General features: G+C 52.2%; 7 protein-coding genes and 1 long non-coding RNA gene across 22 annotated transcripts; 3 read left to right on the top strand and 5 right to left on the bottom strand.

Moving 5' to 3' along the window:
* Positions 1 to 3,673: 3,673 nt before the first annotated feature.
* RADIL (Rap associating with DIL domain) lies at positions 3,674 to 22,645 on the bottom strand. Its single transcript, XM_069030313.1, has 15 exons — positions 19,744 to 22,645; positions 14,048 to 14,183; positions 13,870 to 13,963; positions 12,186 to 12,842; positions 11,981 to 12,018; positions 10,830 to 10,990; positions 10,041 to 10,153; positions 8,930 to 9,167; positions 8,302 to 8,474; positions 7,875 to 8,025; positions 7,375 to 7,565; positions 6,160 to 6,550; positions 5,937 to 6,076; positions 5,035 to 5,174; positions 3,674 to 4,427 (listed from the first exon to the last, which is right to left on the bottom strand). The coding sequence occupies exons 1-15, from the start codon at positions 20,552 to 20,554 to the stop codon at positions 4,322 to 4,324; spliced, it is 3,540 nt and encodes a 1,179-aa protein (XP_068886414.1). The 5' UTR covers positions 20,555 to 22,645; the 3' UTR covers positions 3,674 to 4,321.
* Positions 22,646 to 31,268: 8,623 nt separating this feature from the next.
* MMD2 (monocyte to macrophage differentiation associated 2) lies at positions 31,269 to 46,264 on the bottom strand. Its single transcript, XM_069029806.1, has 7 exons — positions 46,217 to 46,264; positions 34,341 to 34,422; positions 33,534 to 33,694; positions 33,370 to 33,444; positions 32,988 to 33,089; positions 32,625 to 32,694; positions 31,269 to 32,158 (listed from the first exon to the last, which is right to left on the bottom strand). The coding sequence occupies exons 1-7, from the start codon at positions 46,261 to 46,263 to the stop codon at positions 31,955 to 31,957; spliced, it is 741 nt and encodes a 246-aa protein (XP_068885907.1). The 5' UTR covers position 46,264; the 3' UTR covers positions 31,269 to 31,954.
* Positions 46,265 to 50,499: 4,235 nt separating this feature from the next.
* On the top strand, positions 50,500 to 73,509 carry WIPI2 (WD repeat domain, phosphoinositide interacting 2). 2 transcript variants are annotated; one of them, XM_069029482.1, is made up of 12 exons: positions 50,500 to 50,731; positions 59,383 to 59,465; positions 64,317 to 64,486; positions 65,708 to 65,804; positions 66,373 to 66,470; positions 66,894 to 66,986; positions 67,785 to 67,855; positions 68,508 to 68,615; positions 69,375 to 69,539; positions 70,588 to 70,695; positions 71,862 to 71,992; positions 72,809 to 73,509. In XM_069029482.1, exons 1-12 carry the CDS (start codon positions 50,658 to 50,660, stop codon positions 72,919 to 72,921), a joined length of 1,311 nt encoding a protein of 436 aa, XP_068885583.1. In that variant the 5' UTR covers positions 50,500 to 50,657; the 3' UTR covers positions 72,922 to 73,509. The 2 variants fall into 2 exon arrangements, with proteins under 2 accessions (XP_068885583.1, XP_068885582.1); XM_069029481.1 differs by having other exon boundaries at positions 50,502 to 50,731; positions 71,862 to 71,959.
* Positions 73,510 to 79,416: 5,907 nt separating this feature from the next.
* On the top strand, positions 79,417 to 95,784 carry SLC29A4 (solute carrier family 29 member 4). 3 transcript variants are annotated; one of them, XM_069029478.1, is made up of 13 exons: positions 79,417 to 79,687; positions 84,959 to 85,124; positions 85,928 to 86,084; positions 89,706 to 89,875; positions 90,525 to 90,656; positions 90,768 to 90,881; positions 90,961 to 91,089; positions 91,525 to 91,599; positions 91,954 to 92,219; positions 92,306 to 92,441; positions 92,996 to 93,183; positions 93,450 to 93,690; positions 93,765 to 95,784. In XM_069029478.1, the coding sequence occupies exons 3-13, from the start codon at positions 85,987 to 85,989 to the stop codon at positions 93,905 to 93,907; spliced, it is 1,692 nt and encodes a 563-aa protein (XP_068885579.1). In that variant the 5' UTR covers positions 79,417 to 79,687; positions 84,959 to 85,124; positions 85,928 to 85,986; the 3' UTR covers positions 93,908 to 95,784. The 3 variants fall into 3 exon arrangements, with proteins under 3 accessions (XP_068885579.1, XP_068885580.1, XP_068885581.1); XM_069029479.1 differs by lacking the exons at positions 79,417 to 79,687; positions 84,959 to 85,124; positions 85,928 to 86,084 and adding an exon at positions 81,071 to 81,190; XM_069029480.1 differs by lacking the exons at positions 79,417 to 79,687; positions 84,959 to 85,124; positions 85,928 to 86,084 and adding an exon at positions 87,618 to 87,671.
* TNRC18 (trinucleotide repeat containing 18) lies at positions 95,501 to 150,592 on the bottom strand. Of its 4 annotated transcripts, none has more exons than XM_069029474.1 (28): positions 150,351 to 150,592; positions 133,597 to 133,722; positions 131,396 to 133,201; positions 128,227 to 128,329; positions 127,637 to 127,842; positions 127,289 to 127,435; positions 126,600 to 126,784; positions 125,412 to 125,835; positions 123,946 to 124,893; positions 123,123 to 123,298; positions 122,286 to 122,422; positions 121,691 to 121,819; positions 119,686 to 119,860; positions 118,285 to 118,648; positions 115,598 to 115,876; positions 108,342 to 108,581; positions 105,965 to 106,407; positions 105,026 to 105,190; positions 104,085 to 104,226; positions 103,530 to 103,647; positions 103,198 to 103,273; positions 102,712 to 102,820; positions 101,673 to 101,789; positions 101,233 to 101,397; positions 99,386 to 100,680; positions 98,856 to 99,092; positions 98,312 to 98,386; positions 95,501 to 97,744 (listed from the first exon to the last, which is right to left on the bottom strand). In XM_069029474.1, exons 1-28 carry the CDS (start codon positions 150,550 to 150,552, stop codon positions 97,538 to 97,540), a joined length of 8,796 nt encoding a protein of 2,931 aa, XP_068885575.1. In that variant the 5' UTR covers positions 150,553 to 150,592; the 3' UTR covers positions 95,501 to 97,537. The 4 variants fall into 4 exon arrangements, with proteins under 4 accessions (XP_068885575.1, XP_068885577.1, XP_068885576.1 ...); XM_069029476.1 differs by having other exon boundaries at positions 105,026 to 105,187; XM_069029475.1 differs by having other exon boundaries at positions 123,123 to 123,295.
* A 3,914-nt stretch (positions 150,593 to 154,506) lies between these two features.
* Positions 154,507 to 158,984, top strand: LOC138118832 (uncharacterized). 2 transcript variants are annotated; one of them, XR_011155299.1, is made up of 3 exons: positions 154,507 to 154,802; positions 156,964 to 157,065; positions 157,176 to 158,984. It is a non-coding gene; the product is annotated as an uncharacterized lncRNA (long non-coding RNA). The 2 variants fall into 2 exon arrangements; XR_011155298.1 differs by having other exon boundaries at positions 156,964 to 158,984.
* A 23,432-nt stretch (positions 158,985 to 182,416) lies between these two features.
* Positions 182,417 to 206,324, bottom strand: FBXL18 (F-box and leucine rich repeat protein 18). Of its 8 annotated transcripts, none has more exons than XM_069029707.1 (6): positions 205,691 to 205,741; positions 205,362 to 205,562; positions 202,950 to 204,490; positions 200,077 to 200,295; positions 188,903 to 188,949; positions 188,137 to 188,255 (listed from the first exon to the last, which is right to left on the bottom strand). In XM_069029707.1, exons 1-6 carry the CDS (start codon positions 205,715 to 205,717, stop codon positions 188,230 to 188,232), a joined length of 2,061 nt encoding a protein of 686 aa, XP_068885808.1. In that variant the 5' UTR covers positions 205,718 to 205,741; the 3' UTR covers positions 188,137 to 188,229. The 8 variants fall into 8 exon arrangements, 6 of the variants coding, with proteins under 6 accessions (XP_068885810.1, XP_068885811.1, XP_068885806.1 ...); XR_011155226.1 differs by lacking the exon at positions 188,903 to 188,949 and adding an exon at positions 189,041 to 189,303 and having other exon boundaries at positions 188,172 to 188,255; XR_011155227.1 differs by lacking the exon at positions 188,137 to 188,255 and adding an exon at positions 189,041 to 189,303.
* Positions 206,325 to 211,697: 5,373 nt separating this feature from the next.
* On the bottom strand, positions 211,698 to 216,529 carry ACTB (actin beta). Its single transcript, XM_069029512.1, has 6 exons — positions 216,422 to 216,529; positions 214,826 to 214,954; positions 214,286 to 214,525; positions 213,322 to 213,760; positions 212,808 to 212,989; positions 211,698 to 212,446 (listed from the first exon to the last, which is right to left on the bottom strand). Exons 2-6 carry the CDS (start codon positions 214,946 to 214,948, stop codon positions 212,303 to 212,305), a joined length of 1,128 nt encoding a protein of 375 aa, XP_068885613.1. The 5' UTR covers positions 214,949 to 214,954; positions 216,422 to 216,529; the 3' UTR covers positions 211,698 to 212,302.
* Between the last annotated feature and the right edge of the window lie 6,647 nt (positions 216,530 to 223,176).

Genomic DNA, 223,176 nt, shown 5'->3' with positions numbered 1-223,176 from the left:
ATTCCCCATCAGACTTGCGCACAGGCCAAATGGGGCTGTTGAAGGGTGAGTGGGTCTTGCTGACCACCCCTTGGCTCTCCAGCTCACGAATCATCTTGTGGATGGGAATCACAGCATCTCGATTTGTCCGATACTGCCGGCGGTGCACTGTTGAGGTGGCAATTGGCACTCGTTGCTCTTCCACTTTCAGGAGCCCAACTGCAGAAGGATTCTCAGACAGTCCGGACAGGGTGTTCAACTGCCTAATGCCCTCTGCCTCCACAGCAGCAATCCCAAACGCCCACCTGAGTCCCTTTGGGTCTTTGTAATAACCATTCCGGAGGAAGTCTATGCCCAGAATACATGGGGCCTCTGGACCGGTCACAATTGGATGCTTTTGCCACTCCTTCCCAGTCAGGCTCACCTCAGCTTCCAAAAGGGTCAACTGCTGTGATCCCCCAGTCACCCCAGCAATGGATACAGGTTCTGCCCCCACATGTCCCGATGGCATTAAAGTACACTGTGCCCCAGTATCAACCAATGCATCATATTTTTGTGGCTCTGATGTGCCAGGCCATCGGATCCACACCGTCCAGAAAACCCGGTTCTCCCGTGCCTCTTCCTGGCTAGAGGCAGGGCCCCTCTAGCCCTGGTTATCATTCTTTCCCTGGGCATACATACTAGAGGTACCTTCGAGGGGATCTGACATATCATCCTCCTGTCTGTAATACCTGGCAGCTCGGTCACGGGAGGCTGAGGCTACTTTCACCTTAGCGGAACCCCCTCGATTAGTGCCTCCCTCCTTGAGTTCACGCACCCGCGCTGCCAGGACAGAAGTGGGTTTCCCATCCCATCTTCTCATGTCTTCCCCATGCTCACACAGGAAAAACCAGAGCTCAGCTCGTGGGGTGTACCCTCTCTCTCTAGCAGGGGGACGACGGGCTCTGACCTGGGGGCCTGTGACTCGCACTGGTGCCACACTGACCTTCCTCATCTCCTCCCTTATCTCCTTTATCTCCTCTTTGAGGTCCTGGACCACAGCAGAGACATGAGTTTTCAGTGGACCATTGACCATGCTATCATAATTCCTGAGCTTGTTGGCAACAGAGCCCACTGTTTCTCGGTTATTGTCAGCATCAATGGTTGCAATGAAGGTGGTGTATTGCGATGGCCCTAGCCTTGCCAGGTTCCACATCATCTGTCCTGTGCACCTGACCTTATCGGGGTCATTACCGTGCTGTCCATCCCTCCCAAAGAGTACCTCTAATACTGCCACTTCTCTTAGCTGTTGGATCCCTTCCTCAAGTGTCTTCCACTGCATTCTATGATGGTACTCCTGCATTCTCTCTTTGTGAATGAACCTTTCTCTCACACTCATTAAGAGCCGGTCCCAGAGAGAAAGGGGTCCTGGCTCCCTCACAAATATCTGGTTCACACCTGGGTCCTGGGTCAACGATCCCAGATACCTTGCCTCACCACTATCCAGTTGCACACTTGTGCCCATGAGGTCCCAAACCCGAAGCAGCCAGGTGGTATAAGGCTCACGCCCCCTTCGCACAATGTCGTCTCGCATACCACGGAGACTGTCGTACGAGAGGGACTCAATGATGATTTCTGGCTCTGGCTCCCCTGCTGGTTGTGAGGGCCCTGGTTCCCCATCATCATTAACTGGTCGTACTGATTTGGTCTTACACTTCCTCCTTTGCACAGGGGCGACTGCTGCTGGCTGTACTTGTCCTTGGGGTTCAGCTGAAACCTGGGCGGTTGTAACATCCGTGGGTTCCACTGCTGCACCGTCGGACTCACCCTCTTTGGGGCAGGGAGAGGTTTTTTCACTAGCTGAGGAGGTGTATTCCCTTAGCAATTGGCATATCTCCTGGCGCACCTGGCCCATCTCCTGGCACATCTCCTTGCGCACCTGGCCCATCTCCTGGCACATCTCCTGCATCCCTTTCGCCAGTACCCCCACCCATTTCGGGTAGTCCATTTCTGAGGTGGGCTGTTGGGCGGTATCAGGTTGTGGGGCAGGGTCTCTAGTGTCTGGGGCTGTGTCAGGCTCTGGGGCTGAATCAGGCTCTGGGGTAGGATCTCTAGTGTCTGGGGCCGTGTCAGGTTCCGGGGCAGGATCAGGCTCTGGGGTAGGAACTCTACTCTCTGGGGCCATGTCAGGTTCTGGGGCAGGGTCAGGCTCTGGGGCAGGATCTCTAGTCTCTGGGGCTGGTGTCTGGGTAGTTATCCAAGCCAATCTCAACTTATCCTTGAATGCTAAATAGAGTAGGCCTACCAGCAGCAGGTGGTTAGTGTTCAGAAGGAATCTAAACCCTTCAAAAATTGATGGGGTGGGTCCAAATAACTGGTTGAGGGGTTGGGGGAAAACTTCCCCTGGTGTCATTTCCTCACAGAAGGTACCATTGTTAACATAACCCCAAAAACATGCGCTCAGTGTGTGATAGCCATTTATCCACGTGCCCACATTCCGGAGGAAGTTAAAAACCCATGAATTCCTCACCTTCTCGACCCACAGCACAAGCTGGATAACAGCAATGGTAGCCTTAGTGAGAGGACCCATATTCAAGTAGGGAGCTGCAAAGGGGAAGAATATAGCCACGGCCACATGCCACCCGAACCAGGGCAAAGCAGACCACATAGTGCTGCCTACCAAGGTTCCTATATCCAACACACCGAATTAAGTTATCCAGGAACTGTTATTCCTTTTTCACCTCTCTCTCTTAATGCCCTCAGGCCCCACGTTGGGCGCCAAGATCTGTCTAGGTTTGAAAGACAGGTGTCTGCTAAGGAAGGCAGAAGCCTCCCTTGGAGTGGCAGATGTAACCCCTTTCCCTCTGAGTTATTATAATTTTGAAATCAAGGGTCTTTAGGCAAAGATGTGGGAAAATAGGAATAACAGTTCTTTACTATATATATGTATATATATATATAACTAGTCAAACAAAACAACAACAACTATGGCAGTAACAGCAAACACAAACCCAGTCCCAGCCTTCTCGGCTGTCAGGCTATTTCCCCTCGGGTGCAGTTCCGCTTGCAGCCGACAGGGATCGCTGGCGGCTCCCGGTGAGCAGGGCAGGTGCGATGGTTCCCCCGCGGCTGCAGGGGGCGCTCCGGAGCGAGCTCGGGGAACACGCGGCTGCTCTGGCGCCCTGGGATCCCGGGGAAGGATGGAACAAAGGAGCTTCAGAAACCGGTGGGCAGCTGGTCCCGGAGTCTCGGAAACAGCAGGCTGGACTGGTAGGCTGGAGCGGCAGGCACAAACACAAATCCCGGGTGGCAGACGAGATGTATCCAAAAGGGGAACCCCCCGGGGCTCCAGGCAGGCAGGGCAAGCACGGCTACAGCGTAGCGAAGGCTCGAAGCAGCAGCGGGGTGGGCGGCCACAGCCCCAGCCTCCAGCAGGGCAGGGAAAGCAGCCCTGGGATCCCCGGTGTTGTTCCCAGCAGAAAGGAAAGACGCCGAAAACGGGAACCAGCAGCTCTTCTCTCCGCGGCTTCTCTCTCCAGACGCTGAGAGCGAACTGAACTGCCCGCCAGGTGAAAACAAAAGCCTGGACGGGCCCTTTTGTCTTTTCTTAAGTATGGCTATCTCCTCTCAAGTATGGCCATTTATCTCCTAGCAACATGCTATGGGAAAAAATTCCTTTAACAGAAAAAAAACTAGGACTAAACTAAAACCCCAACACGAGGCAGGGCTGGAGCCCAGCGGCAGAAAGGCACCTGAGTGTATGGCACCAGGGGAATTAACTCCTGGTGATGCATCCTGTGTGGAATCCCACTCCTGGGTGCTTGTGCTGCCTTCACCACTCCCAGAGCTGAGCACACTTTTCCAGCCTGACGTGCCAGCACCTCAGGTGGCCACTGCCACAGTGAAGCCCAGGCCTGCCCCACATGTTCATCTTCAAAACCCAAAGGTATTTCAAGCTTTCTGCCTGCCAGCACGAAATACCACACAGGGCTGCCAGCCTAGAGGAACAGAGGAGCCTGCCTACAAGTCCCCATAGTGGGAGCATCCCCTTCCCTCCCCCTGCCAGAGGGGACAAAGGAACAGGAAAGGAGAAGAACGTCCTCCTGAGTAGGACGACACTGGGTATAAGGTGAGGCTGGGCAATGGATCAGGAATGATGCTCCCAGCCAGTGCAGTGGGAGAAGCGTACACTATCCTTGCGTGTCCTTTCATCTGCTGCAGTGCAGGGGCAAAGTGTCCAAAAGCACATGGAGGGCTGTTGTGGAGTCCTGGTCCTCCCTCTTGCACTCCAGGCTCCCTGAGGTCAGCCTTAACCAGAGCTGTAGCCACAGGCTGCTGCAGAAGGATTCTTGCACCACAACGACTAAGAGGAAGAGGAGCTGGAACTGATTTTTTTGGCTATTTCAATGTCCGACTTGGCAACCAGAAACCGTAGCTTCTTCCCTCCGGAGCGGATGAGGTCCACGGCACTGCAGGGAGCAGCAACAGGGAGAGAGGTGAGTTCTGGCTCCCTCGGGCTGGCAGCCCCTCAGGAGCCTGCCAAGTCAAGGACATTCACAAAACACGCCCCCTTTGCCAATCACCTGCCCCTCTGCCCTGTGCCTGCTCAGGGTTACATGCAGGGGCTGTTTCTCTCCTGCCTGTAGCTTTGTGGAGGGCTTGGCCTCCAGGTTAGTGCTGCCAGGACGAGGGCAAACAAGCCCTAAGCTGCTCTGTGCTATGGGCACCTGGGCTCTGCCTCTGAGCTGCCCCATCCCGCCACCTTCAAGAGGAAACCTGGGGTGGGATGGGGCTGGAGCAACTCTGCATTGCTGAGACACACCTCTGGAGCTCCCATTTATTTCCCATATATGCTCCCCAGTTGTTGCTCCATAACCCCTCTTCTGAACCCACAGCCCTTCCCCCTCTCTGGTGTCCTGTGCAGGTCACTCCTCTCCCTGCAGCTTGCTCGTACCGCAGCATCCTCAGGACTGCAGCGCTGGCAACTCTTGCAGCAAAACAGCTGGAAACCTGGACCTGACAGTAACTCTCCCAGTGCTGGCACCACCCCAGGCCCTCTGCTGAGGTGAGACTCACCTCTGATAGTCTGCCCCAATGAGGCTGGTGCCGTTGACAGCCAGGATGCGGTCCCCGATGGAGAGCCTGCCGTCGGCAGCCGCGGGGCTGTCCTCAATCAGGGTGCGGATGTAGATCCCCGGGGAGCAGAGAGGGGTGTGCTGTTGGCAAGGAAAGGAGGTGAGCAAAAAAAGGGACACAAAGATTTGTGGTCCCAAAGGGCTGAGCTCCCCCGGTGGGGTAACTCTTCCCCAGAGTTGCCAAGCCTGATGGCAAGTGGGACCTTGGAGATGCTTGGGAACATGATGGGGATGGTGCTGACAGTAACAGGAAGGAAATTAGATCCTTTAGTTTTATATCAATTTATACACAGAAAGGAGAGGTGGGGGCAATCTGCTCTTTTTCAATTTAATTAAAAGTAAAGCCTCATTAACCTGCAGCCATGTTGGGATGGGAGCTCTGCTCACACTGTCCCAGGGCTCGGTGATGCTCTGTTTCCTACTGTCCAACAGCACAGCTGTGGAAGGCCATTTAAAAAGCTGATCCACTCCACAATGCCAGATTCCTCCTTATGCAAAGGAGGAGCTGTTTTGACACCCTGTGAGCCTCCCTGCTCCTCTCCACTTCCCCTGCCACCGCTGAAGGGTGGAGGAAAGACCTCGGCTGAGTCATTTTCCTTCCACAAGAGAGCTGAGTCTGTTTGCTCTCTCCAGCTGCAGGACAGCTGTGGACTTTGTATGCATGGCACTGCAACCTAGGAGTAGAGGTCCTCTGATAGATCTCTCTCTGCCTCCTTGTCCCCAGGAGAAGCACCCTAGCTCCCGTGGGAAGCCATCAGCTTCTTTGCTGGCTTTTCTTGGGGTATGAACCAGGTCCCACAGGTCCCACTCTAGCAGAGTGAGGGACACGAGCTGAGAACTCACCACACCATCGATCAGCCCCATCCCCAGCCCGATGGGTCCCCTCTCCAGCTCCACCACGAAGACGTAGCAGAAGTCATCGGTGGCAGAGCTGCGGCTGGAAGACTCCGGCGTGGGGTAGTCATAGGGGGTCGGCGAGCAGCCTGGCAGCGGAGAGAGCGGCTTACGGCTCTGGCACCGCCCAAACCCAGCCTCACAGCCCCAGGGCAGCGCCAGCGCTCGGTACCTTCAGGGGTGCTGCCTTTGGTGCCGTTCATCCCGTTCCTGCGGGGGTCCTGCAGCCCTTTGCCGGTGCCCTGCGGTGACTCCGGGCTCCCGGAGTCGAAGTTCAGGGGGGTGGTGGGTGGTGTCAGCAGGCAGGAGGAGTCTGTGGGTGCCGTGCCGGCCTTGGGGACCAGATTCCTGCCCAGCTGCAGCTGCTTGAGCTTCTCCTGGAGCTGGGGCTCACCAGCGGGGGGCTCGCAGGGGCAAGCGTTGGTGGCCAGGCAGAGCTGGGGGTTCCCCTCTGGCTCGGCACAGCCCCCCAGGGAGCAGTAATCCTCCTGGGCAATGGTGCTCCCCAGGGCCGCCGGGCCCTCGCTCACCTCCAGCACCTCCGGCGCCGTGCATGCCTCTTTCTTAAGAAGGAGGAAAATGCTGTGGGACCCCCTGCGTGTGCTTTTCACTCCCTACCTGTACCCCACCACCCTGTCGCTTTCCTGGCTGCCAGATCCATCCAAAGCCTTGTCAATTCAGACACTGCCAGGCTTGTCCTGGCTTCCCAGCACAGCTCCCACACCCCCGTTTGGTGGCCAGGGCCATGCTGGGGATGTTTACAGCCAGCCGGGAGGGGATTCCTGGTCATGTCCCTGCTGGGGGATCCCACTGGAAGGGAACACTGGGGTAGCACAGTTCCTCCTGTGCCACAAGGGCTGGGCAGTGTAGCCCCAGGGTGACAGACAGTGCCTGTGGGTGCTGCAGGGGATGGGGACAAGATGGGAGAGGAGAAGGGGACCTGCTGGAGGGACGTCCTCCACTTGGTAGTTGAGCTTATCACCCACAGCACGTATCACCCTCCCTGTGCTTTACAGGCATTAGCTAATTAGTGCTTTTGTGCAAGCCTGGCTGCTGGGGATGGGCAGGGTGCAGCGCAGGGAGGACAGGGAACACGCAGGGAGAAGGAGAGCACTGCCCACAGACATCTCCCCTTCCTCCCTCCTCCTTGCTAACGAGATTGCTGGGAAGAGCCTGTCCTTCCAGCTCACCTTCCCGGGCCCCCCATGCTGGGGGATTAGCAGCACTAATCCTTCCAGAAGCTCTCCCCGAGGGCAGTGCCACAGCTCCAGGCTGCAGGCGAGGGTAGCAAGCCCTTGGCACTGGGCTTGAAGGGGTCTGCAGAGGGACCCAAAACCCTCCTGCCCACCCAGAAGAGGAACAACCCCCCCCATGGGATACAGGATACCTTTAGGGGTGCTGAGCCTGGCCCCTCGCTGGTGTGGGGGCTCTTGCTCTGCAGGCTCCAGAGGAAGTGGCGAATGTAAAGGAGGTGTTTGTAGATGTTGTCATCCAATGTCTCCACCTCCAGGTCCACTTTGAAGCCCCCGCTGGGCAGGATGATGGGTGGGTGGTTGTCAAAGGACTCCAGCATCTCATCTGAAAGGCAGAGGGATGGAGGTTAGCACTAGCCCAGGATGCACCCCACTCCTGCCTCCTGGCTCTCAGCCATGTGCAGTCTCCCAGCTGGGATCAGGGATTTAGTGAGCTTGAGCCAGCAGCATCCCTCACTTGGGACCGCAGAAAAAGCCTCACACCCATCTGAATGCACTTTGCATGCTTTGCAATATCTGAATTTTGGGGCTGTGGTTATTCCCAATCACTGCAGGTACTACAGGACACCCAGGAAGGGGAAGGGAATTACCTGTTTGGTTTGTACGTGACTGGAGTAGGCTGACCAGGACTCACCAGGCTGGAAGGCGGCCGGGCTCTCCTCCTCACTGGGCTGCCACGCTGAGATGCAGCCCACGTCCATCACTGCCTGGCACTGGCTCAGCACCCGGTGCAGCTGCGCAGGGCTCAGCGCTGGGAACTCGGCTCGCAGGGATGGCCAGGTCATCTGGGGGAGGACACAGAGCATGAGGCCAATGGCAGAGGTGAGAAACCGCTTCCTGTGAGGAGCAGGAGCTTGCAAGGGGCGCAGGAGGGAAAGAGTGGGTAAGATGGAGAGAGCCAGAACATCCTCTCCTGAGTACTGCCCACCCACAGACCCTGGGAAAGGGCAGATGGTGGCGGGTTGCAAAAGGGATGCATCAGTGTAGGGATCCCCCAGACACTGAGCAGGCGCTCTCCTGCCCATGCCTATCCAAATGCCATGAGGCTGGGCATGCCTCACCTGCACCAGCTGGGAGCCAGGCATGGCCAGCAGGTTGGCCACACTGGCGAGTTTGGCGAAGAACTGCTGGGCGAGCTGCTCAAAGCCGGCGTCACGCAGCCATTCCAGGAGCAGCCGCATGCTGGCCCGCAGCTTCACCCCCTGAGACCAGTGGAAGCAGCCCAGAGAGGAGCCTGAGGAGGCAAAGCATCCATCAGCCATGTCAGGGAACAGCCCCTCAGCCCCCCAGCACCTGCCCCCGGTTAATGTCCCCAGCATCCTGTGGCTGTAATTCCTGGTGGTGGCTGGACCTTGCCTGGCACTGACAATGGGCAACTGTGTTAATGAGGGCTAATGAGCACCTCGGGCTGCCATAGTTTATTAATGAGCTGCCCCTATTAACTGCCCTCAGCCTCCTCTGCTCAGGCTCAAAGGGGCAGGGGAATGGGGATGGGATCCTTGTGGGGTTTAGCCTCTCCCGGGAATGGGGACCCTGGTGCCAGCAGCTGGGTCTGTGCTTGGCCTCCCTGTAACAGTGCCCATCCCCAGCACCCTCCTTCCTGTACCCTCCAAGGTGGCACTGGGATGGACTGGAGTGCATCCCAGTAAGTCAGTTCTCCATGTGTCACCCAATTCAAGGAGGACTGACCCTTATCCAGGAGCTGGTTGAAGAGCAGGGTGTTGGAGAAGAAGAAGAGGTAGGCGAACATCTGGGAGGTGATCTCGGGGTGCACTTCGTACTGGTGGAGCAGGTCCAGCACAGCCTGGTAGATGAGCACGACCCTGCGGAGCTCCTCGGGCAGCGGCAGGGTCCCCCGCCAGCTCTCCCGGCACTCACTCTGGAAGGGATTGCACTCCAGCAGGGCAGGGAGCGACACGTACAGACACTGCAGGGAGAGCAGCAAGTTCACAGCAGACTCAGTTTGTTGGGTTTTTCTATTTTTGCATGAGCCAAACCTTTCCTTCACCTCCGCAGCCAAGCAAACCCTGCCAGTGCTGCTCCAGCAAGGGGCTGCTCCTACTCACCCCCTGCCTCCGTGGGCTCCAGTGTTGTGCAGAAGTTTAAAAAATCATAAAAATTAACAGATTGGCCGCTTTTAGCACTTGGGAGTGATGGTGTGTGACAACAGCTAAAATCTGTAAAATCCGATGTGAACCAGGGCAGCAGCCAATCAGTTGGGCACGAGGGTGAAAGAAAAGTCGGGATCGGTGGGGATGGCATTTCCCTATTGCTTAAATGGGAGAGCAGTGCCTCGCACTCCCTTCTGCGGGGCTAAGGGAAGGGGAGGGTGCTGAGGAGGAGGGCGCAGGGGAGGAAGACGCTGCTCTGGAGCGGTGCAGGAGCAGCCCCTGTGTCCCCGCGGGCCGGTGCCAGTGGACAGGAGCCGTCCTGCACAGGGCAGCCTTTCTGTGCCTCACACTGCCCGCTCTGTTCCTGCTGCCGCTGCCGCCCGGCTCTCGCGGTCCAACGGCGGCGGGCCAGGGGCCCCTTTCCATCACGCCCTGAATCACACCATTATGCCGCGCTGGCCGGAGCCAAGCAGCCCTCCCCAGACACCTCCCCCGAGCCGCTGCACTGCAGACAAGGAAACACGCCGCAGTAATTCAATACTTTTCCTGGGCTGCGACCAAAAATCGGGGCACTTCAGCCCGAAGGAAAACACCTCAGCGTGGTGCAACTGCCAAGGAGTAAAAGCTTAAAAAAAAACCCTCCTGCACAGCCCTGGGGATGCTCGTGCTGGCCCCGTGTGGCACCGTACCTTGGAGATGTAGTAGACACACTGCTGGAAGGTGTACATGATCACCTCTTCCAGCACCGTCATCGCCTCCTCACTGGCTGTGATGGTCGAGGAGAACAGAGACTCCTTGGAGCCTGGGGGGAGGAGAGGAGGATAGGGGAGCAAACCTGCAGCAGCAAGGCCCCCAAATTCCTAGGGTGTGGGTTATTAGAATTTCCAGGTTTGTATCATCACCACGGAATCCCTCGTCAGGGCAGAGGCTCCTCTGGCCGCAGGGAGCTCCCATCTGCCATCCCCCACAGCTCCCATCCCTGCCGGCAGCTCAGGGCTGCACCCTCCTTCCAGCACCTGCCTGGCCTGTGAACATTTTAACTTTCTGCATAGACCAGAAACTTTCTGAGGCTGGTTTAACACCTTTTCATCTTTTTTTTTTTCGTTTTGCTGGCATTAACATAGACTCATCACTGAGCAGTTCTGCAGGGCTGCCTGCAAGCCCAGGTGCCCCCACAGCAGCCAAGGGTGAAGAAAGTCCCCCCAAGGCATTAACCATAAGCTGCCATGGTGGCAGAGGATGCTCCTCTGTGAACACAACACAACCTGGCTCTGGAGCTGGGCAGCACCACGGCAAGATGTGAGGCTGCTCCTCCCACAGATTTCCCCAGCCCACACCACAGAGATGTCCCTGCTGATGAGGATTACGGAGGGTTAACAGAGCATCTTGAGGGCACCAACCACCACCTGTGGCTGGGGATTAGCAGAGCAGGGTTGCTCCAGCTGGAAAAACAGGCAGGATGCTGCATCCAGACTTACCTTTGATGTCCAGTTCCTCCTCCATGCTCTGGATGTAGGTGGGTGATTTCTGCTGGACAAAGTAGAGGATCTCGATGGCATTGGCCATCCAGAAGATGATGTGCTGCAGGTCTGGGAGAAGGTCCGTGATGGTGAAGCGGGACAGGGTGGCAGGGTCCTGGCTGGGGAGACACAGCAGGTGTTACACCTACTGTTCCTCAGCATCCCTGCTCAGGCTTTTGGGGAGAAAACAGCCAGCCTGGGGCAATGCCAGAGAGTTTTCACACCCCTCCACCCCCAAGTCCAGCACTCCCCTTAGAAAGATCCTTTACAAGGGAAAATTCAGTGGTTCCTGCTCTGGGGTGGCCAAGGTCACCTGGCCTTTGCGGGGTGCCACTTTTGGGGGAGACTTCTCCTGATACCACTGAACTGCAGTAAGTACTCGCTGAAAAGCAGCCCTTCCCTAGGGGTATGTGCTGCTCCTGCCAGCTCTGGACAGTTAAACCCAGCTCACCTGCCCTGGGCTGTTCAAAAATAAAACAAAAAACATCTGGGAAATTTCTCAAATGCTAAACTGCTTTTTCTTGCTATAGGAAAGGCCTGGGAAGTATCCTTGAAGTTTATCCTACAGGAGAGCTCACAGCAAGCACCAACAGTTCCTCCAGATACTGGTTTAGGGATGGGATTTTGGAAATGGCTGGGAAGACAGCTCCTTGCACCACTGTGATTGCCCCAGAATGGTGCTCCCAGCACTGGGACACCCTGTGTCCCACACCACCCCTGGATGCACACATGCAATGCCAGCTCCATCTCAGCTCCACTGAGGGGTCTCCAGCATGAAGAAGGTCAAGCTCACACGTAAGGGACATTCCTGCTATATCCCTCAGGGATGAAGCCACAAGTGCAAAGCCTTGGCCAGGTCTTGGATCTGCTGCAGGTCTTATTCCCTCCCGAGCTTGCCTGCTTTTCCAGACCCACACATTCCATGCAGGCATCGTGGTTAAAGGCCCAGAGAGCAGAATGTGTGGGATTTAGCAGGAAAACTCATCATGCATCACTGCTGACAGGCTGGGAGGGTGGTTTTACCAGCCACGGACTCCCTTCACTCATGGAGGAAGGACCGGTGTTGAGTTCTCCCTGTTTTGAGGCAAAACAAGGAGGGTCACACTTACTGCTGGGATTGCTTTTCAGCCAGCTCCCGCGTCCGCTCCTGGGCAGGGAGAGAAGGGAGAGCACAGTGAAAACCAGTGGGATGGGATGGCATGAGCATCACCCCCATCAGCACTCACTGCCACCGGGGACCAGGCTGGGCAGATCCCAGGGAGGGGTCCAGCAAACCCCCCACCCCACAAACACCCCCTCACACCGCTGACTGACCCACACCGTCCTCTGGATCATTTTGGCCGCTTTGAGCAGCAGCTGCCCGAAGTCTCCTGGCTCAAAGTTGGTGGCCGAGTGCTGGATGCAGAGGCAGAGCAGGAAGGCGGGTGTCAGCTTGTGGTCATCCCCCCCGGGCTCGATCAGGGTCATGATGCGCCGCAGGAGCACGTCCTCAGCCGCTGGCTCGAACTCCAGCTGCAGCTTCCTGCGGGGCGTCCTGGGGCCGCCGGAGGGCGAGGGGCCCCGCTTTTTGGCAGCAGGGTCCTTCTCCTTCAGCAGGCTGCCACACGCCCCGCACACGTGGGGACCCTCGGGGTGCAGGGCTCGCAGCCTCAGCAGGGTCTGCGCCGGCAGCGGCTGCGCCTTCATGGGGTCCTTGTAGAGGAGCAGGTAGTAGAGGCCGAGGGACAGCAGGTCCCCGTGCCGCAGCACCACCGTCCGGGCCACCTCGGCAAAGTTGACAGAGATGCCAGCGCCGGCGATGGGCTCCAGCACCAGCTTCTCCTCCGAGCGGTGCCGGGAAGGTCGGAGCTTCCTGATGGTGCAGTGCAGGGGCAGGATGTCGGGGGCTGACAGGCTGATGCTGGGCTTGCTCGCCTGTGTCCTCTGGCCCACCGTGTGCTGCTCGCGGTTCAGCAGGTAAACCAGGCTGTCCTGCCAAGCGAGGAGACGCAGCATGAACCGGGGAGCGGGGAGAAGGGACCCTCCTCCCTGCCATGCAGTGAGTGCTGCAGCCTCCCGCTGTCCCCAGCAGTCCCCTCGCTGTCCCCAGCTGTCCCCCATGCACCTTTGCACGGCAAAAACATTTCTTTTTTCACTCTCCTCGCTGCCAAGCAGGACAGCAGCGATCCCTGCCTTGGGCACGCCAATAAATGGGCACAATGACTTTGGGCATGCAGTAAATGGGGCTGCTTTGGGCAGAAGGAGCCCTCCTTCCACCTCTCCCCCTCATCCCTTCCTGCAGCTGTTTTTCCCTTCCACCTTCTCCCCCCAGACTGCAGCGATGCCTGCACCCCCAGCCCGGGGGGACGGTGGGACCCCAGTCAGAGCATCCACCCCTGGCCCTGTCTTTCCCCACAGTCTGCCCGCACACCCCGGTGCAGCTCAGGCGACCACCCCGTGCCTCAGTTTCCCCGGCAGCACTAACGGGATGGCTGCAGTGCTGGTGTCACCCTGCCAAAAAGCTTGGAACAGCCGGATACTCAACGGGCACAAAGTAGCCATTAACTGCAAGAGCTGTCCCTGTCCTTTGCAGTTCTCCAAGTGCCTCCAGCAGACGCACTGTTCTCCTTGCAGCCTCTGATTCCATTTGTCGCTAAGGACGCAGCTGGACGGGGGACGGGGGACGGGGCAGCTCAGCCACCCCCGCAGAACCAGGGCTGCCTCGGGCCGGGGCAGGGATGCTACTCGGGGATCACCTTGCATCCGTCTGGGGCATTGCAGGGGGTCACGGGTCCTGCCTCCGCGTGCCCCGTGCTTGGGGACAGACTGGGGACAGACTTGGGGACAAGGCTGCGAGTCCCAAGCCCGTTTCCTAAAGGATGCTCATCCGCACCACCACCGCCACCCCCCTCGACCCCAGCAGCTCCGGCCATGCAAGCAGCCCCGCTCCCCGGGGCTTTGGAGGGTGGGAGGGAAGCGGGGGGTGCCGGGGGTGCGCAGGAGGCGGCGCGGTGCTTACATGCTGCTGGCTGTAGCCCTGCAGGAGCAGGAGGTGCGGGGACTGGTAGAGGGAGTACCGCATGCTGCTGCCGCCGCTCCGCGCCGCCGCCGGGCTGCCGGGCAGGGTGGAGCAGTGCCGCTGGAGCCGGGCCCCGGCCCCGGCCCCGCTCCCGGCCCCGGCCCCGCTCCCTGCCCGCCGCGCCGGGGTCCCCAGGCTGGTCTCGCTGAGGCTGCGCCGCAGGGCCGGGGGGGGCCCGCGCCGCTCAGCCCCCGCCGCCCGCCGGGCCCCCCGCGCCCGGTGCCGCTGCAGCTTCCGCGCTTGGGCGTTGATGCCTGCGGGGATGGGGGGGAGACAGAGCGGCGTTCAGCCCCTGCAGCCCCCCCGGGACCACCCCCCCGCCCCGCCGCAGCACCCCGCGGCTGGGGGGATGCTGCAGCTCGGAGCGGGGAGGGAGCAGCTGGAGCCCTCCCGGCGCTGCGCACCCACCCTGGCTTGATGTCCCTGGTCCTTTGCCCTCCCCGAAAGGTGACGCCAAGACACCGGCGCGGAGAGTTTAGTGCCCTAATGCCACGGCTAAAAAGGGGGTGTCCCAGCCCTCCCTGGCCCCCAAACCTCACTGAATGGAGAGCAGCCGGTGTATAGTATCCCCCACCTGCCCTGGCCACGCTGCAGGGCTGGGGGAGAGGAGATCCCTGCTAAAAAGAAATTTCACTCAATCTTTGCCAAAAAGAAAAAAAAAAAAAGAGCCCGGATTCTGCTTTCTGCCCTTCAGCACTCAGTGGCCAGCAGCAATTGGGAACCGCAGGGACCCCCTCCCCGATTCCCCGGAGCATCAGCCGGGCACGGGAGCTGCAGTGGAGCCCTGCTGCAGCAGGAACAAGCTGCAATTAACTTCTCCCAAGCATCAATTCGTGCAGAGCTGTCTGTCCGTGAGACAAACAGGAGCCGGACTGAGTGAATAGGCCTGGCCGAGGCGCAAAAGCAGCCCCTCACACGGCATACGCAGAGCCGGGGGGGTCCCCGTGGGTCCCTCCGTGCTGCAAGCGTGGCTTGAGCTCTGCAGGAGAAATAGGAAGTTGTGCGTCCGAAGGGCGATGCTCGTACCTCAGCTGGGCAGCCTCCTGGGAGCCGGTCACTGGCATTCGGGGAGGACGAAGAGAGGGAAAAATCTAAAGGATTTGCTTGCTGGAGCAGCGGTGCAGCGTTGTCGGTGCAGCTCCAGAGCCAGAGCCCCGCTCCTGGCTGGGCCGACCAGGGAGCAGCCTTTGGACAGTGAGATTTGGGGACAGCCAGCGGGATTTGGGGACGGCAAAGCAGAGAGCCTGGTGCCCAGGGCTGCTTAAAGGGACACTCACAAGCTCAGACCCAAAAAAAAAAAATCATCTGCCTTATTTGGTGAGGAATGGGCTGCCGGTTCTGAAATACATTTTTTTGTTTGTTTGTTTTAAATGGAGCGCTCCTTTGCTGGGAAAATCAAAGAGATGGGGATGGGGAGGGGGGTGGGACAGGGAGAAAATAGCCCCTGCTGTTTACATGCCTTGGGATTAGGGCAAGGCACAGTCAAGCCACCCCAAGCAGTCCCGTGCCCCACGTCCTTCTTAAAAAGGCAATCGGCCCCGCTCCCGTCCCCGTCCTGGCCACGGCACGGATGTGAAATCCAGGGAGAACAACAAGCCCACCCAAGCCACGCTGCTGGGGATGCCAAAGGCCACCCCAAAGCTGTCTGCAGGACACCTCTGCTCCCCCCAGGAGCCCTGTCCCCAACCCACAGCATGGAAATGGGCCAAAGGGATGAAGGACAGTTGGGGCAGTGCAGATCCCAGACCAGCCTGTGGGAGTAGGGAGGAGTGGAGCTGGATTCTGGGGAGCAGCTACTGCTGGAGCTCAGTGGGACAGACTGGGGTCCCATTGCCTGCAGAGACAGACCATCATCAGCCCCTTATCGAGTGGAAAGGAAGCTTCTGTATTTATTTTGTGTAGGAAAAAGTTGCTTTTTCACTGCCGATAGAGCCCCCGTCACAGGCTCCCGCTAACCCCGGGGCTGTGCTGGAAAGATAAACACAGCTCTTTTCCTGAGCATAACAAAGTCCCTCCATAAAACTGGTTAGGTTTTTTTAATCCTTTGATACTGTTTTGTCCTCCCAGGCATGTGCAGGTTATCCCACACAAAACTCAGCCTGAACATCTCCAGCGCAGCACGACCAGGGCAGAGCCAGTGGCTGCTAAATGCACATGGAGATTGGGATGGGAACAGGGTGTAAGGAGTTAAGGAGCACCTCCCAATATCACAATCCTCCCTGGATATCCAGGACTTGGATGGTATAAAGGTGCTGGTGCTATTGTTGGGGTGTTAGGCCTTGTTAATGTTTAGGGCTGGACAGGCTCCAATGATCTCAGGCCTAGGGGGAGGTTAATAAGGCTTGGGAAAAAGGATGTACCACTGATAGTGGGCACAAAGAATACAGAATTTACAGGCCACAAGGACATTTGGCAGAACTCCCAAGATAAGGAAGAAACTAATAGAAGCAACTCAGCAACGGTGCTGAATCAGCTCTGACTGGGTAATAGGTAATTCTGGCAGGGGGAGATTTCACAACGCCAGCCCAAGAAACCACTGACTGAAAACAAGAGTGCTCTCATTGTCTCTGTCCCTTCTTTTCTCCTTCTTTCTACCTCACATTGTTAATAAAATCTGGATTATTTACTTTGGCATTTGTCTCATTTGCACCTCAATTCAGGCAGAGGCATCTCTCACTAATCACATCCTAACACAGGGCTGGCTCACATCCTTAGGGAGAGCTGGGCATCCCTTGGGCAGTATCCACCAAACCCCACCAATCTGCTGCCTCTAAACCCATTCTGCATCCCAGGGGAAAAGCTGCTAGCTGTGGTGCCTGGGATTTTGGCTGGGATCTGACTCTTTTTCAGCTGAGGAAAGAGGTTCACTTTTCCTGGTGGAGAAATAAATCAACAAATAACTCTGTGGGCCCCAGGAAAGGAGAAATGCTTTGAATGTACCCAGGAGGGACTAACACCAGGCTAGTCCTTCCTAATGTAATTGCTCCGCAGACTCTGCAGGGAATCTTCCCTGGATGCAGTTGTGCTAAGGTATATCAAAGCCAGATCCTCAAAGGCACTTGCCAGAGCATCTTTTAGAATAATAGGCTTAAATCCCAAGTTTCTGGAGCTGCGTGTGCAGTTCAGCCTGCAGCCTCTTGGGAAAGCTCCAGTTAGGACAGGACCCGGTACAAAGTGGGGGTATTTTGGAAAATGAATGCCACTGAGATGCCAAGTGCTGCACCTCCCGACAGCCCCCTCCAGTTTGTGTTTGGGGTGTTTACTCTACATCTCCATAACTGCTGCCTCGATGGCCCCCAAAAGGAGCAGGGCTGGGGGTAGCAGGGAGAGGGGGCTGCCTTGTTTGCTGCTGAGAGACTCTACCTGTGCTGCTAATTAGTGGCATGAGGAGCCAGCACCATCCTCCCCAGTGGGAAGCAGCTAATAAACTAATTAGGATAATGGGTAACTGAGCAGATAAAACTCTTAAGCTATTTGCTAACAGGTCATGGAGGGGTGTGGAGCCTTTCCCTCAGCCATCAGCCCAGCAGGCAGCAATGCACCTGTGTGACCCCAGTGCTTCCAGTCCTCCCAGTCCTGCTGCTCCAGCGATGCCCTGTGTGGGGAAGGACCTGCAGGTATTGCCCTGGGGATGATTTGAGCATCTCTCTGCTTTTCTCTGAGGGAGCTGCAAGTCTGAAGTCCCTTTATTTTTGCACAGATGTTGTGTTTTCCACGCCAATGCCTCACCACCCTGGGCAGGCAGCTGCTGCTCAGCAAGGGGACCTCTGCCAGCTTGAGCCTGGTGACAAGGGTGACCCTGGTGGAGGGCACTCATGGTCGATACCCCTTACACCAGGAGTTTTGTGTCTTTTTGGGGTGCTGGGTCACAGGCTGCATCACTCACATTCATTCCTGGCAGTTCACAGATGAGGTGGGAAAGAGTGGCCCCAGCCTCATGGCATCCCAGGGCCACCAGCTCAGGGTGAGACTGGTGACAGAGCCCCTGGTGCCACCAAAAGAAAGGGCTGCAGGAGTGAGATTTTACCAGGTAAGACAACTATGGGCTGTGTACTCTGCAGAGCAGACAGCCTGACTGACTGTGGGTGTAACTTCTATCTTGGAAGAGCTTGGTCAGCAATGGAAAATGCCCAGAGATTAAAAAATGGGGGATTTCCATGGCCCCACCCAGGAGTGCTGAAACAAATGAAGTGATAACGAAAGCATAACGGGCTTGTTTCCAGATCCAGAGCACAGAATCCTATCAGGAACTGCTCCTCCATTGGAAATGACTGAAGGGTGCCAGTCCCAGGCCAACTCGATGCTGCTCCTGTGCTGGGCAGCCCAGACCCTGCTGCTTCCCCAGCTTGTGTGGGAGCCTTGCACCCCCATGGCTCCCAGCCCACCCAGGATCCAGGTCATGGGCAGGAAAGTTGCTTTCTGGGTCCGAGGGGGAGGATTTGAGGCCGAGTGGAAGTGACCTTGGGCTCCAGCAGGGAGCTGCCACATGGTCCTGCCCACCGTGTGCTGCAACCACTGCACTTGGCTCTTGCCCTTCCCTCTATTCAACAGAAGCTGTTTTTAGAGTCGCTGCTCTCCCAAAGTGCTTCACATCTCTCTGATCCTGGCTGGAGAAAGAGCTGAAGAGAAGAGCAGAGCATCCACCTTCCTGGCCCAGGCTCTGGCAGGAGCCACCTCTTTGTCTGTGTGTCCCATGTGCAACAAGCCGGGACCACCTGTGGCATCCCCTCCCTGAGCAGACAGAGTGGGCACGGTGAGGATGGAGGTAGCCTTCCACCTGGCTGCCAGGTGAAATCCCAACTGAAAATTGCAGCTGGGGGGGCTCCAGCTGCCTCTCCTCTCCCCCAGAATTCCCATGGCTGGATTCCCTCACCTTTTGCCTGGGCTCCTTCCAGCCTTTGTTAGGATGGGTGGCGGAGGAGCTGTGTCCCCCTGGCGTGGGATGGGTTGGACCGTTTGCTCTGGTGCTGGTGGGGGAGAAACTTGGCTCTTCTTTGCCAAGCACACAGAGTAATCCTGCATCATCATCAGTTTAGTTCTGACAGTAACAATCCTCTCCTACAGGAGTGAGGAACCGCTCAGGGCCCATCCCAGCAAAACCCCCTGGCTGACACCTCCGGAGCCTGGTCCAGACCCCTCTGTCAGCAGGCCTGACACAGCAAGCACACCATGCAAGCAAAAATCTGATTTTAAACCTTTCTGCCCTCATCCTCACAGGGCTTTTATCTGAGGCTGGGAGGAGGAAAGCTTCATTACTGTGCGCTGGGGTCACTTATTAACCTGCTGGTTCCTAATGACGCACTTATCTCCTCCTGCCAGCCCTGGCCTCCATCAGGCACTGCTGCAGGGGCTCTCCTGCCCTACATTGCTCTCTCTTCATTAGCTTTTCATTTTCCTTAATTGCTCCTGCAGATTTGCTGGGGGTGTCAGGCCTGGGGGATGCCCAGAGGGAGATGGGGGGGGAGGGGAGCAGGGCAGTGCTCTGCCAGGCACAAGGCTGGGGATGCCATGGTGCTGGTTCATTGATGGGAAGAGCAGGAAGCACTGATGGTCTTGCTTGCTGCTGCCCAGCCATGAGCAGGGTTTGGTACTAACCCCTAAACTGGCTGGGGTAAATATTTGAGGTTGCAGATACCAAATTAGTGCAGGAGAGTGCTGAGTCCTGCCTCAACACAGGAGCCTTGCAGCTAAAATGTGGCCACCCTCCCACTTGCACCACCCCGTGCACCCAAACCACATCTCAAAGCTGCTTGTGTGGGAGGGTTTCTGGGGATGCATCCCAGCCCCTCTCCCTGCCCCACACCCAGCTCTGACCTGCAGTGGTGGTGTCCACATCCTTGGCCGCCATCTCCTCCACCTCCGCCCTCCTGCGCAGCTCCAGCCGGCGTGAGAAGCCCTCCCTGGGCTTCCAGAGGTCCTGGATGAGCAGCGGCTTCTCGTGGTCACCCAGGACCCTCAGCCCCTCGGTCTGCCACTGCTTCTCGGGGCCCTGGAAGCGGCCGATGACGTCGCACAGCGCGTACTGCCCGGCGCTGAGCTGGCTCAGCCCGTAGCGCTCCAGGGCCTCCTTCACCAGCTCCCGCGCGCCAGAGCTGCCCGTCACCAGCACGCTCTTGTAGTTGGTGCCCGCACAGATGTTGCCCCCGAAGATTTTCAGGATGCCAGGGGCCGAGAGCTGGGTGGAGAGCTCGGCCGGGTCGTCCTCCGCAGCCGCCGGGGAGGCGGAGGCCGAGCTGCGGTCCTTGTAGCTCAGGGTGCGGTACAAGACCTGGGAGAAGAGCCGGCTCTGGCGCTTCAGCCGGTTCTTGGACGGCGGAGCCATGGTGGAGGAGGGCCCATAAAACATCGTGCGTGAGGTCGTCATGAAGCACAGCTGGGCAGGGAAGAGCAAAAAGGGGAAGGTGAGCGGTTTAGAGGCCAGATGTGCAGCAGGGGAGAGCGAGCAGGTGGTCACAGAGGAGCCACTGTCATCTCCAAGGTGACAGATCAAGGGACGGCCATTTCCCTTGTGTAACCCAAAACACCAGTGGAAAAGCTCAGCCAAACCGCTTGGCAGCAGCACAGTTACCTCTGGATGGATTTGTCCCTGAGAACAGTCTGGAGTGGCCCCATATTTCTCTATCATGTGTATTAAGAGGTCCCTCTTACCCAGGCAAAATGCAGCGGGAGGAGAGCAGAGCCCAGCGGGACTTGGCGGGGCCCATCCTGGTCAGGAGCCAAGGCACCAGGAGTTACTCTCACTAACGAGTTTGCGGAGCAATCCCATTTTTTAGAGGTGAAACGGAAAGATCAAGTGCAAATTCACTCACTCTGAGGTCACTGCTAAATGCTTTTGCTCAGCGAGAGGCACAGGGTGAAAATGGGCTTTAATTAGCTTTTCTAAAAATGCCCTGACTCCAGCAAATCTGTTGGCTGTTGCTTGTTTGCGGAGGACATTCAGGCACAGGGTGGCATCGCTGACAAGGCTGCCCTTGTCACGTTAGCCCAGGGCAGGGCTGCTCAGGGCAGCCCCAAGTGGGCAGCAGCGACTGGAGGAGATGTGGCCAAGGCCGTGTGGCAGCTCCCAGTGCTCCTCAATCCTCTGGAATGGACTGGGAACCACCAATCACTTCTGGATTTAGGTGCATAGCACTCCTGCCCAATGTCACTGTCACCATCTGGGGATGGCTTTGAAATCCCATCCCGGCTGCAGCAGCACCTGGTGCTTGCGTGGTGCTGATAATCCACAGCTGCACCGTGACCTGCTGGCAGGGGAGCTCTGGAAGAAAGACAATCCAAGCATTCCTGATTTGCACAGGGCTGGGAACCCCCTCACCTCCAGATTTATAATCTGCAGGGATTCCATGCATACACAGAGGACCCCCAAAACGTCCCATCTGCAGCTCTCAGAGCACAGGGTTGTAGCAGTTGGGGTGATCCAGCTGTGCCTGGCCAGGGACACACGGGGCACCAGCAGCTTCCCACAGCTGCAGCCCCGACTGGCTCGGGCACAGCCGCGCCTCCGGAGCAAACTCAGCGCTATCAGGCAGAATGATGTCGGCCCTGGAAAGCCTCCAAACCACCATCCAATTCAGGAAAAAAGAGTGTCCCTGCTGCTAATGGAAGAGGTCACCTTCTAACCCAGAAACCACCTCCCAGCCATGCACGGGGGGTTGCTGCAGGATGTGCATCCCCCCATCCCGCAGCCAGAGGCCCATGGAATGCTGCAGATCAGGGAAACTGAGGCACCAAGTTCTAAGGATGTGGCCAGGAGCTGTTATGCTGCTGCACCCCAAGTCACCCCTTTCCCTTCTCCCAGCCCCACCAGCACTAGGAAACTGATGGGGTTTGTCCTTCTTTCTAACCTGCTGGCTCCAAAACTGTCTCCTGGTGTGCTGAAGGGTGGGAGTCCTGGCACAGGACAGCAGGGCTGAGGACCTTGTGTTTTATAGTGCCCCGGAACTTCACCCCAACTCACTGGGTGCAGGTAAGGCTGCTCCTGTTCCCACCTTGCAACTGGGGAAACTGAGGCAGGGATGGGTTTGGGGCTCTGGCTCCTCCCACAATGCTGCTCCTCTTCCTCCAGCTGAGCCCAGACCTGCTGCTCCCACTGGGGACATCCCTGGGGCCATCCCTTGATGTGTGCTGTGTGACATCTCCTGGGAGTGCCGAGGCAGCCCCAACCTGGGGAGCAGGTCAGGGCACCAGCAGATAGGTTCAGGAACAGCTGCCCCGGGCCGTGAGCACGGCCCTGCCAGCCCTCATTAACATTGACCAGAAGGAAAACTGCCCCAGTGTCACTACAGGACCTTGTCATCAAGCATGCAAAAGACAAAACTTTGTCATCAAATCACTGGTTTCATGGATTTAATCTTCTCCACCCTGAACTACCCCCAGCACAAAGGGAAACCTTTCACCATCTGCTGGTGGCAAAATCATTCCTCCAAGTCCACATCACAGAGACTTGCTTCTTGCAGGTCCCTGCTTGGTTTTGAATGTGTTATTTATAGCTCAGCTATTTTTCTGCTCTTTCTATCAAATGCAGCTCCTACAGAGTTCGGGGGCAAAGATGTTTCACCAGGAAAAAATAAGCCTGGATCAGGAGGAGCTTCCAGCCTGGTCACCCCAATTTTCAGCATCTAGAGCAGCACCGGTGTGATTTCACCAGGCACCACGCTGGGTGACCCGATAAATCAAAGTCTTCTCCCAAAGACAGAGGAACACACCTGGTCTTAATCCCCCCAAGGACTCTGAGGGCCCGGATAAGATGATAACGAATGGGCTCCTCCCACATCCGTGCGCTCAGGCACGCTGGGCACCGGCATCTCCCACCAGGAGGAAATCTCTGGTACGTGCAGTCCTGCTGAGTCCTGCTGTGGGAGTGGGGATGCTCCAGCTGGACCCAGCTGCCCAGGGACAAGCCAGCAAGAGTGCCAACTGCTGGGCACAGCTCTCTGCAGGTCAGTGGGACACGTGCTCCCCGATGGACATCCCTAGCCCAGGTGAGCTCCCTTCTCACTGCAAGCCAGTTCCCTGGAAGGACACAAGCCTGCAGCTATGGAGCATGATCCAGACTTTCCCAGGAGTCCCTTTCTCCAGCATTCAGTGACGTTGTCTCTCTAACGGCTACGCAGGAATTAGTCAAAAGCCTGGGATTGCCCCCCAGCGAGATCTGTCAGGGATCCTTCACCTCCTCACAGCCACACCAAAACCAGCTATTTTCCACAGCCAGCTCTGTCTGAGCTCTGCAGAGCTGTGACAAATGCCCTCGGTATTCACGTGGCCACCACATGTCCTTCCATCACCACAACTGACTCTGCAACCGCTGGGGACTTTCCTGCGGGCCCAAGGTTCCTGCTCCTGTCATGGGTGAGCAGCCTCCACCTCCCAGTGCCTCCAACCAGCGTTCAGGGAAAGCCTCTCCCTACCTTGCCATCCTTCTCACGTGCCTTTTTTCCTTCCATTCATCCTCCTTCTCAAAACAATCTTTGCCCTTCGTTGTGCATCATCCTGGGCAGGCGTCAGTCGTGTTTCTGCGAGAGGAAGAGGAGGAGAGGTGCTGGGCTGCTCATGGACATTGGCTGCTCGCAGTGTGGTGGGTTTGGAAAGCTCAGAGGTTCTGCAACATGCTCCTGATGTGCTGTGTGGGTTTGCATTGGGGCTACTGAGCCACATGTAAACACCCTATAACCAACAGCACCTACCCCATCACATGGGAGAGCAGGAGAGAACAGCAGGAGGAAAGGAAAGGAGAGGAGAGGAGAAAGGAAGGAGATGGAACCAGCAGCAGGCCTGTGACCTTTATCTCCTTCTCCCTAGCACACATGTGCCCAAGGATGCCAGGCTGGGGACCCTCTGACCCATGGGTGGACAGCAAGCCCTGGACCAGCTCCTTTCCCCAGTAGCCACAGCACACTGGGATGCTCACTGAGTTTTGTTTTCCTGAATCTCAGCCTGTTTTGCTGGACATCAAGAAGAGCCACCCAGCACTGTCCCCTTGCCTTTTCACCACAGATCTGCAAGAACCCAACCACTGGTAACCAAGAGACAAAGCTAAAAGAAGCACCTGCTAAGTGCCTCCAGGGATTTCACGGGTGTTCCTCAGAAAGAGCCATCAGGGCACGAGAACTACTCGCTTCCATGGGTCCACTGTGATTAAAGATAAATGCATCATCCTCTAATTAAATCACCTAATCAGGGCCTCGGTGTGGTTCGATCCAGTGCCTCTTGCTGGCCCAGCCCCGGGGCTGTGGGAGAAGCTCTGCGGGTCGTGATGGGAAAGGCAAAGAGGTGCTTGCCCCACCTCTGCTGCTCCATGTTTCTTCTGATGATTAATCGCTCCTCCTGGTAAAATATTTATGCCTTATTTCCAACGTGTCTGCCCTCAGCTGCCAGATATTGATTCTTGCCATCTTTTCTCTGCTCAATTAACAAGCTTTTGGCTACCATGTATTTTCTCCTCTGCGAGAGAATTTAGACGCTTTTGCCAAGCCCTCCTCTTTCCTCTTTGATTTGATTTATGAGTGGACTAACTGGATGGCCTCTACTCTCCAGCTGTAAGACCCTTTCTGCAGCCCCTTTGTCCTCAGACTCCACATCTCCTCTGCTGAGATGGAGAGGTTGGATTTGGCTACCATAAACCCAAATTTTATTCTGACCAGAAATGCAAATTACTGCTATTTTCCCTTTTTCCTGAGCCAAATTTCACATTATCCTGAAAATTTTCAATTCTCCAGTGCAGAAATGTGGACATACAGGCAGCCACCCCCCAAACTGCTGCCTAGTGAACCCCTGTGCTGCCTCTCCCAGCATCTGCAAGCAGCTCCAGCTGAAAATTTACCATCCAGATTAGGGACAGGAAACCATGAACAGCCACAGTTATTATTTTTGGGTGTAGAAGATTTCCATGTTCCATTCTGCTCCAGTTAGGATGCCTTTCACTCCTCTGGTTTACCTCCGGATTTATACAAACCATTAACACTCAGCTGCTCGGGGTCACATCCAGGTTTTTCCAGAAATCATTTTCATCTCCTTTCTTCCAGATTAGTGATAAAAACACCAAGTGCATGTTACCAGCTAGCAGTGCCCAGCAGTGATAATCTCCCTGATAACTGCCTTGGATATAGATCACGTTTATTTAATACCAGCTTTCTTGACACGGTGTAATGTCAGCTCTAAATACTGGACTGGATTGACTTCTTTAATACGGGCAAGTGCAGATTTTTACAAGAATATCACCTCCCATAACTCAAATGCTTCTCAGAAGTGTATTACAGCCAGAGAATCACCTCTCATGTTGGAGACTGAAATAATTTCTGCTTGCCAGGAGTTATTTTCCATATAGCCACGTTGGATGGCAGGAATTTATTCCTGGTGCTGAAGTCTTTAATCAATTCAAGCCCAAGCCAGGTTTCTCCCTCTTCTCCCCGGGGGGATGCTATCAAGCCAATCAACCTGTAGCTACCAGGTCATCTTATTCCCTTTTGGGAAGAGCAACAACACTATTAAAACACTTTTTAATCATCTGGAATTTCCCCGAGGCTCATCCCGGCGCACAGATGGGTGGTGAGATTTCAGCTATAACCATCCCAGAGCAGGAACCAGAAAAGCTGTTTCCTCAGATCTTTGTTTGGAAAAATTGTCTTTTTTTTTTTTTACTCCTTTTTTTTTAAATTTTTTTTTTTTTTTTTTGATGGAAACCGCTGGAGTGGCAGCCTCGGACTAACGGCACCGACCGCAGCCTGGATGCTGCAAGTGGAGGGAGAGGCCGCCCGGGCGCTGCAATGTGGAACAAATTAGAACTCGGAGAGCAAAGGAAATGAGAACGCCCTGGACGCGGCGGCTTTGACGTGCGCTCCTCGGCTCCAAATCCTGCCCCTCTGCTCCAGACCCTGCCCCTCTGCAGATCCCGTCCCCACAGCCCAGGCTGCCGGGGCAAAGCCCGAACCCCTCCGCTCTGAGCCGCGGACCCCGCTCCCTCCCTTTCGGCATCAAGTCTCCGCTCCCGAGCCCGGCCTTTCCTTGTGTGAGTTTTATCCATCTAATCTAGGGGCAGATCGGAGGCTGATGATGTCCATGGCTGCCTCAGTGCAGTCTTTAGCCGGATCAGGGAGGGTAAACTCCTTACCATGTTATTCTTAGCAGCAGGCACCCTGCCGCAGCCTGGACCCCGCGGCCCCGGGACTGCTCAGACAGGATGGAAAGGCAGTCCCGGTCCCGCAAACACGAACAGCTTGTCCCTAGGGCAGCTGTCGCTCCACAAACATTGTCACAGTTTGGGACCTGATTCCACAAGGACAACAGGAGTCCTTTCAGCAGGTTCTCTTTTACTGCTTTTTCTCCCCCCTATAATTATTTTTCAGGGTCTTTTGAGCCACCAACGTGCACCAGCTCTCCTTGGTAATGCACCAAGGTAAATGCCAGCCCTCTGCCCGGGCAGCTCTATTCACACACACACCCCAGAAACACTGCACAAAGAGCATTTGCTTTCTGCTGCCTCCCGAGCTCCAGAACCTCTGTAGGCTGCCTAATTATAAGATCTTAGCAATATTTTTTTTTTCCAGCGATAATTAACTGGTCCTGGAGAGAGCTGAAAATAAGCACTTTCCAAGCAAGTAGCAAACTCCCCTGGGTTTTTTCTGCTAAAGTTACAACTCAGCATGAAACTGCTCCAGCCTCACAGGGACACAGATCATCTCCGCACCTCCCTGCCACGGCCTGGGATGCCACCACAGTCGCAGGCAGCTGAATACAGGTGAAATGGCGGGTGTGGGATAGCAGTGGGATCCCAAGGGGCATGCAACGGGGAGAAGGATCCCAAGGGGTATGGAATGGGGAGAGAGATCCCAGGGTGTGTGCAAGGGGGAGAAGAAGCCCAAGTGGCATGCGACTGGGAGAAGGCTACCAAGGAGCGTGCAGTGGGGAGAGGGATCCTAAGGGGTATGGAATGGGGACAAGGATTCCAAGGAGCGTTCAACAGGGAGAAGGAGCCCAAGGGGTATGGAAGAGAGAGGATTCCATGGGGCACGCGATGGAGAGCAGGATCCCAAGGGATGCGCAATGAAACACGGGCCCCCAGGGACTGGCAATGCGGGGAAGGCTCCCCGTGTGCCCGGCCACGGGACAGGGACCCCCGGGCGCTGCGGTTCCCGGCAGAGCCCTCCCGCCGGCCGTGCCCGCTGCGGCTCCGCGGGCAGCGCGGGTCTCCCACGGCAACCGGACAAGCCCCGACCGCCGCGCTCCTCCCGCCTCCGCTTCCCAGGGGACGAGAAACAAAACGCTCCCGCCCGACCCAGCGAGGGTGTGCGGGGACGCAACAGCGGGGATCTGCCCCCCAGGAAAGGGGGGTCCCCGGGGTAAGGTCTGCCTTCGCCCCTCCCCCGCGCCCCCCGGCCCCGGTACTCACCGTCGGAGCGGGGCTGGCTCGGCGCGACCCCGGCGGCGGCAGCGCCCGGAGCCGCCGGGGCTGCGCGGGGACCTCGGGCCGGTCCCGTCCCGCCGGGGCGGAGCGACAGCGGCACCGGCGCCTCCCCGCGGCCGCCACCAGCACCGCCCCGCCGGGACCGCCACCGGGCAGAGAAGGGTCGGGATGTGGGAAGGGGGTTTTGCCCCACTCTGCCCCCCTCTCTGAGACCCCACCTGGGTCTTCAGCACAGAAAGGCGTGGAGCTGTTGGAGTGAGGCTGCGAAGATGCTCCAAGAGTTGGAGTACCTCTCCTATGGAGCCAGGCTGGGAGAGCTGGAGGTGATCGGGATGGAGAAGAGAAGGCTACAGGGAGATCTTAGAGCCCCTTCCAGGGCCTAAAGGGACTCCAAGAGAGCTGGAGAGGGACTTTGGGCATGGAGTGACAGGACAAGGGGGAATGGATTCCCACTGACAGAGGACAGGGTTAGATGGGATACTGGGAATAAAGTCTTGCCTGTGAGGGTGGTGAGGCCCTGGAAGAGGTTGCCCAGGGAAGCTGTGGTTGCCCCATCCCTGGAAAGGTTCCAGGCTGGGTTGGAAGCAGCTTTGATCAACTTGGTCTAGTAGAAGGTGTCCTTGCCCATGGCAGGGGGTTGGAAAAAGATGAGCTTTAAGGTTTCTTGGAACCCAAGACTTTCTAGGATTCTATGAAAATGCCAGGAGCAAGCCAGGCAGGGCTGTGCAGGCGCAGGCTGGCTTTGGCCAAACAGGTTTTATCAAAGCTCCAGAGCTGACCCTGGAGACTGCAGAGGCTGCACACAGGCCTGCACACTCCTGAAAGGAGTAAGGGATGGATTGTGACTGGGTAGTTGTTCAAGTTGAGACAGTCAGTGATGCTCTGCTTCCCTTGGTGAAAACATCTCCTTTCAGTGAAGGGCTGTTTCCCTGCCCAGGGGTGCTGGGGCGCTCTGGGTGGGAAAGTGATTCTGCCACCCAGACACCCTCTGGGAATGACAGCACCAGAGCAAAGCAAAGTCAAGAGGCCTCCCAGTCCAGCCCAATTGCCAGCAGCAAAGAAATGATGGGCGAGGTGGAAGTTGTGGGTCAGGTTTTGGGTGAGTTCAGCTGCCCTGGAAGCAGGGAACCCTCCCTGGCTTTCTGGGAAAGCCGCTGAGCATGGTAGCCTGGGGGGAACTCAGCCCTGTGTAATTATGGCAGAGAGGGCAGACAATGGATGTGCAGAGGGCAGGCCAGGCAGCGACAGCACGGGGGCAAATTCTCCCCTCCAAGAAGAGCCAGTGCCCACGGGAGAGGCCGGTGGGAGCTGCTGGGTGCTGGTGGGGTTCCCCTGTGGGGTCAGCAGCAAGCTGTCCTTACCCTCTGCCCAATCTGCCACAGGTTTTCCACTCCTCCGTGGCTCTGGCATCCTTCATCCCCCTGCAGTGCCAGCCCTGGGGCTCCACGCCTCGGCTTCTGACTCAGCCATGGAGGAGGGAAAATGGCAGGGCTGGAGCAGGCGTGGAGGGCTCTGTGCTGAAGCCACCGTGGTGAGATGCTGATGAGCCTTTCAGCCAGCACTTCTGGCCACATGGGCACTGTCAGCAAACTCATTTCTTTCTTTCTTTATTTGTTCAGCAGCTGGCAATGCCATCCCTGCATCAAGGTGAGTCAGTGCTCAGCATCCCAGCACCCTGCAGTTGGTTGAGCAGCTCCTCTCCTCACCAGGGACCAATGCCGTGTGGGTTGAGTCAGATAGAAAAAAAGGTTTATTTCCAGATGCTGCAGGGGAAGTAATTTTGATTTAACAAGCAGGCAAGAGTGAGGTATCTTGAGTTTTTATTTCGATCCTACTCCACAGGAAACAATATCCACTAGCATTATCTTCCTTACGTTTGTTTGTATTTGACCCAATACTGTGTTAAATATAAAATACTGATTGAACAAGGATGGATGGTGAAAAACATGAGATGCTAAAAAATCCCTCGAGCCCTCCTCCACAAACATCCTGAATGTTATGAGTCATTTAAAATTAGTATAAAATAGGAGGACAATCCGATTACTTGCTCTGTGTCCCCCACCCTGCTTTGCAAGGGGAGGATTTAGGAGCAAGAGAAGAGGGGGAGCCTCTCAATTACAGAGAAGCCCATTCAGCAAATCCGGGCTGAAGGCAGGGTGGCGATGTTCCCAACAGAGCCCAGCCATCCATTCCTGCCCGGGCATCTGTACTGCCCTGGATTTTCCGCAGGAGACTGAGATGAAACAGCCTCAGAAAGGTCCTTCTGGCACCTCCCTGTGCCTCAGGAGCCCTTGGGACAGATTTAGGGCCAAAAGACCACAATGGCAAAACAGTTTCCGAGATAAATCCCCTGGGATGAAGCCTACGGACAAAACAGGGTGGTGGTCCCTGGGCATCCTCAGCTCCTGCCAGGTGACATTGGCCTGTGGCTGGGACTGCTGTTTGCATGGTCTGACCCCAGGGTGGTTCCCCATGGGATTTAGTGACAGAGGGGAAGGAGAACCAGGCACACTGAGCCGAGGTTGTCACTGTGCCCCACAGTGGCCCTGGAAACTCAGTCCCCCAGACTCAGTGAAAATTGAAGCAGGTGTTTGTGAAGCACTGGCTGCCCTCCAAGTGCTTCACAGGGTCCTCACATGAGCCCTGTGAGGTAGGTCATTGTTTTCGCCCCCATCTTTCAGAGGGGGAAACTGAGGCACGGAGAAGGGTAATGACTTGCCAGACAGAAAATATGGCATCTCCCATTCCAGGACCTCTGTATCCTGCTATTCCCACCCCAGATAGTTACTCACAGCCCATCCTTCTCCACCCCTCCATCTGCAGCAGGTGACAGGGCCAGAGCTGGGCAGAGGCAGCAGCACGGTCTGGGCTCACACCAGCTTGTTCATCCCCATCCCTAAGACCACCCATCACCACAAGGGCAGTCCCAGCCCAAAGGTTGCTTTGGGGTGCCCTGGGCACAGATCCCCAGCAGCCCCACACCAGGCTGAGGTGCCGGGTACAGCTCCCAGAGCCTTTTACAGGAACCTTCTGCCTATGGAAGTGAAAACCCACTGGATATTTTTGCCAGCCTGGTGACCACAGCCACCACGTCAGGAGGGTGAGTATCCAGATGCTTCCTCTTTGGTAATTTTCTGCAAAATGGCCCTGGAGACCCAGTCCCAGGATGCCACAGGCTGGGGAGCCCCAAGCTCTGCGGGAGGTGGAGCAGAGCTGGGGACTCAGCTCCCTGGAATGCTGCTGGAGGAACGGGAGGTGTGGGATGGTGGCCGTAAACCTCCTTCACTTGCCACATCGTGCCAGAGGCTGCAGCTGTGATTAATCAAAGGCCAAAAAGAGGTGATGGGCAATCGATGCCTTCGGGGGCTGATGGGGAAGGTGCAGGCAGAGCCCAGCACCACCACACCCTCCTGGCTCCAGCAGCTCTGCCAGGGTGTTTGGGGAGCAGGACCAGGTGTGGTTTTCCTGTTCTGCTTCTCCCAACAGCTGGATGGATGTTCCATGTCTCATTATCCTGGGTTAGCACTGTGTGGCCATGGTCAGGCATTTAAAAACTGAACCTCACTGGGATCTCTCCATCACAGCCCACATCCAAGCTTCGTGTGGATGCATTCCTGCCCTGCAGCAATCCGTGGAATGACAGAAATCTTTCCAAAAGAGGAATAAAATCTGATGAGCAATAGGCTCATCAGCAAAATGGGAGCAGAGAAGGCAGGTAGCCCCGTGATCCCAGTCCACGGAGGTTCACTTCCCTCCCTCGAGGAGAAAGGGAATCCCCTGAAGTGGATGGGCTGACCCCAGTCAGGGAGATGCCAGGAGCTGGATCCCAGCTCTGCTCCCTGCTGAAGGCACACGTGCAGCAGAGCCTGGGAGCAGGGCTGTGCTTCAGGCTGCCACTGGCATCGAGGCTGGAGAGGAAAACAAGTGCTCCAGGGAGAAAATGTCCATAGGGGATCCCAGTGCCCATCTAGGGCGGATGTACTGATTTGTGCACTTAATATTGGCTTAGATAAAGGGTTTCCCAGTGCTCGGGCACTGGGATGCCCTGGAAGAGATTCAAGTTTCAATCTCTTGTAAGGCTTGTTGAGTGTGGACCATCCCCTCAAGGACTTGGAATGGAGCAGTTAATGCTGACATGACTTAGGACCATTTAGGAGCTGAGTCCAGATGGTGCAAGGGTGTCACCACATCCCTCTCCACCACTGGGCCTCTCCCCTCATCCTGACTCCTCCAGTCCCCTCAGTGGCACACACTAAGGACACCAGTAGCCAATCCCAGGGTGTCATAGCCAGGGGCATGTGGGGCCAAGGTTCCCAGTCCCGTGAGATGCTCAAAACCAGGTGAGTGAGCAAAGATCCCAGCAAGTGGTCACTCCCCTATCACCCACAGCCCAGTCAGTCACTGTGTTCCGAAACCTTTGCCTAAAAAAAAACCAGTTTCCAAGGTTAAAAAAGAAAAATATTTAAAATCAACCTCCAGGCTCTCCTGTCTGCACAGGAAGGGCACCAACAGCTGCTGTCCATGGGGCCAGGGGGTGGTTTGGGACGAGCCCACGGTGCAGGCTGTGTCCCCGCTGCCCTCTGTGTCCCCATGTGCCAGATGGCACAAACAATGTCTTTAAGGCTTCTACCGGGACGTTTTGGTGTCCAGCGCTCCGGGCCGGTAGAGGTACCTCCAGATGGCATAGTAGTGGATGCCAGCTCCGATGGCCACGAAGAGGTGCCAGATGGCGTGGGCGAAGGGGACACGGCCGTCGCTTTTGAAGAACACCATGCCCAGGCAGTAGAAGAAGCCACCGGCCACCAGCTCCGGGAGGCCATCCCTGTTGGGCTGGGAGCAGGAGGGGCTCAGTGAGGCCAAGGGGCGTCTGCCCTCTCCCCACCACCCCATTAAGACCAGAAGTGTTGTCCAGCTGCAGCTCCAGACTTCTCTGCCTTCTGCTACCCCCTCCTCTCCAGCAAGACAGCAGGGACCCAGCGGCTCTGGGAGAATTGGAACTAGATGATGTTTAAGGTCCCTTCCAAACCAGATCATTCTACGATTCTGTGATGCCACAATTTCAACACAACAGAGCCCAGGCAGGGGGAGCCTGGGGGAGATGCATGTGGTGCCTGCTGGGCACCCAAAGCACCTGCAATAATACCAAGCTGAGCCACATCATACTGGGGATGGCTTTATCCATCAGACAGCCTGGAGACTGCACCAACCCACCGGAGACAAACTGTTCCGGCTTTTCAAATCCCTCCTGGGATTTGTCCCTCATTCTGAGTCCAAGTGCTTCCCAGCAGGGGCTTACCATGGAGAGGATGACCAAGGCAGGGAAGAAGCCCATGATAACGTAGCACACCAGCTCCACCAGCTTGTACCTGCGACAGAGAGAGGCAGCTTGGAGCAGGCGCAGAGGGAGGCTGAGTTTTACGCTTGTAATTTCCACAGCCATGCTATAGGGAAAGGGGTGGCGGTGCCATCCCAGCAGGTCCCTTGTCCTCACGTGTGGACTGGCTTGGGACCAGGCGCTTGGGACTTCGGGGAGACGTCTGGGGCCTTTGGCTTTTTGTTTGGTGCCACCACGTGGAGGCAGCAGCTCACGGCAGCACGGCCCGCGCCGCGTCCCCGGTCCCGCACACGCACCCGCTCGGCGCCGGGCGCGGGCACTCACCGCTCATGGAAGAAGAAAACGTAGACGGTCCCGATGGACGCCATGATCCAGATGATCCAGCGCATGTGGGAGGCCCAGGGACCCAGCTCCCTCAGGTTCAACCTGCAAGATACGGGTCTGTGGTGAGGCGGGTCTAGGGCAGCACCCGGGACTGGGCTCACCCCCTCACCTCCATGGCTGTCCCACCAAAGGGTCTTCCCAGCTTGTAACTTCAACTTCAAGAGGTTGAAGTCTACAGGATGTGAAGGTTTTGTGGAAAGGGGTAAGGTACAGCCTTGAGAAGGGGCAAAGCCAGAGAGGGAAACCCTATTTACTGGAACCAGGCTGATTTATTTCCCCTTCAGTGGGGCCAGGTGAAGGCCTCCAGCCACCAGCGACTCACCACGGAGCGTAGGACGCGGCGATGAAGAAGTAGATCACCATCCTGTCAAACATGTGCAGGCAGTGCTCCACAGTCCTGCAGGACAGACAGATGGGTCAAGCACTGGGGGTATCGGTATCTGGACCCTCTCCCCTTCCCGAGCCCTGAGCAAGCAGGGATGATACCTGAGATGCCTCTTCTTCCAGGAGATGGTGTGGAAGATGGTGGAGACAATGAAGAGGCTGGACAAGCCAAAGCCATAGATCCAGGCTGAGATGGTTTCCCACTGGTCATCAGAGAGGATGTAGAGGATGGAGCTGCCAAGGATGCTGGGCAGGATCCAGAACTGGAAGGGGAAGCAAACCTCCTGTTGACTCTCTGCATTTCCATTGAGCAGCTACAATAGAGTCTCCACTTTTCCTTTTAGATGTCTCTTTAGCTTCTGGTCAAAGCTACCACCCGTAAGGGGCAGGCAGGGTCCCTCCCTGCGTGGTACAACTCCAAAATAGTTTGTCCAGAAGGTAGGGAGGAGGAGGAAGGCACAAGGAGGATGGCTGCCTCTGAGTCATCTCCCAGGACTCGGGGTGGGAACTGTCAGTTCCCAAAAGAAACCCTGATGGGGGGAGAGGTTCCTCCCACTGCTGCACAGGCAGCCCCATGGGCACCTGTCACAGTTCCTGCTGTCAAACAATCCCTTTTCAGGGAGCTTTGAAAATGCTCCTGCCTCACCAAGCCACAGCCAGATTCCCCAGGGACATGTGGCCACAGTGGTTGAGAGCAAGGGGGATGCACATCAGCTTCCCAGGGCAGAAGGAAGGAGAGCATCCCAGTCCCCAGGAGCTCATGGGGAACATCTGCCTCATCACAGCCCTCAGACTCTGAGTGACTGCTCCAGGGCTGAACACAGACATTTTTAGGTGTCCTTTGCTGTTCCTCAGTGGATCCCCAGAGAGATGAGCACCATCCTCCCTCACCCAGGGACAGGGACTCACAGCGTGGGTGGCACAGTTGGCCGCGTGCTCGTACTCCGTGGGCTGGTACCTGCAGTTGGACGGGACACGGTGATTCATGAACCTGCAGCAAGAAGCAGGGAGAGAAACACGCTCAGAGGATGGGGATGGAGCAAAACCCTTCTGGAGGGGTCTGCACAGGGCCACCCCCAGCCTGCAGCCCCACCTGAGCTCAGCTTTGCTCCAGCTGCCCTGCAGAAGTGACCCAAGAGCACAGCATGTCCATCTGGCTGTCCCCAAGTGCCAGGTCCCCAGGTCTTGGCCATGGCTCAGGATGAAGCAGCTCCTGGGAACTGCTGTTGCTTGGAAAGTAGAAGGCAGGAGCCAACTCTGCCTGTTGCTGTGGGCAGACATGGGAAGAGCCCCAGCAGTGAAGAGGGAACACAGGGTAGTGGGCAGACCTGCAGGTCCCCAACCCATCCAGGGGTGACACCCTCATGTCACAGCAGCGTGCCCAGCTCCAACAAGGGTATCCCTGTGATGTCTTTGGTTCCTGGGTACCACCTGCATCTACCCCCTACCCCCAGGGCTGCATGTCCCAGCACAGATTGCTGTGTGGGGGAACCCTGCTGCCCTCCCTTGCAAACCTGCATCTTTATTTCTGTTTCTCTTAGTCTTAGGAAGCATCAGCTTGCTCTTGGCATTCACAGGAATGTATTGATTTCCCCTGCTGGATCAACACACAGTGATAAAAAATAGTGTCACTCCATTGTGGGTATGTAACAGCAAATTAAATGCGCATCCGTGATAACAGGTCGGAGCAAAGCCTCGTTCACCACCCTCTTCTGGCAGGAGACAGCCGTGGAGGCTTAGCAAAGGGAATGAGAAACAGGAAAATGGAGAGGCTTCCTTCCCTGGTCCTGAGAATCAGGGTTTCAAAGATTTTTCCTGCTGTGGCTCAGGTCAGGAATGGCCGAGCCGAGCAGGCGCCGGCGGGACTGCCCTGCAGGACCTGGGCTAATTGCTTTGTGACCCTGTTTGCCCCCAGCTCCAGCACCATCTGTGGCATTTCACAGCTGAGTTGTGCCCAGCAAAGGGGCTCAGGGGCTGGCAAGACATTGCTGCTGGGCAGGGTGATGCCTCAATCCGGGATGCTTGGAAAGGCAAGAAAAGTCCCCTCCCCGTGTCCCCAAGCCACCCACACCTGTGTGGACTCCTCTGCCACCTCTCGCCTGCTTGGCCCCACTCACTGCTACCTGTTAAAACTCAGCCAGGATGGATTAGATAGCTCAAATGACAAGGATTGGTGTGGGGGGAATCGTGTGGCCACAGCACGGAGAGGGGCCACCCAGCAGGTGACAGTGACAACCCACACAGGGACCCTGTCCCCAGCTCCGGCCCTCCTGCCAGACCCTGGCACTGTGGGAAGAGATTCATGGTCCTCATCACCAAAAAATGTCTGGAATTAAAAGGGAAAATGGAGGGGCCAAGCTCCCCCTGCTCTGCAAACCAAGGACTTGTGCGGGGTAAATCGGGGCTCAGCAGGGCCAGGAAGCAGCTGGGCATCCCTGGGGACATGGCTGTGCCCAGAGTGCTATCACCTGCACCCCAGGGACACCAGGGATGCCCTCCCCATCCCACCACTCCAGCCACGAGGCCTGGCAGGGCTGCCTGTGCTGGAGCCATGTCCCCCTGGCAGGAGGACGTTACTGTCCCCAGCGTTGCCAGGAGACTGTCCCCAGCTCCCCTTCACTGTCTGCTTCCCTTATTTTCCCTTTTAATAATAAGAGGAAGGGGGGGGAAGGAGGGGAGGCCAGACGTCCACATGACGTCACAGTTGCTGAGGAAACACGTTCAAGGCCTTTTCCTTGAATTTATTGATTTTAACAAAGCCTGCTCCATCTCCTCTCTGCTCTGATGGAGCAGTAACATGGAGCCAATTCCACAGCCCCCTCCCCAGAGCTGGGAGGCACCAAGACCCTTTGGGAAGGTGTCCCTGGGTTGCAGATATCCTCCCTAGCTCTGGTATAGGGATAGAGAGGCCAGGAAGGACCACCCAAGCCATCCCCATGGAATGAGTTTGAAGAGCATCTGTGTTCCTGGAGCCCAAAGCCGTGCTGGTGTGGGGCACCATAAGCACCTTCTTTCCCCAGAGGGACAATAGCCTTGAGGAGGAGCCTTTTTTTTTTACCTGGGGAGAGAGCACTCTTGTTTTCCTGCCCTGCTTTCTAGTAAGCATCATCCTGTGGATGGTGGGAAATGGAGCATCATGGATGTGGGACCTGGCTGCGCAGTGCTGGGCCAGCCTGGGAACAGCAGGGCTCTCCTGGGACCAGCATTGCATTTTGGGGCTAATTTGGCACATTTCTGTGGTCCTCTATGCTGTGTAGAAATGGGAGCAGCTGGTGTTTGCATATCTCCTAGCAAGGCAGATAAGTTCCTGGCTGCACCTTATTTCCCAGGGGTGCAGAGGCCATTTCCTCCCCTACTCTCCTGGGATTTCATGGACCAGCTCACGTCATCCGTGTGCACGCTGGGACGGATGCAGGGCAGGGCACAGGGAGCCCTGCAGCATTCTCAGCCTGCAGACAGCTGCCATGCCGGTGTGCAGAACCAGCCTCAAACCACAGCTCCAACCTGGACAGACAGACAGATACACTTGGAAAGAGCACTTGTGATTGTTGGGTCTGAGAAGCCACAGGCAGGTGTTCACACCACCACTGGGTGCTCCAGTGCAGTTCAGCAGGTGCTTCAGGATGGCGAAGTCCAAAAGACACAGAGAAGTTCAAAGACTCCTGCCCAGCAGGAGCACAAGCATGTTCATTTCCAGGGATGGTGTGTGGGAAGCAGGGAACTGAAGGGTTCCCGGGCACCTTTTCCTGCCGGTGCTGTTCCTGGCAGACTCCCTACAGTTGGCTGTATGAAGGGGGGGGCTGCTGAGGGTCTGAGCAGGGGTTATGAACAGCAGCCCCAGGGTTTTTGCCTGCCCTGGTTGTGCCTGCTTTCCCCTGGCCTCTTTCCCAGGGAGGGAGCCTGAAAAGGGCCAGTACAGCAGGCTCTGGCCAGGGAAACAAAGAGCCCCTTGTCCCTGGGTGCCGGGGCAAAGTGCAGAGCTGGCTTCCCAGGCCTGTTCCTTTCTCCTGCTCTTTCTCCCACTCTGTTGGGTTGGGGTGTTTTTTTTTATAGCTTTAGGGGTTTTTACAGAGTTTTTAAAAGGCTTTTATCCAATAACAAAATTCCAGCCTCAAAAATCGTGCAGATCTGCCTGTCTTTTGCTTTGCCAGGATGGGAAGAAGAAGGTAAGAAAGGGATTAAGTTAAATTATTCCTCAGGAGGGCTCACAAGGGACCATCTGAGCTCTCCTGAGGACACCATGAGAACCTGAATCAGTCACTCCACGGTCACCACACACTCACTCAAGCAGAGCCATGGGACACTTTGCAGGAAAGCTGTCCCCTGCACACGTGAACAGCCCTGAAGGAGACCCAAGCCAGACTGCAATTTGGGACAGATGGGGTTTAGCCCTGACTTTGACACGACTCCTTGGTTGGCCTCTGCCACATCTCTTCATGTTCCTCTCATGCCCTTTCCCCCCTCTCCAAGTGAGGATAATAATTCTGACATGCTTTAGGTGAGCCAGTGGGTGCATAATGTGAGGAGGGGGTAAAATCACCACTAAAATGTGGATGGGGAGGTGTGAGCTGGGTTCCTGCCCTTGGAAAGAGCTGGTCCAACACCTGCCCTCCCCAGCCCTGCCATAAATCAGGCTGTGCATGTGTCTGTGTGTCTGTGCACTGTGGGCTGGGTGCCACGGGGACAAAGGAGCAGTCAGCAAGTCCAAGGTTATCCCAGGTGATACAAATCTCCCCAGAGCAGCTCACATCTACAGGTTTCACCTGCAAATGGCTTATAAAAGGGCTGAGCTTACTCAGGAGCTGGCCTAAAGCCTGTGGAGATGGATTTGCTGTGCATCTACCCTCCTGCCCAAGGAGCTGGGGCTTTTCCAAGCTGTGTTCTCTGCTGGGCAGCTCTTGGGGTCTGGCTGCAAAAGAAGATTTCTCCTTCCTCTTGTGACTTGATGTCACAGCTGCTTTTAAAGTAAAAGAGGAAGGACTGAGGAAGGATTTGCTGGATGTCAACCAGCAGTGGCAGCAAGCCTTGCTGGTGCTGTCGCTTGGTAGAACAAGTGTTGTGATGCCTGAGGTGTCAGTGATGGAACAGATGTGTCCCTGTAGGGTAGACTGGCCTCTGACTCTTCAATGCATGGCCTGGGTTTGCTCTGATAGCCCCGAGGCTGCACACCCAGCACAGATGTCAGGGCTTGGTCCTGGGGCTCGTGCTCACGTGGGAGCTGCTGTGGTGGCATCCCCGTAAGCTGGGGCTTGGCAAGTGCCCTGCCTCTGATCCGGAATCTGGTAATGCTCCAGCTGCATCCCTGGTAAGAGGCTTCAATCCCTTGAGCTCCTCTGTGGTTTGTAATTAGCTCAGTCCTGGGCAGTTGTGCGTGCTGGCATGGAGCCTGCTTGCTGCTTGTGTATGGGACACAATCACAGGCTTCAGGAGACGCAGCAGGACCACGACGAAACACCCATGGCCCACCTTGAGCCCAGGAGATCCCCCAGACTTTACTGCTTTATCCAGCCCAGGAGCACTTGCGAAATCCTGCTTTTCCTTCCTACCCATTGACGTGGGAGCGTTTGCCTCTGGGAAGCAGAAACGCCAAGGCCGATGCTGCCCAGCACTGCCATCTGCAGAGCCACCCACGTGGGCATGTGCACGGCTGCGTGGCACCCGCTGGGAGCTGAAATCCCCCTTCCATGCCCATCCCTCAGCACCTGCGCGCTCCCACGCAGGCACATGGCGCTCCTGCTTTGCAAAGCTGAGCTGTGCCTGCTGGAAGCCTGTGGAGCAGCTCCTGGGGCCAGGGGAGGTGGGGCAGCTGGGGCAGGCCTGTCTATGGGCCCCTCCTGTGACTCCAGCCCATCCCATGGGAGAGGGGCAGGAGGGCTGATGGAGCAGGACAACTCAATGTTTTCTTTTGTAACGCTTCCTAGCACAAGGAGCCAGCAGCTTGGGTAGGGAGCAGGAAATGGAAGGCTTTTTATCTAAACCAGCATTTCCCTACCTTTCTCTACCATGGGTAAATTCGTGGATCACCAGATTTCTGGAGTAACCCACCCAAATTCCCCTGGTGCAAGCCTTGCTTCCACAAGGTGAGTCAAAACGAGCAGCAGATCCAATTGTCATCCATCACCCCATTACGGCCATCCCGGTTTTGCTCACTCCCAGTACTCTGACGTGTACCAGCACCCTGGGCTGGCTGTGGACCATCCCCTGGCACTACACAACCTGCATGCCCTGAGAAATGCTGAGCAAGTGCTGCTGCTGACTTAGAGATGCTCCCAGGCAGGGACCGTGTGCTCAGCCAGGTCCATGTTGTACCTGGCTCTGAGCCCTGGGCACAGATGTCCCCTGAGAAGGGACAGAGGAGGCAACCCCTGACACATCCTGCTGCCTCAGAGGGTGCAGGAGGGCATGTGCTGCTCTTCCCCTGAACATACCAAGGGCATACACCCTTCGGTTCTTGCTCCTCACCCTAGCAGGGACAAGCACGGGAGGCTCCAAGCCAGGCTGGATGCAGGCATTGACAATTTCTGCACCCACAAGAGCCCATATACACCCAGTAGGACTTGGTTGGTGGTGGAAACTCAGCAGCAATTCCCAGCAGGGTCCTAGCTGTCCATATTCCCATCCTGTGGGTAGGGATATTTATTTTTCTCCCCAGCTCTCTATGTAGATGGTGTCTCTAACTCTTCCAAGGCAATTCATGACCCTGCAACCACAGCAGAGCTGTTTGTTTATTCACAACAGATGGGATTGGTGAGTGTTTCCCAAATTACTTTCTGAGCTGGGACTTCTTGTTTCATTTGGTACTCATGAGACATCCAACAACAGCTGATTAGTCACAAAATGACTCTGATGTCCCAGGTGTTTTGTGAACGTTGGAAGGACTGTTTCCAGAACTGCAAATCCTCTATTATTCATTAATTTCTTGTTTGGAAAGTCATTGTGCATGTTCCTAGCTGCCTTGCCTTGAGCAAGAAGTTAGTGGGATAAATCCTGAGCTGGCTCTGCCTGTTTAATTGCAACAGCCCAAGGTGGGCAGGACTGAGCATGACCACTGGATCCTGTGCCTGCTGGCAGAAGATTTGGATAGTTTGAGGGCTGGAGCTTTCCCAGCCTCTAACCCTGGCTGTGACTGTGAAATACATTGGCAGGTGACCGTGTCCCAGGTTCATAAAATCTCCCAACAGCGTGGCCTGAGAGACGCAGCCAGGCTCTCATGTGGGATTCCTGGATGCCGCTCAAGTACAAATAATTTCTGTAAATTATTCAGCAAATGCCTCTGGACAGCGAAGGCACAGAAGGAAGATCATGTATTTCACCAGCCAAGCATGCAGATAGTAAGATTTCCATTAGTATTACTTACAACAGAGAGCAGGGCTGTGTCTAATGCTGCTGTGCCAGCCAGTGCTGCTCAGCACAGAGAGGAGGCAACTCCTTGCCCTGACCTCATGATCTCTTTCTGCATAAAATCCTTTCCTCAGCAGCAAACCTGGACTTCAAATTCAAACAGGAGCACAGAGTTGACTCCAAATTCTCCTGAAGGTCAGCACTGCTTGGCTCAACTCACTGTATCTGACTCACCCACCAGGAATATGACACCTGTGGTATCGTGTTATCATGAGAGGTTGCAGTGTTGTCACAGAGAGCCCATCAGGCTCTGGATTCTCACTGCATGAAAATGTTGAGTTTCTGTCACACCTGGAGAGACCTGACACCTGTGTTTGGCCATGTCTCAGACCCAGCCCTGAGCATCCATCCCCTGGCAGCAGAATCTCTGGGGACACAACCAGCCTCCTTGTGCAAATGCAGCCAGGCACCCCTCGGGAGCGAAGGACTGGAATGAGTTGTGCTCTTTTCCCTTCCTTTCTTTGGGAGTTGTAGTTGGTTGGCATGACTTTGTCTCGCTGTGGAGCTGGGGGTGTGGGAAGGGAGGAGGAGGGGAGGGGAGCCCAGGACCCGTCCTGGCAGAGCCCCATTTCTCATAGTCACTGACCTGCCGTGCTGGGCAGTGGCTTGAATTTCCCATGGGTTGCTGGCTGCTACCTCGTGAAGCTGGCCACAGCAAACTGTGCCAAAGAATCACATCAGGCTGATATCCAACACCAGCTGAAGGAGGGGGAAGATCATGTGCTTCCCAGGCAGCCAAGAGACCATCCTTCCCCCAAAAGCACAAGGCATGGGGCTTGGTTTGCCCACTTAGGCACATCTCCAGTGTGGTGGTCCCCACCTGAGCCTGTCCTGCTGGGTGCCCCAACCCTTGCAGAGGAGGGAATGGGGTAGTTTGAGTGGACATCCCATCAACAATGATGCTCCAAGGGCTTGTTGCCTTCCAAATACCTGGCTCCAGTTAAGCACCCTGAGCATCTAAACCTACATGAAATGACTCTACTGGTGCCATTTTAAGAGGTTACCTGAGTCAACCTGGCCCCACAGAGCAACCACCATGGAATTGGTTGGTAACATTGGCTGATCCTGGTTTTCAGGCACTTTGGGAGCCTCTCCATCTCTTGGAGCAGTGCCTTTTGCATCAAGGGGGTCTGTCTTTTCAGGTGGGACAGGCAGGTCTTGATGGGGCCGGTGCTTGCAAGGTGAGCAGCCCCTGCCTCTCAAGGAGCTTCAGGCTGTGGTATCAACACTGAAAGCATTTTCCTTCTCACTGCTTCATCCCACATGGGCTGTGGGGGAAGCAGAGCTCTTGGAAAGCATCTTGGAGTGTGTGGGAGCAGGCGAGGGCTGCTCATATTTTCATGGCAAAGCAACGGGGAACCAGTCTTCCCAATGTGGTGGCTCTGTCCTGGCATTGCTTTCCTTTTGCTGGGAGTCTGAGCACCCCAACATTTCCTGCTCCTCCTATTCCTGCTGGTTTTTCTCTCCCTGTCTTGGCCAGAGATGCTGGAGTAGCTGAAGAATGTCTCTTTGCTCAATAATTACAGGTGCAGGGAGAAACAAGGAAGGTCTTCCCAGATGCCTTTCCCCAAATTCAGAGGATTTGGGTTTGAGCAAGTGTGGAGTTCAGACCTCCATCCCTTCATGCTGGTGAGGAGGTGGCAGTGCCTGCATTGCAGGCACAGGGGGGTGAGGACAAGCCTGGACCATGCACCTACAGAGACCCCCACAGAGCCCCCTGCTCCTGGGCTGAGACATTATTGTGGATTTTCCCAGTTGCTCCTCTTTGTGTTGCTCCACGCAGGGCAAGCCAAGCAAACACAGTAAGATTTAGAGCCTTTTACATGGATAAATCAAAGGAGCTGCTATCCGTTTGTGAGGATGATTCAGTGCCCTGCAGCTCCCAGCAAGCCCCTCTCCACTGCTGCTCCAGAGATGCTGAAGCTGGCTGGATACAGCAGCTCCCTGATTAATCAGGTTTCCTTCCAATTACAGCTCTGGATGGCCAAAGTCTGGGAAGCATTCAGTGTTCCCACAGGAAGATACTCAGCCCCGTGACAGCTACATAGGCAGGAAGGACCAGACCATGTTTGAGTTTAAACTGGGCCAAAATGGGGTCAAAACTGGTGGTGAGGTGCAAGGAGGGTTTGGTTACCAGGTCAATGTAACCTGACCAATGAGTCCAGTGGTAAAGATGCAGCTTGGTCTGATCTGTTGGTCTGGGAGGGACCCAGCACCATTTTGGTGATCTGGGAGGAAGAGTGGAGGGGGAGTAGGGGGATAACCCTCTGGTGGTTGGACAAAGCAGGAAGAATCACATCTGCCTGCACTTTGTGCTGTGCTGGTGTCGTGGCTGAGCTTGGCCTGTCGGGCAGGAGATGGATATTGCTTGTCAAGCGTGCAGGTTGTGAGTGACAGGGAAAGCCTTGCAGCAACTGTGCTTTGAAACTCCATTTCCCCACGGTGTCAGTGATGGAAGAGCCTCCTGGACCCCACAGCAGAGCAGAAACAACTGCGTTCCTAATTTATAACCACGGCGAGCTCAAATGGCACTGCCTTGCACCCTGTTCCCACCACGGTGACAGCCCCTGCCTTTGCTTTCTTCCCCTCTGCCCCAGCTCTAACACTACATCTCCAAAGCCCAGCCAGGAGGGATTTGGAGACAGCCTGGTTCCCCTTCAGCCCTGAGTTTTCTCCTGGCAGTTCACAGAACGTTCCCACATTGATCACTGCTTTTCATCTCTTTGTTCTCACACAACAGGTCTTTCATCACCACACTGTGTTTTATTTATTCCTTTTGGTGGGTGTATCAATGGCCAAGTTCCTCCTTTCTTGGTCCTTGCTCAAAATTAGATAAAATGACATGAAAAATGAACCCTGTTCCAGGCTTTTCCAGCACAAGGAAAACTTGGATATTTTTCGTTTTTTCAAGGAACACCACAAGCAAGGCCACATTCTCTGAAATGATGTTGCAAGATGGAACCTTAGAATTGTTAAGATCGAGTCCAACCATTAGCCCAGCACGGCCATGTTCACCCCTAAACCATGTCCCCAGGTGCCACATCCCCACATGTTTTTGAAAACTTCCAGGGATGGTGATTCAACCACTTCCCTGGGCAGCCTGTTCCAATGCCTGACTACAGTTTTAATCTAAACTTCCTCTGGTGCAGCTTGAATCCATTTTGTCTTATCCCATCCCTTGTTCCCTGGCAGCAGAGCCTGACCCACACCTGGCTGCACCCTCCTGTCAGGGAGTTGTGGTCAGTGAGAAGGTCCCCTCTGAGCCTCCTTTTCTCCAGGCTGAGTCCCCCATGGCTCCCTCAGCTGCTCCTTCTCAGACTTGTGCTCCATTATCCTTCTCTGGACCTGCTCCAGCACCTCAACATCTTTCCCATAGTGAAAAGTGAACACAGGACTTGAGGTGCTTCTGCTGCCTTGAAGGACACATGCCACCATGAGTCCCCTGGCTTCTGCTCACCCTAATTCCCACCTCAGAGCTCAGCTGAAAGAGCACCCCTGGCACAAAGGAAGAAGCAGCTTTAGGGTTTCTTTTGGGATATGCCGCAGCAGAGGATTTCCAAGGAGAGCAGAGTTGGTGTGCGTGGAGTGCGGGGGGAACGGGGATTATCCCACTGTTATTTTTAAGCACTAGGCTAAGAGGATCTCTGTGATGATACAGGAAGCCCTGGGTTAGCATCACGTGCTGGTGACTCTCTTGGGGTGAAAGCCAAGGGAGCACCCATCTCCTGCTGCTCCCCATCCAGCCCTGGCACACAGTGAGAGCTGGAGGATTCCCTGTGGATCTGACCCTTCCCATTCCCCACAGCCCTTGCCCTGCAGGTGGGCACCATCCCTGCAAGGCTATCTGTAAAGCCTCATCCCATTTAACGAGTTGTCTCCAGAACTGAGCACAACAAGGCTGGAGCACACTGATTCAGGATAAATCAAGTAACAGGTTGGCAGATGGGCTCTGCTGGGGGAGACTGATGTCAGTGGAGCAGCCCCTGATCTGCTGCCCAGCTCCCAGAGAGCCTCTGCACCCCTGCCATGGGCTAAAGGTATGGTTTGCCTCACGCTTTGGGGGGTACAGAGCTTTGCTCAGCTTCATTTCCCCCAGCTCTGTCCTTTGCATGCCAGCTGGGGGGGGGAGGGGGGGGAGTCTTGAATTCTCCATTTTCACAAGGTTTTGTACCAGGCACATTGTGCAGACCTGCTGGGTGCCTCCTGCCTCGCCCCCAGACAAATGTTATCAGGAGGCAGATACAGCATCAAAACTGTCTTTGACCAAGTGGCCACGTTTCAGGCAGGTTTTGGAGATGCAAGCACGGATTTTCCCCATGGGACACCTGGAGGGAAAGGAGCCGATGGCTGGAGGGGGTAGGAGGATGGTCTCCTGTCCTTACCCAGCCCAGACAAACATCCCTCAGGGATCATCCTGCCTGGAGCAGGAAAGAAACACTGTCACCACTTCTTTTCACACAAGTTTTTCTCTGGTATCTGCCCCTAACAGGACCACTGGGAGTCTGGAAGTGGCAGCACAGAGCTGAGTACCCCCAGCAGCTGTGCCAGCCCGCGGGACCCTCCACAGGCAGGAAAACCTCCCCACCACAGTCCCAGGGAGCTGGGAGCAAAGCGTGTCCTCGGTGCAAAGCTGAGCACCCCCAGCACCTCCCCGGTCCCCATGTGGCTGTGCAGCACCCGGTGCCATCTGACTCATCCCGGCCACCCGGGGAGCAGAGGGCTGCAGACGTTGTCCCCATGCCACCTGCCAGCTCCCTCCTAAAGGCCACATCTGATCCCGCAGAAGCGCGTGTGGCCAAGTGCCCTCTGACTTGTGCTCAGCAATCCTCAGGTTTCCCCCTGCACAGGTAACACCGTGAGGTTTCCTGCTACACCTGAGCTTTTAAAACAAGTCCCGGCTCCTGCTGGAAAAATCCCTGGGGATTTCATTGAGGGAGAGAAGGATCCACCACCGTTGCATCCCATGGGAACCCTGTTGAGCCTGCAGGTCCGGGCTGGGAGAGCCACCTCGAGGGGCTTTCACTTGGGTGCAGCGGGACCTTGGACCACACTGGTGCTTCCATGGGGGGTTCGGAGCCAGCGCTGGGGTCTCTTCCCTCGGGAAGGCAGGATCCTGCTTCCCCGGCAGCGCGGAGAGCCGCGGCGAAGTTAGACCCAGCGAAAGGCAGCGAAGGCTCCCAAGGATGCTGAGAATCCTTTAAGGATGCAGAAAAGCAGGTAGCCAAAAGCCCAGCCCGCACTTGCCCTGTGCTTTGAGGCACTCAGCAGCTTTTGAAGATCCTTTCGGGCTCCATCCCAGCGGAGCCGAGCCCGGGGAGGGGTTGGGGCTGTCCGGGGGCTCCGCGAGCACCGGAGGTCGGGGACCGGCGCACCGACGGATTTACCTGGCGTAGCGCGTCTTCTGGAAATCCAGGAGCCGGGACACGAACATCGCGGCGGTGCCATGGGGGTCCCGGGGGGCGGCGGCTGCTCAGCCCCGGGGCGGGGGGAAAGTGCCGCCCGGGGGAACGGCACCAACTGGGCGAGCTCCGGCGAGCGAGGAGGAGAAGGGGCGGCCGGTCCAGCCCAGCCCAGCCCAGCCCGGCCCGGCCCGGCCCCGGCCCCCTCCCGCTCCCTCGGTTGCTCGGGAGAAGCGACACGGGGAAAACAAAGGCGACCTCCGGGAGGGGGGAGCCAGCCCCGCTGCCGCCCTCAGATGTGCAACGAGGAGGAGGAAAAAAAGGAAAGGGGGGTGCTGGGGGGGGAATCCCTTCTAACTCTTCCCGGCGCCAACAACCTGCGCGATCTCCCTCCGCCCCCCGGCAGCTTTAAGCACAGCTAAAAATATCCCCCACCCTCCCCGCTGCCACCCCCGAGGGATCAAATAGCAGCAGATTTGAATTGAAAATGTGATTAAAGCATCGGGGAGGAGGGGGAGCGGCGAGTGCCGGCAGCCGGCCCGCACCCCGGTACCCACCTGCTCCCCCCGGCCCCGCTGTCTACGACCGGGTCCACCCGAGGGTCCCCGGGGCATCTCTGCCCGCCCCGGGGCAGCGAAATCCCCAAGGAGCTCGTTTGTTTCGCTTTACTTTTATTTATTTGGCTTTGATCATTTTTTTTCTCATTATTTTCCAGAGGCCCCAGCAGGGGTGGGTGGCTCTGCCTCAGCCCCATCGCTGCGTGGTGGGGACACAACTCCAGCATCCCACCATCCCTCCCTGCTCAGGAGAAGGGGGGATAAAGAAGCATGACAGCAAGGCAAGGACTAAGGACCCCACAATTAACTCATCTCCATCCTAAAACCTTCACCCCTCCCTCCACTACATCACCCAAGGAGGATCCTACAGGAGGTGACATCCCGAGGTATATCTGAGGTTGGGCAGCTCAGAGAGGGGATACAAAAGGTGATGGGGGCTTGTCTGGGGGCAGATGGGTGTCATCCTTGCCCTCGCTGTGCCAGGGACTGCAGGCACTCTCAGGCCAGCAGCTAAGGGACAAGAAAGGAGAGGTCAGCAACAACTGGAGGAGCAGAGTCTTGGTCACCCCGACACAACCTCTCCTTGCTGAAGCTGTGGTAATGCTGAAGGTGGAACAGCTGAGGACATTTTGCCAAGAAGGGTTGTACTCATATGGCCATTTCCACGGGAGATCAAGCACACATAGATCTTCGAAAAGCCAAAACAGACAAAAAGGAATAAATCCTTTTAAGTCTAGGCATGAATTAATCCTGGCACCCTCTGCAACCCCTTCCAAAAGCAGCTCAGTCAGGGGATGCAAAAGGTGCAGCTGCATTGTGGGGTGTCCCCAAGGCACACAAGAAGCACCCCAGGAGCCAGCAGCAGGTTCAGCCTTCCTGCACAACTCCCATTGTGAATGGAAGACACCAGTGGGGACCAGACTGGTGACAGCAGAATCCAGGAGGTGTGGGGGCAACAAAATAAACCCCATCTTTAGCAGGATATCTGGGACAGCCAAGCCCTGGCTGAGAGTGGCAGGTCCAAGCTGAGATGCAGAGTGAGATCATCTCCAAAAACCTCTCCCACGCTCTGCCACTTAACCGGGAAGATATTTTTCAAATTCCTTCCCCAGATGATGAGCTTTGGCAGAGGCTATGTCATGATTCCTGTGCCCTGCTGTACCTGTTCTCTGGCCCTGAAGAGGGGAGGAAGAGGAAAAGATGATAAATCACATTTAACAGAAGAACCCCCATCCCCAAAGCCCCCAGCCAAGGGTGCTGGCAAGGGACACCTGAAGCAAACCATCCATCCCAAAATAGATCCGTCTCAGAGGGCAAAAGGCAAATTGAATGAAAAATAAGTTACTATTTTTGAAGCCTGAATCCAGTTGTTATGGCAACCAAAGCCTCGAGCATCATGCTGGGGAATGGCTCCAGCCCCAGCAATGCCTCCAAACCTGGCAGATGGAGAATCACAGGCAGCCAGGGGCTGCTCCAAGGTGGGGTGTGGAGATGTCCACGCTCACACCACCTGTACCCCACTGGGATGTGTCCCCTCCCTGCACGGCAGCCCTCCTCATGTACTCTGCCCACCAGCCCAGCTTGCTTTTCTTCCCTCTCCCACCCCTGGTGCTCTCCTCACCTTGCAAAGATCTGAGTAATTGTAAGGGCATTAAGGAGAAATTCCAGTATTCTGGGATACCCTGAATGCAGCCGGGTTTTTTTAATGTCACCAAAACATGGGGGGCTTGCAGAGTTTTCCTTTAGATGAGGAATGGATCATGAAGCCCAGGGATGTTTTCTTCCTTCGTTCTGATCTCTTCTCACTGGTGACCAGTGACAGGACCCGAGGGAGCAGCTGGAGCTGTGTCAGGGGAAGTTTAGCTTGGATATTAGGAAAAAGTTCTTCCCCCAGAGGGTGGTCAGGCACTGAACAGACTTCCCAGGGAATGGGCACAGCCCCAAGGCTGCCAGAGCTCCAGGAGCGTTTGGACAACACCCTCAGGCACAGGGTGGGATTGTTGGTGCAGGGCCAGGAGTTGGGCTCTGTGATCCTTGTGTGTCTGTTCCATCTCAGGATATTCTCTGCAGGATTCCCACAGCTGGAGACACCTCTGTGCACTGCCCCCAGTGAAGGATTCCAGGGGCACCCCAGCAGCGAACAGTGTGAATATCCACACCTTTGCAATGATGGCAGTGTTTGGCTCTCCTGGCAGCACATGCTGTGATCCCATTTCCTCAGGGAGAGACGTTTCCCTGCACATGAAACTGCCAGAGCCAACAGGTAAGAAAAGAGATAATTTGAGATTAAAATCTGCCATCAGCAGGGAAAGTCTCCCCAGGAGAAAAGAAGCTTTGGATGGGTGGAAAGAGCTACAGGATCTATGGATGTGTTGGCAGCAGGTGTAGTGGAGGCAGAGGAGAATGTGGGGGGCAGTGTGGGGGACAGGACTGGCTCTGGTGGCCATGGCAGGGTGGGCACAGGGCAGCAGGGAGCTGGGGAATGGCCACTTGTGTTGAAGCCATTTGGAGGGGTCTCCTTGCCAGCAGCTGGAGGTTCCTTTTACCTCACAGGCTGGTGAGGTGGAGGCTCCATCACTTCACACTGCCCCGTGAGCATCACTCATGAACCTTCTGGAGCCAGCTGGGCCCACAGGCAAAAACCCAACACCTGGTGGCTCGTTTTTGTGAGATTTACCCTTTTTCGTACTAATCCCTTGATTTTGATCCCATTTCCAGACATCCCTTGTTCAGCTCCCTTTTTCTTTTTTTCCCTGCAATTTGTGTTATCTCCTGACAAGTTGTTCCCTGAGTCAGGGCTCCCCTTGGTCTGGAATTCACAGAATGGGTCAGGTTGGAAGGGAACACAGTGGGGCATCTGGTCCAAACTTCCTGTTCAAGCAGGGTCATCCCAGAGCACACGGCACAGGAGTGTGTCCAGACGGGTCTGGAATATCTCCAGCAAGGGATACTCCACAGCCTCTCTGGGCAATCTGTTTCTGCAATCTGGGGACCCCACAGGAGCCCTCGAATGGCCAGAACAGTTGAGAGCTCCCTGGAAGAGACTGTGCCAGGAGCAGTCATAGAATCACAGAATGTGAAGGGGTTGGAATGGACCCTAAAGTTCGTCTAGTCCCAACCCCCTGCCATGGGCAGGGACATCGTCCACTAGAACAGGATGCTCAATTCAGCCTGGCTTTGGACATGGCCAGGGCTGGCGCCTCTGCAATCTGTTCCAGCGCCTCACTGCCATCCCAGCAAAGAATTCCTTCTGAGTAACCATCTTCCCTTTCAGCGTGAACCCGTTACTTCTTGTCCTATTCCTACAGATTCTGGCCAAGAGCCCCTTCAGGTACTGAAGGCTGCTCTGCGGTCTCCACGCACTTTTCTCCAGGCCGAACAGCCACAACTACTTTTTCCCTTTTCCCAAGTCCGGAGCCCCCGCCCGCCCATCTGCTGAGCCTCGGGGCCATCCCGTGGCACGAAGCGGAACTGCAGAGGCGCGGGCGGGCGGGAAGGGCGCGGGGCGTGCCCGCGGGGGCACCGTGACCGGAACGCGCTCAGCCTGGGGACAGCGGGGGCGCGTCCGAGCCGGGGACCACCGGCCGCGCCCCGAGTCTCCCATCCACCGCCGCCCGCGGCGGGCCCGGCTTAGCTTCGGAACGCGCTCCGCTCCGCGCCGCCGCGCGCGCGCAGGCGCGGTGGCCGTACGGCGGCCGGGAGGGGCGGGAGGGCGCAGGCGCGGGGGGCCGCTCCGCCGCCCGCCGCGTAAACAAGGGCCCGGCGGGGATGCGGCGGGGCCGGCGCGGTCGCGGCTGAGGGGCGCAGCCTTCCGGAGGTGTTTCCTCGTCCTCCCCCCGCCGGACGGGGGTGGCGAGGGCCGTCCCGCCATGAACTTGGCCGGTCAGAGCGGCGACGCCGGCAGCGGCCATCTGCTCTTCGCCAACTTCAACCAGGACAACACGTACGGGGGGCTTAAGGGGGCGGGCGGAGGGGGCCCGGGCCGGGGAGGGGGCAGCTGAAGGGACAGCGGCCTGGGGGGGCCCTGAGCAGGCCTGGCCGCGGGGGGGGGGGGGGGCGTGGTGGGGTCTCCCCGGTGCCGCCCCTTCCCATGGCGGGGAGCGCCGCTGGAGCCGCCCATTCCCGGGGCCGCGGGGCTGCGGTGAGCCCGGGGTCCCCCGCGGGGAGGAGGGCCGGGAACAGCCCCCCTGTGCCCTTCGGCTTCAGCGCGGAGCCGCGGGGACAGGCCGCTCCTCCCGCGGGGACACGCAGCTGTGGGGTCGTGGCAGCGTGTTGCCCTCTTCCTTCCCCGGATCGCTGTCCTGGGGAACTTCTGCTCCTGCTTGGGAAGCATCGCTCGCTGTTCCTTGGGGGAAGGGACGGGAGGAGGGCTCCTGCTGTTCCTTGATGATGTCCAGCCCTAGGAGGGCCTGACATGAAGCCCCAGGTCTTCCAGGACGTGCAAAGACTTCATCCAAAAGTTCCTCGCAGCTGTCTTTTCATACAGCTATTTTACTGTCACCTGCTGTGTTAAAGAAGTGAGACAGGCTTGAAGGTATTTTTATGAGCCCATGCTACTTTTAGGTTTGCTTTTGAAAAGAGGCCTTTCTCTGATCCTTGGAACTGCACTTACTTGGGCTTCAGATGGTTCAAGCTGCACGTCTCACAAATTACTTAATCGTTGCAGCATATTTAGATCAATTAGTGCACATTAGTTTTTATATGGGGTATTATAAAGCAGTATTTTTAATTTAGGAACCCCCTATTAGTTGGGATTGGAGCACTGAATATCATTTAAAGAAGGATTTGACTGTGTTAAATACCTGAGAGATGAAGCTGAGGAGTAAGAACCGAAAGAACTTGTACTCGAGAAAGGAGATTTTTTTTTTTAGGAAGTGAGTAAGAGGAAATGATCTCAGGTTGGCATCAGAGTATAACCCACGTGTGTGGTGGAGGGTTTGTTTTTATAACAACTTGTTCTTTTTGCAAGCAACAATATCTTGCCCTCACGAGGGAGACCTGTGCCTGTCCTCAGCACGTCCTGTAGCATATGGGAGTTGTGAAGGTGAGAGGGTTATTTCTGGTGACTGCCAAGCTTGAGCAGAGTTACATCACAGCAGGAGAGGCTCTGTTTGCTTTTGTAAGTTTTGTTGGGGGTGAAGAGATGAGCAATTGGAGCTGGATAGACTTGAGACAAGAGACTCTGGCAGTAAATAAGTTATGGTAAATGATGGGGGGAGCAGTAGTGCTCTGTGTATTTGTAAGTAAATTATTATCCATATATTGATTCAAGCCAGAGACTTTTGCAACTGCTTTTCACGTTTTTTCAGTGAGTGCCATATAGATCTCTATCTCTGTCCGTGTAAACCATGCCCAAGTTTTGCTCAGCTACCATTCATTTTTTACCTGTTACTGGAAAAAAAACCCAAGTCATAATAACTAGGAGATTTGTCACCTCTTTATTCTGCAGTTTATGAAGGTCATTATATACATTTTTGAAGTTCAGCTCTGCTCTCCAGTGTGGCACCTCTGCATTTTCAGTTGCACCTTAGCTTTGTGGAGAGCTTTATGTACCTGAAGATCACTGAGTTGTGATAAAAAGCCCCACTTACTTTGAAAAAGACAGTTGCAGGTTGACTTGAGAACAAAACCAAGACGAATAAAAAGAAAGCAAATATAACATAAACTTATCTAGGTGGGTTTTGGCTTGTACGCCCTGAAGTCTTTCTTGTAGGAGAGTGGAGGTGATTCCTTTATAACTTCGAGTTTATAGGGAGAAAAAAGGGACACCTGGCTAATGATTTCTTTCCTGAATTGTGTGTGTTACTGCACTACTTTTTCCATTTCATTTTTGTAAATAACCAAAAAATCATTTTTGGTAGCTGGTTTGGGTTGGTGGTTTTTGGTGGGTTTTTTTGGTTTTTTTTTTGTTTGTTTTTTTTTTTTAAATTTGGTGTTCTAATATCCATTGTGAATAAATGATGCATTTAAAAAATGATTTATATATAAATCACCTTGAGATTAGCTGATGGGAATTTTGGTGATGTATCTTTTATGTGAGGCAGGCCTGGCCCACAGATCTTTGCAATTACAGTTCTTGGACTACTTTTGTGTCATTTTTGAGTATTTGTGAGTTCAGTTATCTGTTGTAGAAATGACAGAAATATCAAAAGGCTCCTGTTCATGTTTTTGTCTCAAAATTCTGAGAATAATTTAAAAGGCCACTTAATTTGAGATTAATGAGGTGGTTGATGATGTGGAATAATCTTTTCTTACTAACAGTGTCTCAAATAAAACTCCAAGAAAAGTAGTAAGTATAAAACAAGTCTTGCAGATGTGTTTGTTAGCAGCTGCTCAGTGAAACGCTTGTCTGATGTGGTAAGTGGCCCAAACAACCAAGTTGCATTCAAGTTCCTAAACTGAGTAGAATTTAGTGGTTGTGTATGTTCTTTAAACTGAAGTTTATTTGATTTTTTTTTTCTTTTTCCCACCCATGATCTCTCCTAGTTTCTTGTTTGAGTAGAGAAACAAGAAGGCAGCTCTCTGGGTTTATAGTACACTATTCTATATATCTAGGAGATGACAGTTCACCAGGTGAGAAGAGCTGAAAAGAACTTACTAGGAATTACTTACACTTTCCCATGCTGGGCCTCAGCTCACCTCTTTTCAACTTTTACAGGTAACTGGAGCCCTTCTCCAGACAGGCAAGGTAAACAAATGTATATTCTTTCAGGCAGTATATGAAAGACAAGCTTTGTTTATGTCTGCCCAGTCAGTAGAGCTCACATCATGCTTTAAGGTGCTTCAGTAATTAGAAAAATTGCTGACAGACAAAACTGGAAAATAAATGACATGGGCTCATTGTTGTTACTACATTTAAAGCTTTTAACTTCACCTTAACGAGGTGCCAGTTCCACTCAGGCTTAACTGTGTCTTGCTTACCTCCACAGCAGAGCCAGTTCCTTGCCTTAGGAAAAGATGGGGCTTGTTACTGCTGAAAATAAGTATCAAGCTAACTTTTCCTTGGTTTTATGAAGAGTTGGTAATTAGTTACTCTCTCCTGTAGGAAGATGAGCTTCATGGTGGCTCTCAGTCTTGGGAAATTGGATTGCTGGTAGTTAGGAGAATGTTGTCATCATAAAAGTTGCTGTTGCTTTTCTCAGTTGTTGCAATCCCTGGCGACTGAAGCAGATATCCTCTATCGTGCTTAGTGGCTGGGTTTTCCCAGACTTGGCTAATATTCATTCATGGACACCATGTGTAGTGACATTGTCTCTTGGAATAGTATCTACATTATTGCAAGTGTTGTCTTGCCTGTTTATCCCACATTGCCCTAAGCTTTATTTACATGAGAGTTTTGAGTTATTGGCTGGGACTGGAACTCTGCCCGAAAACGCTTCACCTATAATGCAGCAGAAGCGCTTGGTTTGTGGCTTCTCTTTGATATAATGTTTTCATTAAGTAAAAACACAGAGAAGGGTATTCTCAGAAGATATTAGTGTGCTTGTTTTGGACGTAGCCCTTTTCCCCAGTGAATCAATCATTGCACAACTTGGCATGACTGGCATTCCTTGATTGAGAGGCAGAAGCTCCAGCTTGCAGATCAAAGTGGTGCAACCGATTGGAATTCGGGTGTCCCAGCAAAACCAGGCAGTGGAAGCTTGTGGGTGGCCTCAGTGCTAGGTAGGTTTTACAGCTGTAGATCTTTAACAATGGATACTTGGGAAGAAAAACCCAAGTGCAGTTTGTATTACCTCTGGGAGAACTGCTAAAACTGAGCACAGATACGTTTATGAAAAATTAAACACTTCACAAACTCATAGAAGCTTTAAAACTCATAAGGGAAATGCTAATGGATTAGAAGTTTGTGACTTTTTAAGCAAAGCATAACTTCAAGATCCCAAAGCTTGTATGTATCTATATAATAGGTAAAACTTTCAATCTTTAGACTGTTGCACAGGTATTCTTTGGAAATACTTGCAAGTGGTGTTCAGGTTCAATTTACAAATATGGACCTACTTCCCCCCACCCACAAAAAATAACCCCACCAAACAGCCTGCTTGTGAAATAATGCAAGTGGGCAGACTAGTCACCTTTTTTTTAAAAAGAAGTAATTGTGTGACAGCGTTTGGAAACAATATAGCCACTGCAGTTTTGAAAACAGGCTCCTGGTGAAAGGGAAGAGGAAACCTTGTGTTTGGATTTCTAAGGAAAGCACTGGTGTGTACCTTATTTCCAAGGACTTCTTCAGGCTCTGCTTTCATTTATGTCTGGAGTTACACAAGCCATGTATCTGTCCATATATTTCTTCTTTCCAATTTAATTCTGCCCATTATTTCCCAAATAAATCAATTTCATTCTACATTGTGAGCAAATGCTGCTGTCCCTATATACAACCAGCATGCTTTGTGTCCCAGAAGTTGTATTCTCATTCCCTTATTCTGTGATGTTTGGGTCTCTGTAGTAAACTGCTTGTGGTGGGAGGAACAACGGTTAGGTGCTGAGCATTCACTCCTCTGCCTTTGTTTCTCCTAGGTTCAGGAGAAAACACCCGTGATCCTTGAGGACAGGAGAGCTCTCTATTCCAAGGAGACTTTAAAGCTAAACACAGACCAAAAACAGGAAGGACCGAGCGGTCACGTAGCTCCTACACTCAGGGAGGATAGCTGAGAGAGACAACCGTATGTTGTGTTTCTTGCTGTTGTTGCAGAGGGCACAGCAGCTGAGGGGGGCTGGCCAGAGGATCTGTTCCTCAGTGTGTGACCATTTGGATGGGGATTTGGCCCAAGAATAGTGATATTTACTTGGATTATGGACTTTCTGTTGTCCCAGCCTGCATGTTAAGTGATGAGCAGGCATGGTCTCCTTTTGCTGTAGCAGATTTAAGTTTGTGGGTTTTCTTTTAATACAAGAATAATGGGAAAATCTCCTGTGGGTTATCAGAATGTTGCTGACAAAAACATTGAATGTATGAAGTTCTGTATCTCTTTTCCAAATAATGACCTTTGATATTAAAATATGTCCATGAGATGTTGCAGCTTTGGTTTCAGCAGATATTTTGGAGGGGGAAATAAAGCAAGGTACATTTCCATAGTAATTCCTTAGCAATTCTTATGCCTTCATTGATTTTTCTTTTATTACTATTATTTTCCCCCTCTTCATCGTAAGCCAAAATGTTTTGTCTGTGGAAATTTACATTGGTTTTGAAATGAGGTGGAACATTAGTATAATGAGACTGTGTAATAATGAAAGTAGGCTTAATTAACCAGTTATTTAAAGTAGTAATGACTTTTAGAGTCATGTTTATGCTGCAGCTGCAACTGATTTAATCTTTGAGAGAGCTGTCCTTGTTAGGAGCTTTCTGATTAATGTAGAATATTTCTGATTAATAGTTAAGGTCCTCTGCGATATGGAAAGGGAAAAACTGGTTTTCTTCCTTCCATATGTATATTAAAGAAACAAAAGAAAACCTTAGGATTCTAACCCAGCTGAAAAAACTTGTTTCTAAAGAGCCAGAGAGATTGAAGTAGCTGATTTCCCACTTTAGGTGAGTGCACTTAGAGTGAGTGTCAGCATCTTCCAATGAGTGCGTGAAATCTCGCAGCACTGTTTGCTTGATGAAGATAGTTTTAATTATTTATGACGGCCACTCTTGAAAATACTATCAAGATTTATGTAGTCTGGGATCAGACTGCAGCATTATCTCTGGAAAAAGTGGGTAAACACAGTTCCATGAATCATGGCTATATTGATAATTTTGTACTGAGGAGACAACCTTCATGATGAAATAGCTCAGAGTCTACAGTCTAAAGTGTGTAATAGAGGCTACATAACAGAGCTAAAAACCCACATGTCTATGGCATAATGTTAGAAGAAAAAAGGCAGTTTTAGAGAATATTTATTTTATTTTCAATTTCAGTCTCTCATCAGCTTCTGAAAATTAGGTGTTATAAAGCATAACACCTACACTGTGAAAGGAGCTTCTGATAAACCACAGCAGCTTCTTGTTGGCCACTCTATCTGAGCAAGAGCTGAATGGCTTATTGATCATATTTCTTCCCCATATGCTTGCACATTTTTTTGGAGGTGAGGTAATTTTGGCTAAGTCCTTGTTTTGTGGATTTGGCCATTTAGATGGCTGTGGGATGTCTTAAGGGCTTAAGTGTAATATCAGTGCAGGGGAAGATGGGAGATTTAAATCACTGTGATTATGCTGGTATAATTCAGCCTAGTGGGTTCTTATTACATATAAAAAGCCTTTTTCCAGTAGTTTCATAAGAAGTAATTTGAGAGTACATTTAAAAATACCAAGCCAACAAAGCAAACCCTCCAAAAGCAAGACAGCTGTTCTAGAAGAAAAAGGGGTTATTTTGCAGTTACACTTGTACATTGAAATGGGTTTAATTATCTTGACTTGAACTGCTTTGTGTAAACAAATAATTTGTGATTTCATCACTTCAATCCTGAAATAAATAACAAAAAGCAGTTGTCATGGATGGAAAGGTCCATTCTATGCTTCTGCATTTTGGGTTCTCCTCAGTCTAATGATTTTTATCGTGTACACAGTTCTTTTTTTGCCGTTGTCTTAAGCTCATTTGAATGAGGTGTAGTCATAGGACAAGAAAAATGGGCTTCCTTACTGCTTTCAGTGATCTTATCAGTAAAACAGTGATTCAGCAGTATTCTGTATTTGCTGTAAATACAATTCAGGAATCAAGTCTGCTTAGTAATACAGATAGCTGCTGCGTGGAGTTCTCCATGAGGAAATCATCCTGTGTCTTTTGTGGATCGTTCATATTGCAAGGAGTCTTGTGACTCCATTTATTTTTAACTCTGTGGACTCCTTGTTTACCTTTGCAAAGTGACAGTTTTAATGTCATTCTTTGTCAAACTTTCTTTTGAGGAAAGCAGTAGATATAAGAAAAGCTGACTTATTGCTTTGTTTTACCAAATTAGAGTTTCAGGAGGTTTTTTGCACAGAATGTGAGTTTTCATTGAGTTGTATGAAAGTAGTTGAGCAAAACCACTGAAGTGTCTTTGGTGATTAATCAGATAGAGACTGCTGAACATAGATTTTGTCTGAAGGAAAATTAAATTCAGTATTTCTAGAGTGAGTTAGAGGAGCAGCAACAAAATTTTGTTTTATGATTGCTTCTCTATGTTTAAGCCTAATACGCTTTTTTAATATCTTGGTTATTGAATCTGTGGAACTGAATCTCTTGCCTGCATGGTGCATATTTTAATTTGAAGGTTTAAACCTTCTCAAATATTATTTCCTAACCAGATTGTGCTAGTTGTATTTTCTTCTAGAAGAGGAGGTCACACCATCCTACAGAAGTTGATTTTGTAGCTTGGGATGTTAATTTCACAGGGTGAACTATTTGAGGAGCAATTTTTAATCTTCTGGGTATGCTGAAGTTTAAAAAAGACTCACTTTGGAGCCATGAGTGGAAAATACAGAAAGAACATGAAATGTAGGAATCTTCATTGTATTCCAAATGCAGCATTAATTGTTAGTGCATCTGAATGTAGAGAATCATCTTGCTGAGTTCAGGAAGGCATTTTGGCAGGCTGACTGGCAGGGTTGGATTGGAGCTCTGTGTTGAATGACTTGCCACAATTTAGTGTATCAAAATGTATTTTATTGGAATTTAATTAGTTTTTCCTTCATGTCTCTTGGCAGTTAGAAATATATGAACTATAAACATAGTAATGCACTTCTGTACAACTATATTGACTGTTAATTTTCTTTATCTGTGGCATAAAATCGTCCTCCATATGGGGAGGGGAAACAAGAATGAGCCATTGTCTGCTGCCTTGATGTGTAAAGACCTGCAAGACAGGCTAAAGGTTTTCCTAGCTTAAAATTTAAGACCTGCCTTTGGCTGGAAAAGCAATTAACTGGTCTGTGAGCTAAGTGTGAAAATTGAGTAATGGAGGAAAGAAGGGGTTTTAGTTAGTTTTTTAGTGTTCTGCTATTGTTAAATCTGTTTAACATCAGTGACTGGCACTTTTTAGAGGATGCCTCTGATCAAAGATTCAGTATGAGTATTTGTAAGACTGAGACCTAACAATGGAGGTGCTAGAACATCATCACCTAAAGCCAGAGAAAATTAGAGTTGGCAGTCTTTAATTACTTTTTTTTTAATATGAAAACTCTTTTGGGATGCTCGGCGACGGTTACCCTGTAAAGAACAAAAATCCCCAGACAGCTCAGTTTAAAAGGTCTTGGAGGTCACCTCTAATGATGAGGCAATGATGTAATTGGTTTGCATTACATTATTCAAATCATCCTCTTTCCTCCACACTGAAGCTTTTAGCCTGTGTGAAGAAATCACCGGTGGGAATTGGGCAGTAGGTTCACTTTAGGCTGTGAACTGTCATTTCGTAAATGTGAAGCAGAATTCCGCATCCAAATTCTGTAATTCTGAAGCTGTTTGGTCTAATCAGATTTGAGGAAGCTATCTGTGTCTGTTGTGGCTTTTTTGGACAAACTTTTCATCGCTTTCCTTACTGAGCTAACCCAGCTGGAGGTTTAGAAAGGGGTAAGAATCTGTCCAAGGGTAATCACAGCTGATGTCGTTCGTGTTCCTGACTGGCTTGTTTCTTTTGCAGATCCCTTGCAGTTGGCAGTAAATCAGGCTACAAATTCTTTTCTCTTTCTTCTGTGGACAAATTAGAGCAGATCTATGAATGCAGTGAGTATCTTTTTTTTTCCTCTCTTTTTTAATCCCCTCAGTTGGCTTAATGTGGGAAGAATAAGAAATGTTTCATTTTTTCACAGGTTGTTTGAAATTGGCCTAAAAGGAACCTTGAATGTAAATATGACACAAATACAAAGCAGTGATTGAGGGCAGGGTACAATTATAAATCAGTTCTGTATTTAAATTTAGCTGGTATAGTGTGAAATTCAGTAGTAGCTATGAGAACTCTGCTTTTCTAATTTTGAATCCATTAGACAGCTTACATAGCAGCTGGACATAAAAATAAGAATTTACTCATGTGAGAGAGTGTCTTTTGGGTCTTTATACTGGCTGTTGGGGCATGGAAGCACTGATAATGCTTTTATCAAATAAGAAAACAAAGACTTCATTATATATTTTTCTATCCTAATATTTTCTGGTAGAAAATTATTCTTTAACATGATAGCTGCAGGCTTGCTCATCCAAAAGAGTGAATAATTCAGATTCCCATAACTTCTCAACACTGATCACCGTTGAGTAGGATCTGAGATGAAATGGACGGAGGCCTGAGGGAGAAGTGGTATCCCCTGTTCTGCCAGCAGTTTATAGACTTCCCTTTTTTTAGGTGCTAATAAGTCAACTATGAATGCTATGCATGCTTTCTTGTAAACTCCATGTGAGCAGGTGGTACCAATTGCTGTGATGTCAGCATTTATAGTGGGATCCCATGACAGAGTTGTCCTCAGACTCCATTCCCAAAGTGACCTGACCCTGTGGCATCTTAAGTTTGGAAATGGGGTGTGATTCAGATCACCTATTACCTGGGATGACAGCCTGCTTCTGTACACAGTCAGTGGAGAGAAGTAATTGTGAGGTTCAAATTAGGTACCTGTGGTCAGGTTAAACTGTGTTGCAGCTACATCTTCCTATTTGAGTCATGGTCTGGTTGTACTGGTTAATAAGTGGCTTGGATTCCATTTTCTGCCATGTAGTTTATGTACCTGACCTCTGCAGTATGTCAGGCACTTACAGTATCTGGCCTGGTATCACCCCAGGAGACTCGGTGAAGATGATTCCTCTTACACAAGACACTGAAAAATATCCCGAGAGGTCGGCTGCACTGTGCAGGACTGCATCTTCTGGGTAGTCCTTGAGAGAAAAAGTACAGGTTGGATAAAGTGCCTTGTTCAACATCTCACAATAACCTGATAAAGCAGTTGGAATTGGAATTTTGACCTGCTGATTGCAGTCTTGTCTTCAAATGGCTCTGGGATGCTTGTGTTGACTTAAACTCTTTGATATTTTAAGTTTTCTGAATGTTAAGTCCATGAAAGCTGAGCACAGAGTATGAGGTAATATTTAGTAGAATGTTTTGGGTTGGAAGGGACCTTAAAGATCATCCAGTTCCAGCCCCTGCCATGGGCAGGGACACCTTCCACTGTCCCAGGTTGCTCCAGGCCCCTTCCAACCTGGCCTTGGACACTTCCAGGGATGGAGCAGCCACAGCTTCTCTGGGCAACCTGTGCCAGGGCCTCCCCACCCTCACAGGGAACAATTTCTTCCATATGCCTAACCTGAAGTTCCCCTCTATGAGTTTGAACCTGTTACTCCTTGTCCTCTCACTATGGAAAATTCAATGGTTTGGCCTGTGGAAGCCAGACAGTCTTGGCTCAAAGCAGATCGAAATATTGAGAGCTGTTCATTTTCTTTGTATGAGTCAAATAATGTTCAGTCTTGGACTTGCAAACCATGCCTGTTAAAACTTGATATGAGGGTGGAGGGCTTCCTGTGCATTGGGTACCTCCTTTCCTCAAGGAAACATATCTTGAGGCCTCCCAAACACGGTGCCTCCCACTTCCCAATTTAGTTTAAGTGGGTCTAAAGACTTTTTGTGTTGAGTGAGCACTGTTAAGGACCCCTCCCTCTCTTCTGGAAGATGGATCTGCCAACTCTTGTGTAGGTGTTTAAACTAAACTGCAGAATATGGCTCAGCTGTCTTGGGTTTGAGAGAAATAAAAAAAACCATGGGAGATTTGGCTGCTCCCATCACTGACTTCTCCTGTGACTGCAAATCTCCTGACTCCCTGAGCAGTTGATCCCACTGTAAAAACAAGCATTAGATTGGAGAGTGCTTTAAGGCTTAATGAATGCTTCTAACATGCTTCATGTTCTTGGATTAAAAATGGAATAAAGGCACAGCTGATCATAATCTAGCTGGCTCTAACCAGCTCTTGTCTGTGATGCTACATGCTTGTGTTTATGAAACTAATCTTGTTATGTGTTTGCTTGTTCTCCCCTCGATGCTGAGACTTAATTTGTTTTGCAGTTCTTTTTGTTGTTACTCTGTTTTGAATCTGAGTTTCTGGCAATGCTCAGTTGTGTAGTGTAAATGAGATAATATTAACAGAAGAAAAAACTGTGAGTAGCAGCATTGCTATAGGGCTTTAGTGCTGCTAAAGGTATGATTAATTCAGGTCAGCTGAGTGTAGGATGGGCAGTATAGCCTGGTACTCTCTTGAATAGGTGCTGTTGGGAAGCATAAATTACTTGGCAGCTGTGAAGAGATTTTATCTCTTCTTCCTGTTAAAGGAAGACAAAGGAGCAGAGGTGCATCCTGTATTTTTAAAGTGAATTTAATTAAATGCCCATCACAATGCCTTTCTGTAAAGGTAACTGTCTGTATTGTAGTCTTTTTATGGTGAGACTGAAGGATTATCAATACCTTTGAGGCATTTTGCTTATTGAAATTTTTTTCTTCTGTCTGGTTGCTTAGTTGTTGATAGTACTCTTCCCTGTGTGCCTTCCCTGCTGCCCACCCTTCCCATCAGGGCAGCATAGGACAGCACTTTTTCCATATGAATCCCTGCTGCTGTTCCTCTTCTGAAATAACAGTTCTCCTGCCTGCCTGAGAGGGTGACAAATCCCAGAAACTGTCTGAACACTGCTATCCCTGGATGGGGAAAGAAGCTGTGCTCGCCCTGGAGCAGGGAACAGTCAGACTGTGGATTTTGGGTCTCTGTGTGCTGTTCTTCTGACTCTTGTAAAAGGATGTCATCATTTTGAAGGAGACCAGGCTTAGATGGAGAGCTGATAACCCATCCTGTAACATATTTGAGAGTCTTTTATGTAACTACTCTGATTCAAGGAACACAGACCTCTGCATTTCAAAGTCTCTACATACATTTATTGAAGCAGATTTTTGTGTTTCTTTTTCATGTGTTTTGTGTAGTATCGGGAAAATGGAGAACAATTCCTTGAAAACAAAGTAATTACTAAAATGCATTATCTCTGTTGCTCAAGAAAATTGAATTTTCAAAGCCTCTGTGAGCTATTATGTCTTCTTTGGAAAAGTACTGTATTAAATACAAGATGCAGATAAAAGTCAATTATGTTGCATGGAGTACTGAAAGTGCATAGTGTAAACCTGCTCCTTTTTCATAAGCAGGCTATTTCTCTCAAAAAAATGTAGAACATTAAATATTTTGTGTTCATTTTCTTGAAATAAACTGCCCAGAAAAAGCACTTTGAAAGCAGACACGTCCCACACTGATGGCAGTGTCATATACTGAGAATATTGAACAGAACTTTTTCGTGGAATTTCTGTCACTGCTGATGGGAGCAGTGCAAATTAATTACTTAATGTTTCTCTTGGCCAAAACAGAAGCCTTCAGAAACAAGCTCTTTTGGGTTGTTTGGTTTTTGTTGTTGTTTGTTTGTTTTTAACTGGCAGTTTTATGGTTTGGAATGTGTTAAGCATTGAGCTAATCCAGAAGCTGACTCCTGAAAAATTTGTTTTGATGGATCAAGGCCAAAGGCTCAAGTCACTTGTCTTGATTGGGTTCTGTAATGAAAGGGCAGGTGTAGCCCATGGCTGTGAAAGAGCTGCAGAGCATGGTAAAACTCTCTCCTGCTTCTTGCTGCCCTGAAAACTGTGTCTGCTGTGTCCCTGGGGCTTTTGGAGAGGAGCTTCTGGGGATGAGAGAGGGGGGCACAGATACCAGGATAACTGGTGGTGGGACTTGGCCTCCTGCCAGCTTGGTCCAGTGCTATGGTACAATCAAATGCTGTGGAAGTGCTTCTTCGCCAGAGATCCTAGACTCTCCTCCCTCCTGCTGTCTTCCTCACACAGGGATTTGTGTTCCTCCTTTGCTTTCTGTGCTCCCATATTAGAACACTTGGCAAATCTGATGTTTTATGACTCTGCATGAATGCTGGGCATCAGTGATTCCTGCACAAATTGCTCTTAGGGCCTGTCAGGTAAAAGATGATATGTGTGAAAATGCTAATTGGTGGCTGCAGCAGTCTTGTGGCAAATGAGGTTTACCAGCTTTTTTGAGTACTGTAACCTTTCTTCGTGGAGAGGTATATGGAAATGCCAGGGGTTTGGGTCATCAGAAACCCTTGCATACTTTAAAAACAAAACAAAACCCAAACACACCCACAAAAAAAGCCCAGGAAACATTTGCTTTCGTAGATTTCTGCAGAGATAAAAAAAGACTGCAAAATTCTGGAATTGACAATTTTCTGGATTTCGTAGCTTTGGGGTTTTTTTTTCTGTTGGATTCTGGGCATGGAGGAGTAGACACTGTTATGAAACATAAACTTGTGTGACACTTTGGGGAAGGGGGAGGCAATCTTTGGAAATCAGTACTCACTGTGTAGATTTTCTGCTTTCAAAGGCTGTCCTGTCTCCCACCTTGACTCTGAGCTGTTGTGGCAGAATGTTTGTGGTGTTAGGCTGTATTTTTACATAGACTGAATCTATGATTCTGTGATTTTCTTAGACAGTATTTCCTGTTGATGTGCATCATTCTTCTTCCCTGAAATCTCCCTCTGTATTTTTCCCTCGTTCCTGTGATCCCCCAGCTGACACAGAAGATGTGTGCATTGTGGAGAGGCTCTTCTCCAGTAGTCTGGTGGCCATAGTTAGCCTTAAAGCTCCACGCAAGCTGAAAGTTTGTCACTTTAAGAAGGGGACAGAGATTTGCAACTACAGTTACTCCAACACCATCTTGGCTGTCAAACTCAACAGACAAGTGAGTAGTGATTTTGCCCAAGTGGAAATGTGGGGAGGGGGTTGTGGATCTTACTCTGGCACTTCCTCTGCTGATTGGTGTCTCTTCCTTTGGTTATTTTGAATTGTTATTGTTATTTGTTATTGTTGAATTGTTATTTGAAATTTATTTGTACTTTTCCAACTGTGGCTTCTGTATGGCATCTCAGTACTTGCATTTGGTTAAGTATTTTTGGTCCTATGCTTATGTATTGACATAGGAAAAGACCCTGAGTAAGATGGACATGCTTTGAATAGGAGGTTGGACTAGAGACCTCCTGAGGTCCCTCTCAGTGTGAGTCATCCTTTCATCCTAAATGTGAAAGTATGTGAGACTGACAATTTCTCTTCAGGCCAAAATTTAAAGTTATCTATTAAATTCTTAGGTTTTTAAGTACTGTTTGCTGAATTCTTCTCAAAAAAATAAATTTTTTAAAAAAGGCACTCAGTGAATTTTTTGAGTTAAGTACCTGGAAGTATAGCTCACTGTATTAATAAATCATTAGTAGGCTCTTCAGCAAATACAGACTTCTGTGTCTTTAGTCAAACTAGAGAGAATGGCATCTGAAGGAGAAAATCTTAATGTCTGTCTTTGCCCCCAAAATCTGAGTGTGGGAGGAGGGGTTTCCTGTTTAAAGTCATTAGAGTAATAGTGGCTAATTTGATTTCTGGCACAGGGAGTTAGTGTTAAATGAGTAATGTCTAGTTAGTCATCCGTATGTAGTCTACAAAGTGTAAATGAGATTATGAACTTAATAAGAGTTAAAAAAAAAAAGCCATTCACAAATGGTTAGGGAGACATAATAGGCTTTATGAATGGTTAAAAAGTCTTGTCTGTTTTCCCTGTTTAGCAGAAGCAGAAAGTAATTTCCATTATTTACACATGTAAATTGGTACAGAGTAAGAATTAAGTGAAGGTTTCTGGCTTGCTGACTTAAGCTAGTAATGGGAATGACTTCAGTTTGCACTGGTGAGATTGAGGGAAGTGGGGTGCACTGGTCAGTTCAAGTGACCACATGCAGTGCTTGTGTCAAGAGCTGGATCTTGTGTATCTTCTGTCAGACTCTTACTTCTCATCAGGTGGTACAGCCTCTTCTCTATTGGAAGGTACCTGCTGCATTTTGGCATAGAATTTTTTTAGGATTGATAAATACATATAAACTCGATTTCCATGTCAGCATTTTGTCCTCTTTCCCTTTTCTAGAGGCTGATAGTATGTCTGGAAGAGTCTCTTTATATACACAACATACGAGACATGAAGGTATTACATACAATCAGGGAGACACCTCCTAATCCTGCAGGTAAATACGATGGTAGAATCAGCAGAACTCTGAAAAGTGCTTTCTGTGTCAGTGTATGAGGTTCCCTACAGGGAACTGTTGTGTTGTTAATTCTGCTTTCAAATAAAATAACAAATAAGAGTGTTGTCTGAAAGCCTACTTGTTTGATCCAGCTGAGAACAAGTAGCAGACTCTGCCTTACACTGCATCTTCCCAGTATTTTGGTCTCCTGGAGTGGATGTTTTGAAATGTTAGAAAAAAACAGGAGAGAGAAAAACTGGATTTTGACAGCACTTGGTCTATTAAAGACTTTGTCAGGTTAATGCTTTAGGAATCATGGCAGACATTGGGAAGTTCTACTGTTTATTCAGTTATTGTAACTCTCTTGCTATTCTTCCTTTTCTGTTTTATATTTATGGTAAATAGTTGAATATGTATTGCAGGTTGACTCTGAGATTACTCATCTTTGGTTCTATTTCTGTTGATAATTTGAGTTATTTTTGTGACATTCAGGCACAGAATCGGAAAGTTTTACTGCATAGGTCTTGGAATTTGCCTGTTTCTAATTCTGTTTCTGTATCCCTTCTAGGGTTGTGTGCTTTATCAATAAACAATGATAATTGCTACCTGGCCTATCCAGGAAGTGCAACTATTGGAGAAGTACAAGTCTTCGACACCATCAATCTAGTAAGAATCTTTGAATGCTGTTTCCACCTTTAAAGATGCAGATTTTGAAAGTTACTTAACTTGCTCAGAGAGGAATTACTGGACACTAAGTTTCTGTGCATCAATTTGCAGCATCTCTTGCTTCACAGAATGTCAGCAAAGAAAATACAACAGCTAATACTAGATTTGATGAATAGAATTGGGCATCTGGGTGGAACCAAGTAATTTCTATTTGAATTGTCTTCCTGCTGCTCGTACTCTCTATGCATATGCTGCAGTGATAATTTTATGTACTTAGCACTTACTGAAAAAGTATTGAATCTTTTGTCCATAAAGTAAGACCCATATTTGCCTTGAATGTGCTTAAATATGCAGTCTCAAGCTGCACACATGTAGCTTTTAACCTGCACTGTTCTAAGGTTCTATTTTGTTGATTTGCTGCAGAGAGCTGCCAATATGATCCCAGCTCATGATAGTCCCTTGGCTGCTTTGGCATTTGATGCAAGTGGTACTAAACTTGCCACGGCCTCAGAAAAGGTAAGGGAGCTTTTGATTGCCTTGCCAACATTGATAAAAATCAAATTTGTTGTTAAGTATTTTAAGTTTGTGTGTGCACTATTCCATGTGCAGGTGCCAGAAAAGAAGGCTTACAGTTACAATGGGAAATCTAAGTTAAGATCTGTTAATGATATTTGACACAATTTCCATGCTGTGAAACGTTGGATAATAAGGTTATTTAAATAAAACATTTTAATCTGGCTGTAATTAGGGCAGTCCTCTGAGTGTTCCTCCCTTTAGTGCAGGATGCTTATTAGAAATTAGTTGTCTTGTTTTGATGCTGTCTTCCTAATGAAAACAAGACAGTTAAAATCCAAATAGAGAGAAGTGCCTCGCTAGTCTTTGGCATGCGATGACAAATCGTTCATGAAATGTGTATAAATTAGAGAGTCTGAAGCCTCTGCTCTTTGAGTAATAAGCTCAGACTATAAAGGTATAACTGATTGCATCTGATAAAGGCACAAAGACATCTCCAAGTGACTGCACTCGTGGTACTTGTCTAGTGTGGTCGTTTTCATGATCAAATATGGTGAGAAGGGCTGGTTTTGATGCACAGCTTGTTCTCTACATTAGTAGCTCCCACCTCTTGTTTCTGTACTCTTCAAACACATCCTACAAACAAGCTCCATAAATACTTCATGTAGTATCTGGGGTGCATCACAGCAATGAGTCACCAGCAAAGTGGTTTGCTGCTTCTAGTTGTACTCTGCTTGCTAGAGCTAATACACAATGAATGAACTTGAAATGAAAAAGGATTTTTTTATTTTTTCTTTACAGGGGACAGTAATAAGAGTGTTTTCCATTCCAGAGGGACAGAAACTCTTTGAATTCCGAAGGGGAGTGAAGAGGTAAAGTTCAGCTGGGTTAATTACCTGATGCTCATTCCTTATGGTTGATTTCTAGTGTGTTCAGCAATTGAGCTGGCATCCTGATTTTTTGCTTGTTTTCATCTTCATTCATCCCTGCATGTATGCTTATAACAGTTTTCAGCTTGAATGTTTTCCAATTTCATTCCCTTGGACTTGACTATTCTACAAATCAATCCTGTCAGAATTGTACTCCCTCTTGCCTTTTAAAAATTTATTGGTGAGGGAACTTGTTTAAAGTGGGTCACCTTTTGTAGGATATATTGTATTCTTAGGGCAATAGGAGGCAGTACATCTAATATTCTCACTCTCTTCTAAATCCTTCTAATACTGTGGCCATTGATAGCCATTGTAAAATGGTGGTGTGGTTTGTGGTAACAGTAACTCTGTAGTTCTACTCTACTCTATACAGGGGTAAGACTGAGTTCAGATTGCTACTAATTGATCCCATATCTGATAAACATCAGAGCTGAACATCATTAATCTTATGCTTGAGTAGCCTCAAGAAATTATCAGACAATTCAGAATACTCATTATTGAAGAGATTTTTTCTTATTTGCAAAGTAGTGGTGACTACTTTGCAATAATACTTTGGCTTCACTGTTTTTCTTCTCTTTTTTTCTTTTTTTCCCAGGTGTGTGAGCATCTGTTCATTGGCTTTCAGCATGGATGGCATGTTTCTGTCTGCATCCAGTAACACGGAGACGGTGCATATCTTCAAACTTGAGACTGTGAAAGAAAAGTAGGTTTCAAAGGTGCCTTAGATTTTTCAAGGAAAAGGCTTAAAAGTTGACTGTACTCAATAGGATGAGTTCTCCAAAGTGTGGAGAGACTTCCTTTGAACACTTCTGTAAAGTAAAGGGCATAAGAAGTCACTTATGAATCAGCAACTGCAGCTGAGCTGTGTACTGTTCTCCCACTGAGTAGAAAAGGTGTTTTTCTGCCAAAGAGAACTTGGCCATCCTTCACAGAGGAGTGTGGAGCAGTTTTAACATTTTCAGTTACGTTTGTTTCACCTCCCCTGATATCCATATGGGAAGAGCTATCTCAGCAATGCCTTCCAGCTGCATATAGGGGGCTTTAAAAGGCACCAGGTTGTAAAATGTTCCTATTTATGATTTGAGAGGACAGTCTTAATTACATTTCAGTGGAAGTTATTGGAAACAATGATTTGCTTAGTGATAAACAGATTAATAAAATCCTGAAGCGTGGTGCTTCCCAGTAGATTCTGCTCTTGTATAATGAATGTTATAAAATGCAGTCTTAAATGCAGAAATATCAGTTTACAATCAAGCATGCTTAAATAACAGGCTGAGAGTATTGGAGGACACATTTTGTCCTGTAGCACAAATGAAGTGCGTTAGAATTCTCAAGGGTGTTAGTTATTTCTGAAGAGAAACAGCTGCTTAATATCTTTAAAAATAAAATGTTTTCAAGTGTTTGCACACTTTTCTCTCTAAGGTGAAGGCAAAGTTGGTCACTTTTCTCTTCTAATTTGTAGACCTCAGGAAGAGCCTACAACCTGGACAGGTTACTTTGGAAAAGTGCTGATGGCTTCAACGAGCTATCTGCCCTCTCAAGTAACTGAGATGTTCAACCAGGGTAGAGCCTTTGCTACAGTCCGTCTGCCCTTCTGTGGGCACAAAAACATCTGTGCACTTGCCACGTGAGTACAGAAATGGAGCCTGCCCTCCCCACCCTGCTGGCTTGTTTGGGCTCTGGAGAGGCAGCCACTGTAAAACACAACTTCATCTGCAGCAGAGCACCTGTGATCATTCCAGTTTAAGAGCAATGTGTCAGAGCTAACACCTCACAGTTGTGAGAGAGAAGGAGGAAAGGGCATAATATTTGGATAGGAATAGCCCATTTCTAAGTGTCGTTTAAAGATGTCTTCTAAAGGTGTCTTAATTTTGTAACAAGAATACTGAGAACAGACCCGTGGGCTTTTATGGCATTTGCTTCCATTAGTGCTATGGGGAATGATGCTGTATGTTGTTAGTGAATTGCAAAATTAGGCAATCCAGCCTAACCATTAAAGAAGTCTTTGAAAGCAAGTTCATATAATTCTTGTCTCTAAAACAGCGTAGCATTCATTAAAGTTAATTTTGAGGACTAAATCTAATCTTTTATGCTGTCTTCCTCAAAGGCAGGTCCCATTTGGCACAGCTACCAAAGCAATAAGATGAGCAGTAGTAAACTTATTTTGTGGGGGTTTTATAATTTTTATGCTAAATTGACTTCATGTCTGTACTCTCACTCCTCTGATCTCAAAGCACCCTTTAAGCAATAATTAAGCTTTGTAACATTTCTCAAATAAGTAAATCCTTCCCGTTAGAATATTCGTCTCTGGAGTTGCACAAAGCTTGATAACAGGATGGTAACTTCTGAATCTGTTTTACTGAGTCACATGTAATTGCTTGATTCCTCTGGCATCCTGTTAGCCCCAAAATGTGGTTATGCTGTAATTTTTTTACACACAGTTCTTTCCTGGGTGCTCTAACTGTTAACAGCATTCCCTGTCTAGGAGCAAAAGTGTGGAAAATAATGCCTTAAAGTCATAGAATCATTTAGGTTGGAAAAACCCTCTAAGATTGAGTCCAACCTTTAAATCATGGGAAGGGAAGGGAGTGTGTATGCTATTTAATAATCTGTTGTTTAATAATCTGTTGTTTAATAATCTGTTAATTAATAACCTCTCCTCTAAACCTTTCTAGAATCCAGAAGATCCCTCGTTTGCTGGTGGGAGCTGCTGATGGGTATCTCTACATGTACAACCTAGACCCCCAAGAAGGAGGCGAGTGCACACTAATGAAGCAGCACAAGTAAGTCCACATTAGCTGAGAGCTGTTGTATTTTATTTCTTCTCAAAATCCAGTTTGTTCTCAAACTTAGTTCTGTTCTAGAAAAGTCTAATTTGCAGCAGCTCATTTCTTCAAACTAATCTTTTTCCAGATCTCTGACATGAATGAGTAACTTCAGAATCCCCCTGAGCCTTCCTTCTAGGTATCCACTACACCAAGCACCGCTTTACCAGCAGAAATTTAACCCTGTCCCTGTGCAGGGAGGGATCAATCGCTGTTCTCTCTGTGCTCCTGTTTCCTCTTGGCACTTTGAGTTGAGTTACTTAAACAAGAACTTGAAACGAGTGACACCATCCTCTTCATCAATAAATGAAGTGGTTACAAACATGAGAAAGATCTTACTCTGACTTCACAGAGGGGAAACTGGCCTATGAAATTATCCCTGTTCTCTCTCTGCTGGTGTCCTTATTAAACTTCCTTGCATATAGGCCAGGCAGCTGCTGTTCTGTAACAGTACTGTAGAACACTTACAGAAATAGGACAATGCACTGTTTTCCAGTAAGAGTTGGCAGGAAAAGCTGGGGTAATACAGTCAAATTACTTGATCAATCATAGAATTAAAGATAATAACTCATGATGATAATTCAGGTTTGTAGCTTTGGTCAGCCTACAATTATGGTCAAAAATCATACATTTATCTGAACATTTTAAGGCATGACCTCTGGTTAGGGATGAAATGAAGCCTCATAGAGGGAAGCTTTTACCAAGCTGTTAATCTTTGAAGTGCTCTAATTTTTTCTCTAGAGGGTTTTTTAATATCTGTGTATGAAGCAACCACTTCTGCTGTGGACAGAGCTCAAGACAATCTATAATATTGCTGATTGGAATGGGTTTTTTAATCATGCAGTCTGTTTTGAGTCTTCTTTTCCTACTATGAGCTACTAGGATTTAGATCCTGATGCTGTGTCAGAAGCAAACATGATGCTGATGAGTCTTCAGAGAAATACCAAGTGTTGTCAGGTGCCTTCTTGCCAGGCCTCTGGAAAGGAGGGACCAATTTCCTCCTATTGCATTTCTCTATATATTATTCTTGCACATCAGATGAAATATTTTCCTGTAGCTGCCAGCTCACGCTGCCTTGTGCCCAGGCAGATCACTTCTCCAGCTAACCCCTCTCTCCCTGGCAGGCTCGATGGCAGCATGGAGCCCGCCAACGAAATCCTGGAGTCTGCATCCCACGACCGGCCCTTGGTAGCGCAGACGTACAGTTCCGCTGTGACTAAAGGTACATACGTGCCTTCCTCACCCACCAGGCATGGTAAGGAGAAGGCTGGGAATGGGGCAGGGAGCACCTCTGCCTGTTGCTTCCTTCTAGATGGCTGCGTGAGCTGGTCCACATCCGCACCGAGCTTTGCGTAACCGCGCGTGTGAGGTGGAGCCTTGGTGAGCAGTAGGAAAAGAGCACTTGTGGTGTGCAGTAGCTTTCTGTAGATGGATCACTTGTCTTTGCTGCTTTCTGGGTAGAGTTTTTCTGGAGTTGTGGTTGATTGCTGTAGTGATAGTTTCAGTACTTGCCACATGGTTCTTGAGGCAGTTCTGCACCCAGACCTTGTGCAAAGCATCTGAATTATAGTCCTGCTCCCTTTTTAACATTTTTTTTTTTATGAAAGGTTGATAAATGCTGCAATTGTTCCTTTATGGGAACAGCAACCTTTTAGCCTGATTCACTGCTGCTCTGTTAAATCAAGAGGATGAGAACTTGGTTAATGCTGCAGCTCTCCAAATCAGTGGAGCTTTTGCCACGTCGGGCACCCAGGTTAGTGCCTCACTGCACAGGGAGGACAGTCAGCACATATCACGTGTGTACTGCACTGCGTCAGTGGAGACTGAAAACATCAGCCTGCCCAAAGCTCCAGTATGCGTTGCACACACACAGGAGGTTAATTTTGATCATGAACTGCTCTTGGCTTTGGAGAAGCACAGTAGTGAAACAGAGTCATGATAAAAGCAAACATAGGGTGGCAGTGAAACTATTTCAAGTAATGCCTGGTACTTCAGCTCTCCTCATTCACTCTGGATCCAAGCCTTAGTTTGTTGCTGCTGATTCCCCAACTCCTTGTTCCTTTCTCTCCAGCCTATACGGATGACCTGGGTGCTGTGGGTGGAGCTTGCCTGGAAGATGAAACCAACTCGCTTAGATTGGAGGAAGACAGTGAGCATCCGCCCATGATCCTTCGGACAGACTAAACTTGGACCTGTGAACTCACTCCTGAAGCAGAGAACACTGGCTTGATGTTTCTTGAGGAATCTCGTGTTATGCTGCTATGAACTTTGACATGAGTTGGGAGAGAGGATGACAGACTCTTACAGTTTTAAGTCGTAGCTGTAGTTCTAATTCTATACAATTGGAAAAATATATGGTTTTCAATTCAGTGGCTTTTAATCTTGCTTATCTATTTTAGCTGTGTTTATTTTTTTTGTTGCCAAAACCTGCTGTTTGTGCAGCCCTCAGAGCCTACTTAGCTTTGCATGCGTTCATGTGCCAAGCAAGCATACGAGGGGGAGAGAGAGAAGCCACTTTATAACAAACTCAAGTTTGTATTTTTTTTATATATGTATATAATATTTAGCCTATATAAGGAAGGAGTAGAGAAGTGGTTCTGGAAGCTGAGACTAGTTCTGCACTGACAAAGGTCCAAATGGTTTCCTGTGCATGGGCTTGCAGGCATACCTAGTGACTGACATGCAATCTTTCAAATGCAATGGCCTGTTTTTTTGGGTTCTCCCTTCCCTTTCCTGGACCATTTTGTTAATTAAAAATCCTTCTGAATGTTGTGTATTTGTGGGACTGTTCTGTTTGTTGGGATGGAAAACTGGAAGTGTTTCCCTGCGTAAGGATATAGAATATAGAAAGTGCCTTTACAGGGAAGGAAAGGAATTGCTGCAGGAAGAAAAGCTAGAATTGAGGGAAGGATTGTTAGAGAATCTTGTCTGTACACCTTTGGTATTTGGGTGTCTGTAGCCTGTAGCAGCTGATGAGCTTGTGGGTTTTTGAGAAAAGACTTGGAATGCACTTTCTTTCTTTCCTGTAGATTGTCCTATTTTCTTGGCAGAGTAGCAATAACCTTTTTTTATACTTTTTAAAATTATCCAAAGCAAGGATTCTGTCAGGCTGGAGGGAAGTCCCTGTAGAGTTTGGCAGCCCCACTCTATAAACAGCCTTAAGGTTTCCTGCTGGAAGGCTCTCAATTCCTGCTTCTTCTCAGTTTGGGGCTGAGTGTACTGCTCTAATAGTGATAGTTCTTGATTTTTTTTTTTTCAGATACTAATGTAAATATAAATGATTTTGAAAATTTAATTTACTTCTGGGTTCTCTACTGCTGCATAACAATACTTTTCTTTTCTTGGTTTTTTTTTTTTCCATTTCCCCACTCATCAGAGTACCTCTTATGATACACTCAAGGACTGGTTGTTTCTTTGGCAGTTTTGGAATAAATCCTTAACTGCCCTGACACTGTCTAGGGCTTTCCAAGGCTGAGCAGTGCTGCAGACTATTTTTAGGGTTGTAATGTGCCTTCTCTTAAGTCTTGGATAACAGTTATTGAGCAAGTGATTAGTTAAGTACTTGGTGAGTGTTACTTCCCTTTGCCAAAACGAGCCTGCTTTGCCTTCTGTGTAGCAATGTGGGTTGTTTCCTTTCCCTCTACTGACTGCTTGCAAAGAAGTAAATATAAAAAGAGGCAAGAAAATGGCAGATCTTGAGAGGAGGGCAGAGGCTGAAAGTTCCAGCTATGTGTGAACTCCCTACAACAACTAGGCAGTGATGTTCTTTTAGGATTTGGTACCATGAACAAGTCTTCTCTGGAGCAAAGCAGGCAGTGGGCTCTGTCCCCAAAGCCCTGTGTGGGCTTCCCCTGCCTCTATAAGTACAAAGAAGGTGGTAGCCCCTGCCGAGAGAGCTCTGTCAGGGAGGCTGCTGTGAGTCTGTGTCAGTGGAAGGTGTTTGTACACGAGTGTGTGTGGGAGAGAAGGGTTCAGGCTTGTTTATTCTCTGCAAACCCTTGACTGTCCTAAGTAGTCGCTGGAGTGGCTTGTGGTGTCCTCTCCAGAACCCAGCACATTCACAGCAAGCCCCTGAGTCATGCTGAAATCTTGCTTAGTCTCTTGACTTTAAGGTCTGGCTGACAACTCAATTCCATGGTCTGCAGTTATTTATTTTATTTTCTGCTTTACTGCTCTCAGCTTTGCTGTGATGTTCCAAGCTGCAGAGTGAAATACAAGTCTTGAAGTAAATATAAGCTCAGTGAGCTTTGCTGGCAAACTGAACCACCCTGGAGATGTCTGCTCATTCCAGACTAAAGCTGGTTAACATTCCTGATAACATCCTTGGAGGCTTGGCCTAGACTCCACAAGCACAGTTAGCAGTAAACATGCACCAGCAGCACAGGTCTGCTAAGCACACAAGTTTTACAAGTCTTGAGTGTAACAAAGGCCATGTTACACCCCTAAATGTAATTACTAACTTTACTGTTAAAAACAGAGAACATGTATTGTACTAATTTTATTCCCTTCTTAATTTTCATACCTTATTTTCCACAGGTGAGTTGGAGATCCCATATTCACTGTATTTGTGTCTTCCGTACGCTGTAGCGTGTTCCTGCTCCTGAGCCACACACTGTGGAATTGCTGTGCCCTACTTGGTTCACTCTTAAATAGAAGCTGAAAGCCAGTTAAAGTATCTTCTTGCTGTTGTAACTGGGAAAATCTTTTTATAGAGCAAAAATATTAATTTTCTGAGGTTAGTGACCAGCTAGTAGGGTGGAGCAGGTTGTTTCTGGTCCCCACTGGCTGTGTATTTAAGAGTGGTGACAGTAGTTTGTCTTAAATTCATTGCATGAGGATATAAACTTTTTCTCAGATAAAATATGACTGATGTAATTTCCCTGTGATGGCCTCAGGCCCTCAGTAACCACCCTGTTGTGGTATGCTACCAAAGTTAGAAGCCTTTCAGCTTGGGGGTTTATCCCAGTGACACAAAGATGTGTTTCTATTTTTTTTTTTCTCTTTAAACATAACCAGAAATGCTGTTTGCAGCTGCATCCTCACCTGAGTGTGGAGCATGTGATTGCATTGTTGTTCTCTGTGAATCAGGTGGTGTCTAAACATTTCTGTTCTGATGCTCTGACAGAGCCAGGGTAAGCCAAGGAGGCTCTAGCCCTGTGCTGTGGCCATGAGCTGGTCACAGGGTATGGGAACACCTGTGCAGCCCCTCTCAGTTTAGACTGACCTTCCTTGGAAGGACAGTGTTTGTTCTGTACAGTCTGTCTCTCTCTCCATATGGGCTGCACTTCCTGATAGCTTTTAACTCAGTGGAGGGTTGAGGCAGAGAACTGAAACAACCAAAGCTAGGGAGGGGGGAACACTGAAAAACTTGGAATCCTAAACTCAGGTCTTAGCTTGCAGTGGGATCAGTTCCCAGGGAGTACCGTAGGGAAGGAGCTGCTTCTCTTGATGTGCAAATGGGCAGCGAGTGCAGGTCCTCGGCTGCTGTCTCGACATCTGTCTGTTTACTCTGTATTTCAAGTTCTGAGGCAGAAAGCTTTTATCTGCCCTGGTCTCTGCTTATGTCCCTGTTTGCAAAATACAAGTGATAGATACGAATCTAGCCGTTAAAAGGCAGGGCCTGGCAGAGGAGGAGGAGGAAGTAGAAAGCATCAAGAGGTTGGTAAAAGCTGTTTGTTCTGATGCCCTGTTGAACAAGACATTGGCACGAGTGCTCCCTCTGGGATCAGGTGTGTGCTTGTACCTTGCTGCTCTGGGTCCTGCACGGCGAGTTTCTTGGCTCTGTGTTTTGCAGAGGGTGGGGGTAGAGGTGGTGGCTTTTCAAGTCTGCCTGAATGCAAATAAATACCTGAGAAGACCTTTAATGCAGTGACAGGTGTTTGCACAGAGGAAATTCAGTCTGACCTGTGTGGAATAGCGAAAAGGGAGGAGGGAGCAGAGGAGCCCCGGGCTGGGTGAGCGGGTTAGCGCCAAGCCCGAGCACAGCACTCTCTGTTATGTCCCATGCTGTGCTTTCTTGGCTCCAATGATGGCATTAGCACCAACCAGCATGCTGCAGTAGGACAGTAGAATTTCTTTCCCTGTGGGTTGCTGAGCTGTTCAGTAACCCACTGGCATGTGCAGATGCTCTGCTGCTGTTTGCAGAGCGACAGGAGTCTTTGTCCAAAGTGTTGGTGGGGATTAATCACTGCAGAGGTTTGGGAAATTTTATTCTGTGCTCCAGCTGTCCTGGCTAACAGTCAACTTTATTTAAACTGTTAATATCTGAGAGCAAGGCCCGAGTGTCTTCTCCACATGTGCAGAGCAGGCCTTTCTTTTCCTGGAATCTGCTGGCCTGTGAAAGGCTTGCAATGAAGAAAGCATGGCTCTGACTGTAAATAAATCCTTTCAGATTCCAGTTGTACAACCAAAGGAATTCAGCAAATTCCTATTTTTCTAATCATGACATGCCTTCATTTTAATGCTCTTCCGACTGGCAAATCTCATCTTACACTGCTTTGAAAATAACGGGCAAGAAGTTGTAATTCTGCCCTGCAAACAGCTGCCGTTGTGCTTGTTACAGGTGTCAGTGCTGTGGCTTTGGCCATGTGGCCGCAGGGACCCTGCATGTGTCCAGCTCAGGAGTGGGGAGTTCTCCCCAGACCTGTAGCTCTGGGTTTCTGTGGGGTGTTGACTCAGCCCTAGGTCTACCTGGATCTATTTGCTCTTGCATTTGCTTCCTTACCTGGAGAAAACCCTGCTTCCTGCAGTGCTCACTGACTGTTTGGTATCTGTGTTGATAAGTGGAAAAATTTGTCTAACATTCCACCTCACCAAGTGTCTGGCTTTCACTGCTAGCCCGTCGCTCTTTGTAATTTTATAACTGCCTAAGAAATTAAATCTGTGTTGTGATAAGTATTCTGTGTCTTCTTCCTTTTGTTTGCTACTTGGAGATGGGGCCAGATAAGATCAGGGTGACGCTATGTGGCCCAAACCAAAACAGCAGCAGTTGTGAGCCCTTGGTCTCGGCTGTGCTTTGTAGCTGCTCTGCACAGACACTGTCAACTTGGGCTTTGCAGGGACTGGGAAAGGACCAGCTGAGTTTTTCTTGGCACATTTTGCTTGCAAACGTAATTTTCCCTCTTGTTCCTCCTCGAAGCTGCTCTTCCCTGGCCTTGCATTTGTGTATTTTTCTCCTGCTGCTCAGGTGAGTTCCTTAACTGCCTTTATTCCTTTTTTTCATGGGATGCATCTCAAGCAGTACTTTCATAGCCAGCCTGCTCCCTGTGCCGTCGCTCCAGGCTTGTTGCTTCTCGCATTCAAGCCCTGGAGGAAGATGAGGAGTGAGCCCTTGCAGATGGGAGAGGAGGCACCTGCTTCTGTATCCTTTCTCCTGCTAAGCAGCAACAAGAGCTTTGATCGGGGTGGACAAGAGGAGCAAAAGCCTTTCTGCTCTTGCTAGCAGTGTTGGAGCACGCGAGGACGAGATGAGGATGAGATTCTCCCTGTTCTCCTGTGTGGCTTTTTCACGGCGAGGCCTTGGCTGAGGAGCTGCAGACGCCGCCTCCCCTGATCCAGCTCTGGAGGGCAATGCTGCCCTGTCGCTGCTGCTTTGTGCCTCCCTTTGCTCCAGGCAAAACAGGCTCTCTTAGCTCAGATGAGTGTCTCTAAACTGTTCACTCGGCTGCTGGTGATGTTTCCCTGTCTCCTGCCTGGAGCAAACCGAAGATCTGAGGGAAGCTGCTGGTGGATTCAGGAAGTGGCAGTGACTTCCATCTGCAGTGGTGATGCCAACAGCTCCTCTGTTCCCTGTGCCCCAGGTGGATAGAGTCATCCAGACCCACTGATGTTTTGGGAGGTCCAACAGCCCCTCTCCTTCTGCTCTAGGGGAGTGAAACAGAATATTCTCCAGTAAGCATAAGAAAAATTGTGAGCAGTGGGCCATACCCAGCCCTGAAATAGGCAGCCATGGTTGCCTTCACATCAGCAGTTTCACATCTGTCTGTTGGTACTGTTTGGCCCACTGAGCATGAATTTCCAGGGAAGGGACTGAGCAATCCCATTTCCAATTATTTATCTAACTGTAAAGGCAAACATGGACTCGTGCCTGTGTTCCTCCCTGGTATGCTTTCTCTTGGTACTGAGTAGGCTCTTGGGTGTAGCTGTGATGATCTGCCCAGTGGTGAGGCCCTGAGACCCTTCACTATGCAGGACTTGAGTCCAAGATGAAATAACTGAGTAGAAGCACAATCCTGGTGTGAACAGCCCCACTTAGGCTGTGGCTGAGCTCAACAGACTGCTGGGAGCAGAGCAAGGAGTGAGGAACTGGGCAGAGCAGCTCACACAGCCCCGGGCCTGGCTGGGTTGCAAGGTTGATGCAGAATCACTCATTTTTAGAGCCAGTGGGCAGAAAGGAGATGCTGGGGCAGTGCTGGGGTCCAGCAGCCAGAGGTGAGCACCAGCACCACTCTGATCCTGCCCAGGCTTAGGAGCAGCTTGTCTCTCTTTGCAGCACCCACTCCCAGCTGGTGCCTGAGCACTCACCTCTCCCGTGCCACATCCAACCCACGTAAGTCTCAGACAGGGCCTTGGCAGAGACTTTTTTGGCTAATTAATGATGCACTGTGAGCTAATGAGGGCATTGTGCCCAGCTTGCTGGAGCTGAGGACAGCTGATGCTGCCTCCTCCAGCACTGGGTTATGTTTTGGGCTGGGGTTTTTAGCAGAGCGTTTTACGCAATTACAGGCTATAATAAAGGATTTGAAGATTGCTGTGTCTGGGTAAGTCCATAAAGTAAGCTAGAGGATTTTGGCAGTGTTTTGATATTTTGGATACTGTTTTGCAGGGGCAAGGAAGGCCCTGAGAGAGAGACTCGTTTCTCCACAAGTGTAGTCCAGAGCTGGGAAGCACCAAGTGATGCAAGGGCACAGATCTGCTTTGTCCGTGTGATCAGAGCCACCTTGTCCACACGGTGGGTACAGAGTCACTTTTGGGTGCCAGCCTGGTGTGTACCTTCCCAGCATCTCCCTTGTCACTGCTGTGCCCTCCTCCCTGCTTGGGGCAGGCTGGTGACACTGGCAAAGCCCTTCCAGGCATGTCAGCCACTGCTCCTCAGCAGCTCCAGATCAGGGCTGATAATTTATTTTATCTGTGGACGGCAGGCAAAGGGATGGGCGTGTGGCTGATGAAGGGAAGGCTGCTGGGGGCCATCAGTGGGGAGCTGTGCTCTGCTGTTGTGCAGCTGTTGGATGGAGCTGCAGGGCCCTGGGGCCACGGAGTGTCCCTGTCCCTTCCCCAGGACCATCCCAGCCTTCTGCTCCCAGAGCATCCCTGTTCTTTCTTCCCTTCCCTGGGACCATACCAATCTTCTTTTCCTGGAACACCCATGTTCTTTCCTTTCTGAGAGCCTCCCTGCTCCTTCCCTGGGAGCATCCAAGCCTTTTCTCCTCCAGAGCATCCCTGCATGTTCTGTAGAAGCATCCCAGTCTTTTTCCTCCCATAACTTCCCTGGTCTTTTGCTGGCAGCATTCCAGCCTTTTCCCCTTGGTGCATCCATGCTCCTTCCCTTGTTTACTCCCAGGACATCCCTCATCTGCTTCTTCAGCAGCTCTCTGCAGCCCCTTCTGTGCGTGCTGAGGGCATCTGCCTTGCACTTGCTCCTTGACCCAGAGCAGAACATGAGGGGGGAGAAAAAATACTGCTGTGTTTGCCTTCACCCAGCCCCTGAGCCAGAACTGCTGGGGGAGGCAGAGGGTGCTTGGCTGCTGTGTGTGCCACAAGCTCCTGCCTGAGGCTTGATCCAGCCATGCTGGGATGAGGGGACTGTGGTGGGGCCAGAGCAGAGTGTGTCTGGCTTCAGCTGTGTGGCTGTGCCACTGCTCTGCTGCGTTTTCCTGAGCAGATAACGCCGCAGCTTTTGGAACTGGGCCCAAAAATTCCGTTCTGGCAGGGGAGGGCAAAACCCTGAGCTTCACCTGGCCCCACAACCTCTGCTGTTGGCTGAAGCAGGGCTGGAATACAGACCCCGGGCTGTGTCCCCTCCCTCTGCACCATCAGGGCACAGGGGTCTCTGCTCCAGGTGTCCCCTGAGGACCCCCCTGCTCTCTATGGGCACCAAGCGTAGTGAAATCATGCAGAGCATCTCTCCTCTCCTCACCCAAAAACAATTTTGGAAATGAAAGTGGGGAGACAAAGCCAGGGACATTATCTCAGCCCTTTTTAACTTTTCAGATAGGAAATAGCCTTTCATCTCTCCCGGGGTGAAAAGGCAATTTGCATTTCAAGAGATCAGGATGAAGCTTTTTCTCTTTACCATCCCAAATTCGTTATTAAAAGTCTGTTTGGAAACAAAACAACACATCCACGGGAAGATGGCCTCTGCAGGCTCAAATTAACTGCTCCTGTCATCCCTGATTTCCCTGGCTGCTGCTGGAGGATGCAGGATCGAGGAGGAGGTGCGGGCACTGCTGGAGATGTGAGTGGAGCAAACTCTGGGGCTTGGGGGTCTCCCCTGGGAATTGGGGGGGGGGGGGGGGGCTTTGCTCCCCCCTGCCCTGCACAAGCTTAGCTTAAATTCCGTGAGGATAACTCCAGACCCACCTCCCTGCAAACCCTGCTTTCTTCCTGCTCCCACACTCACCCTGGACTGGGACCTCAGCCTGGCTCCAGCAACCCAATCCTGCCTAATAAAAAGCCTCTGGCAGCCTGGAGCTTGGCTGGGGCTTGCTGGGCACTGGTGCTTTGTTTTCTCAGCTGCTGCCTCTGCCCTCACCGCTGCCACTTATTGGTATCGGAGTTTGCATTAGCAGGTGCAACTCTGGGATATTTAATTACTTATAAAGAGCTGTAGCAAAGCAAGACATTGCAGGAGGCATCAAGGCTGTTGGTTTCAGGGTTTTTTTTTTTCCTTGGTTTTGGGTGTTTTGTTTTGGTTTTTACCTTGCATTTAAAGGAGATGTGAGGATGGGTAAAGTGGTGTTGACTAAATAGAAAACATAAGTAAAAAGTGGAGTGAAGAGAGGGAGAAATAAATAAATAATCCTGTTTATGAAATGAAACAGCTGGGTAGAAAAAAAGAGAATGATCTCCGGGAAGAAAGCAGCTCCCTGGGCTATTTTTAGCTCTTTTGTTTCTCCCCCCCTTTCCATCCCCACCCTCCTTGCACAGTCTGAGGGTTTGGTGCATGTCAGTCCTGCTGTTCTCCCTCACCTCCTGAGTGCCAGGTGATGTGCTCTTTTCTTATTTTCTTTTTTTTCTCTCCTCTTTTTGCATCTTATTTATAGTGTGGAGGTGGGGGAAGGGCAGCAGCATCAGGAGAGGCCGTGCAGGCATCGCCCTCAGCCCTGGCTGGGGAAAGGAGGAGGCAGCAGGGGCTGAGCCTCTCCTGCAGCCTCCAGAGCCCTCCCTCTGCTCCTCAGCAGCCCCCTCGGAGTTCCCTTTGCCTGCATCTCGGGCTGCAGTTGCTGTGCTCCCAGCAGCTCCAGGGCAAGGGGCCACATTTGGTGTCTTCTCTCAGCTCTTGCACCAGTGGGGCTGGAGGAGCCCTGGATTTCCATCAACTCTTTCTCCTGCTAGGCACCATCATTCCTACACTCATCCCAGCAAAGGTCTCCACTATGCAAAGTCACTCAGCCCTGCAACTTTCCCCTTCCCCAGCCATCCCTCCCAACTCCCACGTCTCCCATCACATCCTCCTGGATGCTGCTGCTGCCCCAGGACCCCTCTCCCCTCATCTCCTCTGCCACCACCTCCCCCCTCACCGAGCATCCTCGTGGGCTCCCATATTTGTGCCATTATGGAAGAAATACATAATTCTTTTATTATTCAATTAGGAATTTAACACACAATCAGGTGATCGCTTTAAGAGGATTTCCTATAAGGCAGGATTTGAATAACAGGGCTATGAGTAATATATTCCCTTAACTGGTTTATTCCTTTATCAGATTTTTTTCCCCCTAAGCACTTTAATGCATTTACTTTCCCATTGTCGACACTTTTCTCCGCACTCTTCCTCCCTCCCTGAGCTTATGCAAATCCCCCGTAAGGCGTTTAATGCGCCCTGTGTGTCAATAGTGCCCAAATCTTCGCGACAGCATTAGGCTGCATGCATGCCCCGGCTGATTAAGAGGGGTGATGGGGCCAGCCTGGCTGCCCAAACCCCCTTCCAACCCCCACCGTGGGGCCAGCAAAGGGGCCCCTGCACTGGGAGCTGCATTTTTCCAGAGAAAAGGCTGGAGCTGAAAGTGGCTTTTCTTTTGCAGGGCGGGCCGTGAATAGGGAGCGTGAGGCTGACCTGTCCGCTGCTGTTTGCTGCCCTGTCGCTCAGCTTTTGGGGTGCGTGGAGGTGTTCACTGGGGAGGGGGATGGCTGTGGGTGGGAGGCGAGTGGAGAAGGAAGAGGAAGGTGGCAGAATAACCCCTGAGCCAGTATCAGCGTTTATTTGTGTGCACACAATCGATGTGCACGATCCTATGTGGTGGTGCATGCTCGGGGTGCTTCACCCCTGGGTGCCCGGGTGCCTGCTGGAGCCATGTGGGAATGGCTTGGGCATCTCTGGCAGGAAAAGGAGGGGTTTTCCTACTTTTTATGCCACCAAGGGCTGCCGTCGGCTCACCCTCACGACACTTCCCGACCTCCTTCATGCTGTGGATTTGCATTCCCTGGGGTGGCCTCTGGGCCTTGTTTTGGGGGGTTTAACAGCCTTCACAGACATGGGGTGTGATGCACCCGGTGACTGGGGCAGAGGCCTGGAACCTCAGGGGGATGCATTTGCCTGCTCACCTTGGTGGAATGCTTGCTCTGAAACCTACAGACAGTGCTGGGGAACTGGGGAAAGGGGAGCCTGGGGAGGAGGGCAGCAGCGATGACAGGAATAGCAAAAAAGGTTGGCCTGTAATTCCTGGATTTCCCACTGCCTGAGGGTTTTGTGGCTGCTGGCGAGGCCCTTTGTGAGCACAGCACGGGGGAAAACACCCCCTCCAAGAGTAACTGTCACCATTTTCTCCTTCCAGAGAAAAATCTCTCTCAACCTGTGTCTGTAAATAGCCCGGTGAGTGGGAGCGAGCTGAACCGGCCCTTCCCGGCGTTGTTTCCTCTACGCCCACCACTGATTGTCTCCTTTTTTTATCCCGTCCTGCCACTCTGCCTGGTGCGTGCAGCAATTATGCAAAGTTGCAATCAAGGAGCTGAATTAGGAGCTCATCTTGGATTAATTAGTGATGGATGCAAATCTGTTCCAACAAAGAGGAGCGAGGGGAATGCAAAGGCCATGGGTATCCTCCCAGGGTTTCTCCAGCTCTCCCAGGCTGGTTTGAGGGCAGGGAGGGATGCAGAGTAATGCCTTGCAGGAGAACTGGGGCATCCACGTGAAAGAATTTGGTTCTTGGCCTTGGGACAAGGCTTGGGTGCCCCAAAGCTCATGCTCAGCTCAGCTCAGCCCCTGCATCTCCCTGGAGGTTTTAAACCCAGAGCTTTGGGCTTAGAGCATCTCCTCCCACCCTGGCCTTGCTGCAAAGCTTGGGGAAAAACCAGTTAATCCCTGCGGCCTCCAGTGCTGAGCTCCTGCCAGCACTGGGGATTTCTGTTCGCCTGCAATCGGATTGTGACAAACCCCTCCACTTGCATTGAACAAATTCTCTGGCTACTCCCCGCTCCTTGCAGGCCCCAGTAATCCCCCAAGTGTGACTCCGGCCAACAGGCAACATCCCTGATTAATCCCCGCCGTCTCTGTGCAAAGCCACTGCTGCCAAGGATGCTCCTGGTGCTGGCACGACACGCTGGGCCGGCGCTGGGAGCAGACCCCGGGTAAGGATGCAAAGGATGCAATGCTGTTTAAAGGAGCTTTTCCAAGAGGGGATTGCAGCCTTGAGAAAGGCTTCCTCTTCCCGTGAAGCGGAAAAGATGGATGCACAGCGCTCCCGGGAGCACTGAGTGAGGGAGCACTGGGTGTGGGAAGGGAGGTGCAGATGCCTCATCCCTTTTTCTGTCCCCTCTTAGTGTCACCCACCCCAGCTGGTGCAGAGGGGACACCCACTGGGCACAGAAGAACCAGGGCAGCCTGGCAGGGTGAGCAGGGCTTGGTTAAGGAGCTCTTAGCCAAGGGATGGCTTGTGGCTGTGTCCACAGGGATGGGGACAGCAGGGACAGCCCCTTCCCATGGTCCCCAAGAGTTTAAAGCCTTAGCTTGAGGTTTTTGGTCTGCAGACAACTGAAAGGTCTCTCCTTCCTCTCCCCTCTGCAACAGCAATGATTAATAAAACCTGACTCGGCTGGAAGGACAAGGAAAAAACAACAATACAGGACATTTCTGGAGATCGTCCTAATCCAGCATCTCGAAGCCAAATGAATCAGCAGCTTCTTATTCTGCCGGCAGGATTAGTCAGTGTTCATCCAGGCTCCTGGGAACTGAGGTGAGGCCCTGCATAGCAAGGAGCTGTGGCAAGGTGGCCACAGGGTGTTGGCTGGTTCATGGAGCCAAGCAAATCCCTCCTTGTAATCCTGCAAACTCTGTTGGGATGCACCCACTCATGCTGGGAGCCATGGGACAGCAGGGAGAGGCAGGAGAAGGAAAAAATGCCTCTAGAAATCTGCAGTGTGGGTGAGGGATGAGGTTGTTGGATGTGAGGTGCAGGGGCAAGACTCCAGGCTGGGGCTGTGTGTAAGGGATGTCCCTCATGCCACAGGGACCAGGATGCCTGGGACCAGGAGCACCACGCCTGGCTGACTTTCCTGGCTGTTAAAGTGGGTCAAGCAGAAACCCAAGGAGCATCTGAGCTCACCAACCTTGAGCCAACTATATGGAAGTTGAATTATTCAGGGCCAGCTTAAAAAATTTAAGAGCCCAGCAAAACACCAGGAGAGCCCAGCCCATGGGACCCCCATACCCTTGTCAGGCAGAAGCAGCTCAGCCTGCCCATGCTCAGGGGGCGCCTTGGGCGGGGGGGACAGTGTTGTTTGTGTCTAACACTGCCCTTGTGAATCGAGAAAGCAGAGAGAAAGCACCCAGAGAAGTTCACCCTGATGAGTTCATCTCCCTGTGTTTCCTGTAGCCCTCCAAGCTGTAGCAGTACTCGAGTATCCCAGCATGGGTCTGCCTCACCCACAGCAGGAGTAGTTGAAAGGGAACCCCCCCTTGTCCCCTGGAATGGGGATCTCTTGATCGTGTGATTTTGGAGAGGATGCTAAAACTCAGGGGCTTGATCTTTGTCACCAGGTGTTCGCTTGCGGCATCTCCTGCGGCTCAGAGAGCGCCACATCCTTTTGGGAGCTGAGATGCTCCCCTCGGCTTGGTTGTCTTTAAAGGACCACCCCTGGTTCTATTCCTGGGGCTTTGGAATGGGGAGAACCGGCTCCTGGGGGGAATCCCTGTGGTGAGTAATGCTGCCTGGCGAGTGCTGGGAAAAGGCGGGTGCACATATGCTTCAGCTCATCCTGCTCTTTTCATGGAGCACTCTCACTGTCTGGGTGCCAACCAGTGGCAGATACGGCCAGGGAACCCCCACCACACTCACCCCCCCTTTTTTTTACATTTTCAAGGTTCTTGGAAGAGAGTGATGGGGTCAGGTGTAGAGCAAGGGGTTGTACCCCAAGGGGAGTGAGGTGCTTTGAGATTTTACAATGACACTGTGCAATTAGAGCTGAACAAGCCTGCCAAAGCAAACAGCCCAAAAAATCCCCCTTTGCACCAGAGGGCCGAGCTGTGCAGGTGCTCAGCCCAGAGGGGAGCAGGGAAGGCTGAGCCCCGGCCCCAGGCCGTGCTTGGCACAGCAGTCGGGTGCGCTTTGAGCCAAACTCCGGCTATTTCAGTCAAAGAGGAAAAGATGGAAATTTCCACCTGGCCTGTTTTCTTCCCTGCGATGAATTTGCAGGAGACCCTTTTCTCAGCCCTGCTCCCGGCAGAAGGGCGGCTGAGGCAGCACAGGCGGCTGTGTCTCTAATTTCCTCTGGCAGCAGCAGCAGCAGCAGCAGCGCATCCCCCGGCCCCGCGCGCTGATTTACACAACGCAGCAATTATTGACTGCGAGGAGATTGTAATTCACAGCCCGGCGCGGTGCAGCCACGGCCTGGGAGCAGGGATGGTTCGTCTCCTCCTTCCCGCTGCCTCCATCCTCACACACTCCGGGGGGGCAGAGCCCAGCAAGGGCTGATCCCCCAGAGCTCTCACCCAGTTTGCTGGCAGGGGGCTGAGTCCCCGTTCTGTGCCTTGCTGCTCCTGTAGAAAACCCCACAGCAACAGATCCCCGTGATGGAGCTTGCAGCCTGGGCCAGCTCTCCCAGCCCAGGAGGGGTGGGGACACCCACGGGGTCCCTGCCTGGATCACCCGCCTTGGGGACACAGATATCCACATTGCCCCATGCTGCTGGCTCCCTTACTCCTCTGCTTCCACTCCCTGGTTATGCAGGGGATCAGAGATCTTGGTTGTTTCCTCAAAAAGCTGGGGCATTGCTGTGTTCTGGCAGCCAGAGCTGCAATCCATCTATCCATCCATCCTGATCCCATCAGCTCCTCTTAACGACAAAACCCTTCGCAAGGCAGGAACGACCCTGTCCCTGAAAAGCTCATGCCCTGAATGAAATTACCGGGGCTTTCTTCCTAATTAATCTCTCTTTGCAATTAGCTCCGGACCTCCGATATCCCTCTAAGGCACCTCTAGCCAGTACCTATAGGCGGTACCTACAGGCGGTGCCTATGGACAGGGGTACGGGCGTGCTTCGGGAAAGCCGCTCCCGCGGACCCGGGGCCGCCGGGGGGGCTCGGGGGAGGAGCGGGGGGCGGGCGGGAGGCAGACCCGGGGGGAGGCAGACCCGGGGCCGCCCCCGCTCCGCGCCGCCGCCGCACTCGGTGCCGGCCCCCTCCCGGCGGAGGCTCCGGTATGGCGGGGCCGGGGGCCGGCGGCCGCCGGGGCTGAGCGGGGCGGGCCAGCGCCGGTGCCGCAGAGCCGCCGCGGCCGAGCGAGGTAAGAACCGCCGCGACCTGTTGGGCTCGGCCGGGACCGCCGGGGAGCGGGGGAAAGGAGGGGAAGCCGCCGCGCCGAGCCCCTGCCCGCCCTGGCCCCACTGAGCATCTTCCCGGCCCCCCCCGAGCATCCTCCGGGCGCGGCCGGGGCCGCGTTCCCCGCGCTCCCTTCGGCCAGGAGCTTCTCCTTCAGACCGGGGACGTGGGTTACTGAATTCCCCCCGTCTGTGGCAACTTCGCCGCTGGTAAGATGTCGGGGGACCCTTCTGCCAGAGCAAAAAACGCTCTTCTGCCCTAACACGGGGCTGCGGTGCCCGGGGCTCACGCAAAGCCGGGGGGCAGCGGGGCAAGGGCTCCTCTCGGGTGAGACCTCCCACCCCTGCCCGCGATGGAGAAACGCCCCCGCTCCCCTACTGGGGCAACAGGGGTGGCAGGGTGTAAATCCGTAGGGGCAGACGGATGTAAATCCAGCGGGAGGAGAAAATCCAATTTACGGCGGCGCAGGGATGCTCGGGGGAGCGAGGCGGAGAGTGCCGGAGGCTGGTCCAGCGCCGCGGCTGTGCAGCGCATCCCGCATCCCGCTCTGCTCCTGGCCCCGGGAAGTTTGGGCCACACACAGTGCGTACGAGGCATTTCCAGCTGGGATTCCTGCTATGGAAAAGCCCTGCAACAGGCTTTCCGGCATCCCGGGAGATGCTTCCCGCTGGGTTTTATTTTCTGGGGTGGCAGCAGGCACAGGAGGGTGTGGGTGAAGGGGATTGCAGACAGCTCCTCTGGGAGCAGCAGGATGGAGCGGTGTCCCCAACATAACGTGCCCTGCTGGGTTGTTCTGCTCGCGGGGCTCCGGGATGGGCAGGCTTGGGGTCAACCCCAGCATGATGCGGGAGGAGGGACCCCATCCCAGCCCCACAGCAGTGCTGTGACCTCAGCACAGCCTCGGGGCCGGGGCAGTGCTGCCCTGTGCACCCGTCCCTGCAGCAAGAGAAGCATTTTAGGCTCTAGGAACTCGCTCACAGGGTCTGTGGGCAACACGTTTGCCCCCCACCTCAGGGCCCTCCAGCATCCAGCACATCCTGGCAGCTGGAAAACCTCTCTGCTCCTGCAAACGCCATGTCTGGCAGGAAGACCAAAGAAATCACTGTCATTGATTTTTCCTCTCTTGCCTGACTCAACCTACTGCCTTGGAGGAGATTATTTTTCCCCACCACCACCCCTGGATGCCAGGGAAATCTGCAGGAGGTGGGCTGGGGACAGGCTGGCATCGAGCAACTGGTACAAGGAATTCAGAGCAGCCCCCTGAGGTTGAACCGCAGGGAAGAAACATATTTTGGGTGGCTCTGGTGGGGTCACTGGAGGATGCTGGGTGTTTGAAGAGCTCATTCTGGGGTGCATTCAGTGCAGACCCTCTGAAGCGTGATGCTGGGGTCTCTCTGGCAGCTCTCTGAGCAGCTCTGTGCTGGGCTATGATCCCTCAGAGAAGCAGATCTGAAAAAAGCAGGGTCGCATCCTATCCTCTCCCTGAAAGGCTGCAGGAGTGTGTCTGCCCAGGCTGGCGCTCTGCCCCAGCCCCAGGCAGCAGAGATGCTGAAAAGGGCCATAAACCGGAGCAAGTGTGCTGCCTGCAGGGAGCGAGGGCTTCCCGAGGCAGCCGGGATCTCCCCCGCAGCCGCCTTCCGTGAGTGGTTTTCGTCCATTAATTTCTCTAATTGCTTTTGGAAATCACAGTGGCGTTTTTCTTTGGTAGCATCCCAGTGAGGTGCTGAGCGAGGCTGTGCTGTGCCTCAGGGGTGGCTCGTGTGGGTCCCCCACAAGCACTGCTCACCACCCCAAAGCCAAACTTCTGCTCAGAAGGTTGGTGGATCGCATTTGCGCCAGAGAAATCATCTTTCCAGGTGGAAAAAACACCAGAACCGCTGTGATACAGCGAGGTGGCGACAGCTCAGGGCCGCCCACATGCCATTGTCCCTTGCAAACCTCTGGCATCACCCGGGGTGAGGGGGGGGACACAGGAGCCACTGCTCTCTCTCCCTCTCAGGTTGGCCAGGATGGGCTCGGTGGGAGCCGAGCGCTTCAAGGAGCTGAGCCCGGCGGCGACGCCGGAGGGGAACGTGGTGATGAGCTTCAGCTTCGACAGCTACCAGCTGGAGGAGGACGAGCTGCAGCGGGGCAGCCAGGCCAAGGGTGTCCTGACCTTCATGGAGCCAGGTGAGGGCAGGCACGGCCCGACGTGATCCACAGCCAGGAGCCGGGTTCCCCACTGGTTTCACACCCACGTAGCAGCTTCCTGGGATGGGTTTAATAGCCACAAATAGCCTGAAATGCCACAAAATCGCCCAATACCTTTTTTCATCCATTTTTGTACCCATGAGAGCCGCCAGCACATCCTGTGACAGTGGACTCTGCAGGCTGGCAAGGAGTTGAGGATTGGTGCCCTGGTTCTCCTGCCAGGCTCGCCCGCAGCTTCGTCTTCCTCCATGCAGGACTCAGGGATGCTCCTGGGATTCACCCCAGCCCTGCTCCACATCCTGAGGCAGCCCTGTCCACCCCCACACCTGCCTCCACCTCTCCTGCACCTTGACTTGTGCTGTTACCTGCACTGCTTGGCTCTCAGCTTGTTTAGCTGCAATTAAAATTCATCAGCCCCACAAAGCCCAGGTGTTTTCCTGCCTCCTGGGTGTCCCACTGAAGTGTCTTTATTTAGAGAAGGAGCTTCTCATAGCTGGGGCTGTGTGTTTGTACGTCTGCAGGGTGCTGGGCTATTTCATTGCCTCAAGGCTGGGGTCTGACATAGGTCCCAGGGGTGCAGCAGTGTCACTGTCACATCTTTTTCTCTTTCTTTCACTTTTTGGGGCAGTTTCTGAGGACCCTGAACCCCAGGATCGATACCATGGGATTTATTTTGCTATGCTGCTGGCCGGAGTGGGATTTCTCCTGCCCTACAACAGCTTCATCACCGATGTGGATTACCTGCACCATAAATACCCAGGTAGGTCTGGAGCAGCTCCAGCACTTCCCTGACACCCCAAACGGGGAGAGAGCTCATTCCTGCTTCCAAGGGAGCTGACCTCCTGTCCCCCCATCTCCTGCCTCTCTGCAGGGACCTCCATTGTCTTTGACATGAGCCTCACCTACATCCTGGTGGCCTTGGTGGCCGTCATCCTCAACAACGCGCTGGTGGAGCTGCTGAGCTTGCACACCCGGATCTCTGTGGGTGAGTGGGGTCCCTGCACCCCCAGGCAGTGCTGTCCCTGTGCTGTCCCCCCACCACCACCTCTGTCTCCCCCCCACAGGCTACCTCTTCGCCCTGGGGCCCCTGCTCTTCGTCAGCATCTGCGACGTGTGGCTGGAGCTGTTCAGCCGCAGACAAGCCTACGCCATCAACCTGGTGGCTGTTGGGGTGGTGGCCTTTGGCTGCACAGGTATGTGGGAGAGCAGCTGGGGCTGGGACATGGCAGGTAGGAGTGGGAAACATCCCCATCCCTGAGCTGCTCTGCTCTGATCCCTATAACCCTCACAGCCCTGCTCCATCCCCTCCACATCTGTCCAGGCACTGTGGGACTGGCCAGGGGCACCGGCACCAAACCTTGTACTGGTGACCGACACCACTGATCCAGGCCACCATGGTGGCATCCCAAACCCCCACATCTGGTGGCCACTCTTAGTGGGAACAGATATAGTGAAGCATCCCGTGAGGGAAAAAAGGCCCTCCTGCTTTTGGGGCAAGGAGGCTGGTGCAAGGATCAGCTCCGAGTTGGCACAGCATCATGGATTCCCTCTGGGGTTTCTTCCCCCTTCCTGGAGTTTCAGCTGCAGCAATAATCCTCCCTTCTCCCCTCTGTGCATCTCTCCTGAAGTGCAGCAATCCAGCTTCTACGGCTACACGGGGCTGCTGCCCAAGCGCTACACGCAGGGAGTGATGACAGGCGAGAGTAAGTACCCACAGCAACTGACCGTGTCCACGTCCCACCACATGGACTTGCACCTTCTCCTGGGGCCCCAGAGAGTCACACCTGGGTCCCCACTGGCCCCAGCACAGCCCAGCTGGCTTGCCAGCAGATCAGGGACACCCCAGGGTGCTCCCAAGCACTTACTGGTTTGTAAGTCCCGGCACTGCCATGCCAGACGGGAGGTGGGGATGTCTGCCAGGAGCTCCATCACCCCAAAATCACTGCTGGTGACTCCTCCATACTGGGAAGCATCACATCCACATAGCAGGGGCTGATGGCGATCCCTGAGCCGGGATTCAGTGGGGCCCAGGGGTGACAGCTCTCCCACACCACCAGGCACCGCTGGGGTCATCATCTCGCTCAGCCGCATCTTCACCAAGCTGCTGCTGTCAGACGAGAAGGAGAACACCGTCATCTTCTTCTTCATCTCCATCGGCATGGAGCTGACGTGCTTCATCCTCCACCTCCTGGTGAAGCGCACCCGCTTCGTCCGCTACTACACGGACTGTTCCCGCAAGGGCCTCCCCGAGAGCCGCGGGGCTGGCGACCCTGGCACCGGCTACCGCGTCCACCACGATGTCACCTCTGAGGACGTCCGATTTGTAAGCCAAGGGTGGGTTTCCCTGCTGACCCCTGGGGTTCTTCACCACTGCACCTCAGCACTGCTGTCCCCTCTCCCCTCATCCAGGAAAACCAGGAGCAGGGGCAGCCGAGCTCCCCCCAGGGCAGCCCCGGCCCTGAAGCTGAGCTGGCTGGGAGCGGCACCTACATGCGCTTCGACGTCCCTCGGCCCAAGATCAAGAGGAGCTGGCCCAGCTTTCGAGGTGAGTGGTGGGCTCAGGGGCAAGCCATGCCCATGGGGTGGGTTTGCTGCATTTTGTAGGGTGGGATAAATGATTGGTAACCCAGAGTTTTGGGGCAGGATCATCCCCAAGGCTGGAGAGGGACTTTTGAAAAGGGCGTGGAGTAGCAGGACAAAGGGAAATGGCTTCAGACTGACAAGAGGACAGGATTAGATGGGCTATTATCAAGAAACTCTTCCCTGTGAGGGTGGTGAGGCCCTGGCACAAGTTGCCCAGAGAAGCTGTGGCTGCCCCATCTCTGTAATTGTCCAAGCCCAGGCTGGATGGGGCTTGGAGCAACCTGGGATAGTGGAAGGTGTCACTGCCCATGGCAGGGGGTTGGAACTGGATGGGACTTAATGGTCCCTTCCATCCCAAACCATTCTGTGATGGTGTGATCCCTTTCCTAATGATGTGCCCAAAACTATGAGGCAAACTCATTTTTTGAAGGCCCCCCTGGGGGTCAGAAAAGGCTCTCAGGCTCTGCAAGGGGGAGGCTGCAGTTTTGGCTGAGCTGTGCTGCCTGTCCCTGCCAGACATGCTGCTCTACCGCTATGTCGTGTCCCGCCTCATCTGGGCCTACATGCTCTCCATCGCCATGACCTACTTCATCACGCTGTGCCTCTTTCCCGGGCTGGAGTCGGAGATCCACAACTGCACGCTGGGGGAATGGCTCCCTATCCTCATCATGGCCATCTTCAACCTCTCTGACTTCGTTGGCAAGGTAGGAGAGAGGCCAGAGACAGCACAGTGGGGGTCTCTCCTCTTTTGGTGTTCTCTTTCTAAGCCACTTGGCTCCACCAAGGGTCATCTCCACCCACGGGTGTCTAACCAGTGTGAGGCTGCTGCTTACCAGCACAGCCAAGGTTGGGTTCCCACAGCAGTTGGTCTTTTCCACAATCTTGTCTCCTTGTTGCCCCATTTTGGGCACGGCGTGGCCCTCCCCAGCCTCCTCACCCCCCGCAACAGGGTCTCTGCCTCTTGCTGCAGATCCTGGCTGCCCTGCCCTATGACTGGAGAGGGACCCACCTCCTCGTCTACTCCTGCCTCCGTGTGGTCTTCATCCCCCTCTTCATCATGTGCGTCTACCCCAACGGGCAGCCCACCTTCGGCCACCCCGCCTGGCCCTGCATCTTCTCCCTCCTCATGGGCATCACCAATGGCTACTTCGGCAGCGTCCCCATGATCCTGGCCGCAGGCAAAGTGAGCCCAGAGCAGCGGGAGCTGGCAGGTAGGACCAAGCCCTCCTGGGAATCCCACATGGTGTGGCCACAGCACCCTGACAGCCCATGTCCATTCCCACAGGGAACACCATGACCGTGTCCTACATGACGGGCTTGACACTGGGCTCGGCCGTGGCTTATTTTGCCTACAGCCTCACCAGCACCTCCCACAGCACCTGTTTCTACACCGAAACTTCCAATGGCTCCTTTACCTTCGGGTACTGAGCCCTGGGGCGGGGCTGTGGGGACACGATGGGACCTGCTGCCCACCATGGTCCCCAGCACCCCACATGTCCCTCCTCAGGGAGGGAGCCTGGAGCCAGAAAGCCACACCAGGGTGGACAAGGACTGGTATGCCCGTGCTGCCCAGCCTGGCACTGTGCAGGGCCACTGCTTGGGGTGACATTCCTCCCACCCCAGGGGCCAGTTCTTGTTGCTTTTGGGGACGTCCCCATCAGCAATGTGCAGCTCTCCAGTGAAGGCTGGGGATCTTCTGTTTGCGCCAAGCCATTGACAGGAGGAAGAAAATACTGCCAAATCCCAAAGGGAATAGAACCAGCACTGGGGAGGAGGGTGATGGAGGGCTGGTGAAGAAGAAGAGGAGAGGAAGGAAACACTCCTTCAGTCCCTGGTGGCTCTGGGAAGGTGGGTTTCAACTTCCATTGACAGTGCTGCAGGTTTTCACCAAGAAAGGCTTGAAATAACACTCGCTCCCTAAATCTGCCAACTGCTGTGTAAAAATCCCAATTCACTTCTGATGGTTGGGGAAAAAATGATTTTTTTTTATTGTGTCTTGTTTTACCCTCCCCTAACTGCAAGAGCAGCAGGTCTTGCCTCCCCCCACCCCACACTGTGAATCTACCCCATTGCAAGGGGTGGAGGGGGGGGTCTCAAGGCTACAGCACTGCCAGTGCCATCCACAGGCCACTGCTGAGCTTGAAGATTTATTGCACAGGACAAAAGTGAAGCTGATTAAATAATCAAATGTCTTTGCTGGTTCTTAGCTGTGCCACTGGCACTGGTGGCACTTGACTGCTGGTGCTGGGCTGGGCTGGCAAACACACACAGGGTGGTGCCTGCTGCCTGTCCCGTTGGATCTTGGGGTGCCCCTTGTGCTGCTCCCCATCTTCCGGGCCCTCTTTGTCACCTGGGGTGCCTGAACTTGTCACCGGGTTACACCAAACCCCCACCAGCCTGCAAACTGCTGTGGGCAGCACACGGGAGAGGGCATGGGCCAAGAGGAGCAGAAAGCAGCAGCAGAAGGTGCCAACAGCATGTTTCGGGACTGGCTGCACTGTGCTCTGCCAGTTGGCGGGTGCCACCTCCCAGGAAATCAAGCCCAAGGAGCCAGCGAGTGCCAGGCCTGGCTCCGACCCGGCCCCTGCAGCACCATGCCAAGTTCCTGCCTGTATGAAGTGGAGCTCACACCAAAAAGAGCAAATCCAGCGTTTCATCCTCAACACATGGTGCCCTGAGCGTGGTGGCAGGGGGAGGACTCACACCTCCAGCCTAAAGGCCCCATCAGCAGACACCTCTGCTCCAGTGTCCTGTCCTGTCCATCGGTGTCACCACGGCACACAGACGGGTTCTCCCCAAAAAGCCACCAGGCACCTGGGTTCTGTCTTTCTCCATGGCAGGGGCTGAGCCAAAAAGCCATCATTGCCACCAAGGGGAGAAAAACCCTACGGTCAGGACAAGCGAGACAAAGAAAGATGCTTCGTTGGGTTGCTTTTTTTCAATTAATTTTTTTTTTTTTTTATGAAAAAAGATCACACGGAGTTCTCCAACAAACAGAATGCCAAAAAAATTGTTTTAAACAAAACATAAACAAAACAAAACAAAAAGACAAAAACCTGGCTCTCCTTTCCTCTCGATTGTCTGAAATATCCTTGTGTTCCATAGAAGGCAGTGGGTTTTAAGTGCTTTCTATTTAACATTAGCATAAAATCTCTCTCGCGCGCTCTCTCTCTCGCTCTTTAAAATATGCTCACACAATTTGCTTCTAGAAGTACAGTACACTTTGAGCGTGGGGGGTGTGCCTGTTCCCAGATCATTTACAATCACAATCCAACAGGAAATAAAAAATAATATTCTAAACGTCAGACTGTGTTCATTTCTGCCGTTGTGGGTTTTTTTCTTTTTTTGTTTTTTATAATTTCATAATTTTTTTCACAGTTTTAAAAAGTTTATATTTATATATATATATTTATATTTATATTTATAATTAAAAAGTTGAATCCATTTAAAGACTTATAATACAGGAGGGCTAAAGAGTCTTTTGGTACATTAAAACTGTACAGGCTAGAACCGTCACTGTCCGCCGTGCCGAGGCGCCGGTGGCCCGGGGTGGAGATGGTACGAGCTCAGCACCATGTGGTTTGTTTAAAGGTCGAGGGGGAACTCTGCGGGGCTGTCCCTCTCCCCTGAGCCCCGGCCTCCAGTCTCTGGTACGCAGCCGGCACCAGGGTGGAGAGTTTCCAATCTGTCCTTGGCTAAAGCGTCTCCCCACCCGAGCCTGGGCCGAGCCGGGCCCCGCTCCGCGTCCCAGTGATCTGTAGTGCGAGTTGGGAGTTGCAAAGATCAGTGCGTCTCTTGGAGTTTTGTTTTAAGTGCAAGGATGGTGCATCGTTCTCCTCAGGTTCTCCTCCGGTGTTCCCTCTTGCCAGGTGTAACCCTGGAGCAGCAGTGGCAGTGCCGCGGGTCTGGCGTGTGCCCAGTGGGAGCTCAGCTCCTCCGTGGATGGAGGAAGCTGAACGGTGCCGTCCCTGAGCCCAAGGTGGCAGCGGGGCTCTGGCTGTGGGAACGCCGCAGGCAGGCACAGCCAGATTCACACACTGTCCCCATTCCCTTCAGATGATGAGCAGAGGCTTCCCAGCAGCTCCATGTCTCAGCTCAGGCAAGGCATGGCAGGTAAAGCTGGGTGAGGGATGCCAGAATCCAATGGCCTGTGATCTTCTCTCCTCCAAGCACCGAGCAGCAGCTTTTCCCAGTCGATTCCTGCTCCCTCACTGCACTCTCCAAGACAAGGTCTCAGTTTGCCACGTGTCACCCCCTTGCCACCTGCTTGCTCCCTCTAGCACTTCTGCACGGCAGAAGGGGTACAGAGCTGCAGAGGGTTCAGACTCTCTGTTCAAGGCAGTGGGAAGGCAGCATCCCCAGATTGGATGTTGGCTCCTCTTCCACCTGGCTCCTTCCAGCCTGGAGGATTCTCTTCTGCCATCTCTGTGCTGGGGCCAGCCCCGCCCCGTCGTGCTCCACATGCTGCCAGAGGGGCCTCCAGGGAAAGGGAACGGCAAAAAGGCGCTGAGAGGATCGAGACGAGGCGCTGAGAGAGACTCATCTCCTTTCTCTTTCACCCTGTCCTTCCTATAAAGGGTCATGCGAAACTAAGCAAGAAAGGGAATATAAGGACGGAGAGGAGCGCACGCAGAAGGCAAGAGGGTCCTTCCACGTGCGGGCAGCTTCTGAGTTACTGATGGAAAAAAATGACACAAAAGGGATCCCTCCTGCCGGGGGGTCCCGCTGGTGAAATGATCACGAGACCCATGTGCTTTCCTGGACCAAAAGGAGGAAGGGAGAAGTTGGTCAAGTGTCACCTTACTTAAAGCCACTTCCAGAAGAGCCTCAGGGTTCAAGCACGACCACCACCCCCCAATGGCACCTTCCTCGAGTCCTGTAACTGCTTCCCCAACCCCCTTCTTCAGCCCTCTCCTTCCTCCTCGCGTCTCTCGCGCTCTCCTGTCTGTAGTGTGACACAGAAATGAGCATTGAAAGAAACAATCATGTCGTCTGAACAGGCACGTCCTCAGGTTTGTCCCATCCCTTCCCAGGGGGTGGCATGTGTCCCCTGGGCGGTCAGCAGATGACAGGGACCCCGTCAGTGTTGAAGATCATGCCCGTGGTGGGCTCGTAGGTCCCTGCAAGGTAGTAGAGGTCCTCACTGTCTTGGTATTTCTTTGTCTTTAGCATCTGCTCATATTGATCCAGACCAACAACAAGACACTTGTGTGAGATGGTCTGGACATCATTTTCATCCACGTGAGAGGACTGGTAGAGGGCTCTCTGCACAACAGGAACAGAAGGAAGGAGGTGGGAAAAAAAGGAGCCATTAGATCTCACAGCATTTACAGCATCATCTTCAGTAAGTAGGAAGAACACCCATCATAATGGGACAGGGTTCTGCTCACACTCAAGAACCTCTCATTCACCCCAACAGCCAGCCCAGGGGAGGAACACTGGGACTCTGCACAGGCCCATGGACAGCCCGGACAATCCCTCCAGCCCACTGTACCTGAGTCCTGGCTTTCACTCAGCTCCCACTGATGGGAATGCTGCGGCTGCCAAGCACATATACAGGGGAATATGGAGGCCAGGAGTTTGTCATCCTCCCTCCAAGGATGCAAATGAAAAGATGGGTGCTGGATACCGGCTCCCTGCTCCTCCCCACACCCAGCACCTGCAGCTATTCCCACCCTCCCAGAAACATCCATCTCAAGTCCTGGGCACTGCAGACTTGGCAGCCAAGGCAAAAATCAAGAGCCAGAGAAGTTTGAGGGGCATTTCCCAGCAGTATTTATTTATTACAGGGTACCCAGCATTTCCACCCAGCCTTCCACCATTCTCACCAACCTCCATAAAGTCCTTCCTCTGGTTGGATGCCTGCAAAGCTGTGGACAGACTCCTGCCCGATTTCTGATCCCAGCGCTGTGCACAAGAAGAAAAGAGGAAACAGAAATGAAAACCTGGTGAATTTGTTGTTTTTCCATGCCATCACCTCCTGCCCACCACTTGTGCTTTTGGAACTTCAACCCTTGCCCACTGCCACAGGGAATAAATCCTGCTATAAACCACCTGCACACATGTGCAAAATTCAGTGTTTCTGAGCACCAGGCCCATCATTCTTACACTTTAAAGACTTGATCTAGCTCTTGACACTCTTTTCAGACCAACACAAAAGTCTTTATTTCCTAGTATGAAGAAATCCACCCCTCTCTTGTTCAAGGGGCCAACACTGGGCTTGCCCACACCATAGGCAGCCCCCACAAAATGAAAGGATGGGGCCAACCCCTTCAGAGCACCAGTAACAAACTGGGCCTTGGGCGTTTTCCTCATCGTTGTAAACAAGAGGGAGCAAGGAGCTTTGCAGCCCTCTCAGCAAAGGAAACCAGCCTACCTTGCCTTCGTTGAGTTTCTTCCCAGGGTTAGTTTCTTCTGGGTGATAAAACCATTTGACTCGGACCACCATGTTGTTCCCCCAGGATTCCCACATGCTCTGGATCCGGCCAATGTAGGGCAGGTTGGGGCGGCCGGCGGAGAGGAAAACCGCGCAGTCTCCGATGCGGATGATCTCCTTGCCCCGCACGATGGCCTTGTAGAACAGCTTCCTGGCCTTCCCTTTCATTCCTCGTCTCTGCCAAGAGAGGATCATGCAAGTGGTCAGCCAGGGATCACCCATGTTTTCCCCACACACCATTGTTTGCCCTGTCCCACAGGCACCCCGTTGCTGTTGGCAGAGCCACAGTATTCCCACAGGAATTGCGGAATACACCATGCAGGATGGCTTCCCCGATGCAGTGAAGGCCAAACCCAATCTCCCTGCCAACTGAACACCTGGCACACCACGCCAGCAGTTCCACCACCCCAGGAACAGGGGAAGAGGCACCAGAAGGCAAACTCCGGTGCTGAGAACTACAGAGCATTTACCTGTGTGGGTTTCCCAAACCACTTCCACAGCTGCCGCGCCGGGAGGAAAGCAGCGATCTTGGGCCTGTTCTCCACGGAGGGCAGGCGCTGGCGCTTGGCCAGCTCCTTGGTGGTGGGCAGGTGGATGCCCTCGCGCTTCTTGGGCCGGCTCTTGTTGCCGCTCTGTGGCGGTGCCGGCTGCTGCGCTGGCTGCTGCGCTGGCTGCTTCTGGCTCTGCGGGTGCGAGGATGCCCGGGATTTCCCTGCCTGCTTGGTTTGCTTGGGTGGGAGGGTTTGCTGAACCGAGGAACTCGGCTGGGCCTCAGCTACTTCATCGTCAGAGCTACAGGAGGAATCTTCATCTGTAGTGGAGGAGGAAGAAGAGCTGGAGCTTGATGAAGAAGAGGTTGATGAGGTGGAGGAAGAGGAGGAAGAGGAAGATGAAGAGGAGCTGCTGCTAGAAGAGGAAGATGAGGAGGAGTTGGAGGAAGAGAGAGGGGTGGATGCTCTTGAGCTGGTTGAGCTGCTGTCCTGGGCTTCCCCTCGGTTCTTCTCAGCCTCCTCTTCTCCCTCTGACTCTGAGCTGCTGTCGCTGCTGTTGCTCTCTGACTCCTCCACAGCTGCTGGAGCTGCTGCCTTTTCTTCCTGGTCCTTCGAAGCAGTAAGGCTCTCTGCTGAGGCATCGAACTTTCCTCCAAAGCTGGCAGGGGAAGGGTCTCCCTCAGCTGCCTTGGCTCGGGAAGACTTCTGCTTGCCCTCCACACTCACTGCAGCGGAATAGCCCAGCCCCAAGAGACTCTTCCCATCTCTGCGACTGGCCAGGTTGGAGTCCTCCAGCATCCTCATCGCCTCCTTCATCTTCTTTGTCTTTGGAGACATCACACCCTCATGGTCCAGCTTGATGAGGATTTCACTGTCATGCTTCCTCTGAGCCTTGACCATGGTGCCAAACTCTTGTGTGTCTTCTGTGGGCCGCCCTTTCTTGGCCTTGGCTTTGGACACCGAAGCATCACTGGAGCCGAAGGCTGCCAGCGTTCCCGGGAGATCGCTGTAGGGCTCCGTGCCAAGGATGCTGCCGAACACAGCAGGCTGGTAAGGGGGTTGTGGGGGGCTGTGCAGCTTTGTGGAGATCTTCATTTTGCTGGCTTTCGACCGCTTTTCCTCTGTGGGAGCAGGAGAGCCTCCAGTGGGCAGCGGTTGTGATTTTCGTGACCCCTTCATGCTTGGCTTGCCCAAGCAGGCCGGCTTCTCTGGGACTGAGGAGGTAACAGGTGAAGACTCCACCTGGTCCTTCTCTTCAGGCAAGGCAGCCTCTTCTGCAGAGGAGAGGAAACACAAAGACACGATGTTATCCCTTCAGATGGGCTTTATTAGCTCAGACAGAACTAGACACCAGTGCTGACTGGTCTCTGGCCAAGCATGGCTTGTTCCTGCCTGCTCAGGTACCCCCAAAGGGATACAGGGGGTGTCCTCACTGCTCACTGAACAGCCTGGCCTGGTGCCAGCACTTGTGAGCAGTAATGGACAATGCCCAAGGGTGCTGCTTCAACTTCAGGAGAGCCAAACTACAAATCTCCTGCACCTTTGGCCCTACTGACGGCTGCAGATACGCTCGGCTGAAAAAGGGACTCTGCTCCACATCCCTGACTGACAGTAGGAGGCTGTCACAGCACAGGCCAGCTTCTGAGCCTGCCTCCTGCAAACTGTAGCCACAGCAGAGCGAGATAATGCATGAGTGCTCTGCACTCAAGCAATGCATCCATCCCCATCCAAATCCTGCTCCAAGCAACAGCTCTAACTTGGGGAGAACAGTGGGGAACTGTGCAAGGATTCCCTCAACTCCACACCTGGCAGCGGTGGCAACCTACCAGCTTTTGCCTTGACACTTGGCTTTCTCCCTCGCCCTTTGCCCTTTGACACAGGCTCCTCTGACCCCAGGGCAGCTCCCTCTTTTCCTTCTCCAGTGTCTTTGCTGGATTTACGGCTACGGCGCTTGGTGCTGGGCACCAAAAGGGCAGGGGAAGGCTCAGCACCTGGAACAGGTCAAAGAGATGTTCAAACGCAGTCAAGTAACACATAAAACAGAGACATAATACAGGGAAAGTATCCCAACCAAATCTGCAATAGGGACTGGGCCTTTTTCCTTATGGGTGATATCCCACCCCAGCTCTGTGTGTCTGTAATTGATGGTGCAATCTTTGTCACTGGAAATCTGTGAACTTGTCCCAAAATCTGAGGAAAATGGCCCAAAATTCCATAAATTTCAGAGTGGGAAGTGTCTTGCAAAAAACTGAACAGCAAGACTCACACTGGATCTTGTAGTCAGGTGGGAGAAGCCGAATGTGAGACAGTGGGATGCGTCCGGTGTCCCCGTCATCAAACTCTACTGTGATGAGATCACCATCTTCCTCCAGATCCAGGGTTCCTGTGGGATGGGCGAGCAGAAGATGGAATTAGGAACAAACACCCAAGTACAAACCCCTTGTAAGGAAAGTGGGGACATGAAGAAAGACAGGGGGGCTGCCCCAGCTCCAAAGCATCCCATCTCCACCTTTCCTAGGCGGTGCAGGGAGGGCACAGAAGGCTCACTCTGCAACGGAAAGTCCCTGATAATACTAAACCAGCCCACTCAGTGTGAAATTCCCCTTCAGCAGCACTGCTCCAGAACATAACAGCCATTCCAGCTCAATGTCCCACCTGTCTCCACTATTTCCCTCTATTCTTGCAGAAATTCACTTATCTCCTTTCACTGAAATACCTTTTTTTACCTGCATTTTTAACTACTCTCAGCCATCATAAACTGCTGCTTTTCACTTTCTCCAAGAGAATTAAGCTGTGTTCTCACCCTCTCTTCTTGCAGCACCATTACTGGTTTATAAATCATTAAGTAATTATTCCCTTTTACACATGTGGTGTGACCAAGAGCCCAAAAACAAGACCAGCCATGGCAGAATTGTCCAGAGCCCTTCACCAACTTTTTCATGGGACCAGATTGGGGAGTTATGTGTCAGAGTGAAGTTGTGAGGGTCCAGGTGATTTAGAAACCTCCACAGCCTCAGAAATAATTGATGCCTGAAATAAATTCTGACTTTCCGAAAAGTATTAAATGTCCTTGATATATTTAAGCTCCTAAATTGCTCAAACCTCCTCCTGAACCTGCAGGACGTTACTAAATCTGCATCATTAATGAGAGGGGCATGACCTGGAAGAGAGAACGGGCCAGGCTCTGATCTCCAGGACACTCACAGCAGAGCTCAGGCCTTCCCCAGACAAGCCTGACATCCCCGAGGACGCACAGGACTGAGGCATCCCAGGTTCACAGCACAGAGCAGCTGGAGTGGCCTTACCTTGGACAACTGTCCCTGGGTAGAGGCAGCGGTACTGCTGGCTCCAGTAGGCTGCAATCCTCGTGCCCTCGGGCAGGAACCGCACTGAAGGGGGTTTCACGTCGATGATCTGCTCAGGGCAAGAGGAAGGCAATTATTGACCACCCTGGCACCAGCACAGACCATCCCACCACACCTGGCATGGAGCAAAGCAGCTCTGGAGAAGGCAAGGGACAATCTTCCTGCTGGGGAATGGCCTCCTGTCTGCTCACAGGGCAGCATGAAGGAAGGACCATCCCTGCTGGAATACAGGACTAGTGCCTGCTGCCAGTGGGGGAGCTTGGCCAAGGGGCAGCAAGTACACCAAGGGGAGCTCTGCCCACACTGGCCATGGGGGCAGGACCAGGGCATCCCTGCAGCTGGGGAAGGACAGAGCTTCCAGCTAGCCTTCCCCAGCCCAGAACAGGGCACGGGCACCGAGGACAGGCAGCCTTCAGCCTCACATACCGCTTCCTGCAGGAGCTGCTCCAGGCAGTAAATGTGAGGACGGTTTCCCCTCTCGCCTTCCACCACCACCCGGTATCTGAAACACAAAGGCTCAGTCAGACACAGCACACAGGAGACACCACCCCAACCAGGTAACGCCTCCCTCTGAGGATGTGAGAGCACTTAATGAGAGATAATTGGATTTCCCTCAGCACTGATAAACCAGACTGAACTCTCCTTCCCTCCCTGCCAGACTCCATCAGTCTGTGGGCAGCCAGCTCTACACAGCCCCACGGTGACCCATCCCCATTCTCCAGCAGATCCCAGGCGGATATAGCAGCCCCTCAACTCACATGTCAGGTGAATGCACTGTCTTGACATGGCCGGCATAGAGCAGCTTGTCATCCATGGGGATGAGGACACGCAGGCCATCTTTCAGCTCATCCTTGTCAATGATGCAGGAGCGGGGAGCTGTGAGGTGTTGGACCAAAATGAGGATTAGAGAGCACCACACAGGACAAAGGGACAGTGAGGGGAGAAGAAAACTTCATATTCCCAGCATCATTGTCCTCTAGGAAAAGGTCAGTAAGCCATTTGGAGAAAGGGCTCTCTGTCTGGCTAGCTCTTGGTAATAAAAATTAATAGTGATAAATAATAAGTCCCCCCTCTTGGTAATAGTAACATACCAGTAAATGAAAATAGGACAACACAGAGACTGGGCTTCAACTAGATGTCACAGTTAGCCATGATGATCAGGCTTAGTTTTTATTGAATTGACTGAAAATGTGGTATCTCCACCCCAAGGACTCATGGCTTTGGATGAGGAATGTGTGAAAGCAGCACAGCTGTCCTTTGAGCAGCCTTGGGAATCCTGCCCAGCTCCTCTATATGTAAAATCCTGCCCTCACCTGGTGTGGATGGCCGCTCAACCAGCATGCTCAGTGGGATGTTCTCATCCTCTGAGAAGCTGCTGTCTTGGTTGGGTTCAAAATCCTCCTCTGCTGCCATGCTCTCCATGAGCTTGCTGACAGCTCCTCCTTTCCCTCGGTTCTGCAGGGGAGTAAGCAGCACATCAGCTGGATCACCACAGGCAACAGTCTGATCCCATCTCACCTTCCTCCAGCAAAAACTAACCTGAGGATATCGGGACAAACCAGTCTCCACCCTCAGGAATTGTTCATCTCACAAACAGTTAAGTGGGTGTACCCAAACCTTTTGCTGCCTTCATCCCCAAGCATCACCAGCAGTTGACCAAAAGCCATTCCCCACATCCTGTCTCCTGGAGGTTGGGAGAGATGCTGCAGAGCTGTAGTTTTGCTCTGCATTCACCACAGTGTTCCTGAGCCTCTGCCTTCACTGAACAGGTGCCAGGCATTGCTCCTATTTCTTCTCCAATCCCCATGATCTGTTCCTTGCTGTTACTTGCAGACCATAGCGTCACACTCAGAAATTGTGTGAGAAGACAGCAATGTGTGTTATGAGAGATGACAGGCTACAGCAGTGGAGCAGAAAACAGCTGTGACCCAGTGCCGAGCAAGGCTACTCCATCACCATCTCCTTGGTCCTTGCTGTCCATGCAAGCTCTCCCTCCACCCCGTGGCAGACTTAGAGAAAATCCTGCCTGCTCACGAATTTGGGGGACGAAGGCAAACGAACACCAGATGGTAGCAGCAGGTACTACCTGAGAGTGTTCTTTGGATTTTAGGCTTCTCAAACCAGCACTTTGCCCATAACACAGTCAGCAAAACCTGCACCTCTGTTTTCCCTCCCTCACACTGCAGCAGTCCAGGATACAGGAGGGCTCTGCCAGTCACCCTCCAGACCAGCCACAATAGAACCAGCCCCTCACCTCTTTTTTCACCTCCTTGGCTTTCACCTTAGCTTTGCTCTTCTTGGTGGAGCCCAGGGCACTTGCCAGGCTGACCCGAACATCTGAGGGGGAGCTGGGGATGCCAGGAGGAGACATGGATGAGGAGGAAGAGCAGCAGGGTGTTTCTTTACCCTTCTTCCGCTGCTAAAAATAAAACCAAAACACTTCCATCAGTAAAGAGAAGATTGGTAAAGATCTGGACCCAGGGAGAGGGAAAAGGTGGAGCAAGGCAGGCTAGGCACAGGTCAGATTATGTTCAGCCAGCAGTCAGTTCACTGCCCACATCACATCCTACATCTCCCAGCTCTGCTTTCTGGCTTCACACATTTTGGGAAGAGTTTTTCGTTACCCTGGAGAGCAACTCCTGCCCATCAAATCTTCCTCCAAAGAGCTCCAAGAAAATCCCAGTTGGCCTCATGTCACAACTAACTTGTCTAACTCCCCCCATCAGTGTTCCTCCATAACACTGCCATGAACTGAACTGGAGCCAGAGCATTCAGCTGAGATGAAGAGCCAGTAACCCAGAGATCACTGTCACCCCCAGACAGGGACAGACCTCAGAAGTCACCATATAAAAGGTGAAGAGCCTTAAAGGCCAGTCTGGGGGCCAAAGGTCAGCAAGAGGACAAGCTCATGCAGAGAGTGGGAGATCGTTGACTCTGGCCACCCAAACAGAAAGGATTTGGGACTTGGAGAGTGATAGAAGTAACCAGCCCCACTCAAACATGACATGTTTTTACTCCCTGCAAGTCAGATCCAAGTCTGACAGAGCCTCTGGGTGTACATGGAGCTGACAGGGCCGACAAACAACTACTGAGACAGGACTCAACCCTCCTCTGCCTTAGTGGCGTTAATTGCCCTCCCCTCACCTTCAGCTCCCAAGCATCCCAACGCCAATTTGGCCAGCACATTCCTCACCTTGCTTAGCTCCTTCCTCTCCTTTCCCTTGCTGCCCTCCTTTTTGGGGCTCATGGGGGCCCCCTTGCCACAGCGCCCCGGTTTGGAGACAGGGGTGGAGCTGGCAGGCGCCGTGGATGTCAGCATGGCCGAGGACGTGGTGGCGTCGTGGAGGAAGATGCGCTCGCTGCGGCGCCGGTTCCACAGGTCATCATCGCTGGCCTCCAGCCCAAACTCAAAGCTCAAGTCCTTGGGGGATTTAAATTTCTTCAGCTTGCGGCCTTTCTCAGACCCCAGCTTGGCCTTGTCAGCGCTCCCAGATCCAGAGTCGAGGCTGCTGGGGGCCTGGCTTGGTGGGATGCTGCTGGACTCCAGCGGCCCCTTCTTTGCACGCAACAGCCCTGAAGGTGACTTCTTCCTGATCTTGATCTCGCTCTCCGAGTCAGTGTACTCGAACTCTGTCCCTATGTGCAGAGGATTTAACCATCAGTTAAAGCCCTGGCTGAGCCAAGAGGAGACACATCCTGCTGGAAACTTCTGGGCTCCATGGGAGATGCTGTGCCTGTTCAGTAGAACTCTTGCTTGTTCCCCTTTCCAATCCCCACATCCCTCAGACCTCCATTTCTGACCCATAAAACACTGTGGAAATTCCCTGGAAATAAGCCTGCCCTGCTCCAAACCAGAGCCCAATCATTCAGGCAGTGTGGTTCAGTATGTTCCCTGCCTCCATTTTCTCCCTTCTTCCACAAGCAAGACCCCAGAAGCTCTGAAAAGATACTTTAACGTGCTCCTCCCCAAAAAGGAGCTCCTCAGCTGAAACCAAGCATAAATCCCACAAGCTGATCCCTCCTTCTCTCCTAGTGGGAGCCCTCTCCAGTTTCACCTTTGTTTCAGGAGAACAATGTCTTTTAAGAAATGGAATAAACCCATAGTTCAAGCTTGTTTTTTTCCCATTGGCCAACAGACACCACAGATCTTTTTATTGCCTCAAGTAGTCACCTTAAAGTCAAGAGAGGTAAATGATCTTTTTGTCTGTGGCAAATGGAATTCCCCTCACACTGGCCTCTGCTAAGCACCATGGGCACAGCAGTACCCAGGGGCCTGAAATACTGTAGTAATGCCAAAATGTTCCACACCTTCACTGAGTTCCCCTGAACCTGATAAAGGAAAGCAAGATCATGTTTCCAGGGGCAGAAAAGAAACTGAGGCAACACCTACACACCCAGCAATATGGGCAGGAGGGTAGGCAAACAACATTCACGTGGGAAAATGAAAATGCACATGGCACAAGCAAGGAGAGCATCTTTTCTTGATCCTTCTCTCAAATACACTCACTTCCCTGGGTAAATTCAGCCTGCAGGAAACTGCTCTCATCTTCTACCCAACCCTCTTCCCCTGAGACAGCCCCAGCATGAACAGAAAAGGAGCCAGTATGTCAAAAACAAAGCTGGAAAGGCTCGAAATGAAAAACCCATTGGAAATTAAAACACTCCTTCTCCTCTCTCACTACTGCATGAGGTAATTTCTAGATGCTTCCAGTTTCAAGGAGGGCAGGTTACAAGACAATAAATTCTTAACAGAGGCTGTTGGAACAAGTTGGCAAAAGCCTAATATAGCATGGAAACAGTGCTAAAACAAGCCAGGCTCCCGAGGAGGACATCATTTTCCATTTTGAAGCATGCTATAAATTCCATTATCACTTAATAAATATTAATAGAGAATTTATAAATGGAACCCATATAGACCTGTCTAACCAGGAACAATGTCACCAGTGGGCGCTTGTGCAGCAGGGCACGGGGAGGGGAAGAAATGAAACTCCCAACACATTGAAACTGAGACACACACAGGGCAGAAACCCAGATTCTGGCACTGCAAACACATGAGCAGAGGAAGGAATGCTTGTTTCAAGTCTCCCTGGCTGGTTTCTATAAGGAAGCTGACGGGATGGGCTGATGGAAAGAGCTTTTCTTCTGCTCAGGTGTCTCTGCTTCCCTTGTGTATCCAAGATCAGCTGCATTTAGCACATGCTTCCTTCCCTAAAATCTAACAGCACTTCACTGCCTTCTGCACTCTGTCCAAGGGGATGCAGCATCCCACTGTTTGCCTTTGCAGCACATCTTGTTGAGAATTTGCCAAGTAGGAAAAGAGGAAACTTTGACAAAGCCACAGCTGTCCCTAGGGAAGCCATGGCTGGAGCTGCTAACCTGCCATGTCCCTGACTGGTTTTTGTTTCCCCATCAGGCCACTTTCTCCACCTTCAGCATCAGGACAAAACAGCCAAAGCAAAGAAAGGACAGCTCAGTGTCTGGGTACACAACGTGCTCTCTTGCAGCACAGCTGGGACCTCACACACCTTCCACCTTGCACCCACAGCACCACCCCAAACCACGGAACTCACCCATCAGGCTCTGCCGCTCCTCCTTCTTCTTCGCCTTCTGCTTGGCCTCCAGCTGGATGATGGAAAGTGGAGGGGGAACGATGGGGCTGGGCATCGCGCTGGCAGCAAACCTGGCCAGAAGGCCCAGGCCACTCTCATCCAGGGCAGGTGACGACAGCCTGTCTGTGCCATCCGTGCCATAGTCCTCTGCTTCCTCCTCTTCCTCCTCATCGTCGTCCTCCTCCTCCTCCGAGCTGGAATCTGGCACGCAGAAAACAGGGAGCCCGTTACAAATCTCACGGAGTTGTGCAGCAGCCGTATTCCCAACCCGAACCGCAACTCTCCTGCTGCTCTGTGCCCGCCCAAGTGGCACTGAGCCACCCGGGACTGAGCCACAAGATGCTGGCCATGGACACACACGTGTCCTTGCAGCCATAGAGCTGGTGTCACCCTGCCTGCCACCACCCTGGAAGGACACAGCAATACAGGGTACAGCAAAGATGACCCATTCAGGGCAAGGGAGGGAAGAGCAGGGTGCTGGCAGATTTGAAAAGGATGCCAGGCACCCCTTCCCTACAGCTTTCAGAAGGAATTAAAAGCTTCGTTCCTTTGAAAATCCCAACCTTGGAGCTGTGGGATTCCCCTCCCGCCCACCAACACTTCCTCCACAAGGAAATCCATTAGTGTAATCAGAACCAGAGATCAGCATGGAAGGGGAATACCAGAGAGCAGCCTGTGCCATGGCGGGAGGCAAGGGGGACACAGGGAGGAGAAGGGGCAGGAAGCAAAAATGCAAAGAGGGGGGGAGAAATAATAATTTGAAAGCAATGGATTTGGAATGCATAAGGGAGGAAAGTGTAGGTAGTGTTGGAGACAAGGAGCAGTGTTTAAACACTCTGCCTCAGAACTCTCCGTGCCTTTCATTTCCCTCTCTACAGCTCAGGATTTCAGGGAAGCCTGGCTCAGCACAGGCAGGAAGAGCTGCCCACAGCCAAAATCTAATTCTGGCAAAGAAATCAGCCTCATTGCCTGCCTCAGCTGACATCTGCAGAGCAGTGGGCTGAGGGGTTTCCTCTAGGGTGTGCATACAGCAGGTATTTTGGGGGTAGATGCTCCAAGAGTGGCACCTCTCCCTCCCTACAGCACTTCCCAAGAGTCTGTCAGCAGCTCAGAGGCAATTAATTTTAACAGCATCTCATCCAGTGAGTGCTGGTGAGCAAGCCACTTCACAAATGCACATATACCACACACACACTTATACACACACATATATGAGCACAAAGATTTATAAAAATATATATTATTTAACTGCAAAAAGCAGGTCTGGAAAAGATATTTCATTTCTCTTGAAATTGAGGGCTTAAGTAGGATCATTGAGGCTGCTGGAAAATTTCCACCACTAGCAGGAGCCCTGTTCTGAGCCCACTCCCCAGCTCCCACCAGCCACTATCCCTGCATCTGAAATCCAGCCAAATGAGAAACCAGATCCCTTCAAAATGAGCTGGAATGAACAAGAAAATCCTTTTCTTTTCACATACGCCCTCTGGGATAGATAAAAACGTCCTCAACACTTGGTTGCTCAAAAAAAAAAAAAACAAACAACAATAACACAAGTGTTATTTTTCCATGATATTAGAAAGAACAGGAGTATCAGAAAACAATGTTCTCATCCTTGTATTTTATCAACTGAGGTAACTGGCAGCTTTTTTTGCCTTCTTTTTTGTTTAACATGGATGGTTCATCTCTGTAGCATATATCTGATAGTCACAGAATACTAATTTTTAACTGCATAACAATCCCTTCTCCATTTCGGTTGCTCAGACTGGCTCCTTGTGATATAAAAATGCTACTACAGTCCTGCAGTCAATACCAAGAAATCCACAGCCATGTTCACTCCCTGCATAAAAACCACATGCAAAAGAAAAAATCCACAGCAAACTGGGATCAGATTCCTTCCCCTACCAGAAAACAGGGCACAACTACTGGTTTTAGATCACATTTTGCCAAAAAGAAAACGAATCCAGATGAACTTTATTCTGAGACGTGAAAACCACCTGCCTGAAAAGCAGCAAAACCATGCCTGAGTTCAGTGACACCCTGTGGGGTAGCAATACCTTCTCCATACATTCCATCTAGCTCTGAAATTCAGCAATTTTCAGCAAAAATGGGGAAAAAATGAAAAAATCAACCTGTATATCCCCTCATGCCAGACCTGAGAGTTGGCTGAGCAGAGAGTGGCTCACTGAGCAGCTGGGGAGGAAAATGGGGAGAAAAAAAATGGGAAAGTTTGCAGGAACATGACCAGTCCAGCCCCAGTGGCTCAGCCACATCGACTGCCCAGCAGCACCATTCCTTCAGCAGTAGCAGGCTGCATGTGCAAAGGTAAAAGGGTGCCCAGCAGCTCCAGTATTTCAGAAGCACTCAGGTAAAACAGATTTAAAAGCCAGGATGGCAGTGGCTATTCCTCAGGCTACAGAAAGTATAGGATACAGTGAGGTGCCTGGTGGTTATTCCAATGTCCTGCTCATACACGGCGTCACACTACAGAAAGACAACTGAAGACAGTCCCATGTCAGCATTTTTACCACAACACTTATATTTTTATCTGCAGGAGATACAATTTCCAGCCTGAAAATAACCCCATTTTAACACATTCACAGCACAGATCTATCCTCCTCCACCTCTCATGGCGAGGATAGATCTTGCTAACCCCACTCCACATGCACAACACAATCCCTGCTCCTCTTCTTTCTCATTTTCCAAGGGACAAAAAGTAACAAATGAAGCAAAAAGAAGACATTTGGGGCTCTGCTCCAAGCCCACATGCTTCTAAACTAAGTCCCAAAACTTCTGGCCATGGTGGCAAGTAAGCTGCTGGTGCTCTCTGTCCATCTGCACAGCTCCTTGGAAAGACTGGTGCCTGTATTTAATGGGAAACAGGAGCTTTACTCCTACTGTACCCAAACTATGTGTGGGTTTAAAATTAACTATGCACAGATGCCTTTACACAATTGAAGCCTCAGTATTTTTTTGTCCTGAAAAGGGGATTTTTAGCTAGCAACAGGGAAAAAGACATTTTTTAAAAAAATCATTTTTTCCTTCAACGGTAATTCTGTTAACACTGGGAGAGGGTAAGGGAAAAAAATGCTCAAAGTTAAAAATATCTTTTCTAATTGACATTTTTAAGAGCATGTATATGTGTGTATATACCCACACACGCAACCACACGTGTACATACAACTCCACAGCCAAAACAAACAATACACTTGTATTTAAATGCTACTGATGCCAGATAAACTGGAGCCAAAGATTTTTTTTTTTAAATTTTTACCTGCATTGAATTAAAACCCAAACCCAGTTAAAAATACTAAGTTTTCTCATTGCTTTTAACAGCTAAGCTGCCATGATATTTTACTGTAGGAGAGCAGTAAATGAAGATTTGTTAATGATGAACAGAAATTGGTTAAGCAATTTGGTTTTTAGAGACTGATGTATGTAACAAGACGGGTTGAGGAGGGTGTGAAGAGGAAAGGTTGGGGAAGGGAGGGAGTAAAAACACACACTTAAAACAGTCATTTCACATTGTAAAAATAAATAGCATGATTTTCTCATAACACCAAGCAGGCCTACAGCATACAAAGCAGGCTAAGTACAGGCAGACTTTAGACAGCTACTGGGTCATTAACATCTGATTTCTGGGATCTGTCCAAATTCTGGAGGTTACTTATTTTTGAGTATCCAATTTAAGACTGTACCTTTCTTTTTTTTTTTTTTCCAAATAAGCCAATTCTCAAAATTGGAAGATTTTTCTCCGATATGTGCTGTGGTGTTGACTCCAGAAGTGCTTGTGAAAAATTAAAAAACATTACAACTATCACATGGGAATATGTAGGGAACTGGTTATCCCTCACTGCTTTTTTTTTTAACTGGGGTAAAATTATCCTCCAAGTCAGGAAAAAGAGAACAGAGAAGAAGGTACTAAATTCTTTAAGGAAAACAGAGTATGGAGGAGAAGGACTTATGGGTCTTTGGTTTCAGAAAGCTCAAGGAATTACCTATCCTGGTGGGCTTTAGCCCACATTAGCAGTTTCCTCTCCAAGGTCACTGGATTAAAAACCACAAGCTGTGCCTCTTATCAGAATGGCAACGTGATGTTTGGTCTGTAAGAAAGCAGCGGGTCCCCCCCATCTGTCTCAAACCAGATGACAGAAAACAGCTAATCCCACCTCTGACACAGATACTGCAGGGCCAGGGCCAGGCAATATCCCTGACAGGGGAACATTTCTGCACCGTGGCCCAGAAACCTTTAAGGTTTGCATCTTGGACCCATCTGCAAATCCTTGCCCTGGCTGGGTTAAAGGGTTCTCCCAAAGAAGTTCTGCAAACAGCAAAGCATTTCTGGAGTCCTCAAACACACACACACACACGTGCAAACCTTCCATGTGAGACTCTTCATGGACAGAGGAAAGTCAAAAGTGGACAGCAATCATCTTCAAAATTAAAATAACCAAGAGAATGCAAAGAGCTACGTGTCATTATTCATGGAGGCAACATCGAAACGTCTGAGGCTGACAGATGACATAAAGAAAAGTTATTTTGCCTACCTACATAACAATGGTCAAGGTTCAGGTTCATGGCTAGTGACCCTCGCTGAGAAGTGTCTGCCCTACAACCAGCCAACCACTTTGCTTCTTTAGTGCAGCGTGAGAGCAAATGCAAGAGACCGACACAGACATTCAAAGCATCATGGATAGGGGCAGGGGTGAAAGGGTTGGTCAAGCAGCTGCAAGGAGAAAGCGAGCACTTCTAGAAAAGCTGAGGTTATTAATCGGTTTAGTATTCAGGGAAAGCCATCAGAAACCCTATTACCCAAATATCCCTTCAAGAAATGCTTCTGACAAAAAACAACCAAAAAAAAAAAATTCATTTGCAGGAAAAAAAACCCCAAATTGTAACCAATAACCCCTTCCCACCTCCCTCTCCCATACCCACCTCCCACCCCAGGGGGTTTTGCATCTTTGGTTTCCCCACCATTAAATGACACCCCAGAGGGATTTACAATGCATTTCCCCATTTGTTCCAGATTCCCCAACCTCCTCCCGTATCCCCTCCCCTTCCCAGATTTTATCTCATAAAACTGGGATTTTTAGTTTTGTCTCTTTTTAATAAAGCAGACAGGTTACTTGAAAAATAGACAAAAGGACAAGTTACCTCTCTGCTTACCTGGAGCAAAACCAAAAAGCAAACCCAAAACCCCCTCAAGAACTTGGCACCTAAAAGGGATTGATATCCTCAAAATTTCCAACAGCAGCAAAACAAACAAAGAAAAGATGCAGGAAGGAACAGGGAAGGGAAGAATGGAAGTTAACGCAGACTCTTCATGGAAATGTGGCACTCCCAGCCTTACATAAAATCCACTATCCCCACAACTTTTCAGGTTCTCTAAAGAACAATTTTTAATTTTTTTTTTTTGACACATATATTTCTCTTCCGGGTTTTCTTTGAAATGCATTGGTGGGTCCAGCCCAGAGCCACATCAAACCAAATCAACATTCTACATCTTTCTGCTGTGTTTGACAATGCTCTTTTTTACACTTTTTCGCTTAAATTATCTTTCTTTGGAGGTTGGGTTTGGAGGGAAGAAAAACCAAACAGGTGCAGGGAGGAAATTAACATCAAAAAACTCAGAAAAGAAAAAAAAAACAAAACAAAAACAAAAGCCAAACTATCCAGCCCCGTTTTTCAATTAACAGCCCTGAGCAATGTAAAACACTAAAAGGCTTTTGCTGGGCTACATCCAGCTCTGCCATGTAACTTAGATAACAACTGGGGATGCTCTTGCTCTGCATTCAGCCCAGCCGAGCTACTTTCTTTTGGGAGCTGAGGGCTCATTAAAATGACCTTTCCCCATGATTATTATTTAATGAGTGCGCTCTAAAACAGAAACCCCTTGTGTCTCTGGAGGAAAAGTCTCAAGTAATCTCTTTTCCCACTGAAGTACTAATGACAGGCTGACAAAAAAAAAGCTGCAAGAAAAAATTGGGGTGAGGGTGAGGGAGGGAAACTGCAGAGTCAAATTTAATGCAGTAATTGCCACATCCTTGAACACTGTGGGTTACGTCTGGGCATCTGAAAAAAAAACTACCACCTAAAAAGAGACACAAAAACTTGACATTTAGGTTTAAAAAAAAAAAAAGAAAAATTTCTGGCTGTTAAATATACCCTGCACCCTCCTGCAGCAGCAATAAGGAGCGAGCGCCTCCATGTTTTATGTGCCTGCCTAGAGAGAGTCTATCAGGAAACAAACATAAAAAGATAAAACCAAAAAATGGGTGAACAAAATAAAAATGAAATTAAAGGGGTTGGGAGGAAAGGGGGAAGCCTAGGCTTTATCTGGACAAAGGCAGCAGGGATATTTGAATAATAGAGAGTACCCCAGACTAGGTTAATTCCAGTTCTACTGATGGGGAGTGGGAGCAGGAGGGGGATGCAGAGCAGGATGGAGTGAAGCGGCAACCTAATCGCCTGATAAGAGACACAGCAAGAGAGACAAGGTACACAGGTTTAGTTAAAAATGAACTCGGTATGTTTAATAAAGCTTGGTAAACCAAATCGCAGTACAAACATCAAGTCACACGGCCACACAACAGTACCCCGGTAATAAAAAAAAAAAAGAAAAAAAGGAGGAGAAGAAAAGAAAAAAAAAGGAGAGCAAAAAAAGAAAAAAGGAGGGAAAGGAAAAAAGGAGGGGGTTAAGAAACAAGAGGGGAAAAAGAAAAAAGGAGGGGAAAAGAAAAAATGAGGGCAAAAAGAGAAAAGGGAGAAAAGGAGGAAAAAAAGGAAAGTAATTAAAAAAGCTCCTTTCAAACTTCAACAAGGCTCATGCCAAAATAAAATAGTAATAATTAAAATAATAATAGTAACAGTAATAATAATAATATAATGGTGGTGGTGGCAGCAAGGAAGGAAGTGAGGTTAAAACTGAAGGGAGGAAGGGAACAGGAAAGCAGCGAGACGTGGACACTAAAACCCAGTCGATATAAAAGCTCTAAAAGAGCCAGCCAGTAAAAATATCACAACGATACAGGTACAAAAAGGATAAAAAATAACCATTGGGGTGATAAAGCAGGCTACGCTGCCAAGGACAAAGATGGCCGCCCTGGCTCCGACCATCAAAATGGCTGACCCCGGCCCGCCAGGCCCCTCGCCCCCGCCCCGCTCCCACACGGCCACAGCACAGGGCGCATTTGGGGGTGCGTTTGCTATAAATTAATAACCTTGATCGAACGAGTCCTCCGAGGAGTCGCTGAAGGAAGATCCCGCCTCAGCCTCCCTCAGCAGCAGGCAGAAGGGCTGCTTCCGCCCCGCCGCCGCCTTCGGCCTCAGCGGCCGCCCGGCCACCGCCACACTGCGCAGGGCCGCCCTGGGGCCGCCGGCCGCCCGGCTGCCCTTCCTGGCCGTCGAGCTGTACAGGCTGGGCGGCCGCGGCTTGGCAGCGGACGGGGGCTGCGCTGGCCACTCGTCCCTCAGGGATCCCTCCTCCTCCGAGTCTGTATCTGTGGTCAAAGCGGGTGGGAAGAGCGTTACATCACTGAATGGGGGTTTGGGTGCGTTCTGGGGGGCTTTGGTGCCACCACCGTCCACCCCTGCCCAGGTGCTCCATCACAAGCCTTGCGCTCAACAAACACAGAAATTCACATTTCCTTCTTTCCATCCCAAATGGACACTCTCCACCTCCTGTCCTCCCTTAAGACAAGATCCAAGGAGTGCTTTTAGCCTGGCAGCAGAAAAATGAGGTGAACATTTCCACTATGTAAATGTCCACTGAAGGCACAGCACTGTCAACTACTCGACCATCAACCTGAATTTGTCTTCACTATGATGATATTCAGCATTCCTGACCTAAATCTCCTTTTCTACATGAACCAGCTCTCACAGAGGGTTTTAGACACAGGTGGCTGGAGTAAACCCAGCTGCCAAGAAGGCAGGATGTCTAACTCCAAATGTCTGACTCCGAACACACTGCCCTGGATGCTCCACGGCGTATGCCACAACAGAGCAGGGACCAAGCCGCTCCTCAGTCTGTGAACCGTGGCTTTACAAAGCTGCTTAGCCTCATGGGCGGTGAGAAGTTATCCAGCCATCCCCTCTGGCACCTGATGAGAGGGACAAAAAGCATATGGCACCCCTGGATGCAATATAAGTGGGTATAAATTGTCACCTCCCCGCTTGTGGACATGCCATCAGCTCCACAACATTACAGACATTGTGGCATCACTCCCCAACTCCATTGCATTGGGTTGTGGAGAGGAAGACACAAAAAATGGCAAGTTTAGGAGGCCAAAAGCCCAAATATGCACATTATTTTGGACACCTGACTTTTCTTAAAATTTGTAGGAGTAAGATGCTCATTTCCCACTTTGGATCTATGCCCAAAGTTTTCAGGACTCCAGGTAGAAAATCCTGAGGTCAGGAGGCAGAAGGACTTGGCGCCAGTCCCATTTACCCTTCTCCACATGAGCAGCCCACCAGCCATGGGAGGTGCTGCCATATGCTCGACCTGCCTCCCCAAATTTATCATGCCTGAGTGACCAAATGACAGGCTGAGGCCCTTCCCTGGAACGTGCACACAGCTGAAAAACCAAAGCTGAGCTGTTTCCTCAGTCACAACAATCCTGAGCTGAAACCTGAGTGACAAAGGGACACACTCCTACACCAGGAGACTCACTGGACAGTGGTCAGGCAGAAGCTCTCTTAAGTCTGGGAGGGAGTTTTTGTTCATGAAACCACAGTACCAAGTGCGAGGGCACTGCAAAAGGCTCCCTCTGCCATGAGCCGAGGCTTTAGCTCCAGCAACAGCCCATCCTTCCTCTTCCCATTAGCTCCAGAGCTCCCAGTCTAGGAGACACGTGTCTGTCCTTGGGAGTGAAGCACATTCACGAACAGAACTGCTGGGTAGTGTGTACAGCACAATAAGCCAAAGGCTGTGTTCAAGTCCAGTGGACACAATGGCTCCTATTTTGCCATATAAATGGCTAATTTCATACCAAACATTTGTTCCATTGGAGAGTCACCAGATCATCTTCCCCATTAGTGAAATTTCTAAACTAGTGTTGCACCAAGAGATGTATTTGTTATGCACACAAACACCCCATAAAGGTTTTAACATGACTTTAAATAGCTGCAAGCAAAGGGAAAGATGTGTGTGCAAGTGAGCTGAGACCATTACATGACGGTCTCAGACCATAAACTCTGCCCCAATGTCTGCCTGAACTGTTAAAGACTCTCCTGTGTTTGGCTCTACTGTTTTCCCAACACTGTCGGCAGTTCAGATTTTTCCTTTTGTAACAGGGGTCAGTTGCTGGAACCCTCACCTCGGGCACACTCTGGGTTCAGAAGTAACAATAACCACACTGATGTTGAGTGGGGACAAACACTGATGACCCAGATGGGAAAGCTCAGCACAGCCAGCCAGGAACCAAGCCATGACACTGAAGGGCAGGAGGATGCTCAGGACCATCAGTGTTGCTGGCAGGCTTTTCCTTTCCAACAGATTCCATGGCATAATCCTAAAGCCAAGCCCACTGAACTCAACAAGGACTTCAAATGTCAACCACCTCCTAGAGAAGAGGCTGCACGTGCTCATGTGACAGGTAGAACGAGTGTCTACTCCCACCAAAAGCAAGAACATGGGTCAACTTCATTTTCTTAAGCGTTTTTCCCCACTGATGATGAATACAATACAGGTCAGGAAAAGACACATTGATCATGGCTACCCCTTGGACAGCAAGATGGGCAGACAGCCCATGCTGACCCCAAAGATGCAGCAGCATTCACTGGGAGGAGGAGGTCCCTTTTCACTCACGAGCAAAACCTGACCCATCTGCAAGACCTTTTCAATATGCCAGAAACTCCCACCACAACCCCCTCTACAGACAGAAGAGATAAAAAAGAGGTTACTTACTATAGGAGTAGCTGCTAACTTCAGATATTGCTGGTGAATGGGAAACCTTGAGCTGATTTTTGACTTTTAACCCCACCTCCATCTTCTTCATTTTGGCGGTCACTTTGTTTTTACCTTCCTTGGCCGTTTTCAGTGACAGGCCCAGGTTCTTGGCCAGGCTCTTCTTCTCCTCCTTGCTCGGCAGAGCCTCATGCGCTGGGAGGTACCTGCTGCCACCTCCACTGGTTTTGAGCTTTCCCCCAGAGCTGTCAGCAAACTTGAAGGGGGATTTGAGCTTGTCTTGCTTGGTGAGAGACAGGGCCTTGTCAAGCTTGCTGGCCAGCTGCTCCTGATCTGATGGCACCTTCTTCTTTTTGAGCTTTAACTGCCGAGGTGAAAGGAAGAGACAAGGTGAACACAGAGCAGATATCATGGCAGACCTGAGGGATCTTACTAGCCCTCCAAACAGTCTCATGCATGTAGTTAATAAAGCCTCAAGGTGATAATCTTAGCCTCAGTTGTTATAACCCACCATGGTTCTAAGGAGGAAGAAGAGGAAGATATCAGCAAACAATATAGTTTTACTGAGCACTACAAAATTGCAATATTAACTTAGAAAAACTGAATGTTCTTCAAAAAGAAACATGTTCATAGAACAACATGCTTTGGAGTTCTTTTTTCTCTATACCACCTGGTTTTTAGGGTATGTTTGGGCTGGTTTAACAAGCTTTTCTCTAAATCACAAGGATTAAAAATCTTCTTTACCCAAAACTCAGCCAAATAAACAGGGATTTCCACATAATCAACCAGCTCCAGAGGCTGGGATGCCAAAAACCCAAATACCTCTCAGCACGAGTATCAGCACCACTGCACTACAGCCAGAGCTGCTACATCCTTTTCAGTATTTCTTGCTTCTTGAAAAAAGCAAGTACATTTCACATGTGCTACAGCTAGATAACAGCAGCTCTAACTCAGTACTTTGCCTGCATGCGTTTTGGATTTCATCAGCAGCTTAAAGCTCCAGTAAATATCTCATTGCCTCAACAGGAGCAGAAGAAAACCCTGCATTTGAAATAGCAAGGTTGTGCTCCAGTTCCTCCCTTGCTTCGGGAGGTCCATTCCCCCGTGCTCTCTCAACAGGCAAAGGGGTAAGACAAGTCCTGCTCTGGATTCAGAGCCAGTGCAGCACTAAATGCTCTGCATGGCTCCAAGGCACTTGACTCTGCTGCCTTCCAAAGAGGTTCAACCTCTGTAAGCCAACGTTAGACTCTTCACTGCACACAGTCCTCTCTTGAGGAGCATCTAAACCCACGTGAACTGAAAGCAGACACTGAAAGATCAGGAGTCCAACCCAACACCAGCAAAGCAGGAAAGAGATGGGCTTTTGGCCTGGGGCTCCATGTTCCCCACAAGGGCACTGACCTCATTTGAGAAGCTGGGAGCTGCATCGTGCTCTTCCCAGCTTGGGTTCCTCCCTTTCATCTTGCCACTGCTGCTCTCCACATCCTCGTCCTCCTCCGGGAGGGCCCCTTTGTGCCTCTTCTTCATGCCCTCACCAGTCTCAGAGTCTTCAGAGAGCAACAAGGACTTGCTCAGTCTGCAAGCCAAGCACAGGATGGGTCAAGGTGGGCAGGCTTTCCTCCCTGTGATACCCACCAAGCTCAAAAGTGAGGTTAAATGCCTCCTAAGACAGTGGGGATCCTCAGCGGGAGCCAAGTCCACTGTGAAGTGACAGCAGTTTGGACAAGGTTTTCCACCAAACTGGAGAGCCAAGGAGCCCTTCACGCACACTCTTGGCCACCAGGACAGATGAGGGTGCCTGAAATCAGAGACCTGCAAGGTGCTCTCTAAAAGGAAGTACTTGGTATTTTGATAACAGCCACCAAAAAGTGCCTGATTTGGCACAGAGCAGCAACAGGAAGGACTGACAGGTGAGTTGGCCCTTAAGGTCTTTTCCCACTTCTACTTCCATGGACTCTGTAGGTGAAGAGAGAGACTCCTGAGGCCCAGGGAGGTGCCTCACTGCCCAGACACTTGCTTTGGTTGCTTGGGTATGAGCAGGAGTGGCAAGGAAGTGTCACGTGGGGTGACAGGGAGGGACAAAGGCACTGCAAGGACTGGCTCACTCCAGACTCCAAGTCTGGCCCCTTGTGAAAGGCATTTGTGATCTATGTCATTGGACTTGCTTTGGGATTTGGAGGGAAAGGAGAGGGTAAATAAATAAGAAAATAAAATAAAAAATAAAGTAGATGAGACTATAAGCACATCTTTCCCGGCTCCCCAGCCATCTCCAGTAGCTATCTGATGGATGATCAGTCAGCATCTCAAGATTCCTACCAAGCTTCCATTTCAAGCCCTCATACGCTGCCTCCTTCACACTAAGCCTGCCGGTCAGACCAACACCACAGTCACTGACCCGGGGCAGCCTCCTCAGCTTCCAGGCATTTCTCCTCCCTTCTATCCTCTCTGCTGACCTGCACAGACAGCTGAACCAACACCTCAGGCCCTGGACACTGGCTGAGGGTGCACCTCCATCTCTAACAGCAGCCTCCTCCAGCATTCCTGCGATCCAGGGACACGCACACGCAACACTGCCACGCACCCACACATGCACAACTCCAGCTGCCTCCGGATGCCTCCAGCCTGTCCAGCCACCCAAACACGAAGAACAAAACACAGAGCCACCAAGAGGACAGATTTTCAGAAGCACTGGTCAGTGGGAGCTGGGCACCTGAATCTGATTTGCGGTCTTGAAAAGGACGTTTACAAAAATATGGAGCACGCAGGGAGGCAGCATGGAAATGCCTTCCCATTGGAGAGGCTATGTGTGGTAGGGTAGATGGCCAGCACTGGTGAGATCCAAACAAGAGCAGCTGGACTTGCAAAAGAGAAAAAAGTACAATAGAGAAAAATCCAAATGATGCCACATATGTCAGGCGAAACCAACTCCCACTGATTCAGGGAACAGAGAGGAAGACAGAAGAAACACAGCAGAAAGGTTCTTCAAAGTAGATAACCTGGAATAGCCCTGTCCTTCCCAGTTTTCATACCAACATCCCTGCAACTGGCTCTACAGCACCCGCTTGCACCATCTGCTCTCCTGAAAGCACACGAGGATGCACTCCCCGACTCCAAAGCCTCACCTACAGCTCCGTGCCAGCCGCATCACCTCACAGCTGCTCAACTCCACCTGTCCTACCTGCACCCAACACCAGACACGTGCTCTGCCCATGGGGAGGGAGGACACTGGCACTGCATTCCCACCCTAAGGATACACTCACGTTAACAGCACGCGCTTCCACCACTGCAGCCAGTGGCTGGCCTGCCAACACAACAAGCCCCCGCTGCAGCCGAGATGCTCTCCCCAAGTCAGACCCTGGCGCAGAGACCCTGCCGTGTTCCCGTCTTCCCCAAATTCCAGCCTTACTTTCCACTCTTGCTGTCACTCTTCCCTCTCTCCTTAATGGGTGACAGAGCGCTTGATCCAAGTTTCCTCTTCCTGGGCCTTCCAGGGCCTCTTCTCGCCAAGCTTCTACTTTTCTCGTCATGCTTTTCCCTTTAAAAAAACCACACGCTTCACTGTTAACCAAGGCAACAAAAAAAAAAAAAAAAGAAGAAAAAGAAAAGGAAAAAAAAGGCAAAAGCAAACTTTGCTAACAAAAAGCAAAACAAACAGGGAAAAAAATAAAGAAAATAAATCCAAAAAGAAGAAAAAGGGAAAATAATTAAAAGAAAGCAAGCAAGAACGGGTGCCAACCCAGAACCTTCGTCTGCCACCAAATTGCTAAACTGAGCTGCTGTAGCCAAGGTTGTCTCTAACACAGTCTCCCAGCTGCAGTCACCAGTTACCAGGTTGTTGTGTCACATAGCCTAGGAGTGTGCTGTGCAAAGCTCTGGCAGGATGTACCAGGAGAGGAGAGGAGGCAGGGAGGGATGGAGGGCAGTTTTCTCTCCCAGGCCAAGAGGCAGTGAAAGTGCCCAGCTGGAAAAAAACAAGACTGGGTGAGCAGCCTGTGACTTACTCGGAGTCCCTGCGGCGCTGCAGCTTCACCAGCTCCCGCTGCTTCTCCTTGTAGCGCCGCTGCAGCTCCGCCAGCCTCATCCTGTAGTCCAGCTCCATCGCATCCATGTTCTCAATGGCCGATTTGATGGAGTACATCTGGAGTGGGGAGGCAAGAGAGGGTCAGGACATGTCCAGGAGATGCACACTGGGTGCCCTGGCAATGGCCAAGGTGTGCAGCCTGGCAGAAAGCCCTTCATGCGGACAGGGGAGCAGAAACACCATGCCCACCAGCACAGCCCCAGAGTGGTACCCAAGAAAACCAGCAAAGCAGAGATGTTCTGTGGCTTATGCACAGGGTGGCATGAGCTCTTAGGGACTGCAACCCTGGAAGAGAACCTGCAGGATAAAAACCTCTTTTACCTTGTTTAAAAAGACACATCGCAATATATCCTATCTTGGAATACTTACTTGCTCTGTACAAAATAATTTATCAGTCTCTTCCACAGGGAACAGTCAGCAAATTAAACAAGGAAAACCCCTCCTGCCACTACTTTTATTTATCTTCTGGCCAGAACAGTAACACACAGGTTCCTCTGGCTTCACATTAAAACACCACTTCCAGGGCTGCTGAGGGTCCTGCTGAACCTTGATTCACAAACAAGGGAAGAACCTAAATTGCAGCCCACTGACTCCTGTGCAGCCAGGAATGTGACATGAAGGAACAACCAGCTTGTTCTGCTGAATGCAGAGGGGCAGCACGAGCCAGCATGAGCCCCCAAACTGGGGCCGGGACAGAGAGTTGTGTGAGTGGATGCACGGGGGCTTTCCAGGCTCAGCCACACTAAGAGCTACTTACTGGTTCATCTTTCTTCTGCATCCAGCTGTATTTTTTGTTGGGATTCAGCTCTCGAGGCAGCCGGATGGTTTTCAGACTTTCCATAAAGGGGGTGGAAAGTACTTCCATGAGCATGTGCGTGCTGGCAGCCAGCAAACTCTCCAGCGTTGGCCGGACAGGGAAACTCTCTGGACCTGCTGGGAAGGACACAAAAAAAAGCTACAGAAGATCCCATTCCAAGACTGCTTCTCCAACAGGCATAAGGAGAGGCTGATGACCCTTTCTGGACCACGGCTGCACAAGGAGTCCCCCAGTCACTCCTGGCCCTCACCTGAGATCTCCCGTTGTACTCAGCCATGGTGTAACTGGCAGTTCCCATCACTTCTCACCTCAGGAAGTTACTGGAAGGTGAGACTCTTTTCAGGACCTGCCAAGCTCTTGGAAAGCATCATCTGGAGCTACTGGGGCCTCTGGTGCCAAACCCCAACAGACTGTGGACTCAGTGCCTGCCAGAAGGGTGTTACCCTGGCAGCTCTCGGCAACTGGGGCTCCGTTTCCGCTACGCATACCACAAACTGTCTAGACATGGCGAGGGCCTTTGGAAAGGAGAGCAGTACAAAAGCCACACGTAGCTCAGCCTGCTGCAACAAAAACCCTGCTCCGACCCCATCCAAAGTACCAGCCACTCCTGCAACTCAGAGCAATGCTCTTCTTGCTGCCTGGTCGAGGCTGGAAGAGATCCCCCCTGTGACTCTGCTCTCTGCCCACATGGAGAGCACAGGGACCATAAGATGGGAGACCCAGCATGGTCAGAAGTTGACCAGACTCCCCACTCACAACTTACTTTGCATTTCTTGCTTCCGTTTCTCCAGCTCCATCTCTGCAATTTCACTCAGCAAAGTGATCCCTTGCAGGAAGGAGTGCTCCAGGGTCTGGTCAGTTAACACCTCCACCTTCATCTGGGGTGGAGCGACAGTGGTGGTAGTCAACAAGGAACAAGCCTGAGGCATTTCTGTAGCAGCCACCAAAGCATTCATCCCAGCCAGCGGGTCACCTGGCTTGATGTCCAGATCTGGGATTTGGCAAGCGATTGCCTCTTCTGTGTAGGAAGGGATCTCTGGCCCCTGCTCCCCCTCCTCAGGAGGCAGGCTGGGAAACTCCCTTGCCCGGGGCATGTCGGCGCTCTGCAGATCCATGGCTACAGAGGCCTCTTCCCGCTGGGGCGTCAAGTCCATCTCTGGTGGCTCGCTCTCTGCATGCACGAGCAAACCGTCATAGTCCATGTGCATGGAGCAGGCTTCTGCTCCACTCCCGCTCTCTGCCTCAGCCTCTGCTTCTGCAGGACAGGCCACAACCTGGTAAGGAGGTGGGCAGCTCTGGAGGTCTTCCTGGTCCTGCTCCATAGCACCCAGGGCTTCGCCTTGGTGCAACAGGAGATTGCAATTGTCCACGTTCTGCACTGGGACGGCTGCGGAGGTGGTGATGTTCAGAGTCCCCATGTCCTGCTCACAGATGCCTTCTTGGCTTTCCTCCATCTGCACCTCTGATTTTACTCTCTCTTCCAAGGATTCCTCTTCTGCTGCTGCTTGGATGGGCTCTAGGATTTTGGACGGAGACAGGTGGATGGGCTTGACCTCTGAGGAAAGCTCCATGTGCTCAGAGCCTTCAGCAGGCAGCGGGACGTCAGGAGCCAGGCCATCCGCATCAGATGCTGCGGGGGGCTGGAGGAGGTAGGGATAGTGTCTTCCAAAGGAGGGAGGCAGGGACTGGAATGGATATCCAGGGGGGATCTCTGCAAGATATTAGAAGGGACAGACTGTGTAATGGCTGGGTCTCCAAAGCACCTTCTCTCTGGCTAAGGCATAAAGCTGTTTCCCTTGGCTTCCATCATCTCTGGTCTCCTCCTGTTCTCAAGCAATAGGTGCTTTGGGCACCTCTCTCCTGACCAAGCTGCCACATGCAACAGCACCCCAGAGGTCCCTTCTGCACCTTTCCAGGTGGAACTGGAAACTGGAGAGAGTTCATGCAACTGGAGAGAGATCTGCCTCCTGCATCCTCTCCCACTGGGACTCCAGTCCTGGAACAACCAACCCAGGCTCAGCCCAAGGGAAGAAGAGAGCCTAACAGTCCCAGGGATCCAGGCATCGATCCCAGTCCATCACACCACCCCTGCTCCTTCCCTCTCCCCTGCCTTTTAGAGGAGCTATGTGGCTTTCCCTAGGGGAAGGGACAGAAGCAGGAAAGAGCTGAGGAGAAAAAGGGAGGCAGGCACAAACACAATGGGACTCTGCCAAAGCAGGGCTCTCTTACCTGGGAACAAGGCCTGATAAGGACCAGCAGCCTCTTTTTCCAGCTCCAGGTCTTTCTTCTCCACAGTCTCGGGCGCCTCTTCCTTTGGAGGGATGGCAGGGGCAGGGGGTGGAGAGGCAGGGGGTGGGCTGGAAGGATGGGAACTGGGGGTGGCAGGGTAGGAGTAGGCTGGCTGCGAAGGTGGCTCCTCCATCTTTTGGATCACCTCAGCTTTGAGCACAGACACGGGTGAGGCCCTGGGAGAGAGGGGAGGTGGACTCACAGCCTTGCTGTAGGACGTGGAGGCGCTGGGAGACAGCACAGGTGGTTTTCGGTGCACCAGTCCTGGGGCAGAGGAGGAAAGGCCTGACTTGGCACTGTCCAGGTTCCGTTTTGTCACTTTTTCTTCCATATCCACACGCTGCTCGTTTGCCTTCAACCTCTCCTGTGACAAGAACAGAGCAAAACTCAGAACAACATCTGGAAAGCAGCACTGACCTACCACCAAGCAAGACCAAAACATGGTCTTATCAAATATGCACTGGAATAAAACACACATTCGCCAGTGCAAGACCATTTGAAGACCAATCTGACAGAGGGTGACACTGATCTACAATAGCTTCTCTACAAACTCCCAGCTCCAGGAATCATGAGAAGGATGTCTCAGCTTTCACTTGCATCAAAAGCAAACCATTTCTATTTCCAAGCCTCCAGCCTAGCAAGCCCACACGCAAAGGAAGGTCGAAAACCAGAGGACCCCTATAAAAATGAATGGGTGTAAAACACCCAAATGAAAGCTCATGACTTCCAAAACCTTTTCATGAATGGGAGCTGTCTCCAGGAGCCAGTGTGACTGCTGCAAGTCCTGCAGCTGCTTCTCTGAGCTGCTCAAGAGGTTTGTTTGGAGGTGACCAGGAATAAAACCACTCAGCTATGCGGACACATCCCTAGGGAAGGAATCCAGGTTGTGCTGCTGCTGGGCAGCTCTCCTGACAGCACTGCTCAATGGCTCTACACCAAACCCCTCCAAAACCCACTCTAACTGCAGGATACACCAAATGCTTCACATCCCAAGGACCAGGGCAGGATCACTCAATGCATCCATATCCTTGAGACACACTTGCCACACAGGCACAGCTGCATTTTCTCCCCAGACACTCCAACTTCAGGCTCGTTTCACGGCCAAGCAAGAAGTTCTTGAAAACATACCACGAGCTGGGCACTCCTCTGCAGCTCCATGGCATGGGCTGCTTGCTGCTGCAGGATGTACAGCTCGTGCTGCCGCAGCAGCTGCTGATGGGAGAGGAGCTGGAGCTGGTGAGCGTGCTGGAGGGAGCTCCTGGTCGGGGGGTACATAGCGGGCCACAGGGGGGGTGCCCGGTCCATCAGCTCCGCTGTGGAATGAGCAGAGATGCAGTCAGGGAGGCAGCAGGGTAAGGATGGACAAAGGATTCAGGATCACTCAGGGCAACACTCTCTACAGTCCCAGAGTGTGGGGGATGCCAAAGACTGGGCTATGCAGAAATACAACCAGGAATCAGAGGGGAAAGTGTGCTGTGTTCCCCTCGGCAGCCCCAATCCCACCACCCCTGTGCCCTAGGGCCATCAGACTTGCTTTCCAGGCACCCTTGGTGTGACTGTCCACAGCTGAGCCTATGAATAGATTCTTCTAACCAAGGATCAAACTCTGCAGAGTCCCGCAGGGGATGAAGAGCCTCTGCTAAAGATTACACATTTCCATCTCCAAAACACACCTAGTAAGAGGCCCACTCACACCTACCCTACAGCTGTGGCTGCTGGTCCCCACAGGAATGTATGCTCCTCTCTGGCCCTCTCAAAAGGCTGTTTTCCCCCCAGCTGTCAAAGAATGGTCCTCAGGAACACGCTCACATCCTTACCAAAGTGAGGCAAGTGCTCGCTGGGGATCACAACAAGCTGCCCGGACTGCGGATCTCTGGCAAACTGGTAGGCGGAAGGGAGAGCTCCCCCCATGGCAGGGGGGAAGCCTGGAGTCATGCCCTGGTGCAGGGAAGGGTGACCAAGTCCTGGAAGAAAAAAACACCAAAGTCACAACTCAGGGAATGCAGACAGCTCCTACCCACACAAGAAGTCATCTACTGCTCCAAAATGCCTCCTTCCCTTTTCCCTGTGCTCCTCAAACAGCCTCACTGGGCTGTAGCAACACTTTTCCCTGGATTTCATTGGTGTGAACACCCCATGACACTGCTCCCTCCCAGGGCACTCACCGTAGGGATGGCCAGCCAGCCACATGGAGGGGCTCCCTGTCCTGGGGAGCCAGGGGTGGGCTGCCAAGTGCGAAGCCGGGTCTGCAGACCAGCGCCCGGAGCCCGCCAGGGCTGGGCCTCCCGTCACCATGAGGTTGGAGTTTAAACCGTTCGTGGCGCAGCTAGAGGGGTGTATTCGGGCAAAATCTGCCAGCTCCTTGCTTTCTCTGGGGATGGAGGAGATAAGAGAGAGAGAGTGAGAGAGGGTCCGAGTGATGGAGGTGCCCAGGAGTATGGACCAGGCTGCAGAACGAGTGTTTGCAAACCAGGGTCAGTCACTCAAGGAGAGCTGTGATGGAGGTGTCATGTCTAGAATAAAACATTCCACCTCTCCAGCCCTTGGAGCAGGCCTGGATTTGCAGCTATTAGGTGTGCTCTGCTGAGGACTCAGGATCTGCCTACAGCCCTGTGTACCCCACTCAGCATCCCTCGCTGCATCAGTTTGGTGCCAACACCTACAGCAGGATGGATGCAATCCTCTCTGGACAGGTTGTCCCTCAGCTCAGCTTGTGACACTACAGCAAAAGACCTCACCTCCCTCCAACCCTCACCTGAGCAGCTTCTCCTGATCCCGCTCCAAGCGCCCTGCCAGGAGGTGGCTGTCCCGGTGGCGGCTTCTCTCGTCCCCACAGTCATCTTCAGAGCGTCCGTGCCCTACGAGACAACCCAGCACCATCAGACAGGAGAAATGGTCTGGAGAAAGCCGTCCCCTCTGGGCATGGAGGAGCACTATCTGGGAGCCAATACACCCAAACACCAGTGTCCCCAAGGATGTTCCAGGTTCAAATCCTGAAAGACCAGGCAAAGCTCTCTGTGTGATCAAGATATTCTCTCTAAAGCAATATTCTTCTCGTAGCACCCAAGTGCATGTGTTCTGAGGTTCATGTCTCCAAGACATCAAGGGGCTACTTGCCAGGCCGGGCTGGTCTCCCAGGACAGCACAGCCACCAGCCTGGGAGCAACAGGGCCAAAGGGACCACTGTGCTGAAGCACAGTGACAGATTTCCCATCCCAGAAAGAGCTGAGATGCAGCTAAATCCTTCATCAAACCACACAGTCCTCCCTAGAACATCTCAGGGAGGGGAAGGATTTTATCTCTGCACTTTCTGAAGCACCTTTTGATCTTGTAAACCACTCTGGGAGCACTGGGTATGCTCTGAATCCCTGTCCTTCTGCAACAGGCAGATCCAACAATACAGACCTTCACAAAACCAGCGCACTGCACTCTGCAATTCAACCCATTATCAGGAATCTGCATCCCCCCTGAGACACGCAACAAGAAAGGGTCTGATGAGGTAGGGACACATATGGCAGATGAGGGCAGGAATCCAAAAAGGGGGCTAGATGTTTGGCTGGAGAAACCACTTGTCCACAATCAGAACAGCTCTTGCAAATACAGCCTGGCACAGCAGCAGCTGCATCTGTGACAGGTTACGAGGCACCTTCACAGGAGCAAGCAACAGAGCCTCACTTGGCTCTGCCAGGACCAGGTATTAAGGCCACCCTTCCCTTTATCCAAGGTCTTCACCGCAGCTGCCTGATTTTAAGCTTGCTTTTCCCTAGTTTTTTCCCCTAGCTTCTTTCTTGCATACTCATTTTTCACACAATTCCCTGTTGCCTCTCTCCTCACTACACTTTGGTGATACAATCCACTCCTAAATCCCAGCCCTGCTTGCAGCCAGCACCCAGCCTCGCAGGACTGCACCCCAGCAGCCCTTCCCAGGGTCCTCATTCTCCTGTCTGGATATGGTTTGGCACACGGGAAAACATCTCAGAGCATCAAGTCTATTCTGCTGACAGGCAGTCTTTTCAAGGAGAGCTCTAGTGTGTATTTCCACAAACCTGGACAGCCCATGGGTTTTTTTCTGTCAAGTCTCCAATTCCCTCAGCTTTTACTGTCAGAAGGAATCCAGGAACAAGACAACATCTCTCCCAGCTCCTTTCCCCAAGGCTCCTTCCACGGGCTCCGGGCAGAAAACAAAGATGCTTTAAAACCTGGCACACAGCTCTCCCTCCCAAAGGACTTTCCAGGGTCACCACATCTCCCTCACAGCCTGCCAGGAGACCACGTGCAGCCCAACCAGCCCCAACCAGCCCCTCAACTCACTGAATGATGCCCCCCCCAGCCTCTGTTGCTCACTTTCACTCCCCAATCTCCACAGCACGGGGGCTCACAAATCCCTCAGGAGCCCAAATATCTTCCACTGACTCTCTGCCAGCATTCCCTTTCCACACCCTAGCCCAGGGTTTTCCCTCTTTGGAGCCCCTTTTCCTATTTCTTTTCCCCAATCAATGCCCAGCTGTCTCTTTGGTGTCAGCACTATGGAGCAATTCCTTGGAGAGCTCACAGCCGCCCTCCCTTCCTTGGAATGAGGTGAGTTAACCCCCACCCCCACACTGTCATTAAAAAAGCGTTATTTTGTTATTTTATCATCGCTCCTCCCTCTCCCATCTACACTCCTTGCGCTCCATTATTTCTAGACGTGGTTACCATCTTTTTTCCACCCCCCATCCAAACATACACACTGAAGGACCTCTAATTCCCGCCCAGCCTCCATCCCACCAACAGGACAGTCTCTTTTCTGGACAGAACGAGGATTGTCCAGACAGTGAATGATCATTCTGTCTATATATATGAACATGACGCATGGACTGCATAGAAAAATTCAATCAGTTATGCATGGAGGAAAGGCTTAGGTCCGTTCCCTTGACAACCAATGCCCAGTACTAAATACTTGCATTTTACTTGCCAAATACTACAGATTAGCCAACTAAAGCCTGCTTTCTCCTTCTTAAAAGGTCTAAACATTCAAGCACCGTCCACTCAGCGCAAGCAAGCTAATGTTATTAGACGAATATCTCCTGGCACACAAAGGGGGGGCAGCATTTGGGGGGCAAGAGGAGGAGAAAAGCAGTCTTGTTTTCTGTCTGAAAGCCAACTGCATCACTTAGCAACGAGCCCAGAGGCCTGCCAGAATTCAACCCTTGTTTGCAGCCTTTTAGTTCGGCTCAGTAAATTACATTTAACGCAAGCTGGGAGCGTCTGGGACGATTGAACGGCTGAACAAACAGCTCCCTGTGCTGCCCACGAGGTCCCCGGCCGGCTCCAGCCCGGCTGTAGGGAGGGCACTGGGAGGCGATGGGAATGGAGAGAGGGGCTGCTGCCTGAGGGAAACTGCTTCTTGCCACTGAGTTTTGGGAGAGGGGGGCAAAGGCAGAAAAATGGGGAAGACAAGGGCTAAAAATGGAAAGCCAACCATTGCTCGCCAGCCGCTCGCTTTGGCATTGCTCCTTGGCACACCAGAGCCCCGTGCTGGGCAGCCCCCGGGTGTTCTCTTGCGACACAAGCCAAGCAGAAAACCAAAATCTCTCTGGTGCCATCCCCCTCCTGCCAGCACTACGGCTTAAATCAAAACCATGAGATTACAACACCAGCACAAAGGTGGCTCAAGAGGTTTCTGTGTCACTCCCTTTGCTAATGGATCAAACTCATGGAGCGGGATTGTCCTCAGAAGTGGCCAGAGGGACTGGAAGCAGGGACAGGGGACTGACTACCTCCTGCACAGGGGGTCTTGCTTCCCACTGTGGTTTACAACATGTCCTTGGCTGGCAAGGGAGGCAAAAGGAGCTGAAGATGCCAAACTCAGTTCATGGCACACAGCCTGCACGGGGTGGCTGCTCTTCCCAGGAAAGCCCTGAGACAAGCCCTAGGGAACCAACCTTTGATGCTGCTGAGAGACAGCGAACGATCCCGGTCTGCCAAGCTGGGCCCCAGTTTGCTGCTGCTGCTGCTGCTGCTGTTGTCCTTCTGCCGGGCCACAGCCACAGCGATACCAACAGGCAAGTGCCTCACCTCCACCTCGCCCTGGGAGCCAATGCTCTCACGGCCAAAGGATTTGGCACTCTCGGGTCTCTCAGGGTCCCTCTTTAGCTGCTTTGCAGGCTGCTGCAGCAGCAGCTGCTGCACCTTGGAGGCTCCCAGCTGTGCAGAGTCCAGCTTCACGTTGCCCAAACCCCCAAAGGGGCTCTTCTTGCCGCAGCTCTGCCGGGACGCCGTCTCCTTGGCAAAGCTGCCGCTGTACTTGATGAGGCTCTGCATGGCCGAGCCTTCGCCGTGCGAGGCGGGGTGCAGGACGTCTGCGGCGCCCCGCGAGCCCACCACCGAGGACCGCGGCAAGCCGCTGGGGTCAAGATAGACCTTCTTGGCTTCCTCCTCCACCCGGCTGACGTGGTTGTGCTGCGCGGCCAGCACCGCCATCTGCGTAGTGGCAAAGTTGCCCATCTCAAAGGGCTTCCACTTCTGCTCCGGCGGTTTCAGCTGACCGTGGTCCAGGTGCTGCCGGGAAGAGTCCAAAGTGCCATAGACCTTTGCTGCTTCTTTGGAGCTGGATCGCTGGAAGCGGTCCCGCTCGCAGGGGCGATGCTCTGCCTCCGGACTCGGCTTCAGCAAATCCTTGGAGGCCAGGAACTCCCTGCTCTCCGGAGAGCCCAGCCCCGGCCGGTTGAGGAAGGGCTCTGAAGTGACCTGTCTCTTCAGTGCCATGGAGTTCGTCCTGATCACCGAACCCTTCTCTCTCAGAACCTCCATCCTTTTGGCATCACTGTGACAAGAAAAGTCCTGGGACAAGAGTGTGCGGGAGGCATCTGCAAGGCAACGCTCCGTGGGCGACTGCAACACCCCCACCTTGCCAAGATCCTTGTCCTTCCCCTTGTTGTCACGGGCCTGGGAGGCGATTTGGATGGGCCCGCTCCTCTCGTCGTAGGCTTCGACCGAAGGCACGAAGGTGGGGGCGATGACTTTGTGCTCCCTCCCCAGCTCCTTGGCCGGCGGGAAGATGGTGTACATGCTGGAATGGACGGGCTGCGGAGGGAATGTTGTGGCCGGCGTCATCTTCCCCGTCTGCGAGGGGTGTGGGGATGGACAGCTACAGGAGACGTGCAAAGCGCCCACGGAGGGCAGGAGGGGCTCCCCCCGCTTCAGCCGCTCCGCGTGGGCGTGCGCAGAAGGCCTCATGTTCTCATCGTGCCGAGCGGGATCCTTGGCACAGCGGTCCTGCTCAGCACCCAGGACCTTCAGCATGGGGTCCCCGCCACCGTTGCAGTTGCTGAGGGAAGAACTCTGCAGCGGGTTCTTGGACTTGGGTTCCCCACTGCCTGTGCCCCGATTTGGCATGTGCTCGGCCAGGAATGGCGAGAGACACTCGCCGACCTTCACCGCCTTCTCCACCACACTCACTTTCCGGTCACTGTCGGGCTTGGTGTCCTGTGTGAGGTCGACCACGCTGCGGGGTCGGGGCTCCTCCTTCGGCTTGCTCTCCTTCTTGGCAAAGGGCAGGGACAGATCGCTCCGGCATGCCCGCTCCTTCCCACCAGGGTCTTTCAGGCCTTCTTTCGAGCTCTTGTGCAGCTGCCCAAGGTCCTTTTCCCGGAGCAAAGTGCTCGACGTGTGGCTGCCCACGGTCCTTGAGAGGGGAGGCTGCGGGTGCAAAGCGGACTGGCCCACATGGCTGGACAGGTAGAATCCATCTGTAGAGTAAAAGCAACCAAAATTATCACAGGCTTCCAACCCCTTCAGTCTTACACAGAGACAGGCAAGAGGTGGCAAACCAGGAAAGAATGGATTTCAAGGATGCCTTAAACAGAAATGCCCAGGGCAAAGGAGACCAAGCAGGTTCCTCCATGCGGGACACAAGACAGCCCTGTCTCTGATGCACACTGGGGCTTCAAGGAGGGACCTGGCCAGCCACATCCAAAACCTTGCTACTGCTCAGCGCAGAAAACATCCCTGGCTGACCACCCAAGGGGTGATCTTCACCCCCAACACTCAAGCATCCAGCAACTCCAGCAGCCAAACAAGCCCAAAGGACAGGGTAAGTACCCAGGAGTGACTGTGGGGAGGGCACACAGGGTCCAAGACTCACCTTTCTGCGACTCAAAGAGGCTGTGCTGTCCCAGCTGGGCCAGGAGTGGACTGCCAGCACTGGGAGGTTCGAGGTGGCTCAGGGGAATGTACGATGGGTAGAGACCGTTAGGCAGATGGGAAAAGCCTGCAGAAGATGGGAAACAGAAGAGGGAAACATGTTTTATCCTGAGCAGCACGCTGCCTTGGAACGAGCCCTGCAGGAGCACAGACTGTTGTGGCTGTCGGTCCCTCACATGCCAGGAGCGGCGGCGGGGACGCACGCGGTGACACACAGCCCACACAGCCCAGGGTGGGGACCGCTGCTCGGGGACCCCACTTCGGGTACTGACCCCCACTGCGGGTCCCCCAGCTCACCCCGGGCACCTCTGCGAGGCTCCAACTCTGCAGCAAATGGAGCGTGCTGCTTCCTGAGCCTGACACCTGAAGGCTCAGTGACCAAACCACCTGGCTGATAGGATGTTTTATCACAAGTACAGCAACCTGTGGGTGAGGGCACTCCCCAACATGCTTCCAGAGCTGTGGTAAGACCTTCTTGCCAGAACAGCTTTGCCAACACAGCTTGTCCCCACTGCAGTTGCCCAGCACTGGATACAGGCTTTGGGAAAACACGAGAGCATCCTCCAGGGCAGCTCAGAAAAAGCACAGTTTCACATATCCAAACACAGCATCTCATCCCAGAGGAAGGCAAAACAGAGGAGAAAGCATGACAACCATCCACGAGCTGATATGAAAGCAGCATATCCCCATGACCCTGCTGCCAGAGGTCCGGATGTCCTGGATGCTGGGACCCTAGCAACACCCTCATGCAAATTGTCATCATCAGCATTTCCTCAGTGAATACAATCACCACAATAGTGGTAATAACACCCAGTGTTGACTACAGGCAGCAATTCCTCTCCAACACTGCCACCAAACGACACCCATGCAACACTACAAACCCAGCGCTCTGCCAGAACTAGCATCCCAGTCCATGCCATAATTTAAAAACTGAGTAAAAGCCATCAGGAGACTCTGAAGGAGCCAGTCAAGCCCACTGCAACTCTCCTCCCTTCCCCTCAGCCTCCTTTGGCCACCAATGTCCCCCCAGATTCAACAATCCCACTGAAAGCAACCAGGCAACAAGTTTGTCAAGAGTCCAGCATCCAACTGGCTCAAAACAACATCGCACCAAAACCCAAGGGGAGACAGAGAAGTTCAGTCCCCGAAGCTGCACGTGGAGCACCATCTGCGAGAGCTAGTCAATATTTCACATTATTTAGACAGCCAGGATCTCTTTCGCGTACATGTTTGCATCCCGGCATATGTGCCTCACCGACGCGGTGCTCCGCGCAGCTCCTGGCCCGCGTCCATCGCCCGACAGATCCCAGCAGCGTCACCCGCACACGCCAACCCTCCAGCAGCAGGACCAGGGGAGCTGCTGTGCCCGTGCAGTTCAGCACCGGGCCCGTTCCCAGCAGGTAAAACCTGCTGTTTAACCTTGGGCTCGCTGCTGCAAAGGCAGTGAGCGTGCACACACGCCTCTCCTTGGTAACCCCAAAACCTCCACACTGAAGCATTTCCAAACACCTTCTCTCCAGAGCTGGAGAGAGCTGGGTAGAACCCAGGAACACCCACCCCAGCTTAGCTGTGAGCAGCTCCACTCCACACCATGTTTGCCTCGGCTGTGTCATCGTCACCGCTCCGGTAAGGCTGGGCTGGCAACGAGCCAGCATCTGGAGCAGGAGCAACACATTTCCAAGGGAACACGAGTCCCATCTGGCAGAGCACATGGTTGCAGCATGGCAAAGCCCCTGGAGCACCCCATGCCACACCAGCCCGGAGGCTCTGGCCGCAGACATCCTCACGTGAGCCCCTTCTCCCAGCCAGGCATCAATCCCAGCTGCAGCTGCTCCAGCAGGCGGAAACACCGGCACGGGGATCACGGCGAGACACATCCCATGCTGCAGACACCACTGTACACAGATGCCCGTGGCATGTCCCCACCTGCACGTGGTGCAAGGACATGAAGCCACCTGCAGGGCTCCAGGGAAGGGACATACTCCAGCACTGCCATCAAGCAAAAGGACACCTGCACACAGCTTAAGCTACTGGTACCCAAAGAGGCATTTTGGTACCAGTTACATCCCTGGTCCTCTGAGGGCATCTCCCTGCTTTTGGCATCATATCCTGCCCAGGGATAACACAGGCTCAGTCCCAGCCCCAAATGTTCTGGGGCTTCCTCCCCAGTCAGCATCATCACATCCTGCTGCAGTGACCCAGCCTCAGCTCAGAGCTGCAGGAGCAGGAGGAGGAATGGGAAGTGTCCAAGCTGGGGACAGGTTCAGATGGAGAGGTTTGGAGCCCTGCCAGGCAGTGTCACCATGCCATCTGAGAAACAGCAGCAGAACTGAACTGATGCCACCTGCCAAGCCCCAAAGCCACATCACACCAGGCAGCCCTTCCCAATAACTTCCAGAAGCCCACAGCAGCAGCACTGCTCCTTAGAGAGACATAAGCCTAGCACAGCAGCTCAAAGCAATTCCAAACTTTTGCAGTTGTAGAACTGAGGCATAGGCAGGTGCAATGACTTGCTGCATCGTGCAGCTGTGACCAGCAGCACAAACAGAGAATCACTTGAACTCCAGCCTCGGGTCTACCAGCGACACTGTTTTCCCTTGCAAAGTGCCTGAAGAAGCTGCACAGGCTGTATTTACCTGGCTTGTTCCCTGCCAGAAACCAGAGCCAGAGTAGGGAGAAGGAATCCGAACCACAGCTTTCCTGGGGATGAACCCAATGCAAATCCAACCTCGAGGCACTGCCAGAGCATCCCTTCCTCCGTACAGCCCTCCAGCAGCCACACTGACGGGCTGGTGTAAGGCTCGCACGCAGCCCAAAACCTGCTGCCCCAGTGCCCTGGGCAGGACCTGGAGGTGAAGCTGCTCCTCCATGCGCTCAGGAGCTGCACTGGCAGGAGGCGGCCGCGGGTGAGTCGCTGCCTCCTTGGATCTCCATGCCAGAAAGCGATGCCAAGGGGAGAAACTCTACCGCAGTGAGCAACGCACAGCTCACCCCAACCATGGGCTTCTGCCAGGAGAAAGGGAGGGTAAAAGGGGAAACCACAACCATCTCCATCTGCCTGGGGCCAGAGTGTTTGCTGAACCAGCACAAGATCCGCTTTGCCCAGGGACACGCTGACAGGTCTCAGCAGGCTGAGCCACACTCCTCTAGCCGATTGCTTGCCCAGAGGCGGTCTGGCACCACAGCACAGGCAGGGAGGTGCAAGTTGGCAACATTGCCAAGCCCAGACTGGCTCTGCCCCCCCTTCCCTGCCAAGTTACACCACGACAAACACATGCGTGTGCCCATTAGCTTGGCCTCTGACCGCCTGGGAAAGGCACCACCAAGACTTATCTCATGCCAGCAGGGACACACATGATCCAAAGCAGCCCAGCTCTGAGGATAAAAGGGTTCAGGGCACAGAGATCGTCCCTTGAACCACCTTATCCCCATAGCCAGCAGCCAAAATGCAACCCCTGTGATGCCCCAGTTGCTGCAGTGGATGAGCACACCTGTCCTCCTCCTTCCCAGCTCCAAGATTATAAAACATACCTGTTTTGCACAGTTGAGACATAAATCACTAAGGGCTGTTATTAAAGGAACTTGGCGGGTGCAGATGTGTCAGCCCACTTGAAAACATCTTCTTCATCTTTGCTCAGCTCTCCAAAATGGCACGGGTTCTGGGGAAGAGGTACGGCCTCGGGTGACTCACCACCGAGAGGGGATGTGACCGATGAGGAGATGAGATACCAGCGACCGCACAAACCACACGCCAAACGTCTGGAGGCCGGAGGTCGCGCTGGGGGAAGTGGGAGGGAAACAGACCCCACGTGCTCAGCCCACTTGGGGTTGCCGAAGGTCCCTGTCAGGAGGGAGCTGACAGAAAGCACCCCCAGGCAGAGCTGGGGAAAGAGGGCGGGCAGCCATGCCCTCAGTAGAGGGGGCTGCCACTGGTCACCTGGAGTTTTAAACCCGGGGGGCTCTCTCTGACTTGGTCCCTCACACCTCAAGACTGAAATTCAGTCCCAGCTGGACAAGTCAGTCAAGCCTGGGTTGTTAAAGAGCCAGACAGGAGGAGGGCATGCTGGAGGCAACATGCTGGAACTGAACAGATGCCCCTGTGGACACAGCTCCGGCCAATAAGCCAGGCTACACGCCCGAGGTGACAAGGGTGTGTGCCAGCACTGGGAAAGCTGCTCCATCCCTCCTCGGCTGTAGGTGACTGGCTGGCACCTTCAGCATCCCCGTACTGCCCTCCACACTGGCTGCTAGCCTGCTGCAGAGGGGACAGCTCACCTGAACACCCATGAAGGGTCAAGGACAGCCAGTGGGAGCAACATGGAGACGCCACTCAATGAGGAATTCACTCTCCCAGTCTGGTTCCATGTTTCCAAACTAACCCAAGAGCACCAACACACCAGAGAGAAGCAGCATCCACAAAGCCTCTGCTCATGCCTTGGGACAGCTTTCCAGTTGGAAAAGACTCTTTAATCAAGGCCAGCACAGCTGGACAGCCCTGGTGGCTGGCATGTGATAACAGGTGGCCACGTGCACTGCTGGCTGCAAAGCACACCCTGAAGCTGCATGCCAAGCAAGAGCCATCCTCACCTTAGAAGCCACAGCCCTGGCACCGGAAAACCAGTGGCCTCCAGCACCCCGGGAGAAGTGAAGTAAACTCTCCCCCATCAGCCCCATCTGCCCGTTACACGTTTCTGCCACTTATGAAATATTTCCAACTGCCAGCATCTCGCCCCATCCTCCCTGGCCACGATGGGCACACTTGCAGGACACACTGCAAGGCCTCAGGCTGGCACCACACAGTGCTCTGCAAGGGGCTGTGGCCACAGAAGAGCCTGAGCTATAAAGCCTGGCCCCTTGGACCCTCCAGTCTGAGCCTAGCAAGGCTGGGAAACACAGCCGTGAAAATTTGGGTTTATTTCCATGGGATGTTTTGAACTCTGGGCACTCAAGGGAGATTTGCAGCCCGGCTGCAGCCAGGTTCTCAGCTGGCTGCTGGGCGCAGCACAGAGCAGGAGCTGCAGCCACCCTTGGCCAGGAGCACAACCACCTCTTCCCCAGTCCAGCTAGCAGTGCCTCACAGGCAGCCAACTAGGACAACAGTCCACGCCACAAACAGCTGGATAAATGCTTACGTCCTCCCCGGAGGGAGGGAGGAAAGGAAAGCAGGGAAGGTCCAAGCACAGTGAGCACCTTCCCACCACCGGCAGAATGGACACCACACTAGCTGCCTGTGCTTACCATGATCAGTGCAGCCCTGATCCTCTCCCTGCAGAAGCAGCAGATTCCCAGGGAAGACTCTTTCAGGGGTCCCCCTCCGGCACACACCTCCCCACCTCTGCCCCGCGCAGCTCGGTGAGGCACAGCCTCAGCTATTCCTCATGCACACGTTTATGGCTGCAAACAGCTGCGAGCCGGAGTGCTGACAGTGTAAATCTTTGCCACCTCCTCCCCTGCCTGCCAGGGCAGCTCCAGTGACACCCGAGGCACCGGAGCCGCTTTGACTCTGTGCCATGCACGAGACACCAGTGATACGAGCCCCTGAACAAGCTGGGCTGAAACGAAAGCCCCCGGATCAGATGTGTGTGGACTCCAGCGGCGGCTGGTCCCTATCGCTGTCCCCAGCAGCTCCAAGTTGCCGTCACAACCCACCACCCTCCGCTCCAAAAACTGCCCCAAAAAGCCGTATTTACACTCCATGCCATGGGACTGGCAGTAGCTTCAAAGCCCTAATTTACAGCCTCAATTCTCTGCATCCCGAAAGCCTTCGATCCCATCCCCAGGAGCCAGAACAGCCAGGGCAATTTAACTCCCCATTTGATCTTCTAAGGGCCATGGTGAGCTCGGAGACAGCATCCTCTGGTGGGGGGTCCACACTCCCGGCCTTTGCTGACTTGAACAGCGCCGCGCCGCTTTCCTTCAGCTGCACAAATCATTACCTTAAAAGCCAAGGCAAGTTCTCCCTCCAGCTCAGTACAGCTCTGTATTGTTTCTTTTAATTTTATTTTATTCCACGTGGGAATCTGTGTCCAGGCCGCTTTATTTTTAAGTGGCTCTTACTCAATATTTACTATCGCTCGCAGCTGCGTCAGCACAGGAACACTGCGCGCTCGCTTCAGGTTTCCGACCAGCCCTCCCGCAGCCATTCCCCCCGTGCCGATGCCGTGCCATGATTTTCCTGCCGTGCCACCCTCGTGGTGAATCACCAGCCCCCCACAGCCATAGGATACTGAAGGGCAGGGTGTGAGCATAAGGCATGGGGGGGTTCCCTGCTTTCATGGAAATAAATATCATCAGGCAGAGCCCTGCCACTCACCTCCTCCTCACCCAGGAGCTGGAACAGCCCCAACAGCCTGGAGATGGCAGAGGAGGAGAAAATGGGAAGTGGCTGGAAGGGCTCAAGGGACTGGTGCTCACGCCTGGGTCTGCCCCAACGTCCTGCGGACTTACTTTCCACCGTGCAACAGAACAAAGGCAATCCAAGGTATGCCAGTGCCTCAGGAAAAGGACACCAACAGGACACCCTGAAGATCCCCCACAAGGTCACCCACCAGCTCCCCATTAACAGCATCTCCATGGGGACAGCAAGAAGCCATCTGGGTGGGGACATGAATCACTCTAGCAGAATGAAGGTGGCTTTTCCTCACGTTGGAGGAGCCAGGATGGAAACCATCCCAGTGGGATTCTTGACATGATGTGCAGCTGGTCCACTCAGCCTGAAACACGGGGTCTGGGTAGCACCGATCCGGTCCCACACTAATCCTGACACTCAAACCAGTGCCAACGCTCCTGGGTCACTGCCAGCTGCTACAGCAGAAGCTTCTCCCACATGCCCCCAGCCTGAAATCCCCCACCACGTCGGATGTCTCTCCTTTTCCACTGGCATAATTAAACCTGCCACCCCAACAGGGGTCCATTGAAGCCTCCAGGCTCTCACTACACAACCACACAGCTCTCCTCAAACAGCAAAGAGCGACTCAGTGGGATCTTCAGCTCCACATTTACTAAAATGCTGTATGGAAATTGAAAAAATAATAATTTAAACTCTCAAACTGATTAGCAGAATCCCCAGGAATGCGGAACCTGGCTGCTAGATTGCAGTCTCACCTTCCTCTCCTGATTTTCTAGGACAGCATCAAAATGTGTTTGCTCTGGTTGGGTTCATCCTTCATGATGTTGAAGATTCTTCAGCCACTGGCGTCCAGCACAAGGGTTCTAAGACTGACTCTGCTCCTGGCACTGGGCACACACTTTCAGTACAGGTGCTTCCTCTCCTTCCTAAGCAGAGAAACTTAACCCATCCCATTTTTCTAAATTGTATTATTGTTTTAATCACCCAAACTCAGTGCAGAAGACAATACAAACAAGTGAGCTCCCCCACCCCGAGCCCTGCCCGCACATTTAACCCAGCACCACCCACGAACTGTCCCGTGCCTTCATTAGAAAAGAGCTCGTTACCCTTCGCTGCCGGAGCCCGGAGAGCTACAGGAGCTCGGTGGGGGAGGTTATTGTGGGATGGCACCGGTGCTGGTCCCCACATCACCTGCACCGAGTGCCTGCCAGCAGCAATTAAATCAGCCTTCAAAGAGAGATCCCAGCTTTCCCAGCACCATTAGCCGTGCCCTGGAGGGAACACGGTCTATTTTCAGCCACAATGACTTAAGATAGGTCACCAGCAGGTTAAATGGGACTGTGCAGCATCATCTCCCTGCCCTCCCATTGAGAAATTAAACACTGCTGTGTGATGGGCAGCAGCAGCCCTGGACATACACCAGGTGCCCACGGAAAGGTAAATGCCACCTGCCTGCTCCTCTCCTCTGCTTCTCATCACTGGCCATGGACACCCACTGCCCTGGCTGCCTTCCCTCTGCGTGGGGTGGTGGGTGGGGGTTCACTTCAGGATCACCCCTGGGTTCCTCCCTGCCTGTCCTCTTGTCCAGCACAGTGACAGTTCATGTCCAGAATGGTCCCCACAATGCCCAAGGCCAGGAGTGCTGGGAGGAGCTTCACTGTCCCCCCATCCTGCAAACCCAGGCCCACACAGTGCCAGACCAGGGCTGCTCATCTCACCCCCTCCTCCCGATGGCCCAACTGCAAATCCCCAAGCTGGGGACTGCCCCAAGCCACCAGTTCCACCAGGGTTTCACCACAGCCACCAGAAAGGTGGCATCTCCCCACAGTAGCTCCATCTGCTTTGCTGGTAGGTCCACCACTGAAACCCAACCAGCCACCCCACCACTAACATCTGGCACGGAGGCAGCAGCTGGATGTGGGTTTGTTTTGCCTCCCAGACTCCTGCCAGGCGCAGTCAGCACGAGCCGGGATGACTCAAAGCCCGGGAGACGCAGCCTCCATCGCTGCTTATTTTAAACCCTCTTGTCTGCAAAGCAGCTGCTGTGGCTCAGCACCTCTCGGGGTACCTTGCAAAGGGGGTGGCACTGCAAGGGGAAACTGAGGCACAGACCCACGATCAGACCTGGACACCACATCATCAATGCCCACATGGTCAGCAGTCACTGAGCACAACACAGGGAGTCAGCAGCAAGAGGTGATCAGCTCCGAGAAACACCCCAGGGCTGCAGCAAGGACATTGCCAATGACCCAAAAGCGTTCATCAGCTCCGGCTTCACGATTCCCCTTGGATACAGCATGGCCAGTAAGCGCAAGGTGAAGCCGGATGCTCCCGCATGTGCTGCTCTGTGTGCCACAGGAGTGAATGCATCCCTCTCCCACAGCCCAGTGCTGACTTAAACAACACCTGCAGGGGCCTAAACCACTCTGGGAAAAAGTCAGCAGTGGGCTGCAGGCATCTGGGGGTGGAAGAAAGGGATCCACACACAGATCAGAATCTCGTAAGACTCTTTTTCTTAGGAAATCAGGCTCAAAAGCTCAGCCTCTGCCCAGCCTCTCCTCTTGACCCCACACTCAGCCTTTTTTCCTTCCAGAGGCTCCTGCTCTTCCCACACCCTCCTGAACATCAGCCCACGCTACCTCTCCTGCACTAAAAAAGCACTGAACCATGAAGCAAAGGGGTGTCTGTGGCCGGCAAACACCCAGGACCCCACACCTCCCTGCTGCCAATAATGGGAGATAAACACAGAGGCAAATATTATGGCAGTGCAGTTTAATTCCTGATGAATTATGCAAATCCGTATTCAAATTGAAGCACAGCCCTTGGGCTCTTGACAAATTGCCAAGCTGGCCCTGATGACACCAGGCAGGGACGGCCAGCCCTCCATCAGGTGAGGCACTACATGGGTGCCCTCTATATGTACATACACACACGTATGTGCTTGCACCTCTCAGCTAGGGAGACCCAAGGAGCACTTGCAAGAATGGTTCAAGAGTGACTTTTGCATTTCTCCCTCCTCCCAGCTGCATTTAGTGTGTCCAGGGAAGGCCACCAAGCTTTCATATCCTCCACAAGATGGAAGCAGCTTGGCCTGACAGCGAAATGCAAAGCAGGACAGAAGAGAAAATTCACCATGTCCAGGGCTCGGGAGAACAGGCGGCAGAGGGGGGCACGAGGGGAAAGCACTTGTGCCAATACTACTGTCAGCCCTGAAGCCGAGGAAAGGAAGATCTGTCCACAAAATAGTCACAGAGAGGGCTCATCTGATGAAAGTAGGAATTTCCGATCCCACACAAACCCCGAACATCCATTAAAAGTAGCAGAAGAATTGCCGCTTTGTGTCACTAATCTCATTAGGGAGAAAGCCCCGCTGCAGTGTCGGGATTGCAAAGGGAAACCCCAGCACGCTGCACACTCCAGGAGCCCAGCACAGTGTGCCTGCTCATCCGAGCGGAGCCGGGGCTTCCACCGGCACCCCAGCGAGGTGCCTGCACCCTTCTTTACTCACCCGCCCGGATCTCTACTCGCTGGAGCATTATCCGCTTGGCTTGCGTGTGACACGGCATCTGGGATGTCCCCACGCCCAGCAGACCAGGACACAAACACCAGGATGACACACATTGCGTGGCGGTAACGCGGGAGCTGCCTCATGCACACACAGCGACCGGCGCTGCCTGCGAGCAGCACACAGCCCAATCCCTCCAAAACCCTTCCTCCCCAGCACAATGGCCACTGCCGATACTACTTTTTAATTTTTTTTTAATTAAAAGCAATTAAACCAAATGTGTTAAAAGCATATTCAAGCCACGGGGAATTCTGCTGAGAAGGGATGGGGGCATGAAGGGAATCAGGGGCAAGACATCCAGCCACCGAAGGTAAAAAGAGCTCTTTGCTGGCAGGGATGCATCGGGATGAGATAGATGGAGACAGAAGCAGGAGCAACCTTTACAGAAGTTGCCGGGGATACAGCTCCAGAGAGACAGGGCTGAGTGTCTTAAAATTTCTGTTATTCCTCTAAAAAGGCATATTCCCTCCTGAATACTGTCCCTTCCCTTGCTCCGAGCCCACCATGTTTGGCTTGCCTGCCTGCATCCAGCTCCCTCAAAATGGCTCTTTGGCCACTGCTACGCTGGCAATAAAATTTATTCCCAAGGTCACTTCAGTCCTTTTGCGACTATTTCAATCTGGCTGGATTTAAACAAAACGCAGCCTCAGACACACTGAGCCCCCCCTCAGCCCCTCCTTTCTGCCCATCACTTCCCTGATTTAGCGATGCCAAACTCTCAACTACCTTTCGCTTCCCATAACCGTCAGCAGCAACAGCTGGAGAGGAAAACGGGAGCATATTGTGCACCCAACAGCTGATCCTGGCGGCGTGGGGAGCGAGCCCAACTGTCACCGCCACGGCACTGCCGGATCGGGTGCTCCCGCCGCGCGTCCCCCAGCCAGCACCCACGGGGACCGGGCTCAAGGGGTTGTGTGGTTGCCATACCCTTGATGTTTAAGAGCTGGGGAGAAGCGAACAATAAGCAAAGCAAATAAACAGCAGAGAGGGACGGCATCGGTGGGTGCGTCGCAATGCCTGCAGATATCCAGCTGTGCCATTCCGGAGCGAAGCCAGCCAGAAACGTGGGGATGGGAGGAAACACGGGGAGAAGGAAAATGCCAAATCCTCGTGGCGAGGGTGAGGCAGACACACTGGAGCAGTCCCCTCCCAAACTTTGCTTTTTGAAGAGCATCCCCAGCTGGAAAAGCCAGTGAGAGGCTGTGCAGCTGGACACAGCACTGCTCCCTTGCCCTGGCTCCAACAGGCAGGGAACTCGGGGCTGCCCTTGGCTCCTCCACCCCGCCTGTATTTTCAGGTTGTTCAAGGCGCACCGTGCTCTCCGTTTCAGCAGCGAGGCTGAACAAAGCACTCCCTTGTCCTCGGCACCTCGAGCAGCCAATGCTGGATCGCGTTTCCTAACCCAGACCAACATCTCCTCTTCCCGGCACGGCAGCTTTCGTGTCAGCACATGCCAGGCTGGCCCCGATTCCCTGCACCACCTCCTGCCCGGAGCTTTAACTGGACCAGTTTAGTACACGGGGAAAACACACGGGGCCTTGTTTGGACTCGTCGGGCGCTAACCCCAGCTCGGGGAGGTGATCCGACACCCTCGCGCCGGTTGCAGCTGCGGCCGAACCGCAAGGCGCTCACCTGGAAGGCTGCCGTAATGACGTTAATTCCCCGTAACAATGTTCATTTCCATATTCATCAGAAGATGGTGAAATGACAAGATGGGGGGTTATTTACTATATGATTATAAACTGATTTCGGCTTTACTCTGGGTTATCCTAGGAAGGAGATCTAAAATTTCCCTTACGAAAGCCCTGCTCTGCTAACCACGTCTGCAGCGAGATTAATGCCCAGTGATTTCCATTTCTCCAACAGCTGCTGTGCTGGGAAAGAGCAGGAGCTTGTCCCCAACAGCAGGGACCTGCCCAGTGCCCCATGCCACCCCCAGCTAGGATTTCGAGTGCCGGCTCATCCTCCAGATCAGATTTTCTCTGGCACACTATCAGTCAGGGATGGGACCCGTGGTTTTCCAACCCCACCAAGGAGACTCTGTACTGGGTAGAAGGCAAGGCTCGCTCCAAGTGGGAGAAAGGCTGCTAGAAACCACACTAATAATTGACACCTTTACCAGCTTTGCGTACAGGCAGGGACAGACTCCTGCACGTTCACCTGGGAAGGTGTTGGAAACCCTCACACAGCAAAGGATCCCACAGGACCTTGCTCTGAGCAAGTTTACGTCACCACGTTGGCCCTTGGGCTCTTGCTCATGTTCCAAGCCCAAAATCCCTACCACCTACCACTGCTTGGGACGGGCATTTCAACAGAGGCTGCAGCACAGGGTGGACAGTCCTTCCCCACTGCTCCTGAAGGATGGAGATGCCACCCCACAGCCCACCAGGACCCTGGGAAAAATCACTGGGACATCAGAGAAACACAGGAGCTCACAGCGGGAGACTCCCAAAAATGCACAAGTTCCTTTTCCACCACCATTTCAGCCCAGAGACTGCTCCTGCCTTCCTCAGAGCCTATGAGTTGGCCGCCAGCCCAAGGGAGCTGCAGGGACATCACTCCATGGGATGCCGGGTGTGAAGAGCAGAGCGCAACGGGACTGAGCACAACATCGCTGCCCAGCGCAGGCCAGCACCCACCTCCCCGAGCCCCACTGGGACAGGCACACTCCCTGCTCTGCCTCAAACATGTCTCAGAAAGCATCTCATTTCACCAGGGCCCCAAGGGAGGGGAAGCATCCTCCCAGGCAGGTCTCCGGCCTGTCCGCATTCCTCCCAGTGTTACACCGAGCCCCTGCCCCAAGGAGCCCCCTGCGCTCAGCCCCTCGCACCACCCCTGGGCGGGCAGGGAGGGGGAACCGCGGTTTCAAGGGCCATTAAACACCAATGGTATTTTCCTTGCAACATCAAAATGTGACCAAAAAGAGCTGTGCCGAACCATGGGAAAAATCCCGCCGCTGGTCCAGGAGCCATCGTGCCCCGAGCAATGCCGAGGAGCGGGGCACGGATCGCTCCGGCACCCAATCCGTGCTATCCCGGTCTCCCTATCAGCAAAGCAAGTTCATCATGGATGCAGTTTGATGAGCGAATTGTGCTTCCACTGGCACTGCCGACGGCAAAGCCTCCTGCAAAATCTGCGAGCTCAGCAAAAGCACCATTTTGCCATTATAAGGATGGCTATGGCAGGATTTTGCTAGCACAGCAGCGCTGTCCTGGGGGATGGAAGGGTATTTTTATTTCTTTTCCTATGCTCCTACCTGGCCCAGCTGTCTGGAAAACTTCTCCCTGGGCACAGCAGGCCTGGAAGCAAGGACAGTCTCCAATCTGCCTTAAATCCCTGCATTTGAATGCACATGCTAATGTGAAGCAGGGAAACCAAAATCTCTCCCCTCTGTCTGCCTGCTTTCCTTCCAGCCACTGCTCTGGAGCTGGATTTAACACAGCCAGCCCTGCTCGTGGTGGTGCGTCCCTTTTCCCGGGCACTGAAAAGTGCTTCTGAAGCGTATTTTAATGGAAGAGGCTGAGCATCCTTCTATACAAACGCAGATCTGTTCCTGCAGTCCCCCACTCAAGAAAGGATATCTCAGCACAAAAAGCACATTTTTATGTGCAAAAAGCACATTTTTATTAATTACTATTATTTTAAACTCAGAGAGTCTTTTTTTTGGGTGTGGGTGATCCTTGCTCACACACAGCCCCGCTGCTGCCTGGCAGGGACACGGTCCCAGAGCAGTCCTTCGCAATCGTGTCTGAGGGAGCCTCTTCCACCTCCCCCAAAACACAGAGTCTGCCAAGAACAACACGCTCCTCTGGGATGGAGGCAAGACCAGGACCCAAAGACAGTGGGATAGGGAAGGAGCAAAACGGTAAACTCCCATATTTTGAGCTGCTGAAGAGCAGAGGGAGCCCTTGCTTTAATGGACTCATTCCATCGATTGCAGCCTTTTTTAAAGCAACGTCTTCCCAGCAAGCTCCAGGCATGAAATTCCATTGCAAACAGTCCCTTTCCTCTGCTATCCCTCCACAAGGCCCATCGGGAGCACGACCCTGCCCTCCTCAGGGACGGGGAGATGGCGATGCCCAAGAGTACAGAAGGGACAGGGAATGGCATCCCCGAACTGAGCGCCGGCTCAGCTCCCGCCTCAGCCTCCAGCTCACTCCTCCCTCCGTGCACTTCCAACAAAGGGGCTTCTGTCCCTGTCCTCCCGGCCTGAACGGCAGCAGCCAAAATGCCACCACCAAGCAGAAATCCCCCAGAGAAGAGCCAAGCGTCCAGGGGTCACTGGACACAGCCCAGGCGCTGGGGCAGAGCCCTGCTGCCGGACTGAGCAGAAGGTACAGGAAAAACAAGGAGTCGGTGCCGGCCATAACTGGATTCTCAAATATGGCCAATCGTGCTATTTTTACAGGGGCGTATTTATTTTCGGAGGACGCTGGGATGGATTCAAGAGTCTCTTTCTTCAGCCCGGGGTATTTAAGGATCGGTTTGAACTGGCTCTATTTAAAGGCTTCGCCTCCTGCCCACTTTTCTTAACCCCTTGCACAAGCCTTTGCTATCCACCCCTCCTAAAAACAAAACAAACCCCCCAAAAAAACACAACAACAACAACAAAAAAAGCCACCAAAACCACACACCAACAGCACTGAGAACGCAAACCTACAAAGGGCCCCTCGGTAGCAGGAAGCAATCATCATTTCAGGCGATATTGTTAAAGCCGTAAAAAACAACAACAACAAAATATCCCTGCCTATCCCACTGCTGTGGTTTAATGAGAGTTTCAGCTGTTAATTGTACAGATCTTTTTAATGGAGTTTAGCCTGGTTGGGAATTGCCGTGACGAAGCCGAGCTTTGCGAGGATCGTGCCGGGGAGCGGAAAGGGAGGTGCACTGAGGTGCAGGGACGGGGGATTTCAAACAACTCCCAGAAAAAGGAAAATAAAAATAATTTAAAATTAAAATAAGAACACAATAAAAAAGAACTGGAGGTATCACACACCCCACTCCCTCTGAGAGGGGACCCCAATCTGAGGCTTCCTTCCAGTATGGTGGGAAAGCTCCCAGACGGCATCACAGAGATTGGCCAGCTTGGAGAGACCAGAGCTCTGTGCCTCCGTTCTGACCTGCCTGGATTTCAGAAAAGGAAACTTTGGGAGGAGAAATAAAACAAAACAAAACAAAACAAAAAAAGAAAAAAGAAAAAAAATAAAATTTCCCAATAAAAATAAGAATAATTTAAAAAATACCAAGAACCCACACTCGGTTTGGCTTACGATTGTCCAGATGAATTTTTGCAGAGATCGTATTCTGCTGCAGTAGGAGGTGGAAAAAAATAACCAGGAAAAAAAAAAAAAAAGGGAGGGAAAAAAAAACAAGACAAAAGGGAAGGAAAAAAGAAGGTGTTTGCCCATGTGCTTGGCTTCGTAGCCCAGTTCGCTTTACACCTCTCCTCTTTGCACCTGGGAAATTGGCACTGCCACCTAGTCTAAAACTAATAAATCTTTTTCCCTCGATTCAGGCTGCTTCCTTCTCTGCAGATGTTGGCAATCAGGTTTGCAAATTTCAAAGTCATTCATCCCGGGCGGCTGGGAGAAAAGCAGGTTTATTATTGCAAAACCTGTCACCCTCCCAACGCCTAAAGTAAACTCCGAGTCACCTCTCCACGCCCAGGGGAAAGAAAGGGGAAAAAAAAATTTTAAATAGAGTCAGAGAGGGAAATCAAACGGTCAGAAATCCCTTACGTCCTCCCAGGGAAAGCAGCGAGCAGGAGTGTGGGCAGGAGAATGCGGCAGCGTCCTCCCAGCAGTGCCGGACTCCGCGAGCCACTGGGAAAGGGAGCTCGGAAAAGGGGAAAAAAATAAAAAGCCGCCAAAACCCAAAAGTAATTTAAACAAATAAATAAAAAGCTGACTGTGGAAAAAAAAAATACACTGCGTATATTTCAGTGTCTGCCTCTTTTTTCTTTTTTTTTTAATAGAAATGCAGACGTGGGGCTGCCCGAGAATGAAGCACGTCGAGAAGGGAAAAAAATATAAAGACGAAGCAGTCACTGCATGGAAGTTTTGTTTCCGTGTTTGAAAAATAAGAATTGCCGAGGAAAAAAAAAGAAAAAGGAGAAGAAAAATAAAAAAGAGGGAAAAAAAAAAAAAAAAAAAAAGAAACCCCACCAAAACCAGCGGTGCCGGCAGTGCTGCCCGGGGGCAGCGGGACCTCAGCGGAGCTCGGGTTGCACCGGGCAAGAAATCATCAAAACAGCCCATTTCACCCCTTTTTCCCAGCCCAGGGATATTTTTTTTTGGCTGGCCGGGAAGCACAGCGCCGGGCAGCGCAGCCCGGTCCCTCCGCAACCCGGTCTGCGCCTCTCCCAGCTTACCCGAAAATCGGATTTATTCCCCGGATTTATTCCGCAGCCGCCGCGGCAGGGATTTTCCTCAGCGCCAACAAAACCGTACGCTGGACGAGAGGACTTCTATCGGCTAGGCGCGATTTTTCCCCCTATTCCCCTATTTTTTACTCCGTTCCCTTACTTTTCCACCATCACCCTATTTTTTTCGTACTTCTTCCATATTCCCCTATTTTTTTTTTGCCAAATCAAAACCACGCGAAGCAGAAGACGCTTGGGGAAAAGACGCGAAAAAGCTGCGAGCGCATAAATATATGATTATTAGGACGATATTTATATTTTGAGGGGGGGGGGGGGGGTGGTTAAAGCCCGATCCGGGGTCCGCCGCCCGCGACCGCGGAGGGAAGGCGCGGGGGTACCGGGGGTTCCGCGGAGCCTTACCCGGGTGGGAGTGAAGGCTGATGCCCGATGCGAGGAATTTTCCGGGCTGGAGGGCGGCGGGGAGCCCGGCGGCCATGGGCCCGGCGGCGGGGGCCAGGCGGCCGGTGGCTCCCAGGCGGTGGCTCTCCATGGCCAGCCCGGAGAGCAGCGGAGGGGGGCCGTGCACCGAGCGGGGGGGCCCGAAATCTCGGCCATCCATCATCCACTCGCCGGCTTCACGGAGTCTCCCGGATCGCTGTCGGTGCCCGCCACCGCCTTCCCCCCCCCTCCCACCCCCCACCCCCCTCCTCCTCCTCCTCCTCCCCCAAAAAATCAGATGGTTTTCAAAAATAAGGCGTCCAAGCGTCCCATGGCGCGGTGCAGGGAGCCAGCCCCGGCGCGGCGGTCTCGGCGCTGCCTGCAAAGGAGAAAGAAGGAGAAAGAAGGGGGAGGTGCGGTGAGCCGACATGCCCCGACACCCCCCTGCTCACAGCCACCCCCAAAAATACCCCCCAAAACCCACCCTCACCTTCCCGGAGTTGGGGGTAGAGAAGGGGCGAGAAGCGGGGAGGAAAAAAAAAAAAAAGTAAGAAAAACTTGTGGCAAAAGGCAGGAACAAAAAAAAAAGTATTTAAAAATAGTATTTTAAGAATTTAAACTTTTTTTCCAAGAGTTACATTTGTCACGGCCGCAGCCCCGGCCGGGCCGGGAAGCGCCCGCCCGCAGCCGCAGCCTGGCTCCGGCGGGACCGACCAGCGGGGACGCGGCACCGCGCTTCGCCCCGGAAAACAAACACAAAAATCCCAAAACAGGAAAAAAAAAACCCCACCCACTCAAATCTTTCTTCTTTTTCTTTCTTTGTTTTCCTGTTTTTTTTTCTTTTAATTTTTTCCAGCCCTTTTCTTTATTTCTCCCCCGCCGCGGGGTCCGGCGGCGGCATCCCTCCCGCCGCCCCGTTTCTCTTTCTCTCCTCTTTTGGAGCTCATCCCCAAGGCTCCAAACCACCGACTGGGCTTGTTGTTTGGGCTTTTTTATTTTTCATTTTCCCAGCGCCGCTTTCACTCGAGAAAACAAAACCTGTATTATCATTTCCCGGCAGAGCGAAAAAAAAAAAACAACTCAACCATATATGTAAAATTATCTATATTTGTATTTGCAGCCTGATGAAAGGCTCCACTCGCCCGCCGTATTCTGCACCGGGATAGCCAGAAATAATAAACACTGCGGGGATAAAGTGGAGGTTCTCCCCTTCAAATCCTCCCCAAGCGCAACCGGAGCCCCGGGAGCCGCCGCTCCGGCCCCGGCGCCCGTCCCGGCTCCCGGGCGGGCGCTCCTAGCGCAGGGGAGGGATAATTTAAAAAAAAAAAAAAAAAAAAAAAAAAGGAAAAAAAAAGAAAGGGGAGAAATAAAAAATTATACCCCGAAAAATCTAACTGCTTTGCTTTGTTGTGATATTTTTAAAATTATTTTGGGGTGGATTCTAATATTAATTAAACCCTGCCTGCGTGGCTGCTTGGGGAGAGCCTCACCCGGGGAGCTACGGGATCGGCCGGATCCCGGCTGGAAAGTAATCAGTAAAGGGGAAAACGGCTAAAAAGGGGCAAAAAGCGGGAGGGATGTGGCGGAAGGGGGGGGGTGAAGGGGGGGGGGAGACGGGACCGCCGCCCCGGGGTCGGGGTGCGGGTCCGGGTGCGGGTCCTACCTCGGCGCGGTCAGACCGCCTGGTCGCGGGGCATGGCGGCGGTGCGGGGCTGGGGCGGGGGGTGCCGGCTCGCCGCCCTGCCCGCCGCCCGGCTCCTCCGCTGCTCCGCTCCGCTCCTCAGGGGCAGCAGCGCGGGAGCGACGCGGTGGCGGCCGCGCCATGGAGCGGCGGGGCCCCGCCGAGCTGCAGCATCGCCTCCACACCCCCCCCTCCCCGGGCCGGCCCCGCGCGCGCGGCTCGGCGGCGCTTAAGGGAAGAGGGAAGAAAAAAAAAAAAAAATAGGAATAAAAAAAAAAAATAGGGAGAAAAAAAATATTTAAAAAAAAAAAGGGGAGCGCGAGCGCGGGGCGGGAGGGAGGGAGGGAGGGAGGGAGGGAAAAAACGGGGGAATGGGGGAGGGAAAAACGGCGGCGGCGGGGCCATGAAACACGCATTGTTCTCGGCGCGGCGGGGGCGGGCCCGCGGCCTATCTGCGCCTTCCCATTGGCCAGCCGCGCTGTCGCTCAGCGGCGGGTAAACAGGCGGCTGTTTCCAGGCCCCCCACTCGCCCCGCCCCCGGCGCTCCCGCTGCTGTTTCCAGGCTGCCCCCGCGCTCCCGCCCGGAGCGGGCGGGCGGTTGGCGGGGAGCGGCCGCGGGTCCCCCCGCTCCGAGCGGGGACGTGAGGGGGGAGCGCCCCGCGACCCCCTTTATTATCTGTGGGGGTTAAATCCTTCATCCCGGCCGGGCAGGGCTGAGGGGGAAGTGCCGCCGGGCCCTCTCCCACGGCCCCGCCGCGGACAAAGCGGCCTTTCAGGGCCGGGGGGGAGCGGGGGAGGGTCCTTGCCCTCCCTGCGGGCCCCGCCTCCCCAAAAATTCAAAAATAGGGTGAAAAGGGAGGCTGGGGGAGGAGACACATACATTCTCCCCCTCTGGATTTTGAGGGGGGCGGCCCCCCCAGTGCTGCCCGCCGGCCACACCAACTTTTACTTTTCTTTCCTTTTTGTTTTTTTTTTTTTCTTTCTATTTTTAATTTCTTTTTCCCTTTCCCCCCACCTATTTTTAATGTATTTTTCTCTTTGCGCAGCACAGAGCACTCCTCGGGGAGAAGGGGGGGGGGATGCCCTATCGCTGCCAAAACCCCCCCCCGAACCTCCCAACTCACCCCCCGCTTCTTTACTTAATTAAACAAAAATCGGCTTTTATAACGAAAGAGGGGAGGAGGGGAAAATCTAATTTAATCCGGTATAAATTAAAAGTGATAATAATAAAGCGTCACCCCCCCCCCCCACCCCCCCCGACAGGAGTTTCGAGGTGCCCCCCGGGACATCGGCCAGAAAAGGGGAGAAACAGCCCCAAAAATCGGCTTATTTTTAAACGTTCCAAGCAAAATCGAGTTCGTCGAAAAGCTCTCACGCTGTGCAAAGCCCTGGTTTAACGCGAAAATAATAATAATAAGTAATAGTAATAATAATAATATATATTTATGTTTTTATTTATATTTAAGAGCAAAACTGCGTCAGAGGCGAGGGCTCAAACCCCGCTGCCTCCAAGAGGAGGGCGCTTCTTTTCCCAGTCTCCTTTAGTAAACCAAAAAAACGGGGGAATTGGGGGGTGAGGGAAAGAAAAAAATATTAATGGTTTGATCGCTTTTATGTGGCTTTAAAAGCATATTTTATAAATGTTTAATGCCTTCACGCCCGGACCTCCCCGCCGCTGTCCCCGGGCCGGGGGGTTGGCATGTCATAAATCAGGGAAATGCTAATAAAAAATAGAAAAAACAGGCTCGGGCGGGGCGGGGGGGGGGGGGGGGGGGGACGGGCCCCCCCTCTGCAACTCCAGCCCTTCCTCCTCCTCCTCCTCCTCCTCCTCCCCTTCCCCCGGCCGGGAGCCATCTTGTAGCAGCAGCTCCTGGCTGGGGCATCGCTGCTGCAAAACACCCTCCAAAAAAAGAAGAAAAGCCCCTCCAATCTAATATACACATTTTTCTAGTTATGATTGTTATTGTTATTATTATTATTTTTCCCCTCTCCGGCGCGGTCCTGCGGGCGCGCACCGTTTTCCCACCGTTTTCCACATGAAATCCCACCCCCCTTCTTTTCTCCCCATTATTTCCCCCAATAACCCCCCCACCCCTGCAGCTGGGGGGGACGACACACACGCCGCAATGGGGGGCTGCGAGTACCCCGTGGAATTTGGGGGGGTGGCGGCCGCTCCCACATTTTCCCCCGCAAAGCTTTGCCGCAAACAGCGCTTTCTCCAAAAACACCCATTTTTATTAAAAATAATATCGGGGCGGGGAAGGGAGGTGGGGGTATCCCGCGAGCAGCCGCACCGCGTTGTGCCGCCCCCCCCATTCCCATTCCCATCCCGATCCCGGTGCCCCGGGCTCCCGGCAGGTTCCCACGGTGCCGCCCGCCCCCGGGCCGCCCCCCGCCCCCCCCGGGGAGGGGGCACCCCCGCCCGCCCTGCGCGCCCGGCTCCGCTCCCTCCGTCTCTCCCCTTGTGCTTTTTCCTTAATTTTCTTTTCCCTTCCCCCACCCCCCCCCCCACCCCCAATTTATTCTCCATTTTGTTTTGGCGTTTCTTCCTGTTTTTGTTGTTGTTGTTGTTGTTTTTCCTCTTTTTCCCATTTTCCCTTCTTTCCCCTCCCCGGACGAACACGAAATTCCCCGTGGCTGCCCCGTCCCGGTCCCCGCGGAGGCGGAGGGGAGCGGGCAGGAGGCAGCGGAGCGGTGCGGAGCTCGCAGCCCCCCGCCCCACACCGGGCACTGCCCCCCCTCTCGGGATGCAGGTAGGACGGGGGGGGCGGAATCTGGGAATGGGGGGAGCTGGGGGAGGATCTCTGGAGACGTGGGAGGCAAAGCAAACCGATGCCCCCCACCCCCAACGCATTTCCCCCGTCTTGGGGGAGGCTGCCGAGGTGTGGGAGGTGGGGGACACTCACCCCTTCATTGCCAACCCAGCACTCGACTTTGTACCCACAGACTGGGCACAGGTCCTGATGGAACCCCATTCCCATCTTCTGGGACCCCCCAAAACCCCTTTTTTTTCCCCCAATAAATCCCCTATGCTCCCCATCCCCAGCCGGGGGGGTGCTGTGCATCCCTTCCGCCCGCTGTTTTTAACGTGCTTACTACACGTTTTCAGGGTGTTTTTGAAGCTATATTTAAAGTGTGCAGTCAGTGGCTGGATTTAGAAATCCAGGCATAAATCACATTAAAACGCGGACAGCGACGATCCCAACGCGTCGGCAAAGCTTTGCCCTGATTTCATTCCTTCCCCCCTTCTTAAAAGCAGAACTGAGTCTGACAGCAGGGTTCCATTCCCCCCCCAAATAAAACCCTGTGGGGAGAGAGGTGGGATTTGAAGGCAAGGGGGCCCTGCTGGGGTTTATTCCGATGCATCCATGGCGATTTATTTATCAATGGGGGGGCTTGGATAATTCCAAAGCCTAGGGTCCCTCCCCACCCCAGCCCCTGTGCCTGCAATGAAGGAGCTGCCATCCGTGGGGAGGGGGCTGTGGAGTGGGGGGTCCCAATGAGGAGATCCCCAGGGAAACGGTCTGGGAACTGAGCGAAGAATTTCTGATTAATGACCAGAACAGCTCGGGATTTCGGTTTTCTCCATAAATCCTGGCTGATTATAACCCTTGTGCTCAGCCTGGCAGCAGGCTTTGCATGGAAGGGGGAGCCCAAGAAATAACTGTCCCCTCCAGGGGCTGTACCCAATGCCTGGCAGCAGCTGGAGGCTGCAGCATCCTCACCATCCCACTCAGAGCAGGGAAAAAGGGAGAGGGGCCAGGGGGTGCACAGGGATGTGGTTGGTGCCCTCCCCCCCGTTCACAGCAGTTCTTGGTCCTGCAGCTCTGGGGTCTGTAAAGCCAAACATGTCCCGAACCGGTGTGGTTTCAAGTCCAAATAAAGACTGATGGGTTTTTTCCCTTGCTTGGCACAGGAAGGTGGGGGTGTGTGCACAATCCGACCCTGTTTTCCTGCTCTGCCACCTGTGCACTCACTTCCCCCCCAAATCCTGAGCTGGGACCCCCAGTGCCAGGACCTGCCCCATGCTGGGTGCCCTTTGCTTTCCACAACCTCCACAAGCCCCTGGTACCAGGCTTTTTTCACAGCTAGACTGGCTCTTGTATTCATCAGGCTGGATTTTTTTTTTTTTTCCCCTTTTATCCAATAATAAGCTTTTTTCATCCAAGATCAGGGGGAAAAAACAGGCAGGGAGGAGGGCAGACATGCACAACCCATAGAGCGCTTTGAGAGGAGCACCAACCCCAAAGCTGTAATTACTGCCTGCGTTTTTTGGCTACGGATCAGCTGCTAAATTGGTCGTAAGGCACGGAAATGGCAGTTACACCTTTCAGTGGAAAAAATGTGGTTTAGTGGAGAAACGTATGGGAAACCTCCCCAAAACTGCAGTCCCCATACAACACCCCACTATTACAGGTTCTGCATTTGGGAGTTTAAAACAATCCTCCATCCAGGTGAGCTGAGCTTAGAATGACAAGACCTTCTACATCAACAGGGTAAATTGGGGATTTTTTCCTTGATCTGTCACTTAAATCAAAAATACCCTCCTGGATGCAGGATACGAGTAAGAGAGAGGCAGGAGCATATGCTATTTTGAGGTTCAATACAATATAGATACCCTTGGCTCCAGCATTCTCCGTAGCCCAGCCCACAGGAGCTGCAGGTACTTTCGTATGCATACAAAACATTTTAAAATGGAAAATATTCACAGCTGCTCTCGCTGTTTTGACAGGGGGGAAGGAATCGCGGGGCATGTTAAGGAGATATTAAAAGCTGTGGTTTGAAGCTCCTAAAGCATTTACTCAGCAGGAGAGCCAGAGAAAGAAGTTTAGAAGTTAACTGCATACTTGTGTGCCTTTGCTCTGTCCTTCTTAAAATTCACCTCTCCTATCTGCTTCTAATTTAAACAAGCAGAGCCCTCCAGGAACTGGAAAATCCAGATTTGCAGCATCTCCCAGGGAAAGACGATTTCCTACGTGCCCCCCCAGCGTGAGGGTCCTGCTGAAGGTTAAACTCGTGAGTGCCTTTGGTTTTGCACCAAGTTAATCTCCCCACAAAATAAAAGACTGGGGAAATGCTGGTGAAAACTGTGCTGATGTTGCTGGTTGGTCCCATCCCTCTTCCAGAACCAGACGTGGATTTCACCACCACTGCCAGCCTTGAATGCTCATCCCCACACCATTCCCTGGCCTGCTTCAGCTTCCCCGCCTGAAAACAGAGTAAACCCATCCACCTCCCCAGGGTACATTATGGTGGCTTAAAATTAACACTCAAAAATGTATTTTCAAATCCCTTCATGAAAGGCATCAGAAGCACTGGGTGTTAGCAGAATATATCCTTCACCTTTTAACAGCTGTTAATTGCCATTAAAACCAAACCTGCACAGCTTTATTGGAGCAGCATCCAAGTTTCCTTGTCGGATGCTGCATCCACCCTCGGTCGTGCTCTCCTGCACGTGCTGGCTGCCACGACGAGGTGTGGTGGATAAATCCTGTCTCACTGGTGGTTATCTTGCACTTTGGGTCCCATTGTACAATTTCCTGGTGCCAGGTTTTTTCCTTCGCCGTCCTGTGAGTCGTTGCAAAAGTTGCAAGAAGCCCAACACACCTTCCTTTGACTCGCGGCTGGAAAGAAGATGGGATGCAAGACCTGTTCCCAAAAATACCCCGAGGAACCAAGCAGGAACCTGCCCTCGAGGAACTGGGTCCCTGAGGCTGAATCCAGCCCACAGCTGTCAGCAAAAGCATGTGCTGGGTGTCACAGGGATGGGAATAGCCCTCTGTGACCAACGTGGAATAAATCCAAGTCATCAACAGGCAGGGCTGGGGAAAGGCTGCCAGCACTGCCCCCGCCATCCACGGTGCTGGGAGTCCCTTCCCTGCTGCCTTTGGGGTTTATTGACCTGATCCCTTCCATGGCATCCCCCCATCACCCTGCGGCCCAGATCTGGCTGGAGAAGCCACGCGCCGGGCAGGGGAGAAACCCTTGGGAAAACGCTGTGGCAGGAGTTTTCCTGGTGTCTGTGAAGCCGTTGGCTCCTCACGTCCCTCACAGGTGCTTTATGCACTCCTAAACACCCAGACCCACCCGGGAGTGCCCTGTGCCGCTAAACTGCTGATGCTAAAACACATGAGGTGGATTCAACAGGGTAAGAGGGGAAGGAGTCTCTGTGATTCCGAGCATCTTGTTAGACCCCAGGGTTTTGTGTCCCCCTGGATCCCAGCACAAGGAGGGGGTGTCCAGGGCTGGCTCCCAGGGCTATCCCATCTCTTTTCCCATCGCCCCAGCCCTCTGCATGGGGGAAGGGGCGGTTGGACAAGATGAGCCCTTTCTGCTCCACAAAGCTCGTCAGCCAGCCGCACTGGGCTTATAATTATTATTTCCTTAAAGACGAGCCGAGCAGCTATAGACAAAAAAGTCCCCTCTTGTCGGAGCTGGAATTTGATGTCCTAACGACTGTTTTTGTACCGCGCCTGAGAGGAAAGAGCTCGGCAGGAGGGGGAAAGAGAGATTTAATTATAGAGCTGCATTGTGATTTTGCACACATAGCTGGCTGTTGTAATCAGGTTACAAGTGTATCTGATTTTCTTCCCTCCCCTCCCTCTTCCTCCTCTTTCTCTTTCTCTCGGTTTTTTTTTTTTTTTCTTCTTTTTTCCCTCCCCCTTTTTTCCTTTCAGTGGTCCAAATTAGTTGCTTATGTTTGGGTGTTGCAGAGACGAGCTGTTATTTGCCTTCCCTGAAGATGTTGATCAAGGGAACAACGTTTCCAAAGAACCTCGGCAGTTCTTTGCTGAAGGGAGGCAAAGGTGCCCGGCTCGGGCAGAAACCCCCGGGGCTGTGCCGGGCACTCGCATGTCGCCATCCCCAGGCTCCCTTCCCTTCCCACCACCAAAATAAGGGGAGACACCTATATCTATATATATTTTTTTAATATATTTTTATATTTTTATGTTTTTATATCTATATACATATATATCTTCCTCCCCCATGCTCCCCACCAAATTCCTTCACATCCAGGATTCCCTCAATAAATTGATGCACTTGAAGAAGAGGAGGAGCCCAATTTACCTTACCTAGGGCAGGAGAAGGGAAAGAGAGGAGACAAGAACCTTTTTAAAAGAAACTTAATATTTTCTCTATCTGAGGCAAGTGATGCCGCACTGGGATTGGGGGCTGTTGTTGGCTTCATTTAGGAATCCATTGTTGTCCATGTGAATTCTTTTTTACATTTCAAATAACAGGATTATTTCCCCAGGGGGTAATATCCTGTAATTTGAACACAATAATGGGAATAAATTACTTACTTAGAACTAATAACGACAGCCTGATTCCAATATATATAGGAACTGTAACAGCTTTGGTTAGTTAAAGTGTAATTGTGTCGACGGATGACATTTTCTTTCAAAGGAATCTGAATGACTTTTAATTAAATTTGCTGGGGGTGGGGAGGAGAGGGAGAGATACACTGGGAGATCTCGGCTGCTAAGGCTGCGGCTGGTCCCAGCCTTGGTGCCCCAAGTCCAGCTTTGCCCCAAGCTGGGTCTCAATCCACAATTGTGGAGTTTAAAGACCAGGCACAGAACAGAGGAGAAGGAAACCAGCAACAAACCCCCACAGCCCAGGGGTGGTGGGATGGTGAAATGGAGGGGGTGGGGAGGATGAAGAGGACAATGAGGCTGGAGGGATAGAGGGGATGGAAAGATGGAGCCCAGCCCATTTCCCAAGCTCCAGCCTGGCAGAGGGAGGGCAGGGCAGTGCCCGTATCCTGCCCTGGGGCACCACAGAATTGCCTCTACCTGTGCTGGGAAATGGAGGAGCTGACAGAGGGCAGGAGGCACCAGCAGCCAGGCAGGGCAGCTCTGCTGCTCTCACTGGAGCCACAGAATCCCAGAATGGTTTGGCTTGAAGGGAATCTTAAAGCTCATCCAGTCCCATCCTCTGCTGTGGGCAGGGACACCTTCCACTATCCCAGGCTGCTCAAAGCCCCGTCCAACCTGGCCTTGGACACTTCCAGAGATGGGGCAGTCACAGCTTCTGTGAGCACCTTGTGCCAGGGCCTCACCACCCTCACAGGGAAGAATTTCTTCCTTATATTCAATCTCACTCTGCTCTCTGTCAGTTCAAAGACGTTCCCCTTGCCCTGTCACTCCAGCCCTTGTCCCAAGTCCCTCTCCGGCTCTCTTGGAGCCCCTTTAGGCACTGGAAGGGGCTCTAAAATCTCCCTGGAGTCTTCTCCTCTCCAAGCTGAACACCCCCAACCCAATATTGTTACCTCAGCCCAAGGGTTCCTCAGGGAAGGCAGCTCTGACGAGGGGGATCTGCAGCAGCAGCTGTGCATCCCAGCTCCTCGCCCTCACCCCAAAACTCCCCTGCAAGCCCCGGGCTCTGCACATCTCCTCACCGCTGCCTTCAGTGCCAACCGCTCCTCAGGTTTATTTCTGAATCAGCAGCACGCGAGGTTCCCTTCAGAGGCAGACAAAAAAAAAAAAGCTGCAGTGTGCAGAAAGCCAAGTTCCTGCCCCGAAATAATCTTGGAGAGGAGCAGCGTGCTGCTGCCAGCGGCTCCAGCCTCCTCCAGGACTCATTTTCCTCTGTTTATCTTGAAAATATTTCTGCGCTGAGGTCCCACCCTGCGCGGCAGAGCCCTGCGAGGCCGCCTTCAGCCTGACACACGGCCTCTTGTTTATCCACAGCGAGTTTTACAAATAGCTTATTAAGCCCAGAGGTCTGCTTGCTGGAGGAAAACCTCACCGAGCAGCTCCTGCAGCCCCCGTGAGGCTCCTGCCAGCTGTGCCCCCTCCCAAAAACTCCCTGATGTGCATCAAGGGGCTCAGACCTCTGTGGCTGTAGACATCGGTGTCTGCTGGGTTTGGGAATAGCTCCTGCTTTGATAAAATAACCAGTGTGCTGCTGATGGATCTCCCACCACTCTCACCCTTTCCCCATTCCCAGAGCTGGTGTCCCAGCTGGGATTTTGGCATGGCACAGGGATGCTGTGGCACTGCCAATTCTGGTTCGTGTGATCCCACACTGGAGTTGCTGGGTAGTTTTTGCTTTTTGCAGGACCCTCCTGCAAGGGTTGCTGGTTTTGGGAGGGTTGCAGGGGTTTGGGTTGCAAAGAGCGTATTTTGGAGATTGCTGAAAACATGTCCAAAGCCATGAGAGATGAGGACAGCTGGATGCTGTATAATGTGGTCCTGGCAGGAGCCCAGTGGGACCATGCCTCAGATTCCCTCCTGTGCCTCTGCTGCCCACCTGGCCATGGGACTGCCAGGAGGGAGCTGGGATGGGGGTTTCAGCCCACAGCAGACACTGTCAGCGATGTCCCACTGGGCTTGAGCCCGACCATGGGCACCTCTCTGGCCACAGGGTCTCTCAAACCCATGCCCAAGCACCTCTGTCCCTGCTGCCACCGCTGTCCTGGGCAGGAGCCTGGCTGTGCCAAATCCCCAGCACCCCAGCCCCACCTTGGAATGCCCATCCTGAGCGTCCCCACCCTGAGACCCCCTAAAACATCGCTCCTGGAGCTCACAGCCAGGCAGAGCCCCATAACACAGCAACATTCATAGCCCAGCGAAGGAGATTGAGTTACCTGCCCCTGGAAGAATAAAGGAGGCATTCAGCCATTTTTTTAAAAGTCTTTTTCTGTGCCAAGACCAGACACCACGGTGACGGTGGCGCACAGAGGCAGGGAAACACGAGCCCTCGCCTCTCCCTCCGAGGGTGACCCCGATCTGCCCCACGTCCCCCCCTTCTCTGACCCTTTAACACCCAGGGAAGCACATGCTTTGCTCACCCGTCACGAGCTCCCTTATCTTTTAATAAAACCTTTAAGAGCAGAAGTCAGGCAATGCTGGCACAAAGGCAGCTCAGCCTCCTCCCGGGACATTAATCATTTTCTTTGACACGTTTTGCTAATTAGCCAAAGCGTTTGCCTCGACAGGGGAGAAATTGGGGCCTGGGAAAAAAAAAAAGAAAAAAAAAAACATTAGAAGGGGGAGAGGTGGAAAGGGAGGAAGAAATGGGGGAAGAAGGAGCTGACGTCACCCCTGTGTGATCCGGCATCCCTGGGCATCACCTTGCTGGGAGAAAGCCCAGTCCCAAGCCCATGCCAAGGATTTTGGAGCACCATGAGCTGCAATACACATTTTACCTTCCCCATCCCACTCCTGGTTACCCCAACAGTGCAGATTGCAGCCATGAAGGGTAACTTGAAACATGCTGTTTGGAGGTTTAACTCACGGCTTTATCTTTTACACGGCTGTTAATCCTCAGGACACATGTTTCCTATCAGCCTTTGATATTTAACATACAATAAGTGTCTTATTAAATCCCAGGGACTGGCTCCATGCAGACATCTCCCCCCAGGTCCTGTCCTGAGGACATCCCAAAGGCAGATGGGGCACCCTGGCTTGGGCAGAGATTTTGGGTGTAGAGTGTGTTATAACCAACAGGGAGAGAAATAGAGTGGGGTGAAGGCTCCTCTGCACAAGAATTCAGCCTTTAAATTGGCTGAGCAGATACCACTCCCACACGTGGGAAAACCCCTCACAGTTTTTAAAAATACGTTATTTTTAAAGGTTTTCTGGCAATGCTGTGGTGGCCAGTGAGCCCATCTGAGGCAGGACTAGCTACTGCCTCAGCATGACTTCTTTTCTCTAGAAGCCCAACTCAGTTTTCATCGGACCTGATGTTCTCTGGGGGAGAGATACCATAGAGAGAGCAACTCACAGTGAATTCCCTCTAATCCATTGCATTCAAAATAGAAAATCCCAAGGAGAAAGTATTGCCTGCTCATGCCTCCATCCAACCCAGCATGGCAAAATACTGGCTCCTGTCCCATCCCTGAGCATCAGCTCTCCATCCCAGCTCCTTATGGAAGGGCAGGGCAGAAAACCACACGGCACAATCCCCTTTTCTCCACAAAACCAAGTGTAAGAATAACGAAATTGGGTGATACAGCCCCCACATGATGTAAGGACACCGCCCTGCCCACATCCACAGCAACTGTCCCATCCCTGTGCATGGGTACAAGGGAGCAGCATCCCAGAGCCACGTCAGTCCTTTGGGGAGTGTTAAAAAAATAAATCACAGCTCTTTACTCCTCTCTAGCCCAAGTTTCTCATTGCTGCGGGATGACACACACCACCTCCTCCAAAACAAGACCCTGTATTATTATTCTGTTTCTAATTTGGGGGTTGGAAATTATTTTCCATGCCAGATTCCAAACTAAACCTGCCCCCCCCCCCAAAAAAAAAATTGCTAATGTGCTTTCCAGAGAGCAGTGGCACGGCCAGTGGTCTGCAAGGAAAGGGTGAAGGTGTGATACACAGCACTGAGCACCACAGAACATCCCTCTCAATGCCCATTTCTAAGAAAAAAACTTTTTAAAAGAACCAATTCAGTTAGAGCTGGCCCAAACTCCTGCTGCAGCTGGGTCTGGGATGGGCCGGTCCCACTGGGAAAAGGCTGTGCTCCATCTCTGCCCTCTGAAGGACTTGGAGAAAAAGCGGTGAAAGGTGAGTATTTGGGATGCGGTGTGGGGCTGGGAACTCAATGGGAGTCAGCGTCATTCCCGTTCTGAGTGTTTTAACCCAAATCTACCAATGGATCCTGCTTGCTCCCTACAAGGCATCAGGAAGCCAAGCCACACAGTGAGATCCCACTTCTCCATGTCCTGCCTGGTCTTGGGGACAGTGGGGACACTCAGGACAAGCCTGGATGAGTCCCCAGCCCCATCATCCCAGGTTGTGCCACAAACCTTGGGGACAGACTTGTGGGGGCCCCGTGCAGCCGGCGGCACTGGCAGGAGTGCGGAAACCAACACGCAAGGAGCTGGTGGAAACCCTCCAAGCTTCCAATGCCGTTGTATAAGAGCCGCTCAAAAATACTAATCCCCAAAAAATTCAACCCTGGGAGCATGACCAGGCTGCCTCCCAGGCAGCCGACAGAGCGTGGCTTGCACAGCCAGCCCTGCACACATCCAGAGGGGAAAATACCTTCAGGTGAGCGAGCTCTGCAGGAAGGTCGGGGTCCCAGATGTTTTCATACCAATGATGCTTTAAAAAAAGACGGGCGAGCAAGGCACGGAGGCAGGATCACCCGACGTGCCGAGCGCCGCTGCAAAACAAGTCTTTTTTCCATGAGTCACCAGTGGAAAGAGCAGATCAGGCGTCCCACGGGTGGGCTTGGCCGGAGCCGGCTCCACATCCCCGCCACGGCCAGGAGGATGCTGCGAGTGCAGCCCCTTCGCTGCCCTGCTCTCAGCTTTCCCAGGCCGCTTTGGGGTCACGCTGGGGTGGATTCCATGGAATCCCCAAGAGCCGAGGGCCTCGGGATGCGGAGATGCATCCCGCGGTGTTTAGATGTTTGTACCACGGTGCAGGATTTTCCCGATCTCCCTTTCCCCAGCCACTGACATTCCCCATGGAGACCAAACGTGTGCCCTTCCCCGCGGCCTCGGGGCTGCTTCACTGCTCTGCCGCTGTCCTCTGCACCTCCGTTGTCCCCTAAAACTCTCCGCGACTGAGGCAGGCAGCGGCAGACATAAAAATAAAGAAAGAAATGTGGAAGGAGCGCCCCGAAACAAACGGGTTTGTTTTATCGGTGGCGGGAAGGGGCGAGAGCGATGACAGGCAGCGCAGGAAGTCCCTGGGATCGTAAATCCCGTTGGGAGTGCTTGAAGCCAGAGTGTTTCCATGCGCTGGGTGGGAGGGGACAGGGAGGGCGGCTGATAAAGTTTAGGGAATCTGGGGTGGGGTGTTTTGGTGTATAAAAAGACAGCGATGAAGGGGAGGTGACGTCCGGGACAGCACCCAGGGCAGGGTGCCGGCGGCAGCCCGGGAAGGGACGGGGTCACATCCTCGGGAGGGCTGGAGCTCCGTCCCGTCATCACCACCCGCAGGATAACAGCAGCCCTGGCTATGTTGTGGGTACAGAAACGGCACGTACTTGTTGCTGGCCGGGTTTCCTGGCAGTCCCAGGCAGGATTTGGCTGCGCAGGAATTTGGAAGCTGCCTTAAATCCAGAAAGAAATGAGAAAAGGCTGGGAGCGACTTTCTGAGCAGAGTTCAGCCGCAAATCCCCGCTCGGCAGCGGCTCCGCGCGGGGCCCCGGCGCGGCCGCCCTCTCCCGACCTGCCGGGGATCGCCTCCTCCTCCGTGGGGACATCGAGGAAGGCTTCCGTACACCCCCGATACCGTCAGCTCCTCCTCCCCCTTCCCAGAAAGCCTCCTTGGCCACAATGCCCCTCAGCACCCAACCCTCCATCCCACCTCACCCCGCAGAGGTGATCCCAGAGATGGCTTGTGCCGCTAGGAAACTCCATAAATCCCCATCGCCTTCGCCCTGGGGCTGCCAGGGGCTGCTCTCTCCCCATGGATGAACTGGCTCAGCCATGCACTGACTCCAGGCTTCACTCTCTTACTCCTCATTTGGGGGGAATCAAGGAGGAAAGGGATGAAAAAGAGGCAGAAGGTGCTGAGTGCTCTAAAAATCGACATCAAAAATGCAGAGAAATTAAAATTCACCCCAGAGGCTCCTCCGGATGCTCAGGAAGGTGCTTCCCTACCTCTGGAGCTTTCCATGGGTGGCTGTCCTCATCCAGGGTTGGCGCTGGGGTCACTTCAGCCCCACATCCACCAGGAGTCCGGCTCTGGCTCTTCACATTCCCAGACCCGTTTTCAGGGATTTGCCTGCAGCATCCTGGCTCATTGCATTTGTGGGAAATTCAGAGTTTCTTAGAAAAAACAAGCCCAGTGCCTGTGGTGGAGGATTACTTGTATCCCAGTGACACCCTGGGGTGGGGAGGGTCCTGGTGATGGACTGTACCCAACCCTGCATCACTGAAATCCAGGCTGCACCTTGTCTTGGAGAGCCAAGGAGGAGAGCTTTCCACCCCAGTGATTTTCTATCTCATTTAGGAGAATGTTTTTAATTACTGGTGCCGTTACCCCGTGCACTTTCTGTGTAAACACAGCCTCTCCGTGGTGGTTTAAACGGACTGAACTCACACACCTTCCATCCACTGGGAAAAGCAACCAGCTTCCATGCCCAGTCAGAGGGAAGGGGAAGCCCAGGTCTGGGAGGCAGGACTTCTGCAGGAATAAATACCTCAGACCCATCAGCTCTGTGTTTCCCAGCTCTCTCTTCATTCAGGGACCCCATGCCACATCCCCTGCAAGTCCCTATATTTGCCCTAAAGGGATTTTCCTGACTTTTTTCCCTGGCTCAAACGCCATCCTTTCCTACAGCACCTGAGACACGACAAACATTATTCAACATCCCAGCCAGGTTTTATATATCTATCCTTTAACTCCCAAACTGGAGCTAAAGGAAAAATCAAGCCTGGTGGGAATGGGATCCCAGCCACAGCACTCCCAGGTTTTCAAGCATCTCATTTGGCTTCTTGAGCCTCATTTTGGGGAGCAAACAGCTTTTCCACACTGGGCTGTGTCTTGTGCTGCCTCTCCCTGCTGAAGAAGCCCTTGAATGTCATGGAAAGGGCTCAGCTTTGCTTTGGTGAAAAGCTGCTTTCTCAAAAACCCTCAAAAACAAGCTTTCTATAGGAAAAATAGATGGTTTGGGATGACCAGGGATACTCCTCAGGAATTCAGGGCTGGATTTGCCCCCCTCCCCCCCCCCCCCAGTGTGCCCATGAACCCCCCAAAAAAGCCTTTTTCTTTCTCGTTGCTAATAACTCCCTGCAAAGAGGGGAGGGCAGAAAATTCGTGCCCTCGCTTATGCAGAGACAAGGAAATGTCGTTAAACTAAACCAAACAAACGAATCCAGAGGCAAAGAGAAAAATCACATTATCCCGAATCATAAATCCTGGAGAGGGGTATTTACAGGCTGAATTGCCAAGTGCATTGGAACTGCAGAGCATCCGAAGAGCAGATAGCCATAAAGGCAGACAACGGCCCTGGAAAAATGCTTTGATTAGGATCTGGGCAGCATTCAGCCCAGATGTTCATTTGTCAATGGAAGAGGGATGGGGGGGAGGTGAGAAAGGCTTTAAATTAATCTTTACAACTAGAAAGGAGCTTGTAATACACACCATATGGGGAGCAACGTCCTCCGAGCCCCCTCTCCTCCCCCCAGCCCCGCGTGCTCGGAGCCAGGCTGGGACCCTGCGGCCGGAGCGTGTCCTCCCTCTTCCCCCCCCTTTTCTCCATGCACCAAACACCCTCTGAGCCCAAACCCCTTCCACATGTGCTTTTTTTTTACCATGAACAAAACAAACTGCAATTCCTCTTATAACACCAGATCTCTTTTATTATTCCCCCCACCTCCACCTCCAGACCCTGATACCTGCTCCCCTCTCCCTCCAATATCCACATGTAGGGGTTTTTTAACCCTTCCAAGCTGCCAGCAGTGGTGAGGGGGGGTTGTGTGTGGAGGGGAGGGATGAGGCTGTTTATTAAACGCCAACCATTCAAATTAATTCCCCTAATGGACTCGCTGACATCATGGTGCGCATTTAAATGAACGCTTTGTCATATTTCATAGCCAACCTGCAGCTCTCTGCAGAGCAAACCTGCTGGAAAGCCGGGAACAGCAGCAATGACGGGGACAAACCTATGGAGAGATAAATAAGAATGAAATACAAATCCCAAATGCAACATGGAGGGGGGGAAAAGAGAGCCCAGGAAGCCCTTGAGAATTTGGAGGTGCAAGCGAGAGCCCAGGCAGGGCAGAAGGAGCTGTGTGATGGCAGTGAGAGATGCTTTTCCACATGGGAGGAGGAAAAATCCTCTCACTGCTGGGGCAGGAGGCACCAGAGAACCTTTGGCTGGGATAGGGAACCCTTGCCCAGGCCAGCACAAAGCCACTGTTTCCCAGCTGGAGTCTGGGCTGTGTTTGCTCCGCTGAAGCCCTGGGGAGCCCCACCACGGCCAGGATCAGCCCCAGCAGCCCCAGCAACCCCAGCTCAGCCACAGGGACCCAGCCAGGAGGGGAACCCCCTCCATCCTGCATCCCCCTGGACCACCAATGTGGGGATGAGGGTGGAGGTGCCTGGCCAGCATCCCTCCTCGCAGCACGGACTGGGCTGCTGAAACCCAACCCCTCCTGGCGAGCTGTGACCGCAGAGCTGAACGTCCCAGCTCCTGGCAGAGCATCCCTGCTGCTCCTGAGTAAACAGCTCTTCCCCCCTGCGCCCCTGGGACAGCCACAGGTTACTCACCTTGGCTTCAGCTTCAAGAGCTCCTGGTCCTTTCCTCCGCTTGATGGAAAATCTGTGTGCGCACAGCCCCTGTGTGCTGCAAGCACCAGATACCTCCTGCTCGTCTGGTTCCTCCTCTGCCCCCACCTTTAAGAGCTGCAGCAGCGATTTCTTTCCACCTTTGAGGGTCCTTCTCCTTTTCTCCACCTGCCCCAGGCAGCTTCTGTGGGATCTGGAGGATGAGGAGGGGCCGGGGGAAACACTGCTGCCTCTCTCCTGTTTGGCACGCTGGCATGACCAAGGGTTTTCACACAGCACGAGGGCCAAGGAAAGGGGGAATTTTCATGGTCCAGGACAGGGATGCAGGCAGCAGCCCCAGCCACACGTTTGGTACAGGCAGGAGAGCAGAGGGAGCAGCGAGTGCTGGCAGCCAGGTCTGCCCCATCCTTCCAGCCCCACTGCAGGCTGAAGGTCCCTGAATGTGGATTGGCCAAAAAAACAAAAATCATAGAATCCCAGAAGGAAGGGACCCCAAAGACCATCCCATTCCACCCCCTGCCATGGGCAGGGACACCTTCCATTATCCCAGGTTCCTCCAAGCCCTGTCCAGCCTGGCCTTGGACACTTCCAGGGATGGGGCAGCCACAGCTTCTCTGGGCAACCTGTGCCAGGGCCTCACCACACTCATAGGGAAGAATTTCTTCCTAAAATCTAATCTAAACCGGCGCTGTTTGCAGAAGGTTCTCATTTAGGGAGACATCTGGAGTCAGCATTTCTCCCCCAAAGGGCAGCAAAGGGTTCAGAGGACACCAGCCCTCATGCTGGGGAGGAAGAGGAGGAGGAAGAAGCCCATTTTCCTTGTCCCCCAAGGAAGGGACACGACATATTTGTGCTTGGCATCTGTCACCTGGCCTGGAGTGAGAAAGGCACCATCCCCCTGCCAGGGAGAAGCATGAAAACCCCTTGGAACCCCAACCAGGAGAACAGCCCCTCCAGGTCCCAAAGCCGTGGGTGCCAAGCAAGTGTTGGCAATGCCCAAGGTCCTCCCAGGGCCAAGGAGACACCCGGGTTTGGCTGAAGGACCCTGGGGACCCGAAGGGACAGGAGAAGCAGGGATGCTTCTGGTCCCCTGGGCTGTGGGTGAGTAGGGGAAATGGCTTACAGAGGGACAGCACACCGGGGACACGGCTGCTGTCACAGCACAGCCAGGGGACGTCACTCCTTGTTCCAGGTCCTTCTGGGCCTTTTCCCCGATTGTCCTTGGCCCCAGAGCAGGAGCATCCCCCAGCCAGCAACACGTGGGGTGCAAACAAAGCCCTTCCTGCCACCCTGGGGCATCACAGGTGAGGAAAGGTCCTGTCCCGTCCCATCCCGGCCCGGGCAGGTCCCCAGGAGCCGGCAGGGCCGGGCTGCGGTGACACCGGGCTGCAGTGACATCTGCTGGGCTCCCACTCGGGCCCCCCTCCCAGCCCCTCCGGTCCCGAGCAGGACCCGCTCCGGCGCTGCCCGGAGTCTCCAGCCGGGGCTCCGCTTTTCCAGCCCCAATCCCACCCTGATCCTCTCTCCAGCTCCCACTCGGACACCTCCACACCACATCCCTCACCGCCAGCTCCAGGGAAAGCCTCCTTTGCCTCGGCCAGGGGAGAGGGGCAGCACCCCCAGTGCCCAGCACCAGTGGGAGGGGTCCCGGGGGGTGGTCTCGCTGCTCCTGAGGAGACCAAAGACCTGAAAAACCTGCATTAAGGGAGAAAATGCACAAATTAGGAGTGGGGAGAAGGGACTGGGGAGGGAGGGGGGGAGTTGTTTATCTAGAGCTGATTTTGATTTTCCTCTTTCAAATATCAGCAGGATGCTGAGCCTCGCCTCGTTATGCAAATAGAAGCAATTAGAGCTCACCCAGGCTCTGCCCACGTGATGGTTTATGGCACTCGCAGAAATCCTTCCTGCTGCATGAGAGGAATAACAACAGCTCCCCGTGCCTGCTCCAGCCCTGCCACGGGCAGGGATACGGGAGGGTTGGAGACGGGAGCCCCAGAGCTGGGACAACTCCCCCATCACCACCCCCAGGTCTCCCAAAGTTCTCAGAGGAGGATTTTCCAAAGGAAGGGTATCCTCCTCTTCCAGGGATACACCAACCCTGCCACCAGCAAGGCTCACTGGCTCTTGGGATGTGAGAGGAGGAGGAATGGAGGAGGAAGGCATCACTGGGAGCAGCTCCAAAGCCTTTTTCCCCACCAAGCCACAAAGTCAGCCCCCAGCAGGGCATCGCTTCGCTTTGGCACTTGGGTCCGAGCGGATGCGCTTTGCTGAACTCCAAAGAAAGAGGCAAAGCAAAACATCCTAAATTCCCTGCACTGGGTTTAAAAAGCACAGAAAAGTCACCCCCACCCCAGCCCCAGTCCCACCTCGGCCGCAGCAGGGGGTGGTGGTGGCTCCATCCCCTTCCAGCACTTCACCTCCCCAGGGCCACGCACCAACCTGCAGGGACCAGACACGGGAGTGTAAATCAGGCTCCCATAAATCCATCATCTCCCTCCTGATTTACATCCAGGTAGCCAGGAGGATTTATTCCCAGTACCTGCCTTGAGTTTCCCACCCCCAGAGGAGCACGGGGGAAAGGAAAAAAGACAGGCTCTTTCAATATTGATCTTGGTCTTAAATCTCTTTTTTTTCCCCTTCTTCTTTGGATGCAAATGGAGATTGATGAGGCCAGGCCAGCAGCTCCTCACCTCTGAGGGTCATTTCTCTGTGCTCCCGGGGGAGGAGTGGGCAGTGGGATCCCACAAGCCCACAGAGGTCATCACCCCCTCATCCATGAGTGGGAGAGAGCTCCCAGCACCTGGGTCAGCCCAGAGACACTTGCTGCAATGTGGGATGAGGAACATCTTCATGGATGGAGCCGGATGAGGGACATTGCCATGGATCATTTCTCAGTGATATGACAAACCCAGCAAGCATCCCTCAGGAAGTCTCCAGCCTGCATCCTTGACTCCATCCCTGCATCAGCAGCTCTTTCCAGGACTCCTAGGTTGGAAAAACAGCAGGGAGCCCTTTCCATCTCCCCAAATCAAAGATACTTCATCTCATAGAGAGAGGCAGTCTTGGAATTCTGCAGCCACCGGCTGGTTTGGGAGTAAGACCCTCACCCCCACCCTGAAGGACACCCGAAGCTTTAGGAATTACCCAGGCATCCAGCAGGAGCCGCAGGCAGCAGGAGCAGGCAGGGAGCTGGGAAAGGGCTGAGTCAGCACCCGGAGAGTTGCCCCCAGCCAGGCCATTCATCAGGCAAAGGTTGGGAAGGAGCTTTTCTTCCGTAGCAGGGCCGGGCAAATAATTCATAGTGGATAAATAATTCACCGGGAGTTTAGCCGCGCTCTGGCAGAGGATTGCCTGCGAGCTGTTAGCAATTATCCCGTGTTTATTTGCGATCCGGAATTTTTAGGTGAATTATTCAGACAAGCCGTTGCTGGGCTGAGGAAGAGCCCGGGGAAAGGAGGCGATACCTGAAACGACAGGAAAAATCATCGTCAGGAGGAGTCGGTGGCCGCAGAAGGCGCGGAGTTGTTGTGATTATTTAGCATCTGTGGTGCCGGGAACACCCAGCGCCGCGGCCCCGCGGCCGGAGGCGACGCAGGAGCGGGCGGATGGATGCGGAGGAGGCACCGGATCGTTGGGTTTCCACCCGCTCCGTTCCCAGCCAAGAGCCCCTGGACATCCCCGTGTTTTCCGTTCCCTACCAGCGAATTCCTCTGCTCAAGGAAGAGGAGACAAAGGAGAGAGCGCCAGCAGAATAAATTCAGATTTCTGTGCGGATGAGCATCTCCCAAATTGTTTTAATGAGGCGTCTCCCTGGTTCTCCCAGCTGCAGGGATGCTCGGTGGCTCTTCCACAGCCACACAAGCCCATGTGGTGGGGACAGTGGTGGGGACACCCACACGTGTCTTAACTCATCCGAAGTCATCAGCCAAGGGCTTGGCCCCCACTACCTGCAGTGAAGACACACAGAGATGGGCTTTGGGGGGGAAAAAAATACCAAAATACTCAATTCAAGCAAAAAAAGACATTTTCTTGAAGGACAAAGCAATGCTTCCAGCAGGATATAAGAGGAGCAGTGATGCAGGGACATGGGGAATGTCACAGAGAGACTTCTCAGGCTCCAGACACTGGACCTGCTCCGAGGGAAGTTTGGCTCTTCCCTTGCCTGGAGCAGAAGATCCTCTACAGCAGGAAGGAGGACACCAGGCAGCTCCATCTGCTCTTCATTCCCAGGAGATGAGACTGCTGAAGGAGAAGACTCAAGGCCAGGTTGGACAGGGCTTGGAGCAACCTGGGAGCTTGAAAGACATGATCTTTAAGGTCCCTTCCAGCCCAAACCATCTGGGATCCTCTGAAGACTCAGACCACACAGGGCACCCTGACACCTTCCCAAAGGCACAGCCATGGATTCCAGCAGTCAGGCTGGAGTCACCTCTCTTCAACATGAAAACACCACTGGAAGTGAAAGGACCCTAAACTTCCCACCTGCCAAGAGAAGCTTGGCAGGTGATTCCTGAAAACATCCAGATGGACTGAAGAGTCTAATAACAGTGATAAAATCAAATACAATTGCACAGTTGGATATTTTTAAGCCCATCATGCAATTTTGAGGGTTTAACTCACATTTACTCCTCAGGGCTGGTGTCCCAGAAGCATGACCAAGTGTCCTTGTCCCTTCCCACGGTGGGAAGCAGCTTTGGCAGAGCTGGCAGCCACTCTCCTGCCTTCCCAGGGCCACTCCAGGTCTGCACAGTGCCCAGGGGCACAGCAAACCCCTCTCCCCTCTCCTTTGGAGGGATCTGTCCCGGTGCCATGGTCCCCACACACGGCACAAAGCGTTCCCCCAAGCCAGGAGCTTTGGCAAACTCCCCTCCTCACCGACTGATGCTTTGCAAGGCACCTGAATTAACAAACTTGTCTCTCCATGAGCCAACTGCTACAGGCTCCAGATCAATGGAACAGGTAAAAAAGAAGAAAACCGAAATAAATTTGCATGACTGTTCCCTGACGGATGTTTGATTCCACAAAAGGAACACGTCTCCTCTGGCTGGGCTGAGATCCTCAGCAATAGCAGCCGTTCTTCTGTTTTCTCTTGAATTGCCAGTCACACATTTAAAATTATTTTTAAAAAGAGAAAGGAGAAAAGTGATCACCTCGGGAGATGCTGACTCGGAGGCACAGTCCCATGGGGAGGAAGGAGGTTCCAGACCCACACCAGCTGCTTTCCAGGCTGCCAGAGCCCACCCAAAGGAGGATGAAGCCCACAGATTTTTTCCACTGACTGGAAGGGACTCGCTCGTGGATGTCACCCACTGCCTTCCTCCAGATGCTCCTCACCTGCTCCCTGCCAGCTCCCAGGATGTTCAAGTGGTCCTCAGCATGCAGCCATTTCCATCTCAGCTGGGACAGCCTGGACAGTCTTGGTGAGTTAATCCATGATATTTCACCCAAATTTGACAAGGGAGTGATTTATTACATGCTGCAGAGTGGCAGGGGGAAAAGCCCAGCAGGAGCTACGACATGGCAGAGGTTTGGGAACAGGGAAAAACCCCAGGGCTCAGAGGTCCAGGAGAGTTTCCTGCTCCCTTCTAAGGCTGCCCAGGTGCCTTCATCATGCTGGGTGGGAAGACTGGAGGTGGAAAAAGCCATTGAGCACTGGGAAGGAGAGCCAGTGGCCAGGAATGGTGATGGGGACACTGAGGACTCCCTGACCAGCTCACACCAAGCCTCTCTTCAGGTACCAATAGCTCTCCAGTCTTTGCTTGGTCTCTATCCACTGCCTTGGCTGTATCCCCTTTCCCAGGGCTGGGGGACAAGACCCAAAGGAACCACAGAAGGAACCTCAGCATCCACCCCACCACTGAGCCAGGGGCGGCCCAGCTCAGCCCCTTGCCAGGGCTGGGGTCCCCATGAAGACCTCTCTGGGGTGGAGAGTCCTGCTGGTGCCAGAGGGTCCCCTGGGATCTGCGTGGCTGCCTGAATGCAGCTGGGCTGGGTTGATGGGAGCTGCAGCCAGGCACTGGCACATAAATGCACCATCCCAAGCCTGTGGTGGATCAGGGAGCAGCCCATGGACATGAAAAAACCTGTCCTGCTCCATCCCATCCTGTCCCACCCTACAGGAGCTGGCTCACCAGGAATCCCCCACATCAGTGCTTCACCAGTGATAAATAAGGGAGGAATGTGGTGGCTCTGGCTCCAGGATCTGCCAGGTTTTTCCATCAGAGAAATAAAACGAGGACTCTGGAGGTTTGGGTGCCCTCACCCCTGGCAAGGCTTCCCCCCGTGCCACTGCCAGCCCAGGGGTGACAACGAGGGTGCCCAGAGCTCCTGTCCCTGGATGGCCCCAAGGAGAGGATGGGGCACGGCGAGGCACCTCAACACCCCCAGGATGGGGGGAGAAGTACAGAAAACAAAAAAGAGCTTTTATACAAAACACAGATCCATCCCAGCTGATCTGAGAGGATAGGAGAGGGAGGAGGGAAAAGCAGCAGCTGGGATTTCGCAGAACAATGTGGGGAGAAAGAAGAAAGAGGGAGGAAGATGAGTGCGGTTGGGTCGCCTGTGGTTGTCAGCCCTTTTCAGGGGGAGGGCAGCGGGAAAGTCAGTGATCAGCCAGATCTGAAACCAGACAAAACTACTTCCACATGCCAATAAAACCCCGAGTGTGGAGGGTTTGCAGGGCTCTGGGGCCCCCATGCTGCCTCTAAAACAAACCAGAGGAGCTGGGAAGCTCACCCAGGCAGGAGCTGGGATGTGGAAGGGAGCGCAGTGATGGCATCTGACCTTTCCTTCCTCATCATTCTCCCCCTGCTTGCCCACTGCAGCTCATCCCTCCTGGCATTGTCTGTATCAAAAGGACGCGTGGAAAACAACTGGGCAGTGCAGGCATTGCTTAGTGGGGCTGGTGATGATCCTGGGTCTCCCACGTGGGTCACTTGTGAGCTGGGTGGGCTCCAGCATGTGGGATTGGGGATTGAAGGGCTGGAAGCATCCCTGCTGCCATAAGACAGCCCCTCCCAGGGGAGCCTGATGGTCCCAGCCCTCCCCGTGCTGGGATGGGGACATTCTCCAAGCCACAGATGAAAGAGACATGCTCCCACCTGTGTCCCACCGTGTGGTGACCTCCGCTGAGCCTTTACCTCTCCCTGGCTGAGTCACGCAGCCGTAACTCCCTGTGCAGGCACCGGGACCTGGCTGGAGAGGGAAGCAGCTGCCGCCTGAGCCGCGATAAATCACCCCAGCGAAAGCACAGCACCCACCGCCTGCTCCCGGGCTGTAAATCTGCAGGAGCAGGAACCAGATCCTCTTATCAGGAGAGGCCACATCCCTCTCCTTCCCCAGCCCCGCTCAGCCCTCGTGCTGCCCACGTGGGACTCCTGGGGAGAGGAAGAGGATGCTGGGTTACCCTGAACTGCTGGCAGTGCCCGCAGCCTTATCAGGAACCACATTCCCTCCCAAGCTCTGCAGCCCCAGCTCTCGCTCCCACGCTCAGGGGGATCATCACCTCCATGGCCAAGACCCAGTTCCTGTCCCTCAGCCTTGAGGAAACCTCTTCATCCTTTCCCGTTAGCCCAGCAAGCACAAGGGCGGGGCAACTGTAATGTTTTCCTCTCTGTTACCAGAGTTTAAGAAACCTTGGACACCTTGATCCTATGGGAACATCCTGTTCTCTGGGGGATACAGGGGGCAGAACCAAAGGCAGTGATTCCATCCTCTCTGGACATGGGAGAGGAGGCTATTGAGGAACACGTCCAAGGTCGCACCAAGGAAGGTCCTTGGGCACTTTGGGCATGTTTGGAAACTGAGGGGTTCGCCAGGCAGCCTGGAAGTCACTGCCACACACAACTGCAAGAAAGGCTGCACCCTCATTATGTTAATTAACAGTGGAGAAGAAAACCAAGCACAGGTCTGTGCTCCATCATCCCATTCCACCAAGGCAAATTCATGGAGCTCTACAGTCTTCTCCAAGGGAAAGGGTGACCAGAGTGACTGTAGCGGGTTGGGTTCGTAACCGGGCGGAAACACCAATTTAGTGTAGTGGTTTGGTCCAAAATACTCATTACTGCTTATCTTCTGTGAGGTAAGAATTAGGAGAAATGCAAAGCAGGCACCAAAATTGAAAGAATATAAAGAAGTTCATCAACAGACCTAAAAGAGGAAAAAAAAAATTATACCACCTTCAGAACTCTCCTCCTCCCCCCACCTTCCTCCCTTCTCCCACTGACAATGTAAAAAGACAACCCTTAAGATGTTCAGTCTGTTTACCACTTCCATAATAATCTAGTTCAGTCCATTTAGAAAGAGAAGTCTCTTCTTGCTTGTGCTATGAAAACAGTATCACAACGAGACAGCCACCCACTTCCAAATATTGTTCAGTCCATTTAGGAAGAGGTCTCTCTGCTCACATGTGAGTCCCTTCCCCTGACTTGAAGCTTTTCCCACAACTGCTTTCAAGGGTCCACTCTTGAAGTTTTTGGGGTGCAATTTTAAGGTTGACCCGTTCAGAAACAAAAAACAGAGGCCCTTCTCCTTCCATGGGAGCAAAAGGTCTTCCTCATCTTCATCTTTAGGACTATCTCTGGGAGCATCTCTAGGAACTGAGGTTTCTCCTTTCCCATTTGGAGCCGAAGTCCTCATCTGGTCCATCTCTCCCTCTCCAAACATGAAATTACAGCTGCATCAGCATCTGCCTATCTCAGCGCAGGTGCTTCTGCTTACGAGTTGAACACTCCACCCCCCATATCTTCATGAAATTACAAGGGGATACTCTGACATATCATAGCTTCACAACAGACTTTCAGCTTTAAGCATCTCCTCTCTCTCTTCCCTCAGGTTTTCAGCTCTTGACAGCACTAAAAGGGTTAATCTCACCTCGGCCTTGCAGCTTTGCAGCTGGAATGTTGAATGTTGCTTATGGAAGTGGAGAGGGGAGAGAGCCGAGGGGGGGCGTTCCACGGATGGAACAAGTCCGTCAACTCCAGGATGGCCTTTGAATATGGGGGGGGAGTTTGTCTATTCTTAAGTGTGTATCACAGAGGCGGTCACAACTTTAAGTGGCTTAAAGAATTGTCCATATTCAAACTGGCCAGCTGATAGGTTCTATCAGGTCCCAGAGGAAGCTGTAAGCACCCCTCAGCAAGGACATCCCTTCTGGGACTATGCTTGCTAACCCATGACATTGACTTACAGAGGGTGGAAATTCAGGGTCTGCTCCTGACCATCAGAGCAAGGAGATGCTGGTACACCCCTGCATAAGAAAAACAAGTGTGAAATACCAACTGCTCTAACCAGAGCAGGATCCTGTGGCATGGTCACCAACAATCACAGGAGGTGACAGTCACACCAGAGCCCTGCTATAAATGAAGAGAGACACATCCTGATTGGAACAACTGGGCACAAGTCAGAGCCTGATTGCAATGGGCTGCTCGCACATTTGCTGACCAGCTGAGCCGTGCTCCCACACAGCTTGTAGGGCAAGGGTAGGATTACGTTGGAAATGGGAACGTTCCTCAAAATCATAGCCCCTGATCCCAATGGAGTGGGTCACCCTCCCCATGGCAAACCCAACAAGGCAAAAAATGGTAATGAGAGGTTTGGAGTTTGAAGGTAGCACTGAACAGCAGGTCCAAGCTGCAGAGAAATGTTACCCCGAGTTTTAAAAGAATAAAACCTGGTGCAAACATCAGAGCTCCTGCAGGAGGCCTGGGGAAAGCCCTGTCCTCTCCACTGCTCTTGGTCCTCTGAGATTTTCTCCTGTTCTGTTCCCACCCAGACAAGCTTGGTGATGTGCTGCATCTAACGCCCGTGAACCATGCGGGAGCCAGGAGGCTGGAGACACAAAATACCTCATCACTTTTGGGAATACCAGCTACTGTCATGAACAGGGCTTGGGGAGCTCCGGCAGGCTCACTGCACCAAGCCACAGGCTTCTGAGAAGAAAGCTCCAATCCCAGAGAGATTTCAGGAAGCCACCCAGCTCCATCCACACTGTGACAGTACCTGATGCACCCCAAGGCTTTGCTGAGCACGGCCGTCCTGCATGGTCACTGCCCGCCTGGAGGGAATGGAAACCACAGCAGGGTTTTATGATGGCATTAAACTCAATGTTCCCAGCCCCTTGGGAGTGCAGGACCTGCTCAGAAGGGTTATTTCAGCCTGAAGGGCAGATTTACCACAAACAAATCCAAATGGAGAAGCAGCCGGGGGGCTTTTTGCACCTTGTGCCAAGAAATGTCGGGGCCTCCAGCATGAGAGGGGCACAACTTGTTCCTTCCTCTCTCCTCTCTCTTTCTTAGTAAATTAAAAATAATGGTAGTAAATGCCTCTTGGCTTTATCCTCTCCCACCAGAGCAGATTCAATTAGCAGCTTCCCAGAGTGGCAGAGGTGTGATTTACTCCCAGAATGGGATGTATTAAGATGCAGGGCAGCAGGAAGTTTCCATCTGCCCCCCAACCAAATTCCCCAACCATTCCCACACTGAGGATCAGATAAGCTTTCCTGCTTCCCTTCCTCATTAATGGGTTTTGGAGGCACAGCCTGTGGTTTTGTTAAAGAAGCCTTGAGGACACATTCACCTGGGAGAGCTCACACCGGATTCCTTTCTCCACATATCCATGGGATGCTCTCTACATCCAAGCATCCCCCAAAACCATGTTAGCACCCACCAGCTGGGCACAAGACGCTTCATACCCCCAGCTGGCAGCTGGTGCTGACACCAAAAGCACCCCAAAATATCCCAGGCCCAGAGGGAATTCCCATGATGGTGGTAGGCAGCTGAAACCTTAACAGGTCCGGTATGAAAACAGCACCGTGCCTCATACGAGGGGGTTCAGCCCCCTCAGAGGATGCAAAAACCAAGTTGTTCCCTTTCCACCCACATCTCATCCTCCTGATGCCCAGGGATGGGTTTCCACACCACATCCCAGAGCCGAGTGCCCAGTGTGTGCAACTGCATCCAGGGAGGAGAGAATGATGCTCCATCACGATGCTCCACACCACTCACACCAAGCCCTCTGCATCCCACGATTCCCATTTGATTCCCCTTTAAAGGGGCTGTAATGCAGTGTGTATTTATACTTCAAAACAGCTTGTTTGTGTAATTGCCAAAAAAAATGTTAAAAAAAGAAAAGACACAAAACAGCCCTGCTACAATGACTAATTAGCTCGCTCCTGCCTCGTCCCCTGTAAACAAATGTATTTGTAACCAATTTGCAAGCACTTTGCATAAGGGGCCCAGAACACTCGTGCCTGTTTGATGCATTTTGACATTAATTTGATAATAGCGGCTTAACAAGGAATCCAGGCTCCCCAGCTATAAATATGCTGCTTTTCCACTTCCTTTTATCTGCACAGTGAAATAATGTTTTTCCCCCTGCTGCAATAACCACCATCCAACCCTTTCATGAATGCCCTTTATGTCCTTTAGCATTTTCAAGGCTGCTTTGCTTTTTTTTTTTTTTTTTTTCCTCCTGCTGGAGAAAGTAAAAGGGTTTTATTAGTTGTATTTTTAATTCCTGTTCATCAGGGGGAAGGAGAAGAGAGGACAGTGATGGTGCTCTGATAATGCAGCTTTCAGGAGAAAGGGAGGAGAGACTTGTTTGTTCAGAAATATTGCTCCATCCATTTGTGTTTCCTAGGAAAAAGAAAGCTAATCCTTTTCCTTCTCTTCTCCACTCACCATGGGTCACTCTCACCATGGAAGACTTCACCACCACACCAAAAACCAAATTCAAGCAGAGTGAAAATGGGAATGGGACCCTGGAGTCCACTCTGATGGCAACCAAAAAGCACAGAAAGGGCTGGATCACAGGGACTGAACCAGGGCTACGGCTCATCCATGCCCTGACACCATCATTTCTCCTCTCCTCCTGGTCCTTCCCAAGACTTTTCACTTCTCCCCATGGTCAGAACCTTGCTCACACACCAGTTCTCCCTCGTGCAGTGCAGGTATCCTCCACCTCTGCCTCACCTGCCAGCCCCAGGGAGAGGCCAGCTCTGGGGCTGGAAAGTACCAAGCCCAAAATTAGCACCTTGGAAATTGTCAGCTGCATCCTGTGGCCACAGACATCCTTCAGCCTCTGGGAGTTGAAGCAGTTTGGCCTCCCTCCTCCACACTCCCTTTTCCCCCGCCTCCACCTTGGAGCCAGGGATGTACAAACTGCTCCCAAATTGACCCAGGGGGTGAAGTTGCACTTGGAGCACAGACCCAGGGGACTTCTCCTCCTGCCTCTCCATTCCTGGAGACCTCCCAGAGAATGTCCCAGCAGGTAGAAGAACCAGGGCCTTTTGCCCCCATTCCCTGACATCACTGCTCCATGTGCCCACATCATGGCTGGGCAGGTGAGGGCAAACCCAGAAGCACACCAAGACATCCAAACAGAGAATCTCTCCCTGTGCCAAGCTGAGCTCTGCACCCTCAGCATTCCCACATCTCCACTCCAGTTCTCCTTCCTGGAAACTGAGTCAGGTCCCTCCTTGCCAAGAGATAAGCTGGCAGAGGACAGGAGGTCAGTACCAAAATGGAAGAGGGATGCCCAGCACAGGCTATCCCCGGGTTTCCTCCCACCAGTGTTTCATACTGACCACAACCCCTCCAGCCATTTCCCCTGAGTACTCCCCTGGGATCATGAATTCCAAAACCCCACGGCAAGTCCCAGCAGTAAGATGGAGGCTTAGCAGAGTCCAAAAGCACATTTTTTCCTCAGCCTCCTCCCTCCTTATCTCCTTCCTCCCTCCCCCCAAAGCACATTTAGATAAATGTTATTGGAACAATAAAATCCATAATTTAAACACAAGCACAGGAGGGATGGAAGGAGGGTCTCCACTCCGTGCCTGGGTGAGCAGACCTGCCAGAACAGAGAAACAGGAGAGCCCATGATCCCCTCTGGGAATAAACCTTGGATCACTACAGGCAGACATCGCAGCACAGAGACTCTCCTACAGTCCCACCCAAGTCCTGCACAGACTCACTCACCTTTTAAAAACGGATCACACCCCAATTCTGAGGCTCTTCTCTACTTCACCTGGGGTGAGTTGACTTAAGCACATGAGTACGTGAGCTGCACTGTTTTCCACCAAGCTGCTCCTCCTGCGTGTTTGTGGATTTTCTTAACCCAAAGATGCTGAAGCCTGGCTTGCCCTGTATACCACTATCCCTAGGAACAGCAACACAGAGACAGCTCAACAGGATGCACATTTTCTTGAGCATTGGTCACACAGACGAGCCCAGGGGCTGCATGGCCCCAGCATATCCATCCCCCTCCCCTCCAGCCCCTCAGTGTGGGTGGCAACGCCCTTTCAGCCACCACTGCAGAGCCCCAGGATCCAGGGACCAGATGTGGCTGTCAGGGCAGAAGTGCTGCTGCCAGGGCAGGTTAATGCCTGAGCAGTTTCATTCACCACGAGCAGCCCATACTGCCCATTCCCACCATCCCAGCTTCCCCTTCCTGCAGCCTCAGCCAGCCCAGCTCAGCAGTCATGGTGGCATTGACGGGATTTTGGCCATCCCAGTTTCCATTTCAGCAGGCACTTGATTTTAGCTCTTGACTTCACGCGAAGCAGTGGTGCAGGTCCTGTCTGCTGTCCAGGGGCTGGAGCGGTCTGAGTGAGGGGTGGATGGTGGCCTGGGGTTGTTCAGAGAAATGGACCTTCCTCAAGTCACCAAGAGTCACTTACCCAGGCATAATGGTTACAGAATCCCAGAACAGTTCGGGTTAGAAGGGACCTCAAAGATCATCTCATTCTAACCCTGCTGCCATGGGCAGGGAACCTTCCACTAGACCAGGCTGCTCCAATCCCCATCCAACCTGGCACTGAATGTTCTGTCCCACAGCAGCACAGCCCAGCAGTGATGCTCAGAGATCCAAGGAGAAGCATTTCCTAAACACAAAGTAGCTCCTTCTTTAGCTGAGCCCACAGCCCCAAACACCACAGAACAGCATCCCCAAACCTCAAACATGAGAGAACAGGGCTGCAACCCCCAAAAGTTCTCATCCCAGCACTCCCAGTGACACTCCACAGCTCCCAGTGCAGACTGGGGCTGCACCCAGGCACAGCGGTGCCCACACATACCTCACCTGGCAATGCCGAAGTGTTCCCCCTGAGAAGGTGGCTTTGGGCTCCACACGGAGAGGGAAATAGGAAGCAGGAGTCAAGGAGGCAGAGCTGGTTCCAAATGTTTCACTCTTTATTTGAAGTTTTACATGCCACCAGCGTACATGAAAGTTGCACATTCAGAATTTGACTCACTACGAGGACAAAGGGCCAGATGCAAACACAAGTGTCAAACGAGCGCACGGACGGAGGAGCCCGAACCCAGGAGCCTGTAGGGATTTGTGACCGGGCTGTCACCCTGATGGCACTTGGGGTGTCAGAGATGAACCCCTAGTACTAAGGCCACCTCCCTTTGCCATCTCCAGGGTTGTGAGCCGGGTCTTCTCTCCCAACACGGCACCATTCCCTTTCAAAGAGCTAAACAAGTATTTTTGGTAACATCTCTACCAGAACTGAGGGTGTTTGGAGACCAACTGCCCATTTAATGCTTTCCTGAATTCCCCTTTCTATCAATGCCAGCAGTTTTTACAAGGAGAAACAATTTCCACTTGCTGTTTAGAGGGAGAGATGACAGAAAGAGGGACTCTTACACTGACATTTTATTTTCAAAGAAAGTTTTGATAGAAAAACATTTTCCCCAGCAGCCTTGGGCAGGGAGTTGCAGCTTCCACTTCAAAGGACAAACTTCAAAAACAAATCCAGTGTCCTAATGGTTTTGTGCTACATTACTTAATTGTCATACAGCTAATTAGCAATGCCTGATTTCACATTCTCTGTACATAGATGAAGTTCACAAAAGAAGGGGCTACTTAAAAGAATAAATAAAACAAGGCACCAGGCAGCCAGGCTCCGACAACATTAACATAAAACGTTACACTTTACCATTTAAAAAACTGAAATAAAACCCCCATCATGATTAAACCTATATTGGTCTGCCTTCCTTCAGATCTCAGAGCTTTGGATCTCTGCAAGGAAGGGGGGAGAACACAACATAGCAAGCGGGGGCTTAGCCTGTGCCTCTGTGTATGTATTTCACCAGCGTGCAGCAGAGATCTTTAAAATTCTAATTATTTCCCTATCACCAAGTAAGATCGGGATCAATAGATGGTACAGACTGACCCCTTTCCTCGAGTGTCAGGGGGGAATTAAAAAAAAAGAAAGGGGAGGGCGAACCGAGAGCATCAGAGGTCAATGCCACAAAACAATAGATATTGATGTCTCCATTCATTTTAAACAGCGGAAAGGTCAATGCCTCCCCTGCTTCACGTTTTATGGCTGAAATCCTGCTGCTAACAGCAACAATGTTAGTAGTCAGACCTCATCCATCCTTTTTTATTATTATGATTATTTCTAACCAGGTTAGCCATTTTGAAAATTTGACGAAAGCTGGGAGCAGCAGTGGGGGGCTGGGTAGGAGGAGAAGAGGGGAAGCTGCCCTGGAAATTAATGGAAGAGATGGTTCCCATTAGTTTTCAAGTCTGCCTGTCCCCCTACCTGTGCCCCAGTTTGTCTCTCACTGCCCCCTAAAAAATGAAAAGGGCCTGAGGCAACATCCCTCCACTATTAATCATTATTCCCCGTACAACATCCCAATTGGTTTCTATGGAAATGATTCTCTGGCTGGAGTACCCTGGCTGCCTGCGCATCTCAAAGAGGCAGGAGAGCTGCAGTGGAAGGAGACTGGGCTCTGCAACACCCAGCACAGCTCCTGCACTGCTCTCCCTGCTCTCCCAGCTTTGGCTGGACACTCTGCTGGAACCAGCCAAGAGGGAATTGCATCTCCGTTAGTCAAGTGAAACAACCCTTCTGCACTGGTTCATTCCACCAGTGGGAAAGTCCCAAATTTCTATGGCCCTATCCTAAAAAAGCACTGCTGGGAGAAAGCACCCAGCACCTCACATGGATGGTCCCACACACCTGTCCATCGTCCCAGGACTGTCACAGCTCTGAACATTAACATGAGGGGACAGGTCCTGCTCTGCTCCCCGGGATCCCAAGTGCCTGGCAAAGGAGGAGGCAGAGATGGGAATTAGAGTGAGTGGGGTTGTGGCTCTGCTGCTCTCAGCCCACACCAGTCCCAGGTCTGCCCTCTGCTCCCCAGGGAGCAACACCTCACCTAGAGGGGAATATTCAGCATCCAGGGAGTCTCCTCTCCCTCCACAAGTGAGGAAACAGGCCAAGCCTCACGAGGCGTGTCTGACTTCCAGAGTGAGATCCATGACTGCATCCTGCCTCCTCTCACTCCCATCTTCTCCTCCTCCCTGACAAACAAGCGACCACAGTCAGAGCCCTCCTGAAGGAGAGACAATTACCACACAGCCCCTTCTCCAAACAGAGCAGTGGATACACTGCCATTTCCTAAAGACACCATGAAATCAGCTTTGCAAACAGCTGAGGAAGCAATCCTTTAACCTACACTCCTGAGAAACCTATGGGAACACAGATGGCTTAGTCTGCCCGAATTCCCCACACCAGGGTCGCTCCAGACCCACCCAGCCTGCAGGAACCACTTTGCCAAACAAGACTTAGGACATGAGCAGAGCAGCAAACAATGTCGAGTTTTACACAAAAACAGCACCTGTCCCAGAATATCCTTCTCCCACAGAACCACAGACACCTTGGTGGTGGTCAAAGCCAAGATTTCTGCTGCAGTTCCCAAAGATTGGAGGTCTGCTTTGGAAGGCAGCAAGGAATACGCCAGCAGGGACCGGGATCCTGCAGAGGCACTCCCTGTGAGAAGGGCACCTTCTGGAATTGAATTCATTCGTTTTACACTACGGACAGCAGCATCAGCAGGCTCAGAGATCACCTCGTTAGATGCTCACAGATAGCGGGAGGGAGATTTCTGGAGATATGGGGACAGAGGGAGGGGGGATTTCATATTAAATAAAATCCAGGAGCAGAACACCCCTCTCCCTGCTCCGCTCTCCTCCTCTACAGCTGCCCGCCGGAGCCTGAGCGCTGAGTGGGCTCCGAGTCCCATCCACTGCTCCGCTCAGAACATATGGAGCTGTGTTTAATAGCCCAGCTCTGCCAATTGGGGACTATTAGGGTGGGTTCTTTTCTCAGTGTAAATGTTGCAGAATATAAATTGTAATTAACACCGATGCCAAAATAGCACTTAGAGAAAATAAGCACATTATTAACATCTGGTGAATCCTGCCTGAAGTGCAAAAGCAGCGGAAATTCTCACTCACCATAAGAGGATTTGTAGTAGAGACATCAAGCACTGGCCCAGAGCTGGGGAGCTGGGGGTGGAAGGAGATTTTTAGGTCTTTATCATTATTTGGGATGCTACCTTTATCACCTGTGGGTGACCTTTCCTAGCCCTGGATATAACTGGTAGCATCATCAGGACTTGTGACCCACTTGCGTGAATACAGATGCCTGAACATCATATCCCTGGCAACAGAATAACGGCGCTGTAGAACATCCCTGGCTGCTGCTCCCGTCCAGCAGGACACGAGGCAGGTGGATATGGATGTGCCAAGCCAAGTGTACAGCATGTTCCATCAGGTGACTGCAACCCCAAGAGCAAAGGTTTAACACCACAATCAAGCAACAGCTGGTTTCTGCACACAACTGTCCCCCAATCCAGGTTTTCTGCAGGAACAGGAAGAGGTGAGTTGGCAGCACTGCCAAGCTCTTGCTGATGCCGCAGCGTGTTTATGGAAGGGAAATCCCTGCTGAGGGTGGGAATACCCTCACTCATCATTCCTTCATCAGCATTCCTTCACAGGACTAAACAGGTCCCCTAAGGCTGAGAGCGGCCTCCACACCCTCAGCCTTCCCTCTGCCCTGAGGCCAGAGGCACAAGCAGGACAAAGCAACTTTGCCAATGCTTCAAACAAGGAGGAGAAAGCAGCTCTGAAAACACCCTCTGCCTCATCCTCACTAGTTATCCTAGCAAAGAAACATGGACAAAAACCAGGCAGAGCTGAATTGTCCTAAACTGGACAGAGCAACAGCTCCTGCTCCTGCCAGAAAGCACATCTGATGTGCTGAAGTGAGGGAGGAGGAGAGAAGAGAGGGCGATTCAAACAAGTGAGTAATAAGACAAGAGGTAGAAAGAATGACCTCATGGGGAGTGGGAGGGAAAACAGTGGCAGGAGCAGGGCACCAGCTCCTCACACTCACCTGCTTGGAGCCAAAACTGAGGCAGAGCCTCAAACACTCGGGGAGTGCTCAGAACTCAGCTGCAGCATTCCTGGAAGAGCACGAGCTAGCCTCACCATCCTGCTGCCAGCTGCATTCCAAGGCTGTGCTGGCTCCCTGTCCTGAGAGGGGAAGGGAGGGAGACATGGGAAAGACAGCAAACCACCAGGGACTGGTCTCAGCAAGGCACAGACCTGTGCTAGCAGAGCCTAACACTTACCTGCTCTTTACTGTAACTGCTCTGAGCACAAGGGTTATCACAGCCTGGCTCAAGATTTACACCTGTGGGACAGAATTCCAGGCAGGCTCACATGTGGCTGATGGGAAAGTAAGGACAGAAAGTACTCCAAAGCTGAGAGATGCATTCTGTTCTCAAATCTATCCCATCAGACCAGGCTTTCTATGAATACTGAGGGCAGAAGAGCATTTGGGAAGATGGCATCTTGTGTAGAAAATGCTGACAAGGAGATGGGCACATCATCTTTGGATGACTCTGGGCCTCCCCAGAAAAGCAGAGCTCAACACATTCGGGATTTGGGTGAAGTTAGACAGCTCTGGTCAGCAGCTGCTTTGCAGAAGACAGACCTGGTGTGCTACCAAGGAAAACTCTGCCACCCAGAAATGTAGCTCCAGGAACTTGTAACTTGGCTTTTGGTACAGCTGTCTGATGCTTTTAAAAGTGCTCAGTAAATAAGGCAATATGAAAGTGATCCAGACCACTACTGATGCCTGAGGAAGTTCTGTGGAGCAGAGAAGCTGACTGAAATCACACTGTGAAAATACTTCATAACATCTCTAAAATTAGCATGAGCTCAAGGCATGGGATATAAGGACAGAACTGGAACACGACATTCCCATCTACACTGCAAGACAGACTGCATATAAATCAGATCTGAGCCTCAACTTATTCACTGTAGGCACCATCTACCCTAGGACAAGGATTTCCAAGAGAGCTGAGAACTTCTTCCACCAGACCAATGGAAACAGCACCAGCAGGAACATACCATGGTCAAGGTGTTAATGACCTTAATTCGTTATCCAAAAAAAAAAAAAAAAAAAAAGAGTCCTTGTGGTACTTCTCAATCAAAAAAAAAAACCCCAACCCTTTAAATATCTGTGACTGCACAACTGTGACTACAAATGCCTACCTGTAACATAGAAAAGATGTGATGCACTTCAATCGAGCAACACATTTTTGTGCCTCTGAGCTGGCCTAGGCTTTCTACTTTGCCAAAAACAGACCAAAGCAAAGAATGATTTCCACCAATACCACAAAGCACACTGCCAACGTACACAGGGGCCCTTGGGACAGACACCAGGGGACACAGGGGAAAGAGAATCGTTAAGTCAGTTTCTCTTACCTTTAACTTCAGTAAAATAACAAAACAATTCATATTAACCACAAGGAAATACTCATCATATTCCACAAGCCTTTGAGACAGGATTTTCAGATGCAAGCAATATCCAGTAGATGTTTCCCCATTGCAAAGAACCAGCTTTTTTTATTTTGCAACTGCACCTGGTTAAAGTGATTGTACAGCATCCAGTGAGGTGGCCAGGAGCCAAAGATGGGCAATCCAGGCCAACAAGAAGCTACTCCATGGGTTCACGCTGACTTGTCCTTTCCATGCTGTGACAGTCACCACCACAAATTGGGAGGTTCCTCAGCCACTCTGCTTTTAAACAAGGTAATTTCATCCAAGTGCCGCATGGGGACATCTCTGATGACCTCTGTCAAGTCCTCGTGAAGCAGAGGGAAAATGACGACATTTAATGCAGGGCGTTCTGCCTGGAAACTAAATCAGATACAGGTTATTAGCCAAGGAAAAATACCAATTCTCCAGTGCAAGGGAAGGGGATGGCCTGGGTATAGATCATGCAGGATGGGGGCAAGGAAGGGTTGTTCAGAGGAGGCAAGAGGAGCAGCTGGAACTCCAGGTCTTCCCTCTCTCTGTCAGCAGGGAGTTCAGGCTGGGTTTGCACCCCTTTGCAGTGAGTCTGCTAAGCTGGCACAAGCCCAAATTACACCTAAAATCGGGAGGGAGGAAGAAGTTTTAAAAAAAATTAATAAAAAATAAATCAAGACACGTACAGAGATCCCAAGAGCTCGGCCCAAGCTGGGCAAGGTGCTCAGCCATAACAATTTAAACCACCTGCAAACTAGAGGCAAGTTGCAGAGCCATTAGGAAAATCAGGCCAGAGCAGTGTCAGGCATTCCCTCAGGGCTGAGCCTGGGATTATCACTTCAGGCTGGGTTGTTCTGCATGCAGAGTCTACACTCTGCAATTAGAGCATAGGCAAGTTTAGAAAGCTCAGATGTGCAGATAAGCATTTAAGTGTGCTCACACTCACACACTGCAGCCTTCTTTTTAATCCAGGCTGCAGAGCCAAGGAAGAGATTTGCAAAAGTTAAAGCCATTAAACCATGTAGAAAGAACCGTACAGAAAAAGCCCAAGTGCCCACCAGCAAGCGCTCTACATGACAGCAACCTGTGAGGAAGAGAAATAGTATTACTCAGTGCAGTGTAACAGGAGTTCAGTCTTTTACAGCTGGGGGGGGGTAAAACTGTAACATAATTACCCTTAAGATGAAAAAGATTTGTGACTCTTAGTCCTTTGCCACCAACACATTTCCTTCGAAGGGTGTGACAAGGACCTCTCAAGGAGGCAGAGTCACACTAGCAGCACCAGTCCCCGGAGGCTGAACCAAGCTGTGTTGGGTCCAAAGAGAAGCTCACTGCTCAACAGACTTAGACAGGTGTGTGCCTGGAAGATTCCCAGCTCATCTCTAGCTCTGAAATGGCCAGATTTCTGTCAGAGAGGGAATGGCTGGAGATCCATCTGCTGGAAACACGCATGAAAATCCCAGATAGCAATACAGCCAGCTGAAGAAAGGAACACAAGAGACTGGCACTTCCTGGGAGACAGAAAGGACATTCCCATCCACAAATGATTTGGAGTAGAGCTGCCAAAAACATAGCAGAGAAACTTCCATTCCCAGGCTAGCTGCTCAGCCTTGGTGGGTTGAATTAATTTGCCTGAACCTAAGTAGCTGCAGGAATAAGAATTTCCAGCAACAGAACTACCTGGGGCAATTTTATATCTCTCTGCATCACAGACCTGCCCTTCATGCTTCATGCCTAAGGGCTGGCAGAAAAGGACACGGCTCCTCGAGTGGATCTGGGGACTTGTGTCAGAGCTGTGCAGCTTCTTACTTCCACAGCACTGCCCTCAAGAAATCAACCAGCAAATAACTGCTGATCTGGGAGGCAGCTGGTAAAGTCTGCAGTGAAATCACATAAAATACAGTCAAATGTCTCTTTGATAGTCCCTGCTCTGCCTCAGCTCTTCATGTTTCTTATCCAACACCACAGTCCTGCAGAGAAAATCATGTTAATCGACCAAGTTTACTCAAGTTCAGCAAGGAAGAAACTGCCATTTCCCCACGGGAAAGAAACCTCTGCTTCCTTCTTTGTATATAGACTCTCCCAAATTGGACCTGAGTGCTGCCTCCTCACCATGTACAAAATTGTAGTTTATAAGCAGCCTTTACACGTAGCTATAAAAACAAGAACCCAGACAAGTTTACATGATGAACTGCCACCGAGACAAGTGAAAAACCCCGACGCAGTAAGTGTCCCTCCTAAGGAGGCTGGGTTTATACCAGGGGTTTGAACTTGATCTTAAAATAAGAGAAAAAAAAGAAACCTTTGTAATTTTCTCCCCCCCCCCACAACAGGAAACTGTATGTTACTGCAAACCTTGTAAATTCCATACCCCAGCAAGTTGACGCCGGAGAATTCTTTCCATGTACAATTTGCGTGATTTAAGAAAAAAAAAAAATCAAATGCACATGGTTCACTATTATTCTCAGCTAAATGTGCGTGCAAAGCCTCTCCTTTAACTGCCTGTTAAAAACACCCTGATTTTAACGAGCAGCTGTCATAATGTTAAACTGGGATTAGCAGTTCCCAAAAGCAGCCTCCCTCTGCAATCTATGCTCCTTTAGTCCTTCCCCGGAAGGCAATTCCTTTCTTCATACACCTGTCCAGGTGGGCTAGATTAAGTGAGAGGCACTTAGAGCACTAGTTCGAAAGGCCCCAGGCATGGGGAGGAGATAACAAGAAGGGGAAGAGAGTGAGTTAATGAGTTGCAGAACAGCTCCTGTAATCTTCTTGAGGGTTCTTTCCTCATTCCACACCTGGATGGACTTCAAACTCCATCCACCTCTGCAAACGCATGGCTTGTAAAATTAAAACCCGAAGGACAGAGAAGGATGTTGACCTGGGGAGACAAAAGAGCTGCAGTTTCAGACATGAAGCCCTGCTTTTTTTTTTTTTTTCCTCCAAGGGAGAAAAGCCAAGGATATGCTTGCCTGCTCTCTCCTACAAAACCTCCAGACTAAACTCATCATGATTAATTAAATGAAAGCAAGTTTTCTAGGCAACTGACTAGCAGCCCCTTCAAAACAGATCCTTTAATCAGAAACAACCACTGGGATAACAAAGAAAACACCTCCCCCCCCCACCACTTATATTTTCCAGCATAACCTCTGGTCCAGCAGCATCAACGCCAAACCAACAACCACCCAGTGGGAATTTCCACAAGGTTTCTGAAGTGTCCTCATGTGGATGTGGACAAAGAGCAGACCTGGCCTCAGCAGCTGGTTGGAATCATCCATGGAGCTGGGAAAAGAACGGTGAAGTACACCCTGTGTCACAAATTCCTCCTGGCATCAGCAGAGGTACAGCGTCTCTCTGCTCTTAAATCTTGAACTGGTTGTATGTGGATGAAAGGGTTAAGGATGCTTTGCTATTTGTCTCCAGAATTATCCCAGAACAGGTGTGGACTGGACACAGTAAGGTTATTTTCAAGTGAACAGCTTGGTAAATAGCCTAACACTATGCTCTCAATTACTTCCAACCACTGTGGCAGCATCCAATATGTAGGTCAGGGACAAAGTCAAAAAGAAAGAGAAAAAGTCTAAAGCAAGGCTGCACTTTGATCAGATTTCCTCGATTTTAGCAAGACAAAAGAGTCCCTCCCAGGAATGCAGTTATCTCCTGGCAAACATTGACATGCCTCTCCAGAGAGGACAGTGAGTCCCCAGGAGATTCCACCTGCTGATAGATCCAAACGGTAGCCCAAAGCCATGGGGAATCTCACCAGCCAGCCTGGAAGGATGGATTATACCCACCCTGAAACCCTCTGCACCACAGACCCTGGAAGGTGACAGCTTTCTGCACTAGGCGCTGCTCAAACTTACCTTCTTTACTTGTAAGGAAAGGATAAGGCACTATTTGGGGCTGAAGAATGTACTTCCCCCTTGAGATTTCCAGAGAAACCCAAGGAAAGCCCTAAGCCAATCAGACATTTCAGCACATCCCACTTCACAGAAGCTGGCAAGCAGGACCGAGGGCACGCAAGGTGGGATAATTAAGCACTGCCAACAAAAGCAGCACACAGCAGATAAAGTGAGGAAATACAGTGTATCAGGAGTGGATCAAGGGTAGATCTCTGACCTCCACAAACCCAGCTGAGCTCATGGAAAAAGAAGCTCTAGAGAAGGAGAGGAAGGAAGGAAACGAGAAGTTTGATTTGGGGGAACAGAGCACAGCGGGGACAGAGCAGATGTGGACTCTGGTAGGCACAACTTTTACAAATGCAAACCAGTCTCTGCTGCAGTCACACACCTTCTCCCCTCTATGTTTTAACCTTCCCCACGGGCTGATGAGCTGTTTTTGGAGAGCTGCAAGTTTCTCAAGAGCAGAACTTTCAGACCAACTCACTTTTTATCCGGTATGCAGCTCTCCCGCCTACATGCACAAAGCCCTGTTAATCCTCTGCCAGGCACAGCCTGTTTTCACTGGACGACTTGCTCACACCTCGAAGTTCAAGTGTGGCATCTGTCTTGAAAGCTTCAGCCAGCATACCTGAGCCAGCCTGGAAACTCCCTTCCTGAAGCATGGGACGGTGAAATGGAGGAAGTGCCAGGACAAGCTGGAGCAGCAGGCAGCAGCATGACCCAACATACACACACACACTTTTCTCATCTTCTCAGGGAAGGCCAGGCAAACACTTAAGATTTGTTTCACTGGCCGTGCCCTGACCTCAGTACCAAACCTCTCCTTGCTTACAGTGACTGCCAAAGAAGCTTCTCCAGAGCACCTTCCAAAGAAGATTTGGCCTCGCCAAAGAAACTGCAGGTGGGATTCTCCCAGGCCCCTTCCCCTGGGAGCAGGGAGAACCTTTGCCTCCCACTCATCTTTCGGAAGCCTCTCAGGGGGATCCAAAGCTTCCCCACACCGACTCTAAAGCAGATCCATTCTTTAGTGCCATTCTCTCTTCTAGCCCTGCCAGAATGCCAGGGCTGAGCAGACTTCATTTCCAAACCTCAGAAACGGACTTGAAAAGTTCCCAAGGAAAGCTGTTCAGATTCCTCTGGCTGCTCTTAACTCCAAACAATGAGATATTTTTGCTATAAAGTGTTTTCCTTTAGGGGTGTCTTCCATCCCTTCATGTCTACGTGGACAAACCAACATTCTCCCAAAGCTGCTGATTTTCCCACACTAAGTCCCATCACTACAGTCTCCAACCTGAGACCAAGGGGTGTAGATGGGACTCTGAAAATCATTCACACACATCACTGCCAACCCTCCCATTATCTTCAACGCAGCTTCTTCCTCTGCCACTGCATTGAGCCACAGGGAAGCAGCAATAACACATCAGACTCATCCTGAGCCGAGGCAAATTACATCTCTCTGCTGTGGTTTCCCTGTAAGGCATGAATGGCACTCTGCTACTTCTCCTGTGAACTGAGGTTTGTATCAAACACGCCTGCAGACTGAGGTTCCTACATTATTTTGCCAGCTGAACTCTGCATCACTCAAATGTGACCGGACAATTAGAGGGGGAGGGAATAAGAACCCAAAGAGCAATGCCAGAGCGCCCAGGACACGTCCTAGGGGAGTGCTCTGCCAGAGCAAGCTGAAAGTTATTTCCTAATCTCTTCCACAAATTAAAAAGCTACTGCAATAACTGCTCAATTAGATTTATTTTACTATGGAAATGCTTTAAAGCTGCAGTTAATGCTTCCGTTCAGCCTTTTACACCCTCATGAAGAGAAAGCACGACAGTGCTATTCCAATATTATTTCTCAGCCAAGAGAGAGAGGACAATCCTTGAAAGTTATTTCATGCACAAACCAATCGGCCCACTGAGGAAGGTTTCAGAACTGAATTCCTTTCAAAACACATGAGCTGGCAGTTAGAACGAGCCATTTGGGTCAGCCACAGGAATGCATTTAAAGAAGGGGGTTTGTGAGTACCCCTAAAAGAAGATAAATTAATATGGCAAACTGGGGATGGTCCCACAAGCCCTGCTGGCTTGTAAAGTATGTAAACCCACCCATAAACAACATCCCTGGTGGAAGCAAAGGTGTCTGGGCCACACCCCATGCATTCAACCTTCGCCAAGCCCGCCAAGGAATCCTTGGGCAACGCAAGCCGACAAGGATGCAGTTTGTTATTCAGTCTGTGACAGAATGATTCAGGGGTTTCCAAGAGCAGGAAATGAAACAGACAATGAAAGCTTGAGCAGGATGCTAATGATTCACTACACCAGCCTGGTGATACATTAAGTCCTCTGCAATCCCACTTGTGCAGGGCCGGAGCCCTCAGCACGCTGGGGCTGGTGGGGTGGGATCAGCAGCCACTGCCCGCAGCTCTGGGACCAGGAAAGCCAGCACTGTACAGACAGGGACTTCTTCAAGGTCACAAGAAAGAGAAGGTGCTGAAAGGATGCAAAACCAGCTTGAAAATCTTGAATACGCCCTAGGTGCTCACAGCAGCTTTTTGCAGTGTCAATAGGACTGCAGCAGTTGGGTGGGCAGCATGGGAGCGACACTGCAGGACTCGGCTGAATTCAAAGAGGATCTCGCAATCACCTACTGCCCCTCCAGCCCCCTCCACCCCCTCTAACAGTAAAAGAGAGCCCCAGAAGGGATTTTCTGAGGCTGAGACCACAATGAGAATTCAGGCAAGCAGAATGCTGCAGGGATATCCAGGGCAAGGGGGAATATTTAGTCCTGGGGTGAGCAAAAATTCATCTGTGATAGCTCGGTCCTGTGCTAAATGCCAAGAGAGGGTCTGGCTCGCTCAGCACTTTCCAAATACTCATTTTCAGCCTTGTGCTCCCACCTGGAAGCCCTGTTTCTGCAACTGAATCCCAGGAGGCTGCTTCATCCCTTCTGCAAGCTCACAGCTCTCACAGCCACAAAGGGCCACTGGAATTAGCAGTTTAAGAAAAAGGGAAGATCCAGCCAAGAGTTTCACATTAAAAAAGGACAATAACAAGCATGGGGAAATTTAGGTAATGCTACAGAAGACTGAACAGGAGGATCTAATTCAGACTGAAAGCTCTTCCTAGAAAGTGGCAGGAATCTTATAATGAAAGTCACTTCAAACCAAGCAGTGCTCATACCTGATATGGGCACAAGGCAGGGTAAGTTTGTGTTTCTCTTTCTCTGAGTTTAGATCCCCAGAACAGTGAGACTGTCGTAAATGAGAAAAATTCTCTGCACTTTCCAGCACTGGTTAATCTAAGAGTGACCTGAGTCATAGAATCACAGAATTGTTTAGGGTGGAAAAGCCCCCTAAGACCAAGCCCAACCATTCCCGCAGCACTGCCATGGTCACCACTGAACCATTTCCCCAAGTGCCACATCCTCATGGCTTTTAAATCCCTCCAGGGATGGAGACTCCACCATTTCCCTGGGCAGACTGTGCCAATGCTTGACAACCCTTTCGTGAAGAAATTTTTCCTAATATCCAACCTAAACCTTCCCTGGCACAACTTGAGGCCATTTCCTCTCATCCTGCCCCTTGTTCCCTGAGAGCAGAGCCCGACATCCCCCTGGCTGCACCCTCCTGTCAGGGAGTTGTGGAGAGCCAGAAGGTTCCCCCGAGCCTCTTTTACTCCAGGCTAAACACGCTCAGCTCCCTCAACTTCTCCTCATGGACTTGTGCTCCAGACCCTTCCCCAGCTCTGTTCTCTTCTTTGGACACACTCCAGCCCCTCAGTGTCCTTCTTTAAGTGATGGGCCCAGAAGTGAACCCAGGATTCGAGGTGTGGCCTCACCAGTGCTAAGTTGCTCAGGTGCTTTGCAAAGCCATTTGCTGGAGAGAGGTACCAGTGTGGCTGGGGAACAGGGGCAGAGAGCTTAGGAGGGAACTGCCACGTCCTCACTCTGACCCCACACTCTGGGGGGATGCTGCTCCACGACCCCAGGCAGCCCCAGCCCTCTGCACCACCTCCCAACAGCTCTCAGACTCCAGGAATTTACAACAGCACTTTTGGGAGACGTGAACAGCTGAGCCCAGCTGCCCACCCAGCACCCCAAAACACACTCCAGCTGCACCACGGTTTCTCCCTTGGGTTCCACTTCTATAAATCACAGCTTGCCTCTATGCCTTGACACTTTCCCCCTTCTTCATGAAGAATCCCTAACGATGCTGTGTTCTCTGAGGTTTTTTTTGTTTTGCTTTGGGGGTTTTTTGTTTGTTTTTATTTTATTGTAGCTTTCTTGATCTTTTTCCAAGGTGTTTTTCCAAGGACTTTTCACTGGCTTGTATTGTCTGGTGTTGTAGAGTCCTTGAAATCACTACAATGATAGGAGCTATCTAAACACTTCAGCTAAAACCGACAAAACTCTAAAGGCACACAGTGGAAAATAAAAATCTGTCCTTGAAGCCAAGGGGATATTTGCTGAAGCATTTCCCATCCCCTTGTCCAGCCTGTTTTCTGATGGCAAACTTCACCAGGAAAGCAACTACTCCTGCACATTTGTGAAGTGCCCACTACCCACACCATGTAGCTGTGCAAGCCTGAAGTCATCCAAATTCTTTGCCCGAAGGATTTTTGGGGCAGAGACATACATGCATATAAATACGATTATTTGGTGTGCAGCCCGTTGGTAAATGGTGGGACCTTCCATGGGTCACAGCTCCATCTACTGACTCTTCCACAAAATAACATTGTGGAAAAGCTTGGGAAAGCTCCTGAAAGGCTCATCCCCTTGGACCTGCCTTTGGACACACGGGTATGTGCAGGAATTTAGAAACAATCTCAGCACAGCAGCTCAGCCCAAAAGGGCGAAGCAGATTTACCTGTTCTGCAAAGAAGCCTCTTGGCATAGCAGCAGGTCTGGGGTCACGCCTGAACCTACAACCACATGCCCTCAAATTGTGGTATTTTAGTGTTTGTGGAATTAATGCTTCAGTGGTTTGAACAGAAGAGTTATTTAAACAGTGACAACACGTGCTTGGAGCTGAGCACTCCAGCAAAGTTTGGGTCCAGTATAAAACGGAAAACATTGTGTTCATTGGATCTGCTGCTACGTGAAGTGTGGCAGCAGCTGAGCACCATGTGATGGGGAAAAAAACGTCAATTTACACAGAAACTGAGACAAGACCACCGTCACATGTGAAACCAGTGGAAGATCAGGGAAGTGAATATGGATCACTCAAGCCACATCTCCCACTCTAACCACTACGCACTTCTTATGTGCAGAGTATCTCCCTGAAACATAAAGGAGCTCACCCCTCCCTTTCACACTGAGGGGAAAAGAATAAAGAAAAATACTGCAATGATTTATCTGCCCAGAGGGAAACAATCTTTACAGTCTTCTCTACAGCTCAGAGGAGACCTTGCCCTTGCAAGCCTCCTGTTTGCTGATGAGGCTCCAGATGAGCCCTGTTCTGCTTATTGTGTTTCATTGCAAAAGAGCCAGAACTGAATCAGAGGCTTTTATGACTCAAATACACGAATTAGTTTGTCCCAAATAGCAGTAAACTTCAACCAGAAACTGCTCACCAGAAAGCTGGACACCACAGGGCCTGGTTCAAAGCTGTCACAAGACTAAGAGACATGAGAACAACTCTCTTTTCAGGCCAGTGGAACAGAAATACATAACACTAACCTCCTTTTACAGTAAAAAGGGAGAGTTTGAGAAGCAGTTCAGGTAAGCCATTGCTGTGATGCAGCAGATTTAATTCCCAAGCTCCCATCACCACACCCTGTATATTCACCATCTTCCAGTACAATTCCACAGCTGAAACCAGTCTGTTTTCCCCAGATAGGTTCTGGCCTCTTCTGTTACCCAAATGCTACTGTTCATCCACACTTGAAAAAGTACTGCCCTGCACTACATTACGCTTTCAAGCCCTCTCAGCTCTACCTTCTGCAGCAAACTCCTGATACATGCCCAGCCCTGGGTCCTTCCCATTCGCACTCACATTTCTTCTCTTTTTCAGAGGCACTGGGAGAATGTGAATTGCTTTGGCCCCATCTTGCTGTTCAAAGCCATCTCTCAGCCTAAACACCACCAACATAGCCTTAAAACAGGAACTCGGACCCTCAGTGGGACCTGAGGAATATGGATCCATTGCCCCAGCTCAAGAAAGGGAGCAAATGAAGGCTCAAGGTCCCTCCTCTCACCTCCTCCTTCCCACCCACTCTCCATGTTTCACACGAAGCATCCACACACATTCCAAGAAAATGGAAAAAAATAAGCATCAATCACCTCACTTCATTCTAGCACATGGATAGATAACTTCCAACTTGCTGCCTGATGTAAAACTTGGATTAAAGAGTCACCAGCAGCATGCTTTTAGAGGAAACCATGCTGTGTGAATTGGAGCCTTACCCACAGGTTTAAGCTCATGCACAGATTTTACTGCACATCTCTCTGCCTTGGAGTAGCAGACAAAATGCAGTCAAGAGAAAGTCAATTCCTGACCCCATCCCAAGGCACATTTGTGCAAGGATGATAATGGGATCTCTGGAGAAGTCACATGGTTAAAGACTTGCTGATGGCTCGTGGAAGACTCCAGGCTTTGCTTACACATCGTTTTCTGTATTTTGTTCCTTCCGTTTTATTACTAGAGACAGTTGCATGAGAACGGGATCTTTGTTGCTTAGGAGAGCATCTGCTCCCACTGCTTATCCTCCTCCTGAAGTCATAATCTTACGTGACATCAAAATCGTTTCCAGAGCCACCAATTACAATGTCACAGAGGATTATGACTTCAGGTGTAGAATTTGCAGTGGGAGCAGATGCTCTCTTCAGAAAAAAACCCCCAAAACCCAACATTCAAAAAACCCTGTTTTCATACAAGAGTCTCTATTAATAAATTACAAAAGAAGAAAATAAGTTTGACAGCCAGAACTGTCGCTAAATATAAAAATAGTTTTTAACATTTCCACGAGGCATCAGCTGCTCTTTGGAAAGTTCCCAGGGTTTAGACTATAAAGAGGTAGAGAATGTAGTGAGAATCAAGTCCATGACAGAGAAAAAGAGAGAGAAAAGACTGCAGAATAGTGTATTTCTGCTCAGTAAAGTGAACATTAAAATTTTGGGCAGTGCTGCAACAGCACCTCAGAAGGGAGGGAAAATAAAAAACAGGAACTGAGGATTTTTAGCTCTAAGGATCCCAAAAACACAGCTGAAATCAACCCAGAAACGTTTTTACAGATATGAAGCCCTGTGTAAAACAAACTCAAAGAATCCTTGTCGCATCACAAGGAATTCACTCAGTTGTTTCCAACAATCCCTATCCCAGAAGGACACAGAGGCTTTCAGAGGCAGTAACAATCTCAGGAGCAGTTTGGTAGGGAGCTAATATAGTCACAGCCTTCTCTGGATTTGATCCACGGAAACAAGCCAAGTGTAATAAGTCAGTTTGAAGCTGGAGGAAGGCTGGGAGGGAGGAGCACCCTTTAGGATGCACTAATAATGCCGTGTGATTTGAAATTTTTATTAGAGCTTAACAGGGCACAGCAACAGTAGGTGACAAAGAAAACAGACTGAAGGCGGGGAAATAGCCTTCTAGAAAAAAAGATAATAAGGGAAAGTCTGCTGCATGGGAAATATTTTGTAAGATGACTGCCATTATTAGAAGATTTCCAAATGCCAAGCGTAATTAAAAGCTCTCTTTTCAAATGCAGTTCACGGCTCACACACAAACGTTTCCCACCACGTGAGCCTCAGAACGCTGCAAGGGGCCAAGCAAAATGCATTTAAGAACTGCCAAACGTGCAAAGGCATTTTGTACCAATTCTCCCCCCTCACGCACCCTCCGAAGAAAAAACCCTTCACAACAACCCTTTAAAGGCTTTGAATTGCGCTGCCAGGGGATTATCAGTAAGTGACATTTACAAGTGATTAGAGGACAGAGAATTATCTTAGTCACTTGTGGGAAAGGAGGAAAGCTTCAAGGTCAAATCTCTCAGTACTTAAAATGTCGGCAGATGTTTTGTTTACACAAAAAGTGTCATTTGATTTATGATGGAGCTTTGCATCCAGAACTTCAATTCGGCCAGCGGAACTGCAGAGAACATGGGTGGGAACGGAATCAAAAATTCATATAATACCTTCCAATATTGCACTGATTCACTCTCATTAAAGTAAGAGGCTGGCTTATGTGCCAAACAGTTACACATTACCTATTAGCTCCTTGGAACAAGAGCTCCAAGCCACATAAACCTTGGCAAGCAAGGGAATGGAGATAAATCTTCAAAAGCTCCAGAAATCCCACATCCACCCCTTTCCGCACTCACCTCCGGACAATGGACTGCTGGAGATTTTTGCAAACGGTAAGAGATTCTCCCATAAACATGTGGCACATGATGACCTCAAGGCAGTTGGCCATGAATGACATCACTGCGTCAGACTGCAGAGTCCCGCTCCGGGAGACGATGCAAAGGCGCTGGAGAGAGGAGCAGTGACTCAGTGCCTGGAAGAACTGGGCGCCTGCACAGAAGTATGGCTGTTCCAGCCTGCAGGAATAAACAAAAACAAATCAATGGGCAATTCATGCCTGGGACACTCTCAGACAAGAGGGAAAGACACAGCACATTCATGGGGGGGCTGGCAAACGGATCAAGCGGTGCCTCCAACCCTGAAGGACAAGGGCACAAATAGGCAGAAAGGCCCTAAACTGCAGAATTCCGGCGCCCACAGGGAGTAACCCTGGAGTAACCCCGGTCTTGCAAGTTTCCCATGAAGCATGGTGGGTAAGACAAGCCTTGGATCTAAGCAGCAGATCCATTCTGGTCTTACAAGCACAGCCTGGATTCTGCTACCTGACATCCACCAAGCAGGTGATGTGGATTTGGGCACCTTCTGCTCCAGTGTACAAACACTGCCCAAACTGGTCATATCTTCAGTTTACTGCCTGAGGAGAAGCAGGCATGAAAAACACACAGTGCACAAAGAGTGATGCAGAGCTGGGGCCAACACAGTGACCACAACCAGCCCTGGCAAAGGATCAGAGCTACAGCTCTCCCACAGGAAGAACAACCACCATCAACTCAACCTTTTCCTTAAACACCTGGCCCAGGGAAGAGAGACAGGATCTTCAATCGCAGTGATCCAGGGGGACAACAAAATGACATGGTGAAGCCATACCTGGCCAACAAGGGATCTGTGTTTTAACCAGCAGCATAAGTGGGTGATTCCCTCACAGAAACCAGCCTGCTGGGAGCTGAACCTGCTTGGGGCCCGTGCCACCAGGAGAGTTCATCTGCTTAGTGCAGATTTACTACCGGGCTTCAGAGCACTTGGGAATCTCAGTCATTGGGTCAGGAAAGCCAAGAGCTTCAAGAAGGTTAATCCATTAGGTGATAACAAGCTGTCGGGCCCAACCTGATCTGGATAATCTCTGCATAGGCTTTGTAATATGCAGGGGTATCTCAGCAACTTAATCCTGTTAATTGATAAATTCTGTTTCAGCCTCAGTCTGCGACTGCTGTCGGGTGGCATTGCCTGAAGAGATCCTAAGAGCATATCAGCACTTTGGGTAATAAGTTAAAATTCATATTAGGAGAATGGTAAACCTTTAATTTTTCAACATCATTATTGGGGCACTGTAAATTTAGGACAAAAAGCACAGAATCTCCATGATCCAGGTTTCCAGGTGAATCTCTGGGACACACCAGCCACACCTGCAATGCTGCCCTTTACTCGCTAGATGGCAATGTTTCTTTGGAATAGCGCCTTAAACTTACTCCTCTGCCTGGAAAGCTAGGAAGGGAAAAAAGGGTGGAAACAGCCGGGAATTAGTCAGATCGAAAGGAAACTGCATTATCAGGAGGAAGTGCTAATTTCTAAAACCATCTTAAGCCAATATAAAATCTTAGACTTTACTCAAAAAAGAAGAGTGACAGCTTCCACCCAAATGTAGTACAAGGAGACAGCCCTGCTGCAGCCTGCATTCCAGGCTCTGTGCTGCCTCCCATCTCTATCGCTCTTGGCCTCCATTTCAAAGCCTCAGGAAGCTACAGGGCCTAGGATGAGCACAGCAACACTGCACACCCAAACCTCCTTCCCTAGCCCTCAGTTCCTCCATGGCCATTTACTCTCCTGAAGATTAAAGAGACATTCACGTAACCCAAGACCTGGAGCAACTGAATTCCCAACAGCTGTCATCCCTTGGATGAGAGACCAGCACACTCCTCCCCCGTTATAAATGGGAAGTAGTGGAAAATTCAAACCTTTCTGAGCTGTTTTAGCCCCACTAGCTCCCCTCAGTATTGCAGTGGATCAGGAACAGGCACACAAACAGCAGTCTCAGGTGATAAGCAGTGATTTCAGCCACAGTAACAGAACTGTGACCTCGCTGTCCCAACTGCACAGCATTTTGGACCTGTTTGTGAACAAAGGGGGGCAATGGGACTGACAGGTTCTGCAGTTTCACTGAAAGAGGCTGATTAAGGGGAAAAAAAAAAGGAAAAAACCCATCTCTCTACAGTTGTAACATTTGCGTTCATATGGACTGATGCAAGGAAACCACCACAGCTTCCTTTCACAAGCACATTTTGGCTACCATGAAGCTCCTCTGTGTACTCTTTAGGACCAAACCCTTGGTTGGATCCTTTAAATCCTATCAGGAGAGGAACAACAACAGGACAAACTCTAAATCTGGAATGTTTTCAGTACATTATAAAGAAAAGAAATAAAAAAATAAAGAGGCGAGATTTTCATACAAACCCAAGGCAGAAAAATATCTCATTGGGAAACCTAAAGAAAACTCCCCATTATCTGGACAGTGTAGGAGTCTCTTCCTTCCTGGAAATTTAAGAGATGTCCGTGTACACAAAGCCAAAAAGTCAGCAAAGGCACGTAGTATTTAACCAGCCCTGACAAGCTGCTAACTCCCAAATATGCAGCATACACTCTTCCTTATCTAAAAGGAAGGCAGTCACAGCACTTTTTGCTCCTAAAGCCCTGGTTAAAGGGCATATCCTGAGCCCTCAAGGATAACATGTGATGCCTTCCCATTCTCCACAAGTCAGGAAGGAAAATACCCAGTTTTCAAGCCATTGAGGTTACTCTGGACCAGAACACTTTTAACAGTAGCCACAACAAAACACACATCACATTTCTGGAGATCCACAAACAAAATGGGAGATGTTCAAGGGCAGCCCCTCACCTGAGATCTCTCAAACACTTGCAGTGTTTCAGCATGTCCGTGAGAGCAGGCATATAGACCACCTTGCCCATCATGCCCAGGTTGGCCAAGGAAAGAGTCCGCAGGTGCTGGCACTGCAGCCCGATGTTGATGAGCCCAGAGCCTGTGAGAATATTTGGCAGCTGTGCTAAGGTGAGGCTCTGCAGGTAAGTCAATTGGCTAATGGCAGCCACCTCTGAATCCCCCACACTCTGTGCCCGGACGCAGGGAGGCAACGAGTTCCGAATTGCTGGCTCGTTGCGGGGCATGGCTGAGGAGAAACTGGACCCAATTATCTCCAAGGTTTCCAAAAATCTGAGGCTTCCCATCAGAGCCCAAAACACTGAAGACTCGATCTTCTGATTTGCCTGGTCCCCTAAGTTCCTTGGATATGTCTGTATCCCAATCCGAACTTTCCTTCCAAATGTTTGGGGCACCACATTAGGTGTGGTGGGAGGCTTCTCCACGCTTGCAGCAACATCTGTGATGGAGCAAACTGGTAGTGCTAAAGAGAGCAGGTGCTTTAGCCTGGACAGGAGCTGGCACAGGTGGTTCCCTATGCTTTCAGAACTGTGGTGGTGAGCTGCAGACAGGTTCAGGTGTCTCAGGTTGCAGCAAGACACTACCAGGCTTTCCAAAATGCCGCTGTCAATGTCATCTTCTGCTTTCCGAAACAAGGACTCCGGGGCCAGACAGTGAACGCAGCCACTGAGATTCAAACTGGTCAGGCTTTTAAGATCCTTCCCACCATTAATGACCCTCTGGATCAGGTGCCCACCAGATAAGGTGCATCGGCTAAAGCTGAAGTAGAAAGGGTTGTTGAACTTCAAGTGTTGCAGGAGCCCAGAGCCGTTAATCCAGGCTTTGGGCAGTTGTAAAGCATCCAGACGTACATTTCGAGCCATGGAGTCCAGGAGGTTTTTGGTGGCTCCCGTCTCCGCAAAGCTGCCGGGGGCAGAGATGAGGAAGGCATGGAGGTTCTCAGGTGTCCGATCACTCAGCACTGCCAAGTAGAGCCTCACCACCTCCTGATTGACGTAGCCAGGAGCCAGCCTGGCGTAGAAGATGCGGAGGTTCTGGTAATGGGGCACGTTGCTCTCACCCACCATCAGCTGCCCAGAGAGCATAAACCCCTCCCGCGAGCGATCGAGGATCTCAAAGTAAAGCAGCAGTTTCTCAAGGCTAGTGCAGCACGGGACGACACCGTATGAGGGCGTGTAAAGGGTTTGCTTCAGCTCCGAAACACGGCTGAGGGTGGCTTTGCACTCACTGCTCAGCTGGCTGGCATCAAACCCTGGGTTCACGTCAATGGCCAGGGAGCGCAGGTGCTGGAGCGTGGAGAGCATCTTGGAGAGGCGGAGAGAGGTGACATGGCAGCCAGACAGGTTCAGCTTGACCAGGTTCTTGCACCGTGTTACGTGGTCGATAGTGGAGCTGGGCAGCCAGTAGCACCCGGCCATGTTCAGCTGGTAGATCTCCTTTCCAATGTCCCTCATCAGCTGCTTCACTTTGTCTTTGTTTACCTGCACCCAAACAAAACCACATTCAGTGAGATATACAGCAAAGATGGGCACTGTCTCGGTTTCCCAGCTGGAGATGGGGATAACAGTGGTTGGCACTTGGATTACATGGCTCATCCAAAGGTTTGGGGATGGCAGCACAGCCTAAGAATTATCACACTGCTGGCAGTTCAGTCTGCCATGCTTTGGACTCTTCAGATCACACTTCCTTTTGCTTCTGCATTCTACATTATAAACTGTTCAGCAGCTGAGAGTGGAAGGGAAAACCAACTCCATTTTCTATCAGCAAAGCTACTTCAGCAGAACTGGCTATGTGCAGAAAAGAAAACTGAAAGAAGAATGTTTCCATTCTTCTTCATTTGGTTTCCTCTTCTGGAAATGAGCAACAAGGGCTTCCCCTTGCCTGCACTGGCTGATGCAGTTCCCATTGAATATATCACCCTTCCTTCCCAAGCTTTATTTTTGTTATAACATGCACACAATTTCTGGCTTTGCTGACTGCATGCCTGACAGCAACACGCACAAGATTTTTTTGCACAACAACATGGAAAACATACTTTGAGAAGATGGTAACTTTACACAACCACAGTTACAAATGGAAGGTCATGTTTATTTTCATTTTAGCTTCCAGAAATATGGAGAAGTTAAGTTTTCACTGACAGTATTTTACATAACTAAGGGAACACACAGCTGTTCTAACAAAGCATTCTGGGAAATAAATGCTTTTATAAAACAGCTTATTGTGTATCTGATTTCAGAGTTCAGGAGCAATCTGTTTATGCATACACATTGGAAAGGTCTACTGTTTGGCATTGTTTTTCAGAAGCCAGATTTGTCCTGACAGCTAACAGAAGCAGCAAGCTACTCTCCCCACCTTATAGTCCTTCTGAAGCAGAACTGTATGTGTTAGACTCTTGTCAAGGCAAAGTGTTGCAAGTTTCCTGCAGGTTCTCCTAACATTCAGGACCAGGTCTGTGCAAGGGACATAGCTGAGGATGTGCAGAAGGATCTCATCTGAGAACTCCATCAAGTTGACTCCATTGCTTTCCTCCTCACTCTCCTCACTTACGACCTCCTGGAGGAAGAAAAAAAAAGAGGAAAAAGAAAAGGAGAATATGGAGGTAGTGCAAAACTTCACACGAAGCCATGGTACTTTCACTTGGTCTTTCACTGTTGGCTAACATTTCCATTCATTGCACTTACTTTGCAACTGGAAAAGTGACTGTCCATGAGCCTTTCCTAAATATATCACAGCAATCTCTTTCTACATCCTTCCTCCAAGCTCCACCCGTTTCAATAACCTTAAGAGTTATATAACCATGCACATATACATCTATATACGGCTACATATATCTGTTTACACATACAGACACACACCAACACTGCAGTCCAACATCACCCACAGCTCTTGTGCAACACACTCACACCTTAACGGCGAAACCACAGCCCAAACTGGCACTAACGCCAGGGCAGCTCCTGAGGGGAAGCGGGGCTGCTGCACCTCACAGCCCCTGGGAGCCCCCCGGAGACACACGGCGAGGGCGATTCCGGCGTCCCGGCCCCGCCGCCGAGCACCCTCCCTGCCCCCGAGCCCGGCTCCCGCCCTGAGGGCTCCCGGCTCCCCCAGCCCCGCAGCAGCCCCGGTTACCGGCGCCCCGAGGGGCCGGTGCGGAGGGGAAGCGGGGGCCGAGATGAGCCCCACAAGCCCCGACTCACCTCTCCGCAGCGCAACATGACGGCAGCCGCACGGTCCCGCCGCAGCCGCCACCGCCTCGCCGGGCCCCGCTCGCAGCGGCCGCGTCCCGGGCTCGCTCCCGCCGGCCCGGCCGCCTCTCGGCTCTTCCGGCGCGGCCATGACCCGGTTCCGCGGCAGTGCCCGCCCCGCGCCGCCATCTTGAGCGCGGCGCGGCAGCGGTGCGGCGCCATCTTGAGGGCGGCGCTGCCATGGTGGGAGTGGCGGGTCCGCGGAGTCAGAGAACGCTGAGGTCGTTCACGTTGGAAAGGAGCTGTGATATCATCGAGTCTAATCTTTGACCGAACACCACCGTGTCAACCAGACCAGAGCACTGAGTGCCGTGTCCAGGCTTTCCTTAAACACCTCCAGGGATGGTGACTCCACCACCCACCCGAGCAGCCCCTTCCAATACCTGACAGCGCCTTCTGTGAAGAAATTCTTCCTGATGTCCAACTTGACCCTCCCCTGGCACAGCTTAAGACCATTTCCTTTCATCCTGCCCGTTGTTCCCTGGGAGCAGAGCCTAACCCCCGTCTCACTCCCCTCCGATCCTCATTTTCTCCAGGCTGAGCCCCACCAGCTTCCTCAGCCACTCCTGGTGCTCAAGGCCCTTCCTCATCCCCATTCCCTTCTCTGGACACACTCCAGTGCCTCAATGTCCTTCTTGGATTGAGGGGCCTGGAATTGGACGCAGCACTCGAGATGTGGCCTCTCCAGTTGCAAGTACAGGGGCAGAATGACTGCCCTGGTCTTGCTGGTCACACTATAGAATACTAAAATGGTTCGGGTTGGAACTTAAAAGATCATCCCATTCCATCCCACTTCCCCAGGCAGAGGCACCTTCCACTATCCTAGGTTCCTCCAAGCCCTGTCCAACCTGGCCTTGGACACTTCCAGAGATGGGGCAGCCACAGCTTCTCTGGGCAACTTCTGCCAGGGCCTCACCACCCTCACAGGGAAGAATTTCTTCCCAGTATCACCATCCTACCCTTAATTGATGTGCAAAGGGCCGTGCAGGATCACCCAGGGCTGCTGTGACCACAGCCATTGCACACAGCCATGTCCAAGAGGAGCAGCTGGCTCAGCACAGTGTAGCTCCACATAGCTCCTATCCCAAATCTCAAGTACAGACAGGACTGGAGCGCTGGAATTTCCAGTTACGTGTATGCTTCAGGAATTTTGTTCACAGAAAATGTGTTTTAAAGATGACCCATAAAGGAAGATGAATAAGTTGCTATTTTATTCCTGCTTGATTGTTGCCATTTAAGGCCGTGAATTGCATTAAGGGTAAATTGGGGGTTTCGCTTAGAAATAGCAAGTGCCTCAAGTCTTGATTACATATTTTGCTTCTAGGCCTGTGAGAGAGCTCGGGAGTCAAAGAGGAAAACCATTTTTAGCTCTTAGATGAGGGAGAGCCTCTGTAGAGGATCTGTACCTGCTTTGTTTGTCATGTGTTTCACTTGAATAAAAGGTAATCACAAATTAAATCCGGAGGCCTTTCAGTCAAGACCAACTCGTTTGACATCTGGGAAAAATACCAGCCTACCATACTTGCAGTCACCAGGGAAAGCAGAGACCAGGGTGGAGGAGACCTGCATTTCCAATGCAAATGATAAATAAAACCATCAGCGAGTCCCAAAGGCAGAGGGAAGGCCCTGCCCAGAGAGCCAGGGCGGCTGGAGCAGCCAGCGTTTGGAGTAGCCATGGGTTCCCTCCAGCCCTGGGGCGTACAGGGGCCAGACAGCAGCAGACAATCCCAAATAAGTACTGGGAACAGAGGGTGATGTAAGGAGTTCTTGAGGAGAAACCAGGCTTTGTAAGAGAAGCTGCATTTGCACTTGTGATCCACCAAATAAATGACCAGTGTGCTGGTGCAGATCAGACACGAAGGCTGAACACGAAGCAGAAGTGGGCAGAAAAGGAGGAAGGAATTGAACATCTTAATCGAACTCTGGCATTTCTCTTTGTGGCCTTGGGAGGTGGCCAGACAGTGATAGGGGAAACTCTCCTTGCTGTGCCTCACTTCAGAAATTATCTTCTCCATGTGGGTAGACTTTGGTCACCTTACAACCAATACATGTTTTCCTAGCCCAAACAAGGCAGGCACATATCCTGCTGTCCCAGTCCAGACAGGCAAACAAAATAATACCAGTATCAAGATATTTTGCTCTGTATAAAACAAAATATCTTAACATTCAAGGCCAGACTGTCTTGGGGATTTTATGTTTTTCCTCTCTGCAAAGTCTTGCTTCAGTTCTCTCCTCTGATTCTTCTTAAATTTGATACAGCCTGAACATCTTTTTGCTGGCTTGACTAAAGCCCAGCCCAACTACAGCAGGCAGAGCACTTGGTATGCTTGGGTGGATTGCTAGCTTCACTGCTGGAAGTGATTCTCAATCCCTGATATGGTTTAATACTGTAAGGCCTGCTAAAGTGGATTACAGATGGCTATAATGCAAGTCAGGGCAGGGTCCAGGTCAGCAATCCTGCAAAGAACAACTTCAGAGACCACGGCTACTCCTACCCCAAGCACAGCCAATACCACAGACCCATCCCTGAATGGGTACCTCAGAATGGCCATTTTCTGAACCTGATGCTTTGTACCCTCCAAAGGGACTTTTGCAAGGAGGCCAGTTTACTTTGAATGCTCTGAGATTCCCTGGGATTTTTGCTCACAGCCAGCTGGCACCTCTACTGGAGGAGCACATGCTCACTAACGAGAGAACAGGACCCTCCCCATCCAGGGACCGTTTCTGGTCAACCGTCCCTGACACAGCTGAGAGACAATGAGGCCCTTCAGGGCTAAATCCCGAGAGCTGCAACCATCTCCTTTGCCAAGGACATCACTAATTCCTGGCGGTGGCTTGATTCCATAAGCAGCTCAGTGAGGTGACTTTCCAGGTCATCAGCTAATTGCAGGTGAAGCGCCAGTGTCTGTCTCCAGCAGGAGGGAAACTCTGAAGGAAGAAAGCATAAAACGTGTTTGCTCAGCTCCCTTGAGCTGAGCCATCTCTCCCGGGGCAGCTACCAGGAGGTAGGAAAGGGCTGGGTGACTTGGAAGGATCTAGAGCCGAGTCCCGCCGTCTCTGCAGCCCAAGGAATCTCAGGACGTCACCAAGGCTGAGCCAGACAGCAGGACGCGCTCAGCCTGGCCTGTGGGTGGACATATTAAAGTTTCTGGTCTCCCCACAACCCCTGGCTATTTGTGTGCTGGAGAAGAGGAGGAGATAGCCAGGGCACTGATTATTCCCTACACAACTTCTCCTTTGAGTCTACCATGGCTAAAGCCCAGACATGGCTCTTCTACTCCCCCCTCCCTGACAGGCCTCTCGGCATTGCCCCACCTCTGTGAAACAGTGAGGGGTGAATTGAGCCTTCTGAAACTCCATGGCAGAGAAACCGTGGTTAAAAAATCCCCTCTCTTCCAGCACTTGACATTCCTGAGAGGAAACCACTCTGGACTCCCCTGTGCTCCCTGGAGTTGGGAGCAGTGAGTAATGCTCACAGTCGTCCCTGCCTGGCACCACATTCTTTTCTCCAGCATGCAATGGCCCAGAAGAGGGATAAACGGAGCCTTGCTGGAGCAACCAGCAGAGTGGCTGTGCACACCATGGCCTCACACCGGAGAGGCATCGGGACAGATTGTGGAAGGCTCAGCCTCATTTTACTGAGGGGCTGGTTACCCAAAACCGCAAGTGAAATGGGAAGAAAGAAGAAAAAGCCCTGCAAAGTGTTAACTAACAGCATACCTCAGTTGGTTCTGGAGCATGAAAATCATCCTGGTTGCCCTGTGTCCAGCAGCTCTGCACCAGTCTCCCTGCGCTCACACCTCTGCCCACCTGAGCTGCCCTCAGCCCCTGGCATTTTGCTGCTCACTGGTTTCTCACCACCACCAGTTTCTTCTGTTCTTTGTGTCTCAGCACATTTTCCCAGAGCAATCAGTGACCATTTCAGAAAAGGCTGAAGAAATGCACCCCATTTCCCTATTGCTGTTATCTCTTCTTGGCTTCTGGCCTTTTTCCTACCCCGCTTCCACCACCTCCCTTCCCAGGAGCTGCCATTGCCTCCTCCTCACCGTATTTCCCCAAGACCTCAGGTTATAAGCCCAGTTTGGGCCTTGCTCCAACCTGTTTCACCTCCTCTGTTGCAAACTGGTGCTTCTGGTACTCAGCTCAGCCCGGTGTCTGCATCTCCAGCCCTGCCAGGCTCCCAATGCACCCAGGAGGGAGCCTGGGGAGATGAAGGGCAGAAACCGGCAGGTCCACCCTGAGTACAGTACGATGCCAGAGCTGGAGCAGACCAGGCACAGGATTAAAGAGGAACTGGAGCCTGTTCCCTGCCTTTCATCTGCTGCAAGCATGCCACAATCACAGCCGTGAGCTCTTCAAAGGCAGGCAAGGCTGGCAGAGCCTTGGGAAACTTCACTCTTGAAAATGCTCCCAGGTCTGGCCTCCAAGCTGGCAGTAGTGTCACCTGGCTCAGCTTTTCCTGGTTCCTGACCCAGTAGCCTCAATCCTGTGTGTCTCCTTTCCACAGATGTGACTCCAGCTCTGGGGGGCTGTGGACATTGCTGTGCCCAACAAGGTCTCAGCTACCAGCATGGCTTTGTGAGGGTCCCCCCCTCTTCCACAAAACTATAGAAAGTTGATCAAACAAGGCTGAAGATTCATAGAAGGTCTGGAAGCCCGAAGGATAGGTAGAGAGTCAATAAGGCCAAAACCTTCCTGGCAAAGGCTGGGCTGAAGGCAGTACTTGCACTTGAGCTGTGCACTCTGCCAAAGCTTCCTCCCTCGTCCCTGCCACCTTTTTCCCAGCCCCACCCATGTAGCACTCCAATGGCCCTGCTCTCTGAAGTCAAATTTTTCCACTTCACAGACTTCCTCTTGCTTTCACCTGAAAGCTGCTCCACCCAGCAGCCAGCATACTGCCAGGGCATGAGTCTCCCCTACCTGAACCCAGGCCTCCCTCCCAGGGCAAACCGAGAGCAGGACAGGCAAGCTGTGACACCTGGAGCAGGGAGAAGTGGGGACACTGCCCCATGTAGAGCTGCAGACTAGTCAAAGGAGCCTTGGCAGAGGGAGAAGGCAGCTGCTTTGGCTTGGCTATGGCATCACCGCACCCCACTTCCATCAGTCCAGCATGAGACAGAGAAGACTTGAGTATGGAGACACACAGAGCAGTACTTGGGAAGGTGCAGTTCAATCCCTGTTAAGCCCAGCTCCTCCAGCAGCTCCCTGCTGCACACACTAGCAGTATCTGGACAACTCCAGCCCATGGCACCCTTGAGACCCACAGGTTTGGCAGGCTCAATTCTACCCCTCCCCTAATCACCCAGAGCCATCTGCCTTGTGCCCCAGAGCACCAGCATCCCCCCAGCCTGATAGCAGAGCTGTGCACCCTGGAAGGGCGAGATGAGAGCAGGGAGCAACTGTCAAAAAATGGCATGGAAAGAAAGAAAAGAACAATCAACACCAGTCAAGCCTCTATGGTGTGCACTTTTATTTCAACTGGTCTTAAGTCAGTGTACAGGTAGCCCCTCCCTCCCCCACATACTGGCACCACTTCTCCTAGACCCTGCGGGGGACTGTAAAGCCTTCATTCACATCTATCACTGGGGAACACAGGCTGCTTGCTTGACAAATCGAAGAGAAAAAGGATCAAGTGTGTTTTGTTTTTAAGGCGGAAAGATACAAAAAGACACTTGTCGGGTTACATAATTTACAGACAAGCAATTATAACCTAACACCAGCTGTAACTGGTGGACTCCCTCCGAGCTGGGCTTTGCCTTCACAGAGGCGAGTAACTTCCTGTAACAATGCATTATAATATTTGGAATGACTATTAAAAAAACAAACAAATGTACAATCAAAGTCCTCAGATGCATTGTAGAACTTTGGGGGCGTTCGCTCCGACACGTTTCATTTTAAGACTGCTGCTGACACCTTCACCGTTCCAGTTTTTTAATCCTGAGTCAAGCGCCAAAAAAAAAACAAATAAAGCCATGCCAATCTCGTCTTGTTTTATGCGCATTTATGGGTTTTGTTTCATCACAAGGGTGTGGGTGTTGATAACAGTCCGGTTTAGAAGCATTTGCGGTGGACAATGGAGGGTCCGGATTCATCGTACTCCTGCTTGCTGATCCACATCTGCTGGAAGGTGGACAGGGAGGCCAGAATGGAGCCTCCAATCCAGACAGAGTATTTACGCTCAGGTGGGGCAATGATCTGCAGGGAAGAGGAGGAACCAGTCAGACACAGCATCACACTACATGCACAGCCCACGCACAGCCCTGCAAGATGGAGCTGCCTAATTCCCTTATCTAACCTTGGCCAAGATACCATGAAGTCCAAACAAGATCAAGACACAACCTCGCACACCCACCTCTCTCCTTTGCAGCCAGTCTTTAATCCCATTATTCATACAGATGGGTGGGTGCCATCCCATCCAGCCCAAGGCCATTAAGGCTGCACCAGACAGACATGGGTTCTATCTTTTGCAGCAGGACTCCAGCATACCACCCTCCACCCATGCTGCATAGGTTCAGCCTAATGGGGGTGCTGAGATGTTCCCCCAATTCCATCATACCTTGATTTTCATTGTGCTGGGTGCCAGGGCTGTGATCTCCTTCTGCATCCTGTCAGCGATGCCAGGGTACATTGTGGTACCACCAGACAGCACTGTGTTGGCATACAGGTCCTTACGGATATCCACATCGCACTTCATGATGGAGTTGAAGGTAGTTTCATGGATACCACAGGACTCCATGCCTGTGAAGAAAGACAAGTCTCAAGTCAGCAAAGGCTCAGACAGAATCAAGGAAGCCTAAGAAGATACTACAGGCAACCGAGAGACCAGCAGCCCTTTCAGCAGAAGGCACTACAGAGCTATGGTTAGGACAGAGTCAACCTTTGGCTTGTCTGACCCAAGTCCCTCAAACAGCTTTAGGCTGTGCGGGACTTGAGGCTGACCCTGGTGAGACAGCCCAAGTCTTGCTACAGACCAGCAGTAAAATATGGTACCTCACTGTCATGGTCTCCCGCTTACCCTTCACAGAAGGAACATTGAGGGCCACAGGGTATCCTAGGAAATTTTGACTTACCCAGGAAAGATGGCTGGAACAGGGCCTCAGGGCACCTGAACCTCTCATTGCCAATGGTGATGACCTGGCCATCAGGGAGTTCATAGCTCTTCTCCAGGGAAGAGCTAGAGGCAGCAGTGGCCATCTCCTGCTCGAAATCCAGGGCGACGTAGCACAGCTTCTCCTTGATGTCACGCACAATTTCCCTCTCGGCTGTGGTGGTGAAGCTGTAGCCTCTCTCTGTCAGGATCTTCATGAGGTAGTCCGTCAGGTCACGGCCAGCCAGATCCAGACGGAGGATGGCATGGGGGAGGGCATAGCCTTCGTAGATGGGCACAGTGTGGGTAACACCATCACCAGAGTCCATCACAATACCAGTGGTACGACCAGAGGCATACAGGGACAGCACAGCCTGGATGGCTACATACATGGCTGGGGTGTTGAAGGTCTCAAACATGATCTAGAGAGAGAAAAGGAGGGGTTGAGTCAACAGCAAAATACAGGGTTCTTGCTACAGGTCTATACCATGCAAGTGGTTTTACTTCTGCCCCTAGATAAGGGGTATCTCCACACTCCCCCTTCAAAGTCCATGCTTATCTCACCTGGTCTCCACCCACACCTGCCAGGTCAGAGCCTGAGCAGGGACACCACTGCCACAGACCCATCCACGTATCACAGCAAGGAACAAAACAAATGCCAAGTAAACTACAGTACAGTCACTCAAGGCTGTAAATGGATTAGTGTGCCTAGTCAGAAACAGCAGTTAGACAAGTTGCTAGTTCAGTCTCAGAGAAAGCCAGCTTAGAAGAGCAAACAAAACCTGTCAAGGTCCAGCAAAGAGGAGACTCAGGTCAGGAAAGGAAAACCCTGTAAAGATGGCAAAAAGGGAGAATAGTGGTGAAGGAGGAGAGAGGACAACATGGAAGAGGAAAGCCAGCCTGCAGCAATTATCTGCTGTAGCTCCAAGCTGCAGAGTTCTACACACCTGTGTCATCTTCTCTCTGTTGGCTTTGGGGTTCAGGGGAGCCTCTGTGAGCAGCACAGGGTGCTCCTCAGGGGCTACTCTCAGCTCGTTGTAGAAAGTGTGATGCCAGATCTTCTCCATGTCATCCCAGTTGGTGACAATACCGTGTTCAATGGGGTACTTCAGGGTCAGGATACCTCTTTTGCTCTGGGCTTCATCACCAACATAGCTGTCTTTCTGGCCCATACCAACCATCACACCCTGCAGAACAAAGACAATGTGGTAAGTATGGCTGAAAAGTGGGTAACTCCCTTTTTCCAAAGCTAAGTCTCCAATTATTGTCCCTTTCCTGTAATGTCTATCAGGAAAGACATCCAGTCAGCTGCTCCAACACACACTGCACAAAGGCTCTGCAGGAGGCTGCATTCCCCACCAGATGTGCTGCAGCGCAGAGGCCTCTCATGGTACAAAGCCAAATAAAAGGGCTTCTTGTCTCTAGGGGAACCACTTCCACCAAATGCTCCTCTCTTTTGTCAGATAAAGAGCACACCAGCCACCTACCTGATGTCTGGGGCGACCCACGATGGATGGGAAGACAGCACGGGGGGCATCGTCCCCGGCAAAACCGGCCTTGCACATACCGGAGCCATTGTCAACAACAAGCGCGGCAATATCGTCATCCATGGCTGGCTGCGGGAGGAGAGAAGGAGACATGAGCATCCCCGCTCACACGCCGAGCCCCGTCCCGCGGCGGCAGGCGGGAAGGCGATGGCGGGAAGCGCAAGCAATGCCGCCAAGGCCTTCCCCACCCATTTCCTTCCTGCCAGCGCCGCTCCGCTTCGCCCGGCGCCCGCTAGAGGGGGCGACGCCTCCTAGATTTCGGCACTGCGCGGATTTGGGACAAAGGAAGTCCCTGCGCCCTCTCGCATTATTACCATAAAAGGCAATGGATGGAGCGCGCCGCGCCTCGCCCGCCACCGGCTGTCGGGGGACGGCGGCAGCCACTCCCCGGAGCGGGCGGGCGTGGCCGCCACACCCCAGCGCCCCGCCGTGTGCCGGCCAGCGGGGCTCGACGCCTCCGCACAGCCCCGCCGGTCACGCCCGGTGCCCCACCTTGAGCCGGCCGGCGGGGCTCAACACCTCCGCACAGCCCCGCCGGTCACGCCCGGTGCTCGCCCCAGCACCCCGCCATGTGGCAGTCAGCGGGGCTTGGCACGTCCACGCAGCCTAAGGGGTCACGCCCGATGTCTACCGTGTGCCAGGCACGGCCAGCAAGACTCGACCGCTCTGCACAGCCCCCAAAGCCTCAGCCAGCCTCTACAAGGAACCGCAGCAGAACAAGCGCTGGCCACCACGCCCAGCCCACTAGTCAAGCGTGACCGGGGCTCTGCCCCCTCGACCGGCGGCACCACGGGCGGGATTAGAGCCAGCATCTTATGCAATTGCCGCCCGCCCAGGCTCAGCCCCGGCGGCTCCGGCCGCGCCGGTGTAATCCGGTGGCGGGGGGGGGGCGGCGGCAGCTGCCGCACATGTGCCGCCCCGCACGGGCAGCCTGGGAAGTGTAGTCGGAGCTGGAGCGGGCAGCCCGCCTGCACCTGCGCTCCGGGCACACGGGGGGTCCCCCCTGCGCCCCCCAACCCCGCACTGCTCCGATCTACAGCCTCGCCCCATGTAAGGGGTGCCGCCCCCTCCTCGCAAGCAGCAGCCACCAGGACTATTCGGATGTGCGGGGTGGGGCCGCGCCCCTCCTCACCGAGGACAACGCCCCCGGGCCCCGACCCCAACACGGGCGGCTCCGCCGAACAAAGCCCCGCGCCCTCCGTCCACGCCGCCGCTCTCGGGACACAACAGCCGAGCCGCCCGCTCCCCCCGTCCGCACCAGCAATCCTCTTACGGGGCGGATTAACCCCACGGGCTGCAGGGGCGCGACCCCCCTCCACAAGCAACACCCCCCAAACCGGCCTTAAACCGCGAGCTGCGTCTCTACCCCTTACAACGCGCCAGCGCGCTACGGGGCCGCCACCCCGCCAGCGCACAAAGGGCGCGCCGTGTCCCAACAACCCCGATCACACCGATATTCACAATAATACTGGCTCATTACTGATATCGTTAATATCATTATTTTCTTATCCCCCGTTGTCGCGGTGCCACTCTCACCTTTGGGGAGTTCGCGCGGTCGGAGCCGGGGCAGGCGCAAGGCGGCGGCGGGAGCGGGGCGCGCGCACGGTGAGGGTAGGCAGAGCTCGCGGCGGCTCCCGCCCGCCGCCTGCCCGCGCTTTATATGGGGCCGCCGCCGCCACCGCCTCGCCATAAAAGGAAACTTTCGGAGTGCGCCGCTCCGATTGGCCCCGCGCGGCCACGCCCCCCAGGCCTCGCCCCGCCCCGCCGCGCCGACAGGGGGGAAAATATTGAGGTGGGGGGGAACCGAATGGAACTGGGGTGGGGGGTGCGGCCCCGCTGTCACTTGGCTGCTTTGGGGAGGGGGCTCTTGCCTCGTGCTCGCCGCACTCCGCGGTGCTCCGGTGCGCCCCGTGCAGCCCCCCCTCCCCCCCACCCCAACCCTCACACAAAGCCCCGCTGGTGGGGGTCCCGGCCCGTTCGCCCCCCGTCTCTGTGGGAGCCGGGCGGATGCAGCCCCCCGGGAGAGAAGGAGGTACCCGGGGGCAACGCGGTTCGGGATCCCGGGGGTGCTGCTTGCCCCGCCTGCGGCGCTGCCCAGCGCGGGGCACGTGGAGCGCCCGTCACCTGCACCCCTGGGCCGGGCGGGCACCGGTGACCCCGGCCGGGAGCGGGACGAGCGGGACGCGGGGCCAAGTTCATTGCTGATGTCAGCAAGCGGCGGCGACACGGCTCCTGCCAGCCGCCGCCAGGCTCTCGGCCCTTGGACCCGCCCGGGCAACCGGGAACGCCACCGGCGCCACCGGGCACCATTAAAGACCGTGTGCCTACGGTGGCAGCGGCTCCTGGGAGAAGGGTATGCTCCACTGGCTCTGGCTCAGGCATCGAGTCAAGCAGGGGGCCCTGGTCCCCCCTCCCCATCCTGCCCCACGCTGGCAGAGGACACCGTGGGAGCAGTGGTTTAGTCAGATTTGAGCAATATTTGTTTCTGTCCTCTGATCCAAACCTTGCTGGAGTAGGAGACGTGGCTGCTCCAGCCCAGGCTGCCTTTTTGCAATTCCCTTCTTGCCTGTGACCATCCAGCACTGGTTGGGAATAAAGGCGAGGGCAGCGGCCACAGAGCAGCAGGCAGCAGCAACCAGAGGGCTTTGCGTCTCCAGAGTGTTGTGCGAACATGGGCTGATTAATCAAGTTAATTAAGCAGCCCTGTAAGTAAAGTAGCAGCAGCCACTCTCAATCTGTTGCCGACTGGAAGCACACAGACTTCAGCGTAGGGACCTTGGATGTGAAATCGCAGCCGTTTGAAAACAGTGATGACAGGGAAAAAACAATTCTCGGGGAAAAAAAAGGCTCAAAATGCCTGTTCTCCATGGGATACCCCTTGTCCAGTATCATAGAGAGGGGAGTCAGGCCTGCAGTCAAGGTCTTGAGGCCACACCAGCAAGCTCTTTGTCATCAGGGAGCTGCAGAGATCACGGTGAGGATGAGAATGAGGATGGGGCTCCCTCTCCAAACTGCCCGTGTGTGTCTGCCTAAAGGAGACCCAGGCATTATTTCCCCCCCCTTCATTACTCCCTGCTGTGGGATGAACAAAGGAGGAGAGCAGCAGGAGGAACCTGCAAAAGCCTGTTGAGATGGAGATTTGCAATTACCTCGGGGGATGGGAGGTGATGGGACACCAGGCACAGATGGGAATACAAGAGAAGCCCTTTTCCTTTGGATGGCATCCCCTTCCCCAGGAGTGCCTTGTCCTGGTGAAGGTGCCCCAAAATTCAGCACCACAGCTGTGCCCAGGTGTTTTGGAGGGGGTGGTACAGAGATGGGAGACCTGTGGGCTCTTCCAGGCCACCCCAGGGCCATGCCTCATCCCGCAGGACAGAGGTGGCCCTGGTGATGGACGTGTCCTGCAAGGCCACTTTGGGACCAGGCCATCCCCACCATGTGGAGATGGCCACAGTGACGGACGTGTCCTGCCAGGCCACTTTGGGATTATGCCATCCCCTCCGCACTGGAGATTGCCACTGTGATAAAGAGATACCCCCAGACAGTCCCCATGGGAAGCCCTCAGGGGAAGGGGACCCAGCTGAGGGTTCCTGCAGGGTCATGCTGGAGCAGGGCTGCCTTTGCCCGGTCGTTCCTCTGTCAACCTCAATGTGGATCATGCAAGATCTCTCTATCGCAGCTTCCCTTGCAGTAAAATGGGAGTCATCGCTGTTAATTACCTGCCTCACAAGGAATTAATTAATGTTTGCATTCCACTTTGAAAAGGCTGATTATTAATTAGAATATTATACGTCAAATAAGGGGAGCCACAAGGCATGAGTAGAGCTGATGGCCCTTGCAGCTGGGAAGCGTGGTCCACAAATGTGCTGATAAAGCAGGAAAAAGTCCAACAATACCACTGGGGTGATGGGTTTGGGATGGGGAACAACAGCAGGAAGTCTGGGCCAGGTGGGGAGGCCACCAGGGCTCATAGGGGTCTTCTGCAGCTGGATGGGGCGTGCAGGAGAGGGGTGGGGTGCTGCGCTCCACTGCATCCTAGTGAGCAGGTTGGATGGAGCCAGGCTGGGGAGCCACGATGCGAGACAGCCCATTAGGCAGGGAGGGAACTACCAGGCAATTACTCTTGATTATTGGATTGAATCAGAAGGCAATCAATGTGCCAGCATCCGGAGGGCAGCAGCACCAGCCTCACGTCTCCTGGCTTTAGGGGCAGCGAGGTCTGGCCTTGGTGTGACAGCAGGATGTGGCCTCCAGCACACAGCTGGGTGCCGCCACTTCCTCCCAGCCCGAAGACACCTTGACAGCAAAGCCACCAGCCAAGTCACCATGTTCACCACTGTGTGATGAACCAGGCTGACTCCCTGGCCATGGCTGGGGCTCTCTTCCCATCTCTTCTGGGATGTTTCAAGAGCTGAGAGGAGAGAAAGGGGAACTGAGCAAAGAGCTTCCCAGCTGTCATGTTAACCTTTGGGCAGACATCACAGGCTCCCAAGTTCCCATGTTTTGCTTCATCTCTCCCTGCTTGTCCTTGGTGCTTGGCTCTCACTGACTCTGGACAAAACTATCCGAGGGAGGATCCTCCTGCCCTTCACCAGCTGATACTGTGAGGCTTGAATCACTGCACTTGTGGGACAACATGTGAGCTCTGCTTTCCCCTCGCTTCTCACAGCCCTTCCTCTGGAGCAGAAGCCCTCTGCCCATGCAGGGATGGCCTCTGCCACACTTTTGGGGAGAGGAGGTTCAAAGGTGTGAAATATTCCTGGCAGTTTTTGGAGTTGGAGTTTTGCCTTGCATTTCTGCACATCCCCTTCAGTGCCAGCTCCTCCGTCTCTCACCCTGTCATGTGCTCGGGCCTCCCTTCTCTCCCTCCTGCTGTTGTGACAATGAGAAGAGAGGTAGAAACTTCTGAAACCGCTGCAGTCTCTTTGAATCACCCTCACACAAAAATCATGGAGGTGTTTTTGAAGCACTGCCTTTCCCTTCCCTTTCCCACTCCCCAAGAGGAAGAAGGAAAGGTGCGACCACATCCCCTGTTTCACAGGCACAGGGACCATCTCAGCACCTTCCTCTTTCAATTTTCTCCTTGCAGCATTAGCTATAACGGGAATTTGCAGGAAGTAAAATCTAAGCAGGAACCCCAGGCCCATTGCTCCCTTTGGAGATGTTGGGGGCCTCACTGCAGCCCCCACCTCTCCCTTTATGGGAAGATACTCAGCATTAAAACCTGAAGCAAAACAGCCCCTGACATTTTCCTGGCTTGTTGCATTGCATCCCTGATGCCAGCTCATCCCTGACAAGCTGCAGGCTTGACTCTCCCCCTTTAAGCATCATTCTCCACTCTCATACACCCCTCCCCGAGGTTTCTACTCCTTTGTATTGATCCTTGAGCTCTCTCTGATCTATCAGTCCTTTTGCAGAGAGAGGACAGCCTTTCCCTTCACAGACTCCATATGCAAGGTTGTTCTCCCCTGATCTGCTGCATCCACATGGATGGGCTAACAGTGCATTGAGCATCTCTCCCATTCACAAAGAATGAAAATCATTACATTGTATCATGCTGGAAAACCGTGTAAATTCACCATTTTCCATTTTCAAGGCACAGACAACCAACCTGTGCTAGGTTTTGCTGAGGCTGTTGGAAAGGGCCCAGACCTGCCCAGGTAGCCAAGGCGGTGGCAGGGCACACGTGCCTGGTTTACAGCCTGCTGTCCCTGATAAATGGACTTTGCTGGAGGGGTTGAAGCCCTGAGCAGTGATTTTTCTTCACCTATTTATTTCTCCAGCCCTGCCTGTCCTTGCTGCCTCCAGCCTTGTCTCTCCGTGTCCCCGTGCCCCTGTGCCTTCCCCAGCCCTTTTATTGCATATCTCTGAGCTGATCGTTGTGCCAGCATTTCCAGATCCTGATGCTGGCCCCGAGGCCCCCCAGCTTACAGAGGCAGCAGGAGTCCAAGGCTTCATCCCCAGCTTTGTAGGCAGCCAGGTCAGCATCCATCAGCCAGTGCCCAGGCTGGCACTCTCTGCCCAGCCCCATCCTGGTGCCCCGCAGCCCTGCCACCCTCCCACTCTTTCTAGGCTGTGCTGGCCCGGCCGGAGAAGAGCAAAGCCCTCCCTTCCCCCACTGGTTACACGTGCTGCCAGGGCTGTTTTGGTTGACCTTGATAGCAACAGCCTGTGAGGCCCGAGCGTGGAATTGTTTTCAGCCCAAGGTCATTCCTTGCAGCACAGCACGATTGCACCGGCACAGCCAGACCCTGAGGCGGTGCCGGCCGGGCTCCCAGCCTCAGCCCTGCACCCTGGGCATCTCTGGAGTCCGATTCTTCCACAGCAATGGGACAGGTGTAAGCTATATCCTATGCTGGAGCTTCCCTGCAGGGACAGAGAGTGGTGGAGCAGCCCTCCCCTCCAGCCAGGCTTGGCATCAGTTTCAGGGGATATTTCCTCCAGCTAAAAACAGAAGGGGAAGAGAAAAAGCTGATTCTCCCTGGGTTTTTTCTGCATGCCTCAGCCCTCTGGTCCCACTCACGCCACCCCCATCGCCACCCAAATGCTACTGAGTGACCCCTCAGCTGTGATGCACCTCCAAGGGGGTCTTCCCCTCAAGGATGCTCCCTGGGGTTTAGTTACCTGTCCTGGCAAAAGGTTCCCACAGGTTTTACATGGCACTATGCCAAGCCATACAGTGTTTTCAACTGCTTCTTAATTACTTTGAGAATTGATTTTTGTTGGTCTCTGATGATGGAGCAGGGAAGCAGCTGGATGGAGTTTTCTGCTTGTACTTCATCTAGGAAATGAAACAGATCCTGGGCTACCCAAGCATGCTGGGAAATTCACTTTGATCTCTGCTGGGCTAGTGGCCTTTTCCGTCTAGAGGCTTCAGGCCTTTGGCAGAGGTGACCTCTCCTACCTTGGAGAGAGTGGGAATAGTGCTGCCTTTGTTTTCTGTGTGAGAAACAGAGGCAGGGAGAGCAGGGATTGGCCATTGCAGGGCCACCCTCAGTCAGGGTGACTCTCCTGCCGGTGCCAGGTGATGTAAAGCACTTGTGACTCTGCGGGTAATTCTGGTTTGGGGCATAAGCCCCCTTTATGTCCAGCAGGAGGTCACAGAGGTCTGACCACTGTGCTGGTGCTGCTGTGGGTGCACCCAAAGGTGGGGGGGATCCCCACCCCTCCAGTGACCCCAGACCTGAACCAGCTCCTGTCCCTGCAGGCGCAGGGATGCTCAGGGAACAAATGGGCGAGGCAGGATTTGCCTGTTCCTAGAAAGAGGGATGCAGAGGCACCCAGGAACTGCTCTGGGCCCTGTCCCAGCCCCATCCCTGCCTGGGCTGGCCCCCGGCTCTGTTTGCACAGCCGGTGCCGAGCTGTGACGCAAGCAGCTCTCCCCAGGCGGGGAGAGGGTGACAGGAGTGGGACCTGCTCTAGTCAATGCCCCATCCACTCCTCCGAGTTTAAATAAACCTTCAGGGGTGATTCAGTGCTTACACAGCACTCAGCCCTTTCACAGAGCCACCAGAATTGAAATCCAGTGACTGTCCCTCTCCCCCCACCTTGGGGAGCAGGTGCATGGGAGGAGAGCCAGGTGGTTTTTATCCAGTGCCAGGCTTGTTTCTGGTCCGTGTGGCTGGGGTAACAGGGGGGTGATGCCACTTACAATGGGCTGGCAGTGGGGAAGGAGAGACCACAGGCTTTCTGTAGGGTGATGCTGCTCCCAACCAGCCCCTCTGGTCCAGCTCACACCAAGATCTGCAGCAAACCCAGGAATGAGCCAGGAAGTTTGCAACTATATCATCCTTCTGGTATCATCCTGAGGCCACTCACACACAGACTGGGCACGGAAGGAAACTACCACCACAATGCCCAGGTGTAGAGGCACCAAGCCCCCCTGCATTTCATTGCTCTCCCAGCCCATTGCTCCCAAAGCCTCCATCCCTCACTCCAGACAGTATTTCCACGTGTGCTTTGTTTGGCTCATTTCACACATTCCTGCTGGCAGGTGATAAGATCTCAGGAGAAAGGCAAACCAAAGGCCTGGGTGCCAGGCACTGGCTGTCACTCCCCTGACTCATTAAGGTACCTCTGCTCCCTCCTCACCAGCTCTGATCTGGGACTAGTGAGGACACCTGGATCTTCATTCCACCACAGGAGGGCTGTGGGGTGAAGAGCTGGATGGAGAAAGTGTGGTGGGACTCAGGTGGCTGTGTGAGTTGTCACGTTCCCTCCTGCTCCTGAGGAAGACTGCAGAGCTCTGTTCTCTCTGGTCCCTGTGCCACCCTGGGGTGCCCACTCTGCTG

Source organism: Aphelocoma coerulescens, chromosome 14 (genome assembly GCF_041296385.1).
Source record: "Aphelocoma coerulescens isolate FSJ_1873_10779 chromosome 14, UR_Acoe_1.0, whole genome shotgun sequence".
Taxonomy (NCBI): domain Eukaryota; kingdom Metazoa; phylum Chordata; class Aves; order Passeriformes; family Corvidae; genus Aphelocoma; species Aphelocoma coerulescens.
This window is presented reverse-complemented; position numbering and strand designations above follow the sequence as displayed.

Excerpts from the sequence above, each read along its gene's own strand:
- WIPI2 (XM_069029482.1), top strand. The coding sequence starts at position 50,658 with ATGAACTTGGCCGGTCAGAGCGGCGACGCCGGCAGCGGCCATCTGCTC. Across the intron at positions 59,466-64,316 it reads AGAGCAGATCTATGAATGCA|CTGACACAGAAGATGTGTGC; the intron begins GTGAGTATCTTT and ends GTGATCCCCCAG. Across the intron at positions 67,856-68,507 it reads TTCCGAAGGGGAGTGAAGAG|GTGTGTGAGCATCTGTTCAT; the intron begins GTAAAGTTCAGC and ends TTTTTTTCCCAG.
- RADIL (XM_069030313.1), bottom strand. The coding sequence starts at position 20,554 with ATGATAGAGAAATATGGGGCCACTCCAGACTGTTCTCAGGGACAAATC. Across the intron at positions 9,168-10,040 it reads GTGTCTACTACATCTCCAAG|TGTCTGTACGTGTCGCTCCC; the intron begins GTACGGTGCCAC and ends CTCTCCCTGCAG. Across the intron at positions 5,175-5,936 it reads TGGGGCTGATCGATGGTGTG|CACACCCCTCTCTGCTCCCC; the intron begins GTGAGTTCTCAG and ends CCTTGCCAACAG.
- SLC29A4 (XM_069029478.1), top strand. The coding sequence starts at position 85,987 with ATGCTCCCCTCGGCTTGGTTGTCTTTAAAGGACCACCCCTGGTTCTAT. Across the intron at positions 90,882-90,960 it reads GCACACCCGGATCTCTGTGG|GCTACCTCTTCGCCCTGGGG; the intron begins GTGAGTGGGGTC and ends TCCCCCCCACAG. Across the intron at positions 91,600-91,953 it reads GGGAGTGATGACAGGCGAGA|GCACCGCTGGGGTCATCATC; the intron begins GTAAGTACCCAC and ends CCACACCACCAG.
- TNRC18 (XM_069029474.1), bottom strand. The coding sequence starts at position 150,552 with ATGATGGATGGCCGAGATTTCGGGCCCCCCCGCTCGGTGCACGGCCCC. Across the intron at positions 100,681-101,232 it reads AAGTGTCAAGGCAAAAGCTG|AAGAGGCTGCCTTGCCTGAA; the intron begins GTAGGTTGCCAC and ends TCTCCTCTGCAG. Across the intron at positions 99,093-99,385 it reads GGTTTGGGAAACCCACACAG|AGACGAGGAATGAAAGGGAA; the intron begins GTAAATGCTCTG and ends CTCTCTTGGCAG.
- FBXL18 (XM_069029709.1), bottom strand. Across the intron at positions 200,296-202,949 it reads AAGTGTTTGAGAGATCTCAG|GCTGGAACAGCCATACTTCT; the intron begins GTGAGGGGCTGC and ends TTATTCCTGCAG. Across the intron at positions 188,256-200,076 it reads CAGCAGTCCATTGTCCGGAG|TTTCCAGGCAGAACGCCCTG; the intron begins GTGAGTGCGGAA and ends TATCTGATTTAG.
- ACTB (XM_069029512.1), bottom strand. The coding sequence starts at position 214,948 with ATGGATGACGATATTGCCGCGCTTGTTGTTGACAATGGCTCCGGTATG. Across the intron at positions 212,990-213,321 it reads GTTCCAGCCATCTTTCCTGG|GCATGGAGTCCTGTGGTATC; the intron begins GTAAGTCAAAAT and ends CTTTCTTCACAG. Across the intron at positions 212,447-212,807 it reads CCAGCACAATGAAAATCAAG|ATCATTGCCCCACCTGAGCG; the intron begins GTATGATGGAAT and ends TCTTCCCTGCAG.
- MMD2 (XM_069029806.1), bottom strand. The coding sequence starts at position 46,263 with ATGTTCGTGTCCCGGCTCCTGGATTTCCAGAAGACGCGCTACGCCAG. Across the intron at positions 33,695-34,340 it reads CCAACTGTGCCACCCACGCT|TTCTGGATCCTGCCCAGCAT; the intron begins GTGAGTCCCTGT and ends TTCCCCTTCCAG. Across the intron at positions 33,445-33,533 it reads TGGAAGAAGAGGCATCTCAG|GACTGTGGAGCACTGCCTGC; the intron begins GTATCATCCCTG and ends TCTGTCCTGCAG.